The following is a 265,000-nucleotide window of genomic DNA, read 5'->3' as shown; positions in this document are numbered from 1 at the left end:
TCCGAACTGTGATTTTTTTCATGGTGACTAACGGGTCGCGTCTCTCCAGTTCTCCTGTCTTGGTTCTGGTGCTGCAGTCAGCAATAAATGGGACATTTGTTTTCAATAAAAATGTAACAAACAGCGAATCCAGCTCAGCAATTAGAGCTGGATCTCTGTTGATCTGATCAAATTTTTCTCTCTTTTCTGACGTTAAACCATCAAACGGCTGCTGTGGATCTGATGCTAAAAGCGAAACAAAAAGCTTCGTCTTCTGACCGAACTCTGCAAACTTCCAGACATGCAGATGAAGAAGTCTGGATAATGTTCCTTTGAGCTGGAACTGACCTGTAACCAAACCTCTAGACAGGATTTTATTTTGACAGGCAGACATATTTTTTAACCGTTGGTTAAAGAAATAACCGCTGAAATGGCCGCCATGTTGGCGTGTCGTCATGTGACCAGAGAACGTCCTCGTCGTTCCAACTGGTCGATATTTTTATCTTCCTGCTTCTGCTGCAGCCTGAGTGACACAGAACACCAACCTGTCTGAACAGAGTTCAGGACTTTGACTTTCTATGAACCCCCCCCCCCCACACACACACACACACACATCAACACACACACACATCAACACACACACACATCAACACACACGCACACACATTTTTGGGGTTGCAGCTTCGGTGTATGTTGCAGTCCAGAACCTTTTTAGAGCTCTGGAAGTTTTATTTAGACCCACATATAAAGCAGCCAGTGAACACATGAAAGTTTCCAGTGACAGCATGAAGGCTGCAGGATTTCTGTCTCCGCTGATCCGGTTCAGACTGCAGAGAATAAATCACCTCTGACCTGCAACATCTGGAGCACCTCAGGGCTTTGACTTGAGCACTTCTTGTTTTTGCCACATTTTCTCCACTTGAACAAACCTTTAAAATATTCCATAATATCTCATCACTTTTATGCAGATGACATCCAAACATGCAGCAAAGACTCCAAACACACGAATGATAGAAACTCTGAAACACAGACATGAGAAAACAAATTCAAAATAAAACCTGAAAACTAAAATTCTGCAATCATAGAAAATAGAAGCAAAAACCTGAAATCAGCAAAAATAAATCCAAACAAAATTGCTGACAAAAGGAAGAGGAAAAGGGAAAAAAGCTGCAAATTATGGAAGCATTTAACTGCCAGAACTTGGAAATAAATACAGGAGAAACATTTTCATTAAAACGAGAAAACCTTGTTAAAATGTGAATCTTTGTAGTTTCATATCACATTTTAATGAGAAACTTTCTGGTTTTAATGAGAACCTTTCACATTTTTACGACAATCTTTCTCGTTATAAAAAGACGAGTTTTATATTTCATTTTAACGAGATGTAAAAATGTACTCCTCTGACAGACTACAGCTTGTTAAAAACATGAAGGAGCGCTCTGCAACTCTCCTTCCTCTCATCATGTTTCTTCTAGATGACATCTAAAACCCAAGAAGTGTTGCTGTTTTACTGTTTTTAAAAGAGAGACTATTTTGGTTTTAATGAGATATAAATGTCGTTATAACAAGTTTTAAAAATCTCATAAAAAACAGAGAAACTTTTCTTCTTTAAACCAGATACTGCTTCTGATTTTATTTCCAAACTCTGGCAGTTAAGCACTTCCGTAGGAAAAAGGCATAAACAACATAAAGTATAAAACGCTGTGAACTCGCTCCACAAAACAGGACATCCTCCAGGCCACTAGGGGGAGTCGAGAATAACCTTGGAGGAAAAATTACATGTATCTTTCTCAAACATTCAGGTTGTTTTACAATATTATAAAACAGGAGCATAATTACAACAGTAACATTACTGCTCTAGGCTCCCCCTAGTGGTTTGAAGGATTTCCATTTTCTTGCTGTTGTTTTTGCTGTTTGCATCATTTTCCTTTGTGTTTGCCACTGTCAGCCACCGTACATTCAGCAGTCAAATGGTGGAAATCAAGAGAAACTTGGACGTTTTTATGAAATTAGACTTGAAATTCACTCGTATAACCTCGTCTGAAATGGTTTGTTTCATTTTGAAATAGATTTCTCCGGCTTCAGCATGCTTCGTTTGTCTTTTCAACCCTGTTTTAATTCCCCCCTGCGGTAATTTCTGTGCTCTGTTGCAGTAAAACGTTTTGTGAAAGATGATCTATAAATAAAATTGAGTTGAACACAAACACTGAAACACACAGTTTTTGTGTTGGCTCAGAGAGGAGTGTGTCCTGGCAGTCAGAGATGAAAATCCTCAGGCGTGTTTCATCCCTCAGCAGCAGACGGACAGAGTTTCACCTGAATGTTTCTGAGTTGGACTTCCTGGACCGGTGCAGCTCATCCAGAACCGCGTCTGAAGCAGCTGACTTTCTGAAAACCTGGATCTGCTTCAGCTTCTCTCTGCTGCTTCGCCTGCATACCTGAATAATGATGTTTATGTGGTCAGCGAGGCTGTGACCTCTCCGTGACCCCAGCTGAGTCTAAACATAACTCACAGCGGAGCCTCAGGAGGAACTTCTTCACGCTCAAGACTTTATTTCATGCATTAAAGTCTTTGATTGTGTCTTTAATGTCGTCTGCCGACGTTTTCCAAAAGGTCAAAATGTTCAAACGTCCGGATTAATCTGGAAGGTTCTGGATCAGTTTGTTCTCCGAGATCAAATGTCTGAATCTACGGAAGCCCTGAAAGGCCAAGAGAAAAAAAATATATCTCTGGAGAACCATATTCTAATAAGTCTGACCAAAATTTCTTTTTCTCTTGACTTTATGTCAAATGAAAGTAAAAAAAAACCTCTATATTTAAATATTTTTAATTATTTTGGAAATTTTATTTTCTGAAAGGAGGGCATTAAAAATGTGACATGCAAAATTTGATCAATTAATAGAATATAAAATCTATTTTATAAATACATAAAAATAGATTTATTTCATTTTTACCACAAACAACCAAAAGAGTAGAACATTTATTTATTTTTTCTCTGATATTTAGTTTGAAGCTAAATATTTAGTCTGCTAACTAAATATTTAGCTTTCTAACTTAATATTTAGCTTGGAAGCTAAAAAATCAACTTGTTAATTTATACCAATATAGCAATACTTTTCTAACTAAATGTTTAGTTTGCTAAATTGTAGCAATAGAGCAATATTTAGGTTGCAGCTAAGTAATTAGCTATATGCTAACTGGTAGCTAACTAACAATATTTACCTTACTAATTAAACATGTAGCTTGCTAAGCTATAGCAACATTTAACTATTGTGGAAACTAAACATTTAGTCAGCAAACTAAATATTTACCTAACTACACATTTAGCTTGTTAATATGTAGTTAATGTATAATTTCTGACTATATTAAGCTGGTTTTGTCATAAAATGTTTAGCTTGCTCAATTATAACAACAATAGTGAGATTGCAAACTAAATATTTAGCTTGCTAACTAAATGAGAAAGATGGCCGCCATAATAACTGATTCTGTTTCGTCTCTGCAGTAAAATGGGACGTTCCTCTGTGACTTAAAGAGACAGCGCGGCGCGGACGGTTCCAGTGAGCGCTGACCAGTGTCAGGAAGGTGACACTCTGACCTCTGGGCGGGTGGAGCCGCCTCCGCTGCAGCGCTGCATGAGCGTTGGTTTCTTTGTGATGAGCTGAGGAGGATTGAAAGTGTAATGGACGCTCTGTAATCCCATCAGACAGCAAAGGCATAATCTCTGGACCTTTGGCTTGCTGACCCTCTGCTCGCCTGAAATCAGCTTTTTATGGCCCAGATTGAGTGTGTGTGTGTGTGTGTGTGCGTGTGTGTGTGTGTGCGTGTGTGTGTGTGTGCGTGTGTGTGTGTGTGTTCAGCGTGTCTCTTTCTGATTGAAGTGGATCTGAAGTCGTGCGGTGCTGAAACAGGAGCAGGAAGTGAGCTCTTCAGGTCACCTGACTGAACTCATGAAGAAGAACCCGAAGGATCAACTCAGGAGATTTTATTTAAAGATAAGAAAATAAAAGTTCAGTTTATTTTCCACTGATTAACTTCAGAGTCCGAAGGAAGCTGAGATTACCTGGAGAATATATTCTGTGTAAAACCAGAACCAAAACGCTCTTTAATCCAAAATGTTTCGTAACACCAGCCAGTAATCCCACTCCGGACAGAGAGCGATGACGTAACGTTAATCTGGGAACCGAAGTCATCGAGTCGTCGCTCCAGGAAACGTCCGGTTAGCAAAGGAGACAAATGTTTCATTTCTGAAACAGGATTTGATCCGTTCCTGCCAGTCCGGTCAGGGTCATGGATGGGCTGGAGTCTGAGGTCAAAGGTCATCATCACTCCATCAGTTATTTATTTCTGAAGCATTTAATTCAAAGCTGTAGTTAGCTTAAAGCTAACTAACTGTAAGCTAACTATAGCTCTAAGCTAAGTAGCTTGAAGTAGCTAGCTTAAAGCTAACTATTTAGCTCTAAGTTAAATAGCACATTCCCTTGCTGATGACTGGAAGTGGACTACCAAAATAAAAGCTGGGTCTTCTGAACCTCTTTAAAACTTCCAGTTTTCCGCTTCATGTTTTTATCTTCGTTTCTTTTCTTCTTGTTCAACATTTCAGTCTGAAAAAAGGTTGAGTCTTTTAAAGGCAATGAGACGTTTAACAAACGATCAACAGCAACAGTGACTAACCCAGCTTTTATTTTGACAGTCCATAGGAAATTACATATTAACTGAATATTTAGCTCAGAGCTAGATATTTAGTTTGGAGCTAAATATTTAGCTAGCGTGCTAAACATTTAAATGGGTAAGTTACTATTTAGTTTATATTTAAAAAATAGTTTGGAAATAAACAACATGATGAAAATATGACTGAAAATGATCCCACATTCATTTCCTATTATAAAAGGCTAAATAACTAAATGTTTTGACATGGTAACTTTACAAACATCAGTCCATACATGACCTGAACATTTTCCTCATTATTAAACAAACTCTGTACTGTCGCTCTCTGGACTTTGGTTCTTCACAACCTGCAGCAGTTCACACTCATTCAGTCCTTGGAATAAATTAAAAACATAAAATTCCCCAAATCTCCACTGAAGTTTGTGGATGAAATAATAAACTGGAGGGAAATGATGTGAGCTCTTTACCAGAACTGGCTGAGCTTCCCGGAGAGCAGAGACAGAAAAAGAGGTGAATCTTTTCTGTAATTTGTTCCCTCGGTGTCTAAAAGCTGCACTTTGGGAAAAGCTTTCAGCGAACATCACTGCAGGACACGATGTGCACGAGCTCCACTGAGCACCGCCAAAGCCCGAAAGTGGCTCTGCGCATCAGTTCTGCTGAACTTTGTTAATCATTAATGTGTGTGTGTGTGTGCGTGTGTGTGTGTGTGTGTGCGTGTGCGTGTGTGTGTGTGTGTGTGCGTGTGCGTGTGTGTGTGTGTGTGTGTGTGGGATGGGGAGCTCCTTCCTTAGAAAACAGTTTCTGTCTCCATCTTCTCTTCTTGGTCCAGTTGGTTCGAAACTCAGTTCGATCTCAAATGAACTGATTCGTGTTCATAGTTCACCATGGCTCCATAAATGAACCAGTTCTTTTATCATTTTATTAATTTGTCTGAAATAAATCTAAAAAAATTATGGGTAAAATGTCAAGATGTCATTCTATAATTAATGTAGACAATCCCGTTACCTAGCAACCGTTTTGTCTTTTCTTTTCAAACTGTTTTATCTCTCATAAATATATATATTCATGTTTTTACTCACAGAAGATAAAAGTTTGATCCAAAATGTTCCAGTCAGACGCTTTTAACCTGAACATCCCTCTCTCTCTCTCTCTCTCTCTCTCTCTCTCTCTCTCTCTCTCTCTCTCTCTCTCTTCTCTCTCTCTCTCTCTCTCTCTCTTCTGGATGAATTTTTAACGGACCTCCTCCCTCCAGGCAGCGGGGCTCTAAAAGCCTCTTCCCCGCCTCCCTGCCGCCTCCAGGCCGCCGCTGCATCCCGTAAAAGCTGCCGGGATGCGGCGAACAGCCGAGCTGCTGGACAAACAGGAAGTTCGTTTCTAAAACCGGAACATGGCTGAACCTGCGGGCTGGAGCCACGTGACCAAACACGAACCATCTCCAGATTATCCCATCAGAACCCAGCAGGACGCCCTGCTTCTTCTTCTTCTTCTGCTTGAACAACAGCCGATCGGACTGGAGGACTGATGATATCAGTGATGCAGAGCCAGATTGATCAATAAGTAATAATCAGCTCTATCTTTGATCAACGGGATGTAGGTTATTTGTATGGATTACTGACATTTTGGTCCCTAAAATACCAACATTTCCACTTTATATTTTGGTCCATCTGATGATGTGATATGGAACACCAAGACGGCCAAAAAGACGCAACATTTTATGTGTCTTTCTTTTCCCAGCTGCAAAGCGTAAGTAAAGGAGCCACACCACCAGCGAACCACAAACCATTTTCATCCAATCAGCTTATTCCTTAGATGAAACAGAACCAATCAGAACCATCTGGCCAAAATACTCCAGGAAGTGACAGAAATTACAAAATAAATCTGAAGGATTTAAGAAAAGAGAACATAAATCTCTAAATTTTGTTGCCCAGTAATTGAGCTTAACAAATACATATTTTCCACAAATCTGAACCCGAAGTGATCAGCGCCATCTTGGTAGGCAAGCGCAGGGAAAAGCGTAGATGAACGACTTCCAGACCGACAAAAAGAAAAGATGTAGACGCTCTTTATTAATCTGTAAGAGAAAGATACATGAACAAAATGGCTGCTGTCGGGATCGACCCGCCGGAGACGGAGAAGGAAAACATGTCAGACGATGTGGAGAAGCTGCCTCTGATCTCAAACTATGACATCATTCACTAGTTAGTGAACATGAAGACTGAATACACTGCAGACGCACAGAAACAACGTTTAAACGGATTTGTAAAGGACGTATGTTGCACCCTTAAAAAGAACTAAAAAAACTTTATTAAACAAAATCCACGGTTCAGCATACAGTGTGTAGTTTTCTCTCTTTTCGTATCTATTGACAGGTCATGAACTTTTTACTCCCATCATGCATTGTGTCTTTCTTAAATGGGTATTATCAGAACAGAAATCTATGAAATAAAAAATAATAAAGTAGTTTGAGCACATATTTAGTCATAAACCAAATGAATTGTTCTAACTAAATACTAAATCAAATGAATGCTTGCCCAATAAGATAATTATACCTATTAATTTAACATTATCACATTCTTAACATATTTCCAGGGCTCTACACGTACAAACTCTATGTGGACAACCAGGTTCTGGTGACTGGCAGAGGAACAAATATGGAGGCTACATGTCGGTCAAAGCTAGCAGATCAAAGCTACGTTAGCTAACCTAATGCTGCTAGTTCGCAGTAAGGATCCCTGAGCTCAGCTCCTCTGAATCCTGCAGCAATCGCCCTCTCTGCACTAACTGCTACCAGATGTCCCGTTGTGACCACTTACAGCTAACGAGGCCTCTGGCTTGGCGTTCACAGACCAAAAATCTCCCCGTTTCAGCCTGAACTGTTCTTTAATGTGTGGCTTTTATTGCTGCTGGGAGGCAGATTGTGTTCTGAGCCACAGAAACAACCACAGAAGAGTGTGTGGGATTTTAATAAGGTAATTATAGTGAAAACACACACGAAAGAGAACGGCTGTTAAACTCTCCTCCAGCTCATTACTGAGGCCCAGAAATATCCAGATTATTGATGACTGAGTTAACCACGTCATGTCCAGTTAAAGGGCACATCACATAAAATACTCTTTTCTTTAAATACATTTTGTTGTGAACCTGGAGTCTGTAGGAGAGCAGAAAATCGTCTCCCGTTTCTGTATAAATAGGTTTTCTGTTTGGGTCACATTCTGCTCCTTTTTATGGATTTTTTACGGTGGTTGAACTTTTACGTCACACTATTTACTGCAGAACTGCTGAAAAAGGTCATAAACTTCCAGCTAACCAGCTTCATAAATTTGTCACTGTAATTTCTCATATTGATTTTGTAGGGAGTGGAAAAGTCAGAATGTTTGGTTGTTGGGTTTGTGAACTAAACGGACCTCCAGCACCAGAACTTCTGGTGTATTTTACTTTTAAATGTTCCCCATCAGCAGGGAAAGTCTTCTTTGTTTCACAACACTTTAGATTTACAAAAGTCTTCATCTGGTTGACGGTTCAGCTCCTTCTGTCTCCATGGAAACGACGGATGCAGCAAAGCGCTACGCTGCTAACAATGCTAAAATGACAACAACCTGAGTTTGTTGTGTTTATGTGAAATTATGGCCGTTGTTTTGCTAGCATTAGCATCGTTTGCTAATGTTAGCGCTGAGTGCTAGCTGTTAGCTCCCTGAGGACAGAACCGTTTCATTAAACACTTTGGTATTGTTTGTTTTTGACTTGGAGAACATGATGTTCTTGGTGCTAGCGTTAGCTAAATGGCTAACTAGTTGGCTAAGGCTTTGTCTACCGGCGTGTTCATTCATGTTGTGACAACAAGCTCTGACTTTACGAACAGAGATTCAGGAACAAAACGTTTCTGCTCTGCTGTCAAAGTACAAAAATGGCCGAATGGTGTGGATTTAAAGAGACGGCACCAAAACGAGTGGCTCTCAGATTTACCCCAGATCAGGGGGCACAGAGGAGCCGGTGGAGCTTCAATGACGAGGAATTCAGACCAAAACTTCACAGTTACACTTTATTTTATAGACAACTGGATGATTGAAATGTGAGAAGGATTTAAAAGCACGATATGTTCACTGTAAGCTGACATTCCTGATTCTGATGAACGTCCTCCATTTTCAGGCTCCAGTCTCTGGATGCTTTTCTCCTGGTGTTGCTGCAGTTTGTGATTCACATCGAAGGAATGAGTCAAACTGTGAGGACGATGCGGATCGGATCATTTATCTGGATCAGAAAGCAGGTTTCAGCAGAAAGCATGTTCACTAAGACAGAGCAGCTGGGTTCCCACAGAAGCTGTGTAGAAATCAGCTGACATCATTTTAATTGATGCTTTGGACGGACAGAACCAGAACCAGAACAACACCAGGTGCAGAACCCTGCAGGCTGCGTTGGAGCTGATTCAGTGTTCATGAGAAAAATAAAAGGTTCTGGTCTGATTCCAGATCCAGCTGAAGTTCAGGACTGAGAATGAAAAAGCCGAACATCCTGGGAGGATTTTCAACTTTCCGGGGAAGTTACAGCTTCAAAGGAAGTTTCTGCTGAATGAATAAAGTCTCTGCTGGCTCCACCGATCCTGACGAGCCAATCAGACGCTGAGGGTCAGACATGTTTTCACAGGTGAGTCTCACCAAACGCTGCCAGTCGGACGATTAAAGCTGCTGCAGTTTCTGGAAGTTCAGTCTTTACTCAGCGGCTGGCGGCGCCGCAGCCACAAACCAAACCAAACCGCTCCCAAACATACACTGTAAAAAATTAATGGCACACATTTGATATTTTTAGCCAGAGACAGGAGGAAAAAATGGGGGTTTATTTTTCAGTGTTATTCATTGTTAATGTTACAGTTTGAAAACTAAATATTTAGTTGGTAAATTAAATGTTTAGTTAGGAATATAATGTTTAGCTTTAAACTAAACAAATATTTAAGTTGGAGCTAAATATGAAATAATAATTGCTAACTATTCAGTTTAATAACTAAATGTTTAAGTCCAAGCTAAATACTTAGCAAACTAAATATTTATTTTCAAACTAATATATATAATTAGCTAGCTAAATATTTAGCTTCGAGTTAAATTATTTGCAAATTAATTAGTTTGCGAACTTTATTTACTAAATATATTTATTTTATTAATGTTTAGCTATAGGTTTAACATTAGTATAATAACGTTTAGATTCAATATATAAATATTAATTTAGATTCAAACTATTGAGCTTGCAGTTAAATATTTAGTTTTTAAACTATGTACTTAGCTTCAAAATAATTAGTTAGCAAGGTATTTATAGTATAAATTATATTTATACTTTGGTGACTAAATGTTTTGTTGCTAACTAAATATTTACTTTGAAACTGTGACATTTATGAATGAATGAATAATATGGTGAAAATATGACTAAAAAACCAGGCTAAATAAGCCAAATTATTGTTAATTTTGCAAACTGACTCCGTCTCCAGCGTCTGGTGGGAGAGTTTAGATTTAATCTGACCAGAGGATCCATCATTCAAATGTTTATTAGTCTGAAAATATGAGTTTTAATGTTTAGATCTGAACCTGAAGCTCTGTGAAGGTGAAGCTGTAGGGAACAAACCATCAGGAATGAAACGTGACCCCGTGACCTTTAGGACTTCAGCCTCTCAGGGTTTTTCCTCTGGAGAGAAAACCACCGACTGTCAAACGCCATCCTGTGTAGATGCTGCCATCTAGTGGCCATCCTTGCTGCTGACGCCTCGTGTGGCTTCCTGTAACATTCAGACATTTTCACACGCTGTGTTTGTTTGTTGTTTGTTAAATTCAATTCAAATTCAACTGGAAAAAACTGAAGAAATAATATGTCAAAACTCAAAAAAATACTTTGTGTTTATTTGACAACAAACCGTATAGAAATGTTTCCTCTCCATTGTTAAAAATCTACTGCAAAGTTCAAATCTGTCATTTCAGAGCTAAAATTAGAAAATCTGGATAAATATAAAAAGTTCAAAAGAAAACAAAAATAATCTGACACGAGTATTTCTTTCTTCAAATTGTAGATTTAATATTTTCTCAGATTAAATCTGAATTTAAAATGTACAACATTAAAAACAGGTCGACTGAAACAAATTAAATTACTGATGATTAAAGTTTAGAGGAGATGCTTTGATGCATAAAAACAAACAGAAAATCTTGCTGTCACTTTATTTTTGTTGGACTCAGAACTGCTGAACCTTTTATTAGTAAAATAGAAAAAATAAAGTTTTTAGATGATGATTCTAAAAACCTGAATAACGATCCAGAACCAGAAACTGAGGGAATAAAAGGAAACATGAAACATTTCTTTCATTTCATGGAGAATTTGATCAGAATATGACTGTCTGAAACTTTGTTCCATCACTGCCCCCTGCTGGTAGCTTTGTTTATGGGTGTCCAAACTGTGGCTCCAGGAACAATTTTGTGCCCCCCTCCCCCCCCGGACTGCAGTTCAAGTAAATTTTGTGAAGAAATTTGTCATTTTCAGTGTCGGGAATAAACTAAAAGAATTTCCAGACTAAATGAACTGAGAAAAAATTATTCCAAAAGGTCAGGGAAAAAATTCACAACAAAGTTATTTTGAGTTTAAAGTTGGAAAAACAAAATGGCCTCCGAGTCTTTCAACTTTGGGATTCTGATTCATGTTGGAAAAAGTTCAAACACCCTGCTTTAACCTTGAACGTCAAGCGGACTGGAGACCGCTCCAAAAGCAGGAAGTGGACTACAGTGCAGGGAATTCTGGGTAAATACAACCAAAGCTAACGTGCTAGCCTACTGCTAGCAGCAGAAATGGCTCCTGGTCTTCAGCCAAAGACTAAAGAGAAATCCTCCAACCACTAAAATCTGACGCCTCCATCTTGTTTCCATCTGGTGAAGAAGGAAGTTGCTCTCAGTGTCTTCAGAGGTTTTTGTGTGGTTTCCTTCAGTGGTTCTTGGTGCAGCGCCCCCACAGGCCAGGAGGGGAACAGGTTGGTTTGACTCAGAACCACAGCAGAAGGACGTGGAGCAGATGTTCTGGTTCCAGTAGAACCGGGTCGGCCGGACCACTTTAAACCTGATCTGGAGTTTGTCGACATTCTAGGGTTTCCTGGGAAGTGAAGGTAAGGTGTGTTTTCCCTTTAATCCTCAGCTGTCTGCGCCGGTGGAGCTGCTGTTGCTGCTGCGTGTTTGAGCTGCTTTGTTTCCGTCGGTGTTGACAGATCTGAAGTCAGCAATGAAATCTCAACTTTCACCTTCTCAGAGCCACACAGAGGCGCTGGAGATGCTGGTTCCCGTCAGTCCGGGTTCATCCAGGATCAGACGTCAACAGCTGGTCGCACCGTTTCTGCAACACACTTAGAAAGCAGGAAGGAGACGTTACAAAGCTTGACAGGGACGTTCCTCATTCTCCGACTGCTCTTCATATCTGCAGCTGCTAAGTGAAGCTAACGCAGCGCAGAGTGGAGATAAATCCCAGCTGACGCCTTTATCTGCTGCGCCGTCCCGCTCCGAGGGTTCAGTCCTGATTAGAAACCTCAGACACATCCAGGTGTGAGAAAAACCTCTAGAGTCTCATTCTGCTTCACATGCGGCTACTTATCACATGTGAACACATATTTCCCACATGTGCACCACTTATGATCTGATTTTCTACATGTGAACATCAATATGTGAAAAATCCCATTAACTTCACATGAAAATCATCTAAATGAACATGTGATGAAGACATTTTCATATGTGAATGATGTGATTCACATGGTTTCTCTTGTATCACAGGTGTGACACCTGCTGTCACTGCAGAGTTTATTAGAAAAGAGAAACAGAAAGATTCCCGTTTAATTTCTGATCCGTTGGATCTGAGCCGACGCTCTGCGTTTCCTGTACAGAAACAGAACGGAGCTGCGGCGGCGCAGAGCTGCAGCACAGACTGCATCTCTGCAGCCATGTTTCTGCGACTCTGAAAGGATGTGACCCCAACCGCTGTGGAAACTTTCAGACACGTAGTCAGGTCAGAGGGAGCAGCAGCTCTGCAGCCAACTGGAGAATCAGAAACTATTTCAGCCCTTCAGGCTGAACGATACATGATCGCTTCACTCTACAGCCGTAACTGATTTACTCCCTGCAGTCTTTTGTTGCCTCCTTTATGTTATACTCATTTTCTTTTTTTTTTTACCCCTCCATGGGTAATGTCGTCGGATCCGGGAGTCGAACCCGCGACAGCCGTCGAGGACTCAAGGCCTCCAAACATGGGTCACGCCGTCCCCTACGCCACCACGACATGCCCATCGGCTTTTTAATATCTCATGTATTCATGCATGTTTGTTTTTTCTTTATGGTTTTATTGGCTACTGGATGCTCAAATTTCCACCAGTTAAATAAAATATCTATCTAGCTACCTTGCTGGCTAGATTGATAGATTCAACATAAAATACTGCAACCACAGTAGACAGAAACCAAAGGGAAAATTCCCCTGATTGCTAAAAGTATGAAAAGCTGCCAAACAGAAGTCCTCCAGGCCACCAGAGGGCGCCGACCGTCAGTAAGGATTGGATGTCATGATGTCAAAAGGAAAGCATGAGGGGTTTTTATCAGTAAAATAGAACAGCAGCATATTTACAAATGTAATATAAGCTTCCATTTTATAGAGCATTTTATTCTTGTTGTTTCCATTTGAACCATTTTACCATTTTCTTCTGTCTTTTGTGGTTGCAGCATTTTTGTTTTTTTGTTTTGGAGTTTCGTGTGTTTGTGTGTGTGTTTCAGTGTGTGTTTGTGTGTGTGTTTTGGTGTGTGTTTGTGTGTGTGTTTCAGTGTGTGTTTGTGTGTGTGTTTTGGTGTGTGTGCGTGTGTTTGCAGCCTTTAGGCCGTCCTGAAGCAGCTCCATTAGGAAACACCAAGCTGCTGTCATTGTGACGGAATGAGTTGAGTTCTAACTCACTGCTGCTTTGAGTCCAGGCAGAAATGTAAAGTGCAGATGATCAGCGGTCTGGTCCAGGGAAGCGTTTCCCAGCTGGAATAGAGTCAGCATGCTGCTGAACAGCTGTCTGCGGTAAAAATAGAAGCTGTGAGAGGACCTTCATGCCTCTCAGTCCCAACACCTAACGGCAGATATGAAGCCAATTAATGAAGGAGCTCAAGTCCAAACTGTAGTTCTCTGACACTCAGCGAGATCTGGGCTGGAAGGTGAAGAATGAATCACCAGCCACTGGGTCTGCTGCGTTACTGCTGCCGGCTTTAACGTCACCGTGTGCAAACAGTTCAGCCATAGAGTCACGAAATTCATGCTTTATTTATACATTTCCTGCTAGGTTATGCTGCGTATTGTAGCATAACCGTAGCAAAGAAAGGTAATTTATTTTCACACAGTGAAGAACAAAAAGCTGCAGCAGCAGCAAAGTGGCAGGTTAATTTTACCAACTGAATATTTAGATCCAATTTAAATATTTAGGTCCAAATTAAATATTGAGTTACCAAGCTAAACCAAATATTTAGCTTTGTAGCTAAATAGAAATTGATAATATTTAGCCAGAAAGCTAAATATTAGCAAGCTAACTATTTAGCTCCAAAGTAAATATTTAGCTCTGAGTTAGCTAAATATTTTTTGTCCATAGGCTAACTATGTAGCTAGCTGAGAGCTAACGTTTAGCTCTCAGCTAGCTACATCTGGATTGTCTTTAAAATGTCTCATCCTTTGTTTTAAGCTGAAATGTTGGACAAGAAAACAAGAATAGAAACGATAAAGAAGAGACTCGAAAGCAGGAGTTAGAAAAGAGGTTTTTATTTTGGTAGTTCACTTCCGGCTACTTTGAAATGAATTAGCATATTAGCTAAACAGTAAATAGAGGTAAATATTTGGCTTGCTAATTAAATTTTTAATTAGCAAGCTTTTTTTCTTTCAACAGGCTAAATATCGTAAATTATTGCTGTTCATTTTTGACTTTGTAACTTTACAAACGTTTTGCTGACACGATGCTCCCACAGCTCAGATGTTTTTGTTGTTTTTCCCTCAGATGTTTGGTGAAAGTTGCCAGAGATAAAAGTGTCTCCAGGTTTCGGATGGTTGGTGAAACTAACTGACTGCATAAAGAGAAACAATCAGGCTGCAGCTTCGTAAACTCCAGCAGTTTGGCTTCATTCTGCAGAAATGCTGCTGCTGATGTTCGAACCAGATGATGGAGGAACATCAGCGTTTGTCTTCAGATCCATATCTTAGCAGCGTTATTATCAACAGTAGGTTGAGAGACTTTTGGGTTTGTTCTGGTTCATTTGATCTGCAGTAAACAGTCATCAACGTGATGAAACCTCCAACATGGCTGCCGGTTCTAAGCTGCTTTATTTTTACCGTGCAAACAGAAATATGATCACACCGGTGGAAAAACATTTTGTAAAAGGAAAAAGTTTTCATGTTACATTCCAGGAATAAACAGCGAAGGCCGCGATGAGTCGGTGACTGGGAGGTGATGACAGCAAACTGGCCAGGGTCACATAAATATACTGCAGCACCAACATACATTTACTGCAGCTGCTTTCTGAGCCACATTTTCTTTAAAAGATACTTTTTAAAGTTGAGTTCAGTTTATTTATGTAGCGTCATTTCACAGCAAACCTTTCACAACACGAACAAATCAGTTCAGTTAACACCAGTTATCAGTTAATGAACTGAAGTTCAGCTCATTAATCAAAGTAGTTTGCATCGAGCTCAGCTTTGTTTCCATCAACATTTTCTATGTGCATTTTTACCACCGGAGCAAACGTCCAGAAAACTGCAAAACTGCTGAAACACTGAGCTGAACATCTAAAGTCCTGGTCAGAGCTGCTTTTGACCAGACTAAACGAAACATCCACCAGCATGTCTGATGTTGGTTCAGTAGTTGACTGCATGGAGTTTTCTTCATTACTTTGTAATTTAGTGTTTTTGTTTTAAGCTCTTTGAACTGCTGAGATTTGCTGGACGGATTGACTGAGTTTTAAGTGTCGCATTAGAAAATGTTCATGGAAACAGCTGAGTTTGAAAACTTCCTTAATTTTGCCAAAAACAAGTTTTTACTTTAGTTTCTGGTGGATTTTTGTTTATATTGATGCACAAAATGAGACGTGGAAACACGTTTACATTTTCTGACTCTGTGCCTTACCAGAGGAACCAAACTCTAGGAAAGAGAGAGGACGCGCTCGGCTCCATGCTAATTTACATCCTCTACTTCCTGTTTGTTGTAGCGAAAACATCTGATAAAATTATGCTGGTGAAGTCTGGTTGTGATTGGCAACAGTGGAGAGGAAAAACTCACATTTAACAGGAAGAAACCTCCAGCAGAACCAGGACCTGAGCGGCCATCTTTCACAACCAGCTGACAGAACAGAGCTGAACTTTTCTGTTAATGGAAAGTAAAAAGTTAACTGGAAAATGTTTGGCTATATCATCTCCAGGAAGGGATCACAGCCAATCAGAACATGAGACCGGGAGTGGGTCTATGAAGGCGAATAAAGAAGATTCCAGTTAAACCACTTTTTAAAAAAAAATTTTTTTTTACCCCTCCAGGGTCTTTTGTGGCTCTAGTGCCCCTTATATGACAGCAGGCTGACAGGAACGGGGAATGAGAGGGAGGAAGACATGCGGCAAATGTCGTCGGGTCCGGGAATCGAACCAGCGACGGCCGCGTCGAGGACTGAAGGCCTCCAAATACGGGTCGCACTAACCACCACGGCACGCCCCCTGTTAAACCACATTTATGAGAAACAAATGAATCTTATTGAGTTTATTTAAAGACGCAGATGGTAAAGTGGAGGATTCAGACTCAACCAGCTGGAAGGGAAAAGGCCAAATGGGATTGATGTGTGGAAATAGATTTATTTTCTTTGAAACGATGACTTTCTGAGAGCAGCTCGTTTCTGAAGCATCTAGTGTTTAATCACATTAAAGTTGAAAAAAATGTTTTCCAACTTTCATCAACAAAACCATGAGAAGATTCCCATGAACAGGAGCCGCCTGCAGGCCTTCCACATGACGCCGTGCTGACTGTCACACGACCAACAATCGGTTCCTTTAAAGTGTCTGAGGCCCGAGGCGCATCATGGATCTGCAGTTTGGTTCTTCACAGTCCGGTCCACTTCAATCCTACTCCGGTCCGTTTGTCTACAAAATCTGGTTCCGTTGGTGAGGTGTGAATGCTAACTGACCTCTGAACTCCAAAACTCGATCTGGGTTTGGTTGAAGTGAACTCTGGTTCAGTTTGAATGCATATGTGAATGAAGACCGCTCCAAAAGCAGGAAGTGGACTACAGTGCAAACTACAGTACAGTTCCCTTTATGTGTTGATCTGTATTTTATGTGCTTATAGTATTTATTTATTTTATTTTATTTTTTTTTAATCTTTGATACTTTGTCTTTTAGCCTTCTGTATTTGCTGCAATATTAATTGCTGAAATTGGGATACGAATAAAATGAATCTGAATCTGAGTGCAGGGCATTCTGGGTAAATACAACCTAAGCTAGCGTGCTAGCCTAGCGCTAGCAGCAGAAATGGCTCCTGGTCTTCAGCCAAAGACTAAAGAGAAATCCTCCAACACTAAAATCTGACGCCTCCATCTTGTTTCCATCTGGTGAAGAAGGAAGTTGCTCTCAGTGTCTTTAGAGGTTTTTGTGTCGTTTCCTTCAGTGGTTCTTGGTGCAGCGCCCCCACAGGCCAGGAGGGGAACAGGTTGCTCGAAGGATTTGGTTGGTTCTGGTTGGTTGGCAGATGGTGAAGTTTTGGACCCAACAGAACCGAGTCTACTGGACCATCGGGGGGGAAAACACTGTTTGGTGCTTTACATCCAGCAGTTCAGATTTGAGGCTGGAGTCAGTTACTGCCTTCAGGGTTTGGTTCTCCCACTTGGAGGTGTTGTGCTCTTAGTTTGATTTGTGTCTAAAATAATTATTTATTCAGTTTCAGTAAAGGTTAAATGTGCTCCAAACACATGAATGATCCAAACTAAACAAAGCACAAAAAATAAACAAATGCAAAAGAAAAAATCTGCAAACTGCAAAACCAACAGCCAGAATATGATGCTGCAAACTCGCTCCTCAAAATGCCAGTCCTCCAGACCACCAGGGGGAGTCGGTCACCAAATCATCAGAGACCAAACCTTCAGTAAAAACGCGATCTCCTAGAGCAGTGGTCCCCGGACCTGCACCGGGCCACGTACCGGCACCGGGCCGCGTAAGAAATAATGAACTACTTCCGGATCTTTTATTTTGAAAATCCTAAACCGGATTTTACCGGTTACGTCTTGCGCATCAAAATTGAGCCAACTTGCAGCAGAATGAGTAACAAAACAACATCGGCTTACTGCGCCCCCCCCCCGGTCCGCGCGACTAAAAAGGTTGGGGACCATCGTCCTAGAGGAAAGTTGGAGGAAGAAAGAAAAGGCATTTTGTCCTTCATTTCCTTTTCAAACAAGCAGTTGTTGGTTTTTTTTACAATTATATAGAACTGCAGCATGTTTACAAAGGTAACGTTACCGACTCCAGACTCCCCCTACTGGTCTGGAGGACTTACATTTTGTGGAACTTGCTGCTGTTTTTGCTGTTTGCAGCATTTTTGTTTTTCTGCTGCATGTTTGTTGTGTTTCACCGTTTGCTGCATGTTTGCGTCTGTCGGCCATCTTTCTTTCCACCTTTGGTTTTGTCACATAGCTAAACATTCAGACCTCAGAGATTCTGCTTCATTCAGTTTTTACTGGCGCATAAATATCATCAAACGTGAAGTTTTTAGATGATCTCAGAGAATGAGAAGCTGCTGGAACTGATGCTGTTAGTCACACAGATCTAATTTATTGACATTCTGTCACAGTTTAATGTTTCGTAGATTTCCTTAATGAAGAATCCCTGTGAATGTCTCACTTTTTATCTTTGACAAACAAATTCTCATGTGAAGAATGTTTTCCTCAGACAAGCAGAGAGCTAACATGCTTTATGTCTCAGCCAGTCTGAGTTATTCTGAGGCTTTGTTATCTGGTGTCTCTGTGCTACTCTGCTCCCACACACACACGCACACACACACACACACACACACACACACACACACACACACACACACACACACACACACACACACACACACACACACACACACTCCCGGCTGATATCACTGCATACCCACACAGGACAAACTGCAGAAGCGTGACCAGAAACCATGAGTACGTCTTACACAGTTGGCAGATATGAGACAAATAAAAAATGTTGAAAATCAGCCCAAAGTGGAACAACAGCTTGAAGGTTTCAGAACTTTATGAAGACATTCAGGCTGCATTCGGACCCGCTCTGCTCACTGCGCTTTAGTCCAGTCCGTCTGCAGAGAGAGTCCGGTTTGGTTGGGGAGGTGTGAATGTGAAATCGAACTCTGATGTGAACTCTGGTCCGCCTACAAACCTGAGACTGCTTTCACATCTGATGGTCCAGTAGACCCGGTTCTGTTTGAACCAGAACTCCACCATCTGCTCCACCTCCAGCTGCTGTGGTTCTGAATCAAACCAACCTGTTCCCCTCCTGGCCTGTGGGGGCGCTGCACCAAGAACCACTGAAGGTTCACATGCATTCAGACCGAACCAGAGTTCAGTTCAACAGATCCCAGACTGAGATTTGGAGGACCAGAGGTCAGAGGTCGGTTAGCGTTTACACCTCACCAACCGAACCGGACTTTGACTAGACAAACGGACTGGAGCCGGGTTAAAGTGGACTGAACAGGGTTGGTGGGTTGGGTTGAAGTGAACTCTGGTTCGGTTTGAATGTGAACGCCAAGCGGACCAGAGATCGCTCCAAAAGCAGGAAGTGGACTACAGCGCAGGGCATTCTGGGTAAATACAACCAAAGCTAACATGCTAGCCTAGCGCCAGCGGCAGAAATGGCTCCTGGTCTTTAGCCAGAAATCCTCCAGCCACTAAAATTTGACGCCTCCATCTTGTTTCCATCTGGTGAAGAAGTTGGTCTGACGTTTCTTCTTCAGGGGTTTTCATGTTGTTTCCAGTTTTCAGTGGTTCTTGGTGCAGCGCCCCCACAGGCCAGGAGGGGAACCGGTTGGTTTGTTTGCAATCAAACTGAGTCCTTCAGACTATCAGCTGTGAGAACAGCTTTAATCTCAGCTGCTTTTCCTCGCTCTGTGTCTCCTCAGGTTCATTCTTGGATTGCAAGAAAACAGAATGGAGAACAGAACAGTCACTACAAACAAAACTTTGTCCAGGCATTTTTTAGCTTCTCATCACTGGAGGAACGAGTTCAGGAACTACAAAACTGGACAAATTCTGATGATGTTATGAAAAACCTTTCTGCATTTCAGAGATTCAGGAGAAAATTCAGATGAATGTTTGTGTCCACTTCCAGAAAAGAAGGCAGGACGGCGACCACATGAGGCTGGATGTAAACCGATCCCCATAGTCTGAGCTTGGGCCAGAATCTCTCTCTCACACACACACACACACACACACACACACACACACACACACAGTGATGTGTGCATGGCCACATTCCACTGCCGGCGCTGCGAGAGGCTGGCTCAGTCTGTCCTGAAGCCTGGAGCTGCTCGCCACTTCAGAGTGGAGCAGGAAGCCGCAGCGGAGACCAGGGGAGGTCTGACGACAAATTCTAGCTTTCCCAGAAAACATTTCACAGTTTCACACCGATGGAGGATCAAGGCTGGCTTTGATTTCCTGCAGAATCAACATGCAGAAGAAAGCTGCCTCTCTGCTTCAGATATGAGCAACTTTTCCTGGCAGAGGCACAATTTAGAGATTTGGAAACATTTGACGAGAATCCTGGAGGTCCAGCCAAAGGATGGCTCAGTCATGGCGAGCAGAATCCTCCAGCCTGTAGTCATTCTGCTTTAAGGAGAAGAGTCGGCCATATTGAGCAGGAAGACCCCAGAATCACCTGTTTACCTGCTAATTCTGACATGATGATTGGCCTCCATGTTGGACGCCGCTCACTGTTTCTGCTCACCCTCCTCCTGGTGACTGTGCGCCGTGGCGAAGGCGATCAGCAGAAGTTTCATCAAATCCAGCATGGGCAGTGCACCTACACGTTCATCCTGCCTGAGGAGGGACAGGCCAGCTGCAGAGAGGCCAGAGGCGGCAGCAGCAGGACCAGTCAGCACGACGCCAACGCCATCCAGAGAGACGCGCCCCCGGCCGAGCCCAGCCTGAAGATCCAGCAGCTGGAGAGCGTCATGCAGAACTACACCCTGTGGCTGCAGAAGGTAAACCAGAAAGGCGGGCAGCAGGCTAAAGGATGCTCCAGGAAGCTCCAGGAAGCTCCAGGATGCTCCAGGATGCTCCAGGATGCTCCACGCGCTCGGCCGCTTGGCTCACAGATCAGGCGGTTTTTAGAAAAACCAGTTAGATTCAGAGGAAATCCTGATGTTACTGTAAAAACAGGTAAAGTTAGGATGCAAGCATAAAAGTTCAGGTTGTACGTTCTTCACATTTCCCATAAGTCATTATAATTTCAGGATGACAGACATTTTTCAACATGGCCGCCGGTTTTGCTTTTTTTGCGAGTTTCACACCAGGAAGAAAATATGATATGACACAAACTGAGAGTTGTTTTAATGGTTAGCATTAGCTTCTGCTCATTTTTATGTGTTTAGCATTAGCGGCGCTAAGATTACGTTTTAGTGAATTAGCATGTAGCTAACTTTTTGCTGCTAATTTTAGAGCAAACATATTTTCCGATGTTCACCTGAAAAAGGAAACGTCAGGATTTCTGCGGTCAGATCATTTTTCTGTGATTTTAAACCAAACATGTTCAACTAGTTGGTAACTTGAGAGAAAAAAGTAACTCTGAATGGCAGCCATGTTGAAAAATAAACCATTATCAGTAAATGTGGTTTATGTGGGTTCAGTTCTTCATCATTTGACACCAAAACTATTTATACATGATAAATATAAAAATTTAGTGAAAGAATACGTTTTCCTTGACAGCCATCTTGATTTTCTCTATGGTTATTATTATTATTTTTAAAGTAAGCCCTTGGGAACATTTATGCAAAGTTACCTTCTTGTATGCAGATGTGAAAGATTTTGCTGATCTGGTGAAGTTTCTGAGAACTTCCTAGATCTTGGTGCCATAGAAGTGCAGAAATAATCTGAGCTCAGCGGACTCAGAGTGAGAAGTTGAGTTTTATCTCAGAGAATGTTTCAGTTCCTCTGGACAGGAACTTCCTGCGGTACGGACCGTCCTGAAGCGGCGAGTCGCTTCTCTGCTCAGCAGCAGGAAGTGAGCGTCCCATCAGACGCAGAAGAAGAAACTGCCGCCATTATTCAGTGAAGGCCGAGACGTTTGAGTCCAGCTGCATTCAGCTCAACTTTCCCCCAGAGCAGAATCTGAACAGACTGTGGCTGATGTTCAGCTGGATTTTATCCACAGCTTCCTGTTGTAGCTCCTTCCTGCTGCGGATCAATAACCAGAATCTCAGCTGCTGCTCTGGTTAAAACCTGCAGATTTTCCCCGATGGATTATCAGGTGTTGATGTCTGGTTATAATTTTACTAAAAATAAAATCAGAAATAATTTCTCTGATTAGTCAGTGGGAGAAAAAATATAAATTTCTGATCTTCCATTTTCTGAGTCTGACCAAATTTTATTTTCCCCCAACATTTAAAGGCATAAAAGTAAATAAAATAAAATAAAAAATAATAATAATTTGGAGCAAAATAGAGTTTTGCTTCATTTTATTTTTTTCTTGTGTTGAATTTTTTTCAAAAATGGTAGAAAATGTGAGTGAAATTAACAGATGATTGGAGAAAAACTCCAAGGCAGAAGAAACACTTTTAAAACAGATGATTTTAAATCCCATAAAAAACAAATAAACTAATCTAGTCAGTAAAGCATAAAGTATGTCAGAGCGAGGCAACGTAACTCCAGGTGTCTGAACCTCCTGCAGTTTGTTTTTTATTCACTCAGTGAATTTATTTAAGGAGGAACCTGAATTTATTTAAGGAGGAACCTGAATTTATTTAAGGAGGAACCTGGCTGGCTTCAGGTTCTGGACTGTCGCTGGAAGTCCGACTGTCAGCCGATGATCTGGCTCAGTGTGAGGAACGGAGGAACGATTCCCATCTGAACGATTCCCATCTGAACGATTCCCATCTGAACGATTCCCATCTGAACGATTCTTATCTGAACGATTCCCATCTGAACGATTCTTTTCTGAACCCTCCCTGAGTTTCAGTCTCACATGAATGTAAAAGCTGCTCAAAACGTTCATATTTCCCCAAGTTTTACAGTGTATTAAAATAATTTATTTTCTAATAACACAAGCAAATAAACAGCTAAACAGTAAAATGTATCATAAATTACTGGGAAATTCAAAATCCATCCATCCATCCATCCAACCAACTAACTAGACAGCTATCTATCTATCTATCTATCTATCTATCTATCTATCTATCTATCTATCTATCTATCTATCTATCTATCTATCTATCTATCTATCTATCTATCTATCTATCTATCTATCTATCTATCTATCTATCTATCTATCTATCTATCTATCTATCTATCTATCTACCTACCTACCTACCTACCTACCTACCTACCTACCTACCTACCTACCTACCTACCTACCTACCTACCTACCTACCTACCTACCTACCTACCTACTAGTTATCACAGATTGTTTCTGTTTTCTACCTCAGCCGTAGGTCTCTGTGTTTTTCTGTATCCATTCAGTGGTTTTTGGTTTGCGTCCTCTAACTGCTTTCTTCTCGCATCGTTTTTCTGGTTGCAGATTGAGAGCTACGTCAGGGAGAGCATGAAGACGGAGATGGCTCACCTGCAGCAGAGCGCCATGCACAACCACACGGCGGCCATGTTGGAAATGGGAACCAGCCTCCTCTCTCAGACCGCCGAGCAAACGCGCAAGCTGACCGACGTTGAGGCGCAGGTGGAAGAAGTTTCACGCACAGAGGCTGATATTTATTTATGTTTTTTTTCCCTGATGTGAATTTTTGCTTTTTGATAAAGCTAATGAACAGTGACGTGCGGTGAGGTTCATAGCTGGTGAGGCACTGCCTCCCCTGCCTCCCCTGACTGCACGTCACTGGTAATGAAATTCCAGGCTTTAGTCGAACTTTTGTTTTACTCTGAAATTTGCTTCATTGAAGTCTAAAACAGGTACCTGCATGTTTCAGCAAACTAAGTTTAAGACTTTTAAGATGTTTTAATGCTAGCTTGAATTAAATTTAAGATATAAAATAAGGAGGGCTGGGAATCTTCCTGCGTCACTCTGACCATAGCTAGCTGGCTACCACAGGTATGCTAGCTGCTAGTTAGCCTCAACTGGAAAACTTTAGCCTGACAGAAAAGTCCAGCAAAAAAAACAACTAAATGAACAGTTAGCACGTGATTAACATATTTCAGGCTAATAAGGCTAATTTATGTTTTTATGAATTCAAGGTATTTCAAGGCCTTAATTTTAGACTTTTAAAGACTTTTTAAGAACCTGTAGACATGTTGAGAGTGTACACTCTGAATATATGGAAATGAAATTAGTCTGACCACCTGAACATTATGGAAATACATCAAAATTAAGGAAAACTTTCCTTAACAAAATTATGAACACAATCTTACTAAAATTGTCTAAAAAAATGACTTTTTCCTGAAGTATCTTCATCATAATCATGTCAACCACTTTTCATTTAAAGAGCTTCAGAACTTTATAACTTATATTTACGTCTTTGGACTATAAACCGTTTTTTCTCCTTGTTGCAGGTTTTGAATCAAACGTCGAGGCTTGAAATTCAGCTGCTGGAAAATTCCCTTTCCACTAACAAGCTGGAGAAACAATTAATGATCCAGACCAGTGAGATCAGCAAGCTGCACGACAAAAACAGGTAGATGTGGAAAACCTGACCGGCTGGAGAGCAAAGCAAAAAACAAGGAAAACACAGACAGATGGCAAAAACCTAAAATGAAAATCAATTATTCATTTTCTATAAACAGAACAGCAGATCTCAAACTCCAGCATTTCTGCTGGAGAGCAACACGGGATGAGGTTCCTCAGTCCAGGGTTTCTGCAGCAAACGAAGGGAGAGGCGCCCCCTGGTGGTGCAGTGAATGAGAGTTAATTGATGTGGAAGCTCGGCTCAGTTTGCTCATTCTGACCCTGAAACATTTAATCTGGGAAATGCTGCAGTGAAGTTATGAGAAAAATCAGAACGTTCTGGGAAATCTGAGTTATTTAGAAAAAACGGATCGGTGAAAAATCAGGAGGGATTCTGAGAAACACGACTTTCAAAATGTCCCTAAAACATCTTTAGTTTTAATTTGGTCGGTAGAAAACTGAATTATCCTTCGTTACATTCTGACTTATTATTAAACCCCTGATATTGTTAGATATTAGGGGTTTGTGGGATTTAGTTACACTTTAAATGTTTAACTTATTATTTTTATCAACTGTTCTTTCTGTTTTTATTTGAAGGCAACGTCTGTTTCTCTTTAAACCACTTTGTGATTTTATCTATAAATTGCGTTTTAGAAATAAAATTTATTTCCTTTTTTCCTGTTTCTGTTCACTAACTTGAGCTGTTTGGACACCAGGGCTGGAACCATTTGGATCCATATTTATTTTCCAGAAACGATTCGTCCTGATTGGATATAAAACCCTAAAGGTTTTAGAGGAAGGAGTTCAGCTGACTGGATCTTCTTGTTCTCAGCCTCCTGGAGAGGAAGATGCTGGAGATGGAGCAGCAACACGCCGAGGAGCTGGAGACGCTGAGGCAGGAGAAGGGGAGCCTGCAGGCGCTGGTGGGCCGGCAGAGCGGCGCCATCCGGCAGCTGGAGGCTCAGCTGAGCCGGGCCAGAGGGAACAGCAGCGCTCTGCAGCAGATGATGGGCAGCGTCTGCTCCAAACAAACAGGTACAACCTACCAGCCGATCTCAACTCAACTGTTCAGGTTTTACAGTGCACCAGCGATTCGATTCATTTATAAAACACTTTATTGATCCTGTTTATGTTGCCATGTTGGGAATCATAAGTTCTACCAATTCAGTTTTTCTAAGGATTGTTAGAATCTGGTCATTCATTTAGAAACCTGTAAGAAATGTTTCTAATTGGTTCAGATTACTTTGAACCTTTTGACCTTTGACCTTTTTTAATCGTTAATTTAAGTGATTAAAGTCACGCCGGGTGTTTTTGGACGTCCGTTTGTTTGGAAATGTCCAGTGTGCCGACAGGAGGGTTTGTAAAATTATTTTTTTGACCCATTTCTTGACTTTTGTTTTCATCAAAGTTGAAAAGATTTTTAGTTATTAGTTTGCCTATTTTTTTCCCAGAAATAAAGTTCATATATTTTGAAGTCGGAAGTTTGTTTAAGAACCAAAACGCCTGAAGCTTTACTGGGAAGTTTGGGTTTTGGAGCGTTGGAGGGTTGGAGGGGAGAGCGGGGCGCCCCCTGGTGGAGGACCGAGGCATTACCAACAGAGGGGTGAGCGGGGCGCCCCCTGCTGGAGGACCGAGGCATTACCAACAGAGGGGTGAGCGGGGCGCCCCCTGGTGGAGGAACGAGGCATTACCAACAGATTCCAGGATGCTGAAACATTTTAACACATGAAACCTTTTCAACATTCATCTTACTGTGTTCACATTGTTTTTAGGTTTATGTCAATTAAAATTAACTCAAATTTATTGTAAACCTTTTTTATTGTCAGTTGTAAATATTTTCTTTCTTTTTCTGTCAACTCTTCAACCTAAAAGCTCCAGAAAACCTTTTAGTTTTAAACTAGGGTATAATAATAGCTTTCCAACCTTTCAAACTCTCTAGCAGTAAGTGGGGGAGGGTTGAAGAGGAAATGCTCCCATTAAACGTGACTGACTGGTTGTCATCCATGAAGTTAAGTTAACTGGTAATCAGTGTTAATTAATGTGTCCCTAACAAATACATTATTTCTAATTATACTGATTTAATGAATTTCTTGATTTGGTGACGGTTTATTCACTGAAACTATGACATCATTTCTTGAACCTCTGCAGGCGGATCCAACCAATCAGGAGCTGCGGATGAAGAGAAGAAGTTTGGTGACTGTGCAGATTTATACAAAGCCGGCTTCCATAAAAACAGCGTTTACACCATCCAGATAAATCCACAGGAAACTAAGAAGGTATCTGTTGCCTCGCTGCTGATTTGATGTTACTAAACCTGAACCGAACTTTGGGTCCTGGCCCTGGTCCTGGTCCTGGTCCTGGTCCTGGTCCTGGTCCTGGCCCTGGTCCTGGTCCTGGTCCTGGTCCTGGTCCTGGTCCTGGTCCTGGTCCGGGCCAGCGGGAAACGGCCCGATGCTCCCGATGCTCGTTACCTTCTGCTCTTAGCTGCACAAACTCTACCAAAGTGAAAAGGCTTAAAACGTTCTTGAGCAAAAAGACACATTTTATGTCTGCAGAACAAAACTGCTTCACGTTTCAAAGGTTTGTTCATCAGAAAAGCTGGAATGAAGAGCCTAGAAAGTTTATATCCATCTTCATCAACACATGAAGCTGCTTCTTTCTGCCTGCAGGTTTACTGCAACATGGAGGCCGCCGGTGGTGGATGGACGCTCGTCCAGCGCAGAGAAGACGGCAGCCAAGATTTCCAGAGAACATGGAAGGAGTACAAGCTGGTGAGACGACGGAGAAACGCTTCGTTTGTAATCAAGAGCAAATTCATCCGGCACCAAACTACAGCATGTTGACATAAAAACCTTCACAGAACAAACAGCTCAGATGTAATTCAGCAACGTCGGTTCAAATCAACCAAACTTAACCTGAGCATGAAAAAATGCAGCCGAAATGATTTGATTCTTACAGATAATCTGTGAGAACTGAAACGTTTTCAGTCCTCATTTAAAAGGACCAATAATTTCTGAACCTCTCAGGTTTTCAGGGAGTTTTTTCCAAAGCTGAGGAACAAACCACAGCGGCTGGAACATGAAGTCGACCAGCAGACTCTTTTCCTGTCTGTCTGCAGGGCTTTGGGAGTTTGCTGGCAGAGCACTGGTTGGGAAATGAGCATATTTATCAGCTGACCAGCCGACGGCAGAACGTGCTTCGGATTGAGCTGACGGACTGGGACGGACACCAGGCCTTCTCGCTCTATGATCGGTTCCAGATCGGCAACGAGAAACAAAACTACAGGTAATGTTACCCGTTACAGCGACGACACGTCACATGTAAAAACCTTGGTCACTCTGCAGGCCTTGGACTACACCGTTTGTTGAGTCACGCATTCAAAAATTAACAAAAATGTTTTGGGTTATTTATCCTGTCATAAAAACAGATGGAGGTTCATTTTTTCATCATGTTATCCATTCATTTATAAAGGTTCAGTTTGAAATTAATGTTTAGTCTATCAGCTAAATATTTTACTGTAAATATTTAGATACAAACTAAATATTTAGTTTGAAGCAATATGAAGTTATCAGGATAAATATTTAGCTAATATAAATTCAGTTGTGGAAGTGGACTATCAAAATAAAAGCTGAGAGCTTCTAACTGCTGAATGCTTCAGCGTTGATGTAGATCCGTTATAAACGTCTGAACTGCCTGTAAAACGGATCATACTGTAAGAAAAGAGAGAAAGAAGCGACGTGAGTCTTCTGCCCTGACTGGACCGATGAAGTTCTGCTGCAGCCCTGCAGACCCCCCCCCCCCCCCCCAGCCCACCAGGTAACCTGAGCCTGAAATGACACCTGTTGGCAGGGAGAGGATTTTCCTCTCAGCTGTTCGCTGAGATGCTTTCAGTCAGAGATCAGGGCCGCCGCCGGAGCCGGGCCTGTTTGGTTTACAGCCTTAGCGTTATCAGTCCTCCTCAGAGTTCTCTCTGACACCAGAACCGCTCCAACCGATCCGCTTCTGGAAACCTGGCGAGCTGCAGCCCCGATAAACCATCATGGACGACCAAACAGCCACGTGATTTATGATTCAAAACTCGTTACGTTGGGTTCAAACCCTCACCGTGCAACGATCCGATCTGCTTTGCAATAAACACTTTTAATATTTACATTTATAAGAAAAACTAAATTAGAAAGTTTTCTTTGTTGTAAACATGAAACCAGAAGTTTACATCCACATTTTGTTCTCACGGTCTGAAGTTAAATCAAACCAAACGTCTCGTTTTAGTTCCCTTATAATCACTGAATCCGTCTTCAGAACCAGAACTTTGGATTTGTTCAGGATTTGGTTTGGATGCAGTTTCTTCAGATGTTGCTGTTGGCAGGAAGGATCTCCTGCAGCAGTCAGTCTTACAGTGAATCAGAAAAAGCCTCTGACTGAAGACTGTTGCTCATGTTATGACACGCTAACGTCTCAGTCTCAGGGCAGCAGAGACGATATTCCACAGGAACGTCCTGATGACATCACCAGCTGTTAGCTAGCTCTGCTAACCTGCCTCCTTTGCTTTTGCTGCTCCTCTAAATATGTTGTATGGTTATGTGGCACCCGAGTGGAGTACCCAATATGAACCAGCAGGGATTGTGAACAGAGTTCCAACAACCAGTAAAAATTCCAATAATTTATTTTAAAAACAGGAAATCAAAAGAGAGAGGAGGCGCAGGCAGTCCTTGGTAACCAAGTCAAAACGAGTCTATAAAATAGATGCTTAGCTCCAGCCTCTGAGGAACCTCAGCCGCACCCTGGTCCCGACGGCTCCTCCAGCCGCCCACGCGCTTCTCAACGGCGACCAGTCGAGTAACCCGCGGCCTCCAACAGCAACCCGACGGATGGCGCTTCCCGGCAACCCGTCCTCTCGTCGCTAGTTCCTGAGCCTGCTCGTGCCGTCCTCCACAAAAAGAACAGCCCAAGTCCGTCCGCCTCTCCTGTCTGGATGTCTCACCATCGATGATTTTATCCCAGTCCCAGTCTGCACGCTGCTTAATCAGAATGCGGAACACCTGTGCTGATGCAGTGGGCGTGTCCGGGTGCGCGTGGCACGTGACCTCAAAAACATGCAACACAACAATAAATACTTCAAAATATAACAACAATCCCAAGCAACAAATATAAAAAACATCACCTGAATTCAAAAGGAAAAACGAGGCCACATTACCACAGTTAGAAAGTCGGGTAGAGAGACGGAGTGGGGGATAAGAACCTGCAGCCATGTTCTATGGAACGAGACGATGACTGTAATATTCTGGCTGGATCCATTTTTGGGATAAAGTTCATCTGGATTGTCTGTCAAAGACTTCCTGTTTCCTGTTTCCTGTTCCGACGGTTTGAACTTCCTCTCTCTGCTCTCTGGTCCTGACCTGCTCCCACCAGCCTCAGGTTCACCTCTGGGATTTATAGGAAAGTGAAAAGCTCCTTCGAGCTGCACAGCATCGAGAACCAGAGAGAACTGCTGTAAAAACACACCAGGGACTAAATCTGTCACTTAAACACCAAAAACAAACCAACATGAGAGTAAAAACCAATAAAATGCTTTTTTCTTTGCCCGTTTTGTTTCTCAGATTCTCCGTTTTGCTGCATGTTGCGACTTTTTGATGTTTTCCAGGCTGTTCCTGAAAAGCCACAGTGGGACGGCAGGGAAGCAGAGCAGCCTGGTGATCCATGGAGCCGATTTCAGCACCAAAGATCAGGACAACGACAACTGCTCCTGCAAGTGCGCTCTGATGCTGACGGGCGGTGAGTCCAGACACACGTCCATTTATGACCGACGCTACGCAGCAAAACATCTTAACGCGGATTTATGTCCTGGTGCAAATACTTCATACACTTTAAATAAAATGAAACTAATCTAAAGTCATGTTTCAGAAGACATAGGAGTCTGCCTCACGCAATAAATCTTGAATATTGATGAAAAGTACGGGCAGATTTTTTCCACTTATAACATCAGAAAAGTTATAAGTGAAAAATTCTGTACATAAATCCTAAATCCCTTGTTAGGTCATTTTTTTCTTTCCCGCTTTGTGAGTCTTAATTTTCCAAATAAAGAGAAATGTTGAATTAATGCCTGGATGGACAGATCCCAAGGAAATCTATGGAACTGGGGCCAAAACATTTGTTCAAAGATATATATATAGTTATACATATCTATAGAGATGTCTATATCTATATAGATATATATACTGTATATATCAAACAATATTTTGAAACAAAGCAAAAAACGTTTTTTCCAGTTTCAACATTTTTCAGTTTAAATTTTTTTGGGTTTCAAATTTTCTTTTTCAGTTTTAAATCTTTTTTTTTCAGTATAATTTTTTTCTTTATGGCACCAATGTAGCTCCATAGAATCCACGTTCAGTATGGAGCTGTGGTTCAAGAACAACCAGAAATCTAAATGCATGTGAAGTAAACTGCATGTCGCTGTTTGAGGTTTTATTTACGTTAAATATTCCATGAAGTGAATTTTTCCGGCTCAGGTTGGTGGTTCGACGCCTGCGGCCCGTCCAACCTCAACGGCCTCTACTTCAGCCGCGGGCAGCACCTCGGGAAGCTCAACGGCATCAAGTGGCATTACTTCAAAGGACCCAGCTACTCCCTCCGCGGCACCGCCATGATGATCCGCCCGCTGGACTTCTGAGCCTCAAACTGACGTCATGATTCGTGGTTTTTCTATATTTTCCTTTAAAAACGGACAGAAATGTTCCGCAGTTTTCTGCCATTTTGGCCGAGTTGTTGTTGCTGAAAGGGAAAAAACTCGGTTGTTTTCTGAAATGTTGTTCATTTCAACCATTTATAGTGATTTTCCAGCCGGTTGAATAAATGTCTGTTATTAATATTGTAAAAAGTATATTTACAGTAGCTGCTGTTATTGCTTTAGAAAATATTGTACATACTGTAAGAAGTGTATGCACTGTAATGAAAGAGTGTAACTATTTTAATAATTACTGTAAGTGAGTTTAGCATTAAGATTAAAATAAAGTCAGGTTACATGAGCAAATGTGTGAAATTATAAATTAATCACTCAACAAAAATAATAATCTCAGTAATTATTGTTTCAACAAAATGTTTCGCAATTCTGTGCATTTTGTTTACTTTACCAAAACTACGGTGACTCAGAGGTCAAACAGCCGGACGTTAAAGGACTCGGTGTTTAACTCTGACCAGGACTCGGTGTTTAACTCTGACCGGGACCCGGTGTTTAACTCTGACCGGGACTCGGTGTTTAACTCTGACCGGGACTCGGTGTTTAACTCTGACCGGGACTCGGTGTTTAACTCTGACCAGGACTCGGTGTTTAACTCTGCCCAGGACTCGGTGTTTAACTCTGACCGGGACTCGGTGTTTAACTCAGTGTTTAACTCTGACCGGGACTCGGTGTTTAACTCTGACCGGGACTCGGTGTTTAACTCAGTGTTTAACTCTGACCGGGACTCGGTGTTTAACTCTGACCGGGACTCGGTGTTTAACTCAGTGTTTAACTCTGACCAGGACTCGGTGTTTAACTCTGACCAGGACTCAGTGTTTAACTCAGTGTTTAACTCTGACCGGGACTCGGTGTTTAACTCTGACCGGGACTCGGTGTTTAACTCTGACCAGGACTCGGTGTTTAACTCTGACCGGGACTCAGTGTTTAACTCTGACCGGGACTCGGTGTTTAACTCTGACCAGGACTCGGTGTTTAACTCTGCCCAGGACTCGGTGTTTAACTCTGACCGGGACTCGGTGTTTAACTCTGACCAGGACTCGGTGTTTAACTCTGACCGGGACTCGGTGTTTAACTCTGACCAGGCTGCTGGAGTGAATTCAACGTTCATGTTGTATTTTCAGCACCTGGAGCCGCCAGCAGGGGGAGCTGTGGGCGTTTCCTCACAGTCTCAGATTTCCCACAAACTGGGACTGAAAGCAATAATCTGGGTTATTTAGCCACACAGAAGAGGAAAAATTAGGATTTATTTTTCAAATGTATATTTTCACCATGTTATTAAAAAATTTATAATTATGGCAGACAAACTAAATATTTGGCTTGGTAATTATTTTATTTCATTTCCAAGCAAAATATTTACCTAGCAGTTTGTGCAATAAATATTTAGCTTTCTATTCAATATTTAGCTAGCAAGTTAAACATTTTGCTAAAAATTAAGTATTTGTTTTTGGCAAATAAACATTTAGATCTGAACTAAATATTAATATTACAAACTAAATATTTACCTTGGCAATTATTTAAACAGAAAGTTACATTTGTGATTAAAACTAAACATTAAGTTTGCAAAGAACTTGTTTAGTATGCAAGCTAAATATTTAGTTTCAAGCTAACTATGTAGCTTTCTAACTCAATATTTATCTTGCTAGACATTTAATTTAATTAGCAAACTAATTGTTTTTCATCTCCAAATTAAAAATGTAGCTTGCTAACTAAATTTTCAGTTAGCTAGTTGTTAGCTTTTAAATAAACTAAATGATTAGCAAATAAAATGGTTAGTTTGTAAACTAAGTTCAGTTTGCTAATTAAATATTTAGTTTTCAAACTAAATATTTAGCTCCAAGCTAAACAGATGGAGGAAGGGCTGATCTTCCCTCCATTCAGGACTTGTACAGGTCAAGGGTCAAGAAAAGGGCAGTCAACATTTTTGCAGACCCCACATATCCTGGACACAAAGTGTTTAACCTTTTACCTTAAGGTGGCGCCAAATAGACAGTTTCTCCCCTCAGAAAACAGGATAAAAGATTTCAGCTTTTGTTCTGTAAAAACATCGTCCATGAATCTATTTACAAGAAAAACTTGAATGTTTCTAACATATGGAAGTAAAACTGTGATGCTGTTGTTCCTTATCGTAATGATAATAATGCCAGTTGTGAAAGTTATAGTTCAGTTTTTATCAGGGAGCCGTTTTCTGTTTTTCTTTGTTCTCATTAGATTTCCTCTGGTTCTGAAACAGAGACTGTGATTTTGTTGAGATGCAGAACAAACAGCAGCTTTATTCTGCCAGCGGCTCACTGAGTCGCTGCTTCAACCTGACAGCATCCAACTCATTTACATCCAGTTGTTTTCCAGCTGAAAGCTGCAAAGATAAAAACCCTGAAGATTAAAAGCTGCGTCTGAAAGCGACTCGTCTCGACTTTCTCACCAAAATGTTTCCACGGTTTTTCTGTTCGTTAAAGATGAAATCAGGAAGTGACTCGACTTGTTGAGAAGAGGAAACGTAAAGATGCTTTTTTCTACATCGCAGCTTTTTCCTCTTTTCATGACTTGAAATAAAATTTACCTTCAGGTTATTTTCATTTCTGGATCCAGCAGGAAAGAATAAAATTGAAAGAGGAAAAAATTAGTTTATGTCAGAATCAGAAAAAAAAAACTTTCATATGTGTAATTTATATTGTTTTACTATTTTAATCTGAAGCACTTTGTAACATTTGGTGAACGAATGAAATATTAAATTCATTTCCAGGGTCAAATATTTATAGTTTACAGTCAAAGAAAGAGGATTAAATTCATCAGCTGTTAAGTTTTCACATCAGTGTTTTTAATTCTGGCTCATGAAATATGACCAAGTCTAGTGTCAATATTTCACTATGCATGGAATAAGACAAAACTAACTTACAAGTAACTTTTCAGTGAGAAAAGAAACTTGTTTTGAGTAAATTATTCCTTAATACTGATGAGAAAGTTTTGTTGACATGTTATTTTCCTTACAACAAGACATTTTCCCATGTTATAAGTGAAATAATCTCAGTGTAATTAGTATTTTTCCATTAAAATCAAGGAATTATTTACTCAAAACAAGCTTCTGTGTCTTACTGAAGTTAATTTTGTTTTATTTCAAGTGCAGTTTGATGTTTCCACTAGAAATCAGACAAAAATACGTTGTAAGGTTTTGTGTTTTTATGTTAGCTTAAATAAATCAGAACTAAACGTTAACGTTACTGCATGCAGAGGTTGCAGGAGTCATGCAAACTGTAGCAGCTGCAGAACAAGCCGGGCTGTCTGATCTGGACCTGAGGGAACAGAGGGAACAGAGGGAACCTTTCTGTCTCCTCCTCATCGGGCCTCTGAGTGGGCGTCCCGCTCCACGTCGGCATTCCTGCCTGGGTTCACGGCTCTCTCCCGTCTTTCAGTCCCACAGCTCTGTGACATGGCTGCCATTGTTTCCCGGCCGCTCCGCCGGACCGCAGGGTCCCTGCAGGGGGTCCGGCCCACTCCCCGCATGCTTCTGTCAGGCCCGTGGGTCGAGTCCTGCAGGACAAACGTGTCCACATTTCACTGACTGCACAGGAAACTGGGACGCCATTTTGGCTCCAAAGTTCTCCCACATGTTCAGGATTCCTGAGTGGAAGAGTTCAAGCGCAGGCTTCGTGTTTTTCCACTTTTTATTGGACTTTTGATTTCCTGTGAGTCACAAACCGACGAGCTGCTCAAATCCTCAACATCCCTGAACGGGCAGCACATCACTGATTTTCAAGATGGCTGACGGTTTTGAGCTTTTTAAGACAAATATTCCATAAAATGGATTAACTTTTTGTCACATCATCTGTTTATTGTTGCGACTTTAAAGTAATAAAATCTAGAAAACTCAGAAACTGAGGACTTTTCCGTTAGAAAGCCTCACAGACACCAACAGGAAAGACATGAGCCAGTCGTCTTCATGGTAGCTTCTGCTAATTTGTTCATGTGTTTAGCATTAGCTTCAATCAGTTTTTTGTCTTTAGCTTCCAGTAATTCTTTTGTGTTTAGCAATAACCTCCTCAATGTGCATGTTTAGAGGTTTAGCATTAACTTCTATATTTCCATATGTCCTGCAGTTTAACACTGGCTTCCTCTGATTCTTTTATGTGTTGAGCGACTTAGCGTTAGCTTCTGCTGCTATATGGTTAGTGGTTTAGAAAATCTACAGGATTTAAACATGTAGGTTATGATTTTACACCAATCACATTCATCTAATTGGTGAATTTAATGCAAAAAATAATTTTCCACTAAATAATAAAAAATGATCAATGATGGTCATTTTGCAAAATTAAAAGAAAAACAAACAAGAAATACCAGTAAATATGATATTTATGGCCCAGTTATGTATAACTTCACACCAAAAGTATTTATTTGTGATGATTACAATTTAGTGCAGAAATAAATGTTCCTGTATAAACAGCCGCCATATTTTTGGTATCTAACATTTTTTCCTGGGATCATCTGTGCCAGGTGAGGTTTTTATACCTGTATGTGAAATATTGGCTAAAAAGATAGAACTAAAGAAACAGGAAGTCCTAGATTACTAATTAAAAGCTCCTACATGTTCTGGTCACATATAAGGACGAAAAGTGGAAATTAAAAAGAAGCATTTCAGTCACATTGATTTGGGTGCTAATAAATATTATAAATAATTATTCCTCTACTCATTAAATGTGATCCAGTTAAAGGTTTCTGCTGCTGTGATGCTCATCGTTACCTCAGCTGTGGTTGAAGATGTTGACTATTCAGTATTCAGCTGATAATCTGTGTGATTTATCACTATAATTACTAGTTACACCCAGACAGAGATGCTGAATCTGTTTGCTTCATTAATGTTTCTAACTCCCTAACAGGTGAGAAGGTTTTGCTCTTGGATTTTGAGTCGTTATTAAACATTTTAGGAAAAATTGATTCGTTTCTGAGCGGCTGGAGGAGCCGATGGCGACAGAATCTCTTCATTAGAAACAAACGACGCACCGATGATTCACCACCAGACGCTTCGCTCTGCAGCGACCAGGAAGCCCGGTCCTGTTAGCATCACCGACCAGGAAGCCCGGTCCTGTTAGCATCACCAACTCACTCATGTTGATGCTAAATCTTGTCTTAAATAGACAGTTGCAAATAAAATTTGGTTCTTTGTGATTTTTATGAAGTCAAATCATCCCTTAATTCTCCAGAAATTGTGCTAAAGCTGAGATAAAAACTAGAAATATGTTTCCTTGTCAGGGTAATTTAAGCTCTTCTTCTCTAAAAGTTTCTCTCTGGAGCAAAAATAAAAAACGCAGCCAAAACAAAAAGCCATTTGTGTGAAAATATTAATATTCTGCGGCTGCTTGGGTGTTTCCAACTCGGCCTGAAGAACAACAGAAACTGCTTTGTTCTGCTGCAGCATCACTGGATCAAACAAACAGAACCAGGACTTTCTGTGCTGATGGACAGTTGACCAACTAAAGCGTTTCTGGAGCTTCATGTTCCCTGAAGTCAAAGCTGCGTCGATTCGGTGGGGAAGAAACACCAGATTCCCCACAACTCTTTTCTGTTTCATTTTAATTTGAAGGACAAAGATTCAAAGAACAAAAATGATTAAAATCCTTAAAACTTTTTGTTCCAATGCAAAAGGACTGAATATTTTCACCAACCTTCAAAATCCAATATGGCCGCTGTTTGAATTAAAAACAAAAAAACTTTTGTCAATATTCTGCTACATAATCTGTAAGGAAAAAAAAGTTTATTTGAAGATAAAAATGTAGCTAACTGCTACATGTGGCTAAAAGCAGCATGTGGCTAACTGGTACTTGTAGCTAACTGGTACTTGTGGCTAAAAACAGCATGTGGCTAAAAGCAGCATGTGGCTAACTGGTACTTGTAGCTAACTGGTACTTGTGGCTAACTGGTACATGTGGCTAACTGGTACTTGTGGCTAACTGGTACTTGTGGCTAAAAACAGCATGTGGCTAAAAGCAGCATGTGGCTAATTGAAGTATGTAGCTAACAATAACATGTATTTAACAGCAGCATGTGGCTACGCTAACTGCAGCTAATCCTGTCTAAAGTTAATTAGCTCAACAGAAATTGAACCATTCATGTTTCCAGATGAGGAGACCAAAGCTGCAGCCTCCACCAAGCGTTGCATGATGGGTAAATTTAGTGTCATGGTGGGGTCCCATCTCACACTGGAACATTTCCTTCTCCACCTTTGATGGATTATAACTAAGGACCAAAGATTGGTTGGAAATTTATTGGGGTCACCAGGTGTTGCACTTTGGGCACATTTTGTTTCCAGGCCTTCATCTGGGTTGCTCTCTTTCTAATTTAGCAGCAACGCATCGGCAGGACGGATGAGGGCGGCCCAACAATGGCCCCTCAGTGCTCGCCGCTCCTTTGCATCGAGTTCAGCCTCAGAGATAACCCTTGTTGTCCCCTGCGGCCGGGATGAGGCAGATGGGGTGAGGAACAATGGCCGGACCCGTGTGGAGGGCGGCAGCGACTGACACAGAATGTCTGGACCGGAGCCAGAACCAGAACCAGGCCAGATGTCTCCGCCCTCACCGACCTCACCCACCCCGCGGCGCTCCGGGGCCGAGCGACGGCCCGCCCCGACCGCGTCAGTCGGACCGAACACACCCCGAGGGAGAGGCAGAGCTGGGTGTTGGCAGCGTGGGCAGCGGATCAGAACCAGAACCCTCCGCGGCAGATATAATGGCTACAGCGAGCACCTCGGGGCAGAGCAGCTTCGGGCTTGGAAAGAAGAAGAAGAGTCCCGGTCTGATGGATCAGCTAAGCAAATTGTTTGGAGGAGAGAAGAAGAAGAGGAGCAAGGTGAGCATCTTCTGTTTCAGCGCAGCTCTGGAGTTCTTCCATCCACTAAACTTTATGATAGAAATCTTTCCAGTCTTGGGATTTGTGGGAATTTTCTGAGAACTTCAGAAAATCAAAAAACTAGTTTGATAATTACTAAAATTAATTTTGTACTCCTCCTTTTTTCTGTTGATGTTGGTGCAATTTTAATTTTAGGTTTTTTAATTTTCAGCATATTGTGGATCAGAGAACTTAGTTTAGTAACTATAAACATACTTCAAGATAAATTAGGTTTTTTGTGTTATATATTTATTTTAAGATTTTAAAAAGCATATCTGAATATTTATGCAGTTAATAAAAATGCAAGGCGAAATTTGTGTGCATGTAACTGATAAAAATATCATTTTTAAATGTTCAGGAGTGGTTGAAAAATCCAGTGTTGTGGATGGGATCGATTTAAACGCGGAGCTTTGATTATTTATTATTCATTTTAAATATGATTTTCCAGTTTTTAAGCCAAATTTAAAGAGTTTATTTTTAAATCATTTATTGTTTTCTGTAAAAACGACTACATTTTCTCAGCCGGACTGAACTCCTCTTGCTAGTCGCTCCATTTTGAGCTCCAAACGTTGTTTGTGTTTATTGTCTGTTTTTTCCGTCTCACCTGCTCAGGGGTCGTTCAGGGGTCACCTGGCCGCCTCGCCCCAGCAGCCCTCGGCCCGCCGTCGGACCAATGAAAACGCCGTGGTGCATTTCTTCAGGAGCCTTGTGAGTCTCGTTGTAAATCACACTTTCCTCATTTAACTTCTCTGCCTTCACATCACCGTTTCCTCTAATCTGCATCCTAACAGTAACTCCAGGTCACATTTTTGGAAATTTCCTGCATTTTTCCTGCAGGAGAGCAGCAGTTCCTTCACATCCTGCACTGACTGTAAAGCTGCTTGATTCTTTCGCTGCTTACTACTAATGAAAAACTGCAGGAAACGTCCATCAGAGCTTGTTGTTGTGTTTTCTCTGCCCTGTTCACTCAGTCACGCTGTCGTTGTTGTTGTCGCTCTGGTGTTTCTCCTGCAGGTTTCCTCCCCTCCTCCTAAATCCACGGTGAGTCTCACTTTTTGTTTCCCCACATTCAGCTGCAGGGTGAAGTTAGGGGAAAGAAATGCTTTAAAATGATATGAGTTTGAATCCATGAAAGATTTCTGATTATTGATAACGTTCAGCAGTTCTGGCTTTACTGCCATCTGGTGGCAGCTTTAAAGAATGCACCACAGAGTGAAAAATGCAGAGTTCTTCAGAGAAAGAACGTCACAAAGGAGGTTAAAATGTTCTCTAAACAATTATGAACCAGCTCATCCATAAAGCACAAATACCTTCAGTTTATAACCCAGAGGTTGTAAAATCAGCAGGAATCCAATTAAACTCCTTTTAATCCAAAGTTTACTGTCCTGATTTGTTGCAGAGCAGATTCAGTTTCTTAACATCACATTCATGTTGCAGCGCTGAGGTTTTTTATTTTTAGTGGTGTGATCTCGTCTGGTGGAGGAACAGAAACTGGGTGGTCCCTGCAGGACCCTCCAAAGATGGAAGCAGAGATTTTCTGAGAAGTTTGAGGCTCTTCAAAGTGGTTTATGGAGCATTACTGAGTCCTGAATGAAGAACAGAGGCAGCAGCAGCAGCAGCATATCCATCAGGCAGCTGTTGGGTTTAGTTATCGTCAGTCCCTCCAGGTTTTGGCGATTATGTGATCATGGAAATTCACGCAAAATCAACACATTCCTGCATTTTTCTACAAAAATAATCAAAAACATCAAGTTCAAGCAATACTCACTCCCACCTGCAGGTGGCAGTATTTCTTATTTCTACACTGCTGCCTGAGCCTAAGTTGAAGTCAAGTAATCGTCCAAAAATTCACATTTACTGTCATACATAAGCGCAAATGACCGAGCAAAACAGCATCATGGTTTTCCTCCTGATGGTCCGGTTGACCCGGTTCTACTGGAACCAGAACATCTGCTCCACCTGCAGCTGCTGTGGTTCTGAGTCAAACCAACCTGTTCCCCTCCTGGCCTGTGGGGGCGCTGCACCAAGAACCACTGAAGGAAACGACACAAAAACCTCTGAAGACACTGAGAGCAACTTCCTTCTTCACCAGATGGAAACAAGATGGAGGCGTCAGATTTTAGAGTTGGAGGATTTCTCTTTAGTCTTTGGCTAAAGACCAGGAGCCATTTCTGCTGCTAGCGCTAGGCTAGCACGTTAGCTTTGGTTGTATTTACCCAGAATGCCCTGCTGCTTCTGGAGCGGTCTCTGGTCCGCTTGGCGTTCACTTCAACCAAACCCAGACCGAGGTTTGGAGGACCAGAGGTCAGAGGTCGGTTAGCGTTCACACCTCACCAACCGGACCGGACTTTCTGGGAAAGTGGACTGGAGTGAATGCAGCCGTAGGATCCAAACATCAGGCATAAGATTTGCTCTGTTTATGGTTTATAGTTGTTGGTCAGAGTCCGTTTGATTTGTTGATATGTTGGCGGTTCTGCTCTGACCCGGTTCTGTTTCTGACCTCACTGTCTGTTTCTTTTTCATGTCCAGTGGAGAGAAGTCTTGGGTTTGGTATGTGACACAGTCGAACTGTGACCCTGATTAAACCCGTCTGTGGAGAACCTCCTAACCTCTGCGCCCGCGTCCCCGTTTCTGCTTTCAGTCCCACGTCGGCCATCTTTTTATACCTTGCGCCCGGTGGGACCTCATGACTCAGAAACGCCCCCTTCACTCACACACTGATCGTTTTAACAGACGGTTTGTTCAGTTTGAGAACAATCCTCTCTCCTCCTCGCTGCTTCTGGATGACTTTGAAACCTCTCAGCTATTTATGACCCGGTAAACACCTTCTCTTATAGGACCTCTCGGCCTGCTCCTCCTTCCTCCTCCTCCTCCTCTTCATCTTCTTGTTCTGTGTAACACCTCCACCTCCTTTGTGCCAGAAATAACTCACCAACCCTCCCTTTGTGCCGTTTCATCTCTCAGAGCAATTTGACGGTTGTTTCTCAGCATCTGTGGACTTCGTCTCATCCCGTCTTCCCGTTTCTTTCCCTCCTGTTTGTGTTTTTCTTCTTAAAGGTTTTCAATCATGTTATTCTGTTGCAGTAAAAGTTTAAACGTTGCTGCAGCAGAGGCACCAAACATCTGAGCCGTTTTTCTTTCAGTGTAGCAGCCATGAAGAAAACAGCTTTAGAAAATATTAAACATTTACATCCTGACAATTTCACTCTACTGTCCACAGGGAAACTTTGTTTGTACCAATCAGCAGTGGATGTTATTTTCTGCAGTGCATTAAATAGTCAGAAAGTTCAGCTCAGCGCCTGGCAAATCTACGGAAATGTTGAACTGTCAGATATTGGAAATAAATTCAGGAACAGAATCTCCTTTAATGAAAAACTTGTTATAACAAGATATAAAACTCATCTCAGTTTTTGTCTAAAATCAGAAAGCTTCTTATTAGACATAAAACATGAAACTCAATTTAACAAGTTTTGAATCTCATTTTAAGAAAGTCAGTCAGTGACAAACTATTCCTTTAGTCCTTTGTGCAACTTCAAGCATGTATTTGGTGTGGAGAACGAAGCAACTGAAAACCTGCTGATGATTCTGGTTTAGCTCAGCAGCAGCTCCATCGTCGTCATGGTGTAAAACTGCTGGGATGCTGTTTGTTCCCAGAGATGGAAATGTGACTCATTAGCTGCTGTTTCTTTACAAATGTGTGTAGATATTCCACTAATGTCCAGAAAATAGGATTTCTCCGTTATGGTGTTTCTATTGAAGAAGAAATTGTATTAAAAATGAATAAGTTTGTTCACGTGACGTCAGTAAAATAAATGAATAGATCAGGTTGTGCTTTCAGCTCACTGGGTCTTTTTCCAGGCCTCCGCGTCGCGAACCGAGAGCACGAAGTCGCCGGTCAGGAGACGCAGAGACCAAAGCACGCTGTCCAGGCTCTTCAACCTGGTGAGCTGCCTGCATGTTTGCCTCCTTTAAAGTTTCTGGTTTCCTCCCTGTGAGTCTCGGCTTCATAAACCGCGTTTTCCTGTCTGTGTTCACGCAAACGCATCAGTGACGCTCTCCGCCGAGATCAGTGAGTAGCTTCACCAGAATAAATCCATCTGCTTTTAAATCAGCCTCTTCATAATCACCTAACAGGCTTCAGAGCTGCAGCATCATCCTTTAAACGTCACACAGCCGTGGGAAAAGAAAGTACACCCCGTCTCATTCAGAAGGTTCTGAAGATCTTTCAGTCCTACTGGAAGTAAACAGAACACAAATGTTTGCAAAAAATTAAAAAAGTACACCCTTCCTCTTAGGATGGACTTAGTGGTCCGGATGTGGCTTAAAACACAACGCCAGGGTGGAAAACCATCAGCAATGGCCTGGGAGAGTTCAAAGGTCATCTCCAAACCACCTGAAGTCCATCGTTTTCCAGAGGAAGACTATTCTAACAAGATTTTTAAAAATTCTAAATTGTTGAAGAAAAAACATTTTTAAAACTGAAAAAAATTAAAAGTATAAATTTAAAAAAATTAAATATATATATATATATATGTATATATTTCAAATATTCCAAGAGGTATCAACATCTAAGCATGAAGCTCAGAGAAATGACAAAAAATTCCAGATCACCTCTACAGGTTAGCTGCTAAAAGGTCATGACCCTGATCCATCATGGCTGCCTGGAAGGATCAAAGGCAAAACCTTTTCACTCTAGAAACAAGATGGCCACCAGATTGAGGTTAGCAGGGCTGCATCTGGAGGAAGGACGGGTCTTCCGGGACAAGATGAGACCAGAGAGACAATGGACCAAAATGGAGGAAACCCAAACCCAGCAGATCAACTGTGAAGCACGGTGGTGGAGGAATGATGGCTTCAATGTTCCAGGATAGGAAGAACACAGGTGTCAAACTCCAGACCTGAAACTTTAGATGTTTCTCTTCGTCAACAGACCTGAATCAAAAAGTAGAACATCAGCGCTCTGAGGAACTTGCACCAAGAGCCTCTGAAGGAAACGACAAAAACATCTGAAGACACTGAGAGCAACTTCTAAAATGGAGGAGTCAGATTTTAGCAGGTTTCTCTTTAGTCTTAGGCTAAAGGCCACGAGCCATTTCTCCCGCTAGCGCTAGGCTAGCATGTTTGTTAGCAATGCATTTACCCAGAATGCCCCTGCCTGTCGTCCAATTTTCTGCTTTAGACCACTTGGCGTTCACATATGGATTTGAACCGCATCAGAGCAAACCCAGACCAGAGTTTGAGTTTTTGGTTCAGTTACACATTCACACCTCACCAAACAAACCGTGTTTTCTACACAAATAGCAAAGGGGGCGGGGCTTGTTCTGCAGCCACTGATTGGCCAAAATTGGGTCCAAACTGGGTCATCGGCAGGACAATAATTCCAAACACAGCGGTCGGTTAATGGCCTACTCAAAGACCAGACCTCAACCTGACTGAAATGCGACATTTGTTGATAAATATCGGTTATTTCGGAAAGATTGTGGACTTTCTCATCCCCATGACTGTAGATGCAAAAATCCATCATTCATCTGTTTTCAAACAGCTTCTGACATCCGGTGTTTCTGGACAGAAAGACTGTTTTTTAACCTCCTGTCTTTGTCTCTCAGGGAGAAACCAAGTCCCGTCCACCCCCAAAACGCTGGAGCACCATCTTCTAAGCTCTCCGCCGACCTCCACCGCTTAGATCCGACGGGACCAGAACAACACCAGGAAGGAGAGGCGGATCCGCAGGAGTCAGACCCACAACCTCAACAAATGTTAACCGACTAACGCAACGCCTCTCCAGACTGAGACACGGATTTTTGTAAAATCTGGAGAAAAGTAAAGTTTGACTTTGTTGCTTCTAAATGTTTGAATGTTTCTGAACCGTCCTGTTTCCGTCTGCGGTTCCTTCTGTCTCGGCTTCCTGCCTGAGTGACGTGTCGTTGCTGTCGCTGATTTTTAGTTTTAATCAGAACTTTATCTCTCTTCAAACACCAGTTTAAATATCCAATAGATTTATTTGTTCTGGTAAGATTTGATGCAGCTTCATGTTTCAGGTACTGTAAGATGCAAAATGTTACACGGCCCTTTTCACTGCACTGTAACTAATTCCTAATCTCATGATGTATGTTCCTCCTAATGAAGGTTTTAAGAAGAATGTGTGTCGTCTGAGCTGATGGTTAAACTGTAAGTGAATCAGAGGTTTTAGTCGAGTGAGGAGATCAGAGCTGTAGGCAGCATGTTGGGTTCAAGTGTTATGCTAAATAATTTCTCATTTGTTTTCATAAGTTTGTTCTAACAGAAAAAACTGTAAATATCTGTTTATCCTCCCTGATGTTTATGTGAAACAGCTGCGCATCGTAACAGAAACTCGTTCAGTCTCGTCTTTAATAAACGGTCAGTAAATGTTTCTTCACACCAACCAGCCTGTTTGTTGCATAAATGATTTTTTCACACTGCTGGTCAATTATCCTTAAATTATGTGAAAAAAGTTAACTAGATTATGTCACAAAGACATATGGAGGAGAGGCAGAGTGCAAAACCTGCAGACAGAAACCAGGGAACAAAAGCACACTGTAAAAATCCAAACCAAATCAGATGAAAAACAAAAACTCGGTGTGTGTGTGTGTGTGTGTGTGTGTGTTTTCTGGATTATAGAGCATATTAGGACCTTTCATGGGATTACACCAACCTTCTGAAGACCGATGTCTACGGTGGTTAAGGTTAGGAATATTGACTTGATGAGGCTCATCTGTCAGCAGGTTAAAGCCACATTTCTGTATTAAAATAATTTTTTCTGGTCTGATGTGATGTTCTAATCTTACATGTCATGTTTTCATTCACTATAAGCAGAAAATCATCAATATTAACAAGAATAAAGGTGTAAAAACATCAGCATGTGTGGAATTAATCTATCTCGTGTTTTATTTATTTAACAAATGAATGGAAGAAACACAAAGTCCTAATAATGATATAAATACAAACTAAATGCAGTTTCCAATTTAATTTATAAATTACAGTCATAAAGACTATATTGGTTAGATAACTAGTTGATTTGGTGTCTAGTTAGCGTTTTGGCTAACGGACCTTTTGCTTGAACACCTTGTAGTTTAGCTAGTTAGAGAGTATTTGGTCATTTGGCTTGTTGGATGGTTTGTTGGTCAACTATCTAAATACACTAAAAGTAACTTTTGGACCAAACTTATTCACACAAAGAAAATCTTCAACTGAAAATTGCCTTATTGACCTGTTTGCTAGTTAGATAGTTTGCTAGTTAACTAGCTAGCTGTCTGACTAGCTTGCTTTCCACCCATCTAGCTGTTTAGCTAGTTTAAAATATGTTTAGAAAACAGGTAAGAAGAGTAACTGAACTGCACCGCCCTGCTGGTTGCTGAAAGATAAACACAAATAAATTATTTATGGTTTTAGTTACATCACTTGATTAACGACCTCATTAATCCAATTAATTTACAGATTTGAGCACCAACAGCATTTTGATATGAAAATAAACATGAAGTATTGTTGAAAAGTCTCTTTATGAGCATTTCTCATGGACAAAGAAGCCCATTACTCCATAAAAACTCCCACACGTTGCTGTGAAACCCTGTGGAGGTCGACCATCTGCCTGGGACACGAACGCTCCCCAGAGCTCGGCTTCAGCAGCCATGAGTCACAACGTCTCAACTTTCTCTTTATTAGAAAATTCATCTCTGATCTGAGAGCACGACAAGCTCAAATCTACACCAATCAGTGGTGGTTGTATGTCTGTGTTAATAATTTTTTATTTTATTTTATTTGAAATGAAATTACTCTATAAAACTTCATAATCAAGCTGTGACACCAGAAATGCCGCTGCAGCTGGTCCTGCTACGGTTTGAGGTCTCTGTCTCTCTGTTTTTGATAAATGGCATCAAAAGTTTCTTCCACATTTTCCCCAGATTTCTGATTGTAATGCAGTCGACTGCCTCCCACGTCTCAGGAGAAAACGGCAGCAATCTGCGCACCCAGTAGAAACGCCTCACTGCTTGTGCAACTACAACTCAGCCTTTAAGAAAGGGGCTAGTGAGGTTTTCCCAAAGATTTATAATGTTTTTGTAACAAATGTACAGTTAATATACCCAACATTGACTCATATTAAGTGTTTTATTACAGTTTCTTCCAGTTAAAAGGGAGTTTTTCCTCTTTATTTTCACACATTCTCAGAGGAGAGAATGGTTACAATCAGCAGGTTTCCTTAGTTTATCTATATCTACTGTATATGTCTATATGTCTGTATCTCTAGTTCTAGTCGGTCTCTGCTGCTCTTGATAATTAAATACGTCGCAGACAAAAACTGACAGAAAAACATTTTAATAAATTTATTTCAGTTCAAATGAATAACTTATGTGCAAAAAGCAAATTAACTTAATTTCCAAAGAGGAAATTGGCAGCAGAGCTCAGGATTCCTGCAGCCTGGAGGACGTTTAGCTCTCGCTGAATCGCTCGGCTGCTTCCTCCTTGAAGACATGACCAACAGAGCCCAGATCCTGAGGCGGCGCTCCCAGGATCCCGGGAACGTCGCCCAGCAGTCCGCCCATCCCATCGTCCTCCACCTTCACCTGTCCCGCCGCCACGAACACTTCCCCGTCATCAAACCCCAACCCGTATCTGTCTTCCAGCTCCGCCGCCGTCGCCGTAGCGACACCGCCGCCCGCAGAGGCCAGCCTCTGGCACCGCGCCTGGTGGCGCAGGAAGCTGTCTCTCCACACTACCTTCTTCCCACACAGGCTGCACTCGTAGGGCCGCAGGCCGCCGTGGGTCTTCAGGTGCTTGGTCAGGTGGTGCTTCATCTTGAAGGACTTGGTGCAGACGGGGCAGCCGAACGGCCGCAGGTTGAGGTGCTGCATCTTCACGTGGCGGTCCCGCATGCTCTTCAGTGTGTACGCCTTCCCGCAGTGGCACAGATGGACCTTCCCCGCGTAGCCGCCGGCGCCGGATGCCGAGGACGAGGAGGACGGCGTCGGCGGGGAGGGAGGCTGGGGAGGAAACGCGGCGGAGGACGACGGCCAGTTCCCATCCGCCATGTTGAAGTCTGGGGACAGCAGAGGACGCTGGGAGACGTGTCCCGTCCCGTCCTCGATCTCATCGAACGAGCCGAAGCACTCCAAGTCTACGTCTCCGTCATCTTCCTCCTCTTCGTCAGGCCAGGAGCCGCACGGCGGACCCAGAGCGCCCGGTCCACTAGCGGGGACGTCGGGGACCTGAGAGGACGGGTCGTCTCTCTGGAGTCTGTCCTTCATCAGATCCATAGTCTGCCTCCCAGCAGAACGCCCACCATCCTCAGCGTCGCCTGGAACCCGAAGATCTGCAGGAAAAACAGGAAAACGCCTCAAAATGCGGCCGAGAAGATGCTCAGAGCTGAACTTTGACCTTTAAAGGTATTATGTGTTTTCCAGACACATGGTGCCATTGAAGTAACTATGTTACCTTCAGTTATCACAATGCTGTACATATCAAATATAACTTAAAAGAAATTTGACTTCCTAATTTGACGCCTTCAAATTGGGTCTCTGTCTCTTTAAGAAGCTCCTGTTCTTTCTGAAGCTCCGCCTCCAGGAAGTCGGCCCAACATGGCTCCTTTATTATCCCGTTAACGTTTTCACCAGCGTCGCTCTGAGCAGCAGCTTCTATAATAGCTCAGCTAAACAAACACCTGCTGGAGGAGGAGATTAATTTAATCTTAGAAATTAACGAGTTTTTTCTTGTTAATTTTCAACTCTGAGGTCAGAAATGTTTCAGTTTTTTTCTAGAAAATTTGTGAGTTTTTGCCAATTTTTTCCTTTCAAACTCAGAAAGTTTCTTGTCTTTTCTAGAAAATTTCTGACATTAATCAACAATTTCTGAGCTTTTTGGCAGGAATGTATTCCTCTAGTTTTTTTTCTGTGATGGCGGTCCGGATTCGCCTTGGCTGTTTCTCCCTCTGGTTCCTACCGATCTGTGTGAAGCCGCCCTTCGTCTCCTCCTCTTCCTCCCCGACTCCTTCATCAGCCTCCGTTCCTCTCGTGGCGTTCCTCCTCCTCTCCTGGGTCTCCTCTCCGCGCTGCTGGAACCGGACCTTCTGCTTTGGTGCCTCGGCGGCCGGAACCACGCCCAGGTACCGGCCGCTGTGGCCCGGTCCGTCGTGGCCCAACGGGCCCGGTTTGGCCGGGCTCGTGATCCATTCCTCCTGGCAGCCGGGCGGCTCTCTCTGCGGGTAACTTGGGAGTCCGTCCAGCTGGGAGTCGGCCGGGTTCTGCTCGGAGGACGGCCGCGGCCGGGTCCACCTCGCCTCCTGCTGCGGCCGCCGCCATGTCGCCAGTGGCGGCAGCGCATCCGGCTTCCTGTCCCTGCGGCGGCCTTCTCGCTCGGCGTACAGGCACTCGGTGCTGCTGGGCGACTGCTGGCGGGACGCCGACCCGGCCGCCGACCCGGCCGCGGCGCAGGGCTCCGTGGACGGACGCGGCCGCTTCAGGATCTCGGTGCATTTGTCAACGATGTGCCACATTTGGAGGAAGCTGGCCACGGTGACGTAGTTGACGATGTCGTCGTGGATGATGCTCAGCTGGCCGGTGTAGGCAGAACTCAGGACACTCTGGAAGGCGACCGGGTCCAAAACGGAGGGAAGCGACACAGTCGTTACGTTCTTCAGTAACACCTGAGAGAAAAACACCTGGTTACAGAACAGATTATGACAGGCAGGGTTCCCCCACTCCATCGTAAGCCTGGCGGGCCTCCAGGCTCGACTTGTGCTCAGGCTAAACTTTGTTTACTTATTTTAGTTTTGTTTTTATGTTTGCCTTTTTAGACTTGAAGTTTCGGTTTTGTTAACCATGTCTTCCAATATCACATAACTATGTGATATTTTTAAAATTCCTACTTTGACTCAAAACCACCAGGATCAGGAAGTTTTCCGGGGGAAATCCCTGACAAGTAAACGATTAATGATTCATTTAAGGTTGACCAAGTAACAATTAATCAATAAGGACAACATTTTTCAGAATATAATAAATAAACAACATTATTTTGTGTCTGCTGTATTAAATACTAAATAAATAAAACAAAAATTGTGGTTTTCCAACATTATTACACTTTCATATATTTATAAAACAGCAGAACATGAACTTCTGGGGTTGCTGAATAAAAAGATAAAAGGAATAAAAAGTGAAACACCTCATTTCTCATCAATAGAGAAATATTCATACAGATAGTCTCAATTGCTCTTTTCTCTATGAAGTGCATTAATTCACCACAGACCTCAAAACCAACCAGCATCCAGTCATTACATCATTACGACAGCATATTAAGGCCATTAGAGGTAGAAATGGAGGAATAAATGTCCACTAAAACTTCACAAGTTTTGAAATTAAAATATTTTTAAAAATTACTAGAAAAAACAAGAACATTTCTGAGTTTGAAAAGTCAAAACTTTGTTAAAAAAAAAACTAATTTTTTATTTTAATCTCAGACATTTTCTTGAAAAAGTAAACCTGGAAATTTCTGAGTTAAAGAGTCAAAAAAATTTGACTTTTGAAAACAATTTTCAAGTTTTTTTTAGAAGATTTTTTATATTAATCTCAAAATTTCTGAGTTTTTGGCAGAAACTTTTTGCATCCCATATTGAACTTTTGGTTTCTCTTTCCTGTATGCCTCCACCATTTTTGTTTTTGTATCAACTGGCTCCCTTAAGGATGACCAGCGGCTCCCTCTGGTGGGTGGAGGCCAAACTACAACAGTAAAGGACAGTTTGAGCAAAAGTTATTAATCAACTGGAACTCATTTTAATTTAATAAATCAATAATAGTTAACACCTGGGTGTCTTTTCACTTTCGGGTGAGAAAAGAGTCAGCGAACACCAAGGAACCCACCTGGTCGTGGAAGTAAGGCGAGGATGCAGCGAGGACGCAGCGATGGGCCCTGAACACCTGACCTTGAACCTGGATGGAAAGGTCGCACAGCCGGCCTTCCTCACGCTGCCGGTTCAGGTTGTCCAGAACGGCGGCACGGACGCCGGGAAAACACACCTGGACGGTCAAAGAGGGCGGAGCCACGGAGTCGCAGCAAGTCGGGTCCATGACGACACAGAAACTACAAACATGAAGCAAATATATCTGTCAGATGTTGATCTGAATTATCTCGCTTAACCTTCAATTATAGGTTCATGCAGAACCAAAGAATGTTTTCATCCTCATGTCTGATTTAGGTTTTTACTCTGGTTGCTTTTACTTTAATATATCCATATTCATGGGAATAATTAATCAGGAGTTTTCAAAGTTTTGTGGTCCAGAGTATCCAGGTGTTGATGCAATGCCAAGATGGAAAGACATCAGCAATCTATGAAAGGTCAAAGGGCATCTCCAGCCATCTGAAGTCCATTATTCCCAAGACTTTCTGAAATTTTAAAATAAAAAATTGTTTTTTATAAAAAAATTAAATACATAAAAAAAATAATAATAATAAACTAAACAAATGATGGGGGGCGTGCTGTGGTGGCGTAGCGGTTAGCGCGACCCGTATTTGGAGGCCTTCAGTCCTCGACGCGGACGACATTTGCCGCATGTCTTCCCCGTTTCCTGTCAGCCTGCTGTCATATAAGGGGCACTAGAGCCACAAAAGACCCTGGAGGGGTAAAAAAAAACTAAACACATGATGTAAAAGAAAATAGATTTTAAAAAATAATTTTAAAACATCAAAACATTCAATAGATTATTCCCAATATATTTTAAATGAAAGAAAAATATTCCAAAAATTTTAATTATTGTTTTTATCTGTAAAAATACATTTTAAAAAATTAAACAATAAAAATATAAGTTAAGTTAAATTGAGATACAATCAAAGTATTTAAAATAAATTAAAATATAATATTAACAATGCAAAAATTGAGATAAAAACAAAAACAAAAGATTATTCCAAAAACAATATATTTTTAAATCAAAATTATAATTTTTTTTCAGTAAAAAATATTTAAAAATTGAAACAATAAAAATGTAACAGAAAAATAATTACATAAAAAATGTATATCACATATTAAACAAAAGATTATCCCCAAGATAACAAAATATTTTTTTAAAATTAAGATAATTGAAAATATAAAAGTTTACGTTAATTAAAAAAAAGAACCAAAATTTGCTAGTGTTTGACAGCAGAAGCAGCAGAAAATCTACAACAAAACGGCTTACAAAGAAATAAAACAAGGTGCTGCTGTGGCCTAGTCAAAGTCTGGATCTCAATCTGAAATGAGAGCTGAGAAGGAATAAATGTCTGTGCACAGACCGGAAGTCCTCAGGTAACGAGGCCAGACAGAACCTGTTGCTGAAAGAGGTTTTACCTGCAGGTGGATCCGGAAGTGGATTGTTTTTAACAACGCAGAGTAAAATATGTAAATTAATCTGATTTCACAGTTACGTAGCATCCGCGCTGCTTCAGCACCAAACAGGGCCGATAATATGATTTCCGACTGAAGGTTCGGGTTATAACTGATCATCTGTTTGGTCTCTGAGAGTCTGCCGAAGTTTAATGGTTTATTTTATTGTTATTTACAGCCTGGTTCCGCTTCAGCCACTCGTTCCCACTTCCTGATTTATGCTAACCTGTTAGCCGCTAGCTGCTAGCTCCGTTAGCCTGGTTACCTTTGATGGTTTCTCCGCTCTACGGTTGGTGACGGTGTTCTCGGTTATTCCCAAAACAACATCGCCGTTTCTCACATTACTCCTTATGTTCCAGGTGTCAACTACCACCGCCTGCTTGGGACAAAATACTTCAAGCTAGTCCTGCAGAAGCTGATGCTGCGTTCAGTGTTACTGGGAAATAGTGAATTACGATTCAAATGTCCTCCGTTCACTTGTTAGAACAAGAACAACTCGGATAGTTGACAGTTGGATTTGATAAATTAATGTTAAAATGTTGCTGCACGTTGATAATTAAAATAAATAGCACAGTTAATGATTACATCATGCAAACATATGTAAAAACGTAGTTTCTTCTTAATCAAACGTACAAAGCTAACAAGCTCTGGTATGTTTTAAGTTAGTGATTCAAAATGTCTAAATATAATCCTAGACAAATCTACCCTAATTGTCATCCAACGCGACCGCAATGCTCCATTTTAAACGTTTACTTCAAGTCGATATTGGAAATTCCGAGTTTCCGGGAGCACGTGAACGCAACATAACGGTCCACTCTGAGCTAACGCAGCAACTTGATCCTGAAAGCGCAGTGAGAGAAACGGACCTGATTACAGCCCAAAACACGTCGGGGGGTAAAACTGCTTCACTGGGAGAGGCTGGGGCATCTACTGGATATTTTACCCATTTGCCTGACATTTCTGTTTAAAATGTCATTTTTTATTCATGTAAAATGTTCTGAGATGCTGAATTTTGGGGTTTTATTATTTATGAGTCAGAAACATCAAAACTACAAGAAATAGAGGTTTGAAATATTTGTGTAATGAATATAATAGATTAGTTTTACTTTCTGAAATGAGGACAAAAATACAATTGCACTGATTTTCTGAGCAAAAACGTATAAAACTACGAGGGACCCATAAGCTAAATATTTATTTTCCAAAGTAAATATTTGAGTTTCAAACTATTTAATTTCAAAACTAAATATTGAGCTCAGACCTAAATATTCATCTTGCTAATTATATTTTGTAAATATAGATATTGTACATATTTAGCAACTATGAGATAAATATTTAGTTTGTTGTTAAACATTTAGCTAGCAAGCTAACTAGCTATTGCTTGCTATTTCGGTTGAAAGATAACAATTTAAGTCTGAAGTAAATATTTAGTATGGAAAATAAATAAATAGTTTGAAAACTAAATGTTTAGTTTGGAAAATAGATATTTAAGCATTTATTTTTCAAACTAAATGTTTATCTCTAAATAAAATATTTATTTTGCAAACTAAATGTTTAGCTTCCTTAGTAAATATTTAATTCAAATGTTAAATATTTAGGTTTTAAATTAAATATTTTGCTGGTGAATAAAATATTTAGTTTGAAACTCAAACATTTGTAAATGTAGGAATGACATGGTGAAAATGACATGATGAACATGACATGGTGAAAATGACATGATGAACATGACATGGTGAAAATGACATGATGAACATGACATGGTGAAACTTATTTTGTAATTTAACACACGTTTTATAATGAAACTAAATAAACCAAATTATTCATATTTTTTATGTAAATTTACGAACTTCTGAATCTGAACCTTTAACTTTGTTTTGCTCTGTATTTTGCGCGGTGATTGTTGCAGAGGAATTATTATGCTGGTTGTTAATAATCACGTTTTTATCTCAGATGTTGCGGAAAATAACAGGAAACGCTGAAGCTCTGGATAATTCCTGCAAACTCTCAGAATCCCAGTATGAAGAAATCTCAGAGATCCAAACAAAGAACAGACTGTACTGTCTGATAACTCTATACACACACACACACACACACACACACACACACACACACACACACACACACACACACACACACACACACACACACACACACACAGAGAGAGAGAAATTTTAGAATAAATTATAGAAGTTGTGTAAAATGCAGCTGCATTAAAAACCATAAAACCTTGTCCAGAATAAAGCAGACAGAAACAAAGTGGTGGTTTCTTCTTGTTATTTGTTTCAGTGTTTCTGCGCATTTTAATAACAATATTCACACTACAGTCCAACCCAAAAATAGAGGCTGAAGTTGGCTTCTGATTGAAAGCTAAAGGGCGATTCCGCTTAATTTCCTTTTACCTTGAGCGTCTTTAATGTCCTCTGATTTAAAAACTTTATTCTCACCTAGACTCTTCAATCCTGAACTAGAATATTCTACACTATTGGCAGAACATTTAAGACCCAGTTTGTGATTTGTGAAACATTTATTTAAACACTCAAAAGTACATTTCAAAATACTCTAAAAAAAACTAGGGTATGGTGACGACTCAGCTGCACATTTCTTTCAATCTGTCTAATTTTAAATAAAAATAAAAATGATTTTTTCCGTGGTATTTATCCCAGTGCCATTCTTGTTTTTTAATGGATGATGTGTCTATGAACCAGAGTCAAAATACTTCAGTTTTTCAGCTAGATCAGTTGAAATATGGTGAAAAGTGCTGAAATTGCCCTTTATTTAACTTCCTCAAAAAATAAGGATAGTCTCAATCCCAAAGTGGGTTTAAATGTATTTCTAATAGTGTGGAGTAATCCTGTCCAGGTTGTAGGAGTGTAAGTCTTGTTTTCCAACCGGAGCGCATTAAAGGTGGAGAGAAATTAGGCGGAATCGCCCTTTAACAATTCTCCGAGTCGGAAGCCAACTTCATCCTCGGAAAACACGAACACGGTGGATCTCTGTCAGAGCTGTGAGGTCGTTGTTATCCCATTAACTCCGTGGAAACGCGTCCGTGGGAGCCTCGCGGGGGTCTGATCACACCTGAACTCATCCCGCATCACCTCGCTGACGCGCGCGGCGGGTCGTTTCTGTCTTTTCTTTTATTATTTCTTTATTTTTACCGCAGTGCATCTGCAGCATCCTGCGTGACAACAGGAGCCGCTGTGGCGTCAGAGACCACCAGCCGCTCTCCGGGCCGAGACAGAGAGCCTTTCCTGCCGCGGCCGCCTGCGATGCCAGCGCGGCGGAACCAGCGCGTCCAGGAGCCGGGGGCCAGCAGATAGGTCCGGCCGGGGAGCGCGCCGCGTTTCGGGGCTCCGCAGGACAGAACGGAGGCCCATGATTCAGCCCGGCAGCCTTTCTTCCCATCTCACCATCCTGTGGTCTGGATTTCACTCCCGTAGCATCGAATAGGCAGCCTTCACATGAGCCGCTCATGCACCGGCATGTGAGGACAGCCAGTAGCGGAGGCAGTTCGCACATTTAAAGGCCCGTTTCTCATTGTGAAGTTATTTTTGTCTGGCTCTGGTGACCCTCTGAGACCTCAGGACCAAAGCGCACAGCTCAGGAAGGACTGTGAGGCTGCAGCAATAACTTGGAGGTAGAAACCCAGCAACCGACGGGAAGCTGTTGGAGCCAAAGAGCAGAAACGTTTCTCCAGTTTGCACTTTCCTCCGCGTTCACCGGGTGACCTCCGTCCTTTAAACCAAACAGCGATCAGGAGATTCAGGTAGATCCAGGTAGAAGGTGCAGGGAGCTGACATGATGGCGGCCGTGGCCCCCCTGCTGCTCATCGCGCTGCTCTGCGGCCTGCTTGGTGAGTCCCGCTGCACTGCAGAAACACGAAACATTTTCAGTTTGCTTGAAATGAGACAAAAATACTTAGAAGTCCGTTTTTTTCAAGAAACATGAGTTTGTTTTAAGTCAGTGATTCCTTAAATCTGCATTATGTAACTTTTATAAAAATGTCTTTTATGTTAAAACATAACCAGTTTGTTATGAGACAGATAATCTGTGAAAACATCCATCTCCTCCTCCAGCTCTGAGCCAATCAGAGCCAGGAGGCGGGGCTTAGTGCTGTCAATCAACCTCTTTTACTGCTGAATGTGCTAATGGCAGAGAAACAAGTTACAGGAAAACCGTTGCTCTGCTGTCATCGGTGGCTATGCTAACTAGCCTAGCATGCCCTTCTTAAGGGGTTTGGCATAACCGCCATCTACTGGAATGGAGTGAGGATTGGGATGCTAAATATTTTGGTTATGCTAGCTGCAGCTTAGCAGAGAGCAGGGGCTGGTGATTGACAGCGCTAAGACCCGCCTCCTGGCTTTGATTGGTTGCTTCTAGTCAGTGTTGTTGTTGTGTTTTTTCTTTATTTTTGATTTGTGTATTAAAGTTATAAAAAAATAAATATTGATAAACATTTATTACTTCCATTGGCAGATTATTTCACATGTAACAAGATATTTTTCCCATGTAATAAATAAAACATTCTACCAGTGGAACTAGAACGTTTTTCACCAATATTCATAAATTATTGACTTAAAACAAGCTGCTGAATGTTACTGAAAAGTTACTTCTGAGTTAGTTTCGTCTTATTTCTGGTGAACTGAGATATTTGTGCCAGAAACCAGATGAACTCCTTGGTTTCTGATGTGTTTGGCGCCGTGTTAACGTCCCGTTGTGGAAGCAGCGCCGCGGTGCGACGGCGCCTGTGCAGAGGTGGACTCCGACACCGAGGCCGTGGCGGGGCGAGGCTTCAAGCTCGGCTGCATCTCCTGCAAGAGGCGCAGCGAGGTGGAGGGCTCCGCCACCGTGGAGTGGTACTTCCGGCCCGATGGGGAGTCCGACTTCGTCCATGTGAGTTCAGACCCAGCGGCGAGTTTTTAACAGCGCTGGGCTTTTCACTCAAAGAGAAACGTTACACGACGTTTACACAGCAGGAAAAACAGGATTTGTTCCTGTTTTCCATCCAAACCACCAGAACTTCCTGTAGTCTCAGGAGGAGTTCTCCAGAACCTCCTGCTGCTGCTCCGTTAAAGTTACACACAAAGTATTAATATTAATACTTTGGGTTAATTTCTTTAGTTTGTCACAGAGAAAAAGATTTGGTTGTTCACATTTTCATCATGTTATTCATGGATTTACAAATATCAGTTACAAACTAAACATGTAATTCACAAATTAAATATTTAGCTTTAAAACTAAACATTTAGTTGGAAGCTAAATATTTAGTTCCCAACTAAATGTTTAAGTCTGAGCTACATGTTTAGTTTTCAATCTAAATATTAAATCATTATTTTGCTAACTAAGTTTTTAGTTCCAAGCTAAATGTTTATTTTCCAAAGTAAATATTTAGTTTTCTGGACTTTTAAACTTTGCTGCTGGTGGGACTGAATCGCTTATCGGTCGTTTCCATATGCAAAGCTAGTTAATTAGCTTTAGTTAGCACTTTAGCTACGTAACTAGCTAACTAGTTGTTAGTTCCAAACGCTAGAAGAACTAATCTTTATGATTACTACTTTAGCAAACTAGTACATTTATAAATGAATAAACATGGTAAAAATCTGAATTTTATAAATAAACTCCCACATGACAGGCCAAATTACACAAATTGTTAATATTTGAACTATCCACCGTTAATCCACCAGGCAAACTGGGCCTGACGGTCAGACTTTGTTTGGACCTTTTTCCTTTTCATGTACTGAAGAACCACAGAAATCCGTCCATTAGCGTCCGGTAGAGTCCAGCGCAGAGGCTGCTTATAATAAAACCTGACAGGAACTGAATCTGCTGGTAAATCCTCTGATCAACTTCCGCCTGTGCTGCCAGATCTACAGCTACAATGAGAACGGACCCACCATCGAACACAACTTCTTCGAGGATCGCATCGACTGGAACGGCAGCAAGAGGAGCAACGACATCCAGGACGCCTCCATCTACGTTCTGAACGTGACCTTCAACGACTCGGGAACCTACCGCTGCTTCTTCTACCGCACCCTCACCTACGAAAACTACGAGTACTTCGACACCGTGGACAAGGTGGTGCACCTGACCGTGGTGGCCAAAGGTACGGCGCAGCCACAGAGCTGCACCTTCCGCTCTCAGTGAGGGGACAGGGTTTCATCTTTCACCCAAAAATCCTAAATTAAGAATCAATTAAGGCGCTAACAGTGAAGCTAGGTTTGTGTTTAGCTCTTAATAAATGTTTGCTCACGCGGTTTCCCCTACATTTTTACGTTTGATGTCTGCGTTTAAGTTTTTCTAGTCGGCGTTTAAGAATTTTTTAATTAGTAGCTGTTTTTATTCAAGCTCTTATTTTGAAGTGGTTGAAGTATGTTAGCGCTGCCATTCCATTTCCTCTCCTGATTTTTATGATAAATATACTTGACCAAGTATCAAGTATACAAAAAACTAAAAACACAAAAGTTGATATAAATGAATTGTTTTGAGAGCCTTTTTGTTCACATGGTTCAAGTTAGCGCTTACAAGCTACACTGTTAGCTTCAGCCTAAACATTAAATATCTAGCTAATTATTTAGCTAATATGCAAATTAATATGCAAATTAACTTTCTGATAACCAGATAACTGCGTCCAAATGGATGCAGATGTGAAACAAAATATTTTGTTTCATAACAATTATTTAACTCTAAGCTAAATATTTAGCATTTATGTAAATGCTAAATATTGAAGTAGCCTACCAAAATAAAAGCCCAGTTTATAAATTCATGCTTTCGAATCATTTAATGTTTCCTCTTCATCATCTTTTGATCCATACTTGAAGTTAGCATTAGCATTAGCTTCCACTAAATACCATGTCAGTGTAGGCTTTAGCCAGCCAATCTAATCTTGATTAGTATTTTAGGGTTAGCACAGTTAGCATGTTTTATGTAGCATGTCCGCCTGTCTGTCACTGTGGGGAGGAGTGTCCAAAGAGCGGTCCGGGTGCCATTTGCGTCCGTCGGAATGATTTTGTGGGGCCCCTAAACGTCTCCAGGCGGTTAAAGAATTTAAAAAATTGGAGAGAGTATTAGCAACGTTAACATTCAACATACATTAAGTGACTCCTCTACTTCAGGGAAATGGAAAATTATTGAGCTGGCGGAGTTTCAACTTGGCAAAATGTTTGGACGCCACTTCTTTGGGGGTGAAGCGTAAAAAGCATCTGTCCTAATGGAGGCAGATTCGAGCTACGCTTGATCAGCAGCTTGTTTCCCCGTGTCAGCAAGCGGACTGCAAGCATTGCCCTCTTTAGCTGGGCTTGTGCTGATTCAGAAAACACATCGTACGTTTTCACCCTGAGGGATGTTTTGGTTTCCCTGCAGCACACAGAGGAACTGGAGAATCAGGAAGGAGAGAAGCTAACAGCTGCTAAGAGCTGCTAGCAGCAGGAACCAATCAGTGGCATCAAAAACAAACCCAAAACATTTCTCGATCCCAGTGAATCATATTTTGCTGCATTAGCCACAGATCTACGCGCATCTTTAGGGTCACAGATGAATACAACTGGAAAACGAAATCCTACAAAGTATTAACGTTGCTGTTAATGTTATGAGAAGTTTTTTATTCTAATTATCAAAATAATTTCCATTATGATTTTTTACAAACATTTTAGTGAAATAAAAATGTTACCAGAAAATCTCTGCAGGTTTGAGCTTTTCAGTATAACCTGGGCGTCGAACCAGCAGCCAGGCCACCGGGAAACGTCCGGCTGCTCCGGGGGCCCAAACCCAGGGGCCCAAACCCAGGGGCCCAAACCCGGGGGCCCAAAACCGGGGGCCCAAACCCAGGGGCCCAAACCCGGGGGCCCAAAACCGGGGGCCCAAACCCAGGGGCCATGTTTAGAAATGTCAAACTAAATAACTGAAACTAAACCAAATTCTGTGAGGAAGCTAAGTATTTAGTTTACAGACTGAAGTTTTAGCTACAAACTGAATAAATAAAGAGCCAATTATTTTCTTCAAGCTAAAATATTTAGGTCAAAACTAAACATTTAGCTGATATTCATAATTTACCAATAACCGGAAGTGGACTACCAATTATTTCTTTCAATAAATATTTAGCTCAAAGCCAAACTTTAGTTTGACGTGCAAATTAATTAATGTGCGAATTCACTTGTGGACAACTGGAAGTGGACTACCAAAATAAAAGCCTCCACACCCCTTTATAAACTCCTGCTTTCAAATCGTTTATCATCGATTCTTTTCCTGAACAACATTTCAGTTTCAAACGAAGGAAAACTCATTTAATGGAAATAATGCTTATAAGTTGTCATTGAAAGTCTTGCAGTGCTAACCGCCTGTACATCCCGTTTCCTGCTGAGGTTTCTGTGCTTCCTGCCCGCAGCCACCAGAGGCACGGCGTCCATCGTGTCAGAGGTCATGATGTACGTGTCCATCATCGGGCTGCAGGTCTGGCTCCTCATAGAGATGATCTACTGCTACAGAAAGATCGCTGCGGCCGGGGAGGAAGCGCTTCGAGAGGCGGCGTGAGTTTTCCTGCCTCAGCACTTCAATCTGGACTAAATCCGTTCTGACATGTTAACGTTTTGGTTTAATTAGCTTAAAAGCATAAAAGGTTAAGCTGTAGCATCAGGTTGTAACCATGGTAACACATCAGTCTCGATTATTTCATAGGAGTATTTAGGAAAACATTGTTTGTATGTAAATCTGTTTTAGCTTCAACTGGTACGAATCAGTAAAAAATCTCCTATCAATCACCTTTTATTATCCAATTATTAATTAACCAAATAAATAATCATCAGATCAACAGATTGCTGCAAATGATCAAACATTCAGTAAAGGAACGTTGTGTTTTTGCATTTTAGGCAAAAAAATATATATATTCTTATTTAAAAAACAATTTCAATTGTTAATTTGCATTTTTTATGAATTTCTAATATTTTATATTAAAAAGCTTCAGAAAAATCTTCAAAATGGGAGATTTTTAAATATTTGATTAATTAATTAATATTTGATTGTCGGAAAAATCGATTAATCAAATAATCGTTAGTTCAAGTCTGAAACAAAGTTATAAAGAAAAAAATGTTTTTGTTTAATTTTAGGTGATTTTCTGCAAAAACTGACCAGAATTTAAATCTTTTTTTTCCATTAAACATGTCAGGAATAGTTTGTGTGAAACCAGGAAGCTTTGTTTCTCACCCGTTCTCCGGTTTTCCAGCCTGTTCTCCGGTTTTCCAGCCCGTTCTCCGGTTTTTCAGCCTGTTCTCCGGTTTTCCAGCCTGTTCTCCAGTTTTCCAGCCCGTTTTCCGGTTTTCGAGCCTGTTCTCCAGCCCATTCTCCGGTTTTCCAGTCTGTTTTCCGGTTTTCCAGCCCGTTCTCCAGCCCATTCTCCGGTTTTCCAGTCTGTTTTCCGGTTTTCCAGTCTGTTTTCCGGTTTTCCAGTCTGTTTTCTGGTTTTCCAGTCTGTTTTCCGGTTTTCCAGTCTGTTTTCTGGTTTTCCAGCCCGTTCTCTGGTTTTCCAGCTTGTTCTCCGGTTTTCCAGCCTGTTAACCGGTTTTCCAGCCCGTTCTCCGGTTTTCCAGTCTGTTCTCCGGTTTTCCAGTCCGTTCTCCGGTTTTCCAGCTTGTTCTCCTGACATCTGACTGTTTGTTTCTCCTGTTTTTCCTGCAGGAATGCTGAATATTTAGCGATAGCTTCGGAGAGCAAAGACAACTGTGCAGGTGTGCAGGTCGGAGAATAGCACAGGTGAGACGTCGAACTGAAACATTTCTCATCATCAAACACAAAATACTTTAGATTTTCAGCAGTTTTGCATCTACAATACAAAAACGTTGAACATGATGCAAACTTCAGGATTTTCTGAGAGCAAAATGTCTGATTATATTTCTCTTCAAGCCAAAACCTTTCTGCATCACATAAAGAAGATTTTATCTCTATTTACTGATCAAATTGAAACAGTTTCATTTCATTTCCTCAGAGAAAACAAATTAATGTCTCAGGTACATATTTGGTATAAAACAAGAAATAAATCTAAAAATGTAAGTTAACGGAGCAACTGAAGGTTAGACTTTACTTGCAGCTTCATGAAAAAACATTTTTCTATAAAGAAATTGTTTATGCCCAACATTTTTTACATTTATATTCAATGAAGCCACATTTTTTACTGATATTTTTTAATCTTAATTATTCCAGTCTTATTAGTTTATAAAATTAAATCACCTGAACTGATTCTAGGAGTCACATTTCACACACCTTTTATTTTACTACCTTTTCTCTGCAAAATGTTTTTCAAACCTGTTTTCTAATTAATCTATAAAAAAGTCGGTATATTTTCTAGATAACAGACAAAAGTCGACTGAAACTTTCCCGAAACGCTGCAGTGACTACGCCAGGCCTGCAGGTGGCGATATAATACTGGAGTGTAAGACCTACATGCTGTGATATCGTTTTTTTATATTACTATTATTAATATAAACATATAAAATCAACCTGTAAAAGGTACCATGACGTTTACTTTATGTTTTCAAAACGAACAGGAAACTAAACGAAAAGAATAAAACCAACACAAACAACCAAAATGATTCAAGGTGTTAGCAGGACAACATGAATAAAAATTATTTACCACAGAACATTAAACTGCAAATGTTTTATAAAAACATCAGCTTAAAATCAGAAAACATAAAAACTTAAATCATTCTTCCTCTGTATAAAGTTAGGAATTGTTTTCTGTATGTTTAGAGATGTTTTATTTCTACCATAGTGAAAGTTCTGCTTGTTGATAAAAACACCAAATTTAACCTCTTGCTTGGTCACATCGGCTCATTACATCCCATTAATGCCAGTATGAACGCCTGGCTGCTCTACTGGCGACCATTTTATTTAGTTTTATCTGGTTTTATTTGGTTTTATTTAGTTTTATCAGGTTTTATTTGGTTTTATTTAGTTTTATCAGGTTTTATTTGGTTTTATTTAGTTTTATCTGGTTTTATTTAGTTTTATCAGGTTTTATTTGGTTTTATTTAGTTTTATCTGGTTTTATTTAGTTTTATCTGGTTTTATTTGGTTTTATTTAGTTTTATCTGGTTTTATTTAGTTTTATCAGGTTTTATTTGGTTTTATTTAGTTTTATCTGGTTTTATTTAGTTTTATCAGGTTTTATTTGGTTTTATTTAGTTTTATCTGGTTTTATTTGGTTTTATTTAGTTTTATCAGGTTTTATTTAGTTTTATCAGGTTTTATCTGGTTTTCTGGTCGTTAGTCCCTCTGGTGTTTTTGTCGCCAGGTTTCCTTCCCGGACTGAAAACTTCCCTCCAAGCTGCATGACGACATCCTGGCCAGAACCCTCCTCTTCATCGCCAGCCTGTGCTAAGCCTCTTCTGGGCGAGCTGAACTGGACACGGCCGTCCGCTGACAGCATGGAACCAGAACTGTACATAGTCTTGTTGAAGCATGTCGTATCAGAAACCATTATGCATTAACGTATCCAGGTCCATATGTAGTCACAGCAGAGAGCTTTACTGAACCAGCAGCGGAGGGACGCAGGATCACACAGGTTCTGTCTGGATAATCACTGATTTATTAACTTTACTTCCACTTTTATGGTCTGATGTTTGTGAAGGTAAAGATTAACAGCAATAATTTGGGTTATTTAGCCTCTTATAAGTGGATAAAATGGGGGTTTATTTTTGAAATTCATATCTTTACCATTTAATTCATACATTTAAAAAAAATGTCAGTTTCAAATTAAATATGTTAGCAAGCTAAATATTCAGATTAGCTTAAAGTTTTAATTAGCAAGCTAAATATTTAGTCTGTATAGTTTATTTGAAAAGCACATTTCAGCAACAAGACCGTTCAAGCTAATATGTAGCTTCAAGCTAAGCTAAAAATTTAGCTAGCGAAGTAAACATGTAGCTCCAAACTATTTAGTTTAGCTCTAACTAGTTATATTTGCTAACTAAATGTTTGGACCTAAATATTTAGCCTTCATAGTAGATATTTAGCTTGTTAGTTAAATATTTAGCTCTAAGTTAAATTTAGCTCCATTAATTAATAAATTGAGCTAAATATTTAACATTCTGATATAAAATTGGTTGAAACCTGACATGCACAAATGAATAAAATGGTGAAAACATAACTAATAATTTCCCTCCATCTTTCTTCCTGTCAGACTAAATAACTCAAATTATTGCTGTTATTTTTTAACTGTGGAACTTTACGAACAGCGCCCCCTACACTAACTCATAGTTCTACACTTGATATAATTAAACGTGATAAGAACCTGATGTCGGGTCCAGTTCTTCTTTCAGTGTTGGTTTTATTACTGCAGCCATAATGTTTAATTTGTCTCATATTTTGGTGTCATTTTAGTTTTTTATGTTGAATATTTTAAGATTTAAACAGTTTCACACCAAATAAGTTATTTTTTCTGATGCTGATCATAAAGTGCTGATATTTGAAGCAGAGATGCAAAACTGGAGTTGTGTAATTTTGACTGTAGAGGGCGCTAAACACTCAACAACCAGGAACCAGGAAGCTTTCAGGGAAGCTTTATTTACCTCAGGAGCAACAAGAGAGCCTGAAACCGAGGAGGAGCAAAAAAACCCAAAGAACTGCTGATCTGGAGGAGAAACTTCTGGATCACCGGAGAGAAAACAGCCAAAACAGATCAGGAGTGTTTTCAGAAGTGAAGCAGAAAAAGCTGCGTTTCTTTTTAGCTCATAGCTGTAAGACGCAGTCTGTGCCGGGATACGGAGGCAGGCGGAGCTGGTACTTCTTCTCCAAGGCGGGCGGGACGAAGCGTCCGCCCAGGAAGTGGTACCGGCCTCGGAACAGGGAGGCGGATTTCTTCGGCGCGGTCAGAGAGATGAGCATGTCGGGCTGCAGGCCGTCGGCGCTGCCCTGCTCCACATCCCAACCTGAACAAACGGACAGAACCAGGATCAGAACCCACAGACTAATAAAGATTCAAACACTAAAAAATGTAGAGAAACAGAGATGCAGACATAAAAACTAATTATATGGCACAAAGAAACATAAGTAATATTGCCAATGAAATGTCCTCTGACATTGAATGTTTTCTGAGTTTATTTGTAGTTCAGATGAAAAGTTTTCATCCAGAGCGACGCTAATCTTGGGTCCGGTAGACCCGGTTCTACTGGAACCAGAACTCCATCATCTGCTCCACCTCCAGCTGCTGTGGTTCTGACCCAAACCAACCTGTTCCCCTCCTGGCCTGTGGGGGCGCTGCACCAAGAACCACTGAAGGAAACGACACAAAAACCTCTGAAGACGCTGAGAGCAACTTCCTTCTTCACCAGATGGAAACAAGATGGAGGCGTCAGATTTTAGTGTTGGAGGATTTCTCTTTAGTCTTTGGCTGAAGACCAGGAGCCATTTCTGCTGCTAACGCTAGGCTAGCATGCTAGCTTTGGCTGTATATAGCCAGAATGCCCTGCGCTGTAGTCCACTTCCTGCTTTTGGAGCGGTCTCCGGTCCGCTTGGCGTTCACATTAAAACTGAACCAGAGTTCACTTCAACCCAACCCAGATCGAGATTTGGAGGACCAGAGGTCAGAGGTCGGTTAGCGTTCACACCTCACCAACCGGACTGGACTTTGACTACACAGAGGGACTGGAGTTGGAACAGCTGGTGTAAATACCTAATCAAACTCTTCAGATGTTTCATTCACCTCTTATTTCCACTTTTTTGTAACTTCTAATATAAAGCAGTTTTATGTTTCTCCGTCAGGTAGCTGTGACTGACGCCATGTTTGTAGTCCCGACCTGATGGGATGTCGATGCTGGCGACAGGAACCGTGGTCTTCTTCAGAACGTCCAGGATGGAACCGAACGGTTCCCGCACGGCGCCCTTAAAGCTGAAGCCAAAGATGGCGTCGATCACCAGGTTGTACGCCTCATCGATCACTTCCGCCTGAGAGACAAAGCAGAGTCAGAGATCCGCGTCGCTCCGCGCCAGACGGCCCGAAGCGATGAAGATCCAACCTCAGGCATGTCCGTCAGGAAGGGGATCTCCATCTTCTCGCACTGCGTGGTCAGACCCTGGAACAGCGGCTTGCTGGGCCGCTTCGGGTACAGGACGGTGGGCTCGTAACCCTGCGGCGCGACACGACACGACTCAGGAAACCCAAACATCATCTGCATAAAAACACGCATGGAAGGAAAACTGACTCACAAACAGCTTGAGGTGTCGGGCGCAGACCAGCCCGTCGCCGCCGTTGTTTCCTGGTCCACAGATCACCAGCAGAGACGGTCTGGCTTTGACCAGAGAGGACAGCGGGTACGCCTGCAGGGGGGCAAAGGTCAAGAACCTGAGAGAAAATGGAGGACACTGTCTGTTCCACCGGACCAAACGACCTCGGCTCGTCAGGCAGAAAACTGACTCTGCAGAACCTAGAAATGACCACAGAAACCTTAAAAGCACCAAACCCAAACAGGCAGAGGCGGACTCCAGTCGATCTGGGTCAAACCCAGTTAAACCAGTATCCTAACTGGGACAAGACAGAGAGCTGAACTGGACCCTGAACGCTGACGGAGCTGCACAAAATTTTATACTTCAGCAAAATCCTTCACATGCGAACATAAGACCCTAAAAAATAAAAACCATAGCAAAGAAAGATTCAAAATGGCAGCCAGTTTTCAAGGCCCTCAAGAAAGATTTATTTTTGCACTAAATTTGAAAAATGTATTTCAGATGAATACTTCTGGTGTCAAATCATAAATAACTGAACTCATAAAAATCATATTTACTGACATTTTGGGGATTTTTCAAGATGGTTGTCATGGAAAATTTATTTTTAGACTAAAATCAATAAACAGATGAAAGTGTTACGTGTCAAATCATAACCTACAAATTTTTAATCATAGTAATCATATATATGTTCTTGATCTTCCAAGTGGACATTTTCAAAATGGCCGCCATGGTTATAATGGAGAATATATGTTGACACTAAAATTAGCAGTAGTTATTAGCCACAGCTAACCAACAGCTTAGGTTCACTAATGACTAATTCAACAAACTTAGCTTAGCTCTGCTAAACCACTTAGAAACATAAAAAATATTAGCAGAAGCTAAAGCTAAACAAAAACAATTTGTAGAAGCTATTACTACACCAATAAACATACAAAATGAAGCTAACCCTAAACTGCTAAACATAAAAATTAGCAGAAATTGCTAAATACATTCAAAATTACCAGAAGCTACTGCTACACACAAATACTAACTTTACACCGCTAAATACAGAAAATATATTAGCAGAAGCTAACGCTAACCAAAAATGAATGGAAACGCAAAACACACAAAATTTAGCATGAGTTAACAATAAACTGCTAAAAAAACTAGTGGAGGCTAATGCTGAACTGCTAGACATACAAATTTAGCAAATGTTAATGCTACACAAAAAAATTAGTGGATTAGCTGATGCTAAACAATAAAAATTAGACGCTAACCAATAAGACGACTGACTCTCAGTCTGAGACTTTCTAACTGCAAAGTTTCTGATTCTGCTGCATATCGTCACTTTAAAGTTGTTTGAACGACCAAAGTAGAAAACATGATGTGACAAAAAGTTCATCCAAGTCATGAAAATGGGAAACATTTTATGGTAGCAATTAGTTTAAAAAGCTCAAAACGGCATCCATTTTGTAAAATGGCCGTCATCCTGAAATTCCTCCTGAAGGGGGGAGCGGAGTCAGGTGGAAATGAGGGGCTTTTATTCTGAAATCCTGACGCTTTCTGCCTGAAGCAGCTGAAAACCCGGATCTGCGTGTTCCTGTGATGGTTCTGACCCGTGTGACGGCCGTGGCGCAGCTGAGTCCGGCCAGCTCCATCAGCTGATCCACGCTGAAGCCGTACTCGCTGAAGAGTTCCTCGTCGATCTTCTGGGCCTCCTCCTGCCTGCAGCGAGTCCAGAGCTCAGATTCACCTCACACACCCGGTCTTTAGCACACACACGCTCTGAGAGCTCACCCGAGATGTCTGACGGCGTGGGCCATCGTAGACGCCGCTCTGCCCGACAAACAGTGGCTCCTGTGGCGGTCAGCTGCAGCGGACACAGAGCATGACCCCGCCTGAGCCAGAGAGGCCGCACAAGGTCGCGAGGTCACCAGGAAGCCGATCCCCAGCAGAGCGCGGACGTTCAGCATCCAGAGACGGATTCCTGGGAAGAAAACAGACACAGGCTGGTGAATACTGATAAAATACCAGCATTTCTCTCTAAATTCAGAATTAATGCTTTATTATTTTAAATAAATAAAACACTGGGACAGAAAGCAGCCACTGTGGAACCATGTGAAAAAATCTACAAACGCTCATATGCACAGGGTTTGGCTCAGAGTTTTCTAATTCACCCAAAATACATTAAAAAATAGATATACTGTGATTCTAAAACATAAAAACAAACTTCTATAAAAACTAAATAAAAGAAAAAAAAATAAATAAATGAAGGAAATGCTGAATAACACATTTTTGACAAATGGATTTGCTAAATACAACACATTTCAAAACAAAATGATTTATCAAAAAAAATTCTTATTGACAAAAATGAAGAAATAAATGGATATATTTTCTAATATGTCCATTCAGTTTCTGCCTTCTTTTTAATTACAGAAAACGATCAATTAACTTCAAAAGGTAAAATAAATTCTATAAAACCCTAATACATTAATAAGGATAAGGTAAAAAAAAAATACACAGGCGTGTTGTGTTAGAAATACTAAAACAGAAATATTAATAAAACTTTGTCTGCTTTGCTAAATATAAACAACAGATTTCAAAACAATTTAAACAGAAAAACACTGATATTTCTAAATATTCCTGATGTATTTTTTGCTTAGGTAAATCCAAAAATATGTTTAATGTAATAAAATAAATCACGCTTAGTAATTTGAAAATAAAAATATTTTATTTTGGAAATGATAGTGATAGTAAATGATAATGACGTCCAGCTGCTATAAAAGTCCGGGTTTAAAAAATTCACAAATAGAGAAAAAATGAGGAGAATAAACTTCATATCAAATATAATAATTTTATACATTAAAACGCACTGTGTCCATTTTATTTCACATAACTTCTGTTATCACATCCCGTCTTTATAAACTCTAGTTTCCTGTTTGTTGATCTTCGGATGCTAACAGCTGTTAGCTTCCTGCTGCTCTCGTGAGTTTGTCAAACATGAAATAACCAGAAACAATCTGCGTTCATTAAATATGTTTTTCATTTTACAAACAAGTTACACAGACTTTAAAATAAACTCTGGACAAACCTGCAGCCCGGTGAAGATCAGCAGGACTAAAGATTAGCCGCAGCGCTCTGACCGAGCAGAACACTTCCGGGTTCAGAACTACAAAACCAAAAAATAAAAGCTGCCATTTCAAAATAAAAGCTCGATCAACGAAAACATAATATACAAGCGAGCTGCTTCCCGTTTCAAGCTTTTTAGGACAACTTTCAATACAAATCTTATTCAAATGGGACATTTTAAAGTATTTTTCTTTCATGGTCAAACAATAAAATCATTTCTGCATTATTCATTTAAACAAAAAACAGATAAATATTTAGCTGCTTATCTGCCTCTGAGCCAAAAGAAACAAATATTAAAGTAAAGTTAAATTCCAGTCACTTTATTGACAAATAAAATGTCATTTATTTATTTTTTAAATATCTTAGGAACATTGTTTTTATAGATTCAAACGAATTTTGTCAATGTCTTGAGGAGCCCATTATATAAAATCACATTTTAATGGTCTGCTAACAAAGAGAAATTAACAAAATTTCAAAAATACATTTTTAGAAAATATTTTTTTTATTTATATCAGGAAAATACATTTTCTGCAGTTATGTAGCCCAGTTTGGCTAAAATAATGTTATTGATAATGACACAAGTCAGATTTAACTGAAGCTAAAAGACAGGAAACAGAATTGAATATAAAAGGATAAAAAACATACAAAAACATTTTCTCTTAGTTTTTCTCAAAGGAAAAACTAAACTTTTAATCATAAGTCAAGTCTTATCTTTAAGCATGCATGGGTGCACAATGGAAATTAATATAAAAGTCAGAATTAATACAACCTGAAAAATGTTAAAAGTATAAAAAAGAAAACTAAAAGCTAATAGTTTCTACACGATACTCATATAAAAGATAAAGTTCTTCATTGGTCGACGTGTTCACATGATCGGACAGCTTTCCATCCTGGATCCAGTCTGGAAGGAAACACGGGTTTGAAAGGTCATGAGAATGACTCAACGCTCAACAGAGGCTCAAACAAAGCCCAGAAACCTCTGAACATTGAAGTGATGGACGGACGTCTACCTTGCGAGGTGTGCTGCTGCTGAACACGTACGACTGCGGCACCAATCCTTCAGAGATTCCTCCGCTGCGGAACGAGCGGGACGCAGACGACACGGAGCAGGTGCTGGATTTGTCAGACGGAAGTCCACAGGAGCCGCAGAGGACGGTCCGGCTGCGCAGGTTGTACTCGCCGTCTGCGCAGGTGCTGTGAGCCACCTGCTGGAGAAGACAGGAACTTCAACCACGTCAAGTGAAGAGTAAGAAATTGTCTGACTCTAAGGCTGTTTTCACACCTGATAGTTCAGTACACTTGGTTCAAAACGTCCACATTTGCTCCGTTTCCATCTGCTGGGGTTTTCTGAGTCAAATCAACCAAACTCTTTGAGCAACCTGTTCCCCTCCTGGCCTGTGGGGGCGCTGCACCAAGAACCACTGAAGAAAACGACACAAAAACCTCTGAAGACACTGAGAGCAACTTCCTTCTTCACCAGATGGAAACAAGATGGAGGCGTCAGATTTTAGTGTTGGAGGATTTCTCTTTAGTCTTTGGCTAAAGACCAGGAGTCATTTCTGCTGCTAGCTCTAGGCTAGCATGCTAGCTTTGGTTGTATTCACCCAGAATGCCCTGCGCTGTAGTCCACTTCCTGCTTGTAGAGCGGTCTCAGGTCCACTTGGTGTTCATATATGCATTCAAACCGAACCAGAGTTCACTTCAGCCAGACTCAGACTGAGGTTTTGCGAACAACAATTCGATTAGCGTTCACACCTCAGCAACCGAACCAGGCTTTGACTAGACAGACGGACTGGAGTTGGATTGAAGGGGTCTGATCATGGCTCTTGTGACTGCAGAATTGAACTCTGGGTCGGTTTGAATGCATATGTGAACGCCAAGTGGACCTGAGACCGCTCTACAAGCAGGAAGTGGACTACAGCACAGGGTATTCTGGGTAAATACAACCAAAACAAGCATGCTAGCTTAGTGCTAGTGCTAGCAGCAGAAATGGCTCCTGGTCTTCAGCCAAAGACTAAAGAGAAATCCTCCAACACTAAAATCTGACGCCTCCATCTTGTTTCCATCTGGTGAAGAAGGAAGTTGCTCTCAGTGTCTTCAGAGGTTTTTGTGTTGTTTCCTTCAGTGGTTTTTGGTGCAGCGCCCCCACAGGCCAGGAGGGGAACAGGTTGGTTTGGGTCAGAACCACAGCAGCTGGAGGTGGAGCAGGTGATGAAGATTTGGCCCAATCAAACTGAGTTTACTGGTCTAACAGATAGGAAATATCGTAAAAGTTTGAGCTGTTCCTCTCACCATGTCTTCATCTTCATCTTCAAACTGAGTGCGGGTTACCTTCCTCATGGCCATCTCCTGGTAGGAAAACACATTTTTCATGAACTTACATGAACTTTGCAGCTTTAAAACCCAGCAGCTGCTGATTTCCACTACCTCTCCGTTGGCGCTGATCAGGGTGGTCTGGAACTGGTCTCCGGTTCCCCAGGAGCTCTGGGTCTTCCACAGCAGGTCTGAAGGAGGGTTGTGGACTCCTCCAGAGCTAGAGGCCCAGATCTGACCCGAGCCAACATGGCAGACGGTTAGAACAGAGAGCTGATTGGCTGGTTGGTGTGGAGCATAAAGACGATGCCTACCGTGACTCTCTGACCGGCCTTCAGGGTGAACTTAGCCGGGAACTTGAAGATGATCGGAGAGTTGGATCCGATCTGTCGCTTCAGCTGCCAGTTCCCCAGATTCTGGTCCTGCAGGACGGACAAACAGATGGGACAGAAAACATGAAGGAGGAATCAGGGAGGAGCAGCCTTTCAATGCATCAGTTTCAACAGGTTTGCAAGCTACTTCCACCAATAGGGGGCAGCACAATCAAACACAGAGACTAAAAGGAACAGCTTTGTTCATAAAAATGTGTTTGAGTCAATAAAAACAAGCTTCTATCATTTTCAAGATGGCTGCCATTTTTAGGCCTTTTAAATCAGTTATTGCCATTAATTGTTCCCCATTTTCATGACTTGGATGAACTTTATGTCACATTATTTGTTTTTACTTTGGTCATCAGATTCAAACAGCAGCAGAATCAGAAACTGAGGACTTTGCTGTTAGCGAGTTTCACACCAGTCGTCAGCTGGAAGGAGGTGAAGATGAGACAGACAGACGTCTGCATGGTTAGCATTAGCTTCTGCTCATTTTTATATGTTTAGCATTTTAGCATTAGCGGAGAGGATATACTTGTTTAGTGGATTAGTGTTCAGTGAACATAAGTTTTTGTTTAGCTGCCGATTTTAGTGCAACCATATATTCTCCATCTTGTAAATGGCCGCCATCTTGAATTTCTCAGTAACAGTTTTTTTTCCTTTGTTTGTTTAAAAAGCAAGACCCTGGGAACAGATTGGCTGTTGTGTCCTCACTGTGTTGCTGTTTTTCTTAAATCTGCTAACATTTCAGCTCAGATCTTTTCAGTCTGGATGTTGGCATTAATGTTAAGAACCAGTTAACCAAAAACTTAAAAAGTATCCAGCTGATTCAGACCCTGGTAAATATCTGTTTGTGTTCACATCACAGCATCATCAGTTGACGATAAAGAAGAGGGAGGCCAGGATGGATCCCTGAGGAACACCGTCAGCTGGTTTCCACTCTCACCTCATCCGCCTTGTTGCTGAGTCGGACGTACTTCCCGTCCAGGTCCACCTCGTCCACGGTGACCCGCCCGCTGGCCGAGGCCTGCTGGGTGATGCGGGTGCGCGCCACGGCGCTGCCGGCGAAGCTGGATGCCTCGCTGTCGGTGTCGTTGTGGCGCCGCCTCTTCGCCGGGGAGCTGCGAGCGCTGCCGTGGAGCGAGCGGGAGTGGGCCGCGGAGGTGGAGGAGCGACTTCCTGTCACTCTGGTGGGAGGAGGGCTGGGGGACAGACGCAGCCTGCAGGGACGAACGTTCATCAGAGGAACAGAAAAAAATCAAATCCGTAGTCCTGGAAACTCGATCGATTCGAAATGCTCAAAAATCGATTTTATTCGGCTTAATTTTTCATAAAATTATATTTTGAATCATTCGTTGGTATTTTTTTCTTAAGGAAATGCCAGGTGCCAACCCAACATGACACAGGTAATTTAATTTGCAGAAGTTTATGCTCACACCATCAGAGTAACGCTGATCAAAACCTTAAAGGGTTAATAGAGGAGCCATGTTGGGATGACTTTCTGGAGGCGGAGCTTCAGAAAGAGCAGGAGCTTTTAAAGAGACCGAGACCCAATCAGGAAGTAAGATTTCTTTTAAGTCAAATTTTATATATAAGTATAGCATTTCTATAACAACTGAAGGTAATATAGTTACTTGATTGTGCTATAAAATGGCCATATGTGCCTGGAAAATACATAAAAACTGCACCTTTAAATTCAAACTGGTGGAATTTGGTGTAGTATGAATCTGTTTAAATAAATGTCTTTACACTAATGTCTTTTCCTCATCAGTCACATAATTTAACAGAATCTCCAGACTGAACAGAAAACTTGGCCCCTGAATGAAACATTGTTTCTGAATCTAATTGTGAAACTAAAACTCAGGAATGAATGGCTGAACACTGACAGCGTCTCTAAAGTGTGAACTGATGAAATGAGGGGATGTTATGCGGCTTCAGCTCCCTCAGCTTCGCCTCGCCAGCTGCAGCACAGATTCAGATTCCTTCTGATGCGGCTGAAGCTACCTCTCCTCCTCTCCTTCCAGCAGCTTCCTGTAGGCGCAGATCTCCATGTCCAGAGCCAGCTTCACGTCCAGCAGCTCCTGGTACTCGTCCAGCTGCTGCTGCATGCGCTGCCTCATCTCCGCCATCTCCCGGTCCTTCTCCCCCAGCAGCCGGCGGGTCGTGTCCCGCTCCCGCGACAGGGCGTCCTCCAGCTCCCTCAGCTTCGCCTCGCGGGCCGCCAGCTGCACCACAGATTCAGATTCAGACTGATGGAGCCAAACGCCACCAGGGGGCCCCCAAGAGCATTTTGCAGTGATTGCACTGCCTACACTTTTTGTTCTAAATTTTAAAAACAAAAGACAGCAAACTTGTCAACTTCTTCTCTGTAAATCCAGTGTTTGTCTGAAGATGTGACTTTCACATAGTTGAATTAACACGTCGTACTTATTTACTACTCTGAATTTCAAAATGCTAATTAATTAGAGTATCTTTGCTGGTTTGCTACGCCTGTAAAAATAAAATCAACAACCAGGAGTAACAGAAGTATGACGTATGCTGCAAAAAACAGAAAAATCTTACCCGATGTTGTTGGCTAGTTTAAATATCTTAGTGCTCTAGAAATAAAATAAAACTGATTTATAAGCAACTATTTAGCCAGATTTAGGAGCTTGTTTTAAGTCAGTAATTCCTTAACAGGATGAAAAAGCAATAGTTCCACTGCATGTAATTTCTCTGTTATTATTTACCCATGTTGTAGGAAACATGATCTAATTCCGTATTATTGCAAGTGTACTAAGATATTTACACAAGAAACCAGTCAAAAATACTTGGTATTATGTTGTTTGTGCAGGGTAGGCTAATCATGAACAACACCAATAACTGTAGGTATGTTGCATGCATAAAGCAGCGCGATGAAGCATGTGGTGTTGGTATGGAGGGGAACCCCGAGTGAACTCTGCCCAGGCCCCCAGAAGGCTTGCTCCGGCCCTGTTGGAACGGACCTGTTTCTGCAGCTGGCTGAGCTGGGCGGACGTGGACTCCAGGCGGATCCGGGTCTGCTGCAGCTCCTCGTGGGCGGCGCCGACCAGGTGGCTGCTCCTGTCCGCGGACTGACGGGCGCTCTCCAGCTGCCGGTGGAAACAAGATGGAGGATCCGTCAGAAACGCCACGTCTGGCTTCATTCAGCCAAAAAAACCTTCTATGGAGCTAAAGCAGGGACATAAAGTTTATTTTAAAAAAGAAACTGGAAAAAAAAAAGATTTTAAACTGAAAAATATTTTGACACAAAATAAATTAAGATTTAAAACTGAAAAATGAATCTGGACTACTTTTTAATGTGCTTTTTCAGTTCCATGTTTTTTTTTTGTTTATTTTAAATTTTTTGATTTTTTTTTTTAGTTAAAATTATTTTTAGTTTCAAATAATTTTTCTGTTCACATTTTTTCTTCCAGTTTCAAACTAATTTTCTTTTGGACAAACTTCATGGCATTAATTTATCTCCATAAACCTTGTCTCCTCCTGCATTACACTGAACTCTATTTTATGCATCAGAATATAATCATAATTCATGTTGTCTTCTGGTGTTTCAGGTGCAGAGATTATTTCCAACAGCAGGTCTAGTCTGGCCTTTGACTAGGCCATTGCAACACCTTGGTTCTGGTCTTGTTTAGCTGTTATCCTGCAGGTTTGGACCAACCTTGGCGTTGTAGGTCTTCTCTATCTCCTCCTTGTACAGTTTAATCTGCAGCTCATGCTGGCTGCGCATTTCTGCCAGAGCTTCGGCCAGTTTGCTCTCGAACTCCTGCTGGCGGCCGTTATCCAGCTCCACCACGCGGGACTCGTGGCGACGCTTCGTCTCCCGCAGCTCCTGGAAAATAAAAACCATCTCTGAACATGAATGAGTATAAAAATACACACATAAATACTTCTATACAAATATAAACTTCAATAAATAAAATCTAGTAACTACTATTACTATGAGCTACTAACAAGTAAAAACGAAATGAATAAAATAAAAATGGAAATATTTAAAAGTTAAAATAATAATAATTGTTATTATTATTATCATTATTATTATTATTGTTATTATTATTATTATCATTATTATATAAATTAATCATATCAACAAAAACAAATGAATGGACATTTAAAAAAGATAAATAATATCATTATTGTCAAATTTTAAAACTAAATAAACAAATAAAAGATCAATTAAAAATAAATGAGTAAAATGTAAAAAAAAATAATAAATTTAGTTAAAAATATATGTATAATTATTAAAATTTTAAAATGAGTGCATTTATAAAGAAATAAACCAAACATATAATAAATATATAGCCAAATTATGGATAAAATAGTTATTATAAATGAAAAAATAGAGACATTAATTAAAAATGAATGAATAAAATATAAAAATAAAAAATAATGGAAAGTAATGAAGTGATATTTTTCATTTAGAAATTTAAATAAATAAATATTAGTGTGTGACCGGGACATCCGGGAGGAAGTTGTACCTCAGAGTAAAGGTTCTTCTGAAAGTCCAGCTCCTCTTTCAGCGTCTGGATCCGGTTCTCTCCATCCACCCTGCGCAGCATCTCGTCCTGCAGCTGCTTCTTCGCGTCACCCAAACTGGCTTCCAGCTGGGACAGAAAACCCGATCAGAACCCAACGACCCAACAACATCTGCTCTGACGCCGCCAGAGGGCCGCCGTCTGCAGCGGGTCCTACCTTCGCCACCTGGGCCTTCAGGTCCCGGTTCTCCGCATCCAGGCTGCGTTTCTCTCCCAGAGCCGTCGTCAGAGAGGCGTCCTTGGAGTTCAGCAGAGCCTCCAGGTCTCTGAGTCTCTGCAGGGCGGCCGCCAGCTCCGACTCCTTCTTGGTGTTCCTGCAACGACGCACACAGCCGTCTGACTCTGAGCCGCAGGCGAGGCTCTGCAGAGAGCATCCGGTCCGATCCGATCCGGTTCGGACCCACAACCTTCTGGAAGAAACTGCTGAAGAGGGGATTGTAAACTGGGGCCATAAAGTTTGATCAAAAGAACAGTTTGAAACTGAGAATAAAAAATTTCAAACTGAAATCAAAGTTTTAAAACTGGAAAAAAAAAAAAAGAGCTGAAACAGTATAAAAAAAAATTCCAAAAGAGAAATCTTCAAAAACCAAAATTTGATTGCGCGATACTAATTGGATAATATCTATTTACTACCTACATGTAACTATGTTTGTTACACTTAATTGTAACTAATGTTGTTGCAACAGAATAAAACTATGAAAAATTATGAAAAGTGTAAAAGTTTTTTATTTATTTCCACACCAAGATGCCTGAAGCCTTACTACATGATAAAAATACAAGCAGATCTATTTTTAACCCAGCATAGGCACAGAGTGGGAGGGGAGCCAGGCCCCGCCCAGCCACCCCTCAGCTCCGCCCCTGTAAAACCAGAACCAGAGGGGAGCCTTCGCTGCAGATGACTCACCGTCCACGGCGCTGGTCCCATGAATCTGGTAACCACAAGCCACAGCCGCTGGTGTTTAGTTGCCATGGCAACAACTTGGCCCCACCCAACACACACACACAGACACACACACACAGACACACACACACATATTCACTCAGGTTTTCCCAATATTTATGGAAAAACGAGCAGGAAAATGTGCAGCCGGAGACTCTGCCACGTATATAATGATGAAGACGGAGGAGGAAGAGGAGGAGGGGAAAGAGTTAGTCACTGGGTCTGGATGGGGCAGTATGGGGCAGGATGGGGCAGGATGGGGCCGACGAGCTGCACACATTACTTCACTCTAATTCTAGTGTCAATATAAATTTATGGATTAATGGATTTATGGATTAAATTTATGGATTAAATGTTAGCATGTCTGTGCAGAAATGAGTCAAAGAAACCAACAAGAAATGGAAATAAAACTTGCTAAACTACATGACGCATTTCAACCAGTAGCATATCTGTAAAACAAGATTAAAGTTTAAATCTACTAAATTATGCTTTTAGTTTAGCAGCATCCGCGTCATTCAGCAGCCGTTAACCAAACCTTCAGGCTCTCCGATGTCTCATGATCTTCACAAACATAAATAATCTTCTGTGCCTACAAAACATTTTGTTCACAGAAACTCCCATGAAATGTTTGGTATCTCTGAATTTATTAATAAAAATGATAACCAGATGTTTCTGCAGCCGTTTCTGGGGAAACTGTTTTCTTTCTGAACGTCAGAGTTTGTCACTTTTGGTGTTTTGATCGAAATGTTTCAGTTTTAACTGTAAAAATGTCGATGTAACAAACAAGCAGGGGCGCGTTTAACAGATTTAGGGCCCCAGGAGCAACAGGGCACCTTTAAATAAATGAGGTCCAACTTTTACCAAGTTTTTCAAGTTGGAAAAATCAACTGGATCCCCCTTGAGATTGGAACTGACCTTAAAATGTATATTTTCTCTGATGAAAACATTGTGACATCTTTCTTTGTACCAGAGTGTGACTATGAACCCACCTGGCCTTCAGCTCCTTGTGGTCCTCCCTCACTTTGCCCAGCTCCAGCTGGAGCCTCGCCCGCTCCTTGGCCACCGAGTCCAGAGTCTGCCGGGCGTCGGCCAGCTCGGTCTCGTAGGCGGCCTTCAGGCCCGTCAGCTCCCGGGTCACCTCCGTCTCGGACTCGGTGATGCGCAGACGCAGGCCGGCGTTCTCCGCCTCCAGGGAGCGCACCTTGTCGATGTAGACGGCCAGACGGTCGTTGAGGTTGGAGAGATCCTCCTTCTCCTGCAGCCGGGTGATGCGGTTGGGGGACAGCGGGGTGCTTCCGCCTCTAGGAGTGTTTTTGGGTGTCGCCATTTCACCTCAGAGCCTGTTGATGAGAAAACGTCAGTTTAACCCCTTAATGCCTCAATTCATATCCAATAGTGTAAAATACTATTATTAAGCTTGATGCTAAATTACCTAAAAATGACACCTTGCATTAGTGTAGATTTAGCTATGATGCTTATTAGCGACACTAGGCTCTTAAGGAGTAAAACAGACTGTTCAGTCTAACTATGTACATTATTTTATTGTTGCTATTCTCAAACAAGACTGTAGGGTTATGAGTCTAAATATATGTTTCTGAACAACTATTGCTTTTCATCATTACAGTGTCCAAACAGAATCTAAATCCCATTACTGCAGAGTCCCAGGAACTCCTGGTCGCTTTCTGCAGCATGAAATCAGCTTTACAAATTCAACATATATTGTTGAACAGTCGTTGGTTTCTGTCATGTTTTCAGTTCAGTTAAATACAGAAAAATCCCTTCATTGTACTTTTCTACAAGCTTTTTTCTCTTTCAAGATAAAAATTACACATGATTGTGAACAAAATTATTTGCCAAAATTTATATATTTTCTCTTGTTGATTCAAAGATAAATAATCAAAATACATGCATATGACCTGCTTTTCCTTGACATACTGCTTATTAATATTACTACTTCTCATTACTCATTTCCATTCTCTAGCTGCCTAGTGTCGCTAAAAAGCTACAAACCCAAAATTAGAAACAACTTTTACAATTTTGGTCCCATGTTCTATATGTTATTATATAAAATGTATAATAGACTAGCCAACCTAAATATATTTGTGTTGCAGAACCTAGCTCTGGGTTTTTACTGAGTTTATCGGCTCAGTGAACAACGTGTAGTTCACACTTTGACCACTAGATGGTATCAAAGTGCCTCTAAAAGCATTCTTGGCATGAGAGGAAAATAAATCAACCAGCATTTGTTGGATTCATTCCCTTCATGAAGCTAATTAGCTTCACTAAGTTAATTATTAATAATCTTGTTTTAATAAAAGTTTTGTCCTGCTTTCCGTTGCCTGGAATAAATCCAGGGGAAAATCTCACATCTCTGCTTTAAGGAATGAATCCTGAATAAGTTTCTAAGTCCATCTCTGCTCTCTTCAGTGCATGAAACACAAAAGACCTCATTAATCCAGAGTCATGGGAGGGGTCAGCGACTCCACCCTAAAATGAAAAAAATGCAGCATCTCTGCACCAAAAGTCAGTTTTACCTTTTTTAAATCCTGCTAGACGAAGAGGAAACTACTCGTCGATCTTCTCCGACTCGTTTGCTGGTTCTTCTGAGTGTCTTCGGACCGGAGCGCTGTTCCCCTGGCTGCTGGTCTGTTACTGAGCGTCTGGGTGCGAGTGCCCGAGTAGGAAAGAATGAGATGGGTGGAGAGGAGGGAGGCTGGCCCCAACTTTGGCACTTGGTAGGTGGTTGTTCTGAATGGATGAGTCACCAGGGCTCAACCAAACACAGGATGGAGTTTATAATTACACCAACTGAGTCAGCGCAAACTGGAAACAATCCTCCTCCTGGAGAACTTGCACTTGATTATTCCAGTTTTTTCTCTTTGAACTTCACTGTAAAGTTTATTTACCAGAGACTGAAATGAAACATGGCTAAACCTCCTACAGCAGCAGCCATTCTCAGCAGTGGAGGAATTTAGCTCCACTCTTCAGTACTGCTTCAAACCAGCTCCCACCACAGCGTTTCAATCAGGCCAGACTTTGACTAGGACATTGCAGAACCTTCATTTGTCCTCCTTTCTGTCATTCTGCTGCAGGTCTGCTGATGTTTGGGATCACCAGACACTAATGCCATGTTGAAGCTCTTAAAGCTGCAGAAACTTTTATAAAACTTATTGTTTTACATATTTGTTGAAGCCGTCATCATGTCATGAAAGTAAGGAATCCAAATCCATCTCCTGCCTTCTCCCAGTGCTAACTGGAAGCAGCCAGTGCTTTTGCATTAATATGTTTTATGTTTGTTTATTATCTGGGTTTACAGTTGATGAGCTAATGTGCAATATATCTATATTGTGTATTTGTTGCTGTTTGTAAATTGTCTTTTATTTATTGAGATTGTATTGTTGTAAAACTATTTTCAACCTTTGTGGAAATAAATAATTATTTGTAAAAAGTAATAATGTGTGTCGTCCTGACCTGGCGCAGCCTTTTGGTTCATACTGGGAAACTGAATAGTTCTGGGGCCACAACACCAGGTGGCGCTGTTGGTCACAGTATTTCACTATTCAAATTTCAGACATCGCTTATGTCACATTACGGTAAGTTGTTTGTCCACCATTAGCACATTTAGCAGCAAGTACATGAGACTGATTGACAGCGCTAAAACCCTTGGCTCTGATTGGTTGTTTTTGGTCGGGAGAGGTGCATTTCTTCAGATACTAATAGCAGATCAGTTATGTCTTGTAACAAACTGACATGATAAGCTGGTGGAGCCATCCAAGAACATCCAGGAGAACATCTGCTCTCAGCATGATGAGGTGATGAAGATGTTCAGCCGCACAGATCAGAAGTATATCTGTAGTCTGTTTAATGGAGGAACATAAAGGCCACAACACAGTGTCAGCTGCAGCAGAAAGGACTGGGGAGGAGAAAAAACTCCAGGAGAGACGAGGAAACATCCACTGGAGAGAAAGATGTGAAGCTGCTTCAACAGGAGGTGGAGGCCATCAATGTCTCTGCTGATCAAACAGTGGAGGACAGTGAGAAGATCTTCACTGAGCTGATCCGTCTCCTCCAGAAAAGAAGCTCTGATGTGAAGCAGCAGATCAGATCCCAGCAGGAAACTGAAGTGAGTCGAGTCAAAGATGTTCAGGAGAAGCTGGAGCAGGAGATCACTGAGCTGAAGAGGAAAGACGCTGAGCTGGAGCAGCTCTCACACACAGAGGATCACAACCAGTTTCTCCTCAACTACCCCTCACTGCCAGCACTCAGTGAGTCTACACACTCATCCAGCATCAACATCCGTCCTCTGAGACACTTTGAGGACGTGGCAGCAGCTGTGTCAGAGCTCAGAGAGAAACTACAGGACGTCCTGAGAGACTCATGGACAAACATCTCACTGATGGTCACTGAGGTGGATGTTCTACTGTCAGAACCAGAACCAGAACCACGGAGCAGAGCTGGATTTTTAAAGTATTCATATGAAATCACCCTGGATCCAAACACATGGCTGGGCCTGTCAGAGGGGAACAGGAAGGTGACAAAGACGGGTAAATGTGGGTCTTATTCAAGTCACCCAGACAGATTCACTGATTACTGTCAGATCCTGAGGAGAGAGTTTAACTGGACGTTGTTACTGGGAGGTGGAGTGGAGCGGGACAGAAGTTTATGTAGCTTTGCATACAAGAACATCAGCAGAGCAGGGGATGGGAATGAATGTGCATTTGGATTTAATAACAAATCCTAGGTTTAGATTGTTCCTGTTTGGTCACAACAACATCTGGACCTCCATCTCAGATCCACTTTCCTCCAGACTGGGAGTGAATCTGGATCACAGAGCAGGTCTTCTGTCCTTCGAAGGGTCTCTGAAACCGAAACCATGACTCTCATCCACAGAGTCCAGACCACATTCACCCAGCCGCTGCATGCAGGAGTTGGAGTTCGGATGGTTTTGGGATCTGGAGACTCTGCAAAGTTTCTTAAACCCAGAGAGAATGTTCTTCTGTTTTCTCTTTGATCAGGGGTCATTCATGTCTCCGCTGGTCTGTCCCGTATTTCTCTGGCTTAAATGTAGTTCTTTCTGTGTTTCAGGAGCCATAAAGAATATCACTGCTGATGTTTCCTTTCATTCTTATATGACACAGATATGGAAATCTAGACTTCACTGTGCTCTGGTAGTATTGCTTTAATATTAGTATTGATGTATTTGGATGATCTGGTTTCTCTTCCACTGTTCTGAGGAACACATGTTGTTCTTGTTGAAATCAGTTATGAATAAAGTAAATTGAACTTGCTTTTGTTTTGTTTTTATTGTGATCCAAAGAAGAAACTGAAACTAACATCAACTAGAACTGATACTGTTTTCTTCCCAATTATTTAGATTTTAATCAGAAAATGAATATTTGCTGTTTGGTCTGGCTTTCTTTATTATTGCAATAAATTGTGAGTTGTTTCATCTAAAGTCAGAAACATTTCCTTCAGAGTGCCTCATATGATGCTGGAGATCAGACACACACAGGAACAACAGGAGCAACAACCTGGCCTGAGTTCAAGTTTATCACATTTAGCCTTAAGATCAAGTTCCCAGACTGGTGACAAATATTTACTGACTCACATTTTCTGTCAGTTTTTCAAACAAGATTGCTGTAATATAAATTTTTTGATCACACAGTTGCTTATATTTAATAAATTACTAATATAAAACAGAAAACCTTTGTGTTACGAACAACAGACCGAGTTTTAACAGAACCCCGGGAACAGAGCCGACCCAAACTGCCACTAACAATATGGCGGCGGCGATGACCTGTTTGCTCATCTTCTCTCTCCCCCTTGTGTTTGCGCTTCACCGCCATCTGGCGGCGCTTTTAACGAACTGCAGCTGGTTCGGCGATACGCCCTGCGGACATGTAATGTGTCCCAGCTCTGCCTCCTAAAACCTGGATCTTTACCTCCAACAGAGCTGAAAACACGCCTGATGCGCAGTAAATCACTAATATCGGTTTAGTGTTCGGTTGGGACTTAAAATGGACCCCGGCTGTCATAAAACTGGGCCGTGAGGAGCTTTTTCCTGGCAGACATGGCTGGTTTTTGTCATGTGGTTTGTGAGAAAACCCGTATTGGATCTCTGTGGTCACCTGAGTGAAGAAGCTGAAAAAACCCCCACTGATGAGCGGAGTGTCAGCGAATTAGTGGGAGAAAACACGCCGAGTGGGTTTGTAGAAAAATATTCACGAGTATATCCGAACAGAAAGCTCACAATCCGAGAGAAAATCCGTTTTATTCCACAAAAACCCGCAAAAACAGCAACAGGAACAGATTCTGAGCCTTAAAATGGGTTGAATCGAGTCACGTGGCTACAACAACACAATCTTATGTTTTAGGCATAAAACTTAACAAACAGGGATTAAAACAATACTGGTTTTATGCCGTCGAGAGGAGCGTAAAGGAGTCCACTCCGCGTCTTATTGGGCGCATTAAGAGTCGCAGTTTTGGCGCAGAAACAGCCGCAGAGCTCTTAGAGGACAGAGAGGACAAAAAGATCCGGTTCCGTGTGTTTTCAGCCAGGATCCGGCTTCTGTTGGCGGTTCCAGCCGCTATAAACCCGTCTTGAGCGGACCGAACCCCGGGCCGCAGCTCCTTCTCGGTCTGCCCGATCACAGCGCCTCCTCAGCGGCCTCCAGCTGCGCACCTGCCCGCTCCGCGGCTCACGTGTCCCGGACTGTCTTCCTCACATGACCCGGGTGTTTGTCCCCGTGATCAGCGCCTCCATCTCCGTCCATCCGAGCTGCTGAAGTTTCTTACATCCTGGGAAGGCTTGATGGAGATGCTGGAGCAGAGCCTGGAGGGCTCGGTGAGGTGAGAGGCGGCTGCTCCGGTTCTTCCTGCCCGCCCTCAGGCGCTCTGCCTCGGCCTTAGTCAGGCTCCTCTCCCGGAGCAGCTCAGCTTTTAAAAACCGATTAAATTCGCTTTTAAGTGATGCTGGATCGGTGTGTGTGTGTGTGTGTTTGGGGGGGCATTTGTTAAAACTGCAACCACTAGCAATAAATATTTTTATTTTATTTAAGGGAGAATAAACATAATATTGAGCTGCGTCTATTTTCAGCGCCTTTTGCACAAACTTGATTTCATTGCAGCCCAGCTCCAGATTTGTCCACCTGGTGGCGCTGTGCAACCTCTGCTAATATGTTTTGGAGTTTTTTTGTTGTTAATTTCAGGTTGAAACTGATTCGTCTCTTTTCTTCTTCGTGTTTCAGTCACGCCAAACAGGAAGCAGAAGAAGTGGTGCAGCTGCAGGAAGGTGAGCAGCTCCACATGAAACGGCTCATCTGCTGCTTTTTACACTGAAAACAAGAAAATCTCAAATGTTTCTGGTTTTATTTGGTAAAAACATGAATGCAGTCAGAGTTCATCTCATGCAGTTTTCACAGCTGGATGGTGTTCCTATTCCTTCTCCTAACACCTCACAGGAGTGTAAATAGTAATTTATAAGACACAAATCTGATTATTTGTCTGTGTGAAATCTGAGATCATCTCCAAAAAGTCACTAAATGAATGAAATTTAAAGGATTTCACTTTTGGGGGAAAATATTTGTCATATTTGGGCAACTTACTGAATTCCAGTTTAAAATGTCCATCTGGGGAGGAAATGGGCTGAATAACTGGTGGCCAGATAAAATAATTAAAAGACTGGCATTCATTTTAAAATGTTCTCACAGCAGGAAAAGTTTTGAGTGTTATGTCAATAAATGTAATTAATAATTTCTGTAAACCTGATTATTGCTGCTTAAATGAAAACAAGATTAAATATTAATTCATTAAAATCTGATTAAGTGCAGCTCAATGATTAAAATCAGTTTATTATGGAAGTGGTGTCCTTCAGATGCCTGATTGAAAATAGCATCTGTATTTGCCTTGACTGCTGACTGAAGCCACTGCAAAGAAGCTGTTAATATGTTTTAAAATTGTTTCTACAATAAACATCTGGATAAATATTCAGACTGTATCGCTCTACAAACCACCGATACAGTCCAATATCAATGATTGGATTTATATTTTCCAATCATTTCTGTTTGCTGATGAAGCTCCTCCAGCTGAACACTGTGGCCTTCGGCTACAACAAACACAACAAGTGTTCACATTCATGCAGTTTTACTCACATTTCTGCACATCTTTATTTTTATTTATCATATTTTGCACATAGTCTTTTAATACAGAAATAAACCTGCACAATATTAGAAATACATGAAAAATTAAATAACATTTTAATTAAGAAAATAAATACCTTATTGCATAAAAGTGTAACAGCATTACTTTAGTGAATGTTTGATCATCTGTAGCAAAGGATGCAGCTGGAAAATCCTAGCTCAGCTGATGTATTGATTATTTATTGGATTAATGTTTTTATTGTAAAAGGTGCTGAATTGATTTACAGAATCTGAAGCAGGTGAAGCTAAAACTGACTCTGATCTACAAAGAAATGCAAAATGTTTATCATTTTTACTCTGCTGTTTTTTTATTCTGTATATTCCAGTTAACAATTAATTGATCATTAAATTAGCTGATGATTATTTCAATAATCAATTAATCTGCTTAATCATGTCAGTCCTAGATCAGAACACATTTCTAATGACTGAACAGGATTTTTATGTTGTGTGTTGTAAACTGTTTCTCTTAATCTTGTCTTTTATGTGTATATTTTTAACACTTCTTGATTCTGCTGTGATCCTACGAACCTTGATGCTGAATTGTGTGACGATAAAAGATATTTCTGTTCTGTTCCAACATGGCGGCTCACTGCACAATATGTCGTCATCCTGGTGTCGGTGTGAGGAACATTCACACCTGAAGACTGTGTGGAGAATGAACTCGTTCTGAACTCGTTGTTTCTGCAGGAGAAGCTGTCGGGACGGATGGACAGTCGGCGGTCACCATCACCAGCGTCCCCCAGGCTGCCTTCACCGACCACGGCGTTCAGTACCAGTTCCGCACCGAGAACAACGGCGGACAGGTCAGGCGGACGGGTTTCGGTTTTCTGTTTTTGCAGCAGACTGGAGAACAGACGGTTCTCGTTTGCAGAACCACAGATTAACTCTGCGCTCCGTCTGCAGGTGACCTATCGGGTGGTTCAGGTAACCGAGGATCAGCTGGAAGCGACGGCGGAGGCGACCGGCGCCGTCAGCGTCGTCTCCGCCGCTGCGTTCGCTGGAGCTCCTCAAGCCGTGGCTCAGGTGGGTCCAGAAACGACCCAGACGGCCATTACAGTGTTCTGGATCAGAGGTTCTTCTAGAAGGACCTTGGTTCCTTCAGGAACTCATTTTCATCAGAGCTAGTTAAAAAGCTAGCTGCGCTAACCCTAAAGCGCTAACCGTCAGGAGGAGAAGTATCTGTTTTCAGATTCCTGTACAAGAATATTCTGGAAGAATATGTTATCTGTTTTACATCAATTCTTTTTATTATTTGTAATGGAAAAATGTGACCTTAGTGATCCAGAACGATTATATGTTGTTAATTGTTTTATTATTTATGATAAATATCAAATTTACAGCTCCAAACATCTGGAACAAAAACCTAATTTCCAGATTTTTTTATCTTCAATTATATATTGAACTCTATATGAAATCCTTCAAATCAAGTTTAAATACTAAAGCCATTAAAATTCTATGAATAATTTAATTTAGACATTATGGTTTATATTTTGTTCTATGTTTTAGTTTCTTGTTTTAAATGAAGTTAGTCAGAGAGAATGAAACACGAGGAAAGGAAATGGAATTGCTGTGTAAACAGTCTTTAGCCCCTTCAAAATAAGAGCATGAGCATAACTGGCTAACTACTAGAAGAAACTTCAACACAGATGTTATTCAACTGAAAGTTTTCTAGTTAACTTAGGGAGAGACAAGTGCACTAAATATTTTTTAAAGTTAGCAAAATGCAAAGCTAATAGTTAGCTGTGCTATTAGCAGCCCCCTGCTGCACATTTATTTAAACCCAGAAGATCCCAGTCAGGCTAACAGATGTTCAGGTTTTAGCTCCAACCAGCTGATTCCCAGAGAGCTAAAGATGGCCGACCTGCTGGACGTTACCGGAGGATTATTTCTGGAGAACATTCCTGGCTGTCCTGACCTCCTCCTTCCTGTGACTTCCAGGCGGTTATCCAGAACTCCTTCAGTAACGGAGGCAGTCCAGGTGGGGACGCCGTTGGAGGAGAAACTCGTTTCGCTTATTTTCCTGCGGCCGCCGTCACCGACGGAACGGCGGTGTCGGTCCAGGGCGCCGACCCGGCCATCACCCAGGCGGGCGGCCAGTTTTACGTCATGATGAGTCCGTCGGAGGTTCTGCAGACGGCCAGTCCTCGCACCATCGCACCCAGAACTCACACCTACACTACGTGAGTAACCTTCCCTCCTCCATCGCTCCCAGAAACATCACAGAAGGTCAAAAGGTCAGGAGGCCAGCATTTGAAACTAACGTCTAAGGTGGCATTCCCAGGTCCATCCAGGTGAAAATATCAGGTGTCATTTTATTTTCCTTCATCCTGACGGTGAAACAGCTCTGGTTCCAGAGTTAAAGTCAGGATTGGTTGTAGTTCAGGCCTCCCACCACCAGGCGTCGCCCTCGTGCGGCTTCGGGAGCTGCAGGTTTCCTCTCTGACCCGGTTTCCTGTGTCTGCAGGAAGGTCGAAGGTCCGCGGGCCCCCAGAGACGAGAGGCGACGAGCTCAGCACAACGAAGGTTCGTCGCTTTTGCTCCACGGAACAATTCCTGAACTTTTCTCCCAGTTTGGATGTAAATTAAAGCAAAAAAATATTCATCCTCCTCCAACTTTTTTTACATTTCCTCTTGTTCCAACCAGAGATTTTAAAATATTTACTAGGATTTTAAGAGAAAGACCAACACAAAGTAGAGCTTAGCAGTGAAGTGGAAGAAAACTGGACCAAGGTTTATGCGGGTCGGTCCTTGATATTCTTGAAAATCCTTGGAGGTTTGGAAAGTGCCTGATATTTGTAGTAAAGTTCAGCCTAAGGTTTGATTAAAAGCCCGAATGTGGAAAGTGTTATTTACAGCTGAAAGATTATAAGGTTTTTTTTCTTCCCCATCTAAAGTTAAATTGGACCAAATTTCTCTTATTTCAGGTCAGTTAATGCTAAACCTAATTACCAAAATTATTTCTATTTGCTAAATGCCAGAAAACGTTTCAGATTTCTTTGTAACTTCCTTGGACCAGTATTGTGTGAAATTTAAAATGTAGTGTATGAAAAATATATTTTTTTACCTTGTCCCTGTTGTAGAATGTGGAATATTATCTCAAGATATTTATAACAGTAACAATATGATAATATAGTGAATTAAAACTTTGTTTAGTTCATTTGTTTTGTTCTTATTGCCTAAGTGGAGCTGAAAACATTTGAAAACTTACCATGAAAGTCCAGTTTTCAGATGAAAGTGGTTTTTCTGCGTTTCATTTGTAAATCCAGATTCTGGAGGAAGAGTGGAAAGAAACAAAGTGAAGTTTCCATTATGCATTATTATTTCACATTATGCTGAAAACATTAGTTTTCTCTTGTTCTAACCCAAAGAGCCATTTCTGCTCTCAGTCCACCGATGGAAACCCGGTTAGAGCCTCAAACTGAAGGAAACTCATTTTTTTAACAACCAGTTTTATTTGTATTTATAAGTTTTAGAATCAAGAAAAAAAATAAAACTTTTGAGAGAATAGAGAACTAATACATTTTCTTCAATGCAATATTATCTGTGGAAAATGATTTACTATAAAAAAGCAAATTTTCCAAACTTACAAGAAGATGTATGAAAATTTCCCCCTGAAAAACGGACAAACTTGCATTTGTTATATTAATATTTAAAAACAGGACAACAGAGCCCAGCATCAGCCCAACCCAAAGCATGATGTGTGTTACTGTGGGAATGTGGTGCTCAGGAATAAATATTAAAAACTTCTGCACTAAGTTGTGTTGGTCTGTCACATAAAATCCCAACAAAACCAACTGAAGATTGTCATTGTGACCGAATTTCACAACTAAAGGCGAGATGCACCAATCTATGTTTTACTGGTGCCGATATCTGAGGTTTAGAATCAGCTGATATAGAAACTTAATTACAAATTTATTCACCAACTCTGCACCAGTACGTCACACTTAAAAACACCAATATCATCGCTTGTTTGGTCAAACGTGTAAAAAGGTCATTTCATTTATTTAGCACATTTCAGTTCAAAATGCTTTAAATAACTTTCATTTGTTCAGTCAGTGAAATGTGGAGAATAACAGCCAATTTAAAATCAATAACAAAGAATCTGAAACTGTAGGTTGACTGTGTTGGTCAAACATGTCAAAATAAACAAACCTTTGAAATGGTTAAAAAGTGCAACTATAAAGTAAAATAAATAATAGAATTAGACTGAATAGATCTGCCGTGATGGATCGGGCACATTGATCTAGAATTTTGTTCAATATTGGGATTGATATAGATATAAATATCGGATCAGTGCATCTCTATAATAATCTGTAACTGAAGTTAAAGGTTTCCTCTTTTTGTTGCAGTGGAGAGAAGAAGACGAGACAAGATCAACAACTGGATCGTCACGCTGTCGAAGCTGATCCCGGACTGCAGCGTGGACACCAGAACCGGAGCGGTGAGTCCGCCGGCGCCGTCCGGGTCGGCGCTGACCCGGCCAACGTTTCTAACGATGCGTGTGAATCTGTGTGTCGCTCAGAGCAAAGGAGGCATCCTGTCGAAGGCCTGCGACTACATCCGGGAGCTGCGGCAGAACAACCAGCGGCTGCAGGACGGCTACAAGGAGGTGGAGCGGGTGGAGATGGACAACGAGCTGCTCAGGCAACAGGTGACCCTGGAACGGGCTCAATCAGGGGTCAAAAGGTCACTGGGTCCAAATCCAGTCCAGCTTCATTCACAACAGAATCCACAAGTTTACATACACCGTGTTCCTCGCTCTCTGAAGTCAAATCAGACCAAACTTTTCTTGTTCCAGTTCAGATTCAGAAAAATGATTTTCATTTGAGAATTTAGTTGCTCGCTGTTTGGCAGCATTTGGTAGCATCCTCCTCAAATACAAATATTGCTGGGCGATTAATTAACAGACGTTATTGTGGTAAACGATAATATTGTTGTTCTGAGACCATTTTCCAGTAATATAATGGTATATGCAGAATAATGCAAGAACTCATTCTCAAAGATCAATTCTGGAAGACATGTTAAATATCCCAAATAAATCAACAGAAATGACAAATAAAATGAATTATGAGCAAAATTATCCTCCAAAGAAAACAAAGTGCTAGTTGAGACCAAAGACAAACTGAAGACTTTTGTTATCCAGTTTCAAAGTCATGCAAATGGAAATGATTGAATCATTTAAACCTGTCATGTAATTGATTATTTATTGTAACAGGCCTTTGCATGTTTTTACTCTGCCAGGCACCAGAACCTGATTATCCACATGAAGATTTTCTACGTTCTTTACAAATCGTGTAAACATTGATTGCATGTGGCTGTGAAGTTCCTCCATGGTGTATAAACTCTTCATGTTCGCCGAGTAATGAATTATGTCATAATGAGATCAGCGGCAGCTTGTTCACATCGTCTGACATGTTTCCATTCTCATTCCCCCGTCAGCCCCACGGCAGCCATTTTGTCCATGTGTCTTTCTCATTGGTCAATATATTTTCTTTCTGCTGGTCTCGAAGCCATGGTTCATCTTGCCTACCAAGATGGCGCCAGTCACTCCCGGTTCAGACGTTTTGCGTCAGACCTACAGAAACTTCAGATCATCTTAACGAGGAGGTGGCTGAGAGTTTTGGTGTTTGGTTTCAGATGGAGGAGCTGAAGAACGAGAACGCTCTGCTCCGAGCTCAGCTGCAGCAGCACGGCGTGGAGGTCAACGGGGACGAGACGCCGCAGTGAGCGCTGGACCCCGCAGCGTCAACACGACCCCCTTCATCCCCGGTGGACCCGACCCGGAGCGGGGATGGCGCCGCCTCCTGCCCTGACAGCTCTTCACCTGCGCACGGCTCCCAACCTCCTCATCTCGGCTTCTTCCTGCACTCCGGCCTCCTCGTGTGCGAAGCTACTGGTCATGACCTGAACGTTGAGATGCCGCTGGACTCGGACCGGGCCGCTGGACTCGGACCGGGCCGCTGGACTCTGACCGGGCCACTGGACTCGGACCGGGCTGCTGGACTCTGACCAAGCCGCTGGACTCGGACCGAGCCACTGGACTCGGACCGGGCCGCTGGACTTGGACACAGTTGAAGGCTTTTACTTTTAGATTTTTTTTGTTGTTGACGTAGCTCAGGTAACGGGACGCGGAGAACCTCTGTAGGAAGTTGGGTTTAGTCCCCGTTGGATGAAGCGTACAGAAACTGATCTCAGAGACGATTTTTAGCATTTCTGCTCTGTCTGCTGGGCATTAACTGATACTGTTAGTAGAACCTCGCCTTGGGGAACCAGAACCGGCGGGTTTTTGCTGTGCGATCTGGGATCAGCTCCTCCAACCGTACTGACGACTAGCGAGCTTCTGTTTACACTGAAAATCACGGCGACTTGGACGCAGAACCAGTGGCATGACTAATCCTGACACAATAAAACAGACGTATTTATGTCTGACTGAATTTCTCTCAAAGTTTTCAGGAAAAATACAATATGATCACCGTCTGGCTTGCCGTTGGGCTGAAGATGACCTTTGACCCATTCCTATGTTGATGGACAGCAACAGTTGCTTCTCTGAGGTCATTGCTGATGTCTTTCCCTCTTGGTGTTGCATTACATAAAACCTTTGAATTAATTTTATTAGGAAACTAATTATTTACTTTCAGGTTTGGTTCAGTAAGTCCAACATAAACATGAAAAACAGCATTTTTATATTACTCATGTAATTGCTGTCTGATTGTAGACTGCACTTTCATTTTAATTTAGTTTATTTATATAACACCAATTCACAATAAATGTCATCTCAGTGCACTTTACAACAATCCAATCATACTTTCTTTCCAATTAATCCGAGTCATCAGTCTGTGTGTTATGCTCAGTTTGTTATTCAAATTGGTTTTGAAAAGTTTTCTAATTCTCCTGGTTGAACACACAGCGACAGTAGAGAGGAAAATTCACCTTCAACAGGAAGAAACTTCCAGCAGAACCAGAACCAGGCTCAGTGTTGGTGGTCATCTTTCACGACCGACTTGGGTTTTGATTAAACAGATCTGATGCACAGAAAAACACAAAAGCACAATCAGTCCACAGTAAAGAATTTAACATCTAACTCAAAAATGCAGAAAGATGCAATCAGAGATTAAACTGAATCTTGAATTTTAAAAATAGTGTTTAATCACTTGATAACTTCCAGTCCATCATTGTGATATCTGTAGAAAACGTATTTGTAAATGGTGAATCTAAACAATATGTCACCGGTTAGCATTTGCCAAATAAAATCCTCCCGAGGCCCGCAAACGGCCCGAAGGCCAGACATTGAACACCTGTTGGTTAGACCGGATGTCTAACATAGCATAGCCTTCTACAGATTAGCTTGTAACCGAGTCCCAGAGCTAATGTCGGCGCCTCTCCAGAAGTGAATGTTCTGAATGGTCCATAAGACCCAAACTGACCGAACATGAGTTTTATTCTGTGGTCGCTCGATTTTTGGTCTCATAAACGGATTTAAATAATTTACGCGGCGTCATGGCGTCTCTCTGTGTCGGTTCGTTGCCTGGAGACGGCTCCCGCTCCTGCGGTCGTTGCTATAGAAACGCCGGAACGCGCCGACGACGGGTCAGAACCTTCTGGAACGAAGGTGAGTTAAAACCCATAAAAATGAGCCTTTTGGGTTAAAGTTTAGAACCGAATCAGGTTCTGTGTTACTGTAGAACTCCGGGGAAGGTTTGGACTCAGACAGGTAAAGTTCTGATGGTACAATTGACTTTAGAAAGTTGATAACTTATTTATTATGTGAAATATTTTAGATATTTTTTGCTCCATGTACAGTACTAGTGATTGGACATCAGAAATCAGTTTTTGTTTATGGTTGGAGTTTACATTGACAAGTTGCTGTAAAAAAAGTGATCAGATGAAAAATAGTTAATTTTAAACTTAAAAACTAACCTAATCCAATAAACATTTTGTTTTGTTCAATTCAAAAATACTCTGTTGATCCCAAAGGGATCTGGTAACAGTTCATATTTATAGTTACTATCTCCGAGTCTGAAGTAATAGCTGAAAAATCAGCTATTACTGATCACAGTAAACCTGCTTCAAAACAGAGCTGATGAAAATATTTGTGTCATATCAGATTCACATTTTACCAATATTATAGTCATCAACCAAACAAAAACTTGACAGAGAGAGGTTCTCCGGACTAAAGGTTTGGAGAACCGCCATCTTAATCAGCTTTAAGTAGAGCACATTTCAGCACAAAGGTAGTTCAAGTGATTTAGGTCACAAAAACACAAGAATAAAAACATTCAGACAAAAACAGACAGAGTTTTCTCAGAATGGCAGTAGTGAGGTGGAGACCTTTAGGAACAATGTCAAGGAAGGTGCAGACAGGCTGCATTGAGGAACTTCAGTATCTAAAGGCTCCACATGCAGAGAGTTTTTCAGGATGCTGATATTTCAGGGTTTCTCCAGGTCTGGAGTCCGCACCCTGCAGCAGGATGTCTGCTCTTTCCTGGAAGCCCAGCCTGCGGCACAGCGTGTCAGAGTGGCTCAGCAACAACCAGCAGCTGGCCGCCACTGCGCAACACGAGCGACACGTTTCCCAGCAGGTCCGGCAGGAGGGCCGGACGCTGCGCAACGAGACCCACTGCAAGGTGGGACGTCCAGGCTGGACTGCCGAGAACATCTGAGGAGACTCGGCTCATTTTAAACATTTAGCATATAGTTAATTTCTTTTTGTATTTTTTACTTTGATCAGTTTTATGGAGTCTAGTTTGTAAAGATGCAGACAAAACCCAGTCATACCTTATTAATAATACATCAAACTCACATTATGCTCTTACATGTTCATGACGACAGCCTATAAAATATGGGAGCTGATTTTTCAGTCATCTTTTCACCTTGTTATTCATTTATAAATGTCAATTTCAAGCTACATACTGTATTTAGTTAGCATGTTAAATATTTATGTTCAAGCTAAATTTTTAGGTGTTAAGTTAAATTTATAGCCTACTAAATATGTAACTTGCTAACTGATTATTTAAATAATTAAATATTTAGTATCCAGGTAGAAAGCTAATATTTAATTTGGAGCTAAATATTTAAATCAGAGTTAAATATTTAGCTTGTTAATTAAGTATTTAGTTTGAAACTAATGTAAATGAATAACACTGAGAAAATATCATTTTGAAAAATTTACTCCCAAGTCAGAGCTACAGGTTCCTCCTGGAGTCCAAACAAGCTGCATGTTTGACCCTGTGACGGCCTGCTGGCAGCCAGAGCTGCAGTTCATTTGCTGGATTTTGTTGAATCATGGAGCTTCTCTTGCAGTAAACGATCGAATCGCTTTTCCTCTGCATGTGCAGACGGTGTGGGATGAGGGCGACACGTCTCGCAGGCTCAGCGATCGGATCTGGGACGTTTCCCGGTGGAGAGACGTCCTGGAAATCTGCGCACAGAAAGTGGACGAGGAGATGGAGGCTCTGACTTTGGTGATGGGATCAGAAACGATTCTCAGGTTTTGTTCCCACATGTTTCTCATCATTCTGCGTTTCTGTGCTGTTCCAGTCCAAAGAGCGGAGCGAGCTGGCCCTGGCCGCCACCTCCGTCCCCCTGGAGGTCACCAACGAGTGCCTGACGCTGAGGGAGGGTCGGCGCGGCTACGAGCTGGTCAGCGACCCGGTGGAGGAGCAGCTGAAGCAGGAGGTGGAGCTGATCGAAGGCGTGCAGCAGCGTCTGCAGCGCAGCGTCGACCAGGCCTTCGAGCAGCTGGGGTGAGTTCTGCTGAGGATCCAGCGCCCCACCGACCCGACTCCTCCCTCCGACTGACTCTCTTCACTCTGCTGCACAGCATCCTGCAGGAGATCCGACACCAGCTGACCTCTGACCTCCAGAACAAGATGGAAGCTGTGGACATCGACACATCCTGCCTGTCCCTCACAATAAAGTCACAGAGCATCTCCCTGAAGACGAACCCGACCCGGATACCGTCAGGGTAAACCAGAAGGGTCATGCTAGTCCTGAAACGGTTCTTGGTCCCTAATCTCCATTTCACCAGGCGGTTGTGGAAAAGCTTGGCGTTGTCCTTGACGGCCGTTTGAAGCTCCAGCTCTGCTGCTGTTTGAAGGATTTTGAGACAGTTGTTCAGGCTTTTAATGCAACTTGGTTGGATTCATGAAACTCTTTACATAAAAGGTTTAGATCAGCATAATTTCCAGTTTCAAGACGAAATGAGAGCACTAATCCTGTCGCAGAAAGCAATAAATCCACTGCATGATAAATTTAAACTAACTCCATACCTACTTGCATGATTTATTGTTTTTCTCTTTCTAAAAAAGAAAAACTTTCTTGGCATTTTGGTCTCAATCTTTTTTTTTTAAGAACAATTTTGTTTACAGACTTCATAATTTATTTTATTTGTTGTTTATTTTGGATATTTAAAAATGTCTTCCAGTTCCAGAGGTACATTTTCTTTAGAAGTTTATTGATCTTGAAAAATGTGTACTTGTATTATTAGGCCATTATTACTGTGTCACCTGAAAATGGTCTCAAAACAACAATATCATTATTATTTATTGTAATAACTTCTGGGACAATTTATCATGCAGGAAATTTGTTATGGTGACAGGCCTACATACAGCAGTGTTGACCTCCTACTGGCATCCTGATGAAATCATTTCAAAGTTTTATTGCCAGTTATTAGAACTTTAATTGACTTCGCTCCACTTCTTATTTGAAAGATACGTTACCATCTACATTCTCCAGCCAGATCTTTAAGGTCAAGCGATGAAAACGTCCCTCGGTTCAGATTTGCGCCTTTTCTGTATCGACTCCAAATTTATGGAATAATCTGCCTTTGACTTTAGGTCTGCTCAAGGCCTAAATGATCTTAAAGTGCTTCTTAAGACCCATTTTTATTCTACGGCATTTAAAACTCAGATTTATTGTGATTGTTGTAAGTTCTTTTATCAGAAATAGTGTACTTATTGAAGTCTGTACAGCACTTTGGTGCAGCTTGTGCATTTTACATTTAACACTGAGAACTCTCCCTGGTTCAACATTTCTAAAGCTGACCTGATGAAATGTCCTCATGGTTGCAGTTCCTCCTCCCCCCAGCAGTGGGCCCAGTTCAGCCAGTATAACGTGGCGCGAGCCCGCGAGGCCGTCCTCGTTTCCCAGCAAATGAGGGAGAACATGAGCCTCAGCAGAGCGCAGGTGGGTGAGATGCACACGCTCCAGTCGGCTGAAGCTGGTGCAGAAAACATTTTGATGTTCAGCAACTTACTCCTTACACACAGCAGGGGGCGCTCTAGACAGAGTGGAGAGCACTAGATCAGATTTACAAAGTGTTTACCTGATTGTGGTTTAAATGATTGTGTATTAATGTGACAGACTGACACAAAGCAGAGCGTTAGATTATTTACTCTGCTGCAGCAGATAATTGAATAGTTCAGTAAAATCTTTCAGGCAGATTGAAGAACATGACTTGTTATAGCTGCTTCCTGGAATTTCTTTTTTTTTTGCCCCGCAAGGGGTCTTTTTGTGGCTCTAGTGTCCCTTTTTCAAAGTAGGCTGACAGGAAAGGGGGAAGGAGAGCGGGGAAGACATGCGGTAAACGTCGTCGGGTCCGGAAGTCGAACCCGCGACGGCCGAGTCGAGGCCATGTTGCCTCTGAATGTGGGTCGCGCTGACCCCTCCGCCACCACGGCACGCCCCTGGAGTTTCTTTTTAGGATCAAAACCAGCTGAAAAATTCAAGATGGCCATCAATGAAATAATCGATCACTGATTATAACTTAGTTTTATTTAACTGTCACTGCACAAAGATAACAGTGAAACAGGAGAACGGGTTGTGCTCTGATCATTTACGGTTCTGTTTGCTTTTTGTAGGTCCAGAATGAGTTGGAGGCTCAGCGCCGAGCCGCAGAGTTCGCTCTCCGTAAGCGGAAGCACCACGAGGAGCAGGCCAGAGATGAGCTGCAGTGGCAAATCAAAACCGTATGAAAGCAAACAGGAAAGTAACATTTTTAACCATCCAGATGTTCCTGATGTGCTCCTGTTCTTCTGCTCAGACTGAGGATGAAATGGCAGCCATGGAGGGCGACATCCGTGGGCTGGACGCAGACCTGCAGGCCAAGATGGCCTCCCTGAAGCTGGCTCACACCCGGCTGGAGGCCAGGACCCGCAGGTCCGGCATGGATCTGTGCCGAGACGAGGTCCGTGAAGCCCGGCTCGCTGGCCACTCTCTGGGAAACCTCTAAAACTTTCCCTGCTGTTTGTTTCCAGGTGCAGCACGGCCTCGTTGCTGAGGTCCAGCAGCTGGAATCCACCATCCAGGCCCTGAAGCAGAAGCTGTCAGACGCTCAGTGAGTCCAGTAGATGAGTGTTGCAGCACAAATTCTCTAAGTTTACCAATAAGTATCACAAGAGCTGCTTTTGGACCTCGGTACCTGAGTTAGCGTCGTCTTGCCTCTCAGACTCTCTCTGCAGAAGATGACGCTCCACCACAGCTGCATGTGCCAGGATCTCTCCAGAAAGCAGGAAGCCCTGTCTCTGGAAGAGCGCAGCATGCAGTGCAGGACCCGCATCACATCTCAGTCCGGCTCCGGCCGGACCGCGGTGCCGCTGGTTCCACTTGTGAACTCCAGCGGGAGAAGCAACCTTCAGCTGCTGGCCCAGTGAGCAGACACCTCCACTCCAGTCCAGATCTGCGCCGGTCGGCTTGGCAACACGGCGGAGTAGCTCTCTTACTTTCAATCAGTTTTTATTTTTCCATTTTTGAAATTTGCTTTTTTTTTTTGGATAATGGTTCCTTCTGGTTTTGGATGCTGTGCACCTGGATTGATTTTTGATAATACTTTGCTAATTTGTTCTGATGCATAACCATAGCAACAAGGTGGTTTACAACCGGGAGCTGCTGATTAACATGGCAAAAGCTGAAATAATACCACAACTGAAGACAAAATCCCAGAGGATTTGAAAAGGAGACGTCGGGCGTGCTGTGGTGGCGTAGGGGACAGCGTGACCCACATTTGGAGGCCTTGAGTCCTCGAAGCGGCTGTCGCGGGTTCGATTCCCGGACCCGACGATATTTGCCGCATGTCTTTGCCCTTTCCTGTCAGCCTACTTTCATATCAGGGACACTAAAGCCCACAAAAGACCCCCTGGAGGGGAGGAAAAAAAAGAAAGAAAAGGAGACGTCACAGATGCAGTGCAGGAGCAAAGAGGAGAGAGAGGAGGAGGAAGTTCAAATCATCTCTATCATCCATCGCAATGGGCAACCTGAGACTGTTGGCTAACAAGATGGATGAAGCCCTGACAAGGACTCAGAGTATAGGAAATGCAGTGCAGTGTGTTTTACTGAGAAACGGCTGCAGCGTCACATCCCAGACTCAAACGTCTCTGGCAGCTTTCCACAGAGATTTACAGAGCAGGAAAAGAGAAGGAGGTGGATTAAAGGTGCTAATCAACAACAAATGGTGTCACCAGGACGTGTTTCTGTGAAGTGTCATCTCCCTGTCCAGACACTGACCTCTTGGCAGTACGTCTCCGTTCATATTATTTTCCAACAGAGATCTGTTTTACACTAATATCAAGGGTTCATACATCTCATAATGAAGACCTTTTCTGGGAAAATCAGATCACAACCTTGTTTTTCTGTGCTCAGATTATAAAGAACTTGTGCAGAGACTAAAGAAAATGGCTGCAACAAAGTGCCTATAGGAAGGTGAAGAAGCCCTGAAGGGACGAGGCAACAGACTGGATTGCTCTTTGCCAGCCACATGGAAACGACATCAATGTCATGACTGAGTGTGTGACTGACGTTATAAACTTCTGTGTGGACAACACCATCCCCACCAGAACAGTGCTTCCCTAAGGACAAACTCTGGATCACCAATAAACTAAAGGAACAGTCGTCTCGTCTTGTATGTGAAGGAAACAAAAGACGGATTGTAGAAAGATTGTAGATTTCAGGAGAAACAGGGTTAGATCGACATGTGGAACCTCTGGAGATGATGGTTCGAAGAAGGATTTTTCATTGAATCTACTAAGAAATGTTCCCTAGAAATTGTGTGAAAATATCCTGCAAGATCCAGAAATCCACCCTGGACATTGTGGCAAGTTTCAGGTCATTGGTAGACATGGACCAGGCTTTCATATCAGTTATTTAATGTTTTGTACCATGCTTACATACCATAACATATTTCAGAACATTTTGAAAAACATTGAAAGTCCTTTCAGAAGCCTGGAGAACCATTGATCAGGAAGATATTGCCAATTGAAAGGAAAAGCATCAACATGTGACAAACTGGAGGTTTTGGACATTTTTGATTATTCTATAAATATTCTCTAAGAAGTGATTCAATTGCCTTATTTTTCTCAGATTTATTCCACCGCGTATGTTTATTTAAAATTCAGAGTTGAGCACGCTCACTCTGTCTTGTCAACCGTTCTGTTTGGCTTTGTCATAGTGTTCGACTGTCGCTGATAGAGGCATAAAGCCTGCGATAAGAAGGTGAACTTTGACTCTGCTCCAGATAAATAATGTGGTAAACATGGTCATCACCTCAATAAATCCCATAAATCTCACCTGCGTCTGCATCAGGGAGGCATTGTTGTCCATCTGTAGGGTGAAGATCATTGAAAATAGTGAAGCAAGGAAATTTGTTCTGTTTAATCCCCAAAAATCATTTTTGCTTGTGTTTGGGAGCTTAAATTGATCTGTTCCTCAGAGATGATCAGGGAGAGGAATAGGAGATGTTGCAATTGATTGTAACCATTAGAAGAAAGGGAACCATACCGAGAACCAATCTGCTGAACCCAACCAACATTAAAGCAACCATTAGTCTGGAGTCCTGTCAGGAGGCCGGCTCGGTTCTCTAGCAAACACCTCCTGTTGTGATTGCTTTCAGGGAAAAACATTTCCTGGTATCTCAGGTTCCCTCTAATAAAAGGCCTCAGAGATTTTCTGCTCCATTTTCTTTACCAAAAGCTTCCAACGTGACCGTCACAGGAACTTTCTCTCCGTCATAAAACTGTTAGAGCAACTTTGCGCCACAAACACGTCTCTCTGTCCAAGGGGCCAACCTCCTGTCATCGACCATCACTGAGACCACGTTTACTGCTTTACTGCCCGGCCCTCCAGGCCACTCTGACAGCATGGGTTTCCTAACCGCTCAGATTATTCTGAATCATTTCACTTAAGGGCCCAGATGCTACCTGTCTGTTGGCCTTTGTTGAGAGGGTGATTAAGGCAGGCTGGTGTGGGGTAAATGCGCCATACTTCTGCCTGAGTGGCTGCGTCTCCTTATCTGTCATCATGTCGTGTGCACCTCGCCCCCAACGCGCCCACTTTGTGGCCACCGCCTCCTTTGTTGCTGTTGTCACCCGACTGTGGAGCTTTTACTTCTGCGTCAGAGTTGAGTGTGCACCATGGAGGAAGAGCTCGGCCCGCCCTCCATCGCTGACCAGCAGAATGTGAGCGGAGACGACACCAGGATGGATGTCCAGGTGGTCTGCTTGGCTTAGATGCTCCTGTTTGATCGGTCATGGTAAACCGAGAGAAATCTTGGTTCTTCAGCAGACTCGTCTAAAGCGATGGATCTTACAGTCTTAGACTGCGTTGCTCTTTCAGTTTACAGCTTCACCTTCCTCCTGGGACTTCCTGCCAACCTGCTCGTCTTCTTCGTGTACATCCGTAAGGCTCGCAAACACGGTGCCACGCCCAACGTGGTCTACGCCCTTAACCTGTGTCTGGCCAACTTGGCACTCATAGCCTGGATGCCCATAAAGGTTCTAGAGACGGTACTGAAGGACTGGAGGCTGCCACCACCCTTATGCCCGGTTTACAGCTTCTTCCTCTACTCCTCTCTGTATGTCAGCTGCCTCTTCATCACTGCTGTCACGATTGGGCGATACCTCAGCATCGCTTACCCCATCATCTACAAGATATACCGCCGTGCCAGACTGTCCTGCTACATCTGCGTCGCCTTGTGGGCATTGGTGATGGTACACCTTGGGATTGGCCTGATGGCTGAAGGCGGGGCTTATTTCATCGGTGTCCAGGATGAAGTCTCTACCTGTTACGAATATTTCAACGCGACGCAGCTGAAGATCCTGCTTCCTCTTCGCTTGGAGATGGCCCTCGTCTTGTTCATTTTGCCTCTGATTGTCACTTCCTTTTGCACGCTGCGCTGCGTCACTCTGGTGTGGCGCTCAAATTTGCCTCCTTTGGGCAAGAGAAGAGTCCTGGTAGTGGCCCTGTCCACATTGGCCGTATTTGTGATCTGCTACGCCCCCTACAACTCCTCGCACATCGTAGGATTTGTTCAGCAGGAAAGCGTTAAATGGAGGACAACAGCAATGCTGACGAGCTCCTGCAATGTCTTCCTGGAGCCAGTGGTGATGCTGATGCTTTCACCTGGTGTGTCGAGGGGCTTCCTGGGAAGAATCTGTGGCCGGCAGAGTCACTTCAGGTGGAGCGATGGGTGTCGACATCAAGCGAAAGCCACCAGCGGGTTTGCAAATACCAAGGTTCCACCCATAACATCTGCCAAGATGCGGGCGGAGGCCGAGGTGACGAGAGAAAGTCAAGGATGCGACGGCGAACCAAACAAATCCACCATCTTTCATATCCATGTCTGAACCAGCACAGATTTGGGAACTTTATTGTTCCCAGTCATGTTTCTTGTAGCTTTCAACCAAATGTTTCTGTGGATGAAAGAAACTAGTGAACATGACAGTGAGGACTCATGAATTCACCAGTTTTCCTCATGTCAACGTTTTTACCATGACTCTTTTATTCCCTGAGAGCAACAAACTATTATTCCTCAGGAACGTATCTTTAGGATGGATTTAAAGTTGAATTTCTACTTACTTGAAGTCTTTTTTTAAAGCAGTGGCGTCATTTGATCATGAGGGAAACTGATCTGTTTGTCGTCCAACTAGCAGTTACTGAAATATTCATTTCTCTTTTATAACTGATCTAATAAAACAACCTTAATTAAGTCAAATTTCAAAGATTTAACTACAATTTAATGTCTAAAACCAATTAGTTCCATTAATATAAAAATAAATGTTTCTCAATCATTAGACAAAGTTTTTCTCAGAAACCTTGTTTGTGTTTGGACTATTGTTGGATTCCCAGAGTAAACAGGAAGGATTTTTAAAACCTTTTTTACTTGAACTGGATGTTTTCTGTACAGCCCCTTAATGCTTTATTTTTACCACTGATGCATTAAAAATTAACTGAATTAAATGAAATTAACTCTTTTATATGTGTTGTCTTCTTTGTGATCCAAATAAAAGCTGATGCTGGATTAGTTTATATCGTCTTACTTTAGCTGAGCATTAATTATCGTGTTATTTCATTTTTATCTTAGCTTGGTTTGTCTTATTTGATCTACACTAAGATTGTTGTACTTTAGTTCAGTTTTATTTGAGCTGAGTTGAGTTTTCTAGGATTACGGTATCTTACTTAATAATAGTTTATCTGAACTTGAACTTAGTTCACTTTATTTCATTTTGTGTGCAATAGCTTAGCATTGTTTTGTCAAAGTTGACTTTGTTTAATTTTACTTTAGTTTTCTATACTTTCTTTCTTTCTATTTTAAATTATCCTACATATTGCTTTGCTTATTATGTAGAGCTTTAGTCTCACTAACTTTGATCCAAAGATCGTAATAAAATTTGTTTCTTACCTGTTTTGACTGATTAGCGTTTAGTTTACTTTAACATCCCATTAGTTTATTTTTTAAACTTAGTTTATACTAGCTTATTTTTATTTAATTTGCTGTATTGTGACATAATTTAGTTTATTTTGTTGATTAACATAATTTCACGTTCTTACTTTTTCTAGGTATAATCGATAATATTTTATCTTTGATTATTTAGCTGATACTGTAGCTTAGCTCATTTACTTTAGTTTTATAAAGTAAATGTGTCATGAAGAGCTCGGGCCTCGGGGGCGTCGACGGAGGAGCAGGGGTCTGACAGATGGCGACGAGGAGTCTCTGGGACCACTGGGGGGCGACGAGGAGTCTCTGGTGGAACTAGGGGTGACGAGGAGGCACTCGGGGGCTCAAGACGCCCAATTATAGGGGCGGAAAATGCCACCAGCCGTGCCGCCTGCCTGGAAGCCCATCACCAACGTGTAGAGTCCATGTTGATGTTCTTTCCTTTTTTGCATTCCTCACCTTAGTTACGTTGGTCGGGTCCTTCTGTCATGAAGTGCGGTTGTAGAGGTGGTGAGGAAAACACGGAGGACCCAGGCTGAAAGTGAAATAAGGATGATTTAATGATGAAAAAAGGCACAAAATAATACAAAAGTCCAGGCAGCACAGATGAGCAGAAAGCTAAGGCTCAGAACTGGTAGCGACTGGAAAAATCAAATGTGACACGACGGAACTGACAGACTGGTACGACTGGTACGACTCGACCCGACCGAGACACAGAGACACAGGTGGTATTAAATACACAAAGGGTAAACAGAACGAAACACACCGGGGAACAATCAAGGGGTAGACAGGACAACACGAGTCTCTGTGAAACCCAAAATAAACACACAGAAAAACTCAAATCAACATAAACAAAACCCAAATCCTTACAAAATGAGCTAAACTTTGTAATTTAGCCTTTTCTTTTTGCTTAGTTCATTTTATCTTAGTTTTTCTAGGCTTGGTTAATCTTTTTTATCTTTGTTTCTGAGCTTGCTAAATATCTAGCTAGCTCAAAGCTAAATATTTAGCATGCTAACTAAATATTTAATTTGGAGCTAAACATTTAGCCTGGAAACTGAAAACGTAGTTTGTTGACATTTTGCTTGCAAACTAAATATGTAATTTGGAGCTAAATGCTTAGTTACCCTCATTTGGTTTATCTAATTTTCCCATCATTTGCCTAATCTTTTAATTTTGAGCAATTAAGATAATCCTTCTTTTTTTAGTTTGGCTCAGTTTAATTAGTTTTTTATATTTAGGCCAGATTTGCTTGGTTTCTACCAAAGATTTCAAAATATTTTGAAGCAATAAAAGTACAAAATAAAAAAAATTAAAAATACATCAGCAAATGCATTTTATATTGCAGTTCAGTAGTTTAGACAGTTAACCCAAACTGGACCCACATGTGCAAACAGTGATTTCCAGCCAATATTGACTGCAGCTGTAGGTGTAACCTGAGAAGTTTGCCCCCTAGTGGTCACCAAAGTTGCCTCCTCTCCATCTCCCAGTCACTTTCACACGACCACATCCTATGATGAACTGCGTCACGCCTGTCCTCGCCTCGGTTGCTGGGAGACCATGTTTAGAGAACAAACTGCATCCTGAAGTTTATTAAATTTCCGCAGTTGAAGCATATTAAGCAGCGTCTTGCGTTTCGATGAAACACTCGGACTCCTGAAGCTGAAGACGGCGAACGAAGGGATGGAGAATTTGGATCTTCAACCCTGACCCAGGTAAAAACATCCTGAGCATTTCTTCTTGTTTTATGACTGAGCTGCAACACCTGGCTGTTTTAAGGAGTGAAGCTGAAAAAGACGAGGAGTTGAAGAGAAATCTCTCCTCTATGTCTGGTTTCAGTTCTTCTGAACTTTCTTGTGAAAACTAGAAGTCCAGCACAGATTTGAGTCTGTTTGGAAGAGAGCAATGGAGGGTTTTATTTTGACCAAAGTTTTACCTTTTCTAAATGAAACATTAATATTTCTCCAAATTACAACCAATGAAAGCAGGAGAACCAGGAAGCTTCTGACCCGTTTGGTCGACTGAACATTTTGTGTCACAATAACTAATTTTAAAAACTGTTCTAAACAATATTGACGTGCCGAGATAATTTTTCAACAAATAACATTATTTTAATTAATGCTTCATTAAACAAAATATTGAAAAAACAAAACTAAGATTATGATGAAAATTTTAAGATCAAAAAATGTACGAGATTAAAGGTTTTTTTATTTTTGACATTTTTCTCCGAGGCTCTCACAGCGCCCCCTGGCGGACCATATGTTGAAAAACACGATGCTAAATGATCATGTCTGTATATTTTGTCTCTTTTTCAGCTTCTAGATCTGATCGGCCGCCATGTTGTACAACCACCTGTTGCTCTCCGTCTACATCCTCACCTTCCTGATGGGGGTTCCCGCCAACATCCTGTCCTTCATCACCCTCTGCCGGAAGATGTGTCGCAAGGCGGCGCCCATCGACGTCCTCCTCCTCAACCTCACCATCTCCGACCTGATCTTTCTGGCCTTCCTGCCCTTCAAAATGAAGGAGGCCTACGACGGCTTGAAGTGGCTGCTGCCCTACTCGCTGTGCCCGCTCACCGGCTTCATCTTCTACGTCACCATCTACAACAGCACGCTGCTGCTCACCGCCGTCAGCGTGGAGCGCTACCTGGGCGTGGCCTTCCCGCTCAGGTACGCCGTGTGCCGCCGGCCGCGCTACGCCGTCTGGGCCTGCTTCACCTTCTGGCTGGTGACGTCATGCAACCTCAGCATCGTCTACGTCATGCCGTACTCCCAGTGGAACTACGGCGGCAACGCCAGCCCCCCCACCACCTGCTACCTGGACTTCTCAGAGGCCGACCTCAGCATCCTGCTGCGCGTGCGCCTGGAGCTCTTCCTCGTGCTCTTCTGCGTCCCCTTCATCATCAGCTGCTTCTGCTACGTCAACTTCATCCTCATCCTCTCCCGCCTGCCCAACATCAGCCGGCGGCGGCGGCTGCGGTGCATCGGCCTGGCCTTCGGGACGCTGGTGGTGTTCACCATCTGCTTCGGGCCGTACAACGCCTCCCACGTGGTGGGATTCGTCCACGGCGATAGCCAGGAGTGGCGGAACCTGGCGCTGATATCCAGCACCCTCAACGCCTGTCTGGACCCGTTTATCTTCTACCTGTCGTCAGCGGCGGTCCGCGGCGCTATAAACCGCTGCTTCCGGAGGGTCACGGCTAAGATGCACATCCTGGGGTGTGGAGGGCCTCCGCAACGCAAACCGCAGAGTGGGGAACGGTTCCGGGAAGAAGTTCCGCCCTGAAGAACCCGCCATCAGGCGGAAGATGTTCTGCCAGCTGTTATTAGACCGTGAGATGATTCTGTTCTGTGGAACTGATCGGAAAACTCTGGTGGTTTAACGTTTTAATTTAGCATTTCGATTAATTAATTACATCGATTTATGTAACACAATTAATCGCTCTTTTATAATTACAAAAGTTCCGGGCTGGAACCTTTGTATTCACGCGTTTCTGGGGCGCCCATAAATGTGACGTACAGCCGCTAAAAATAGCAACGGAAGTTGCTTCTCTCAGCCGACTGGGGTTTAATTTCCGTTTCTAAGACGATTTGATTGGACGCTGGGAAAGAAAATTGTTGTGTTCAAGTTATGCTAAAAGTAGTTAGCCTGTCAGCAAAGCCTAAAATAGCATCTGAATGCTAAACATGTTGCTAATGCTAATGTCAGAGGCCATTGAAGGTCCATGAATGATCAGGACTTCCTGAAACTCTGGGAAGTTGAGTGGATAGAACAGATTAAAAACTATAAATATCTTTGTTGAGTTATTATTTAGTAAATGTTGCTTATTTTTTCAATATATGATTTTTGATTAATTGCCATTACAAATCCTTAATTTAACTTGATTAAAAATTGTAATCAATTTCCACCACCAGTTTAAATACATTTCTGCTGAAACCTGGACATTTCCATCAAGCTGTTTCTGGGCGATGTTAGTTTTTAAAGATTCATCTCCTCCTCATCTAAAAAGTCTTTATGCTCAATTAAAATACAAGCGAAGAGCCTACAGGTCCTTCCATGATTAGCTGACACCACAATATGCATATTGGCCATTGTGATATATTGTGCAGCCTGATTTTGTTCCTTATAAAAAGTGTATCCGATGTGTTTGTGTTTAACTCTATCAGTTATAAACCTTGATTCAGAAAAGCTCCAGATGAAAATAAAGACAAAATGTATGAAGCTAAATTGGTGCCATAAAGTTTAACAATAAACACATAAATTGAATAAATGCAACATCTGGTCATATTTGAGTTGTCGTGTGACTGATAATTCAAATATGATTCCATATTCTTGTCATCTGCACCAAACAGGGACAGAAGGTAAAGATGGAAAAAAACTCTAGAATCTGAAATTTCAGTTTCACATTGAGGTTGTTTTTCCACCTGATAGTCCAGTAAACTCGGTTTGATCGGGAAACAAAACAGAAACATTTGTTCCTTCTCCCGCTGCTGCGGTTCTGAGTTGGATTTTAAGCTCCTCAGGGAGCAGCAGTGATTGGTTCTGGATCCAGAACCAGCTGCCAGAACCTTCCCCAGCTCTAATTGAATCCCGTCAGGACAATAAACATGGACGCCGTGTTTACCCTCACACCACCTGCCACTTCCTGACAGTAAGCAGCTGCAATCTGATCCCGGGTCAGTGTTTGAGGAACCTTCAGGCGTTTACATCTGAACGCGTCGCCTCCATGTTGACTCTGCCTGCCAGTTCATAAAACATCCTGTGCTTTTCATTCGCTCCCATAAAACACTTTGCTTTAATTTGAAACTGTGACTCACTTCCTGTGATGTTTGAACGGCTATCTGGTTCCACACCTTCAGACATGAAAGGATTACCTACAGAAAACCTACATATAAATGCATGCCACACATTTCAGATTTTTATTTGTAAATAAAGCTAAAGAAACATTTTTCTTCTGCTCTCTGTTGATCTGTCAAAAAAGTCCCAAGAAATTCACAACTTGTTTGAATCTCTTTATTCGAAAAAAATTAAATAGCACAAATAAAATCAGACCAGGAGGTAAAACATCCAGTTTTACAGTATCAGGATACAACATAAATATATAGAGAAACCCAAACATGTTTGTTTTTAAGTGCAGCCTGCAGAGATTTATTCCTTCATGTAGAAACCGAGTCCGACCGCCCCCTGCAGAGTTCTGACCCGTTATTGCTGTTAATTAAAAACATAAAAAGAGGAAATGACACCAGGGGGCGCTGCAGCCCACGCACAGAAACCATGAAATAAATAATGCTACATGACATCCAAACCGGTACCGGTTCCGCTCAAGGTTCCACAATCATCTTTTTTTGTGATTTTTTCTTTTTTTTGGTCCGGTCCGCTTCGACCCTTCAAGTTCTGCATAATGTTTTTTTTTTATTTACTTGGCATCACACAAATATTACAACATGGACACACGTTACAGCAGGGTCACAGAACCAGAACTTCATCAGCACCATCAGCAAAAGGCACAAGTCCGGAACGGTCACTCGGGTCCGACGGTAAACTTTAGAACCTCCCCTCTCTAATCACAACAGAACCACTGAGGAAAACGTCCTGGTGAAGAAATGATCCATTTTCTGGTTCTGGAGTTTGAAACTGAAGCAGATTTTAATTTTTAATAAGCACCACTTAAATTTTACAAGCTAGATGAAATAATACGTAACCGAACTGCAAATAAAATGGATAAACGAGTGTTTTATACATTGGATTAGTTTCAGAAATTAGCAAATAAAACATTTTATTATCGTCTTAAAATATATTAACCCTTTCATGCATAGTGGTCACTACAGTGGACAGCTGTCTGAAAGCCATTTTCTTGTGCTTCTTGTGGATTTTTATGTTATAAATGCACACAGACCACTGAAGTATTACACTAATGCATCATAAAATACACCATCAACTACTGGCCATCAGCTGCAAATGCAAGAAATTATTTTTGTTAAATCCAATATGGCCGACCGACCTGATCCCTCCTTCTACTGTAGACGACTCTTGCAGGTAAAATAAAATATTGACACATCAGATAACCCCTGAAGAACAATACTACTGATGTATTTTTAAAATAACTTTGTATTTGGAGAAAATTACAATAGATCACCTAAAAAAAGAAAAACATTTCTTTTTCTACTTTTTCATGCCTTAAGAAAATTGGGGAAAAAATCCTGACACAACGGATCATAATTCTTGCATGAAAGGGTTAAAATACGAGCCGGTCATTTTTTCAAAGTCGTAGTTGTCATTTATAGAGAATAAGAACGCAAGACGTCGTCATTAAGGGAGTTCCGTATCATCACTAAAAAATAAAAACATTCAATTGTTTCAGTTTGTTTTTTTAAACTTTTTAAAACTTTTTAAATGTCTGCTCATCCCTTTTTGATAAAGTCAACTTGAATATTTTATTTAAAAACAAAAAATCTATTTTACCAAAACGTACGAACCTAAAACTCTCAGTTCGAAGCCCTTCTATCATACCCTAACCTGATTGGACGGTGGGGATTCAAACTGTCCAATCACAACTGTGCTGTTTCAGAAACACAGCTGCAGGTCCTGGAAGGGACATAAAAAAAAGTTTGGAGAAGTTTGCGTTAAAAAGAAGCAACTGAACCAGAATGTTCCAGAATTTCTTCCTGTTTTATAAAAAATCAAACCATCCATCATCTGATTGGACAGTTTATTCTGTGATCGTCCAATCAGGTCTAGATCTAAAATACTAAAAGTTTTTAGCCATTTTTCTACCGACAAACTTAAATATTTCAGCTTTTTTATCTGACAGGTTGATAAAATTTTAAACCTCTTGATTTCTAAACATTCATATCATAAACTCCTTTATTTTATTTTTTAAATAGAAAGTGTCTAAACGTGCATTTAGTTCATATTTCAATTATAAATATATCTTCATACGGATTCAAAATGCTTAAACTGAAGGAGATTAAAGGCATCTGTGAGACAACGTCCTGCCTGCGGGTTCTGGAGGTCCGTTTCAGTCCCAACCGGTCCAATACGTTGGTACCGACTTCAAATATTCTTCAAGTAAAAGCGGACGCGAGCAGACTGATGGGCGCGGCGAGCAGGCACGGCGGTTTGGTCCGAGTGGGGAAGCCCCGGTGGCTTCGTTTGGGTTAAAGTCCAGAGGCTCAGCGGCACTGCGGCAGGAAGCCGCACAAATCTCATCCTTATTGCATAACGAGACGCTGCTGCTCCGTCAGAAAGTCCGGTTTGAGGCTAAAACGCGACAACAGGAAATAAAACCGCCGCAGACAAACACCGACCAGTTTGGCATCATAGATCTAAAGTTTGGTGATTAATTCGCAAAACAACAATAAAATTATAAGCATCTGCAGTCCTGGAAGTCGGGCAGAATCCGTCCAATTAAAATGTTCCCTTTAGTACCAGCTGATCACCTTCTAACCCAATCAGGCACTTTGATAAAGACGACCAATCAGGAGACGGCGGTCAGCCATTATAAACCGTTTCAGTGCGGGAAACCTTATTGCACCGGAGGAGTTCTGCAAGTCCGAACCGGAAACAAAGATCCGAATCAGGAGAATTTCAGTGAAAAATAAAGGGAAAAAAATCATAAATTTCAGAAAAATACGACGGTGTATTAGGGCGACAGTCGATAGAAAAAATAGGAGTAAATAATAGTAAATTTCCACCAAAAACTTTTCCAGGAAAAACAAGAAAATTGTTGAGCTCAAAAGTACATTTAAATTAGTAAATTTAAAAATGTCAATTTACTAGAAAAATTTTGAGAAATTTTCTTAATAAAAAAAGACATTTCGAAAGAGGGAGTTTCCAAACATCAAATATTTTCCACTTTTGAAATTTTCCAGAAAAAACATGAAAGTTTCTGAGTTTTTAATTTTAAAAACTTAAAAAATTTCAATGTTTGAATCAGAGAAAATGTATAAAAAGTAGAAAATTTTTGACTTTGGAAACTCAAAATTTCAAAACGTTAAATATAAGAAACTTTTGAAACTCAGAAAATTTGTGTCAAAAAAACTGACTTGACTTTTTTCTAGATTTTTTTTTTTTAGATTAAGCTCAAAATCTTTGAGCCTTCTATAGCAAATTTTTGACTTTTCTAACTCAGAAATTTCCAGGTTTTTTTTCTTGGAAACAACATAGAAATTTTTTCTTTCATGTTTCTTCCAAAATCCTCAAAATTTCAGAGTTTTATGGCGGATATTTACTCTTCTTTTCTCTCTCTAAAATGGCCGTAATATTCTGTCGCAGAAAAACACAAAACCTCTGAAACGCTAGATCTAGCGGTCGCTCACAGTGAGGCGACGGCATCCGGTTCTGATCAGGTTTCAGCAGCTCAGCGGTCGGATCAGAACCGCCCCCTCAGGCGAAGTACATGGTCCTCAGGGTGTCGTGGTGGATCTGCACGGCCTTGGCCAGCGCCTGCGGGTCTCTGCCGTTGCTCTGCCCTGAGATGTGGCTTCCCTCGGCGCTGAGGCAGCAAACAGAAAACACCGTGAGACACCAAACGCGTCGCCACCGACCGGGAAGCTGCCGGGGAAACCGGATTCTCCCAGTTTAAAACTTTCAATATGGAGGAAAAATCCTGACATAACTGGAAATAAACATAGAAATGAATAAAGGCTTGATAAAGTCACAAATGTGCCAAATATTACATCTAAAAATGAAAAAGAACTTTCCCGACTTATTTGATTATCTAGTGTAATATTTTTTTATTTTATTATTTTTTATGATTTTCTAAGAACCCATTATGTTAATTATTTTTTATATATGATGATGATAAAAATTGATAATTTTTAAAAGTATTAATTTAACCTTATTACTATTATTTCATTTTCCATTTTATTTCCAATCTTATTGTTTTCTCAGTTTACTTATTTGATCATATTGTGTATTTAATGATTTTTTTGTTGCATTTTCTCCCCTCTTATTGGTCAACATCTAGAGCTCTGCTATTAAATAGATTAAACATAATTGAATAAATATTACATACATTCTGAATATGGGAGAAACAGAAACAAACATGACTAAATTAAATATGAAATGACAATATGAGAAAAAAGAAAGATAGAAAATAATTAAAAAAGAGAGACTAACGAAACAATTGGACTGAAAATAAAATGATTTTTTTTCTGCTTAAAAAAGATCAATATTAAAAAAAAAGAAAAAATGAGTAAATTAAATATATGAGATGACAATAAAAAAAGAAAAATAAAAAAATAAACTAGCAATTGTAAATAAAATGGAAAATTAAATATTAATGCTGTTGAAAATGATAAATAATTTATATTACAATATGTAATCAAATAAGTTGGGAAACTTGTTTTTTGGATTAAATATTTGTCACACTAAGAAGTTTATCAAGCTGATCATTTATTTCTATATTTATTGAAAAATTCTGTCAGCATTTGTCCTCCATAATGACTTGATTTTTTTTCTCTAAAACTAAAGATTCTTCAAAAAAAAGAAAAAAATAATTTCCTTAATAAAATTGGAGGCAAAATTCTTTTTAAACCTTCGCTAGAACAACAGGAAGTATAATTGCTCCTCTGATCCAAATTAACGACAGGATTTTAGCTTCCTAGAATTAGCATGTGACTTTTAGCTGCTTCTGTTCACTGCTACTACTTTTTCACAGAGCTGCAGCATTACTGGCTGATATAAAGTTACCAGCTCACACACATTTATCTGGATTATCACTGGTTACAGCTGGACAGAGTACTCTTAAATCCCAGTTCAGGGTGCCCAGTGGTTAGGTCTCCAAGCCAAACATTTCTCCTAAAGCGAGCCATTTAGTTCATTAAATCGACCCAATGTGAGGTTGGCCGGACCCACCTGTCGTGCTCTTTGTCCACCAGGTGGTAGCGAGCGCGGAACGCCACCAGGTGGGCGTAGTAGGCGGGCGCGGGGATGGAGACGGAGCGCGTGCAGCGGACGTAGGTGTGGCACAGCTGGTAGGTGAGCAGCTGGAACTCATCCGCCGTGAAGCAGTTGTCGTCCCACAGGATGTGGTAGTGGGACGGGCGGCTGGTTCCCTGCAGGGGGCGACAGAGAGACGCTGAGCTGACGGAGACTCAGAGCGACTCGCAGACACGCTCTGAGGTCTAGAGGTCAAAGTTCACCTGGATGCCGGCGTGGCTGCACAGGTAGAAGTCAAACTCGTAGGGGTGAGTGATGTCCGTGTCCACGGTGGTTCCGGCTGGGATGTTCCCGCTTCGGCCCACCTGAACCGGTCAGAACATCCATCAAATGAATATCGACCATCAAACATTTGTGATCATTTCAAAGAAACAGGATTTTATTTCTGGTTTAGGTTTAAAACTTTTGCAAAAACAGGACGGATACACTCTGGGATGTTGATGTTTGTGGAAATGGATGTAAACAAAAAAAATATTTTCAAATATTACTACAAGAAAAAAAAAATACTTTTACTAATACTTTTTGTCATTCTGTTTGAAAATTCACAAATTATTCTTAAAACAGAAAAAAAAAGTATAAACCTGCTAAAATCTGCTTTTGTCGCATCTAAATTTAACACATTTGTTAAATTAGTTGGTTCTGAATGTTTTATTGTTGGTTCTGTACGTTCTGCACTAATGGTACAATTTGTTTCTGGTCATTTTATGACTTTATTCTTGTAATTAAATTGAAAAATTCGCAGCCTGGTCCTAATATTCTTTCGTAGAGTTGACATGAATTCAGCGTCTAAATAAACAGAAGCTGTCAAACAAGGTGGCCGCCCTGAGTGCCGTGACGCCATTCTGCATTATGAAAACATTGGCGACCAAATAATCCACTGAGGTTCTCCCTCCAGATTTCCCAGAATTTGGATTAATCAATAAAGTTTGATCAGTTAAAGTATCGGCTGCATCTCTCACTCGCTCGTTGCGATCTGCGCAGAAGAGCCGCGTGTGATGACGCTTCTGAACCACGATGAAGGTGATTCCTGGCTGGTACTCCTTCTCCAGGCTGATGCACGCCTCCCTGATGGCCAGCAGCTCGTAGTGCAACACCTGGACAGGTGAGACAGGAAGAGACAGATAAGGACAGGAAGCAAAAAGCAATAATGCAAGAACACATTCTCAGCGCTCAATGAACTGGAGCTGGAAGATATTTTAAATATTCAAAATAAATAAAACAACAGACATATGAAGTCCCTGTATGATAATGATTTATAGCGACTGGTCTGGTTTGAACTACAGATGAATATATAAAGTAACAACTCAGCATTTGAACTGTCTGCGGTTTACAGTGTGATGAAACAGGAAGTGAGGCGTCACCTGTCTGAACTGGCCCTCCGACACGCCGTCTCTGTAGAAGATGATCCGGGTCGGCTTGTAGCGGGTCGACTTGTAGAACTGGATCAGCAGCTCCCGCACCATGGAGGCCAGGTCCTGGATCACTTCCTGCCTGGGCCTCTGGACCCGGACCGTGGCGCAGTACCGGCTGGGGTGGGCGTCCATGCTGCCGACCACCTGCAGGGGGAGATCGGCTCCAACTCAGCGAGCTTTTAAAAAGTCGCAAAAAAACCAAAAGAAAATCTGCTGGTCTGAATCAACCAGGACAGCAAAGATTTGATCAGATGTTGATGCTCGGAACGTCAGAGGAACCAGAACCTAGCTCCGGTCGGACGTTCTCACCGCAGCGATCGACGGCTTCTTCCCATCGCCGGCTGGAGGATGAGTGACGTCCGCTCCCAGGAAGATGATTGGCTGCTGGAACACCGACGGCCTAGAGTGGTAAAGGTCAAAGTTTACCGTCCATCAGAGGCCTGTGAGAGGAATCAGCAACGCGTGGGGGTCGTACCGCTGGTTTGGAAGCAGGATGTTGTTGATGCCTCCCAGCTTGACGTTGATCTTCAGGCAGAGGTTGGAGAGCGTCTGGGGCGACGTCTTCACCACGTTCTTCACCTGGACGCACTGCGTGGCCATGCCCAGCAGCGTGTCGCCCACCCGCTTCACCTCCGCTGTGGGGCGGAGCCAGTCAGTCACCGCATCACTTCCTGCCGTGGGGCAGAGCTGCTACAAGTGGTCAGCTTCTTACCGTAGACGGGCGTTTTCCCGGGCAGGATGACGATGATGAGCTGCAGGCCGGCGTAGGTGTTCTTCAGGTGCCTGAACATGGGCTCCACGCTGTCGGCGCCCTGGGCGTATTTACAGAAACACGGCTGGCCCTGGATCGGCATCCCGGCGTCCTTAGAGATCTTCCTCAGCTGCTCCGTGAAGCTCCTGGGGAAACAGGAACCGCTGGGAGCAGCTCATCCAGACGGGCTTCAACAAACCCAACTCATCTAAATACCTTCATTTTTTACTCTGGTTAATTTTGTCTGAAAACATTTTTATGGTAATAAATTTGCTTAAAATTTATTAGAGACAATAATTAGTATTGTCTACTATATGAAGACAATAGTAGTTGTCTTCGTTTTTAAAATAATTAATATAATACGAATATTTATTCATTAAAAATTTATTAAGAGTTAAAATAATTAAATTCATAACAGAAATGAATTAGAAAAAATAGAAATAAATAGTTTTATTAGTATTTTATTAACAGTAATATTTAATTTTTAAAAACTAGAATGTTTCAATTTACAAAATAATTTACTATTAATTTTAAAATATTTTTCTGAATGTTATTTTATTATCTGTATTTATTTTTATATAAATAACTTATGCATAAAACAGTCATCTTTATAAAATGCATTTTCTGTATAAATTATGTAAAACAAATATTGACTTATATTAACAATTTATGTAGGGTTAAAAATAAGAGAAAAAACAATACCGATGATGATGATAATACAAATTAAATAGAAAAATGTTAAATAATTTATTAATATGGTATTAATATTTTATGCATGTAAAAAAAATTATTTACACAAAAATTTTGTATTTATTTTTAAGGATTTTACTAATTGTTAATTGTGTCTGAATTTAAATAAATGTATCTGTTTATAGTAAACAATAAATATTTATAAAAATGTACTTTGGGTTAACAACAAAAACAATTCTAATAAAAATTAATATAAATAAGAGAAATTAATTTATTAAAATTTTACAAAACATTTTCTAAGAGTTTCCTCTTGATGTTAGAATATTGTTTACACCTGGTAACAGGTTCTGCCTGGATGGTGCAAAGCTTAGCGTCTGAATATTTCTGAGTGTTTTTATGGACGCCGTTCTGATCTCACTTGAGGATTTCCTCTCTGCACTGCCGCTGGGTGGCGAAGCAGGCGATGGCCCACATCTTGATCTCCACTCCGGTGTGGAACTGCTTCCCCCTCATGTCCCACACGCCGTGGCTGGGCGTGGCCACCGTGCGGTTCTGCAGAGACAGCATGCGTTGGTGCCGACAGCCGTTCACACGCAGGCGGCTGCGCTGTGAGCTAACGGAGGCTTGTTATCAGCAGTGACTGGATGACTGGATATAAATGTATAAATCAAGCTGCTATTCACACAGAGACGATGCACAGCAAACAGAAATGCAGCATAAAAGCAAAGCTGACAGATGAAAAGAGGAGCTGCAGACAAACAGGATTTCTCCACAGAAAATACGTTTTTAATTTTTTTATGGTTTTAAACTCATTTTAAGACTCAAAATGTAGAGAATTATAAATGATAACACGCAGAAGACAAAGATTATTAGATACTTCGTTCACATCAGGGTACAAGAACCTAACTGGCCAGACGATCCCAGAAACTTCAAACGGCAAAAAATTTTCAAGATGGTTGTCAAGAAACACATAATCGGATCCATAAAAATCTGATTTATTCATCATTTCTTTGATTTATTAAGATGGCCATCATGGTTGTCACAGAAAATTTAATTTTCCTCTAAAATCACGAATTAGATAAATGTGTTTGGTGTCAAATCTTATTCTAGCTATGAAAAAAATATAAACACGAAAAATATAAAGATTTTCTTGATCTTGTGTTTTCTTTTTCTGATGGACATTTTTCAAAATGGCCACCATGATCGTTATCAGAATATATGATTACATTAAAATCAGCAGTAGCTATTAACAAAAGCTTACCAAAAAAGGTTTGGGTTCACTAACCGCTGATTCACAAAACAATCTTAACTTTGCTGAAACTGAACACATGAAAACATGAGCAGAAGCAACACTAAACATAAATGTGATGCTGTGGCCTTTAATTCCCCTTTAGGACCCATGAAGTTTGTTTGAATTGAACTGAATTTGCCTGTTTTGACTGCAGGTTATTCAAACTACAGACTGGATTTAGTTAAAGTTTCTTTTCCGACACTTTGAGTTGTTCTTATGTAGCATCTGTGGAGAAATCTGGGTTAACTTCTGAGCCTAAGACGGAGATTGAAAAGGGAAGGTACCATAAGGGGTTCAGAGCTCACCCTGCCGCCATACTGCAGCATGGGGGCCGGCAGGACGCGCCCCGTCACCTGAGCCATCTCATCGCGCACCCGGAACTGGAACTCCTGGACGAACGGGTCGGACTCGTAGTTGGCGCTCCTGACCTGCAGGGGGCAGAGCAGTTTCTGGTGAGCCTGAACCGGGTTCCGCTGGGTTCTGCTGGGGGTTCTGCTCTCACCAGACGGCTGATCTCCTCCTGCCTGTCCGGAGCCGAGCGGGCCGTGGCTTTGATCATGGTGGACGTCTGGTTGTCAGTCAGCTTCTTAATGCAGCGCTGGCCGGGAACGATGTTACACACCTGCACACGCACACACACACACACACACACACACACACACACACACACACACACACACACACACAGCAGCTGAGTTTAGGGCTGAAACGATTCCTCGATTATTAAAATTCCTCGACGAAAATGTACCTGCCTCGAAGCGTCGTTAATTTAGGTTTTATTATTATCTATTTATGTTCCGCCCGGGACATTACCTGCGTTGGGCGGAGCTCTGACTTCCGCCTCCGAGTTGTTGCCCAAAGCTAAGTGTTAGCAGCATAAAGACCAATCTTCAAGTTCGGCCCGTGGGGATTTTATTCATTGATCATAATGCCCGGCTTTTCATTGTTTTTGGGAAACTAGCAGGTATCCTTAAAATGACTGGCACATACCTGGAGAACGGAGCCTTTCTCCTCCAGGAGCTGCTGGTTGAAAGCGAACGGCGGGAAGAGCTACAGGTATTTATACAGGTGAGCGGCTGGAGAAGGACCTCGCTGCAGCAAACAGGAAGGGGCGGGACTGTCAGTCTCATACCTTATTTGGAAATGGGACCATTGCACTCCGGAAATGAAGGGGGCGCTATTTGGTATATTATCCACGGCCTCCCGTTTTTATTTTTATTTTTAAATCTGTGATATATCTTCATCTTTAGGAAGGATTTTCACTCTAAGCATGTATTTAAACTTCTCTCTTTTATTTACTTACGCGCAGCTCACAGTTTTTAACTAATTCCGTAACTTTCTGTGTACTTCTAAATCTGCTCCTTAGTCGCATCTTTTCGGGCCTGCTACTGCCTCTAGTGGCGTGGGGGTGGTAAAACAACTAATATAATTACATTACTAAATCAGAGACCACAATGTTTTTATTATTTACTATTAATTTCGGCATTACTGGAACAGTAAAAGATAAATGATCTTATAAAACACCATATTTTTTCATTTTCTTAAGGATGTAGAGCTAATTAGCTAGGTCCAGTCTTGGACCTCAGGGGCCTGAATGTGTACTTGAAGGTCATGCCTTTTTGTATGCTGACCACCAAGGAAGTGTTGCAGGCGATTTCTCCGGGTGATTTTTTCACTTCCATAGATCTCAGGGATGCTTATTTTCATGTTCCAATTGCTCCGCCCCATTGGCGGTTTCTTTGTTTTGCTTTTCAGGGGAGGCACTTCCAGTTCAGGGTCCTCCGGTTCGGACTTTCACTGTCCCAGGATGTCCACCTGATGTGTCACAGCAGCCCTCTCTCCTCTGCAGGCACAAGGATTAAGGATCCTCCTGTATCTGGACGACTGGCTCATTTGTGCTGCAACATGGGACCAGGCGGTTGGAGACACTCGGTAAGTGCTCCATCATGTGGGACGCTTGGGCTTGCAGGTGAACAGGGAGAAAAGCAGTCTGACTCCCTCACAGGAGAATATCTTCCTGGGCATTGCCATGAATTCCATCTCAATGACTGCTTGCCCGCCACCAAGCCAACCCTGGGTGCCTCCTGCTTGGCCGCCAGGGCCCTGCCATCCGTTGTCAGACGTGAAAACCTTGATGTCTGACCGGCAAGCATGTAGTTCCCGTATATACTCCTCTGAGGGAGGAACCACAAAGGCAGTGTCTGATCTACTTGTGCAGCCCCTGGAGGGCGAGACTCCGACCAAACTGTTGTCCTAGCTGCTTGTTGTCCTACTAGCAGCAAGCAGCTAAGATAACAGTGGTACACACAGAAGCAACCAGCTTCACACGACCACACACCTGTAGTCAACACACCTGCGCCAGAAGAACAAAAGGGATTGAACGCCGGGTGTCATGTGACTATATAGAGTCACGGGGGTCCCCAGCAGGTCACAGGTAACTTGGTTGTCATTAGTACTCAACCTGCGCATGTGCAAGAATGACCATACAGTGCTTGAAGCACCGAATGTAGGGATGACATAGAACTATGAACATGAATGGATTCAGTTCAGTGAACTAGTTGGTGGTCTTCTCACCTCCAGCGGCAGGTAGGTGTGTTTCTGCTCCTGGCCCACCTGCAGGCAGGGCAGGTGTGGGTACTTCAGCTGCAGGCTGTACTTCTCCCTGAAGTACTGCGCCACGGTGCGCTCCACCGTCTGGCCGTTCTCCAGCTGCAGAGGGAACCTGAAGATTCAGAACAGCGATCCGGTCAATGTGGGACCTGCAGCGCCCGCAGCTGCGAGGAAACACGGTGAGAGACGTACGTCTGCAGGCTGGCAGGCCGCCGCGTCACGTTGCACACCCTGTACTTCCTCCGCATGCTTCCACAGTGGGTTACTTCCACTTTAAGACCTGAACGAGCATCAGACAGATTTTTACTTCTTTATTGTGAGGAAGCAACCAGACATTTCTCTAAAATCTGCTTCAGTGAAGCTGAAATGTGAATAAAAAGTGCGAGCGCCTTCAGAAAGCCTGGACACGTTTTCCCACCTTTGATCTCTTTGGTGAATTTGACTCGATGTGAATCCGGGAGCGAGCGCGGCTGCTCGTCCATGTTGTGGATGTCCAGCACCTCACACATGAACTGGATGACCGGCTGCGCTTTGTAGAAGGCCGTGGCTGAAACTGGAGGAGGAAACGACAGCCTGAGCTTCTTAAGTTCATCTGGTTAAGACACGTCACACATATTATTTAATTACAGACCCTGCAGTTAACCTGGACTGGAACCTTTAATCAGATTGTTTATTTATTTACTGTTGAGGAATAGACAGTTTACCATGTTAAAAAAATTAAGTAATGAGTTAATTAGACTGTAAGAATAGCTGTGAGATTGATTGCCAATCAATCATCCCAGAAGATTTGCACTGGACTCGTCCTGCTTTCCTTCCCTTCACGGCACAACAGAGCTTCCTGTTCCACTCAGATTCTCCCCGACACTCACCATCGATGTTCAGCATCATCTTCCACATGGCGGGCCGCACCGACTGGTGGAAGCCGAACCAAACCTCCCGGCCTCCGCCCAGCGGGTGGTCGTAGCCCTCAGGGGAGGAGAAGAAGGACCGACCCACCGGGGTGTACCTGGTGGGGGACAGACACCACACTATCATCTCAGCTCCTGACGATGCTGCCAAGTCGTTCCAACGCGGCGGCGGCACTGACTTCATGGAGGGCAGGTGTCGCAGGACGACGTCCACGGCGTGAACCGGGTTGGTGCTGAGCGGCTTGTCCAGGTCCAGCGGCTCAGGGACGCTGCGTCCGGTCAGGACTTCGTGCAGCAGGTGCCAGCTGACCAGCGACACGAACCGGATGCCGACCTTAAACGGGCGATCCTTCCCGCCTTCGCCCGGCAGCGTGACGTCCAGGTCCACCTGCACCGGACCAGAGGAGACCACTGAGGAACCGAACCGGACCGACCGGAGTCTTCACGTCAGCTTCATCAGTCCAAAGCGTTTAAGCAACAAGGCAGTTCAAACATCATGGAGTCAACTTTGTTTAACAAGCAGTAAACTTTACATTTTGTCAAAAGCCACACAGCAAAAACAAAATCCATTAATCTACTAACCAAAGTTTTCTAAGCCTGGTTTCCTGTGGAAATATTTTAGTACAGTTAAAATAAGACAAAACTGACTCATGAGTGACTTTTCAGCAAGATATAAGATTTAATTTACAGTCAATAATTCCTTAATATTGATGAAAAAGTACTAGTTGGCAGATTATTTCTCTTATAATATGAGAAAATGTTTTGTTACAACTGAAATAACCTGCCATTTTAATGAATATTAATGAATAATTTATTTAAAACCAGCTGCTATATGTTGCTGAAAAGTTACAGGAAGTTTCATCTCATTTCAACTGAACTAAGATATTCGTCCTCAAATCTAAACCAAACTGACCTGCTAAGATTTTCTGTTTTTGCAGAGAATGACCAAAACCATCGAGGAAACACACTTCAAATACGTTGATCAGTTAGGGCTGTACACCAGATCAATATCAGTAGATAATATATCTGATAGAATAGTCAATATTCAGAATATTCACTGAACTGCACTGCACTCTGGGAGATGTAGGCAGAGGAAAAGCTTTAGCCGCTCAGCCTCTCACAGCCACCTAAGCTAGATAAGCTAATCAACAACTCTGTCACTTTGCGGTTGCCTAGCAACAACCTGCTGAGTGATAAGCAATTTCAAGCTCCCCCTAACTTTGGTTGCCTAGCAACAACCTGCTAAGTAGCGTGGCAGCAGCGCTTTAAGGTTTTCCCATCGCGCCTTATAACTGCTAAAAAATAAAAACTGGATTAAACAGGACAGGTCACACCAACAGACTGCCAATATTTCAGATAATACAAAATCAATAATTATCAATAGACTGATATGAAACGCTTATATTGTAGATACGTTGTTCAGCCGTATCGTCCAGCCTTTATTTCATTTACTACGAATCAAAAGGAACTTTAAACTTGTCGGTTTTTATCCTTGATTTGAAGAAGCTCTGCGTTTCGGATGTTTCGCAGTTTTCTGGAAGTTTGGATAAGCAGCAGATGTCAGGTTGATTTTTTTAGGTGGTAATCAATGAGATTAAAGATAAAAGCTTGGATGAGTTTCTCTAGATATTTCTGAGACATTTGTTGTTTAATGCTGGAAATATTGTCAGAACCGATTTTAACTTATGATCTATTTATGGATCTAAGAGTCAGGAAGATGACCGTCATCATGGGCTTCTGGAAGGGTTAGTACCTCCTGTTACGACCCAATACCAACAGTTACATGACGACCTTCAGAGGTGAGTTTACCTCACAAGGTGATGTGCTTTTCCCTCTTGCCTGGAAAACCTTCCCCATTCTGAGAGGGAATGGGATGGTGCAAACGTTTTTCAGCATCAGTAAAGGAAACTTTTTACGCTTCTTATCTAGGAGGCTCAAACATACTCAGTTATGATTTTGCTCAAATCATTTTTTGCGTGTTTGTTCTTACTGCTAACTCAAAGTGACCACAATAAGACTTCTGTGTGAATGGTTTACGACCCGAAGCGACGAAACCCAGGAAACCCTCTACACAGCAAATTCAAAAGTGTTAGATTCCAGTCTTGGTGTTGTATGTTAAAAATAACAAGTGTGTTAATTCAACATTTTTTAGTCTAATTCAACAACATGAGTGTTAGTTTCCCTTCAGAGTTGGTTATTCCAGAGTTAAATTTAAGCAGCTCCTGCAGATCCAACGTATCTGTGACGTCACATGTTTGCCCAAAGAGCAGGAACAGCAGCATGTCTGGATTATCGTAACAAGGTAGGTTCCATTTTAAGATTATAATATGTTTGATTATTTTTTATGGATGCATTAATTTTCGAGTCATATACATGGGTCGCTTAACGTAAGTTTATTTGTTTGGATATCACTGTATATGTGAATGTTTAGTCCAGTCCAGTCCTCCTACCATCCTGCAACTTTCAGGTGCTTCCCTGCTCCAACACACCTGAATCAAATGATTGGCTCGTTAGCAGGTCTGTTCAGAGCTGATCCAGGTCTGTTGGAGTAAAGATGCAGCTAAGCTGCAGGGCGGTAGCTCTCGAGGACTGGAGCTCCCCTGGTTTAGGATTTTTGTTAGCAGCCAAGCAGGTGCAGCACGAGATGTCAGAAAAATCTGAAGGCCGTTTGAGTAAACATTATTTGCATCATGTTGGTGACTGAAACCTGTTAAAAGTTCAGAAAGAACTTTTAATGCTGTCCAGAGTATTTCTGTAAGCTGACTCATTTCTATAATCCCTAATGATTGTGTGATGATGTCTGCGTTGTGTTCATGGTAATTATTTCTGAATTTTTCATGCTTTATCTTGTAGGTGGTGAAAACGCTCTCCAGGCTAAACCGAGTGGTCAGTACTTTGAACGAATATGATGGTGACACACTGGTGGGTCTGGCTAGTTTTGCTCACACTTTAAAATATTTGTTTATTATCCTAATATTTCTGCTATTTTTCCTGTTTTTCCCCCAGGCTGGGAAAAACAGGCCTTCTTCTGTCGGTTCATGTGATTCTTCCTTCGTCTAAAGGCCACAAGAAGAATCCAAAACGGCTCATGTCAAACTGAGGACCATGTTGTCGGGTATGTGCAGGTATGTAGTTATTCTAATGATCCTACTTCTTGTGTAGAAGGACTTTCTCATTGGTTTAGTTTGCTATATATAGTTAATATTTCTTATTATTCGTCTTCTTAGCATTTTGTCAAAGATGGCAGCCGGTGCTGAAGCCTTCCTTATTGGTTGGAACCAGAACAGCCTTTCCTCCTGCATGTTGGTGAAAACAAGAGCAGCACCAAAGACACTTGTGATCACAAGCAGTGATCACAAGACGATCCCTGACCATCATGGCTGCTTTCCATGAACTTTCAAAGCACACTTGCTGTTGGTGATGGAAGGCCGACTTTGTAACCGTCTCTATGTGGCTGTGAATGTTCAGATCCAAGTCCGCCCAGGTCTGGATCTCTGGTTTCCAGCTGTAACTGGAGCTGTGCCTGCTCCCGTCAGTCTTACCCCGCTTGTGGCGACAGGAAGTGGACTCGCTGTGTAGAGACTCCTCTTCCCATCGTAAACCGGCAGCCGGTCGCCGAAGATCGTCACCTTGAAGTGCTGCACCATGGAGTCCACCACCTCCCTGGACACAACACAGAACACCCCGGTTCAGATGCTTCCCGGCAGGACGGACGCCCAGGTTCTGGACGGACGCCCAGGTTCTGGACGGATCCACGCCAGACTCTTCCGGTACCTGTTGACCCGCCGGGGGCATTTCTCTGGCTTGACGTCGACCTCGTACAGGTAGACGTCGATCTTAGGGATTTCCACCTGGAAGCAGTTGGCCAGGAGCTTGATGGGCTTTCCAATGGAGCCATATCCGGGTCGCCGTGGCAACGTAAACAAGGCGTGGGCTCCTAAGACCAGGAGAGACGGGAAAATGTGAAGAAAACTAAATTCACAGGGAATATTTTACCAGAGACATGCATTTTTTCAGCAATTTAACAAAAACCAGAAAGGCATCGTGGTGTGGCGTTCAGGTTCCTACAGATGTTCTGGTGGTCTTGTTGGGCTTTATTTTTTCCAATAAACTTGAGATGAGCTCAGATTGAACGCTGGCTTCTGATTGGTCAGTGAGGCAAAGGAATATTTGACTGTTTTTTAATAAACTTGTATTGTTGAAAATATAAATCTGAACGTAGTTTTCCAGGATTAAATGTCATTCAGTTAAATCCCAGTTTGTTTCCCAAAATGACAGAAAAATAAAAATGTCAGGGCTTTTCTTTGGTTTATATTTCAGATGGGGTCAAAACAATTAATCAGATTAATTTATTACTGAAATGATTAACTAATTTAGTAATTAATTAACTGTTAGCATACAGACTCTCAAAAAAGGCCATTTGCTCAAAAACACCTTCAGAACAAAAATTAAACCAAAGCTAAAGATTATTTCAATAATCAATAAAAAATATTCATTTTAATCTGCAGATTTCTCATTAAACCACTTGAGCTTATTTTATACATTAAAAATACAAATGAATAATTAAACTTCGTTTTTAAATAGGAAAATATTTTATTACGTTCGTTTAGTCCGATCATCTGCAGCTAAAAAAATCATTCTAGTACCAACAAGCAAAAAACTCTGCTTATCTGTTGATTATTTATTGATTAATAACTGGATAGAAAAAGATGCTTGTTAGATATTGATTAGCAGACTTTTAACCTGGAAACTAAACGAAGATTTTTCATCTTAAAAGCAAAATGTTTGTATTTGTTGCGAAGTTTTGGCTTAATTTCTGTTGTGACTGTTGTTGTTTTAGCAAATGGCTGTTTTTGAGTCTGAATTCTCCAGTTAACGATTAATCAGTTAAAAATTAGGATTAATTAATCAATTAATCACGATTAATCAGATTAGAAAGTCTGACTTGTTTTTTCTATTCTCAGTTTTCTTTCCCATCCGTTCCCAGGTAGCTAAGGATGATAATCCCCCCTGAGATCCAGAACCAGCCGGTCCAGAACAGAACCGGGTCGGTACAAACAAGCTGTGAGCATTAATGCAGCGAGGCGACAGGAAGGAAGTGGTTAACAAGGAGGAAAGAGCTGAAGACCCTCCAGGATGTTACAAGTTTCCTGGTGTTGGAAAACACAACTCTGGAGCTGCAGAGAAAAACCGGAGCGGGTGCCGGGCCGGGCCGTACCGGGCCAGAGGAGGGTGAGTGTGTGAGCCGCATGGCGAACTGGAAACCAGAGTGACATCACAGTTTCCACCAGCATGAGGCAAACTCAGAGAAGCTGATGAAAGGGTCAGGAAGGATGAAGATGCTCTTCTTCCCGCTGAGCTGTCGCCATGGTGACGGCATCGACGTTGCAACATTTTCACCACGGCAACAGCGGGCAGGCAGGAGGAGGTAAACAGGTGCGTTCGAGTCGCTCATCATCACCTCCGGAAATTAGATCAGGAACCGGGAATGCTGAGGAGTAACGGGAAAGACGGATCGCCTCCGACGCTCCGGGAGGAAAACCGGAGACACAAACGGTTGGATTAATGACCCGGGTCATTAATCCGGGTCCGGAGGGGCGGCGCTGCCGAGCCTCTGGGACCTCACAAACATTCCCGACTGATCGTCCTGGGAATACTGGGATTACTGGGAATACTGACACCCATCAAACATCCAAAAATATCCAACATGCTTTCTACCAACATCTAACATTTTCTGTCCTCTGGCCAAAAATTAAACCTTCAAACTGGAAATGTATTTAATTTATTATAAAATTCTAAGACAGTCAGAAAACAAATGTTTCTTATATTGTCTTTAACATGTTGCATAAATAAAATGGAGCGGGGAAGGAACCGGATCAGGAGAAGACGGTCCAGACATCTAGGATTCAGGCGGAAACGGCACCAATCACGATAAAAACAGAAACATCAAAACGCAGGTCTGGCTTGGCGAGTCATTCTGGTTTATATCTGAGGAAAGTTTTACTGGTTCTGCCTCTGGTTCTGCTCACTTCCTGAAGGTTTTATGAATCCAGAGAGAATAAATCTGAGTCCCACCAACATTTTATTGTTAAATATACAATTTATCCAGAAAGTAGAAATAAAAAAGTTATTTAAAGTTCTGAAACGTTGGCGGGTTGCAAAATCGCTGACTGTTTCAGGAAAACCCGACCCGGTTCAGGAGCAAACGGACCCGTCTTGAGTCACCATGAGCTCAGCAGCTTCAAGTGAATATCCAGAACCACCTGGCTGGATCTCCACCTCCAGAACCACCTGACTGGGTCTCCACCTCCAGAACCACTTGACTGGATCCCTGCGGCCTCAGAACCACCTGACTGGATCCCTGCAGCCTCAGAACCACCTGACTGGATCCCTGCAGCTTCAGAACCACCTGACTGGATCCCTGCAGCCTCAGAACCACCTGACTGGATCCCTGCAGCCTCAGAACCACCTGACTGGATCCCTGCAGCTTCAGAACCACCTGACTGGATCCCTGCAGCTTCAGAACCACCTGACTGGATCCCTGCAGCCTCAGAACCACCTGACTGGATCCCTGCAGCCTCCCAGGTTCAGACACACCTGGCCGGATCTCTCTCTGACAGCCGGCTGAGGAAACCCGTGAGACCGGTTTACCTGAAACACATCCCGGTGTATCTGGCATTCAGAGCATGCTCACCTGTTGTTCCGATTTCCATTCATGAGGTCTCGGTCCGGATGACCCGGCTCGCTGTAACTCGGTGTGGATCCGGGCTGGCTCCCCCTCCCTCCCCTGCTTCCAGCGGTACTACACGGTCCTGGCCCGGTTCTATAATGCGCCTCCACCTGGAAACAGAATAATAAACTGCTTAATTTCCACTCGGAGGAGACTGGAGACAGTTTGGACCGGCTTTAGCCCGGACTAAAATAAGTACATGAACAGCCTGAAGTTAGCCTCTTATTCGGCGCGACATTAAAGGGTTATTACGCTTTTTAAGAATCTAAACTACCTTTAATCGGGATAAAACAAAATATAAAATAAATAAACTGTTCAAAATTGTTGTATATTAATTTGCACAAAATAAAAATGTAGCCTAAGTTGGGCTATATTTTGATAAAAAATCTTAAAGTCGCAGTTTGTTCTATTAAAAGGAAAATAAATTTAAAAAATAAAAATCCAATTTTAAAAAAGCCTTTAAGGGCTGCTAAGTATTTCAGCCCCCATCTGATCCTCTTACATACCTGAGATTTTTAGCCGCAGCTGATTAAATGTAGAAAACTCTCCTTAAAAACTGTGACACAGCCTTTAGCAGGAAGGTATCATTCAGACTCCAACTTCAGGATCGTATGTCGGCTAAAAGCGTTTTTAGCTTCAAACACTGACAGCTAACAGCTGAACAACGGCAGAAATGTTCACCTTCTTCTAGGATGAACTCGGTGTTCCGCTGAGTGAACCTGACAAGCCGGCGTTCCTCTCTTTCAGACGGCTGGTAGGAGTTCGGGAACCCGGTGTCCTCCTCCGTAAAAACCGGTCTAATCAGATCGAGCGGAAAGGTGGCGTAAACATATACGAGTCACTTCCGTGAATACTTTCAAAAATAAAAGCACGGCTAGCGGCTAGAATAAGCTTTTCAATATTTCTACCTTAAAAATGAAATATGGGTAAGTTATTTCAAAATATAAACCTTTTATTTTCATCTTGAGTACATTTATTTTTTTTTTGCTTTTATTTGGCAAATAAAAAAAATAAAGGTAGAAAATTAAAATAATTTTTGTTGTGTGGATTTTTATTATGTGGACAAAAAGAGTTAAAATAATTTTTTTATCATGTTGATTTTCGTAATATATGTCCCAACACATAAAACCTGAAAACAGACTAATTCTGTACCTTTACCTTGAAAACACACAGAACGTTATCTGTTTAATGCATACAGTAATCACCAATAAAATAAACTTTTCATTCATACATTTTATTATTCTGCTGATTTGAATCTTGGTGTTTTTTATTGATAAATTATTAAAAATGTCCTAAATCTCTCTAATAAAAGAGAATTAACATACATGATTCATTTAAGAGTGAGCATCTAATAAGGAAAAGGCAAACGGTTTCTTAAAGTCAAACATAAAAATATGAAACAGTACCAGAAATAAAGAAACTTATCTGTCTGCTACATATTATATTCAGAATATCTTTTTCTGATTTATTTTCAATAGTAGATTGTTTTAGGTTGAAGGGTAAAAACACATCATTTCCGGTGTTTGTGCATGAAGTTTCTGTGGTTTGCGACAGTTTCTGTCTCCTCCTCTGCTAAGGGAAACCCGTCAGGAAATACCGACTGTAGAAAAACACGTCATTTCCTGAAGAGGGTGACGTCATGCTTGACATTTAAGAAAACTTTTGTTGGAAAAAAAAGGCTTCAAGTGACAATGTTAGACTGGAAAACATGAGATAATTACTCAACTGAATAACTTAAATAAAGAATCTGTTGAACTTCAAAAACTAATTAATTAATAAAATAAATGATTTAAGTATTAAATAATTTAATACGTAAATTAAGCTATGTAATTTAAATGAGTACTTAAGTTTTTATTATTATTGGTAGTAGTAGTATTAATAATAGTAATAATAATATGTATTATTATTATTAATAAATAATACATAATAATTAAGTATATTTTAACTTCTTAAATTATACTTAATTATTTAAGTATTCATAAGTATTTTGAATACTTAAATAATTTGTAATAATTAGATGTCTATAGTAAATAGTATATCACAGCTTTACAATAAAAATCCACAAAAATAGAAGACTATATAACAATTTATCTAACAATTTTATCTAGATTGGCTTTTAATTTATGTTCCTTCATTTCTTTCTTTATGATACATAAATTTATTGATATGATATAGAAGGAAGTCCAACATTGTGCATCATATTTCATCCCTGAACTAATTATAATTATTGTTAATATAATTATTGAATAATAATAATAAAAATTATTATTAATGATGGTGTTATTCATATTTCTAAGTACTATATATTAATATAATATTATTATAGAATAACAATATTACTATTAGTAGTAGTAGTAGTAACACGTGCATTTATTATTGTAGAATAATTATTATCATAATGAATAATAACAGCATTTTATATTTTTACAATTTATAGCATTTTATATTTTATTTTTATTTTTATTTTATCTACAACTACTACTCAGTGGTAGTTGTTATTGTGTCTTGTCTCTATGCTGTAGCTGCGAAGTAATTTCCCTGCTGGGATGAATAAAGTACTTCTATTCTATTCTATTCTATTCTACTCTATTCTATTCTATAATAATCCTAACAAATACATTTACTGGAGTCATTTTTTTTATGTTTCTGAACATCAACACACTTTATAAACTGTAGAATATTCTTTTTCTTCGTTTCTTATTCCCATGTTGATGAATCCTGTCGCTCTCTGATGAATTTATTTGTAATAATTATTATTTATTATCTCTGGTTTCCTGTTTTTTCCGGGTTCCTGGATGTAGTTCCTGATCCAGCCTGTAGATGTCTCCCGAACCGTTTCATCGGATCCCTCAGTTCCTGAACCACAGAAGAACGACAGCAGGAAAAGCTGCAGCAGCAACAGGCTGGCGGAGAAACGGCTGGATCCTGGTGAACCGGAATGGAGAAGGTGATCAGCTGCTTCCGGTGGAGACCGGAAGCTGTGACCAGGCTCATCTGCTTCCCCTGGGCAGGCGGGGGCTCCATCCACTACGCCCGCTGGGGGACCGTCCTGAACAGCTCCGTGGAGGGTAAAGCTCCTTCCTGCAGGACCAGCACTGCACTTTGCACCGTTCAACATGTCGGAGAGCTGCTGCGGGTTTAACTTAAGCCAGTTTGTGGATTTAAAATACATCAAAATACATAATTAATCTGCTGCTCAAAGATAAATCTACCAAAGACACAGAAACAGTTTCCTGCCAGCAGCAACATGTTTACAGAGGAGCGTAGAGTAACCAAAAATGACCTGTACTCACCGCTACAACATATTTTTATCCACGCAAAAGTAAAGAGAAACCGTCCAAGAATTTACTCAAGAGTAAAAAAGTATTTGGTAAAACTTAAGTAGTGAGTAACTGATCAAATTTTGACTTGTTTAATATTTTAAAATTACACAATCAGACAAACCAACATGTTAAGTTAATTATTGACCAAAATGACAATAATTTGTTTATTTCTTTCTTTATTGAATTGAAGGTTTACAAAACAACCGACCAAATTACCGTTTTAAAATTTATACAGAAAATGAATTTAGGGAAAGCTAACTGTGCTAAATGTTTTCAAAGTTAGCAAAAACGCTAAATGCTAAAGGTCGCATTAACTCCGCTATTAGCGGAAGTGTACCCACCACTGCTTTTTAGCTGTTCTGAGGCTTTATTTGAAATGTCTGCTTCCTTTGTGACGTATCTAACCGAGTAACGGAGCGCTGTTGATCCGTCTGGCTCCAGTGTTTGCGGTGAAGCTGCCGGGCCGGGAGAACCGAGCCAGGGAACCGTTCTTTGACAACATGCAGCAGATCGTGGATGAAGTCATCTCGGCTCTGCTGCCGCTGCTGAAGGAGAAACCGTTTGCTATGTTTGGCCACAGGTGGGACATCTCACAGCCAGTGGAAGTGGTAATGTGGAGTAGTTCTGAGTAGTCAGTATGTTCCATCCAGCAGTCGGGGATTTCAGTCTGGAGAATCAGAGTGAAATTCTCCAGGAGGAGTTTAAATAAACAACATAATGATCTACTAATATCTCTCGGTTTTCTCAACAAACCACAGTTTTACTTTTTTATAAATATTTTTTCAGTTTTGGAGCTCTCACCAGCTTTGCTGTTGCAGAAGATCTGAAGAAAGTTCACAACTTGGAGCCGGTCCACATGTTCCTGTCTGGAGCTTCAGCTCCACATGTGAGTTCATCGTAATTCTCATGTTTGTAAAGTTCCTGCAGGAACCAGAACCTGAGAGGTTCTGGTCTTGGTTGCTTCTGGTTCTGGTTGCCATTGTTCTCTAAATATTTACTGGGGTTTGAATATTGAACATAAATCCTTTAATTAAACTTTATCTCAAGATATGAATGAGTTACACAGATAAAATAATAGTAAAAACTGAATGAAATGTATAAGACATTGATAAAACCAGACAATAACTACTGCTGATTTTAGTGCGAACATATATTCAACCATGGCGGCCATTTTGAAAAATGTCCACCAGAAAAAGAAACATAAAATCTAGAAAATATTTGAGATATGTTGGCAATGTTTTGATACCAAAAATATTCACCTATTTGGCAATTTTAGTACAAAAATGTATTTTCAGTGACAACCATAGCAGCCATCTTGAAGTATCTAAAGATTGTCAGTAAATCTAATGTTTTTTGGATCTAATTATGTATGATTTAACACCATCTGTGATAAATATTAGAAAATGTAGTTCAGATATGCATTTTACTTAATGACCATCTTGAAAATGACTGGTATCCTGAATGTTTTTAGTGACCAATGTTGTTTTTGTCATAAAGTCCCTGAAAACATTTGCCAAGTTAGGTTCTTGTATCCGAAATATTGAGTTATTTCCTGCTCTCCATTAACTCGATGCTGTTTTACTCTTCTAGTCTGAAACTCGCCTTAAGGCTCCAAAACGAAGCGAGTTATCGGACGGCGAGTTCCTCCGGTGGCTGGCGTCCGTCGGGGGAACGCCGCCGGAGCTGCTGGCGAACCCCGACGTTGTGAGGCTCTTCCTGCCGGCCCTGAAGGCCGACCTGCGCGTTGCGGAGAACTACAGGTCTGTTCAGAGATCCCAGTTCAGTCCAGACTCACGTTTCACTGAACCAATTCCCTTTCTTTAGGTGTTCAGAACCAGACGGTCCGGTTCTGTCCTGTCCCGTTACGTGTTTCGACGGAAAGGAGGACGTCCCTCACGACTTACAGGGTCGGTCCTGATGAAAACTAACCCCTTCACACCTGAACAAATGTCATTTTTAGTCCCATTCTGCTTTGAAATGAAAGGAACAAATACATTTTACAAGCTTTTCAAGAAAGTCTGAGTTTATACTCATAAAAACATAAAAAATTAATAGGGAGATAAAAAATAATCTATAAGATGCTTACAGATTTTTTTCTTTGGGTCTTGAACAGTCAAGTTTGAAAAAATCCTGATAAATAATAGTTACTGGAAATACTTTAAATTATCGATTTGGCGGCACTGATTTCCTTAATTTTAGGAGAACAGTGATTGGCTGATACTTGCATGTGAAGCTGATCTTAAATACCTCAGCAAAGGTCTAAAAATCCTTGAGGACGGAGGTCTGACTGACAGACCGGCCCACCGGGTCACGTCTGCATGTCTTCAGTCAGCAATAGTCACTCTACTGTTTCTACTCAGCAACATTTCCCACAAAAAAATTGGTCTCAGCTAAAATCGGAATCAGCAGGTCAGACTTTTTAAAGTTTGGTAATCGGCCAGAAAACTGCAGCTTTACTTTAACTTGCACTGAGAGCAATTATATCAGGCTAACATGCAGCTGAATTTATATTCTTGATGGAGACACTTACTCCTCCCTTTCTTAAAGAAACATGATTGTTTCCATGTCTGTCCTGAGCAGCTTGGAGGAAGGTGACATCTGGAGATTTCACCGTCAGGATGTTTGACGGCTCTCACTTCTACCTGAAGGATGCTGGGAACGAAAAGATCCTGCTGGGCTTCATCACAAACACTCTGGAAGCTGCAGAAATGCATTATTTATGACTAAAGTGGCTACTATATAGTTTGTAAAAAATGTTTCTCAGAAAATGTCTACTTGTGAGTTCATACAATATGACAAGCAAAACAAAGAGGTTGAAAATCAGACGACATTTTATGTGAATCCAGTTAAACTGAACAGGTTTGGTTTTAGGTTTGATTTACAGGAACTTGGTGCTTCAGCTGTTCTGCAGTTTAAAATACAGACAACACATCACCAGGATGTTAAACTCATTTGCAATAAACCCAAGATTATGGGTTAGCACCAGAAAAACTGGAGAGATTGTTTGATATACATTTCTGTCTGGAGTCCAGAGGGCCACCTGGAAAGCTATGGTGGGCCAGATTTGGCCCCCAGGCCTTGAGTTTGACACACATGTTCTACAGCTTGCTCCCACCATTCTCCTGAAAATGTTGGTACCTCCGTCTACGTCCTTTAACGAGGCGGTATCATGTATTTTCCAGACATGGTGTCATTGCAGAGCACAGTCAAGTAATTACGTTAACCTCAGTTGTTATAAAAATGCTAAACATGACTTAAAATAAATCTTACTTCCTGATTTAACGCCTTGAAATTGGGTCTCTGTCTCTTTAAATCTCCTGCTCTTTCTGGAGCTCCGCCTCCAGGAAGTCCTCCCAACATGGCTCGTCTATTAACCCTTTAATGTTTTTACCAGCGTTGCTCTGAGCAGCAGCTCCTATAATGAGATCAGCAGCTGTTTGCTAATCGCTGCTGGCTAGTCTGAAGGAGCTGAGTGGGGGAGGAGCTGCACCTCGAAGGCGGGGCTAGGTCCATCGGGGCATTTTAAAGTTGAATGGTTGCCATGGAGATTAAAGGATTTCTCAAACACTCCAGGTTTGTTGTTGATGGAGTAACATCATAGCACAACATAAAGCTCAAAAAGTCTATTTTTACATGATACTGGCCCTTTAACTTTCAGTACAAAACTCCCAGTATTGTTTATTATTTAAATATTTAGAACAGGAAAACCCAAAGATTCAATCGGTCGCTTACAGATCCCACGTCTGACACCAAAGGTGATGAGGAAAAATGTTGTTTTGACACACAAAGTCAAAAGGAGTAATTAATCTAAAAGATGGTGATGATTGTTTCAATACTTCTTTAAAGACTTTTCATGCTTAGAGATATGAAAGTTTGTGTGCATGATAACGAACCGTGTTGGTTCTCACCTGCAGAGAACTTTTATCCAGTTTAAATAAACTCCACCAAAACCAAAACGTTATTCACTTTTATTTCTAAAGGATATTTTCATTCACACATGGATTAAATTTTGAGTGCTGTCCTCTGCATGTCTGGCTTTACAAACTGAAATAAATACATAAAACTGTCTTTATCATACATCAGACGTTTTTACAGCAGTTTTATATTAAGCTCTCAGCAAAAAAATAATAAAACAAACAGAAATTCAGATCATAGATTTGATTTTATGTCCCTCTAATCATAAACCCTCCTTAAAACCATAACTTCCTTTTTAAAGGTTTCTACGTCACATTCAGGGACAGGAAACTCCAGAAGCAGTTTCAGTTGAGTCGCTGATTCTCCGGTTGACATCCTGGCATTGATGCAAAGTCTGAAGTCATTTCCTGTTCCTGTGGGGGCGCTACAGGTGGTCATCGTCTCTGTGAGGTGGGGGTGTTGGCAGGTCCCGGTCCTGGGCGGTCTCACCGGACCGTGTGTTGGTTCGCAGGGAAGACAGGCGGTGGAGGTATCCAGGTGTCCTCACCTGGGCGCGCTCCGACGGCGCCACTGGATTCACCTCCATCCCGGCATCCGCCAGCCAGGGGGGGATGTGCAGCGGCGAGGAGGGGTCCAGGTCCGGCATGAAGGCGGGGTTCTCGATTCCAGCTGCAGGGGAAACGCAGAAACCGGATCAGAACTAGTTTACAAATTAAGGAACAGATGGTGCCGATGATCTACCTCCGGCTCTGTAGGTGACTCTCGTGGGGAAGGAAGTATCGTAGCCTGAGGCGCTGTCTCCTTCTGAGAACTCAAAATCTGAAAAACATAACGGTGTTTTTAGAGGACATGAAGAAAAAGTACATTACCTCTGAGGTTGAGTGAGAAACTCCAATCTTAGTGAGGAGAGACGGTGTCAATAGGCGTGGTCGACCCTTTTGCTATGTGTGGTCACTAGCGAATGCTAACTAGCACTAGCATTTATAACAGATTGTGCTAGCTGCAGCGTACTAGAGAGCAATGGGTAGGAGAGGCGCCACATCACACTGTAATTAACAGCGCTAAGCCCCGCCTCCTGTCTCTGATTGGTTGTTCCTAGTTAAAGCTGGGAAAAGCAGAGGAGCTTGATTTTTGTCAGATTATCTGTCTCAAACTGTACAACAGAGTGACGGTTTCAACAGATACATAAAAAGATATTTTTTTTAATAAAAGTTACACACTGCAGCTTTAAGTCCTGTGGCAGGTTAACCAGCAGCACCAAACCGATTAAACTTCTCCAGTTTCTGTCTCAGGTTGTATTTGGGTTTTTAGATCTCGGTACTTGAAATTGTGGAGTTTGTTTCAGATGCTAACCTTCGTCCCCAGAATGGTACGGTTTATTCTTTCCGTTTGGCATCTGCAATGGAAACAGAAACGTTTTACTTTAAATGTTTATAAAGATGCGCAGCAGAGGAGGCTCTTAAAGCATGTTTCCTGTAAAATCAAGCTGAGGGCTGGACCTTTGTCTGCGGCTCCCTCTTGGTGTGCTTGGTTATGGTCTTCGGTGGCGCCACGCCCATCTTCCCAGACTTGAAGGACTCCAGGCGGCTCCTCATGGTTCTCTGGAAGATCTCCTGCACCTCGTTTTCATCCTGGTTGATGTCCAAGTGGCTGCGGCTGTAGCGGTACCGGTGCTGAGGGCCGGAAAGCATCAGAAATGAGGACGGATTTGGTGTTTGGGGCATTTGAGCCGCAGCTCCAGCCTGCTGGACGGGCCTACCTGCTTCCGGCCTTTGTAGAGATGCTGGTCCAGCAGGTGGTGAGCGTTGATGCCCTCCGCTTCTCTGAGGCCCCTCATGTTCTGCTCGTGCATCTCCAAACTGACCGTCGGCAACACGTCTCTTCTGCAGGTAGAAACAGGATCGTTACTGGGCTTATTTATGCTGCTTTACACGAGGAAAAAGGAAATTCTGTCAAAATCTGAGCAGTTTTGTTTCTTTCATTACCTTTTTATTCGTAGTAAGACGTAAATTTTCAGTCAAGTTAATTGTAGGGTCTAAAATAATCAACATTTTCAACTCAGAAAACATTTTCTGCTGCTAAATTATTGAATAAATAGAAATCTAAGCTCAACAACAAGCATGTTTATAATGTTTAATTTGTTATTCAAGTTTTTCAACCATCAGTGGTTTATTCTAGACATTCAGCTTTGCAGTGTTTCAGGAAGCTCTCATCATTCATGGAGCTTCTTTACAAATGTGGACGCTGATATTTACAACAGCCATCATAGATATTTTTAAAAATGGAGGAGGTAATTTCTGCCAAAATACTCAGAAGTATGAAGAATAATCTAAGAAATTTTCTAGAAAAAAAACAAGGACATTTCTGAGCTTCAAAAGTTGAAAATTTGCAAGAAAAGCTCAGATATTGAGATTAAGCTCAGAAATCTTCTCCATAAAACATTTAAATTTCTGAGCTTAAAAGGTAAAACTGAAAACATATTTCTGCACCCAACAGTCACTGATCTTCAGAGACTCATCTAGAGCATTAGGAGACCCGAGGAACATCTGGAGGTTTGGAAGGAAAACCTGAAGGAAGCCTTTGGAGTCGTTCTCTCACCTCAGCGCTGAAGCTCCGCCCTGATCATTGGCCATATCCGCCATGATGTCTGGCATCGCCTCTTCATAGTCTTCCCCAAGCTTCTTCTTGAAGTCAACAAACGCGCTTTCGTTGCGGATGAACTCTAGGGAGCCTCTGCGCTCACCCTGAAATAAAACGAGAGTGGGATGATGTTTCACCACCTGCAGCCTCCCGGCGGACAGCTGCGCCCGTCAGACAGCGTCGGATCGGCGGACAGAGGAACGTCCTCACCTCTTTCACGTACTCCATCGCATCCTGCAGGTTCAGCTGGTGGAAGACGTTGTACAGGTGGTCCTGCTGCTTCCTCGCAGACGGCTTCAGTAACAGCCTCGACATCCACTTCTCCTCGAAGTTTCTCCACCTTCAAACGAGAATCCACTGTAACTCCTGCGGCTAATGATGGTTTTAAAACAAATCCGTCTCCTGTACTTACTTATTCCTCATGTAGTTGTCTCCTATTTGTCCTGAAATATCCTCAATAGCAATCAGCATGTGATCAAACACCTGAAGCGAGACAAATGACAGACTTTGTAGCATCTCAATCAGAAATCTTCAATGTGGGGCTTGTGAGATTTCTGATTGGACATTTTTTGAATATTCTTTTAAAATTTCAAAGTTATAATTAAATATACATGAACATAAATCCAACATGTAACAAATTACTAAAATTAAATGTGACACATTGTTTTGTTTTATTGATAATTTAAGAATTTAACACACATTGACAGAATTAAAAGGGCTGGAGCTATATTGAATTGAGGCGTAATACCCACTTACACCACAGGGTGGCAGTGTTTCCCGCGCATTTTTCCCTGCTTTGCCCTCACAGTTGAAAGAAGAAGGGCGTTAGGAGTAAACAGCCTCCATCTTATTTTAGTTTAGTTACAGGTTTATAACATCCACCAAGCGCATGGATATAATTCCCAAAACGTTTTTGAACATATAAAACGTGTCATTTCATTAAATAGTCTTATGTTGACTGTTTTTAGGAGAGAAATAACTGTTCTACTAGGTTAGCATTTCGGCGCTAGCATGCTAGCTTAGCGACATATGTTTATATTGTTGGGAGTCCCAGGTTGAAAAATGTCAAACTCTGACTGTGTCATTTAGATATTTACCTTGTTCTGCACTTTTTCTATGAGTGTGATCTCAGCAATTTCAGCTCTCTTCACTTTCAGCCACTGAACCAAAGGTTTCATCGTCACTCCCTGCAAGTCAGAAATGTACAAAACAGCATGACAATCAAGGCAACACAAGGTGTTTAGAGATTAATTAATAACATATTTCTAAACTATTTATTAGCCATCTGTAAGGGGAGCCTTATTGTAAAGTGGTACCCATTTTTGTAAAGCAAATTATCATTTTTACACTTACAGTTTTTCCCCACACAGAATAAATTATAAAGGCTGGATTTCCCTTAATTTTTAGTGTGAGGTTACACTGCTGCGATAATATAGAAAAGTATTGTTTTAACATCTTTTAACCAATTTTTTAAATCCCTGTCGGAGAATTACTTCCTGTTTTGTAAGAACTTTCTGTTGCTGACTGGATGGATCAGATGCATGAAGGAGTGGATCCAGAAAGTTGTGTTTATGTATTTTTGGATGGGAGAAGATGAAAGTGTCTGAATAAGTGATGGTTTGAAGGGACTGTCATGTGACAAGAAACAACCAGCCAACCCTGAGCGCTCACCTGGAGAATCACAGTGAAGTAGACAACGAGGAGAGTCGTGCACACCATCAGGTTCTTCTCCTTTATCTTCGACTCATTCAGATTCACTGCCAGTCCATAAGCCACAGCCCCTCGCAGGCCACCGTAGCCCATAATTATCTGGTCAACAAAACTTATCGGGACAAGTCGGTACCTGTTCAGCATCCAGGTGAGGATAAACACACCTGAAACATAAGCAGGAAGGGTCAGGTCCGTGACTGGTTGTTTTTCCTCCGAGGCACAACAACGAAGGCCAGAAACTCACCGATGAATCTGTAGATGAGGATGAAGAGCAGCGTGAGAAGGATGAAGCCCGTGTTCCAGACCCAGATGGCCTTATCGATGGCGGAGATCCCGAGGAAGACGAAGATCATGGTTTCCGAGCCGTTGGCGAAGACCTTCATGGCGTAACGGACAGTTTGGATGGAATTTTCGTTCATGTTGGAGTTCATGTACTTCTGACAGCAAATGCCGCAGAAAACGACCCTTCAGAATAAAAACAAAAACTCCTTAGCTTCACGTCCGGTGCTGATTTTGGCCAGATTTGATCTATAAAACAGATTTCTCACGAGAGGATGGACGACAGCGACAGCATCTCGGCGGTGAGGTAGGACAAGTATCCCAGGACGAAGATGAAGCCCGGCTCAATGATCTGGACGTTCTTGGTGCATCTGCTCAACAGAGACATCAGCAGGCCGAACACAAAGCCCAACAGGGAACCGCCAAACGCCACCACAAAGAAGGAAACTGTTGAGAAAAATAGAAGAGATTCAGGACATCCAAATTCACCAGATCAGATCGTTCCCAGATAAAAACTCATTAAATGTCTCACCTATTCCCTTGATGATCTCCTTAGCATCGATTGCACCTCCTCCAAGAGACACGAACGCGTCGAAGACGTTGAAAAGCACCTACAGAACAGGAAACAACTGGTGAATGTTGGTTTAAAGTCCGGTGCTCGGATGAAGTACAGAAAGAAAGAGGCTAAAGCTGCGCACACACGCTGTCATTAAAAACACATTTCCACTACAATGTTTAAAAAAATAATATGCAAAAAAAAAATCCTCAAAGGTTTTGAGAGTAATTTCTGAACGTTTTGAGAAAAAACGTGGAAAATAACTTTACACTTTAAAAATTTTTTTTCTAGAATATAATAATTCCAAAATTTCAAAGTTTTTCCTTGCAAATGTTGGACTTTAGTCAAATGTTATGAGTTTTTCTCGCAATTCTTTTTTACTTTTGAAACTTGAAAACTGTCAGGTTTTTACTAGAAACTTTTAGATGTTGGAAGCTCAGAAATTTTCAGTTTTTTCTATAAAATCTTCTAAGATTAATTTCAAACTTTCTGAGAGTTTCTAGCAAATTTTTGACTTTTTGAGCTCAGAAAAGTTTTTCTAGAAACGTTCTGAGATTAATCACAAAATTTCTGAGGTTTGTCTTACAAATCCTTGACTTTTGAATCTCAGAAATTTTCACATTTTTTCTAGAAAATTTCTGAGATTAATCTCAAAATTAATGGGGAAATTTATTCTTTTTTTTTCTATCTACACAACCTTTCTACGATGCCGCAGAAAAGTTTCTATCTACATGAAGATGCACAAATCTGTCCCTGAATGTTGTTTTAAACATGCCAAACCCATAGGGGGCAGTGTAGTGCAAAGCTAAAACCTGTCAGCCAATCAGAATCCTTCAAAACAACCCACACTTCAGAGCAGGTATGTGGTTATATATATTATTTCTTATAGACTGCAATTTTTCTCAAATCTCCACTTCATTCAGAGATCTTTTAGTGATATTAAACAACATATGGTTTTTACAAAAATATCCATAAAGATGTCTTAGTTTTCGTAGCAGGTCTGCATGTACGAACCACCGTAACGCCGTCGTTGAGCAGCGACTCTCCGAACACCAGGATGAAGAGAACCTCGTTGACGTGAACCTGCTCAAACACCGCGATGACGGCGACCGGGTCGACGGCGGCCATCAGGCTTCCGTACAGCAGGTACTGCAGCAGCCCGATTTCAATGTTGCCTGCGAGACAAGAGTCAGGGAAAAATCACATGAAAATATCCATTTAAAATGAGACTTTTCCTCAAATCTTATTTAGTTATTTTATAAGACTTTTTTTTTTTTTTTTTTACATAATTTTTATTTTGGTAGAATTTTTAAAAATAGTTTTCTTGTTAAAGAAAACTAGTTTTCATAACATTTCAAATTATAAAACAAATGCATAAAAGTAATTATTTGCTTCTTTTTGTTGTTGTCATTTTAAAATTCAAAATCTGAAATCCACATTTTATCAATTTTTTGGACACAAAAATAAAAAAGCATAGATTTTATTTAGCATTTTAAAGCAAAAATCATCAAGAACTGTCTGCTTTTGTTTTTCACCTATTCCTTGACTTAGGTGAAAATACACGCACCCTCCTCCTACCTGTGCAGGTAAGCCATAATGATCCAATAGAAACTCTAGTTACCCATGGCTCCGCCCTGGTGGCACCCCCACAGCGACAGCCCCAACGTGGCGGCGTTCCAGACCGTGCCGATGACGGCGTGAATCAAGATGGCGCCCAGGTTGGTGAAGAAGAGCTTGTTGGGCATGCTGTAGCCGGTGTCCAGCATGATTGGCGGCAGCAGGTAAAAGAAGAAGACGGTCGGGGTGAGCTTGAAGGTCTGGACCTTGTCCGCGCCCCAGACTATCCCGCCCAGGATGAAGCCGAAGCAGATGAGCAGGGCGCTCTCCGGGATGTAGTTGGTGATTTTGTGGTTGGCCTCGATGACTGGAGGGAAGCAGGTCAGAGGTTCAGTCACACATTTCCTTTGCAGTGAAAGCACAACAAGGCCTGTGGTTCACAGCTGAAAAACAATCTGAAATTTTGAGCTTAATCTCACAAAGTTTTGAAAAAGAAACATGGAACTTTTAAAGGTCAAAAACTGGCTAGAAAAAAGATTTTTTATTTTTTTTATGTAATTTATCTCAATTTCTAAGATTTTTTTTCTAGCAAATTTTTGACTTTACAAACTCATAATTTCATTTTTTCTTGTCAAATCCAATGTTTGAGCTGTTTAGATTCAAGCTGAGCTAAACACTTAGCTTCCTGTTTACCACCGGCTTGCTAAATATTTAATTAGCAAGCTAAAACCATAAACATTTGGAGCAAACAAACAGACAAATGTAGATTTACAAAATAAAAAAGTAATATGCTATAACTGTTACGGTAATATTTTTCTGCTCAGTAAAGCTGAGAGATGAACCGTCTTCAACATGTCGCCCCAGGCAGCTGGAGGCCAATTAAACATGTTTTGTATATTTAAACACACTAACATGACAAATTGATCAAATGATGTATAAAATAATGTTTCATTCAAAAATGAACAGATGTGAATGTTTATGCAAACTAACAGAGTTGAAGGCAGCAGCTTTATCAAACCGTCTCTTTTACTCAAACCTTTAAAAAAACGTGAAATACAGAAACTTTCTGATTCCTGAGGCAGGAATTTCAGATGAGAAGTTACAGCAGGAGGGTTTTGAATCGGTTGTCAGAGGACAGATTTCAGTTTGTACTGTAACTGAACAACTTCTGTCAGGTTGCAAATCATCGACTATCGGTCCTGGACGCATCAATTTGTTCCGATTTATGATTAACCAGCCAGAGGACGAATGAAACCATTCAACTTTTCCCTTTGCAAAATATTATTTCACCTCACCAGGTGTGACTGAAGCTTTTTTTCTAAAAAAAAAAAGAACAAGTCTGAGTATTACAAAAGAAAAACAACTGATAACAGACAGAACTGTAAGACCTTCAGGAAGCAGCAGACTATTGATCCGGATGAGTTTGGAAAGGAAAGATATGAGGGATAAATGGAGGAATGTCTATTCTGTCTTTTAAAAGCTATTTTATTTAAAGTTTAATGGAAACGATGTTTCTAAAACGGAATTATTATTATTTTTGTTATATTTATGTTGGATTGTTTGTGAGAGAGCAAAATAAATGAAAAATATTCTTATTTTTGTTGACATTTCGGACCCTAGACTTACGGAGTTTGCCAAAGAAGCACACCAGTATCCACACTGCAACGAGGTAGGGGGACTCCACATGGTGCCATTTAAAGGAGACGATGGCGATTCCGGTGGCGTTGTGTCCGCCGCCGTGTTCATGATGGGATTCCTGCGGCGCCGCAGACGAGACGCAGCACAGCAGCAGAACCAGGATCATCATTGGGACAAATCAGAACCGCAGGAACCGTTCTCCTGTCCTTCTATCTGCCGTTCATCACCTGCATCCTCATTCCTGAGGCGGCGCGGGCTCAGGGGCGTTCCCGACCCGGACCGCAGCTTTTTGTAGCGGAACCAGCGGTGGGAGTGACGGACCGCTCTGGTTACTCAGTCACTCCTCGCTCCTTCGCTCTGTTTGTTCTTTCCGGTCCCAAACAGATTTTTCAGTTTTACAGAGACAGAGTTTTGTATGATGAAGCAGAGGTCAGAGGTCACTGGTTTGGAGCTGGACGGACGTCCGTTCTGGAGGTTTTTACGTCGTTTTCACCTCAGAAATGATTGACCTTCATGTTTCTCAATCTTGGCTAAAGACTCTCTGGATGTGAGTGAAATAATTTCACAGACTTCCAGAACAAACTGCAGAGATATTTTCATTTTAATTCATTCTGTGTTCAGATTTTCTTTAAATAAACCAGAACTATTTAAGCTTTAACTTAAGTATTTTTGGTCTAGTTTCTAGTACAAATGTCTTTACATTTAGAATAAGACAAAACTGACTTATAAATACATTTTCAGGAAGAAATAGGAGATTTTTAAAAGCAAATAATTCCTTAATATTTAAAAAAGTACTAGTTGCATTGGCAGATTATTTCTCTTTTAACTAAAGAGAAATAATCTCTCTAGTTAAAGAGACTAAAGAGTGAAATAATAGTTGAAAATCTGAACATTTCGTAATGCAGGTAACATGTTAACTACTCATAACTAGTTGACAGAACCCCGTTAAAATGCCGAGCGATTTATCCGACCAGATGCTGCGTCCAGGCGGTTCTTCTTCTGGTTTTAAGGTTTAAAGCCGCATTTAACTCGTTATTCTTGATGGTTTTAAAGGAAAACATGAAACATCACGTAAAGTCGGAGCAAAAACAAACAGCAAACCCGACGGGTTAACCAGTAACTCCAGACTGGAAGGCCTGAATCCCAGAATAAAGTCACCGGAAGACGGAGGAAGGGGACCCGTAAAGTTAACAAGTCGGACTTGTAAATGTTTGAACACATAGTAATTCGGTTTATAGATCAAAACATAAAAACTGCAAAAACACAAAATCTTACCAGGTTTGGTCTGGTTTGTGTGCACATCTCTTAAAATAAGACGAAAGTCACTTTTCAGCAGGATATGTGAGTTTGTTCTGAGTCAATAATTCCTTAATACCAATAAAAAAAGTTCTGCACTAGCAGATTAACATGGAAAAATGCCTTCTTATTATTAGAACCTGAACCTTTTCAGCAATATTAAGGAATAATTTACTTTAAGCTCCTGTTTCTTGTTGGAAAGTTGCTTGTTAGTTTTTGTCTTATTTTAGGAGTTATATTTCACTAGAAACTAAACCAAAAATGACTTGCTAAGATTTAGTGTTTTTGCAGTGCAGAGCTCTGACTTTTCCTTTCGCCCAAGACTGGCGTAAAACTTTGTTCATACAGTAAAAACTGGAAAATAAACTGATATTTATCCTTTTCTGTGTAAATAAGACAGACGGCTGCTCAGAGTACAGTAGCACTCAGAGCTCCTCTGTTTCACCTCTGTGGCGGTTATGCAATGATTGAAAGCCTAGTTAAAGGCCGGCCGCTGTTCTGCAGCTTATTAGTTAATAAAATGTTAAAGGCGTTCTTGCTCAGCGGCGTGGATCGCACTCGGTTGATTTAAATCACAGAAACCCAACAGGAGGCGTCATGCAGCGGCTTCACCAGCCGCCGACAGGCTGGCACCTCTGGCACCTAACGAGCAGTCAGTATGCTACCTGACCCCTCCAGTTCAGAAAAACAGGAGCTAGAGAGCCAGCTTCCACTCAGAGGGGAGTAAACATGAGATCACATCCTAACAGTCAGGTTTCTAGATGACTGAGGAACCTGGAGGTCCGCAGGGAGACACACACACACACACACACACACACACACACACACACACACACACACACACGCACACACACACACACACACACACTATGCAAGGCAACTACTCCACTAATTAACAAAAAAAAATTAAAATTAAATATTTTCTAGTTTAATTTCATCAGCGTTTTTGTCGTCATGAGGAGGAAAGTGACAATAATTCATATTTTCCTCGGTCCAGATTCGGTTGAACTGAACTCTGGTTCAGTTTGAATGTGAACACCAAGCGGACCAGAGACCGCTCCAGAAGCAGGAAGTGAACTACAGTACAGGGCATTCTGGGTAAATACAACCAAAGCTAACGTGCTAGCCTAGCGCTAGCAGCAGAAATGGCTCCTGGTCTTCAGCCAAAGACTAAAGAGAAATCCTCCAACACTAAAATCCTCCATCTTGTTTCCATCTGGTGAAGAAGGAAGTTGCTCTCAGCGTCTTCAGAGGTTTTTGTGTCGTTTCCTTCAGTGGTTCTTGGTGCAGCGCCCCCACAGGCCAGGAGGGGAACAGGTTGGTTTGGGTCAGAACCACAGCAGCTGGAGGTGGAGCAGATGATGAAGTTCTGGTTCCAATAGAACCGGGTCTACCGGACCTTTGGGAGGAAAATGCTTCCTGCGGTTTTGTTCTGATGTAAATGTGAATCCCAGAACAATCAGATACAAATGGCACAAATGTAACTTTAGTGGGAGTATTTTACAGACCCGTCTTTAGAACCTCCAGGTCCGGTTAGATGGAACCGACTTTCCTACTGGGACGTGGCCGACGTGTCGGCGCTCGGTACCGCTGGGCGTCGCTCCGACCTCAGCCCATATTTACGTCGGCCGGGCCAACATCTCCCTCACCGCGACGCACGCTCGTTCATTTACATTGTCCACAGAAATGTGACCTTTTTGCGCCTGTTGTGTTCACAAGGAGCCACTAATGGCAGTTTGAGGTCAGACATGGAGAACACCTGCAGAGGTCACGCAGGATGTTTGACCTCTTGTTCCTGTTCTGCAGACACGTTCTGGCAGTTTTTATAGAACGTGCCTGGTTTTGTTTTAACCTCTTATCGTTGATCTAACGGGCATTCAGCCATGAAAACGGTCCAAAACTGGAGGGATGAGCCACAGTTGTGTCAACACACAGCAGAGAAATTAGCAAAGAAACAATTTGGGGGTTTTGTTACCGGCAGACTGTCAGAAAAAAACACCTTGTGTTTCTCTAGCTGAACAAGACACCAAACTGAAACGCCAACCAGACTGAAAATCATCAATAAAAATCAATTTTAAAAAGCCCAGAGTCCTGAAAACAACTTTAAAATGTTCCTGGAAACAGTTAGAAGTCTTTAAGCCGTCCTGATCAGCTGCTCAGGCCTCTCAGACCTTTACAGGAACAGGGAAGGACAAGTTGGCACTAAAGGATTTCTGGAAACTCCACAGAACTGCAGCCTGAAGAGAGAAACTCTTTCCTGAATCCTCAAATGTTTCAAACTGAAGCAGCTCCAAGCTTTTCTGATTAATAAACCCTGGAAAAACGACTCGGGTGGAAAAGATCAGTTACAGTGAAGTGCTAATCATAAATATTAGGCATGCCCAGCCTCAAGGACTAATTTTAAATATTAGTTCTGCTAACGCCTAAGCAATAATTATGACAGTTGTGCTAATCCTAAAACGCAAATTATAAATATTGGCTGTTCCAATATTTATTCAGTCAGAAAGCAGGTTATTTGATTTATCCGAACAAATTTAATTAGGGGAAGCTAAGTGCGCTAAACATTTATAAAGTTAGCAAAAATGCTAAAGTGTCAGATGAGCAATTAGCTAATGCTATCAGTGCGTTAGCGCAGGTGTGCCCACATCTGTAACGATGCAACATTTTATTTTAATCCAACACCTCCGTTTCCATAATTCAACAAAGAAAGATTATCAAATTAATTAATAAATCAGATTAATATTTATTCAAAGCTTTATTGATTGAATTGATTTTATTGATTCCTCCCAGTCCAACACAGTGAAATGTTTTACTTATTAGAGAAATGATCGGCTAATTAAAGCAAACATCATCATCCTCAGTGAATGATGAAGGTTCAAAGATCCGTCAGTAAACCCAGAAACGACCAGAACCAGAACATTTACTGCTTCTACGTTTATTTCAAATCTGAATGTTTACAATGTGATATTTAATGTTTAAAGTTCTGCATTTTCACGTTTAACACTAAATAAAAACTTTTTACTTTCAACGAAAAAACTCAGAGAATCATTTTGACACTTAAGCTGTTTATTTGTTTTAGCTTGTTGCAGAAATGAAGTAAAATTAATAAATGCATGTCAAACTTTAAAAGATGGCCTGAACACTTTGAAAGTTTAAATGTTATCATAAATATAATTTAAAAAACAAATGAGCTAAATCAGAAGTTGCTTTTTTTCTGTCTGGAAAATGTGGATAATTGGAATTTAATTTAAATTTCTGCATCAAAAATACATTTGCTGTTAGTTGAGAATAATTTAATTCACTTTAATTCTGACCAGTCCAGGTTTTTGAAGCTCTTCTGTTTTGTTTTGTTTATTTTTGATGATTTTTGACGTGTAGAAAGTTTTACTTTTCTTTCGTGCCTGATGGAGAAAGTTTGATGTATTTGTGATGTTTTTTAGTTTTTCTGGACTCACCCAGTTTGCAGAGCCAGCACACCAGGACCCAAAGCGCCACCAGGTACGGCACTTCCACATGGTGCCATTTCCACGTTACGATGGGCAGCGTGTTGACGGTGCCCGTCCCGTGCTCGGTGTTGTTCCCGGTGCTGGCGGGCGCCGTGGTTCCGGTGTTGGCCAGGCTGGAGGCCGCCATCAGCAGGCAGAGGAGCAGCGCCGACCTCCATCGCTCCGCCATGTTTGCTGGAAAACGTCTGATTCCTTTCAGCCGCTCAGATCCGCACTCTCATTCCTCCTGACCTTTGACTTCTCTCCGAACATCCAGACGCTGTTCCTCAGAGAGCATGGCGGCCCGTTTTCTGGCGTCCTGCCGGCCGGGATCGGGTTTTCTACCGCAGGTGAAGCTCAGCCCATCCTGATGCTCCACCTTCTCCGCCCACGTCTGACCCGGACCGGCTAGTTTGGCCGCTCAGAAACTCCACTGATGCTTTTGTTTCTGTATAAACTGAGAATCGGGTTAAATTGCTTAGAGTTGTTTATTATGGTTTAGTTTTGTTTCATTGTGACTTTTTGTCTAATTCATTTAGTTTTAGTTCATTTTTACAGTGTTTGCTAAAAATGAAGGACCTGATATTTTTATCAGCTGTAGCAGTCTTTATTTCTTTGGCTTTTTTGAATTTTGCAGATTTTAAAAGGTTGAATTCTGCAGGTAATATTGATAATGTTTACAGTTTTCAAAACATTTATTTAACTGAACAGCCAACTGACTCTGGTCTTTTCTCCCAACTTTTACTGCCGCCGTTTTGTGGACTAAATGTGTGAAGCCGTCAGGCGACGTAAACAAACGTCACAGAAGCTTCAAAGGCCGATAAACTGATTCAGTAACACGAAAACGAAGGATATCATCTGTAATGTCTGTCTTAGTTCGATTAATGCACAATATGGTTCCAGTCAGTCGTAGTTTTTCCCCATTGATTAATTTTTCATTTCAGGTAACCAAAATGTTTTCTCAGTTTCAGTTTTTGTAAACCTGTTAGTTTTATTTAACTATAATAACTCTGCAGAGTAAGAAGCTGCTGTTGGACCTCAGTTACAGATCAGATGAGCTTCAGTTTGTGGAAGATAAATAAGTTTTAAATGTGATTCATGGTGATTCATGGTGACTGATGATCCTTCGTCAGTCTTTAAAAACACCTGCAGCAGAAACTGAAGTCTTTCAGCTTTGGTTTCGTCTTTTCCCAGGAAGTCGTGTGTTTACGGTACAGTTCTGTTGACTGTTCATTAGAGAACCTGCTGCATGAAGCCGGGTCGAAATGGAACCGGGTTGAACTGGAACCAGGTCGAACTGGAGCCGGGTCGAAATGGAACCGGGTCGAACTGGAACCAGGTCGAACTGGAGCCGGGTCGAACTGGAGCCGGGTCGAAATGGAACCGGGTCGAACTGGAACCAGGTCGAAATGGAACCGGGTCGAACTGGAGCCGGGTCGAACTGGAGCCGGGTCGAAATGGAACCGAGTCGAACTGGAGCCGGGTCGAAATGGAACCGGGTCGAAATGGAACCGGGTCGAACTGGAACCAGGTCGAACTGGAGCCGGGTCGAACTGGAGCCAGGTCGAAATGGAACCGGGTCGAACTGGAACCAGGTCGAACTGGAGCCGGGTCGAACTGGAGCCGGGTCGAAATGGAACCGGGTCGAACTGGAACCAGGTCGAAATGGAACCGGGTCGAACTGGAGCCGGGTCGAAATGGAACCGGGTCGAACTGGAGCCGGGTCGAACTGGAGCCGGGTCGAAATGGAACCGAGTCGAACTGGAGCCGGGTCGAAATGGAACCGGGTCGAACTGGAGCCGGGTCGAACTGGAGCCGGGTCGAAATGGAACCGGGTCGAACTGGAGCCGGGTCGAACTGGAGCCGGGTCGAACTGGAGCCGGGTCGAAATGGAACCGGGTCGAACTGGAGCTGGGTCGAAATGGAACCGGGTCGAACTGGAACCGGGTCGAACTGGAGCCGGGTCGAACTGGAGCCGGGTTGAACTGGAGCCGGGCCTCCGTAGCCGATCCGAGAGGCGAAGGCAGCTTGGCTCAATCAAGGGTGTTCAACGTGAGGCGCGGGGGCCACTTGCTGCACCTTTTCTTCTTTTTTGAGCCCTACTGGACCAAAGTTTAAGAGTAAATTTAGTAAATTATTAATTTAAAACTGCAGCTTTTAAATGATTTACTTATAAAAAATGTAACTATGACAGAAAACGGTCCTCTGGTTTCCTTGTGTTGCCACGGTAACTAGTCGTTGACTTGTACTCTACATCCAGATCTGCTTTTAATTTCTGTAGTAAAACTTTCTGTGAACTCTGACCTAAATCCTGAGTTTATTGCTGAGGACAAACTAAATATTTTCTAGTTTTGTTCAACTGTCTTTCATTTGACAGGAAATCAATCAACTTTATTTATACCATTAGGTTTGATTACGATGAGGGGAGCCAGCCTTCAAATGCTCAATATTTTAAAACGTATAAAAAAACCAGAACAAAATGTCTCCAATGCAGCATCCGTATTAGGACAAGATAGAGATAAAGTTAATTAAATTATTTGTTTAATTAAAATAGTCAATATGTAGTTTATTGAGTAGGTTAGGATATCTACATTTTTTATGATTTAGTTTTAAAAATCTAAAAGTATTTTTATTCTGATTAAAAGTTTGGACCCCCTGGGGTAAAGAGAGAAAGGCTTTTCTCTGTAAAAAACAAGATGGATTTTAAGTTACTTGAATTTGCACGAGACTTTTTTTCCTTTAAATAATTAATTCAGCAGCAATTTATAACATTTACAAAATTAAAAAGAAACAAACAAACAAAAACCCCAGCAGGGTGGAAATCATAAATATTTACAGTATCAGTTCTGAATCAACCAGAGTTTCTTTTAAGAATCCTCTAGCAACAACCCCCATGTGAGCAAATTAAATCCCGACTCATTTCCTGTCAGAGAGGAAAATCCCGTTTCAGGCGTCACACTGCAGCGACGTGCAGCTGCTGGTCGTCAGTGAGGTTAGCACGGTTAGCACGGTTAGCACGGTTAGGACGGTTAGCACAGTTAGGACGGTTAGCACAGTTAGGACGGTTAGCACGGTTAGGACGGTTAGCACAGTTAGGACGGTTAGCACGGTTAGGACAAGACTTGTGGGACAAAGTCCTGTGGACAGACGAGACCAGAGTGGAAATGAACCATTTAAATGTGAACATCAGGAACAGAACTCCTGTGTTTCTCTGAGTCCATATTTGGAGCTGAATGTGTCTAGTTAAAGTAAAACATTCAGGAAACAAAGAAAACATGAATTGATTGGTTAAACAGACGAACGCCGGCTGATGGGTTCAGTTCAGTGACTCGCCGTTCTGCAGGACTTTAGTTCATCCTCAGTAACAAACAGTAAAACTTAACAAAACTATGACACTAAAACATCCAGGAATACAAGGATATTATTTAAATATGAGTTTTTCCTTCCACTCAACCTTGGTTTGCATCTTGCCTCTTCCAGGCCAACAAAGGGAGATTTTATCTCTTCTGCTGTTTCTATGCAGCTTCTACATGGAATATCTACAACAGAAATCCCCCACTAGCAGCATCCAGCTTCTATGCACCACACATCTGGAACAAACTTCCAGAAAAGTGTAAAACAGCTGGAACATTGATTTCCTTTAAATCTAGACTAAAACTCAGCTGGTTGCATTTGAACCACAATAAATGAATATTGACCAACATATTTATGTGTATTGATGATTTTGAACTTGGGAATCATCAAAATCTAAAGTTTGTTTCTGGTTTTCTCAATTGTTGATTCTATGGTGTTTTCATGACTTGGTATTTTTGAGTTTTTATGATCTAAATCACTTATTGCTACACAAACTTGATTGATTGATTGATTGACTGAAAAGTGATTTAATCAAATTTCTCTGTCCATCTCACACTGATGGACTCATTTTACAAACTAAAATCAACTTACATGATTTTAGTTCAACTTGCTTTGCTTTCAAAATAAGATATTTAATGTAGTTCCTATATTTTCATGCAGTTTCCTGGTGCGGTTCATGCGGAGACGTGGCCTGTCCTGCGGAGCGGAGGGGGTTTCATCAGAGCGCCAGCATGTCGCTCTGCTGAGGAACGCCATGCCATGCAGGCGAGTCGCTCTGCGTGTTGGATAAACACGGCCTCAACGCCGCCGCCGCTGATCCGGCTCCAAAGAGACACATCAGGTGCGACAGCTGACCGACTTAGAATGAGCTCCGTCATGCTGATTCACTGACAGGAAACACCTGACCAAGATGGCTGCTGGTTCCTGCCTGAGGGTCAGAAGGTCATCTGGAGAGCCTTCCAGCATTGACCTTTAACCTCTATCTGGATTCTGTGGATAAATCTTTACTTCTTGACAAACAAATATCGACAGACACAAAGTGTTGAACGCAGATCCGTTGTTTACTCAGACTTTCAGAACCTTGGGCCGATATCTGAGGAAATTAATACATTTTTTACGTTTCATTCCCATGAAAACTTTGTTTTATATCAGTAAAAACTCCGACCAAAGTGAAGATTTAAAATAAACTGTATTTGTGTTTGTGTGTGCTCAAGGGAAATCAGAAATTAAATCCCAAATAATCTGTGACAAATATTGAGCCAAAATATCCACATATTTGATTTGACATGATTCCAAGTCGTCTCGTGTTTTATTAAGTTTATATTTAATACTCAATTTAAAAGCAGTTTAATGAACCTCCTGGGCAAAAAATAAAACAATTTAAAACTCCTATGTTTAATTTCTAAAGGAAGGGCGTGGTGGTAATTTTGAAGCGATTTGATTGGCTGACATGTTGCGCGACACTGCCCCCTGTGGGTTTGGCATGTTTACATCAACGATCGGCCGGATTGGTTGAAAACTTTTCTGAAACCTTTGCTTTGTGTACAATGTTTTTTAAACGATGTGGCTGATTAGTTTGAAATGTTCAAGGCTTTAGGTTTGAATCTGAAGTAATTGTATCTGATTTAGTTTTCTTCAAATAACCAGCTTTACTTTTTAAAAAACAAATTCTTTATATGAAAAATTGGAGAAATATTTCTTTTATTTGGTTTAGATAATTACAAAAACCTGATAAATTTTTTTTGTAAATGTATTTACAGTTCTAAAGTTGATTAAATTTTACATTTTTTTGCCAAACAACACAGACTGAAATATTTTACTTTTTCTTTACAAATAAAAACTTAAAATTAAAGACTCTTCAAAAGTCTACAGACTTAAATATTTTTCCTCCATCTTTCTTTCTAAAACATCTCCAGATCAGTCAGACTGGAGATGTTTTCAAGTCTTGCCACAGATTCTCAGTTGGATTCAGGTCTGGACTTTGACTAGGCCGTTCTGGTGTCCTCTGATCACTTCCACATGTTGCTGTGTAGTTTGTGATAAAAGTCAGATTTATGGATTCTGGTGGCAGTTGGCTGTGTTTTATTTAGGGACAGGAGAGTAAAAGGGGCGGTGAGTCAAATAAGTTTTCATATTTTATTTGTAAAAACTTTTGAACACTTTGAAGCTTTTATTTTCACTTCAGGATTACGCTCTACTTTGTGTTGGTAGGTCATGACATCAGAATAAATTCAACATCTAGGTTCTGATTTAGATTCGTCAAAAACATGCCAGGTTTTTGAAAAAAAAAACGTCTTTTTTTTACCATAATTAATCATTTCGAACTTTTTTCCACCTTTAATTGAACACAAACACTTTTCAGATAAACTACAAAACAACCAAATGAAAACAGTGTGTAAAAAGCATTTTATTAAATAAAGGTATTAGTCAGGAGAAGGAACAAAATTATCCTCTGTTAAAAAATTTCCATTTTCCAAAAAATAAGATTTCCACCTTTAACCAACTTTTCTGCACAGTTTGACCTCAAAATATGAACTTTTGAGGTAGAAATGTAAGAAAACCAGAATGAAATCCTGCTGCAGCTGTTTTTTCCTCCTTCACTGCAGACATGGTTGAACAAATCTGAAATACATCAATGAAACCGTCCTGATCGAGCCTCTGTGCTAATAGTTCAACCTGATCTGTTTGAACTACATTCCGTTTGTTCTGTCTTAAAATAAATCAATTACACTTTAACAACCTGCAGCTCTTCACTGGAATCTCCTGCATCTCGTATTGATTTGAAATACTTTTCAGATCCCAGCCTGACACAAAGGCTCTTCTGGAATAAATCGACAGCGCTGACCCCAGATCAGGCAGCGCTGACCCCAGATCAGGCAGCGCTGACCCCAGACCAGGCAGCGCTGACCCCAGATCAGGCAGCGCTGACCCCAGACCAGACAGCGCTGACCCCAGATCAGGCAGCGCTGACCCCAGATCAGGCAGCGCTGACCCCAGACCAGGCAGCGCTGACCCCAGATCAGGCAGCGCTGACCCCAGACCAGACAGCGCTGACCCCAGATCAGGCAGCGCTGACCGCAGATCAGGCAGCGCTGACCCCAGATCAGCTCTTCAGTCCATCGTCTAATGGCTGCTGGAGAAAAAAAAATCTCCTTTTACTCCAAACTGTCATCCTTGGTGTTTTTCACAGATTTATGATGTTCAATGCACATATGTTGTGTAATTTTTAGCAGTTAGTGTGAAAACAATGTTTAAATTTATTTCTGTAAAGTTTTTGTCTGGCTTAATTGAATTTGTTAAGCCATACAGTATTTTAACAAACTTTGCATGTTAAAATACTGTAATTAGCTTAATTTTACATGATCTTGGCATAATTTTGATCTTTTTTATTTCTCTTTCAGATGAAACATGTTGCTTTAGATGAGTTTTTATATAAACATACAAAGTTTTAAATATTAACTCCCAGAAAGATAATTATACATCACAAGGAATTGAAATAAAAAAAGAACGTTTTTTTACATCAATATATTGATTCATTGCTAATGTGAGATTTTAATTTTATTCAAGATTAATTTTTTTTTAATTGTTTATTTTTATTTTGATTTATTTGGTCTAACTTCATGTAATTAACTTTTAATTTGCTTTAATTTTAATTTAGTTTCATTTAGATTAATTTCATTTTTATCTGTTTAATTTAATTTGTTTTACTTTATTTTATTTAATTGACTTTTATGTTTAATTTAACTTTATATTTAATTTCATTCTTTGATTTGTTTTATTTTAATTTGATTCTGTTCCATTGAATTTATTTTATTTTATTTTATTTTATTTTATTTTATTTTATGCTAACTGTTTTGCTTCTGTTAGCTAACAGCCTGAGGTCCGCGCGCTCCCGCGTCCGGAGGAGCGCGCGGACAGGATCCGTCAGAACATGAAGGAAGAAGAAGATGCGGATCGGTGAGTCTACATGCGGGTTTAAAACACCACAGAATCGCATATTTGTTGCGTTTGAATGTTTTTTAACGCACCAACTCGACGCGGATCGGGACTGTGACCCCCCAGCGATGCCTCCGCGTGTCTCCGGTTCGTCACGGAGCTCATATTCCCAACTAAAGTCACCAAACTCGGTGTCGTGAGCGAAGTTGTCTCCAGGGGAAATGGTCGCGCTCAGCCTTGTGTTTGGTTCAGAGTGATTCAGGAAATAGAAATTGAGCTGTAATGGTCAGAAACGGGGCATTCTGGACAGGAAGCGGGACAAACGTCGGTGTGTGTTCAGCTCAGGCTGGTTGACAGCTCCACGTCATCCATCAGCTGATGAACTGAAAGGACCACAGCGGCTTTTATTCTGGGGAAACTGGGACGTTCCGCTGGGAAACAAAGAGCTCCCAGTCCTGGAAGGGCAGCGTCCTGTTTAAAAAGCTGAAGGTCTGTGGTCAAAGTTAGAGAGAAAAACTTTAAAATAGCTGAAACTTCTGGAAGCAGAGGTGTGGCTTCAGGAAACTTGCCTGCCTCAGGTGGACCGGAAATTAATTACACCTACAAACTACATGGTAGTTATGTTTTACAGCAAATGTTAATGAATCCAAGCACCAACTACTCTGGCTTTCCTCAATGTTTAGGAGTGTGTTTATTTGAATTCCTGCATTCTTGAGGTCAGACACTGATGTTGGACCTGGCTGACATTAGCCCGTCTAAATAATCCTGAAGGTTTCTTGTCAGGTTGAGGTCAGTTCTCTGAATTCACGTCTTTGTGTTGTGTTATATTAAACTGTCTCCAAGATGTTTTATGCATGAAATTGTCCAGAATATCTTCTTGTACTGAAAAATTAGGATTCCTTTTCACCAGAACCAAGAGGCTGAGCCACATTGTAGCTTAGCAAACTAAATATTTAGTTAGGAAGCTGAAAATGTATCTTCTACCGAAATATTTAGTTGGAAGCTAAATGTTTAGCTTGTTAACTGAATATTTGGTTTGGATCTAAATATTTAGCTCCCAAATATTTGCTAAACATTTAGCTAGTAAGTCAAGTATCCAAATGAAATATAAACCAGCTAATTGTTTAGCTTCCTAACTCAATATTTAGTTTGAAACTGACATTTCTAAATGAAGGATTGAATAATAATAATAATAATAACATAAAAAGATAAGTGGAGCACTTCCTTCATTTGGTTAATTTCAGCATTTTTGAGGATATGCATCACATTAATTGTTGAAAACGTTTTGATAAGCAGCGATCCTCCATTCTAAGAGCTTTGTGGATGAGTCAAAGCCTGTTGTTTCCTGTTGTAAAATATTTCTGCACAGATTATTCAGTGTTTGAAATTTAAAACACATGAATCGTCATGTTTTGTTGTAAGAAAATGGTCCCTGCATGGATATTTGCTCGTGTTTCTGCAGGAAGCTGTCGATGTTTTTTAGGAAGATCTGTATAAAAACATTCAGGCTGACTCTAATCAAATACTGATTACCCGACATTTCCTCCTCATTTTAAAAGATTAACTCAGGATATTTTAGTTTTTCTGTTTTCAGATGTTTCTTCTTATCGATCTGAGTGACACAACATTCAGGAAAATCAACACAAGTCCTGCAGAAAGATAAACCACACGAGTCTCTGATGGTCGGCCCTCACGCCACGGCCGTCGGATTGTTTATGATTATTTACCTTCAAATGTTCAGCAACGAAAAAGTATTCACTCCTCAGAAACCTTTCCACATCTTCTGTCTTTTCAACCACAAACTTCAATGTGAAAAACCAACAATAAGTAGAGACTTAATGTCAAATGGAAGGAAATGATTTGTGCTTCCTTTTTTCTCTGATCAGTCAGATGTTGATGTTACATAAAGGTGTAATAACCAGGAAGTTAAGGCTGCAAGCTAACATGGACCAGAGACGTTTTCCGTTCCTCTGGTAAGGCAGAGACCCACCAGTGGGTGGATGGGACACTTCACTAAGTTCCGTCTCTCCTTTAGCGCATTAACTCTTTTTGGAAAAAGCTCCTCCAGCGTTCGTAAAAACCTTTATTTTGAATTTCACTGTTTCTAATGTGATGCTTCAAAATGCTCATTAAAAATGGCAGTGAAACATGGTGGTGGTAATGTCAATGGGGAAGAAATATGGATCTAAATCTGGGTTAAAATGGCCTAGTCAAAGTCCAGACCCAGTTTGAATCTGTCTTCACAGAATTTCTCCGTCAAATCTCACTCAGCTGGAGATGTTTTAAAAACATGAAACAGTTAAGCATGATTATTGAATATTCGTCAACTAATTTAGTAATTGATTAATCGTTAAATGAAGTCTAACAGAAAAAAAAGTAATTGAGCCAAAACTGTACAAAAATATAAACATTTTGCATTTAAGATTAAAGAATCTTTTCTATCTGAAAAACTGTTCAACCCAAAACTCCTTCAGTGGCGGTTTTAGCTTCACCTAAAAGAAAATCTCATGTTAATCTACTTTTTCTATCCAATTATAGTCAGTTAATCAATAATTAATCACCAGATCAGCCCTGTATCGTATTGATGGAAGCAGAAACAGCTTTTAAGATGTTTATGTTAAAGTGTTTTTTAGCTGCAGATGCATCTTTGCTACAAATGATCAAACATTCATCAAAAGGCTGCAATAAAATGTTTGATTTCTTATTGAAAAGGAAACTAAAATATTTGTTTATGTGCATTTTTGTGTATTTCTTATGTAAACCAAAAATTGTAGAATGTGCCAGTTTTTTAATCTAATTAATAGATTAATCTTCAGAATAATGGATTAATCGTTATCAGCCAGAGGAGGATGCAACATGATAAATTGTCGAAGGGGTGTGAATATTTTCTGTATTCTGCCCTGGAGCAGACTCAGTCAGCTTCTCTCTTCGGTTCAAAGTCCTGCCTTGAGAATTCAACCCTTGACCGAACAGATAACACGAGTTCAGATTAATCAGCGCAGTGGTGAGTAACGGGGATGAGCCCAGCAGGACCTGTGTGTTTAACCTTGATGATTGTCTTCTTCTCTGCAGATACCGACCGCATCACATGTCTGCTGATAGCGCCACAGGCTGATATAAACCGCAGCTAAAGTTTCCTTTCTCTGGTTTCCTCCTTCCAGACTCAGAGATGGACCACTCGGCTGTGTTCACAGCTCTGGATAAGGTCTGTGAGGAGAACATCTGTGTCCTGAGTGGCCCCTCCGAGTCGCCGTACGGCACCGTGACCAAACGCCTGGTGGCATGTATGAGGAAGATTCGCCAACATGGCCGCGCCCTGGAGCCAGTGGTGGCCAGCTTCACCGCCGTCTACCATCACTACGACTTCGACGCCCAGACGCCTGCAAACGGATACCGAACGCTGGTCAAGGTGAGGCGCACTTTCAGGATCTGTTAGAAGTTCTGGTAGACTCGGCCGGTTGGAGAGCAAACCTGCAACATTTGTTCCATTTTGAGTCAAATGATCCAAATGCTTTGAAACACCTGTTCCCCTCCTAAACTGTGGGGGCGCTGTGCCAAGAACCTCTGAAGGAAACAACACAAAAACCTCTGAAGAAGACAACAAACAAAAATGGAGGCGTCAGATTTTAGTGATTGGAGGATTTCTCTTTAGTCTTTGGTGAAAGACCATGAACCATTTCTCCTGCTAGCGCTAGGCTAGCATGAGTTTTTGGTTGCATTTACCCAGAATGCCCTGTGCTGTAGTCCACTTCCTGTTTTTGGAGCGGTCTCCGGTCCGCTTGGCGTTCACATACGCATTCAAATCAAACCAGAGGCAGGGTCACCCTGGAGAGGTGGGGTCACCCCGGAGAGTGACCCAGTACTGGTACCGGTCGATCACAGAACAACACAGAGATAAACAGGACAAACAAACATGCACACAGTCAGACCTCAGGGTAATACCAAGAGATCGATAGAGTAACTGCTAACTAAAATAATTGCTGCGTCTAATATTTCTCCTCTGCTGCTTGCAGGTGCTGCAGTCCTGCCTGGTGCACATCATCCATAAAGGTCGCTACATCGCCTCCAACTGCAGAGGAGCCTTCTTCAGGGCGGAGCACAACGCCGCGGAGATGGAGGCGTACTGCAGCGCCCTCTGCCAGCTGCGGGCGCTGCTCCACCTCGCCCAGCGGCTCATCCACGACAACGCCCACGGGCATCTGTACTCGCCGCAGGACGCCGACCTGAGCGACCGCTTCGTTCAGGAGTACAGCTCCATGCACAAGGCCTGCTTCTACGGACGCTGCCTGGGCTTCCAGGTGAGCCGGCAGCGTTACGCTCCCACCTGTCCTGATCGACACACCTTCATCCCTTAAGTGCTGCTGCGTTGATTTATTTATTTATCTATTTTGTGTTTTATGAATTTCAGAATGACATTTGAAAATGTTCAACTTTTAATACTCAGAAAATTCCTCAAAAAAAAAAAAAAATCCTGATCAAATTTTCGACTTTTGGAACTCAAAAATGTTTGTTAGAAACTTTCTGAGATTATTCTCAAAATATCTGCTTTTGTTTATATGAAATTTGCTAGAAAACAACCTTTCCCACTTTGTCCTCTCTCTTACAGCCCTAACACGCCGTCATAGAAATGGTTGCATCAGATTGTTTGTATTTTTATTTTTTGGTTATGTTGACCAGAGAGCTGCAGACTGAATTGTCATTTTCTGGGATAAATAAAGTTTTTTTTGTTTGGTTTGGCAGTTCTCTCCTGCTCTGCGACCTTTCCTCCAGACCATCGTCATCAGCATGGTTTCCTACGGAGAGACGTACGGCAGACAGCAGTCTGGCATAGGTGAGGCTCTCCAGGTTTATTCCCACCAGCCCTGTTCAGTCCACTTCAATCCAACTCCAGTCCGTCTGCCTATAAAGTCCGGTCTGGTTGGTGAGGCGTGAACGACCTCTGACCTCTGGTCCTCCAAACCTCGGTCTGGGTTCGGTTGAAGTGAACTCTGGTTCATGAAATTTAAACATGAATCTAATTATTCTTCCTTCACATAGATATATGCGCTCAGATCAGTCTGACTGTGTCTGGTTTCTGCGCTCAACCAAATCACGCCATACTCAGCGGGTTTGGCTTGTTTGATCCGCAGCAGCTGGAAATATTACAAATGTTCCGACTTTGTTCCTGTATTGATGTGAAAACAGCGTCAGTGAAAACGCTCCCGCTTCGATGTGATGCGTTTTCCTCTTCCTGCAGGAACGGCCGCTCTGTCCCTCCTCACCTCAGGGAAGTACGTCATCAACCCGGAGCTGCGAGGCGCCGAGTTCGAACGCATCACCCAGAATCTGGACTTGCACTTCTGGAAGTCCTTCTGGAACGTCACAGAGTCCGACATTTTATCAGTAGGCAGGGTCAAAAGCTGCTGATGTCATCAGATGGGCAGAGGAGCTCTGCTGCGATGCAGACTTTCATTCCTCGTGTTTGTTTTCCTCCCAGGGCTTCACCCGGATCGCCTCCAACCCGGTGCAGGTCAACCTCACGCTGACGGTGCCTCCAGAAAGCCTGCGGCTGCCTCTGGCCTCTGACCCCAGGCTGTCCACCAGCGTGTCGCCTCCCGTCGCCCACTGGGGCCCGGGGCCGGTCCACATGAGGCTGATCTCCTACGACCTGCGGGACGGCCAGGTGAGCGGGGTTTCCCCCAGAACCTGCTGGTAGGGCCCAGCCCACTGGCATCCCACCGTGTTTTCTGTTACAAAGTGTTAAAAGGTACAACAACTTAAAGCTGCATCATAATTTAGAAATAATAGCTTGTGAGGCCAGTTGACCCATTAAACTATAAACGTAGCTTAATCTGTCTTTACTAGTGTATAAAAAACCCTACTTAAAATACACAAACAATGCTTAGCCTGGTAGGAGGGAAGTAAAGCCTGGCAGCCCGCCAGGCTGATAACACACCGGGGGAAACGTTGATTCACATGGAGCCGTAACTCAACGTCCAAGCAGGCGGTGCTGTCAGGTTTTGGTTCAGACAGGAAGCAGACGACTAAAGAGAAATGATGCTCAGCAGCTCAGATTGTTTTCTGCATTAATCAGGCTGAAAATAAACAGATTAGTTGAAAGCAGGAGATTCTGCAGCGTTTCTGCTGGACCAGTTCTGCTGTGCTGTGAAAAAACACATTTAACCAGAATGTTTTGAGTTATTTTCTCTTCCAGGCCAGTCGGTTCAACAAATCAATTAAACTGAACCTGAAATTCAAGCAAAGATGAGAGGCATACTTCCACTAAAGTGTTTAGTTTGCTGTTTTAGCTCAGATTTAGCTTGCTTAGCTCCCCCTGGGTTAATTTTTCCAGATAAATTCAAAAGCACTAATTAACTTTGCTGCTTTGTAAAATTTCAGTTCAATAAAATTTTATTGAACTGCTTTGTTTTGTTTCTCAACTGTAATAAATTCTTCAAGTAGTTAGTTTTGAATAATTTTATTTAAAATAAGAGACACAGGATCCGTATAAAAATGGACAGAAGATGTAAACACATTAGCGTGGTTGAATTTAGCGCTGTAGCTTTAGCTTCCTCTCAGCACCATGTTGTTGTTGTGGGTTAGCGTAGCGGAGCTAATGCTTATGATTAGTTCTTTAGAGTTATTGCAGCGAACCTTTTAGCTAGCAGTGCCGACCAGTAAGAACTACTAATCACTTGGTAACAGCTCAACATCTTCATGTGCAAACGCCGCGTTTTTCCACTTTTGATTTGATTTATTTGGTAAAGATTTGTCTGAAATACTGTTGTGTTGCTAGCAAACAGTTTCATTTGGAGGCTGACAGATGGTGGATTTGTTTAACTTTATTTTTAGCGATTTTGAATGTGAATCGGTTTTTTGATGCACCCTAGAATACAGACAGTTCAAAGGCAATTTTACCAAATACTAAACTTGAAACAGTTTTAATGTCAGACATGATAAATATTTGTTTCTCCCCCTGTTGCAACAACGTGGCGCTCCTGTCGTATTTCAGGACAGCGAGGAGCTGCTGGGGTTTTCCCCGGGTGACGTGGCGCCCATCGCCTCGCCCCGCCTGCCCTGGCTGCAGAAGAAGCCGCCGTCGCCATGGCTGCTCATCCACTTCCACGGAGGCGGCTTCGTCGCCCAGACGTCCCGTTCCCACGAGGTGAACCGAACGCAGCGCTGCTAAAACTCCCTGAGGATTAGGAATCGGATCTAGGGCTGCAATCATTGTTTTAGGCACTTATTCTGATGATTGATTGATTAATCTGATGATTATTGATTAAACTATTAATTCGGTAAAAATAAAAATTGGCTCAACAAGCAGATTTTTCTTTTATCCTTTTTATACATTATTGAGAAAAGCTGACTGAGTCTGCTGCAGAACAGAATAAAGTTATTGATTATTATAATTGATTATTCTGATGATTAATTGATTAATCAGAAAAAATCGGCAAGTTCTGCATAAAGTTTACGTAGCCACTTAAACTTATTGATACAATATTAGAAAAACACTAAAGCACCAAATGAACAAAACCTTTTTAAATAAGAAAATAAACATTTGAACAACATTCCTTTAGTGATTTGTAGCAAAGGAAGAATCTGCAGCTGATCTGGTGACTAATTGTTGGATTAACAGACTAATAATTGGATAGAAAAAGATGCTTAGTTTTTTTACAGAATGTGAAACTGAAACTGAACTGAACAGAACTGAAATCCAGTTCTGGATAGACCAGATTTACAGAAAAATAAACATTTTTTCATTTTAAATTCAAACTTTAGACTTATTTTGTAGAGTTTTGGCTTAATTGCAGCTCCGTTTGTGGAGTTATTTCAGCAAATAGCATTTATGTCAGTCTGTTTATTCCAGTTAACGATTAATCGTTTACTAAATGTTTTGACGATTAATTTGGATGTTGATTAATCGTGATTAATCGTTTCAGATGGGATCACCACGTGTTTTTGTTTCCTTCTTCAGAATTACCTCCGTAACTGGTCGAAGGAGCTGAGCGTCCCGGTTCTGTCCGTCGACTACTCTCTGTCGCCTGAAGCTCCGTTTCCTCGGGCGCTGGAGGAATGTTTCTACGCCTACTGCTGGGCGCTGAAACACTGCCACCTGCTGGGTACGTGCTTCATGTCAGGAAACACTGAAGACGCTTCCACCAACTACTGCCCAGTGATAATCAATAATACACAATAGTAAACAAAGTAATCTGTCAGTTCTTCTGACGATTAATCTCATAAAAAGTTGCTCTGTTCGGTACCGCCAAGCTTGTAAAAAATATGAAAAAGAAAATCTGAGTAAAAACAATTCAGTTCCTCTTTTTCGATCATTTTATGTCTTGAAGTGCAAAACGATTCTTTTCGTCTGAAGTTTGAAATATAATTTATTTTACTGAAATATTTTTTGTAAAATAAATTTCACATCATTACTTTCCTCGTCCACCAGCTATAGATGGAGTTTCCAAGCTTTTCCACAGATTAAGCTCTGGACTTTGACTAGGCCATTCTAACCCATGAATCTGCTCTGATCCCATAATATCTCCAGCTGCCTGTTTGGGCCCAGACTTCCCACAGCATGGTGCTGCCACCACCCTGCCTCAGCAGGAAGTGCAGTATCAGCATGCAGCCCAAAAGGCTCTGTTTTGTTCTCCCCTGACCTCTGACCTTCCTGCTGGGTTCCTCCATGGTGATGGGGGTGTGGTCCCCACGGGGCCACACAGAGGATGCAGGGAGGGCCTCAGAAAGTTTGTGACATGATGAGAAAAAAATGCACAAATAAAAATAATCAGATTTTAATCATAAATTTGTAATTATAATTGTTTTTTATCATATAATCGAATCTGTTTTTCAATCAACATTATAAAATATAAAGGAACCGACCAGAAACGCTGCTAAAGAAACTTCTGGGAAGCTGAAATCAGAAGCTGTGAGGAATAAATGTACGCTAAACAAACGTAACCCGTCCTCTGCAGAACCTGAGGTCAGAACGCGTGAGGCCCGGTTTCACCTGCAGGATTTGTGTTCAGAGCCAAGCAGGAGAAATGTGATCTTTGTTGGCGCTGCCTGTGCGTTCCGGCCGCCGTGTTTTCAGATAAACTGAAAGAGTTTTTTCAGGGAATTGTTTGGACCTGCAGCAAAGAGAAAGCGGGAGTTTTTCCAGCGCTGCTTTGCAACAGTTTCCTCCAGATTTCAGTAACAATAGCGAGACCTGCAGCGTAGTTTGTTTTGTAAAGTGCAGATAAAACAAATCTGAGCAACAAGCCGGACTAGTTACTTTGCTGCTGTTAGTTAATTTATTAAACTTTACTAAACACAAGATTTTCAAAGAAAGAGACAGAAATCCTGTTTTTGTTGCTCAGAACCAACAAAATCTTTTTTTAGTCAAGACCTAAATAAATATAAAAACTGGATGTTTCTTTTCATGAAGCAAACCCACAAAAATGTATTCAATCTGATTTATATTTTTTATTTATTTTCAAATGCATCTCTTTTGTTTATTCCCTCATTTATTTTGAAATGTATTTCATTTTTTAATTTTTGTTTATTTAATCATCTTTTTATTTCTTATTTATTTATTCTCAACTTTATATTTTCATTTATTACTTTTTCATGTGTTCTATTAATTTTATAATTTTACTTGTTTATTTTCTCTTATCTACTCATTAATTTTCATTTAAAATTGAAAACAACTTATTTATTTCCTGTTTTGTTTCATCCCTGAAGGAAATTGAAAAGAAATGATTAAATTAATAACTAAATATATTATTATCATTATTATTTTATTATTATTGATGGAATTACAACCACGGTGATTAAAGTGTCTGGTGGAAACATTGATGACAGAACCATGTGACCGTGTTCGGTCCAGGTTCTACGGCGGAGCGGGTCTGCCTGGCCGGGGACAGCGCCGGGGGGAACCTCTGCATCACCGTCTCCATGAAGGCGCTGACCGCCGGCATCCGCGTCCCCGACGGCATCATGGCCGCCTACCCCGCCACCCTGCTCACCACCGACGCCTCGCCCTCCCGTCTGCTCACGCTCATCGACCCCCTGCTGCCTCTGGGCGTCCTCTCCAGGTGCATCAACGCCTACGCAGGTAAGTGGGCGGGGCTTCGCGGCTCGTTTAGCCCAGCAGAACCTTCCGGCGCCGCGGGAGCGGAACGCAGGTCAGCGAGGAGAATTACGTGTAAACGGGACGATGAGGGAGGAGGGGGGAGGTTAATACCGGCCTCCAGGGCCACTCACAGCTTCTCCCAGGGCCGGGATCCGTGGCCCCCCTGCCCACCGCTTTCTGTGATCAGCAGGAAGTTAATTAATATTCACCTTTTTAAAGACATAATGGTTTAATTTTCCTCCTTAACACCGGTTCTAAATGATCTTCTTACAGTCATATACTGTATGTGATGACTTAAATGAAATTGGAAATATTGACATTCTTTTTAATATATTCTATAGGTCCTCATTTATTATTGAATATAATAATTAAATTTGTGAATCTAATTAAAATGGTCATTTTTAGAGCAGCTTTTTGCTTCCTGTTCTAAAGGTTGTAATGAAATAACTTGATCTGCTGCTCCGTGTCGCTACAGAGAAACCCAAGCGTCTGATTGGCCAGCTGCACACCAATCGCCTTTACTGTTACTCACTAGTATTTCTGCTGTTGAAATAAATGTATGATGTCCTGTACATCATTTCAAAGGCGTACGGTTGTATAATTGAACGTCCGTTTGCAGCCATTTTGACGGGCGAGTGTAAACGTTGAGTTTATACTCGCCAGCCAGCAGCAGCTTTTTTGGATTTAAAGTGACAGGACGCCCTAAAGCAGAACTGAGCAGAGTGAAATCTGATTATTTGAGAAAGAGTTTATGTAAAAAAAAAAGTGTGCATGTTCTGAATGGACCACGGAGCGATCCTAACGGCTGAAGGAAGCGTCGGATGTCAGATTTCTGCTTCCTTGGAAGGGAAATAATAAAACTGGATCCATGTGATTCTATCTGTATTTTAAAGTGGCTTCAATAACTTGAAGGAAAAACTGAATGAACCAAACTCGGAGAAGCAGCATTCAGCTTCTATGCACCACAGATCTGGAACAAACTTCCAGAAAACTGAAAATCAGCTGAAACCCTGAGTTCCTTTAAATCTAAAGATCCAGCAGGTTGGATGGGATTTTGAAACATGATCAATGAAACATTGATGAACTTATTTATTTATTGAGTGTCTGTGATTTTGGTGATGGCTCATCAAAATGGGATGATTGTTTTTCTCATTTATTGACGGCACGCTGTTTTTATTTCTGTGTTTTGAAGCTTTTTGAACTGCCTTGTTGCTGAAATGTGCTAACAGTAGTACACTTGATTAATGGTACTGACCCGGCCCGGTCCCTCCAGGTTCGGACTTCCAGACGATCCAGCCGTCAGAGCGGCGCGGCAGCCTGAGCGCTCTGGGCCGGGACACGGCCCTGCTGCTCAGCGACCTCACCCAGGGAGCCTCCAACTGGATCCAGTCCCTTCTGGACCCGACCCGGACCGCGCCGCGCCAAGGCACCGACCATCGCAGGGCGTCGGCCGGCGCCGCCACGGCTGGCACCGCCGACATCCTTCACTACCCGGACGGCTTCGAGCCGCTCCGGTCCGAATGCCACGCCTACGTCCTGCCCACGTCCTACCCCGTCATCAGGAACCCGTTTGTGTCTCCTCTGCTGGCGCCGACCGGCCTGCTGAAGGGCCTGCCGCCGGTTCACCTGGTGGTAAGACAGGAAGGAAAAGCTCAGGTTATTTCTATACTCGTTGTTTCACAGGAAGAAACTTCCAGCAGAACCAGAACCCGGATCAGAACCAGTTCATGGTCCAGGATCTAAAGGTTTATGCATCATCCTAAAAATCCAGGTGAAAGAAAGACGGGTTCTGTTTGGGAGGCAGAACTCACAGCAGGTTCCCAGAAACTATGGGGGAAAATTTGACCAATAGAAACGCTCGACTTGCCCCGCACTGACCAATAGAAGAGCTGCTGCTAACGTCCCGCCCCCAGAAGTGTGGAACATAATCTGTAAAATGCTGTTTGAAAATAATTTCATAATTTCACAAGTCGGTGTGATTTATTTATTTATTTTTTTGCTAAAGTAAAATTTCATTTAAAAAATAAATAAATGAAATTGGAAAAAAAACATGAAGTTTGTAAAACTAAAGCCTGAAAAGATATTTTGAAAAACAAGATTTTACAAAAAGAATATCTGGAACAATAATTGGAAAAAATAATTTAAAAAAAATAAAATCTATATTTAGCTTTTTCAATTCAAGACACATTTGACCCATGCTTGATATAAATTTCTATTTTTATTTATTTTACCCCTCACTGGGTGAAATTATTGCTGACCATTTTTTTAATGGAAAATCTTCAGTACAACACAAAATTTTAATCTTTTTATAACCAAACTACTACAACAAACTGCGTCGATCCAGGATGTTTAACTGAAAAGCTGATTTCAGCTTTTATCTAATTCGTTAAGTTTGGCTAAATATAGAGAGTATTTAATAAAAGTAACCTAAATCCTGTTTTTATACTGAGAATAAATTTGTTAAATTGAGAACAAAACAATTTGAAAACTAGACGTCTTTCTACTAATAAAGCAAAAAAACTTTTAGGTTTTGGATGAATAACAAACCTTTACTGTTAAGAAATGAAGTGAGAGTTTATTTGCTTGATTTTATTATTTTCTTTGCCCACAAGTAGATTTTGACTCTAGTCAAATTTTGACTAGTTCCAAGCCCCCGGATTGAACGTATGTGCACTCCACACTTTTCAGATTTTGAACAAGCTGAGGACTCTGACAGTTCCTCTCCACTCTGTGTTGATGATAAAACACGGTGAAGTTTGGACTGACGGGTTGCTTCATTTCCCTGCAGGCGTCGGCGCTGGACGCCTTGCTGGACGATTCGGTGATGTTTGCGAAGAAGCTGCGGGCGATGGGCCAGGCGGTGACCTTGACGGTGGTGGACGACCTTCCTCACGGCTTCCTCAGCCTGGCGCAGGTCTGCAAGGAGACGCAGTTTGCCTGCGACATCTGCGTGTCGCGGATCCGGATGGTCTTCCAGCCAGACGCCGCTGGCGCCTCGCCGCAGACTTAGCGCCGCTTCGTCGGGTCGGTTCTGCCACCACAGGAAGTAAAACTGCACTTTAAACCTGAACTGCACAGCAAAACTGGATCCGACTGACGGGTTCCAGGTTCTGATTAGAGGAAAATTCAGAACCGCAGGAGAAAATCTGTCCTCAGGTTCTGAAACATTCTCAAAGTAAAAACTAATTCTCCTGTGAAGGTTCTGACTCTGACCCGCCGTGCCTTTAACAGAACCTCCTGCTCCTCCTCCAGCATCCAGCAGGAAACAGGAAGTTCCTTCCACATTAACTGTGTTGTTATTAATATTGTTTTGTTTGGACCCAACATGTAATTTGATGTTTACAGCTGTTTGTGAAAAGAGCAAACTCCAGAGTGCAATAAACCAGAACTACCAGAACCTTTTGGGTCTGTTGGAATATTTAGATCTGATGTTTACAGTCAGCTGCAGAAACTGTCCACCGTTCAGGAATATATTCACTGTCAAGTTTTACTGCACCGCGTCAAAAAACCCTGGAGAAAATAATAAAAAACCTCGGAATAACATTTAATTTTATTTCACCATTTATCAAATGATTAAAGAAAATTGAAGCTAAATAAATAAATCATGAAATAAAATGCAAAATAAAAGATTAAATAAAATCTATACATAAATGATGAAAAAAAATTTAAATGAGAAAATAAAATTTAAAATATATAAATAAACTAAATAAAATTTTAAATGTATAAATAATTATTTTTGAAATAATTGAAGGTAAATTAGGAAATTAATCACTAAATATGCAAGGAAATATTTTTTGTATTTAGTAAATAAATAAATTAGGTAATGTACGGCACATTTTCAGCAACAAGGCTGTTCAAAGTGCTTTACATGAATTATAAAGAAATAAAAAGCAAAACCAAAAGAAAGACAAAACAGTAAAACTACATACTATTTTTACCCCATGCTTAATACTAAATTAGGAAATTATGTTGTAGTTATTTATTTTCTCATTTATTTGTTATTTTTAGCAGGCTAAGTCCTCCATATTCTGCTAAATACCCTGGAGAAAGTAATCAGTAAATAAATGTCACAATTTATAAAACAAACTGAAGAATATTACGCCATACATAGCCAAATTTAGCGACCCACCTAATCTTATGTAAGATTTTCACATAATCGTATGTAAAAAAGATTATTATACATATTCTGACTTTTAACTTCATAACAAACTTCTAACCTCATAACATTTATTCAGTTTGGAAAAGTCACATTGTAACAAAAACATAATGAAATAAAAGTATTGTTACTATAAGTTAACATAACTTGTATATAATATGTTTTCTTCTTATTCATAATGTAGACTTGTTTTAATTCAGAGCTGTGGATTCAGGCTAAAAACAGCCGCCATACTGCAGTCTGGCGGCAGGTGGCAGCAACGTCACCCCAGACGCCTGATAATAAGCCGCAGGGATTCATCGAAGAAGAGGAGGCGACCATGTTGATTTAAAGGAAGAAGAAACACAATAGAGACGAATTATTTCAAGATATTTTCAGCTAATTTAGAAGAAAATTGTTAATTCACCGCACTCAGAGCATCGCTCGTACAGTAACGCAGCTTTTCAGGTATGTTTATCGGACTTTGGAAGGCTCACTGCCGGTTAAAACCCGGTTGTTGGCTCGTTAGCTCCGTGCTAACGGCTCGTTGTTGTGTTGGATTTATGAAGCGTCAAATATTCATAACGAAATAAAGGTCCAAGTTTGTATAATATTACTAAAAATTAGGTTTTTACAACTTTATCTGCATTTAAAGGAGTAAATTGTGTGGTTTTTAGTCGGAGTGTTTGCGCTCGGATTTTAGTTTAAGTTTGTTTTAGCCGTTAGCTGCTAATGTCTTTCCTGACGCGCAGTTTCAACGCCACCTTAAAGCTTCTCGACTCAAATAGAACCAGAAAACCCATCAGAACCGCCCGCAAACTGGAATGTATGTTAATATATCAATTCAGAGATTAGTTTGAATTTGACTGTGATTGTTAAAGTTAAAGTTAACGTTAAGTTGTGATTAGCCGTAGCTTAAACAACGTGAGTCCTCCAACCTTCAGTGAGTCACTTTGTTTCTGTTTTCAGTTGTTTCTGTTTCCCAGCAGGTGTGTTCTGGACACACCTGCTGGGTTTACCTGCGAAGCATCAAAACAACAAACTCCACCGGCCTGCTTTGAGCTCATCCTGAAAGGCTAACTGGGCCAAATTAAATTGAAACGAGCCGCGATTTGACTATTAAACTGATTTCTCTACAGTGCAAACAGCCTTTAAAGCAGAGATTTTTTCAATCAGGCTTAGTTACAAAAAATGTGATTAAAATTATCCATTTCTGCATTTTTATTTAGAAATGGCCATAAAACTGTTTTCTGCTGAAAAGGTTATTTTACAGATTTAAAAAAGTAGAAATTATGTTTGGTGAACTTGTGACTTGTGTTTTTTCACCTTAAAGACGACCCAGAAGCTGTTGATGCTTCAGGTTTCTGAAAGAGGATCTGAGAAGAAAATTCTTGTTTTTAAAGTTGGTAGACAAATAAAACATCTCAACACATCCTGAGGTTGTTTTTCTGGTTTCACTGCCTCTGAACGTTAACATTTTGGTTTTCAGTCGTTAAATCCTGATCAAGTTCTGTAACGTTTTACTCTTCAGTATTTTTCAGACAGAAAGCAGAAGCGCCGTGGCTTTGCTTTTTGAAAGTTGATTGATGATTCATCCTGCCTGTTGGAGTCTGAAGTGTTTTGTTTGGATCGTTTGTTTCCAGGTGGGACGTTTGAGTCGTTGGTCTGGATCTTTTGGAGGCGGGGAGTTTGCGGCGCTGCACGCTTCGGGCCGACCGGATCATCCCTGGTGTTGACGGAGAGGAGGAGGAATAAACCCGGAGCACAACGGAAACGCACTGAGGACTCTACAAGGGCGGAAAGCTTCTCTGCTTTGGACTAAATTCCTTGTTGGAACTTTATTTTTTTTCCACACATGAAGAAACAGAACCTCTCCCAGTGGAGATAAATGAAATTCTGGCTTTCTGGAGACGACCGTGTACAAAGTTGGACTTCCTGTTCTCTGGATCAGGGACATGCAGCAGCTCTCTGGGACTGGCAGTAAAAAGCAGAGATATTATTGACGATAGAAACTCATTTTGGTGCAGATTGCCCTAGTTGTTCTGTTTCAGGACTGGAACCACTTCGATGCTTGTTCACGTATAATTTTTCTATATCGTGGACGAGTCTATTTCTGCACATGGTTGCAGATTTCTCTTCATTTGGAAGAGTTTTTGTGTAAAAACTAGTTTTGTTTTTGTCGGCTCTGCAGCGGTCACTGTGATGAGCTGCAGCTTCGTGTTTATATGTAAATATTACTGAGCCATTTCTCTGCAAAGCGCTTTGGACACACAGAGAATATTGTTGAACGCTTTATTAAACTTTAGGATTTTTTACTGACGACAGAATTTAAGAGACAAAAATCTAAAAAAACAAACAGAAGTTCAGGAAAAATGGCAACAGCCCGAACGGAAAACCTCGGTCCGGTCGTGATGGGACTGAATAAGCAGAACGGGCAGCTCAAAGGACAGACCAAACCTGCCGCAGGACCCCCAGCATCAACTCAAGGAAAGAATCCAGCCGGGAGCAACCAGGACGGCGGCGGAATCAAGTTTGGAGACGACTGGAAGAAATGCCTACAGCTCCCCCCGAAGGACAACAGGGTCAAAACCTCAGTGAGTGTCGGCCCGGCCGCAGCAAGCCCGGTCCGATTTGGGACAGCCGGTTCTGATGTTGTGTTTGTGTTCTGCTGCAGGACGTCACGGCAACCAAGGGGAACGAGTTTGAAGATTACTGCCTGAAAAGGGAACTCCTGATGGGAATCTTTGAGATGGGCTGGGAGAAACCGTCGCCGATCCAGGTTCAGCTTCAACGCTTCGCTTTGAGAAAACAGAAAATAATTTTTCCTTCCTGGTTTCTAAAAGATGCAGACGGAAACTGACGGTTTTCATCCATGTGAAAACTCAGTTTTATGTCACTAAAAACATTTATGAAAACTGACCAAAGTGGAGATTTGAGAGAACTCTGATTGGTGTGTTCATGGAAAACAGATTTATGGTTCTGTGCATTGCAGTCTCCAAAAAATAAGGAGCCACTGTTTCCACATATTTACTTTAATGCGACTCCCAGTCGACATCGTCTTGTTTTATTAACTTTATATTCTAATACGTTGTTTAAAAGTAGTTCAATCTGTATATCTGTCCACATATGAACCTCCTGACACCATGTTTAATTCCTAACAGGAAGTCGTGTTTTTTATTTTAAGTTTTTGAAGCAATCTGATTGGCTGACAGGTTTTAGCTTTGGGCTGCGCTGCCCCCTGTGGGTTTGGCGTGTTTAAATCGACGCCCAGGGACGAATTTGGGGGAAAACTTTTCTAAAACTGATCATTTGTGTACGATATATTTTTAAACGGCGTTGTTTTCCTTTAAGACCTGACTATGTGGAAAAGCCTCGATGCAGAAACTGTTGCTAATAAAGCTGTAGCTAACTAACTGAAGGTTTCGTTATGAAGCTTAAAGTCAATTTATAATATAAAACCTATTATCAGCTGGCTGACTTTTAAATTAAGCTGGTCACTTGATAATTTTGTGTATTTGGTGTGGTTTGGATGCTGCAGTTCTCCTCCTAACCAGAAGGTGGCACTAGTGAAAACTTAACAGTTTCTCAGGCGGATTGGGAAGACTGTTGTGTTTTATCTGCGTGACTGTTTGAGTTTTTTCAGTGTTTGTTTTGCTCCGTCACACAGAAGCAGATTTGAAACGTCACATAAAGCCGCGTTCATTCAGCGGCTCGGAGTCTGAGGTTTCCTCCAATTGGTGGTGATGATGTCATTTCCTCTGCAGGAGGAGAGCATTCCCATCGCGCTGTCCGGGCGCGACATCCTGGCACGAGCGAAGAACGGCACGGGGAAAAGCGGCGCCTACCTGATCCCGCTGCTGGAGCGGATAGACCTGAAGAAGGACCACATACAGGGTGAGTCCGCCCCTCCCCCGCCCGCTGCTGCCCGCGGGGAGCCGTCGCTGACGTTTCTCTGCGCTCTGCTGCAGCCATCGTCATGGTGCCCACACGGGAGCTGGCGCTGCAGATGAGCCAGATCTGCATCCAGCTCAGCAAACATCTGGGCGGAGTCAAGGTGATGGCGACGACCGGCGGAACCAACCTGAGGGACGACATCATGCGCCTGGACGAGACCGGTAACACTCACTCATTCATTCATACCGGCAAAATCTGTCATTCATTCACTCACACTGGCAAAATCTATCATTCATTCACTCATACCGGCAAAATCTATCATTCACTCACTCATCCCGGCAAAATCTATCATTCATTCACTCACTCACTCATACTGGCAAAATCTATCATTCATTCACTCACTCATTCATTCATACCGGCAAAATCTATCATTCATTCACTCATACTGGCAAAATCTATCATTCATTCATTCATTCACTCACTCATTCATACCGGCAAAATCTGTCATTCATTCACTCACACTGGCAAAATCTATCATTCATTCATTCACTCACTCATACTGGCAAAATCTATCATTCATTCACTCACTCATTCATTCATACCGGCAAAATCTATAATTCATTCACTCACTCATTCATTCATACCGGCAAAACCTATCATTCATTCACTCACTCACTCATTCATACCGGCAAAATCTATCATTCATTCACTCACTCATTCATTCATACCGGCAAAATCTATCATTCATTCACTCATACTGGCAAAATCTATCATTCATTCACTCACTCATTCATTCATACCGGCAAAATCTATCATTCATTCACTCATACTGGCAAAATCTATCATTCATTCATTCACTCACTCATTCATACCGGCAAAATCTGTCATTCATTCACTCACACTGGCAAAATCTATCATTCATTCACTCATACCGGCAAAATCTATCATTCATTCACTCAGCAAATTTCTGCTCTTTGAAGAGTTAGTTTTTGAAAAATCTGTGCGTTCCTCGGGTTTCCATAGTGATGGCAGGGCGGCCATTTTGTTCGACAAGCGACTTCCAGTTATTTAGATTTTGAAATCTATGACGGAATATTAGGGCCAGGCTAAGACTTTATTTATTTCATTGAATAACCAGAATAAATCCTGATCTTTTTAACTGTGTAACTTTGCTGTTTTATTATTTTTATATTTAATTTTTAATTCACTATTGTGGGCTCAACTTTGTCTCATTATTTATGTTTTCTTTTATCTTTGTTTTGTTTTTCTCTGCGGTTTGTTTGAGCTGTGGCTGCTGTTGATAAATAAAGTTGATTATGATGAATAAAGCAGTAATATGAGGAGAAAAAAGCAGAAATTTAATGAGAATTTATCCCCCGACTCAGATTGAAAACGTTCAGTGTCTTTCCTCACAGTTTGGTTTTTTTGGTGCATCTTTATATCTGGCAACATATTATTTGTTTAATTGTTCTATATTCCAAAAAATTCTGCTAGTGGATCTTGAACTTTTTTTTTAATCAATATTTTGAACTATTTTGTTAAAATAGCTCCAGTTTCCTGCTGAAGAGTTATATGTCAGTTAGTTTTTTCTTATTTTAAATGTGCCAAGATATTTTCAGTAGAAACTGAACAGAAACACTTGGTAATATTTTGTGTTTTGCAGAGTTTATTATCAGTAGCAGGACTTGTGTGAATAACTGAGACGGACTGAGCTGCGTTTAGAGGCTTTATCGTAATTTTAAGAGATTTTCTCTGGTAAACTTTTGTCCTTTTTTCCTTTTATTTTGGCTAAATTGCCGTAGCCCGACTCTAAAACTCACAGAAAAGACAATTAAAATAAAAGCCACTTTTTGAAAATATATTCTATCATTTCTAACTTTGCTTTTTAGAAAAAAGAAATTTAGCAAAATAAAAGGTGATTTAATGGTGTTTCTGCTTGCAGTGCATGTCGTCATCGCCACGCCCGGCCGCATCCTGGACTTGATAAAGAAAGGCGTGGCGAAGGTGGACCGGGTCCAGATGATGGTGATGGACGAGGTAACCATGACGACAGCCCGTCTGTGTTGCTGCCGCTCGCTCTGGAGCGCCGCGTTGACCTTCCTCCTCCTCCTCTTCCTCAGGCGGACAAGCTGCTCTCTCAGGACTTCGTGGTTCTCATCGAGGACATCATCAGCTTTCTGGCCAAGAACCGGCAGATCCTGCTCTACTCCGCAACCTTCCCCATCAGCGTCCAGAAGTTCATGGTGAGTCAGCAGGACGGGCCTCTCCGCAGCCGTACGGTTTTCCCTGGAAGGCCGCGGGAACGTCAGCAAATCTGGGAGGAGTTTGTGAGTCAAAGCTAAAGGTTCAAATGTCAGGAGGTCGAATCCAGGATTCCCAGATCTGGACCAGAACAGAGGAATAAATTTCCAAACTCCCAGGAAATAACATAAAAATAAATAATAAAATAAATCCCAGATAATTCTGTGAATTTTTCTACCAAGTCTGCTGCAGAATTTATTTAAAGTAATCTGACTTTTTAGCACAGGAATGTGTAAATCATTTTAGATCCAAAATAAAAAGAATCCAGTTCAGATTATTTTAGTTTGAGCACTTTCAGCGTTCAGACATGAATAAAAAATATATGAAAATACAGGAAATAAAATAAAGACAAAAGAACAAAACGAATAAAAAAAAAAATCAGCTGACGATTCAAACTCAACACCTTTCCCGCTGCGTCCGCCATTGTTATAAGATCAGAAATCTCCTGTTCGTCCTGCAATGCATCCTGGGAAAAGGCGGGCCAAGTCCAGGGAAACGATGGACGCAGGTGGATGTGGTCGGCACAATTGGCCCGCGCACCACACTTTGGACATCCCTGCCTGTCATTGCCTCTTTCTGGGGTAAATTTCTGCCCTGGTCTGATCCGTGTTCTGGTTCTGGTTCTGCAGGTGAAGCACCTTCAGAAACCCTATGAGATCAACCTGATGGAGGAGCTGACCCTGAAGGGCATCACCCAGTTCTACGCCTACGTGACGGAGCGCCAGAAGGTCCACTGCCTCAACACGCTCTTCTCCAGGGTAACCGCCGCCGACCCGCCACAGACCCGCACCGTGGCTTTAAGAACCGGGTCGAGCTCTGACAGGTCTGCTCTCTGTTCTGGTTGCAGCTGCAGATCAACCAGTCCATCATCTTCTGTAACTCCACCCAGCGGGTGGAGCTGCTGGCCAAGAAGATCACGCAGCTGGGATACTCCTGCTTCTACATCCACGCCAAGATGATGCAGGTACTGACCCGGTTCTGTTCCCGGTCCCGGTCCAGCTCGTCTGGGTCTCTGTTTTTACAGGTTCCCGTTTGTTTTCAGGAGTACAGGAACCGCGTGTTCCACGACTTCAGGAACGGGCTGTGCAGGAACCTGGTCTGCACCGGTGAGTCTTCACCTGGAATCCTTGAAATCCTTGAAAAGTTTTTCCTTTTCAAGGTTTGGAAAGTGCTTGACATCCAGACAACACAGTTTGGCAATAAAGTTAAATCTGTAGTTTGATTTAAAGCCTAAATTTGTTTAAAACAGAAATTTTCATACAGCAAATAAAAATATATTTTCTCTCCATCTGAAGTTAAATCAGACAAAAACTTTCTAGTTTTAAATCGACTAGAATCACTAAAATAATTTCTATTTTGTGTTAAAGCTTTTAACTCGAAGGTTGTTTACCTTAAGATTTGTTTGGGTTTTTTCTATGTGATGAATATTCATTTATTATCCATAAAACTTATTGATAACCTTTATAATGTTATTGAAATTTTCCTTCTGACTCCAAATGGTGTGAAAGACATTTTGTTAGGATTGCAGATTTAATTTAAATACATTTTTTGCTCGTCTTGTGGAAACGTTTTGTTTTGCTTCCTGCTGCTGCAGATCTCTTCACCAGAGGAATCGACATCCAGGCTGTGAACGTCGTCATCAACTTTGATTTCCCTAAAAATGCAGAAACGTACCTCCATCGCATCGGGAGGTCAGGTGGGTGGACGAGTCCGGAAACGGGTCCGGAAACGGGTCAGGAAAACAGGTCCGGACTCGTTTCCCTGATCTGAAAACGATACAGAACCTTTTACTTTTTTACATGTTGTCGGATGCATTATTTTATTTCACTTAATTTTCTCAGCAAAACGACCAGAACCAGTAAATAATGGGATTTATTTTTCTGGTCTTCAGGTTGGAAACTATAAATTGGAAACATTAATTTCAGCTTCATGAATTAATTAATTCTGTAGCTAAAAACATAAATAAAAATTGTGCTTCTATAAAAAAGTAAACCTTCATTAAAGATAGTTCTTTTTTTAGAATAAAATATAAACAAATGGTTTATTTGTTTTTAGATAAAATTATATAAATAAATATTCTAACTTTTCAGATTTTTATGTTTTATTTAAAATGATGAATTAAAGATAAATTTCTTTTTTATTTGTTGGATTGATTTTAAATAAACTATAAATGCATAAGATTAAAAAATAGTCTTTAGTTTTCAGGATTTTTATTTTTAGATTCATTTTTAAAAGGTATAAATTTATATGTTGTCTTTAACGTTTTGACTTTTTTATTTTTAATAAATAAAATGTATAAATTAATATATTTTTTTATACTTTTTAAAAAGATTTTTATTAGTAAAATACTATAAAATTACTTTTTAAATAAAAGAAGGTCGGGTAACATTAGTGACCCTAACCTGAGGAGCGCCGTGACGTTAATCCTCTGTTTCCATGGTAACCAGGGCGGTTCGGCCACCTGGGTCTGGCCATCAACCTGATCACCTCGGAGGACCGCTTCAACCTGAAGGCCATCGAGGAGCAGCTGGTGACCGACATCAAGCCCATCCCCAGCAGCATCGACAAGAGCCTCTACGTGGCCGAGTACCACTCCGGGCCCGTTACCGACGGCGACGAGGACGATGCGGAGGAGAAGCCGCCGCGCCAGCAGGACAGTACCTAAAGCAGGTGGCTAACAGCTACGGTTTCCACTTCCTGCTTCCGCTGCAGCAGTCGGGTTTCTCCTCGCCGTCCTAACCGGAGTGTTTTCTCCTCCGCAGAGCATCGTGACACTCCGGGCTTCGCCAGACGTCTTTGCTCCACACTACTCTTCATCATCTTCCTCTTCATCCCTCGCTTCCAGAACCTTCCGGCCGGTTCCTCACAGTTCTGCTTGTTGTTCTGCACCGGCTCCAACCTGGACTCCAAACCGAGTCGTGCATGCCCGCCGCCCCCTCACCCGCCCCTGACGCCGCCGTTCTCACTTAAGTGCCTTACTTCCTCCCTGGCGCACGCTCCCCCCCCGTCCTGCTGCAGCAGCAGAGCACAAACAGCAAACCCGTCGCAGCGCCCGTTATGCAACAAACCCACAACCCGCCACCTTGTCCTGCCCGGACGCCGCTCTCCGAGGCGTCGCAATAAAAAATGGCAGCTTTCTTTAAACGCAGCGCGACTTTTCCCCTCATGAATTAGAAGAACGAGCAAAAGCGCAGAAACTTCCTGCGTGGATCTGATGGCGTGCACGGGGAAAACGGGAGCAGCTCCTGTTTTTACTGTGAACCGCTGCAACAGAAACCTCCGATCCGCTCTCAGTCGACCCGAACGGGTCTGGCGCCGGTGCAGAACAGCAGCTGAAACTTCCCTTTCCATTTTATTCCTTCTGGTTTTCATTGAGGCGCGTCGGAAGCCCGGACTTGTCACGCGTAGTTGAATGTATTAGATGCCAATGTTTGTTCTGCAGCCCGGACCGGGCTCCTCCGGTCCGGTTCTGAGCCCAGGCCCGGATAACGCCGCAGTTTGATGCAGTGAATCTGATGAACGTTTGGTTCTGATTGGATGTCCGTGTAAATTTGAAGCCAAACTTGTGAGCTTTTCCAGTTTTCCACCAGAACCAAACTGCGGCGTTATCCGTGAACTGGACTCGGCTTTGAGCCCAGAAACTTCTGAACATTTCTGTTGTTTTTTTTTGTTGTTTTTTTGCTGCTGAGTGAAACTGGTTCAGGTTTTCTTTTCCTGACGGACCAGGGAGCGATGAAACCAGCTCCGGCTCTACCGGACCACGCTAGACGGGTTCCCCCCTCCTGCAGCAGCAATAACTTTTCCTTTTCCTGCTCGGATCCGGTTTCTTCGTTTCGGAACAATGAGGTTTAGTTTGGACTCGGCAGGATTGTAGCATCTCTGAACAGGCAGCTGGGGTTTCTTTCTGTCCTCCCCTTACAGAGCATCACTAATGATTTAAAAAAAAACATAAAAAAATATTTTTTTGCTTTTAAGATAATTTTTTTTGTTGCTTTCGCTGGTTCTGATGGGAGCCACATTTTTTCCAGAAACCAAGTGTTTAATCGGAAGCTCGCCGCGCATCTTAAGGCTCCTCTCTGGTACTTAAACCAGGACACAAATCGTTGATTTGGAATAATTTTTACACCAAAACGTTTTTGTTTTAAGTGCCGGACAGAGCGCGGAGTCGGACCAGAGCGGTTCTGGAAAGATCTGCAACGGTTTTCCGTGTTCTGACTGAGGTGTTAAAAATCAAACAGGGAAACCGCGAATTTTGTTTCCAGTTTCCGATTGAAAGCAGAAAATGTTTGGCTTCATCAGAGGAAGAGGAGGAGTTTTTAGTTTTTCTGTTTTCTTGAAACTGATTTTCAGGATTGAAGCAAAACCAAAGTGTGTGTTTGTGTGTGTCTGTCGGTGTGTGTGTGTGTCTGTCGGCGTGTGTGTGTGTGTGTGTCTGTCGGCGTGTGTGTGTGTGTGTGTGTGTGTGTGTCTGTCGGTGTGTGTGTGTGTGTCTGTCGGTGTGTGTGTGTGTCGGCGTGTGTGTGTGTGTGTGTCTGTCGGCGTGTGTGTGTGTGTCTGTCGGTGTGTGTGTGTGTGTCTGTCGGCGTGTGTGTGTGTGTCTGTCGGCGTGTGTGTGTGTCTGTCGGCGTGTGTGTGTGTCTGTCGGCGTGTGTGTGTGTCTGTCGGCGTGTGTGTGTGTCTGTCGGCGTGTGTGTGTGTCTGTCGGCGTGTGTGTGTGGAGCGGATGGGAATTGCCACATGTAGTTTCTGCTAAGCCGGGAACAAAATCAGAACGACGATAAAAACGTGAAGCTGCATGTTGGTGATTCTGTTTGTGTTTTATTGGATGTCTGATCAAACGTCGGATTTGGCGTTGGATCAGACGCGTTGTCGTCGGGGATGTGATCTCTGTCGAGTTTTCCGATCTGCCACCTCCTCCAGAGAAATAGTTTCTTTCTGACAAGACATCTTCCTTTTTTGTTTTTTTTTTCCTGATCACATCCCTGCCGATCATTCAATCATCATCATCTCCTCTGGGTTCCAGGTCTAGGATCCAAACTCTCTGCTTTATTCCGATTTAACATAATTTCCAGAAGCTAAGCTAAATATTCCTGCTCTGGACCATAAAGCGAACTTTTTCCACCCCTGGAGCTTTAAAAAGATCCGATTGTTGGGAACCAGAGGAGGTCGTGATGAACGTTTTGTCTGTCGACTCGTTTTGTGTTTTTGTGTCGGAGCGCCAATGGGGGGTGGGGGGTGGGGGTCTGGAATAAAACTAAATCCAGAACTGGAACTGGATCTGGGTTCATGCGAATTCCTAAAGGAGGAAAATGAACCAAACTAAAACTTTTGATTCCATGATGTGGATTTCTCTAAAGCAAAGTTAAATTGGATTTCCAGACTGCTGGAGGCTTCATGATTTATAAAACCTTCATTCGGCTCCAACGGCCTCCAGCTTTTCCTTCAATTTGGACTTTTTCCTCAGGAGGTCGGTTTGTTTTCCTCCTCCAAAAAAAATTTATAAGTTTGATCAGATGAAGTAGAAAAATGTAATTTTGTTCATTTTGACTTGACCAATCTGCCCTCTACTGGTGTAACATGGAAGAACATGCAGAGACTTAAATTCAATAAATTGGCCTGAACATTAATTACTTTGTCCTGTTTGGTTTTTATTGCAAAGACTTTAATAAATGGCTCCACGTTGAGATTATGAATGAAATTAATTTAACTGTTTATCTTGTTGCATCTGTTGAAGGTTTTCAGAACTGTTCTGGAACGGTTTGGTTCATAATCTTTGCAACCATTTTGTCAACCTGGGTCATATTGTCATTTCTGAACAGTTTACTGTAACTTTCATCCACGCAAAGTTAACATTTTATTGTTACATTCATATCCAGTTTTGTCAGTAACATGAAATGAGGCAGAACTCCGACTTGAGTGAAGTTGGCCCCCCCACCTTCTTCAAATTAGACAAAATTGGTGTCAATCAACTCGGCTACGTTTGTGCTGGTTTGTGCAGCAAAAATTTTCGTTTGTGCCGCTATCATTTTAAAGATATAAAGAAATGTTTTTAGAGGTCATCAAAGGTCAACCAGCCCCCCACCTTCTTCAAATCAGACGAAATGGGTGTCAATCAACTCGGCTACGTTTGTGCTGGTTTGTGCAGAAAAGATTTTTGTTTGTGCTGCTTCGGTTTTGAAGATATTAAGAAATGTTTTAGAGGTCATCAAAGGTCAACCAGCCCTCTTAATATCTTTAAAATGATAGCTGCACAAATGAAAATCTTTGCTGCACAAATGTAGCCGAGTTGATTGACACCCATTTCGTCTGATTTGAAGAAGGTGGGGGGGCTGGTTGACCTTTTGACCTTTACCCTTTCCTTAATATCTTCAAAACCGAAGCAGCACAAACAAAAATCTTTGCTGCACAAACCAGCACAAACGTAGCCGAGTTGATTGACACCAATTTTGTCTAATTTGAAGAAGGTGGGGGGGCCAACTTCACTCAGGCAGAACTCCGTCACCAGCAGATCCGAGTTTGACTCTTCGCAGGTTTTGCTGCCGCCGTTTCCCGCCTTTAAACTGTTTCTTTCTCCTATTTGACTCGCGCCGCCGAATCTCAGCCCGTCCAATCAGAAAGCTCAGCTCCTACTGCGTCAAGGGGTCTTTGCTACGCTAAGCCAATAGAATTCGAGCATGACTCAGTTTGAGCGCTCAGCAGCGCCGCCATGTTGTGAGGGTCAGAATTGTCTGTAACTGGTGATTAAATGGAAGAAACGAGCTTTCCGGGGGTTTATGACCATCTGTAAACCACTCCGCGTTTCTTACTAAAGGACGTAAAATAACGGACAGCTGTTTGGACTAATCATATTTGCTCTTGTGCGTCTCATCGCTTTTTCTGGCGTTGTGGACTGGACTTTTGGCCGCAGCCTCTGGAAACCTCAATGTGAGTGAAAAATCCGTGTTTTTTCTTTGAGCTGCTGCTTGACTCGGTTTAGCTGAGATTTGCCGTCAGTGATGGAGCTCCGGTCCGGTCATTCAGGTTTACCTGCAGCCGAATCTGAAGCCGGGTCCTGGGCTGGGATGGGCCGCTGTCTGAGGGCCAGTCCAATGTACCTGAGATCATATTCAGTATGATTCACCTGTCCCACCTCTGAGCTTCAGCTACTAATAACTAAAGCTGCAATTAATGACTATTCTATCAATTATTCTGGCGATTATTCGTAGGACTTTTGCAATAAGCATACAAATTAATCCATAATCAATTAAAACAAGCTCAATAGTTTCCATTTGCATGATTTATAGTTTTTTCTCTTTTTCTACCAAAATCTAGACTAAAAGTCTTCAGTCTGGTGTTTTGGTCTAAACTAAACTTTTTTGGAAGGACAATTTTGTTTACTGAGACTCCATAATTCATTTTATTTGTTGTTTATTTATTTTGGATATTTAAAATGTCTTCCAGTTCCTGTGTTGAATTTGAAGTTTATTGATCTTGCAGAATGTGTTCTACCATTAGATCTCAAAACAGCAATATTATCGTTTATCATGATAACTTCTGGGACGGTTTATCGTCCAGCAGCATTTGGCATCGATATTTGGATCTCAAAGATCAATGAACTTTAATTTTGTAAAACATTAAATTATAAACTTTATCATATTTTAAATATATAAAATAAAACACTACAACCAAACATCGAAATGATTGAAACCACAGATAAACATTTATTCTAAAGTCTCTGTAAATAAAATTGTCCTTTAAAAAATATTAATCATAAAAGGAAATTAAGCTCATTTTAATTGATTATTGATTAATTAATTATTGCCACAGGCTTGTTTGCTTGGTTTCTATGTTTGTCTTTACTCTCCGTATCGGAGCTCTGAACCTTTCCAGTCCTCATTGCTGTACACTGCTGACCAGCTGGCTGAAAGAAGCAACACATTTTGAGCTAATGTAAAGATATTTTTCAAATCTAACTGCTCCCTTCTGTCTTTAAGGAAACCCAGATCCTGTTCTGGGTTTTTATGGTCTTTCTCTCCTCAGCGCCTCCCAGGATGGGCAGCGTTTTAGCCGCCAGCGCCGCCCCGGCGCCGCCGTTGCCGCCGGGCTTCGGGTTGCCTCCGCTCCCTCCTCCTGCGACTGGATCCGGACCGCAGCGGGAGGCGAAGAACGTTCTGCCCAACCCCGGAGCGTTTGAGCAGTGTCATCAGAAATGTAAAGGTAACGGAAGCGGCGCGTCTGAAGGCGCTGCGCTGCGGCTGGAGGTAACCGGAAGCTTCTCCTCCTCAGAGGTTTTCCCGACGCAGGTGAACGGAGTCCGACTCGTCCTGAACAAGGCGCTGAGCAAACACTTCCAGGTCAGCAAGGGAAACGATTAACGGATTGTTAAAATAAGCTAATTTAGTAATCAATTAATCATTAACTGGAGAATAGACACTCCAATAAAGAACAACATATTCAGGGCAGTAATTAAGCCAAAAATGTACAAAAAACAAACATTTTGCATTTAGGATGAATAACAGACAAATGTACCCTGAACAGTTTTAGCAAAGTCTAGTCTAACGTTTGATGACGAGCCTAAATCTGAACATTAGATTTTTTCTGTCGTGAGTTAAATGAGCTTTTCTTGCTTTAGGTTTGCTAGATTTGACCAGATTTTTGTCTTTATCTCCAAAGCGCAGTCCTGGAGGAAAACTTTCCTCGAAAGGTCTTGAACTTTAAAAGTGTCTGAACCGCCTTGATGCCAGAACCTGTTTGGGAATCGTTTGTTTTCTCCTGGTTACATCCAGACTCCACGTTTTAATCGGCCGTTTTGCTTTTAAACGCTTTTCAAACCGGATCTTTCCAGGTGAATCATTCTCTGCAGCTCAGCTCCACAGAAGACTCCGGCTACAGGTTCGGAACGGTATTCGTCGGATCCGGTCAGGCCGGTCCTGCTGAGGTACGCGGCGGTAAAACCTGACTCCTGTCTCGTGTTTGGGTTTTGAGCTGGAACGTGAGTCGTCGTTTCTCCGGTTCAGTTCTACCCAGTCCTGGTGGGCGACGTGGACAGCAGCGGCAGCCTGAACGCCCAGGTCATCCATCGGGTCACCGACAGGATCCGGTCCAAAGTGGTTTTCCAGGTGAGCAGAACCGCTCCGCTTCGCCATGGTTCTGATTTTCTCTCCAGCTGCTGACGGAGTAAATCTGTCGTCAGACCCACCAGCAGACGTTCGTGACCTGGAAGGCCGACACCGAGTTCAGGGGCGAGGATTTCACGGCGGCGGTAGCCTTCACCAACCCAGACGTCCTCGACGATTCTGGTACCGAGCTGCGTGGTTACGCTCGAGGTGGCAGGTCCGCTGTGTCTTGAGCAACCAATTAGCATTTAGATAGCGTCTTATGGTTGCCATGGAGATAGGGTTGGACAATCAGTCAATAACAATGTATATATTGTGTTGTTTACATGATTAAAATCTGTATAATGTTTAATAATTTCACTGAACTGGGAGAAGGTAGGCAGAGCAAAAGCTTTAGCCACTCAACCGCTAACAGTTAGCTAAGCTAGCTGGGTGGCTTCGACTAACTCACTCGCTCTTTGGTTGCCTAGCAACAACCTACTGGTAACAGGCAGTTTCAAGTTCCTAACCCCCCTCTTTGGTTGCCTAGCAACAGCTGCACAGCAGCAGTTTCAGGTTTGCCTCATAACCGCTAAAGACATTTTAAAATAAGATAAGATGAGATTTATTTGTCATTGTCAACAGATTACAACGAGATTGAGATTTGCTCGACTCGAGTTAAGATGCAGGTTATGTATATATACATAACATACAAAGATAAAGAAATGAATAGTACAAATAACAGCGTGAAGTGAGAACTGGATAAAACAGAAAAGGTTTTGCAGTATTTCAGATATTTAAAACAAAAACTAATCAATAATTATTGACCTCCACTGATATGAAAGTTGCGATACATTTCATCGTCCAGCACTGCATGGGTTAAACGGTTTACACCAAAAGATGTTTTCTTGTAGCCATTTCCTGATTTATGAGGATCTACATCCTCCTTTCTGATTGGCATGTTCTCTCGTCTTTCCCATTTTGAGTCTGTTGTGTTTCCTGCTGTGTTGCCCTCAGGGATGGTCATCACACACTACCTGCAGTCCGTAACTCCGGCTCTGGCTATGGGAGGACAGCTGGTGTATCGGCGTCGCCCCGGAGACGAGGCGTCCTTTCTGTCGCTAGTGGGCAGGTACACAGGTGAGGCTAGGCTATTAGCTTAGCATGATTCAGCAACTAGGCGGTTCAAAGAGCCATGACAGCAGCAGAGTAAGGAAAAGGGATAAAAAGTTTGAATCAGACCGTTATTATTGAAGGAACTCAGAGTTTCAGCTGTTTTCAAGTTTCTGGAAGTTTGTTCCAGATCAGTAGATCATAGAAGCTGAATGCTGCTTCTCTACGCTTGGTTCTGGTTCTGGAGATGCAGAACCAGATCCATATATTAAAGTCTGTTAGCCAGGGGAGCCAGAGATGTAGAGCTGTAGCTCCGGTTACTGATCAGTGGTGGGCAATGCTAACTAAAAAGTTAGCTGCACTATTTCTAAAACAATAACTATAAACATTAGTTCTGCTAACATGCTAAGCCAACGTAGCATTCAACAGCAGGCGCTAATGCTAAAGTACTAATTTCAACCATGTTGAAAATTAATACAAATTTCCTAAATAAAAAAGAAAAACTGTCATGATTTTCTCCATTTATTTCAAAAATATCTAAAGCGATAAAGTAAAGATGATAAAAATAAAATACAACAAAAAATATAAAAATAACAGAATGATTAAAAACAATATAATCTTCCTTTTTTCAGTTGGGTAAAACAAAATGAAAGTGAAACATGAGCTCTGCTGTTAGCGCGTTAGCGGACGTCTTCCCTCACTAATCCTGTTCTACTGGGTTTTAAAGGACCCTGCAGGTCCCAGTGCAAACAAGTCCCAGTTCTTTAGGTCAGACTGGAACCAGTCCAGATCCGTTTCCTGTTTACATCTCTCTCTACAGGAAGTAACTTTGTCGGCGCGCTGACCCTCGGCTGGGCCAGCGTTCAAGCGTCGTACTACCACAGAGCCAGCGACAAGGTGACCTCTGACCCCGTCGCGTTGGCGTCCACGTTGAGCTCCTCCTGAACGCCTCTGTTTGTGCAGCTGCAGCTCGGCGTGGAGCTGGAGACCGGCGCCTTTCTGGAGGACAGCAGCGTGACGTTCGGCTACCAGCTGGATGTTCCTGAAGCTAACCTGCAGTTCAAAGGTCAGCGAGCCTCATCTACCTGTTGATGCTCAAGTTTCTGTTATTTCAGTTAAAAATCTGCATAAAATAACAAATCTGTTATGAAACAACAAAGCAGATGCTTCTTCTTCTGGGTTTTGCCTCCAGGTGTGATCAACAGCAACTGGGTCGTCGGAGCGACGCTGGAGAAGAAGCTCCTCCCACTTCCTCTCTCCCTGGTGCTCTGCTCCTTCCTGAACCACCAGAAGAACAAATTCCACTGCGGCTTCGGCGTCGTGATTGGCTAGCGTCTCCTCTGGTGCCCCCTGCCCGTCCGCCTGATTACTGCATCCAGCTGTTAGTGTTCAGCATCAAATTTAGCTTTAAGCAGAAGGTCAAAGTTCAGCAGAGACTTCCTGTTCTGAGTCTTAGTCCTGGTTTTTGGTTGTTTTTAATGGAAGCCTTCTTTTGTTATTAAGTAAATATTAATCCATCTGGTTCATCCACAAAGCTGTAGGATCAGCCGTTTGGAAAGTTACACTGTAAAAAATTAGCAGCAATATTTTGGGTTATTTAATCATAAGAGGAAAAACTGTGTGTTCATTTTCCAGAGTCAGATTTTCTCCATGTTATTTATACATTAGAAATGTTACAGTTCCAAACTAAATATGTAGTTAGGAAGCTAAATATCTGATTTGCAAACTGAATATTTAGTTTCAGATTATTCAGCTTCAAATGATTTATTTTCCATATGAAATATTTAGCTTGGACCTAAATATTTAGTTCACAAAGTAAACTAAATAGCTTAAGTAGCAGCTATTTAAGCTAACAGGCTAACTAAGTATTTAGCTTGCTAGCCAAATATTTGGTTACCACACTAAATATTTAGTTTGTGAACTACATTTTAAACATGAACCTAAATATATAGCTTGGTAGCTAAACCTACTTTAGCTAGCAAGCTATATATTTATAATACCCTAATTTCTAGCAAGCTATATATTTAGCTTGCTAGCCAGATATTTAGTTAGCATGTTAAATATTTAGTTTGCAAACTTAATATTTAGCTTCCCTAACTGAATATTTAACTTATCTAAATATTTAGCTAGCAAGTTGATAGTTTAGTTTGCAGGCTAATGCTTCTGCTAACTCATCTTTCTAACGGGTGTTGATAAATGAGCGGCTGAATAAACCAAAACTAAGCTGTTTGTTCTCCGTCCTGATCGGTTCTGTTTAAACTGGAACAGATGAGATAGAAATACCGTAAAATAAAATGTCTTATAAACAATTCTGTCTCTGTATCCTTCAGTCGGTTCTGGTCCAATTCTGCTGAAGTTTTAAAATGTTCAAATTGATTCAAGTTTGATTAACTCCATTAAGAGAATTGTTTCAAACGTGTTTAATCAGGAAGTTTAACTCAAAATATTTTTAGTTTTGTTCTTTTCAGCCACACTTTTATGTTTAACGTTACAAATCGACATGAAATCATGTGAGCTGAAGAAAAAGTTATCAAATATAGATTTTAAAGTATTTAAAATTAATTAAAAAAATAATACAAAAGAAAAATAAGTCAATTGTTTTTTAACATAAAAATCTGAAAAGTGTGGTGTGCATTTATATTCAGTCTCTTAAGTCAGGCTTGTCATCTCAAGGTACTTGACAAAAAAACATTTCATTTCAATCAATTGAAATGATTTGATAAGAACAATTTATAATTGAATAAGAAAAAATGTGTAAAAGAATTGGAAGCAGAAACAAAATGTTTAAGGATTCAGCTTTATTTTGGTCAATTTAAATTCAGAAGATGAAGTTAAGTGCATTAGGTTATTAAATAAGGGCCTGTGGCTGAAGCCAGAATAAATACGCGTGGACAGTCAGTTTACTGGGTCTTCTGGGTGAAGGCGTCCCACAGGGCGGTGAGCTGGGCCTGCAGGTCCTGAGCGCCGGCGTCCAGCTTGGCCCGCAGCGCCTCGCCGTTCTGAACCAGGCTCTGCTGGAGCTCCTGGGCTTTCTGGGCCACCTGCGTCTCGAAGCTCTGCGCCAGAGGAACCACGTTCTGCTGGAAGTCCTCCAGGCTCTGCTCCATCTTCCCCCTCAGCTGGTCGCCGTAGGGCCCCATCTGGGCCTGCAGCTGGGAGGCGCCGGCCTCCAGCTGGGCCCGCAGCTCCTGGCTCTTCTGCAGCAGCACGGCCTTCAGCGCCTCTCCGTCCACCGCCTCGGCGTATGGCGCCGCCTCCCGCTTCAGCTCCTCCACCTGCGCCTGCAGTTTGGCCACCAGCTGCTCGGCGTACGGCCGGACGTTTGACCCCAGGGCCGCCACGTCGCCCTCCAGCCGGGCCTTCAGCTGCTCCGCCTGCTGGCTGAACCGGGTCAGGAAGTCCTGGGTCAGGGGCGCGGCCTGGGTCCGCAGCGACGCCACGTACTGGTTCACGGTGTCGGCGCTCTGGGAGATCTTCGCACTGGGAACGAGAAGAAAAAACGCTTCAGAAATCTGTCTGCCTAGATCAAACTGAAAAGTAAGAAATTTATCTATTAATCTATTAATCACATGATAAGTTTCATTTTGATATATTTGAAGGGATATTCTTTTTGCAGAGACTTCATAATCCGTTTTATTTTACGACAGGGCCAGGCTAAGAAAAAAATTTTATTACAATAAAGTCATAAAATTGTGAGAATAAAGTCGTATAGGATAAAAAAGTTGTAGCATTTCAAGAATAAAGACGAAATATTTCAACAATAATCATGATGTGAGAACAAAGTTGTACGAGAAAAAAGTAGCAGCGTTGGAAGGATGAAGTCGTAATATGAGAATAACGTCATTTTGAGATTAGTGTCAGTAAAACAGAAACACTTCAGAGCTCTAAAAGTCGAAAATTAGTTTAAAAGATTTTCAGAAATTTTGAGATTAATCTCGAAATTTCTAGAAAAAATTTGAGAATTTCTGAGTTTCCAACTTGAACATTTTCAGAAATTTTCAAGTTCAAAATTTCTTTTAGAAAATTTCTGAGATTAATCTCTAAATTTCTGAGTATCCTCTTTTCAACATTTTTTTTTATCAATGACCCAAATCGGCTTATTTAGTGCTCTTTATAAAATTAAAGCTTATTTATCTTTTAGATGATAATTTTCCATTATTATCAGTATATTACCTTAAAATGATCTCAAAACAATATTATCGTTTATCGTATCGCGTTATCGCGTCAGGCCTGGCTCTTACTTCACTTCCTGTCCCAAGTCGGAGTCCCGGATCTGCTGCAGGGAGTCCTCGGCGGTCTGCGTTGCCTTGGCAACGTAGTCCCAGAAAGCGGCCTTCACCACCTCCATGTTGCTCTTGGGAGGCTCCTGCCACAGGATGTTGGCGTTGCAAACTGCGGACGAAACGTCACGTCAGCATCCCCGATGCCGATCGGCTTAAATCGGTTCACTTAAACCGTCAAGATCCGCTCACCTGAGATCAGAACCAGAACCACGAGGATCTTCATGTTTGGGCCTTTTGGGTCTCACCTTTCAGAGGCAGCAGGGTTCTCCTCCAGCGTCGGGTCAGTGTGTTCTACCCCGGCAGCCCGGTCGGGGTTTTATAGCCCCCGGCTGGAGGGCAAAGTCCCGCCACAGCTGCCCCGTTGGACGCATTCCTGTCCCTGCTGTCATTCCACATCACACTGCGGGATCACCCACCGGATTACCGGCGGGAATCCCGACTGCCGGTCCGGTTCCAGCCGAGAAAACACACATTTAACCAAATAAGCACTCAGAAACAAAACTGTTTAGGTTTTTTATACTATTAAAAATGTCTCAAGACAAAATGTAGCAGTAAACCAACTGTTCACTTTACTAGGCACACCTGATAATGAAGCAGCCAATCAAATGGCAGCAGCTCCAGGCCTCCAGACGTGACGACGCTGAAGGTTTGAGTACAAAATGAAGAAAGTATTTCTCTATAATTCCTGAATTTGTTTTTGTAGGGTTTGCACTGTAAAAAGTTATATACCAGGAATGAGTGAACTTTATCCTTTAATTTAGATCCGCATTACCTTAAAAAAAAGACAACTTCTCATAAATGTATATGAATATCTATAGTGATTTTGAAAGATCCATCATTTTATTTCTATTTTTAGGTTCATTAAATCAACATGGTAGGAGGTTTGGGGAAAGAAAACATATTGGTGGAAATGTTCTAAAAAATATATTTTTGAAGAAAAATAGCATGTTTTCACAAATCAAAAGTCTGAATCTATTTGTAAAAACATTACGTTAGTTTTTATCATCTCTGTGTCGAGTTCAATCTATAAGTTTGGGTTAAAAACGAGAAGAAAAGTCAATATTGTTCATTTGTTCAGTTTGAAAGAAACAAACTTGTTGACCCACAATAACTAGTCAGGGACTCGAGTCAAATGTTTAATCAAGTAAATTGCAGCGTCTGTTATTAATTATCACGTTTTAATTGAAAATCTTTTATCAACAAAATAAGCAACATTTCAACTCTAAAACACTTTCTGCTGCGAAATTATTGAATAAATAAACACATGAGGTCACAAACAAATATATTTATAGATTTTAATGTGTTATTGACCTTTAACCATCAGATTGGAGCTTTTTAGAAACGTGGACTGTGGACATTAGCATTAGCAACATGTTTAGCATTGGGATGCTATTTTGGGCTAGCATAGCTTCTCAGGTAGGCTAACTCCTTTTAGAGCAGCTTGAGCTCATCAATAATCTTTCCCAGCGTCCAATCAGATCGTTCAGAAGCAGGAATTAAACTCCTGGGCCGAGAGAAGCCGCTCTGTCGTCCATCGCTGTTGTGCGTCACATTTACGGGCGTATTCATTTGTGACTCATGTCTCAGATTCCTTTGGGTTTCTTCAAGGTTCTTCTGTGGACGTCAGACAGAAACAAGTTTATCAGCAGTTTTCTTTTCCTCTGAGGGAAACTTATCAGCCGGCTGGGTTGTATCGGGACACGCAGCGCTCCGGAACAGATTATCACAGGGTGAGACGGCAGAACGGATCAAAGTCCAGCTTACATCTCCATGACCCACAATCCCTCTGGGGACAGGAACAGTCACGGCTGATTACCCGGGTCTGGATCGGAACAAACTGCTTTTATCTGCTGAAGGTTTTGAGAGTGAAGCTGATAAATCTGTTCATCAGTCGCTCTTGGCACCTTTGAACCCTGGAAATGTATTTATTTAGTTACTTTTCTTTCCTGTTTGAAATAAGCTGTTATTTTCTGCAGGTCAGATTATTCTGGATGGAAACCCAACATTATGTGTCTCTGAAAATCAGAATGTTACATCAGATCAACAAAAATGTAGATTTTAATTGGAAACGCTTCTGGAAACTGTCCATTTTTACCCCTCAGTTCTTGGTCTGGGATCCTTTTGCATGAACTTCTAGGTTCTGTTAAGGTTCTGTTGAGGTTCTGGAAGTCCAGCTTGCTTTGAACCTGCAGGTCACACCTTGTCTCTACATTTTAAAATCACCAAGTTAGAGAAGGAAGGAGACTAAATCAACAAAATAAAAGCCTTCATATTTCCCACAGCAGATGATTCTGGCTTTAGCCTTTTCATACCTGGTTTAACCAAACCACTGTTACATACATGAGAGATTAGTTTGGCCTTTTAAAATCAAGCTTACAGAAAATATCAAAATAAAAGCCTCAGTTTTTATAACTTTCCTTACACATTTAAAAGCATGCAGTGGGACGCAGGCTCCACATGACTAACATGCTACTGATACTCCATGTTTTAATGGTAGCACATAAGCTAACATTAGCATTTCAGCTGAACAGAGTACGGACACTGTAGGTACTAAGAGCCTCCATGCATTTTTGCTAAAGTTAGCATTTTAGTTGATACTGATATGAAAGCTCAACTTAACCTACTGAATGGAGTAAATCAATATTAGTCAATATGCTGTGAATAGTACACATGCCACTTGTAGCATTTAAGCAAATATTAGCATTTTAGCTAGCTTTAGCTTATGCGTAAAAGCAGGAGTAAGTATCTTTTATAAAAATATGTTTTTTTTAAATGTATCTGTTAAAACTGTCACCATGTTGTGACAGTTTGAGAGAGAAAACCTGTCAAAAGGTTGAACTCCTCCTGCAGCTGCTACTACCGTCTGAAGGAATGCGCCACACCTGACCGACCAATCAGAGCCAGAAGGAGGGTCTTAGCGCTGTCAATCATGCTCATATAAATATGTTTTAAAAAGTTTTTTTTAAATAAAAATTACATACTGTAAATGTAAAGCTTGCATGCTGAGTGGAGTAAGTAAATGTTAGTCAACACACCATTGGTAGCTCACATACTAACAGTAGCACGTAAGCTAACATTAGCGTCCTTCTAAACATGAACACCTTTTGGACATTTTCATGACATGGAACTGCAATACGACAGACACAACCTGCAAATCTTTTGTTTTAGGCTCTTTAGACTTTAATGCTCCAATCTGAGGACCAACAGAGCTGACTCAGCGAAGTTTTCTAATTATAATTAAAATACTTTATTGATACCAAAGGGAAATTAAATGTTGTTGTAACTCGTATTAATTCAAATTCTTCAGAGTTATTTAGATACTGATGGTTGTTGGCAGGACAGATCTCTTGAATGGCCTGTATTACAATGACTGAAGAAACCTCAAAAAATTGTTTTATTTTCCATCTACTTTGTGTTTCACTTTGTGACAAAGTCTCAGATAAACACAGAAGTTTGTGGTTATTCTGGGATAAAACAGATATCTCCATAAACTGTCACTGGGCAAATGATCACCTTTAACAGAAACTCTGTAAGTTAGTTATATTATGTATAACTTAGGTCACTAGTTTTAATTGTTATGTAGATGAGTAAAACCTGACAGATTGATTCAAACACAGAAAATGTTCAGTTCTAGTGGAAGAACCTCAAGGTTCTGACCCAAATAAAATAACTGGGCTGAATCACAAATAAGATTCGGACAATAATGTTGATACTTTGGTGTCTCTGCTGATAATTAATCAACAGAGTGTCGATTAATTATCAGTGTCATCACTGTGTCCTAATGAATAATATCAGCATTTCGTTCCTTTATCAGCTCTGTAAGCGTGACGTTCATGGAGCTGTGGCAGCTCTGAGCTCAGCATCTCCTCCATTCAGCTATAAATACTGATGAAGACACCTTCAGCGTCCATCAGCCAGCTGACTGGCTGGACAGGAAGGACTCCAGATCCCCAGCGTCTCTCCTCTGGATCAACCCGGACCTGAAAGCGTTAACTCTGGCTCTCTTTCAAGGCAGCCATGAAGATCCTCGTCATCCTCGTCCTCGTCTTCCTCACAGGTCAGACAATCTTGATGCTTTGGTGAAAATCTGAGAAGGAGAAGGAAACAAGGCTTTAAGCTGTGTTGTCTCTGCAGGTTGTAATGGTGGACAGTATGACCATCCGTCTAGATGCCAGGTAAAGATGGCGCAGGACGCTTACTGGGACTATGTCCAGAAGTCAACATTGACCCCAAAGGACTACGTGTGGGACATCAGACATTCTCATCCAGGACAGTATCTGTGGTAAGAGGAAACCTCAAAACGTTTCTACATTAAAACTGGTTAAATATTTAAAGGGAACATTCATTAATGCTGAAGCTATAGAAATCTAAAGTTAAGAAAACAAACATATTTCAATAGTCACAGTGTTTTACTTTTAGATTTTTGGGTTATTATTTGTATGTATCATTAATAATCTATTTTAAATATTTTTAATCCATAATTTAATTTTCATCAATTATTCTATTCTTTTAAAGATCTATGTTCTTTTATTTATTTGTTTCATTAATTGTAATTTTACATGTTTAATAATACCTATTATCATTATTATTGCTATTTATAATAATAATAATCATATTGTTATAATAATAAAATAAAATAATAATAATATTGTTATTATATATAGATATATATCTACTGAGAAAAGCTTTTCAAGTGTCAAGAAACGAGTTGTTCATCAGATTTCTGTCTGTGGTTCTGCAGCTCCCTGATCTCACACAGCGTGGAGACGGTCCAGAAGTTCTTCCGCCTGGTGTACGCTCATATAGTTATGTGGAGCACACACTTCTACCACAGGTTCTGCCAAGAGGTAGATCACCTGCAGCAACACCTCCATGACTTTCTGCACCATTTGGAATATGACATACACTTCCACGCCAAGGAGCTGGTGGCTCAAATCCGCTGGCAGCTGGAGGGTATCAAGATCTTGGCAGGCCACTACATTGAAGCCCTGGACCCCAGAGGCCTGAAGATGGCGCTGCTGGAGAAGCTCAAGGAGCTGAATGAGCATTTGAAAAGGTGCTTTGAACTCCTGGAAACTCACCATCATGCACACCATTGTGACCATCACCAACATTATGATCACAAACCTCCTGGCCACCATCATGGTCAACATCCTGGCCACCATCCTGGCCACCATCCTGGCCACCATCCTGGTCAACATCCTGGCCACCATCATGGTCAACATCCTGGCCACCATCCTGGTCAACATCCTGGCCACCATCCTGGTCAACATCCTGGCCACCATCATGGTCAACATCCTGGCCACCATCCTGGTCAACATCCTGGCCACCATCCTGGTCAACATCCTGGCCACCATCCTGGTCAACATCCTGGCCACCATCATGGTCAACATCCTGGCCACCATCATGGTCAACATCCTGGCCACCATCTTGGTCACCATCATGGCTACCATCATTGTCACCATCATGGTCACAAACCTCCTGGCCACCATCATCCTCCTGGTCACCGTGTCCACGGCTGTGGACCTGAGATGAAGAAGAAAATAGATGAAAGCATGAAGGCCTTTAAGACCACCTTGTTCTCCCTGGTCAGGAAGTTTGAGATGGAACTCGTCCAAACTACCGCAAAGATCAACAAGAAAATGGTTCCTCAAGGAAAAAAAACCCACGGCCAGCTGATTAAAGACTCAGATCACCTGAAGGATGACCTGGAGAGTCTGTGGCGAGACTGGATACTCCTGAGTCAGCTAAAGGTCGACTGAATGGATTCAACAGTGGCTTCATCCAAGGGTCATTATCAACATAAACATAAGCATCTTATTTTCACTTTTAATACTAAAACACATTGATTGAGACATATTTTTTCAAGTCAATATAATTTGTTTTTGTTTCTGTAAAATGTCTGCGGTATTTATTGATCAAATATACAGATCAAATGAAATACAGAACCTCTCGTTTTTTTCTTAAACTATTTAAAACTTATTCAAGAGCAACTAAATTGTGCTTCTTCCTTTTGTTCTGAAAGATATGTAAGTTTGGAAATACTTGCATTCTCCCACATATAGCTACAATAGAGCCTCTGGTATTACAATAAAGTTCAGAAAAATCAGCTTTTCTCTCAAATAACTAAAGTAGTTCTAGGTAACGACGTTCATCTGATACATTCAGGTTATTACAGCAATAAAAAGCAGATAAAACATGTTCATCACACAGGTAATACACTGCTCTGCCAGAAATCTCTGTCTTCTCTGTGGATAAAATGTAATTGCTGATATTAAAAAAAAAAAAAACATTTATTTTTTGTTCATCTTTGAATTACTGGCTAATTGTCACATTTTAAAGAGCTATTTTACTACTGGCCTGATGATTTCACAGGTAATCTATTTTTATTATTATTAACCTCAATGAGGTGTTAATGCCTAAAAACCTTAGTCAAGGTTTATTTTTATGTCTGAATAATATTTATAAACAACTTTTTTATAGCTAAGAGTAACCAGGTTATTTTACTGGCTAAGTCAAATAGCTAGGCAGCTAAGGCTAGCTTAGCCAGGCAATTTTATTAATTTTATTTAAATTGCCAATTAAATAAAATTGCCAATTTTATTTAAGGTTTTTTTTTTATCCTTGAGAACTTTAAAAAAACAAACCAACAAGTAAATATCCAATTATGACCAAGTAAATGTCAAAAGCTACAGTTTTTCTTAACCAAAGACTTGCTATAGCTAATCTTTCCAGCAGCTAACATTACTGAATTCTTCTAGCCTTACAAAGCCGTTTTAATGGCTAAAGCAACAAAATAATTTTCATCAATAAAATTATAGCTAACAGTAACCAAGTTATTTTACTGGCTAAGTCAAATAGCTAGGCAGCTAAGGCTAGCTTAGCCAGGAACTTTTCAGCCTCTGTGACGTCAGGAGTCACAGAAGTTTTCAGCCTCTGTGACTCCTGACGTGACAGAGGCTGAAAACTTCCAACGTCAGGAGTCACAGAGGCTGAAAACTTCTGTGACTCCTGATGTCACAGAGGCTGAAAATTTCTGACGTCACGGACGTTTTCAGCCTCTGTGACTCCTGACGTCAGAAGTTTTCAGCCTCTGTGACACCTGACGTCAGAAGTTTTCAGCCTCTGTGACTCCTGACGTCAGAAGTTTTCAGCCTCTGTGACGTCAGGAGTCACAGAACTTTTCAGCCTCTGTGACTCCTGACGTCAGAAGTTTTCAGCCTCTGTGACTCCTGACGTCACGGACGTTTTCAGCCTCTGTGACTCCTGACGTCACGGACGTTTTCAGCCTCTGTGACTCCTGACGTCACAGAATTTTTCAGCCTCTGTGACTCCTGACGTCAGAAGTTTTCAGCCTCTGTGAAATCAGGAGTCACAGAAGATTTCAGCCTCTGTGACTCCTGATGTCACAGAGGCTGAAAACTTCTGTGACGTCAGAAGTTTTCAGCCTCTGTGACGTCAGGAGTCACAGAAGTTTTCAGCCTCTGTGACTCCTGATGTCATGGACGTTTTGAGGCTCTGTGACTCCTGACGTCACGGAAGTTTTCAGCCTCTGTGACTCCTGACGTCACGGAAGTTTTCAGCCTCTGTGACTCCTGACGTCACAGAATTTTTCAGCCTCTGTGACTCCTGACGTCACGGACGTTTTCAGCCTCTGTGACTCCTGACGTCACGGACGTTTTCAGCCTCTGTGACTCCTGACGTCACGGACGTTTTCAGCCTCTGTGACTCCTGACGTCACGGAAGTTTTCAGCCTCTGTGACTCCTGACGTCACAGAATTTTTCAGCCTCTGTGACATCAGGAGTCACAGAATTTTTCAGCCTCTGTGACACCTGACATCAGAAGTTTTCAGCCTCTGTGACTCCTGACGTCAGAAGTTTTCAGCCTCTGTGACTCCTGACGTCACGGAAGTTTTCAGCCTCTGTGACTCCTGACGTCAGAAGTTTTCAGCCTCTGTGACTCCTGACGTCACGGACGTTTTCAGCCTCTGTGACTCCTGACGTCACGGACGTTTTCAGCCTCTGTGACTCCTGACGTCACGGACGTTTTCAGCCTCTGTGACTCCTGACGTCAGAAGTTTTCAGCCTCTGTGAAATCAGGAGTCACAGAATTTTTCAGCCTCTGTGACACCTGACATCAGAAGTTTTCAGCCTCTGTGTCTCCTGACGTCAGAAGTTTTCAGCCTCTGTGACTCCTGACGTCACGGACGTTTTCAGCCTCTGTGACATCAGGAGTCACAGAATTTTTCAGCCTCTGTGACACCTGACATCAGAAGTTTTCAGCCTCTGTGACTCCTGACGTCACGGATGTTTTCAGCCTCTGTGACTCCTGACGTCACGGACGTTTTCAGCCTCTGTGACTCCTGACGTCACGGACGTTTTCAGCCTCTGTGACTCCTGATGTCACGGACGTTTTCAGCCTCTGTGACTCCTGACGTCACGGACGTTTTCAGCCTCTGTGACTCCTGACGTCACGGAAGTTTTCAGCCTCTGTGACTCCTGACGTCACAGAATTTTTCAGCCTCTGTGACTCCTGCCGTCAGAAGTTTTCAGCCTCTGTGACTCCTGACGTCACGGACATTTTCAGCCTCTGTGACTCCTGACGTCACGGATGTTTTCAGCCTCTGTGACTCCTGATGTCACGGACATTTTCAGCCTCTGTGACTCCTGACGTCACGGAAGTTTTCAGCCTCTGTGACTCCTGACGTCACAGACGTTTTCAGCCTCTGTGACTCCTGACGTCACGGATGTTTTCAGCCTCTGTGACTCCTGACGTCACGGACGTTTTCAGCCTCTGTGACTCCTGACGTCACGGACGTTTTGAGGCTCTGTGACTCCTGACGTCACAGAAGTTTTCAGCCTCTGTGACATCAGGAGTCACAGAAGTTTTCAGCCTCTGTGACATCAGGAGTCACAGAAGTTTTCAGCCTCTGTGACTCCTGACGTCGGAAGTTTTCAGCCTCTGTGACTCCTGACGTCACAGAAGTTTTCAGCCTCTGTGACTCCTGACGTCACGGACGTTTTCAGCCTCTGTGACTCCTGACGTCACGGATGTTTTCAGCCTCTGTGACTCCTGACGTCACGGACGTTTTCAGCCTCTGTGACTCCTGACGTCACGGACGTTTTGAGGCTCTGTGACTCCTGACGTCACGGACGTTTTGAGGCTCTGTGACTCCTGACGTCACGGAAGTTTTCAGCCTCTGTGACTCCTGACGTCACGGAAGTTTTCAGCCTCTGTGACTCCTGACGTCACGGAAGTTTTCAGCCTCTGTGACTCCTGACGTCACAGAAGTTTTCAGCCTCTGTGACATCAGGAGTCACAGAAGTTTTCAGCCTCTGTGACATCAGGAGTCACAGAAGTTTTCAGCCTCTGTGACTCCTGACGTCGGAAGTTTTCAGCCTCTGTGACTCCTGACGTCACAGAAGTTTTCAGCCTCTGTGACTCCTGACGTCACAGAAGTTTTCAGCCTCTGTGACATCAGGAGTCACAGAAGTTTTCAGCCTCTGTGACATCAGGAGTCACAGAAGTTTTCAGCCTCTGTGACTCCTGACGTCACAGAAGTTTTCAGCCTCTGTGACTCCTGACGTCACGGACGTTTTCAGCCTCTGTGACTCCTGACGTCAGAAGTTTTCAGCCTCTGTGACTCCTGACGTCACAGATGTTTTCAGCCTCTGTGACTCCTGATGTCAGAAGTTTTCAGCCTCTGTGACTCCTGACGTCACGGACGTTTTCAACCTCTGTGACTCCTGACGTCACGGACGTTTTCAGCCTCTGTGACTCCTGACGTCACGGATGTTTTCAGCCTCTGTGACTCCTGACGTCACGGACGTTTTCAGCCTCTGTGACTCCTGACGTCACGGACGTTTTGAGGCTCTGTGACTCCTGACGTCACGGAAGTTTTCAGCCTCTGTGACTCCTGACGTCACAGAAGTTTTCAGCCTCTGTGACATCAGGAGTCACAGAAGTTTTCAGCCTCTGTGACATCAGGAGTCACAGAAGTTTTCAGCCTCTGTGACTCCTGACGTCGGAAGTTTTCAGCCTCTGTGACTCCTGACGTCACAGAAGTTTTCAGCCTCTGTGACTCCTGACGTCACAGAAGTTTTCAGCCTCTGTGACTCCTGACGTCACAGAAGTTTTCAGCCTCTGTGACATCAGGAGTCACAGAAGTTTTCAGCCTCTGTGACACCTGACGTCACAAGTTTTCAGCCTCTGTGACTCCTGACGTCAGAAGTTTTCAGCCTCTGTGACTCCTGACGTCAGAAGTTTTCAGCCTCTGTGACTCCTGACGTCACGGATGTTTTCAGCCTCTGTGACTCCTGACGTCACGGACGTTTTCAGCCTCTGTGACTCCTGACGTCACGGACGTTTTCAGCCTCTGTGACTCCTGACGTCACGGACGTTTTCAGCCTCTGTGACTCCTGACGTCAGAAGTTTTCAGCCTCTGTGACTCCTGACGTCACAGATGTTTTCAGCCTCTGTGACTCCTGATGTCAGAAGTTTTCAGCCTCTGTGACTCCTGACGTCACGGACGTTTTCAACCTCTGTGACTCCTGACGTCACGGACGTTTTCAGCCTCTGTGACTCCTGACGTCACAGACGTTTTCAGCCTCTGTGACTCCTGACGTCACGGATGTTTTCAGCCTCTGTGACTCCTGACGTCACGGACGTTTTCAGCCTCTGTGACTCCTGACGTCACGGACGTTTTGAGGCTCTGTGACTCCTGACGTCACGGAAGTTTTCAGCCTCTGTGACTCCTGACGTCACAGAAGTTTTCAGCCTCTGTGACTCCTGACGTCACAGAAGTTTTCAGCCTCTGTGACATCAGGAGTCACAGAAGTTTTCAGCCTCTGTGACATCAGGAGTCACAGAAGTTTTCAGCCTCTGTGACTCCTGACGTCACGGACGTTTTCAGCCTCTGTGACTCCTGACGTCAGAAGTTTTCAGCCTCTGTGACTCCTGACGTCACAGATGTTTTCAGCCTCTGTGACTCCTGATGTCAGAAGTTTTCAGCCTCTGTGACTCCTGACGTCACGGACGTTTTCAACCTCTGTGACTCCTGACGTCACGGACGTTTTCAGCCTCTGTGACTCCTGACGTCACGGATGTTTTCAGCCTCTGTGACTCCTGACGTCACGGACGTTTTCAGCCTCTGTGACTCCTGACGTCACGGACGTTTTGAGGCTCTGTGACTCCTGACGTCACGGAAGTTTTCAGCCTCTGTGACTCCTGACGTCACAGAAGTTTTCAGCCTCTGTGACATCAGGAGTCACAGAAGTTTTCAGCCTCTGTGACATCAGGAGTCACAGAAGTTTTCAGCCTCTGTGACTCCTGACGTCGGAAGTTTTCAGCCTCTGTGACTCCTGACGTCACAGAAGTTTTCAGCCTCTGTGACTCCTGACGTCACGGACGTTTTCAGCCTCTGTGACTCCTGACGTCGGAAGTTTTCAGCCTCTGTGACTCCTGACGTCACAGAAGTTTTCAGCCTCTGTGACTCCTGACGTCACAGAAGTTTTCAGCCTCTGTGACTCCTGACGTCACAGAAGTTTTCAGCCTCTGTGACTCCTGACGTCACAGAAGTTTTCAGCCTCTGTGACATCAGGAGTCACAGAAGTTTTCAGCCTCTGTGACATCAGGAGTCACAGAAGTTTTCAGCCTCTGTGACTCCTGACGTCACGGACGTTTTCAGCCTCTGTGACTCCTGACGTCAGAAGTTTTCAGCCTCTGTGACTCCTGACGTCACAGATGTTTTCAGCCTCTGTGACTCCTGATGTCAGAAGTTTTCAGCCTCTGTGACTCCTGACGTCACGGACGTTTTCAACCTCTGTGACTCCTGACGTCACGGACGTTTTCAGCCTCTGTGACTCCTGACGTCACGGATGTTTTCAGCCTCTGTGACTCCTGACGTCACGGACGTTTTCAGCCTCTGTGACTCCTGACGTCACGGACGTTTTGAGGCTCTGTGACTCCTGACGTCACGGAAGTTTTCAGCCTCTGTGACTCCTGACGTCACAGAAGTTTTCAGCCTCTGTGACATCAGGAGTCACAGAAGTTTTCAGCCTCTGTGACATCAGGAGTCACAGAAGTTTTCAGCCTCTGTGACTCCTGACGTCGGAAGTTTTCAGCCTCTGTGACTCCTGACGTCACAGAAGTTTTCAGCCTCTGTGACTCCTGACGTCACGGACGTTTTCAGCCTCTGTGACTCCTGACGTCACGGATGTTTTCAGCCTCTGTGACTCCTGACGTCACGGACGTTTTCAGCCTCTGTGACTCCTGACGTCACGGACGTTTTGAGGCTCTGTGACTCCTGACGTCACGGACGTTTTGAGGCTCTGTGACTCCTGACGTCACGGACGTTTTCAGCCTCTGTGACTCCTGACGTCACGGATGTTTTCAGCCTCTGTGACTCCTGACGTCACGGAAGTTTTCAGCCTCTGTGACTCCTGACGTCACGGAAGTTTTCAGCCTCTGTGACTCCTGACGTCACAGAAGTTTTCAGCCTCTGTGACTCCTGACGTCACAGAATTTTTCAGCCTCTGTGACACCTGACGTCAGAAGTTTTCAGCCTCTGTGACATCAGGAGTCACAGAATTTTTCAGCCTCTGTGACACCTGACGTCACAAGTTTTCAGCCTCTGTGACTCCTGACGTCAGAAGTTTTCAGCCTCTGTGACTCCTGACGTCAGAAGTTTTCAGCCTCTGTGACTCCTGACGTCACGGATGTTTTCAGCCTCTGTGACTCCTGACGTCACGGACGTTTTCAGCCTCTGTGACTCCTGACGTCACGGACGTTTTCAGCCTCTGTGACTCCTGACGTCACGGACGTTTTCAGCCTCTGTGACTCCTGACGTCAGAAGTTTTCAGCCTCTGTGACTCCTGACGTCACAGATGTTTTCAGCCTCTGTGACTCCTGATGTCAGAAGTTTTCAGCCTCTGTGACTCCTGACGTCACGGACGTTTTCAACCTCTGTGACTCCTGACGTCACGGACGTTTTCAGCCTCTGTGACTCCTGACGTCACAGACGTTTTCAGCCTCTGTGACTCCTGACGTCACGGATGTTTTCAGCCTCTGTGACTCCTGATGTCACGGACGTTTTCAGCCTTTGTGACTCCTGACGTCACAGAAGTTTTCAGCCTCTGTGACATCAGGAGTCACAGAAGTTTTCAGCCTCTGTGACATCAGGAGTCACAGAAGTTTTCAGCCTCTGTGACTCCTGACGTCGGAAGTTTTCAGCCTCTGTGACTCCTGACGTCACAGAAGTTTTCAGCCTCTGTGACTCCTGACGTCACAGAAGTTTTCAGCCTCTGTGACTCCTGACGTCACAGAAGTTTTCAGCCTCTGTGACATCAGGAGTCACCGAAGTTTTCAGCCTCTGTGACATCAGGAGTCACAGAAGTTTTCAGCCTCTGTGACTCCTGACGTCACAGAAGTTTTCAGCCTCTGTGACTCCTGACGTCACGGACGTTTTCAGCCTCTGTGACTCCTGACGTCAGAAGTTTTCAGCCTCTGTGACTCCTGACGTCACAGATGTTTTCAGCCTCTGTGACTCCTGATGTCAGAAGTTTTCAGCCTCTGTGACTCCTGACGTCACGGACGTTTTCAACCTCTGTGACTCCTGACGTCACGGACGTTTTCAGCCTCTGTGACTCCTGACGTCACGGATGTTTTCAGCCTCTGTGACTCCTGACGTCACGGACGTTTTCAGCCTCTGTGACTCCTGACGTCACGGACGTTTTGAGGCTCTGTGACTCCTGACGTCACGGAAGTTTTCAGCCTCTGTGACTCCTGACGTCACAGAAGTTTTCAGCCTCTGTGACATCAGGAGTCACAGAAGTTTTCAGCCTCTGTGACATCAGGAGTCACAGAAGTTTTCAGCCTCTGTGACTCCTGACGTCGGAAGTTTTCAGCCTCTGTGACTCCTGACGTCACAGAAGTTTTCAGCCTCTGTGACTCCTGACGTCACAGAAGTTTTCAGCCTCTGTGACTCCTGACGTCACAGAAGTTTTCAGCCTCTGTGACATCAGGAGTCACAGAAGTTTTCAGCCTCTGTGACATCAGGAGTCACAGAAGTTTTCAGCCTCTGTGACTCCTGACGTCACGGATGTTTTCAGCCTCTGTGACTCCTGACGTCACGGACGTTTTCAGCCTCTGTGACTCCTGACGTCACGGACGTTTTGAGGCTCTGTGACTCCTGACGTCACGGAAGTTTTCAGCCTCTGTGACTCCTGACGTCACGGAAGTTTTCAGCCTCTGTGACATCAGGAGTCACAGAAGTTTTCAGCCTCTGTGACATCAGGAGTCACAGAAGTTTTCAGCCTCTGTGACTCCTGACGTCGGAAGTTTTCAGCCTCTGTGACTCCTGACGTCACAGAAGTTTTCAGCCTCTGTGACTCCTGACGTCACAGAAGTTTTCAGCCTCTGTGACTCCTGACGTCACAGAAGTTTTCAGCCTCTGTGACATCAGGAGTCACAGAAGTTTTCAGCCTCTGTGACATCAGGAGTCACAGAAGTTTTCAGCCTCTGTGACTCCTGACGTCAGAAGTTTTCAGCCTCTGTGACTCCTGACGTCAGAAGTTTTCAGCCTCTGTGACTCCTGACGTCACGGACGTTTTCAGCCTCTGTGACTCCTGACGTCACGGACGTTTTGAGGCTCTGTGACTCCTGACGTCACGGAAGTTTTCAGCCTCTGTGACTCCTGACGTCACAGAAGTTTTCAGCCTCTGTGACATCAGGAGTCACAGAAGTTTTCAGCCTCTGTGACATCAGGAGTCACAGAAGTTTTCAGCCTCTGTGACTCCTGACGTCGGAAGTTTTCAGCCTCTGTGACTCCTGACGTCACAGAAGTTTTCAGCCTCTGTGACTCCTGACGTCACAGAAGTTTTCAGCCTCTGTGACATCAGGAGTCACAGAAGTTTTCAGCCTCTGTGACATCAGGAGTCACAGAAGTTTTCAGCCTCTGTGACTCCTGACGTCGGAAGTTTTCAGCCTCTGTGACTACCTTACCCATAGGTCGTTTACTCAAACTACCTATGACCTGAATAAGAAAATTGTTCCATGTAGTCAAAGCCGGGTGAAGCTAAATAAGGCTTCAGACAGCCTTCAGGACGACCTGGAGTTTCTGTGGGAGGACTGGGCACAGAGTCATAAAAAGGTAGACTGAATCGAAAAAGAGTTCACCTTCACACCTGAGATGGAGGCAACATCTGCTTGGTATATTAATGTTAAATGTTTAACAAATTATGATGTCTACAACATTCTTTCAATAAAATACAGAATGTCAGTGCCAATACTTTCATTGCCTGGTATTTATACCATTTTCTAAATTTTCTAAACACTTTTTAATGGCGAATGCTCTTAATACAGTGGTCTCTAATACAATGCTTATTCAATATGAATGCATGTTCACTATGCTTTCTGTAATAAACCATAATTGTTAATGTGAACAGACTATATTGTTCAGGCCTAACCTAAAGTTTGTGATGTTAGGAATTCAAAGAACCAAGGATAGACGGAAAAAGGTGTTTGCCCAAAACTGGACTTTTAGATGTATTTTATGAATGATGATGATGAAAGCTTGAGATAAAGTTTAGACAAATATTTAAAGTATTTAACAATTTTGTTCAAATGAAGTCAACCTTAACATTGACTTAAAGTTGGCTATAAGACGTTTTTGGCTAGATTAACCATTTAGCTAATCTAACTTTGGTGGGTAACCTGAAAACAAATTGTGTTTATGTTCATAATGTTTATAATCAAATTACATTTATTAGGATACATATCACAGAAGACCCAGCTTAAGGATATCTATGAAAATGATTTTTGTTGCTTTAGCCACTAAAACGGTTTGATGAACTGGAAAAATTAGCCATATCAAGTGTCAGATTCAGATTAGCCATAACTTACTTGGTCATGGTTGGATATTTACCTTGTTGAAGGTTTGCTCTCAAAAAGTTTTCAATGTACCCAAAAAGAACTAAAATGAGTAATTAAAAGACAGTTTAAGGTGAATAAATAAGCTAGTAGAAGAACTCGGTTAAATTAGCAACAAAAAGATTTTTCAGAAAGTTTCCTCAGATGTGAAAATAAACCCTGATTTAAGGTTTTTAGTCATGAACATCTTCTTCAGGTTGCTAATTATAAGATATATACTTTAAAATGTACTCAGAAATGATTCGCTTTTAAAAAGGTGTTTAAAATGAGCGAGCAATGCTAACTCTGAACTGCAATGCTAACTTCCAGAACTGCAGAACGTCTGCAGTTCTGGAAATTTCCACAGGAAAAACGATCAACTGAAGCGACGGTGACTGTTGTTTATTCCTGTTTTGTTTGTTAGTTTATTTAGGATGTTCCAAAAAAAGCGTTAATAAAATATTCTTTGCTCCAGATTTAGCCGGATCTTCCATCTGTAGTCGCTGAACAAGTTCAGATTCCATCCAGTGAGAAGAGCTGAAATGTTTTATTTGATAAACTGTTAAGAAATAAAATCAGATTGACTTGTGCCATTTTATTTTGCTCTTAGTCATGTTGTCTTGACAACCATTGTTGCTAGGAAACGGTAAAAAAAAAAGAGCATTGATCATGTGACCAAATAATCAGAATGAAGCATCATTTCCACGAGTCTGTGAAAGCAGGAAACGCTTTGGTAACGTTGTTAGACTTTTATTTCAAATTTTATAAAAGTAGTAGTTTTATAACATTTTCACTTTTAACAGTGAATCTGGTCTATCATAACTTTCATATGAATTGTGTTTAGACAATAGCAGATAATTTTTAGTTTGTTTTGTATCAGTTGTGCTGTATGACTTACTACACGAGGTCATAAACTGAACATAAAGGTGTAATATTTTATTACCTGTAGGCACAAATAAAGTTAAAATGGAAACTTTGGGGTAAGTTGAGCCATTTGACCGACTTACAGGTAAAAACTATCAGACCAACTCCAAGCAGCTTGAGGCTAAAGTGACGATAGTTACAAATATCATTTATTATTTCAAGGTCAAAGTGCCATTGTCTGATTTTTATTGGTTAATTATCTGTAAATCTTCAGTTGTTGTTGTTTTTTAAACGTTTTAATTTATTTCAGTGACTATAGGGCTTTTGGTTCATTAACAGAAAATGTATAAATGCTCAGAGAAAGGTCAATTCAATTATTTTGTCTTTGTGTGTATTGATCTGCTTTAAACAAAATTGCAATTTACGCCTTTCTGATTAAATTTCATCATGTCTGTTTATTTTTAATCATCAACAGGGTTATGCAAAAATTATCAGTGCGATAATCATTAGCCACCTAATAAAAGTTTTATAAATGAAGTCTGCAGCTGTTATGTCAAATCAGTGCAGTTGGACCTCGATGTGATATAGAAATGACCTTTGACCTTTTCCCTGCTGTGCTGTCAATCAGCTGTAAAATAGAGTTTTCTGTCAGAATGTGAAGCTTCAGTCACAAATTAAAGACGGTATAAGTGAAGAAGGAGGAGTTTCATTTTGTTTAGGAACCAGCTGGCGCCGAGCGAGGTCCGAAGAGGTTCCTTCACGGTTCTGACCTGGTTGCATGTTCAGTGCAACGTGGAGCCAAAACAACAAACACAGCAATAAAAGGTGACAACAGCACAGTCCGTGCTGGGAACTTCGGACGCAGGTCAGAAATCTTCCAGACATTTATTGGATCTCATCGGTGCCACCTAATCTGTATAAATACTGAGAGAAGGATTCATTCGGCCTCACAGACGTCACAGATCAAATCAGGCATCTGAGGTGAGACGCAAGCCTTTTCATTCCTGCAGGAAGATTCAAGTTTTGGTTAACATAGAAGGGATTCTGGTGTTGCCTCACAGAAGTTTAATCTGTCATACATTTTTCACAAAATCTCTTTTTGTGTCGCTCAATTTTCCAGCTTCCTGTCATCATGAGGGTGTTTGCAGTGATCCTCGCTCTTGCAGTCATCTCAGGTGAGTTTGGTTTTTCTCCAGGGAAATTAAAAATGTTTGGGGTTAAAAAGTGGGAACCAACACTTTCATCTGGTTCAGGTCAAGAGCGTCAGTATTTCCTGAAAAGTAGAATGGTCGTTTGAAGGCTATCAAAAAAAAAACTCAAGCAAACAGAAAAATCATAGTTTTCATGTATTTTTTGGCAGATTTGATGCATTTTCTGAAAACTGTTTCTTTTAAGTTTTTATGATTTTCGGGTTTTAAGAGAAACATGTCGGCATTAATAGAGTCACATAGATTCAAGATAAGTGTTTTGTTTACACTAAAGCTTGTATACCTGTTAATGAATCACATGAATATCAAGTTTCTGCATCCAGCTCCTTTCAAATGTAAGAATTTCTTATAGTTGGTTTAAAAACAAACTAAAAGTTCTGAATTTTCACCTAAGATTATTGAAAAACCCAATTAAGATCCAAGAATTGTTAAAATAACTGGAAATGAATGAATGAAGTTGTTAAAATCTAGGACAGAGTTTAGACAACAGGAGCCAAAACATAACGTTAAAATCATGTTAACAATAAGCAGAAAGAGCAGAACAATAAAAAAGAAATTGTGTGCATTTTTCCCCCAAAACAAACAGCAAAAAATTCTAGTTTTACAGCAAATCGTAACAAAGTTTTTGGGTTGATTTGACAAACTACAAAACAAAAATAAGACAATCTTTAAAGAGGGAATCTGAAACTAAAGTATTGATTTTACCATATTAATATTGATCCAATACCGATAACGACTTGGTGCCGATATTATTGATATTTTGAATCGATCCGCCCAACTGTACTATTTGAAACACTGTAATAATTCAAAATCAATAGTTGTTCAAAAATATAAATTCTGACTCCATTTGAAAGTCCCTGGAGCAACAAAAACATCAATAAAATAAGACTGAACAGTGTTTTGTTCCTTAAGAGCCTGTTGTCGCTAATTAGCATCAGACCTAAATTTACAGTAATGGTAGGTGAAATGTTTACATTTATAATATCTAAGTAATTTACTATCTGAATGAATTTTTTTTGTTCAACTGGATATAAATCCAGGCAATAAGGGGTTAAAACGTGGCAGATTAAGTTTCTTCTTTGTCCACTCCAGGATCCCGTGCTCGAAGCGTTCTCCAGGACGACTGGCAGGGCACGTGGGAGGTGACGGTGGAAAGGTTCAATGATTACATCACAGAGCTGAATTCGAGGGCTGATGGAGTGGTGAAGGACATCAAGAGCTCCCAGATCAGCCGAGAGCTGGAGTGAGTGATCAGCCTGTTCCTACTGAAGATCTTTGTTCAGGTCCAGGAAGGTTAAAGGCTGCAGACGGTTCCAGGTCACGTTTGATTCTTAAAATGTGGATTAGAGTATTTAATGAGAAACTTAGTTGTACATTTATTTGTTTTGTGATTTATTTAATCGTTATTTACTCCTCAGGATCACATCACTGTGATTCTGAAAATCATTTTGCAACCACACACTTGGTGTCCGCTCACCCCACTCAGGGTCCCGGCCCCACTTAGGGAACGCTATGTTCATTTTAATCTATATTTACTTTTCCGACTCTCCGTTTTGTTTCTTTGGTCAGCTTTGCTTCTGACCAGGTGCTAGCTGCTAGCATACTAGCACCTAAACGCAAAATCAGAAAAAATATTTTAAAACTCTCAAAACTGTAATATAACAATTTGTTTTAAACCCAAACCCAAAATGTTAGTTTGTTGAATAAACCTTTTTTTTTTGCATTTCAGCAACACCACAGTTTTGCTACTTCTGGTTGCTAATTGATATTTTAAACTATGTATAAAACTCTCTTTGTTTACAAGTTTATAATTTAGATTTTTAGAACAACAAATTCCAACCAAACCTGTAGCAAGTTAGAAAACCTCTGAAATTTACTTATTGTTTCGCTCAGAGGCAAAGCTAACAGCAGTTAGCAACAAAATCCGCTAATAGTATCTTATGTAGTGAAACAACAAAAAATGGAGTAAATTTAGTGAAAAGAATTAGAATAAAAAAGTGTAAATAAATAATGTCAGAACATTTTATGCTTCTGGCAGCCATATTGGATTATGAGGTCGATTGAAGCCTAAAAAATAAACAGATAAATAAACAGTAGGTAAGAATCCAAGCTCCGAAAACCAGACTCTTATTGTTATACAATTATATTTATTTCATAATATTGCAATATTTAGACCTTTTCTGAACTGGTTGTACCTTTTGGTATTATTTTTTAAATTTTGCCAGCTGCAGTCCTCCATATTTTGATGCAATAATTTACCAGTGTCTCTGTTAGATTCAGTGACTCTGAGAAGTAAACACTCCTTTGAGCACAGTCTTCTGTTCGGCCTGTTCAATCAGCTGAGTTAGGAGTCAGATCTGCCACTTTCTGATCAAACTGTGCAAAACACAAAAATTGCCTGATTCTAAAAGTGTTTTTACTGTTTTCTGGAGTTGAGAAGTAAATGATCTGACTCCTGAACAGCACCCTGATCCAGGACAGCATGTCAGAGCTGGCCTTGTACCGGGACGACATGCAGACCAAGCTGGCCCCCTACACCCACGAGGCTGCAGAGCGCTTCGGGAAAGACCTGCAGCTGCTGGTGGACCGACTGCGCGGACACATGACCGACGCCCGCAGCCAGATGGAGAACTACCTGCAGGAGCTCCAGACCATGATGGAGCAGAACGCCGACGACGTCAAGGCCCGAGTGTCCACCTACACCCGGAAGCTGAAGAAACGCCTCCAGAAAGACACCCAGGACATCCAGAGGTGAGTGACGGGCTGGACAGGCGGCAGCAGCGAAAAATTCACGAATATCAGGTCATAAATGAACTTTAACAAGCAGAAGAAAAATTCTAATGGTTTCACCCAGAAAATCCTTAAATATTTCATGTATTCACTGAACTTGCTTATTCTCCTTACCTTGGGTGGATTCTCTAGAAATAGAGAATCAAATGGGATGTTAATTATGGAGCTAAATTGGGGCCATAAAGTTTGTTAAAAAAAACAACATTTTGAAACTGAAAAAAATATTCCAACTACTTTTCAGTTTCAAATCTTGTATTCAGTTTTGATGTTTTCTTCATTTGAACAAACTTTATGGCCCCAATTTAGCTCCATAGTTTATAACGCAATGTTGTTAAAAACAATCTTTAATCAAGCTGGAGCTTTTTGTAAAAATAAAACATTATTTTCAGTTGCAGGTTTAAACTAACACAGATTTTTGCCACATTTGCATTTGAAGACCAAAAAATAACAAGATTTTGAGCAGGTGTAGCTGTTTTGAAAAGCACAAAGGAATTAAGACAGATTTTTGACATTTAGAGTAAATGAAGGTCCTTCAGACTCGCCTGCTGTCAGTGGAACATTTTCAACGATGTTTGTTGAGCTAAATAAAACCTCTGATGTTTTCCGCCGCAGACACGTTTCCGACTACATCGAGGAGCTGCAGAGCCGCGCCTCAGACAACATGGAGAGCATGAAGACCAGACTGGACCCGTACTTCACTCAGGTACGGGACAACGCCGAGGCCAAGATCACCACCCTGAACGAGCTGCTGAAGACGCAGGTGGACAACGTGAGGGACCAGGTCCAGACCGCCGGCGAGGACCTGCGCTCCGCCCTGGGCGCCAAGATGGAGGAGCTGCGCAACTGGTTCGAGCCGTTTGTCACCATGATCAGAGAAAGCATGTAAACTGGGATCAGAAACCAGTTCATGTGACAGAATTCACCAATAAAACCAGTTACACACCAGATGTTTGGCTCCTCAACACAATTACTGTTAAAATGTTGAGATCTTCACAAATAAAAGCTCAGAAGAAAAACACTCCAAACCATCATGAGTCTGTTTTTACTGAGAAAGATTTACATTTTATTTATATTGTTCCAGAACTCAATCAGCACGTCAAAAAGATTCATTTATGCAAAAAATATATTCCTCCATCACCAAAACTTCTCCACAAACAGCAGTAATATATATATATATATATATATATATATATATATATATATATATATAAATAACCTAAGCATGGATAAACACAACTGTCTTTTATAAAATATGACAAACAGAACCTGTTTTTTATTGAAAAAGTGTGACAAAAATTTTAAATGTGAGAATTACATAAAAAATACAATGTAAAAAATAAAATAACTGGCAAATATAAAACAAAACCGTTAAAAAACTAAATAAATGTGAAATAAAAGTAGAATAATCCTCAATTTCTTATTCAATTAAAAAACATTAACTGAAAAAAGTAATTTAGAAAAAAATATTAACTACAAATTACAAAATAAAGAGACACAAAACCAAGTATCTAAAGCATAATATGAAATAAAATTTTAAAAATAGTTCTAAGACTATAAAATAAAAATATTTAAAGATCAAATATTGCAGATTAACAAATGTTTAAAAATAAAAAGCTAAAGGAAATGTAGTGGTGAAAAACCTTTTCACAGAGACAAAAACATGTTTGTTTTTTAACTTTTTCATTTTAAATGAATGAACGTTGTTGCTGCAAAGCCAAAACGGTTTTCCTTTCTGAGCTTAAAAAGTTCAGGATTCCCTTTCTCCTGGTTCTGGTTCCGGTCCATCACATTCCTCTGGCGTGGTTGCGGTAATGCTCATGTAGAGTCGTGACGTCAGCAAAGGTTTGCAAACAGATTGCACAGTTTTGCCGACGCACCGTCGGTTCGTCCTCGGAGTCGCTGCTGTCGCTCGCTGCCAAACGTTTCTCAGGAATTAAAGATTTCACCAGAAGCTGGAGCTGAAGCTCCGCTGAGGTTGGGTTGGCTCCCGACTCCAGGTCCAAACCGATGACAGGCGTCTCTGAAACAATGGCGGGCGTATCCGAAACGATAGCGGGCGTCTCAGAGGAGGCGGTGGGAACGACGTAGAGGCGGTCCGGATGAGGATACCTGAACAGGTCCTTCCTGTTGCTCACCAGCAGCCACCGTTTCTGCCCAGGCGAAGAGACGGCGACCGTTTGCGGGTTGGGAATGAAGGACAGGATGCTCTCCGGCGGACTTTCCGGCTTCCTCCCTGCGAAGGAGTGGCACACCTGATGGGCCTCCAGCAGATCCGTGCTGGAGAACCTGGAGGAGCATTTCCTGCAGGGGTAGGGAAACAGGAAGGGCTCCTCAACGCGTGCTGGCTGCGGCACACGCAGTCGCCGCCGATGAGCCTCTAGGTGAGCCTCCAGGGCAGCGTGGCCGGCAAAGGAGCGGCCGCATGGCAGGCAGATGTGGGAGTGGGCCGCTTTATGGAGCAGCTTGTGCTTCCGCAGATTCCTCGGAGTGGAGAAGAGCTTCCCGCATGTGATGCATTTCAAACCATTCGGCTGCCTGACTGGAGGCTCCAACTGTGGTTTATTGCAGGAGAGACAAACATTCTGCGTTTTGGGTATGTGTTCCTGCAGGTGATCCATGTATGACCCCAGGAAGTGGAACTCCAGCTCGCAGCGGCTGCAGCGGAAAGCTTGCCGATGCGGCCGCCGTTTGCTTCCGAAGCGACCACACCAGGCCTGCAGGCTGAGTCTGGGAGGCTCAGGACTGAATGTTTGCTTGGAGAAACCAAAGTTCAGAGAAGAAACATCAACATCAAAGTCTTCAATCACAGATGGGCTTGAGCCACCAGACGAGGGTGGAGGAATAAAGGTCTTCCCGTTACGTTCTTCTTCAGGAATTGCCGATATTTTTTTTGGACTCACTGAGTCTCCCGTCTCCTTCCAGATGTCCTCTAGGGAACCTCGACAAGCCGCCTCTTCTCCGCTGACTCTGCAGCAAACCGAGCAGTGCTGTCTGCTTCCGGCCGCCCGGTTGTACTCCTGCCTACAGACGTAACAGCGGTGAGGTTTTCCCATGACGTGGGAATGTAAATGCAGAACGTAGTGGCACCAGCGGTGATGGATCTGCTGGCAGATCGGACATTTAAAAAACACCGGAGTGACGACTGTTGTATCGCCGGCTTCAGAGACGTGGAATCCATGGATCCTTCTTGGATTTCTGAAGGCTTTACTGTCATGAATCCGTCGGTGGTTTTCAAATGCAGATTTCTTGGTGAACTCCCTGGAGCAAACCAGACACCTGCAGGTTTCCTCCTGGCCGGGAGCTGAGTGGGATCGTCTGCTTCTTCCCGGTCCTGTCTGGAGTCCCTCCACCTCGGCCAGATGGACCTTGAGGTGACGGATGAGTTTGGTTTTGTCCCTGAATGTTTCTTCGCAGATCGGGCAGTGAGTGGCTGGCGGCCCCCTGTGGAGCTTTGAATGGAGCTTCAGTTCAGGGAGTGTGGAGAAGCTCTTGGCACAGACGGAGCATCCGTACGGTTTCCGGCCCGTGTGAAGCCGTTTATGGAGCGTCAATGCTGAGATGTGGCGAAAAGAGCGCAAACAGAAAGAGCACTGGAGGTTTTTGTTCTTCTTCTGGAGATGATGAGAAATCTCAGATCCGGACGGAGCATTTGCCGTCATCTGATTCTCCTGATTTTCCTTTTGGATGTTGAAGGTTTGGTCACAGGAACTGGAGACAGCAGGAACATCCCAGAATGAGCAGACCTGAGGTTTCTTTGCTTTTCTATGTCCTGACCAGTGTGTTCTACTCCTCCGTCGTCTCTTACGCCTGGTTTTTCTTGGAGCTGTTGATGAAGCAGATTCCTGAAACAGTTTCTCCGTCTCTGGCTCTTTGTTAATGTCCATCTCCATGAAACAGGAAGCTCCATCTTCCAACTTGATTGTAAAGACATTTGTCTTACTTCTGTGTCCCATGTTGGACGTTTTGGACATTCCTCCGTCTTCAGAAGCTCCTGCATCCCTTTCATATGGATGATCATCAGATTCCTGTATTTTAGGTCTTGCTGAATCTTTCTGAAATGATTGTATTTGTCCTTGTACCTTGGAGAAAACTTCATCAGAATCATCTTTGGGATTGGTTGGCACGCCTTCAATCTGGTGCAGGTTCACTTTTCCTTGTATTTCTGGAGTCACTCTAGTTTCACTCCCTGATTCTGTTGTGTTGCTTTTATCCTGAAATGAAATCCGCTGGGATTTCTCCATCTCTGACTCTTTATTAGCTCCCATCTCAATGAAAATTGGTTCCTCTTCCATCTTGATTGTAAAGTCATTTATCTTTCTTCCGCGCCTCACCCTTGATGGTTTTCCATCCTCAGGACTTTCTGGATCTGGATGTTTTTCTTCAGATTCCAGGATTTTACGTCCTGCTTTCAGGGTTTTCTTTAACACTTGTTTCCTTTTTGGTCCTGATTTCCTTCTTACGATCTTCACTCCCAGGAAATCCTCTTTCAGATCGGATGTTCCTTCGATCCGATCTGGTTCTGGGGTCGCTCCAGTGTGACCTCCTGAATCCTCTGGACTGTTTTCATCATGAATTGATGGTTTTCCATCCTCAGTGGCTCCAGGATCATCTTCTTCTGGTTCTTCATCAGAATCCAGGGTTTTAGTTGTAGAACGCTTTCTTAATATTCGCCTCTTTTTTGGTCCCTTTTTCATTGTCCTGGGCGCCATCTTGGATTTAACATTCAGGGAATCATCGTTCAGATCAGACGTTCCTTCAGTCTGGAGCAGAATTATCCGATCTGGTTCTGGGGTCGCTCTGGTTTGACCTCCTGACCCCATCAAGCTGTTTCCATCCTGATTTGATGGTTTTCCATCCTCAGGAGTTCCTGCTGCTCCTTCCTTTGGATGTTTTTCATCAGATCCCAGAATGTTTGGTTCAGTTACAGAACGTTTTCTTAACATCCGCCTCTTGTTTGGTCCCCTTTTCATTTTTATTGGCACCATCTCCTGGAAATCATCGTTCAGATCAGACGTTCCTTCAGTCTGGAGCAGATTCATCTTTCCTTGAATTTCTGGAGTCACTCTGGTTTCACTTCCTGATTCTGTCGTGTTGCTTTTGTCCTGAAATGTAGACATCATCTGGGATTTCTCCTTCCCAGACTCTTCCATCCCCATGAGACTGGAAGCTTCATCTTCCATTTTGATTAGAAGAGCACTTTTCTTTCTTCTGAGCTTCACACTTGATGGTTTTCCATCCTTAGCATTTCCTTTATCTGAATGTTTTCCATCAGATTCCAACATTTTGGTTCCAGTTACAGAACGTTTTCTTAAGGTCCGCCTCTTTTTTGGTCTCGTTTTCATTTTTCTGGGCACCGTCTTGGACTTAGTCTCCAGGAAATCATCTTTCAGATCAGACTTTTCTTTGATCTGGAGCAGATTAATCCAATTTGGAGTCACTCCAGTTTTACCTCTAGAATCCATTAAACCTTTTTCATCCTGAATTGAGGATTTTCCATCTTCAGGAGTTTCTGGATCTCCTTCTTGTGGCTGTTTTTCATCTGATTCCAGGACTTTCGGTCCAGTTGTAGAACGTTTTCTTAACATCTGCCTCTTTTTTGGTCCCCGTTTCATTTTTCTGGGCGCCGTCTTGGACTTTGTCTCCAGGAAATCATCTTTTGGATCAGACATTCCTTCAATCTGCAGCAAATTGATCTGATTTGGTTCTGAGAGTTCAGAAGTCATCAACTGAGATTTCTTCTTCTCAGTCTCTTTATTAACTTCAAGAATTTCACTGATGTTGGAAATTTCATCTTCTATTTTGATTGGAAGAAGGTTTTTTGTTTTTCTGCGCCTCACACCTGAGGATGGTTTTCCATCTTCAGGACTTCCTGGATCTCCTTCATCTGGATGTTTTTCATCAGATTCCAGAATTTTTGGTTCTGAAATGGAGTTTTTCTTTAATATTTGCCTCTTTTTTGGTCCTGTTTTCCTTCTTACTGTCCTCACCTCCAGAGAATCATCTGTCAAACCAGCTGTTCCTTCAGTCTGGAGCAAAATCATTACATTTGTTTCCGGAGTCGCTCCAGTTTCACTGCTTCCATCTTGAATTGATGTTTTTTCATCCTCAGGAGTTCCTAGATCTACTTCATCTGGATGTTTTTCATCAGATTTCAGGATTTTTGGTTTTATTATTGAGCGTTTCTTTAATATCCGCCTCTTTTTTGGGCCTCTTTTCATTTTTCTAGGCGCCATCTTGGACTTAACCTCCAGAGAATCGTCTTTCAGACGAGACGTTCCTTCGATCTGGAGCATTTTCATCTTTCCTTTTGTTTCTGGAGTCACTCCAGTTTCTGTCGTGTTGCTTTTATCCTGAAATGAAGACATCAGCTGGAATTTTTTCATCTCTTGCTCTTCCTTCTTGGTTGTAAAAACATTTTTCTTTCTTGCACGCCTCTCACTTGATGGTTTTCCATCCTCAGGGTTTCCTGGATCTCCTTCATTTGGATGTTTTCCTTCAGATTCCAGGATTTTGGGTCCAGTTTTCATGTCTTTCTTTAGCACGAGTCTCCTTTTTGATCCCGTCTTCCTTCTTATGGTCCTTTTCCTCTCTTCTTGCTGTTGGTCTGAAGCTGAATTGGAAGCTGGAAGAGTTGGAAAACCCAACCTGTCTTTGTTTAACTCCACTGCCGACTCTTGTTTTGCTTTTTTCCCTTTTCGTTTCACATTGCCAGGAACAGTTTCGCTGTTGGCGGACGGAACAGTGGATTTTTTCCGACCTCTCTTGGTTTGTTTGAATTTTGTCCCGTTTTCTGACGTCAGCTCATCTTTTCCCATTAACTCGGGGATATTGCTGGCCTTACAGGAAGCTTTCCTTCGGGAACCTTTCAGATATCGGATCAACCATTCGTCAGCGGCTGAGCTTGTTTTGGTTCCCAAAGTGCAGGATCTCTTGATTTTCCAGTCTTCATCCAGTTCATCCCAGTTGGTAAACTCTCGATTTTCCATGGAAGGATTTGCTGGCATTGCGTTAGTGGGAGGAAAATCCGTCCGACTTGTTGGAGCTTCCCAAACTGGTTGGGTCTTACTCTGGAAGTTTGAGGTTTGCTGCCGTATTTTTTTCCTCTGACCTTGACCTTTTGACTTTTTCCAGCTCCGGATCGGATCTTCGTCCGGCTTCTGACTGAACGTTCCTCGCCTCTCATCCCAGTCCATCGGTTCCTCTTCAGCAGGAACGGTTTTGGTGCGTTTTTTTCCGGTTTCATTCTGGATGTTTGACATTTCAGCAGAGGGAAATTGATCCCAGATGGACATTTTGTTTGTTTTAGCTCCTCGTTTTCCCAGTTGTAATTTTGGAGACACATCCAGAGATGACGCTTCTTCCTCCGGTTTGGTTCGGTTTTCCTCTGGTGGAGGATCGCCTCCTGTTGGGAGCCGCTCAGCGGACGGATTTCTGCTCTTCCTGGGTTTCCTCTTGCTCTCCTGCGGTTCAGTTTCCTGTGCAGTGGCATTCCCGGCAAACCCTGACAAACCTCGGTCTGCCTCAGAAGCAGTCGGAGTGATCTGGATCTGAACCACAGGATCCATTTTCCTCTTCTGCTGTCCTCCAGGTGAGACGGACAGACTCTCTGGTTCTCTGATCCTTTTCCGACCGGCTTTCTTCCTGAACTTGAGCTCAGGATCTTTTTCGGTTTTTGGTTTTTCCTCTTTGTTCTTCAGAGTAAAATCTGATCCCGATCCTCCAGGAGTTTCATCTGTTTCCTCCCCAGGAGCTTTGGGAGCTTCAGTAGCTTTTTTCCCGCTTCTCTCCAGGGGGATTTTTGTTTCTTCTCTGTTGGACTCTGACCCGATTTCTCCAGAAAGATTCCTGGACGTGTCTGGACTCCCAGGAACTTTTTTCCCCTGTATGGACACGGAAATCTCCTCCTTCAGGTCCAACTCTTCCTGCAGACTCAGACTCTGGTTTTCCCGGTGATCCCAGCCTTTGGCTATGACCAGCAGCCTGGCCATCTTCATCAGCGTCTTCTTCTTGTACCTCCTGCCGTGTTTGTGTTTCTGCTGCTGCACCATCTGGTGCAGAACCGAGTCATAGATGTTTTCCTGTCGGCTTTCCGTACCTGGAGGGTGGGAATCCGTCTCGGGTTCGCAGGGAGGAGCTTTTCCTCCGGGATGATCCAGGAAAACCGGATCTCCACGGGCGAAGTTTGGAGTTTCGGGACAGGAAGTGTCTCCTTTTGCTTCCTGTGAAGCAGGAAGTTCATCCAGAGGAAAAACTCGATCTGGGTTCATGACGCTGTTCTCGACTTTCTGCAGATCCGACGCATCCGTCCTCTGATCCACGGATCCTCCGCTCTGAATTCAGAATCAAAATGATTAAACTTTTCAGTTGTAACTAGTTACATTTACCTGAATAACATTTTAGAAAGAAATTACTTTTAGAAGTATTTTTACTACGCTGTAGTTTTTACCTTTACTTGAGTAATTTCATTATGAAGTATTTCTACTGAATGGAAAACAAACATATTTTACCCAGAAATCCACCAGAGACAGACACACAGCTGCAGCTTTTATTAAACTTTCATCAGTTTTATATCGAAAGAAACCCAAATTTCCACTTAACTTTATATTTTGGTCCTTCTGATGATGAAATTTCTAAATGTTAAATGATTATTTTGATCAGTTACTCAGTACTTGAGCAAACTTTTAATATGTTTTTACTCTTAACTTGAGTAATTTCCCGAATGAATACTTTTTACTTGAGTCATTTTTGGACCAAAATTACTTATAGGAGTAATTTTTTTACTATGCTGTACTTTTTACTCTTACTGAATTGACTTTATTATAAACTTTATTTTTACTTTTACTGAATTGACTTTTTTATGAAGTATTTCTACTCTGACTTGAGTGAAATTTCTATAGTATTGTGAGTAACTTCACTGAATGAAAAACAAACATGTTTTAACCAAAAATTCACGAGACACAGCTGCAGATCTTGTTAGTTTCACAACTTTTATATTGAAAGAAACTCATTTAGAAAAAATATTTCTTTGTCGTTTGTATGAACTGTTGTAATCTTGTTTTTTTTAAACACCAATATTTACACATAACTTTACATTTCAGTTCATCTGATGACATGATTTTATTTTGATCAGTTTTTCAGTGCTTCAGTCGCCTTTCCGCCAAATACTTTCTTTTTACTCAAGTAATATTTTTTACTTTAACTTGAGTAAAAATGTGTTGAAACAGTGATACTCTATGGCTATTCTACCCACCGCCGCTTTGCACACTATGTTTATTTTTAATCAGATTAATGATCTGAACTCCGTCGGACGCAGATGGACCCAGTCGATTCCTCACCTCCAGGATTTTCTGAGCAGAACCGGAGTCAGGCGGCAGGTTCTGGTCACCCGTCGCTTTCAGTTTCCTCCCAATATTGGACTCCAGTACCGCAGAACCGTCACGTCTTTCCTCCACGATCCCCAGATTATATTCCTAACAATAATCACAGGAAAGTTAAAACAGCGTCTAAGTCTGATTCCTTCATTTTGACATTAAATGCGCCTTTAAAGGGGAATTAAAATATTTCTAATTAATTGTTTTTGATTAATATCTTCATAAAAACATGATGAAGACGCCTGAAGCCCCTGAATAAAGGGGTTGAAGGTCATGATTCAAGCTGAAAACTGAAGTTATTAATGGTGTTAGTGTAAAATATTTCTCAGTTGAGCAGATTGTTGCAAGTTTCTGTTTGCAACTTTGCACAAAAAATTTAACATCAAGTAATTTTTGCAAAAAAAATAAAATCTGAATTTACACAAAAAGTTTAGTCTAAAAGTATTCACACCCTGGCAGATTTATGTTTAAAGTGATATTTTCATTTTAAAAACTGAAATTAATACAAAGAGTGCAGACTTCAATCTGGTTGAGAATCTGTGGAGGGAGTTAAAGATTAGGGTGATGGTAAAGAGGCCTTCCAATGTTAAAGATCTGGAGCTCAAAAATAAATCATCAAAATAACAGGAAACATACAAAAAGCTGCTCCCCTACTTTAAATAATGATTTTGACTTTAATTCTTAAGAAGGGTAGGAATAATTTCCGTTTTTAAATACATGTAAATTAAACCAGGTTTTTTTTCTAAACAGATTCTCATTATCATTATTTAACATATTTTGAGAAATAAATATCTTAGAAACAAACTTTGGGACTGAATAAAAATATTTTCCAGCCTACAACTGAATAATTTGGGTTTCTCTGTACATAATTACTTCAAGTAATTAAATGAATGAGAAAGTTAAGATTCCAAGACAAAGAATTTTAGGAAAAAATCTGGGAAAAAATAAATGAAAATAATATATATATATATATATATATATATATATATATATATATATATATATATATATATATATATATATATATATATAAAAGATATTAATACTAAAAATATCAGTTGACCACCTTTAGCCTCAGTGGTCATAGTGGGGGAGTAACCCCTCAGTCTGCAGAGCTCTCTCCATTGAATCGCCACTGGACTGACCAGGGAGCTGCAACATGGCGGGCTCTGGGGCGAACCGAACCGGGCTGAATCGGACCGAACCGGCCTGCAGGCTTTCTCTCACCTCAGACCGGCTGATTCTCCTCATTTACGGCCCCAGACAAGGATAAAGCAACGACGGCATCCATGCGTGTCCGTGGGTCTGCACAGAGAGGTTTCCTGCGGGGAGGAACTCCGGACGGGTTGCCAGGTCCTGAGAAGAAAACCCGCAAAACGGGAAGATTGTTGCTGCGTCCTGTGTAAAGTTTTATATCCTGGTAAAAAAAATAGAATAAAAACAATCATTTTCAAGTTATTAAATTTTTGTTGTACAATTCATGTTTCTTTTATATTATTTGCTCTTAATTCAATACAATTTATTTATATACTTCCATTCCAGTTAACTCTAGAAATGAACAATTCAGTCAAATTTAGTTCAGTATTTAAATTACAAAACGGTTAAATTACAGCAGATTATGCTGTAATTAGCACATGCTAATTACAGAAATAGCATGTGCTAAATTGGAGAAAGTTGATCAGCTGATCAATCTGTCAGTTTTCTTTTTGTCAGAAACTAAGATAATAAATGACTGCAACAGATTACTGCTAGTTCTTTGAATGTTCATTTCAATAAAATGTTCCTTATCTAAATAATCTTAAATGTTTTTTTTACATGAAGGTGAACTGTTTTGATTCTGTAAAATATGATTTTTTTTTTACTTCAAACTTTATTTTAATTTTACAATCAAATCTATTAAACTCACTGTGTTTGTAAAAGTGTAAAATCTGCAGACCTGGCAACCAGAGCAGACCAGACAGGCCCCTCCCCCCCGAGTCAGATTACGCTGTAAAATAAACAGCTGACTACAAAAACAAACAAACAAACAAACATGACTCGATCCATGAATGAAGGGATGAATGACATAAATAATGTAACTATGAGCTTTGGTCAAGAGTTTGAATGTTTCACACGTGGCTGTGTGCAATCTGGGCTGGATTTCCTCCACGTTACCATGGAAACCCCTGCAGTTTATTAGTCTGCGGAGGAAGTAATCATGAAAAAGGGGATTTTTCTTTACTAATTTGGATTTTTTTTCAGATTTAAATTGTTTACATATTGGCATAGTGTTTACAATGTATAATAGGGAGAGGACTTTATAAATTAAAATTATTCAAACATATATCAAGAGCACCGAAAAGCAACAAAAGGTCAAAAAATTCACAGTAAAAATATTTTTTAAAAACAGAGTTTCATTATGTTTTTCTTGTTGTAAATGATGGTTCAAATCCTTTTATATTGATGAATATTAAGAAGCAGATAGCTGGGTGAATAAAGACGCAGATGGCAGGACGGATGTAAACATACTTATCAGTCAGTAGGGGGCGCGCTTGTGATTTTAAAGATTCCACGCATGTGCTGTTCGAAAAAACGAACTGCTCATGCGTCAGTTTCAGAAGGAAACGTTAACTGGCTGAAAATTGGCCTGTAAAAATTCCTTTTAGATAGTAAAGTTTCACCTAAGACAAACTAAATACGGGTTTCGTTTATTTTGTGAGAGAAATGAAGACAACGGTGAGTATTTTCGGTGTCATAAACGTTTGAAAAGTAGCAACAACTCGATTGAAAGTCGTTTTAGAAAAGCAAGATTAAAAACCGGCTTAAAAGTGTTTGTAAGGAACAAAGACATTTTCTAGCTAAGAAACCCATTTCATATTGTTGATAAAATTTTAATTGACCTGTATAGATAAACATTGATGAAAGAATTCAGAGGTTTTATGATTTTATTCCTGTTTCTGTCCGCCGCCATTGCGGTTACCGCGACAATCACGTACGAGTCCAACTGCTACGTTCCAGGTCAACTCGAAAATGAGACATTTTTAGAAATTAGAACGTTTCTGCTTCATCTCGATAAGCTACAGCATATGTTAAATTAATTCAATTCATTTATTTTTATTATGATTATTTTAAGTTAATTTGTGTCAGTAACTTAATTGAAGTGAAATGCTTCTGGATTATTTTTACAAAGTTAATGCTAGTTTTAATGTGTTCTTTACTTACAGCTGAGGAAATTTATAAATTTTGAATATTACCTTAGACCATTAGAAAAATTATTTTATAACAGAAATGTTAGCCAAATGAAAATTATGTCTATCACTGTACGACATTCAATAAATTAGAGTATTATTGAAAATGTAGTTTATTTCATAATGAAACACTTTACATAGAATAATGTTTTCAAACCTTTTTTATTTTAATTATGTTGATTTTCTATTTATAGCCAATGAAAACACAGCAGAAATGTATTATTAACTGCCCTCAAAGGCTGAGGTTTTCCCTGATGGTTGTGCATGTTTTTCTATCCAACGTTTTCCTTCCACTAAACTTTTAATGAATATGCTTGGATAGAGCACTCGGTAAACAACCAGGTCCTTTTCACAATTACCCTTTTGTGGTATATTGGAAAATGTATATTTCAGAATTAATTTTCTATTTGTGAAAACTGAATTATGGGTTTTATCAGCTGTACGGCATAATAATTACAATTATCAGAAGTTAATGAAATAATGTTTGACATTGTTATATAATATTTGATATAGCTGGAGTGAGGCAAGCAGGTCCAGCTCCATGCAGGGCTGCTTTTAACCAAACAGTGTTCCTATTAGCTAACTGAATCCTACATTTAGCATAAAAATGACTTTTATTTCTTTTTGTTGCAGGTTCAGCATTAATGCTTCAGTTTGAACACAAGGTGGCAGCACTGTGATGGGAGAAAACTGCTCAAGTGGTGGAAAATAACCAGGTAGGAGATGTACTTGAAGATATTTGTATTTACTGCTCAGATTTCTATTATTCAAACATTTTACAGAGAAATAACCACACTGTCTACGAGTACCTCTGTTTATTTCCCTGTGAACATGAGGAACATAGTGACTGACTGAGATTATTGTGAATTAGACACACAGATTATGTCCAAAATGTGGACTTTCATTCATAATTTACTTATGGCTTTCATTCTATTAATGATCTTCACAGTCAATCAACTGAATCAAAAACAGTAATAACTAAATATATCTGTGTGTTTTGTATCTTCTTGGGTCCTTCACAACCTTAAAAATCTGGAATTTGATTTAAGTAAAGTAAAAATATTACTACTGATATTTAATTGTTAATTTCCTATTGTGAATATAATAGTTTAAATTGTAGTAAAATTCTTTTAATTATTCAGTATCTTTAAAAAAATACAATGGTCCAACCAGGGGTGGATTGTCACACAGAGGTGTTGTCTCAGTCTGTCCATTAAATAATTTAATGCTGATGAAAGAAGTTGAGTCCTTTTGTTCAGTCATATTTTAGTTAACATCTTGTTAAATTAAATAGAAAAAAGTCAGTCTGACTTTTTGAACCATAGAGAGAAATCAGTGAAAATCCTTATATTTGCTATAATTAATTTTAGAGGCTGGCTCCGTCCTGCAGATCAGGGACTCTGCGACATCCCAGTGAACTGTCTGAGCTGTTCAGACTCTGCTGGAGGATTTTAAATTGCTGCCATAAATGATTGTCTCTGAAAAGGGTGAAGGAGTCCACACTGAGCCAGTCCAGCTGTGAAGAACCGCTTCCAACAGGACGGGATTCCTCTCAGGCTCAGAGTTTCTCCTGGAGTCCGCAGTTAAACCCTGATCTGAAGTCCATCACTGAGGCCAAACCAGATTTAACACAGACATTTACAGATCATGACAGAGCATCTTAAATTCATCTAAAATTAAACCCTTAAAGCTGCAGTGTGTAACTGTTATAAAAATAGTTTTGATATATTTGTTGAAACTATAAGACTGACAGTTTGGACAGATGATCTGTGAAAAAATCAATCTCATCTCTCACAGTGCTAACTAGAAACAACCAATCAGAGCCAGAAGGCGGGACTTACCACTGTCCTCTACGATGCAGCTAGCATAGCGTCTTGTGAATGGTAGGCTAGTTACCATAGCCACTGATAACGGTGGATAAACAGTTTTTCTGTAACGCTAAGTTGTTTCTCTGCCATTAGCACATTTAGCAGTGAGTACGACGTTGATTGACAGTGCTAAGCCCCTCCCCCTGATTGATTTTGGTGCGTTTCTTCAGACGGCAGTAGCAGCTCAGGGACGTCGATCTTTTCTCAGATTATCTGTCTCATAACAAACTGTCACAACATGGAAATAGTTTTAACAAACATGAAAAAAAACATTCTTTATAAAAGTTACAAACTGCAATTTAAAACGTCCTAAACTCGTTTTTAAAAATGTATGTTGGCCTCTAACATACATTTAAAAAAAAATATTTTTTTAAGTTAGTCACTGGTCTCACATTTTGTCATGGCAGCACTATTAAACATATTATGTAGTTTATTTTTCTCAAGGAACTTTTCTGTGTTCCTTGAAAAGGAACACAGAAAAGTGTTGAGTTGCATTCAGACATTTTCGTTCTGTGACTTGAGGTGGTTAAGGCTATCGCTAACTAGCTGCTAATAACAATAAGGTCTTAAATTTCACTCATAATGATGTTAAATAGGTTTTAAAAGCCTCGGAAACTCTGACATGTGCAAAAACCTTTCAAATGACACAAATGTTATGTTTTCAAACTCTGGATCTTCAGTTTTTATGCTGCCAGATCGGCTTGTTTTTAGATTTAAAAAGTTACAAAAGTTATCTTTTCATTTTCTGGCTAACAGCTGAGAGCGACCAGCAGCCCTGTGTGTTCCCAGCAGTGACGCGTCCAAAGGACTCGACTTCCTCCTCCCATTCTGGGATCAGATATCCTCCAACAGAAACGTCTTCCAACAATCCAGACTGACTTTTCAGCATGATGGTTGATCTCCAGAAGGTCAGACAGAGCGCTCCTGATTCCTGCATTTAACCTGACCAAGTTGCAGTTATTGGAGCTTAGACGAAAAAGCAAATATTGTGATTATTTGGCTGTAGCCTTATAACTATCGCTCTCTTCTCGACTGCACTGAACCTGGTTTAACCTCCCAGTTATCTCATAATTTAATAATCAGATTATGAGACATTCATCCTGCCAGCCTCATTATAACATCAGATCCACAAGAAGATTTTTTGTTTTAACGCCTGAAAGCTTCTTAAAAGTAATTCAGCGTAAAGTGGAATTTAGCAGAGTGGAAATCAGAGATTTCACAGTTCAGAGTTTCCCACATCTCTCTGTCCAACTGCTGGAAAACTGCATTAGAAACCTTTCTGAAAGCGGACCGACGTGGAGCGCTGCTGGTACCAGCGAAGCCGCATTTCCCTCAGACTTGGCTCATTTCATTTCCATCTGCAGCTTCTGGAGAGGCCAGGCTGTAATTTCAGAGCCTGCAAATACTTGACAGGAAATGTTTGTGGCGAGGCGAGGAAACGGCAGAGACAGCAGAGCTCTCTGCATGGAGCCGTCCTGGAAGAGCCGCCTGTCACCTCTCTGATGAGCTCTCTGCAGGTTTCCACCTGTTTGCTGCTGATCAGCTCCAGCAGGCGGGTTTTATCGCAGAGAACTTCTGCAGCTGTGGTGAAGACCTGCTGCTACTTCTGCCAGAAGCTTCCTGAGATTTCAGCGAGGCTCTAACTGCAACCAGAAGCTGCAGAGTTAACGGCTCTGGGAGAAGCAGAGCGCCCATTAAACCAGCATTTGTGTGTTTGGAGTGAGTTACCATGACAACCAGAGGAAGCCCAGGCATGGAATGTTTATGGGATGCCATTGGTAAAGTTGCAGAGTAAAAAATGAACAGAAGTATTTTGGATAATTTAATCTCTCAAGAGGAAAAAATGGGGGTTAATTTTTCAAAGTCATATTTTCAACATGTTGTTCATATATTCATAAATGTCAAAGTTTCTACTAAATATTTAGTTTGTAAACTAAATATGCAATTCACAAGTTAAATATTTAGTTGGGAACAAAAAAATTAGTTTGGATCTAAATATACATTTTCCAACTAAACAGTTCATCTCCAAATTAAATATTTAGCTAACTAACTAAACATTTTATTTGCAAGATAAATACTTACTTTGAGATTACATATTTAGTTTGCAAACTAAATATATAGATCAGATCTAAACATTTAGTTGGGAACTAAAAGAATGTTTGGAGCTAAATATTTCTTTTCCAAACTAAACATTTATTAATCAAATTAAATATTTTTTTTGTAAACTAAATATTTAGCTAGAAAGCTGTATACTTAGCTTCATAATTAAATATTTAATTTGTATACTAGTTAACTTGTGATTAAATATTTTGTTAGCTCCTTAACTAAATATTTAGTTCCAAACAATGTTTAGATCTGAGTTAAATATTTAGCTTATAAAATAAATATTCAAAACATTTAAGTTAAAAATGAAATACTTAATTTTGTTCCAAGCTAAATATGTATTTACTTAATATTCAAACTTAATATTTAGGAAAAACAGAGGCTCGTCAATAAACAAAGTCTTCTCTTGCATCAACCCTCTTTGCTGATGGGTCAGATTTCCATCTCAAATCGCAGTTTGGATCCACAAATGGCCCACGCACCACACTTTGAACCGATCGAGCCCTTAAGCCAGGGGAGCCCAAAGTGGGTCCTCGAGGGCCGGCATCCGGTTTAGTTCTCTCCCTGCTGGTACCAACAACCTTTTCAGCAGGTCAATGTTCTTCTTAGGCCTCTAACGAGCCGTCAATTGATCCAGGTACGTTAAACCAGGGAGAGAACTAAAACATGGAGAATGCCGGCCCTCCATGACCCACTTTGGGGACCCCTGCCTTAAGCTGATGAAAATACTATGCTGGGACCTTCAGAGAGCTGAGAAAGGAATATCTGTTTAATCAGATTCCAGTAACATCAGGAAAGACGACACGGGTTTCTGCGTTAGAAGAGCCGTTTACTGTGTGGCGAGTTCCACAGACAAACACGATTAACAGAGAAATGCAGCAACACAACAACCAGATCCTCAGAAGAAAATGGAAACAAACATAAGGTGCTTCGTATGCAACAGGAATGTTCTGAAAAATGTCCACCAGATCCTAAAGACACACCATGACCTCAGCTACGTTTATATCGAGACCATAATATAAAACTATCTACACAGAAAACAGCCGATATTTACACAACGGACTATTTACAGAGCATGATGGGGAGCAACATATATATATAAATATATATGTATATATATTTGTAGGTTGTGCAGGTTGGTGGAAGAATGCTGGAGGGAAGTCACAGAGTGGCCATCTGTAGCAGCTGCTCCTTGAACTGCTGGGCGTGGTGCGACAGGTCGGCCACCCGGTCCACCATGTCCTGGATGGCCGCCGTGTTGGGGTAGTTCAGGGCGGCCGTCTTGGTGGCCGCCACCACCGTCTTCAGCAGGTCGCACAGCACGTTGCTGGAGTTCATCACGCGGTTGGCCACCTCTGGGGCGGACGCCTGCCTGGACAGCGTGTCCCCAATGAACACCAACTTGTGCGCGCTGAGGATGACAAACTTGCTGTGCGCGACGAAGATGCGGGGAGGCTGGCCGGCGCCGACGCAAGCGAAGAAGGCGTCGACGGCGCTGAGCAGGGTGGAGAAGTGCTGCTCACACTGGGCGGAGTAGAAGCCGAGCAGCTGGCGGTCGCGGGCGCACACCTGGGCGGAGGAGGAGTCGGAGGGAGTGGGGGACGCCCACTGGGTGATGTCATTCTCCACGGGTTTGATCACTTCCTGCTCCAGCTTCTTAAACTGGTTGATCTGAGGAGGATGAAATGGTCCAAAGTTACTTATGACAATAACTTTAAAGGTGACCTATTCTGCTTAGGATAGGTCTATGTCCTATATAAAACATGTTTATTACATTTTTGGTACAGAATCATTCTTAGATAATGAGATTTCAGTCTGCTCAGTCCTGCCTTTCAGGATGAGTTGTTTTTAGGGTCTGTGTCACTTTAAATCCAATTAAGCTATTGCTGGCCACGCCACATAATCAATGTTTTCACTTGCACGTGACAAGAGTTGCAAACAAATGCACAATTATGCAACCGTACATCTTTGAAAAGCAGAAGTAGAGCTCCCTGCGCAACTAACAAAAAAGCAGCAAATAGTTTCTGGATGGCAAGTCAACAACAAAACACTTGTCTTTTCCAGTAGCCATTGTACCGGGTATACAGCAGGAAAACCAGCTGACCAAACATGCTGGAGCTCAGCTTGGGTTGCTAAGTAACGGGTGGAGCTCTACTAGGTAACGGGGCAACGCCTGCTGATTTGTGCAGCGGTTTTTGAAACGGCTCATTCTCCAAACACCACAAAACGTTAACTTATTGCCAAAATCCAAGTGGGTGTTTTTTTTTTTGTTAGAAGCAGCAGAAATCCAAATGGAAATATAAAAACTTGCAAAATGTGATTTTTGCATAACAAATCCCCATTTATTTTCCAGGTTTGTGTGACGTTTTCGCCTCGGCCTCACCTGCTCCTGGCCCAGCTGGACTGCAGTCTGCTTGATGATGTTCTCCTTCTCCAGCAGCTCCTTCTGCTGACGCTCAAAGTCCTCTTTACCCTTCAAATGCAAACCGGTGAGGAAAAAATTAAAGAGTGAACAAAGAAACATCAGCTCCATCCTTACATAAATATAATAATATGGTGAAAAAAAATATCTGACATAGTAAATTGGCAGTAACAATGATGACATCAGCCTGAGATTTATATCAAACATTAAGGAGAACAAAGGAGGGACAACTTTAAACCTTGTTTAGTGTTGTGAAATTAACTTTACAAAAAGAAACTGACCTTAATATTATCTGCACTGTATTTATATATACTAACCAGTAATGGGGTAATATTCTTTATCAGATTATTTGGAAAACCTGCAGCTTCTATTCCTGATTATTGAGATGATGATGAGGATATCAGTTGCATTTAGTCACGATTAGTGGTGTTATAACAAAAAATATTTAATAATGTTTAATTACTGGGATGTCATCATATTGTTAAACTTCTTTTAAATTTGTTTCCTAATTACTTCCTTTCATATCGGGCCTCTTGATAAATAATATATAATGAAGATGAATTGTCTCAGTTTATTGGAAACGTGGACAGTCCATCTGTTTGTTTGCCAATTTCAGGAAAACCACAAATCCCTCCATTTGTTTGTGCAAGTGCATAATGGTGAGTTTATTGAAATGGTCTAAACATTGAGGTTTATGCTATGCTAACTCCCAGGTAGCAATATTTCTTACTTTTATTACATTCCTGTCTCCACCGTACATGATGTCTGTTTATAATCCACCATCAACATCGTGAGTAAAAAAAAAGGAACATTTACAGGATTTTTTGCAAATATTTATTCACAGCAAAATCAATTATTATGATTGCAGCAAAAATCGTAACAATTGCAAAATCCTGGAGTAAAGAAAAATTGCCCCAACTCAGGACCCAACCTGTTGCTGTTTTACCTGCAGATGGACGTAGTCGTAGTCCTCCATCCAGCTCTTCACACACTTCTCGCTGTGGTTCTTGTTGTCCTTGTCCTGGTTGGGTTGCACAGGGAAGGCCTTGGTCTGTCCGTTGTCCGAGTCGGACGGCAGCGAGGTGAGCCGGTTCTCCTCCGGTGTGCTGCCGGCAGAGAACGGACCGTCGGCGTGCGTCCGCCTGAAGAGCAGCTCGGCATTGCTACCTATCGTAGAGACCAGCTGCTTGGTGTCGTCGGAAACGGTCCTGGACACCATGACGAAGCGGTCCAGGTCGTCGCTCTTGTTGTGGTGCTGCCTGGAGGAAGCCAGGGCGTTCAGAGCCCAGCTGCAGCTTTCCAGAGCTTGGTAGGTCTGCACCAGGATCTGCTGTGAGTCCTCCAGCCGTGCCAGCTGACGCCTCAGCTTGCTGTGCAGACTGGAGTCCGACAGAGACGTGGCGTTCGCCGCGGAACCTCTACAGAACGCAATGAAGTCCACCAGAGATGCTCGGACTTTGTCCAGCACCATGCGTACGTCGTTGGTGTGCCGCTCCATGTAGGGAAAAGTCCTCCAGTGGGAGGAAGACGCCATTGAGTGCAAGGCCCCAAGAGAGAGCTCCACGCCTTGCTGCAGGCGGTACAGCCTCTGCACCCCGGCGTCAACGTCCAGGAAGAGGCGTCCCTCCGAGCCGCAGCCCGTGGAAGACGAGGAGGTGGACATGCTGCTGCGCGAGCTGCCAGTGCTGGAGAACGATAGGCGGTTCACGCCATCCGTCACGTCCGCCACAGTGCGAGCGTCCTGAGCAGGAATGTCATAGATTCCTTTGCTTGCGTCCCGGTCGGCAGAGCCTTTATTTTGGAGCGGCTGTGCGCCCCGGGGAAAGTCGTAAACGTCCTGCTGAGAGTCCGCTCCGGAGTGGAGGGCGGACGGAGGAACGTCATAGATGCTCTCATTGCCGTTGGTGTTTGGGTGATGATGATGGGGCTCGACGTTGGGTGGGAAATCGTAATGAGACTGGGAGCTGTGAGAATGTTTGGTGAGGATAGCAGGCGGGACGTCGTAGATGCCTTCCTGTTTGTGCTTGAGAGGCTGCGGGAAGTCGTAGTTTCCCTCCTGGAGGTCAGCGTTGGTCCTGCAGGGCGGCACTGAGTAGACCTAAGGACAAAACGAAGGGTTTAGTTACTCAGACATTGACAAAAATACACACACATTACTGGTGGAGCACCACAGGAGCGTGTGTTCGGGTTTATTCTATTCTATGTAGACATTGTTCTCTGAGAAACTGATTTATGGATCCCTGAAAAGGTAGGAAAAAGTTTTTTTTGTTGTTTTCGAAGACCCATTTTCTAAGTCTGCCATAACTAAGTTATAAAGTTATAATTACGTGGATAAAAGTCATAGTTACAGTTCTAAAGTCATTATTATGAGCATAATAGTTACAATTATGAATTTTAAAGTCATAAATATGAGTAAAAGTCATAATTACAAAGTTTTCCTCTTATGAACAGTTTTTTCTCTGTTTGTTTCAATTAAATTATTTAATTTTTATTATTTTTAACTTTTTTAATTTTTACTTTATTTTGTATGGTCCAGACTGGCAAGCTTGCAGTGATTTAGGGTGTGTTTCTTTGTTTATTATTAAAATAATGGCAGATTGTGTTTGTTTTGTTCACTTGAGGTTTAATGCCTGGTAAAGACCGGATCAGTTTTAGTATGTCCTGATCAGCAGTGCACTTTCTTTTTATAATTATTGTCTGTAGGAGTACACCGCAGCCGTTAGGATATTTAAAGGAAGTGGAAGATTAGCTTATATGTGAACACCTGATCGTTTCCTCCCTCGATTCGCTGCTGTAGCAGAGCTGCATATGTGTCTATAGGCCTCAAGGCATCATGGGAGTAAATAAAGCGCCGCTCCTCACAGCTAGACAAACTGAGCAAACTGTAATTAGGAGCGACGCAAATAACAGCTCAGAGAGCTTCAGGTTGGTCCAAACAGAGCGCTGGCTGTCCGGGCGGCGCTGCAGGAATCTCTGGAAATAGAGCCGTTTCTCCTGCTGCAGTTCAAACACCAAGCCACTCACTCAGTGGCTTCTGGCAAGCTAAGCCTTCATTTACCAGAGCCGCAGGAGCGCCATAAATATGTCGTTTGACGTATTATTCATTTAATGGAGAAAATTAGGAGAAATCCGAGGAGCTGCGTCAATAAACAGTTTCCAGCCTCCTGCGTTTGGTTTTATTTGACAGGAATAAGTCGGGGTGTCGGGCTGATGTGCCACGGAGTCGAGGTTTTCCCCGCACTCACCCCCTGGGAGGACGGAGGAATGTCATAAACGCCTTGTGTCCGGGGCTCCATCTGGGTTGGAGGAACGTCGTAGATCCCTTGGTTCCTGGCTGCAGCCTGCTGACCCGGGAACATCTGACCAGGAGGAATATCGTACACCTGGAACATAGAAAGCCAATGTTAAAACAGAGGTCAAAGTTCAATCACAACCTGTTGTTGGAGCTCTGAGCTTTGGCTGCTTGTTTGCTACTCTAGGGAACGAAAAAGCCTAAACCTGATGGCAAATTTGAAATTAAACCCAGTCTGGCTGTACCTATGCATATTTTATATTTGATTTATTTTCACTGTTTTATTTAACGTTGCACAAAATAATGACATGGATCTGCTGGGAAGACTAGATGTATCAGATTTTCATTTATTTTTCATAAAAGGTTTGGAAATTTGGAATCTGTTCCGGACATTTCCCCTAAAATATCAGAACAAAGTACTTTTGGACAATATAAATAATCGTAAAATAAATTCTGGAGCTGCTGGATCCGAAAACCAGGCTGGGATGTATCTGATGACTGTTTAGGCCATCAACTAACAATTATTTCAGTTATAAAAAAATAATTTCATTCTGCTGATTTTTCACTCAACCACTTAAGATAATTTTACACAATATTATACAAATAAACATAAATAATACAAATAAACAAAACATAATTAAATAAGAAATTAAACATTTTGCTGCCTAAAATGCAACACAACATTTGATAATTTGTAGCAAAAGATGCATCTGCAGCTAAAAAATCCCTTTTAACATCAACATGTGAAAATCTCAGTTCTTTCTGCTGGACTGAACATCAGTACAGGGTAGAGCTGATCTGGAGATTACATATTAGATTAACAGATTAATAACTGGATAGAAAAAATTACTTAAAGAAGATTTAAAACTGCCACTAGAGGAGTTCTGGGTACAACTGATGTACATGCTTTATCTTAAAAACAACATTTTTTATGCATGTTTTGCTTAATTTCTGCTCTGACTGTGTTGTTCTTTCAGAAAACTCTTTTTTTTTGAGTCAATTACTAAATTAGTTGGCAATTATTGAATAACCCTGGCAATGCATCAGACATCACCTGCACTGACGGGGTCACATTGTGGGTTTCCATTTAACCAGCATGGTAGAGAGTACGCCCCACATGCTCGGTTAGCATACTTTTCTGCTCATGGAAACTCCCTGTGGGGTTGCAGCTCTGGTCTGATTGGACCCGATACCAACCCGAACCTCCATCTGTCTGTGAGTTCATTAAAGACTTGAAGTCTCATCTCTGGTCTCATCCTCTCCTCTACTGAGGACTGCCAGACCAGCATAACGCGGTTCAGATGAAAGAACCAGGTCTGGTTTGTTAGATGTTCTGATGGGTAACAACAGCTAACAGAGTGGGTGGTGACGGGGTTTCCGTGGAAACAGGACACCTACCCCCTGTGATCTGCTGGGCGGGACGTCGTACAGGTCCTGCTGGTTGTGCTGTCCGGGGCTGTAGGAGTAGGACTGTCCCACTCTGACTGGGGTCACGACCTGTTGGATCGCAGAGACACACAACGTCAGAAACAACAACTCCATGTTGCTCTGTGGTTGTTTTGGCTGCCTGTCATTCCTCGTCCTTGAGTAACCCTGTGTAATTCTATTTGAGGCGGATATTTCCTGATAACTGATCTCGGTACCAGGACCCAGGAAGCTGACTCATAAACAGACGCCTACAGCTGCACAGAAAACATCTGAGCTCAGTAAAACCCCCAGCAGCTGATAATTACAGACAACCTGAGACTAATAATGTGTTCATTAACACTGAAGGGGAAACATTAACCCGCTGCATCCCACAACCGCTGTGGACGTGTGTGAGATCATGTTTCAACCGTTCAGCAGAACGTTGGAGGTCCAATCACTTCGCCACTACCACCATCACCAAAACATCCCCCAGCATGATGCTGCCACCTCCCTGCCTGATTGGTGTAGTGTTAGCAGAGTTGACATTGGTTCAGGTTTTCTCACAGTTTACTTTCTTTTAAAGTGGAGCGGCTTGTTTCAGGTGTTTTTACAACTGGACCGGGATCCAGGGTGTCTGCTCATCCTTAAAAAGTCTTAAATACATGGATCTAAAATTAAGGCCTTAAAATACCTTGCATTCATGTTTTAAAAAGTCAGTTGGCCTTAAATATGTTAATGACAGGTCTTAAATTTTGTCTGCCAGAGAATATTAAATAAGCCCAAAAATTGACCCAACCAGAGTTTTACATGTATAACTTCATTTAAAGGAAGAGGCTGCAGGGTCTTATCCCCTACTCTAACATCTCTCTGCCTGGCTTTCTGACCATACAGCCAGACAGAGATTTAAAGAAGAGAGGCAAAAGCAAAGGAGGTGGATTAGCAGTGCTACCTAACAACTGATATTGTCATCCAGATGTTGTCACTGTTGAATATCGTCTCTGCTGCCCGGATATTGAGCCGTTAGTGTGTTATGATGTCATGAGACTCATACAGCAACAGTCTTCAGTCAGAGGCCTCTCTAGAGTCGCATGACTGACTGCTACTGGAGATCCTTCCTGGCCGCAGCATCACCATTCACAGCAACTCCTTTAAGATATTTGTATTATTTAAGTTATGACAACATTTAATATTTTATGTTGGACGATTCTTTCAAAGTTGGGTCCCAAGTTTTGTCTTATTTGCACCAGTTTATAAAGACTGTATTCATCATGGAGAAGCAGCATTCAGCTTTTATTCACCACAAATCTGGAATAAACTTCCAGAAAACTGCAAAACAGCCAAAACACTGAATGCCTTTAAGGCTAAAACCCAAATGCTTAGAGCTGCTTTTGATATAAATGAAACATTAATCAACATTGTGATGTGTAACGACGACACCTGACAGAATGTAATGCACTGTGTTCCATGACTTTATATTTGTGTGTTTTTATAATGTAAAGCACTTTGAAATGCCTTGTTGCTGAAATGTGCGATGCAAATAAACTTGATTGATTGATAATAAACTGAAACAGTTTTATGATCTTCCCACCAGTCGAAAGTTGCAGCCCTGCAATAATCAGAGATTTGCAACAGAATCCTGCATGTGCAGAAATTTCAGCACTGTAATATTAAGATCAGTGGTGCTTACCTCACAGTTCCCTCTTTCTTTTCTCTTAATAATCAAAAGTAGATCAGATGTAGGCATGAAAAGATGTTAAAGTCCATCTGATCGGCCAGTTTTACCACCATTTGAAGGCATGGCACATGAAATCCTCCAGGTTATGAAACATTGCATCTAAGGAGTCCTCTGCTGTCACGTTATCGTACTGAAGACTGATGATTACTGGGATTCAATATTTTTGCAGCTCTGTCATTTTAGCTAGAACGCTGAAGTCGGGTCTTTAGCTAGAGAAATGTAATTCAAGAAGCTGTTTGGACTTCAGCCACGGGCTGCACTGGAAAATGATTCAAGCTGAATCAAACTTTGAGCAGCTGTGAGGAATAAAATGAGCACAATTTTAACTTGAGCTTTATTTTATTTAAAGCTGCACATTTCTGGGCTGGAGAACGACTTTATGAGCAGAAAAAAAGCTGAAGCAGAATCTGGCATCAGCTTTACTCCTGCTGAGATAATCATTATATCACTGTTTAAAGCTCAACCTCCAACCGGAGCGTTTCATAAAACTTCAAGACTTTCATCCGGAGAAACCCAACACTGACTGCTTTCACTTTCATGGGGAAATCTTTGACCCTGTTAATGTTTTATCACCGTTTCCTGTCGGTGCTAATCAGCTCCCCAACACCCTGACCCCCTCCCTGGCCTCGTCGTCTCAGAGCCGTTAGCTGCGGCGGAACAGACCTTCAGAGGGAAGCCAGGAATGCTGGGAATGTCTTTCCCGAGCGCAGTCCTCCTCCTCTGCCCCCAAGATCAGCTACCACCACTCTGGATGGAGCAGGGTTCATTAGCAGGGCTGGAAAATAGGAACCATACGTCTGACTTCCTGGCAGAGGCTCGGGTTAATCCCCTGATAAGTCTCTGCTGTCAGGGGGGAACATGGAACATGACCTCAGAGCAGGATTAACACTTCTGGGGAAAGTTGGGCAAGATTTCTGAAAGGAACAAGAGGAAAAAATGTAAAGCGGAAAACCAAACTCCTTCTATGGAAAGGAATTTCATTCATCTGCCTAACGGTAGTTTGTGTGTTTCCCGTAATTCCCATCTCAACCTGGTGATTTCAGGAGTTCATAGCTGGGATTCCTGTTGGTGCGTCATGCAGCGAGCATGTGGGGTCAGAACTGAATCCTAAACCATGGATGGATCTCTGAAATAAACCGACATGATCAGAGTTCTGATGACGAGCAGAACCAGAGATAATTATTCAGCTCAACTGGACTAAAACTAAGTGAGAAGCTGCTTCACCTAACCGTTAGAACCACTGAATGTATCCATTAAAAAGCACTTAAACAGCAGTGGCCACCACTCTTCACCCTAAAGCACTAATCATAAACATTAGTTCTAACGCTGAAGCGCTACGCAAACCATTCAAACTTGCATGTGCAGAAATCTGAGCACAGAAATGAGATTTCCATAGTATGGTACCTATTGCTAAAGTGTTACGCTAATGCTAATGTGCTACACCATCAAGGTATTTAGAGGGTGCTAATGCTAAAGTGCTAAATTCAATCATGTTGACACCCAACATGTTTCATAAAGAGAACATGAGGCGACTCGTAAAGAAATTCATAAATGTGAATTTTTGCATGTATTAGTTTATTTAACACATCTGGTTGTTTGTTTATATAAAACAACCAGTTTTGTTTGCCTATTTTGTTATTTTGTTTGCCTCTTTCACTCATTTGTGGTATGCTTGCCATTTACTCAAAGTTTTTTGAAAAACAAAAAGAGAACATGAGAACAGGAAACAGAACTGCTGTGTAAACAGACTTCAAAATAAGAGCTTAATATAACGTCTAACTACCAGCAATAAAAAGATGGCGGCTCAGCCTCTGCTCTGCAGCGACGTGTACGCCATGTTGTTTCCTGTCTGCTCCGTAACCTCCCCGTCTCCTCCCTCTGTTTCCACTGCAGGGTTCATCGGCGGCACATTGAGGATCGTAGAGTGATGATGTCACCAGGAGCCACAGAAACGGAGAAAACCCTTTCCTACATAGGTGAGAGGGGCCAGGAAGGGGCGGGGCTACACACCTGGATCCCGGCAGCATTTACAGACGCCTTGTAAACTCGCCTGCGTGTGACGGTGAGCGACTCGAGGCTCTTTCAGCAGCGCCTTGTTTGTTTTGGGTCGTCAGGGTCGCGTTCAGGCAGGCTGAGCTTTTCAGTCGTAATTCAAACACATTTAAACGTTACATGACATCAGCGATGATATCATGTTTTCGCTTTAAGCCACTGAGCTGCATTCAAACACTCCGTCTGATATAAAAGACTTTGTTCAAGGCTGAAGTGCAAACAGGATGTTGAGTTCATCCTCCATTACTCATAATGTCGACAAGAAGGGAAGAAATCTTTTCTTCTGTAATCAGAAAATTAAAATCATAAAGAACTTTTATATACCAGCAAAAACTTAAATTATGCTGTTATAATTATTGAGTCATCTGGTTTCAGATCGAATAAAGGGGGAAAAAAGATATATTCAGCCTTTATGTAAACTGAGTGACACTGTAAGTTTCTGGTTGAATTGTTTATGCTCATAGATTTAATTTTAATCTGATTATCTCCCAGTAGTTTCTACCTGACTGAAGCTCTTAGGCTTTTTCTTCTTAATGCAGCTAAATAACTTAAACAACTCTGAGGTTTTCCATGTTTTCAATCTCAATTTTTACAACCTATTAATACTTTTGGTTTCTGAAATCCTTGGAATGAGAAGCAATGCTGGTCAGCTGGCTGCTACAGTTTTCTCTCATTAGCAAAGATACTTAATTTTAAACATTCAAAAATGTTTCCACTTGCAAAAAACTCTAAAAAGAGTCGAGGTACGTAAACCAAAGGAGCGACATTATTAAAGTAAGGCTGTTGTTAAACTACAGTAGAGAACTCTGGCTACTGGAGCAGATAGCCTGACTAAAAAACCATCAAATATCAGTTTGTTATATCCTACAAAACAAAACACAGTTAAAGGAAACTCCTTAGTTTCAATTTATTCAGTATTTTTCTCAACTCTATTAAAATTCACAACGATAAAACTTAAAAACATTATTTCTTAAGTTGTTAAAAAGTATTTTAGCAGCACTAACTGTAGTGTAATATTAAGTGTTTAGATTATGTTTTTGCCGTTTGTTTTAAATGTGTTGGTGTAGATAAAGTCTCCTCCTGCACTGTGAGGTTCGTTTCTGCCAAAACAGCAGAACTGTGAACACAAGCAGAAAGAAAAGGACGAGTCGGTCTCACCAAAGGGAGGCACCTTTTTTCTGCCTGCGGTTGATTTTATCGCCTCCATTCGTGTTTCACACCTTTTGATTGGTTTTGTTCTCAACCACCTCTTCCCTCCTGCTAATGGCCTGCAGACACGAATCATGCAGCCGTCCTCCTCTGTGGCCTTCAGCCGCCTGTTTGCACCGATCTGGAGGCAAGCGGCGTGCAGCAGTCTGCTCTGCTACATCCAGGCTGCAGGAACCTTTTCTGCTGAGTCACAGCTCCATCGTGACTCCAGCCTGTTAAAGCTCCAAACTAATTCAGCAGGAATCCCACCAGGCCGTCTCCAAAAGCCAAACAGCTTAGAGCCGATTTTGGCTCTAATGAAGATCATCTGCTGTGATCAAAGCAGCAGTTTAATCCGTCGCTGCAGTAATCTGTAATGCTATTGGATGTGTCTTAAGTCCAGCGTTTAGTTTCTAAGAAATGATGGATGTTTCCAGGCTGTTAGCCTCAGGAGTACCAGAGGCTAAAATCAGTTCAGTCTGGAGACTCCTGGAGCGCACGCCGGCTTTACGGCTGCAGGACGTTGAAACAATCATACCGTATTACCCACAAATCTCTCTTATCTGTGCTTCCAACTCTCTAAGAGACCTTTGACCTCTTGCCTTTATCATCCGAGTCACATGCACACTGAGAATTTATGACAGCTGCTAGCAAAAACATCTTCCTAGATGTTCTCTGGACGAATACTGTACTGTTGATGCGGCCCTGATGGGCTTATCGCCATGACGACCATACTGAGAGCATAAGGGATTATCATTCTGAATGAGACCGACAGGAGGAACTAAACTGGATTTTAATTGAGCCATTCTGACACAGAAACATGCCTGTTTCCCTCTCCTCCCCCACAGCATGATGCTGCCAAGGAGACGGCGGGGTCAGGGTTATTTTTCCTCCATGTTTAATATATTTTGGAGGGTAATGCTAAATACCCCTGGCTAATTTGAATTTTAAATCATTTTTATTCATCCAGGAAGTTTGTTTCTGAGATAAAATGTGACATTCTCCTGTAAAAGAGGTATCGATTTAGAAAAAATAATTGAATTTATTAATAAAGGCCACATTGAATATTATTTATGTCTAAGAACTCCTGTTCAACTAAAATCAGAAGTTATAAGGCAGCATTTAAGCTAAACAAATGAAATAATTATTGAATAGTGAATAAAAAGTGAGAAAAGTCTAAAAGTAGATTTTTTACGTGTTTTAAAACCATGTTGAAAGTTTGGGAACCGTTGCACTGCTGCTGGTTTAGTTCAGTCTGATTTCTCAGACAGATATTTTGGTCTCCAGAACCGATCCGGTTTTCTTTGTTTCCTTCGGCATGAGAAGGAATCTGTTTTGGTTTGAGTTTATGGTTAAAGAGGCTGTGAATGCCTTCAGCCCAGCATGCCCTGCATTCCTCCGGCTGTCCTCTAATACTTGATCACATTTATTGCTTCAAAGTTTCCATTTGGGGGAAACGCAGAGCAGAGCGGATTGTTCAGCTGATTTATGAGCTTCAGAGGAATCTCAGACGTCTGGAGGATCCGAAGCTCAGATCATCGTGTTCAACAATCCGGTCACCTGAAGTTTTATCAAACCCGATGACACGCCCCTGGAGCCCATAAACTTCCTGAATTTGTGCTGCCGATCGTTAAAGCTTTTGTTGCTGCAGTAGCAGATTGGGTCAGCGTCGGGACGCCGAGGAGGAGGAAGGAGTGGAGCAGGAAGAGAAGAAAGAAAAAAGCGTCTGGAAGAGCCGATAAGAGCTGAACTGAACTCTGAACCCGGCCCGTCTGTAGGCGGCGAGTCTGAGGAAACAGAGGATATCAGCTGCAGGCCTCCCAGAACCCCGGCGCTCTGGATCCCAGTATAGTCCCAGTATGGAGGCACATCAAACCTCTGGGTCCGTTTCCACATCAGAACCTCTGAACAACTGGATGAGCTGGAAGGAACCGGGACACAAAGACCAGCAGAACCTTTCCTCTGTGGCTACTGGGCTTAATGTACAGTCATTACTGGGAAGACTGGTTCAGCAGCTGGAAACCAGCCTCACTTCTACTCATTTTCATCCAATAAAATTCAGTTCAGGACTGAAATCTTTTTATTTTCTGATCCTGTTCAGTTTATTCAGTTTGTTTGAATTCAGGTAGGAACAATTCAAACTATTGAACCCAACTGGACTCATATTCCTGTCCAGTTCAACCAATTAAATCCAGTTTTCATCAAATACAAAAGATACATTTAAACCAATCCACTTCGCTATAATAAGTTTTGTTTCTGTCAAAATGAATTTTAGTACAGTTCATATTTCAGTTGATTTTTCATGTTCAGTAAATTAAAATTCGATTTAATCAGCAGGAAATATTTAAATTAAAATCAATTCAAACCACTCCTACTCCATTCATTCCAGTTTGTCCAAATATAACACAGCTTAATTCAAACCAACCCAAATCAATGCTGTTCAGCTCATTTTAAATCAATGCTTGTTAATTCAGTCCAATAATATCATAACACCTTTTTCTGATCCATTTAATGCAATTATAACCTAGTTTTAATCCAATAAAGACTAAAATCAAACTCAGGACGATCCAGTTAAATCCAGTACGACACAAATACCACCAACAGTTCTGATCAGATCAATTATATTCCAGTTCAATTCTGTGCTTTGTGTTTTTTTCCAGTTTAATTCAATTATAATCTGATTAAAATCCACAACGTTTAATCGACAGCAATTCATTCATGATCTTAACGTTAAATTGGTTAATTTTCCTATGAATAAATCCTAATTTAAAGCTCAGATGATTCACCTCACTACTGAACAGTCTAATCTAAATCCAGTAAAACAACATCCAGTAGGCAACGGGCTTTAACTGGACCGGTCGGTGGATTTTCGGTCAGCAGAGTCGGCCTTTCTCAGGACTATCTCTTTAAATCACAGGAACAATCACCCTAAACTGGTCCGTGGGCCTGATACACGTCCAGAACCTCGTCTCATCCGCACAGTAACAGGATTACAGCACAAAGCAGCCACTCATTAGAGACGCCGTTCATTTTCCACCTTAATACCAGCTCTGGGCTAAACCTGCAGGAGTGATTGACAGACGTGTCCTTTAAGCCGTCGCTGTGCAGCGAATCGAGCGCTAAGCTGCTGGCGCCGGCAGCCTGTTTATTCGGAAACGCACCCAGCTCGTTTCTATGACGGCCGCAGTAGATCGTCTTAAAAGAATCAAAAACAGACCCTCAAGACGCCAAAAACTGACAGAGCATCTAATTACCATCCGTCTCCTGGAGGGCCGATCGCGTCTGAGGTGCTGGAACCAGTTAAACGCTTCGATAAACGAGGACATTTTCTCATTGTGTCTCAGCACAGACCTGCCACTGAATTACGGTCATGATGGATGCAAACGCTGCATCTTTGGATTTAAATATCTCTAAAGTTTATAGCCTCTTAACTTCTCCCTGAAACACCTAGAAACTTCTCAAAATGCACACTTAGGAAAATTAGATGCAGTTCTTCAACCTTTTGGAGCACATGCAGAAAGAGTCAGCCTTATTCCAGGGACTCTGCTCATTGTTAGAAAGTATCAAATTCCTTTATAAAAAAATTGAGGCCTTAGAATGTCTTAAATTCATTACAAAGTGTAAATCTGCCTCAAATATCTTAATCACAGATCTTAAGTTTTGTCGTGGCTGGACAACATTTATTCCATGTAGTTTATTTTTCTCGCGGAACAAATGTTTGAATCACATGGAAACGTGGAAATATACGAGTCATTGATGATTTGTTGACAACATTCAGAAAATATTCTGGTAAAGTGGAAAGCCTGTAATTCTGCTTGAACAAATGCATGAAAAAGCAGCCAAAAATAAACCTGGAAAACTGTTGATGAAGACCATTTTAACTCCAGCAGCTGCTTTTGTTAATGAGACATTTATCAAGCACTATTCAGAGAAATCAGCGGGTCCGGCCTCTCATTAAAATGAAAACCTGGAAATTATTGTCTCTCATCCTGAATCTAATTAATCAACAGTCAGACTGACAGATTACCTGATAAAGAGAGCAGTGGTTATGGTTAGCTGAGGGAAATGAAAATGACTCGCCTTGCTGTGTGGGCTCTCGGCAGCCAGGGTGCTTCTCGGTGGGACTTGGTAGATGTCCTGTCCTGCAGGAACCTGGTAGATTCCCTGCGGCTGCTTGTAGAGGCCCTGGGCCCCCGAAGTCGTCGTCTGTTGGAGGCTCTGAGGTGGTGACTGGGTGGTGGCCGATGGCTGGGCCTCAAACATCGGGCCGATCAGCAGCTTCAGACGGTTGCCGGGGGCGATCCCCTGGCGGCCGTGCAGAGAGCAGAGCCACCATCCTTCCAGTCCACCTGTGTTCTGCTCGATGACGGTCAGGATGTCCCCCTTCCTGAAGGCCAGCTCCTCGGGAGACTCCGGCACGTTATCGTACAACGCTTTGGCCATCAGATTCTGCAGACAGAGATCGCAGTTCTTTAGGGTTATCACCACCAAGAAGGAACAGCTTTGGGTTTCTGCAACAAAGGGTCAGTAGTTTGGGAAATGGCTGCCTTAATTCATTTTCCATTTTAGGAGCTGTTAGATCAATCAGAGCTCAGCTTGATGTTTTCAAGAGTCCTAGTCCAAGTCTGAGAGCAGTAACTGAAGGTTTTCCACAGCTTTTCCCAAAGGAGGGAGGGACTCTGGTTGGATATGCAAGGTGACGATCACTTGGATCATCAGCTCTACAATGGTTCTTGGGCTAACATGAGTGAATCTGGATGAAACCTCAATTAACTTTTGTTTTACTGTCGTACCATCTGCTTCATGGCATTTTTTTAAAACAGTTGGACTGATTTATTATTCCAGTTTCTAGTTAACCAGCTCCAGAGTTCAGAATTATCCAGAAATTGGTATAAAGACATTATTATTCAGAGAAAGTTGACCTCCAGATTTTAAACACTGAACTGACTTCTTGCCTTTTAAACCAAACCTGAACTTGGAGGGCTACTCTTATCCCACGCACTGCTTCAGGAAACAGGTTCTCCAAAGGTCCGACGAAGGTTCAGGGATAATAACTGAAACCCAGAGATCCTGCAGATAGGAAAAGCCCCTGAGCATGGCGCCGCCGGTGCTGCTGGGTCTGAGCAAGGCATTTAAGCCTAATTACCGCAGTAAATGCATCAGTTCTTGAGCCTTTTTTTAACCAGTGAAGGAGGAAACTGTGCATGAATACTTCTTTTGAACCTTCAGCTTTTTGCAGCTGTCCAACAGTCTTGCACTTTACCCTGCACGCTCCATTAAGAGCAATTAGGAAATACGTGACTTGCTCAAGGAAACGTCGGCTGTAGATATGAAGAGAGTACATATACAGCAAACACTTTTATATTTAACTCAACTATAAGCAGACCCTTTGTTGTTTCCTGAAAGTCCAATTTAAAATACAAAGCGTGACAGTTTGATGCACCCTTCTTACTCCCCGATTGACCAGAAATGTAAATTTTTATTTATTAAAGTCAGCTCCTGAGTCAGAATGACAGGACTGTGGTAATCAGGAAGCTTTCTTTGTGGCTGCTGCTGGTTCGAGGCTTTCTTGAATCTTCATTGACCTTCCTCTTTTCTGCCAGTCTAATCCACGTAGTTCCCATGTGAAACTCTCGGCCGTTATCTCCCTTTCCGTATCGGGCCAGGGTCTCCCTGCCTATTGTCTGATCCCAGCCAGTAGGATCCACCCTACAACCACTCTGAGCTGGACCCTGGGGTGGAGGCTGCTGGCCAATGGGGACAGAGGCGTAGGGGTCATCCACAAGGAAGCAAGTACTGGTTCCTCTGATTGCTGATGCAATTTAGAGAAAAACTGCTTTAACATCAAGATTATTTGATTTAACTGCATCCTAAGAGTGCCAGGCATTGTTGTGTTGCTCAGGCTGGCGACTCTTGAACAGCAGAACATTTTAGACCAGATTTTCTCCAATTCTTTGGATTTTAAAACTTAACCTGCTTGGACTACACAAGGCAGAGTTTTACAATTATTGGCCTATTTTCAAAACCTAAGAGACTTGATACATGATGATAAAAAAATCTTAGGTATAACATGTTATGTACAGTTTGTGGTGCCCAGACGACACTCCATACACAAACCGATTTCACTCACCAACATTCAGGTGTTAGTTGGGAAATCTCACAAGATCAAACACGAGTTCAGAGTAAACAAACATGGCAATAGTTTGTGGTAAATATCTACGTTAGCTGGACTTTCTGGTGCGCCATAGCAGTTGTTTTGTCTTTTGTACTATGGATTCCTAGAATACAGAAATGTCCATGTGTGGTGTCCTTGGGGAACACCACACATGCTGCGATATCAGGCAAAGACAATCACACATGTTGAATGTCCCTGATTTTAGATCAGAGAGGTTCCAAAGACCTTCTGAGCACACCGGATCATTCTGAACACACGGCAGAAAAATATCCCCAGATTATGTTGCAAAAAATCCCTGTGGTAGGGAAGTTCTTAAAGTTGTCTGAAGGAGGAAGTCTGGACAAAAACCGACATGAACCAGACATAAAGCAGTCTTTACTAATAGTTTTTTCTCAAATCTGTCACATAAAAATTTTTAACGTGACAGATTAAACACCCAATGCCAGACCTGAGAGGTGCAACGTCACACAGATCATCGAGTTTCCTGTCAAGTAACCGGGTGATGGCACTAATATTTTTCTGTTTAAGCTGCACCCATTGAATGCAAAGCTGCAAGTCGACTCCTGTAAGTCAACAGGATGCAGTCTGTCAAACCTACAGGTTCTCTGTGCAGGACACTCACAGCAGAAATTAAATCAAGTAATCCACAGACAGAAGAAGAGCCTTCATTATGCCTCTGCAGCTCTGTAACTCGCTGCCAGTATCACTAACACCATGCACACAGACTGAAACCGAAGCAGAAACAGAGCTAAAAAAACACCATTGTGATTGATGTACTCCTGAGATGAAAGCTAGTAGGAGGGAAGGTGTAAAAGAAACTTCGACCCATCACCCGCCTTGTCAGCCGCAACAATCTGCTCATCTTCTTTAGTTAAACATGCAGTAGATGTTAAACCCAAAGGTGTTAAAGCCAAGACCATCTCTAACCACTCAGTTTACACCACTGTGAGTTTTTGTAACTTTGTTTGTTTTTATGCAGATGACACCGTTTTAATTCTTTCTGGGGTTAAATTCACCAAATTTCTTGGCCAAAGTTCAATTTCTTGTCGGTTCTGGAACTTTTCTTTGTGCATTGAAAACATAAAACCCCAAAATACAAACAAACCAAAGATAAAATGATATTTAAAAAAAAAAGTAAACCAGGAGTCTATATCCACGAATGCCACACGATAAAGGACTTTTAATATTTTCTAAACAGGCAGAAGGTGAACTAGCCCACACATGATTCTCACATTCTTTACTCAGTGGAATATTACTGCAAAGGTAGTGCCAGTTTTCCACCGATTTTAAGTAAGAACCAGCTCTAAACTTGCACTGGAAGCAGTTCTTTGGACAAATCCCATTAGCTATTTTAGATATGATCAGTAATTTTACCCCTTAGGAAATCTGACATCAGGAATGAAGAGTATAAGCAAAAGTTTTTTATGCCTTTTTACATGTTGAAGAGGAGTCTTTACTCTGGAGACGTTACAAGCAAATCTTCCAAAAAACCTTTCAAACTCCAATTAAGTTATTCCTGAAGCCACAAATAACAGATTCTAATTCAGTAAACCAAAAATAGTGTTTCACAAGAACTTTACAACTGTGCAGATACCAGCAGGGATGTAAACACTGAGTTTCTGAGTTTGTTGGGAGCAGTGATGATTACAGAATCAAACAGCTGTGGGGAGGAAGGGAAGGACCTGCGGTAATGCTCCTTTATAAGACTTCGAATGCAGAAAGATTTTCAACATCGCCCCCTGCACTCCCAAAGCCCTCAGTAGGTAGTCAGCTGAGTCCTGAGCAGTTTATTGTTCAGGTGAACACCCAGGCATTGATAAGAGTCTAGTCTTAATGTCCACCATAAGCATATCAACAGAATCTGAAAGTCATATTTGCAAGATTTAGGGGAAAACCTCAAGTAAGCACCTGAAATATCCATTACATTTAACCTTTTTAGGTCTTTGTAATTCTGCTTGGTAAGTAATCCCAGTAAATGTTCTAGTTTTGGACTGAAAATTAGTAACTGCCTCCCCAAAGTCCACATAAAAGGCCCTCATAAAGCTCAAGAACTACACATCCAGACCACAGGAAGGAAAATGCAGTAAGTATGGATACAGTAGAGTATTCATTGGCAAACTGGCAGAACTAAAGTCGTCTCAGTCTCTGGTGAACACCTTCATTATCTTTGCCCCACAGTGTCAGAAGTTTCTGATGAATTTCTGAACCTCTGTGACGTCGTTCAGACCAGCCAGTTTCGTTTTGAGTTTATAGAAAAACTCGCCCACCAAAACGTAGGACCTCATCAGTTGTGATGAGTCTGGAGACCGCAGAGATCCCAAAGGAAATAGTCTGACACATTTTCACAGCTTCTCACTGCGGCTCTTTTTTTGATTAGGGAGGTAAACAGAACAGACGACGTCACTTGATGAATCATCGTCATTTTTATAGCATCTCTGCAGATGGTGAACGGTGGATTTCAAAGATGATATCTGAGGCTTGGTGTGAAGCAGTAAACATGACCTTTAACTGGTCTGAACTGGTTGTTGGCTGTAAAAACAACAGATCTGTCTGAAGATCTATCGATCTGAGCTGCTACGCTAACAAACCTGTTTGGGTTTGAGTCCAGATGTGCAAATCAGAACCGAGTAAACAAGCCAATGTTTGCAAGGTCCTAACAGTGTGTAGATCTTCATCTAAGGAAGCCCAAACTGTTGGTGACAAACCAAACTAGAGCACCTAATGGGTCAACTACAGGGCTAGAGGCATCCAGATCAGGATTAATCTTATGGTTTTTCAAATATTTGACAAATCTAACAAACAATGGCTCAGTGGTTCTGTTTTGGAGAAACGAATGGCAAGAAGAAGAGGAAATAAGAGGATAGGGTACAACCTGGACAGGTCGTCAGTCCACCTGGAGAAAACCCACCCATATAAACTCCATGCAGAAAGACCCAGGCTGAGCAGCCGCTGGATAAACAGAAAATGAATCTACCCATGTAGAAATGACTGGAGAGGAAACCAGCACACCTGTCTGCTTTTTAAGATTTTAAGTTTGTCGGACAATTTTCAGAACCTGAGAGACCCAACACACGACAGTAAAATATTGTAGGAATTACAGATTTGGTCCTACAGTTGCAACACAGCACTCATGAACCACTTTCAACTTTATTCATCATGTCTCCATAGCAACCATTAGACTCCTCTTTGGTCTCCTACCATCACGAAAACAAACAGACGGACTTTGCTGAACTGGAACTGGGAGGTATGGTCCTTTCTGATTGGTCAAGTTTATAGTAAAATCAGAAGAGTGGCAGGATGTAGAGTTCAGACGTGTTTGAGGAAATTAATCCAAGTGAAAGAGAAATGACACCTCCCTCCTTTAGTACAGGAAGAAATGGACCTGGCTCTGATCCGATGTCTGCGTCAACACGGTGCTGCTGTGTTCTGATTGGCTGCCAGCTCTGCTTGAACTTTTCCAGAAATAAAGGAGAGCCGTTACGTAATGAACCCCACCTTTTTCTTTCAGTAAGCGTTCTGGGTGGTTTCCTCTCATCAGGATGAAGGCGGCTTTGGCTGAAGATTTCTCCAAACACACAACCCAGGTTCCCATGGCAATCAGCACTCTTCTGTTTTGAGCCCAAACAAACAACCTGCTCCTAAAAGCGGCGGTCCGTTCTGCCAAGAGGGCGAGGGGTGCGTCGGCGGGATGGAACGGGCCGCACCGCTGCAGCACGTGTCCCGCCGGTGGTTCACACACTCTCATCTGGCCTCGTTTCTGCGCCTTAATATAGAACATAATTATAATAATGACGGTAATGAGGAACTGATGACTTTTCCGAGCCGCTCCTCGGAGTGAGGCCTGCTGCGGGTGAGAGCCGGTTCAGATAAATGGGCCGTGTGAAGGTTCTGGTCGGGCAGGCTCTTGGGAAGCTGTTCCGAGCTCGGACCATTTTCGTAACCGACTGCCATGTGTTAACATCTTTACACCACAGAGGCTTTAGAGGGGACGTGACACAATACAGCCAATATCGCCTTACGCAACCAACCATAAATCAATACAGCACAAAGAGTCGCAACCGACTGTAAACAAGCAATGCTTTATCTCTGAGGGCAGAGCAAAGTTTCTGGCTACCTGGTCTCAGATCACACAGGCTCTGGAAGCTCCACCAGAATGAGGTTTTATCAAGCCTCTGTCATCAGGTTCAGTTATTTAAATTTAAATAATGAGACATTATTCTACAGAATATCATCTGAAAGCTCGTTGGCACCCGATCAGCCTCTTCACCGTGTTGTTCATAACGCCGGCACGCCCAGAGCTCTGCAGCATTGAGTTAAAACCACAGAAATCTGAACATCAGTGGAAGTTTTAGTTCATTCAGCAGTTTTAAGCCTCTGACTGCAAAAGAACTGTGAGTGGACAGATCATCATCAGCAGTGACTCAATTATTATCTGGCTTGTTTTTATAAATTAGACTGACTTTCATCAAGAGTGCCCCAGATATATCCAAAAGCTTTTTGTGCAATAAATCCAGCATAAATGTTCATGCAGCATTCACGATGCTCTAAAAAATCTAACAAGATTTTCTTCAGGAGTTCTAAAACATTAGAGATTAAATTAATTAATCGTCTCTCGCATGCGGATGTTGCTTGTGCGTCAGATTTATGGGCATACCAGAAATATGTGAATATGAAGGTTTAAAATGTCACAAAAAAAGGCAAAATAGTTTTGTTTCCATCTACTGGTACTGTAAATGTAAAGTGTATTTTCATCAGATGTTGATGTGTGGCGGTAACAAACAGGAAGTAGAGTTTGCCAACTAACATGGAGAAAGAGTCCTGCCCTCCAACTGGAAGTTTGGACTTTGAAAATTCTCAGAGTTTGATGCCTCTGGTAAGGCACTGAGCCACCAGTGAATGGGAGCGTTTGCTACGTTAGAACTTATTCAGCAAATGTGTTTCCACCCCTGTTATCACATTAACTCTTTTTCATAAAAGCTAAAAACCATCTCAAGCGAGCATAAAAATGTCTTTTGCTAAATTGAAAAAGTTAATTTGAATTTTGTGACTTTTTCTAATGCGATACTTCAAAATGCACATTAAAAAAACGATAAGAATGGATATAAATCTGAATCGGGTGTTATCAATGCCTTTCTGCCAAATGGTGCAAACAGTAGCGCTGCTCCCTGTTTCATGTTCTCTCTGTGCATGCAGGGGTTCTCTGTGGGTAATCCAGCTTCCTCCCACACTTCAAAAACACAACTGATCGTTTAACTGGTCGGTCTAAATTACCCTTAAGGACTAGTGGGTATAGATGATGACGGATAGCAATCTGCATGAGTAAAACCCCAGAAATAGAAATATTCTGTTTGATATTTACAACAAGTAATAAATAGATGATAACTTCAAACCTTCTGGGGTAAAGATTAAATATCAGCTCCTGCAGAAGGAAGCGCTTGCTGCTCAGAGGAAATCACTTCAATGTTGATCTTTACGTCACTTTTGGCCTTTCGGGCGTTTAAACTGGAGAAGAGAGAAAACTCCTGTCAGTGTGAGCATAAAAAGCCGCCTTTGTCCCCAGAGTAAACATGTCTGGGCCCCGCTGGCTGCAGAGGAAACCTCCACGCCCTGCAGTGTCAGAGCGGCAGGTCCGCAACAGGATGTGAAGCCGAGCCACAAACTCATCGCTGCAGCGTAATCATGACGAGAGGAGGGAGTTTCCCTGGCAACAAGGCAACATATGCAGCTGTAACCTGTATGTTCAGGAGCCAAGTCATGACGTGGGTAAACTCTGTCCCACATCTTCACCCACTTTACTTTGAATCACTTATTTACATCCAGCCTCCTGCCTTTAAACAGGCAGCAGCAGCTTTTAGCTCAGTTCAGCTTAAAATCTTCACCAGAAAACTGCTTCAGTCTCTCCAGATGTTTTCATCTGCAGCAGGAAAACCTGAAATACGAAATTTAGTCTGAAAATATCTCCATGTTTAGCATTTATCCAGATTCTGCTCCCACTGTAGATTATCATGAGTATCAACACATGAGCTAATTAGGCTGTGCTGGGTTTTCTAATATCTTACTAAATATAACAGCAATTAAACATGAAAATCTGTTCTAAATTACAGCTTCAGACTTTAAAAGGCCCGATAGAGCAGCAGTTTACGCAATTCCATACAATCGTCTCCAAAAACCAGAAAGTCAACAAATCAGGAGAAAATCTGAGTCAAAAATAAACTACAAACCAAAGAGCTCAGAGGACAGACGAAGAAAATGCACTTTGCTTCGTTTTCTGGTCATTCTTCTGTTGGTTTGGACTTTTTCACACCAAACATATATCAGCTTTTATATGCAGTCGGATGTTTTCTATTCACCTTAAGGAATTTGTCATTGAGACATGTTTATTATGCATAAGCGGGTGGACATTTCAGGGCCACTGATTTTTTTCTCTTTTTTAAAATTTATCACAAAATTCCGGTAATATGTGATATTTCTAAAGCAAAAAAAAACATTGCAATATCTTGGATTTTAGTGGCCAGCTGTCATCGCTAACCTCCGCGGATACCAGGGCCCCAGAGCGGTATGTTGCCCAATAAAAGGACAAAAATATTAAAAATAATAACCTACGTTCAGAACACGTGCCTAATCTCACTAAATTTATCATTAAATGGTCATACTAAAGGAAGAATTTCTGTTTGTTCTTTTTGTAAAATGTTTTGAAATTCTCTGTTGTTGCTGAATTCAGGTTTTCAAATGGGAACAACTTTCAGATGTATGGTTTTATAAAAAGTCCCTCTGATGGGTTCCTGCTGTCAGTCTGGAGCCGTTAAGCTCCTGATGAAACAGGATGTTTGCTTTGCTGCAACTCCTTCAATCACAGGAAACAATCCAGGCTCAGCAGGTTCTTCTTCTTCTTCCTCTCATTTTGTGTTTTTCTGCAGATTTTACAGCCACATAAACTCCAATGTAGTTTTCCCTCCTCGCCCTGCAGCTCTTCCTGCAAACAGACCGGACTCCTCTCCGTCTCTCTAAGCTGTCATTAGGTCCCGAGGAAACAACGATTCATCCTGGGACTCCAGCGGGAAGACATTAAATCTGCGACAGACGTCTGTCCTGAAGTGATTTACAGCTTGGATGATGATCTGAGAGCCTCCCTGCAGGATTATTTCCCAGCTTCGCGGCGATGCCAGGCGAGGTTGCGCCTCAGCATCGTGGTAACCCTTGGAGACCAACAGTAATCCCCGTGGGGGGGCATTAGCTGACATGTGAAATATGTTGAGTGGTATCTCCGCGGGGCCACATTGGATGGTTTAGCATACAGGAATACCCAATGAGCCGGAGATTCACTGCAGTGTCCCTCTGATTTCACGCTACGCAGAGATGTCAGAGACACAAAGACGAGTCGCCGAGACCGCCAAGTCCGTCTGGGATGAATCCCTCAACATTCCCACTTTTATCAGGACAACAAGCAACCGGCTCTGTAATCACTCAGAGGGAGTTCAGGGTGTTTGACATGAGACGCATGAAAAACCAGAGGGATCTGGGTCAATATCTGAAGCTGGACAGAAAACATTTAAAACTATATCTACAACTTTTAGGAGACGCATAAAATTAAAACTACAAGTAAATGCGTTGTTGGTTCCTTTACAGAGTTAAGCCTGGTTCACTTCCCACAAGATTTTAAAATTATTGGCCGATTTTCAAAACCTGACAGGCGATAAAAGATTATCTCTTTGATCAAATCCTGGATAAACAGAAAAATGAAACTACTCGTGAATAACTGGAGAGGAAACCTGCACACCGGTCAACTTTTTAAGATTTTAAAATCATCGGTCGATTTTCAAAACCTATGAGAACCGACACACGGTGATAAAATATTGGTTCTACAGTTGCAGCACAGCACAAACCGATTTTACTCGCTGACATTAGATGTCAGGCGGGAAATCTCGCAGAACTTTGAGACCAAATGTGAGTTCAGAGAAATAAATATGACCAACCAGAAAGAAGCAATGGTGATAGTTTGTAGACAATCTTTAACAGAGAACAAAACGATACAAAGACTTCTCCAACATCCTCCAGACTTTCTGCTTCACCCTGGCAGCTGCTTTGTCTTCTGTATTTGGGATCCACTCCATGTTTCCATCACATTCTACAATTCAACACGTTGAATATTCCAGATTTTAGGAGGGAGCGGTCCCAACGTTATTCCAAAAGTACCGGATAGCTCTGAGCACATAGCAGGAATGTCCACTACGAAATCTTTAGAGCCATCTGGATAATCAGAGCGTTCTTAAGATTGCCGGACAGGGAAAACCTTGTGAAATTGGTTTCAGTAGGTTTGATTCCAACTGAAAATGAAGCTTCAAAGCTGGTTGAGCAAAAACCATCTGATTCCGATGCCTGGTCAATCTTTTGGTGCATTTCTGGTATAAAAAAAAAAAAAAAAAAAAAACTTCTTATGAAAGCTTTAGACCCGTTTTGGTCCGGTATCAGTGCCTACAACTCAACAGAACCTGACTGTTGACCTAACACACCTGTGTTATCATCCTTGCTTTTCTGTAGCTGAATGATGCAGCTTGAAGGAAAATGGGTCAAACAGCAGCAGGAAACACGACTGATTAACCGGCAGGCAAACCGCTTTTCAGCATTATTCTGTTCATATGTAGTCAGAAAAATGACATTTTAGTCCAATCCTGCTCAGGTGTCAATAATGACACCAAACCTTCCTTCCAGGCTCCTTTAAACCGATCAGAACTGCTAAACCCTTTTCTGCTGCTTTCGTCACTGATACAGGAGCTGAGATGCATCTTGGCCACATTACAGGTTGGATTATTTAGTGTGAAACTGTTGGTTTGGAGGGTCGACCTCTGGTTTCCTCTGAGCTGAAAACAAGCGTCTCATTCAGGAACCACTGCTCCGACACGTAAACACTGAAGCAGACAGGAGCAGAAAAGAAACGGCTCGTTAACAATGTAAAGGGGGGCACCTTGAAACAATCGGTGCATCTTCTGAACCAGCCTCCCATGAACCATCGCCTGGAATGCTCTTATTCTCCCAGGGAGCTCCTCGACCTCCCACCCCAACCCCCTTTTTCATTTCTGCAGCCCCTTTCAGCACCTCCTCCTCCTCCTCGCTCTCAGAACAATGTCAACGCTCCTCCAGCTATGTTGGCCCACTGCCTGAAGTCTGAACCCAAGAAACTCAGAGGGAAACACTGAGTTTGGGTTCGCCTAATCGCTCCTCCTGGCTGTGACTGTGCAGCTATTTCTGCAACACTTACATCATCTGCAGAGAATGAGAAGGTTCCAGGGAAGCCAGATCTCAACATCACCATGTTCAAACTGAACATGGTGATGTTCAGTTTGACCTGAGCATCACAGCAGCAGAAACACTCTCAAAATCTGGGTTTCATGTGGTGTTTGGGTGTTTTCAGTGATAAGTGTATTGTGACCTTTCAGCTGCCATGTTTTCATCATTTTAAGCATATTTTGAAGTATTGCTTCAAGGTTGATGGAAATGGCAAAATACAAAATAGTTTTCTCAATTTCGCAAAAACGTTTTTGCAAAACTTCAAAATCCAAACCTCCAGTTTGTAGGGGAGGGCTCTCCCCTACAAAAAAGTAAAAGTTTGCAACCTTTACTTCCTGATTATTGCAGCCATATATGGCCATCAGCATTGTTGCTGCATTGTTTTCATTAATTATTGGCAATGAAATAATCATTGACAATTATTTCAAAAATTGATTAATCATGATTTGTAGTTTCATCCCAAGAAAATACAGCTTAGGAAGCTAAAATACCAAGACAGAATGCTAACTGAAACACTATTGGCTGATGTTTGGAAACATCCAATCCTGGAGTGCCTTTCGTTATGCTTCACACTGATTCGCTGAACCCGAAGATAAGGAAGACTGTAGATGTTAGCTTCTGTGGTAGTGCTAAGATGGCTTCCACTGCACGTATTAATAAATATTAAGGTGTATTTGGTGTTTTAATTGTTAAAATAGGCAGAAGTGTTTTTAGGAGTTTCAACTATTCACAGATTTTAGCAATTCATGCATGCATGGATGGATGGAGTTAAACATAAAGAACATAAAGGATAAAGTTGTGAACTCCCATCTTATCTCATTTCATTTCTTAATTTCTTATTCTGGATGGTTTTTTACCCATGTTCATCTTTAATGTTTCAGCTGGTTTATGGTTTTATTTCTAATAAACTCCTGAAGTTTCTGTGAATGATCTTCTGTTTGTGTCGCTGCGGATCAGTCCGGATGGACGTAGGAAATTCTGACCCTCTTTAGCTGATCTGGGACCAGCTGGAACCGAATAATCCTGCTGTGACGCCTGAGTGGCCGAGTCCAAATGTCGCCGCCCTACTGGACTCCTCTGGTGATGCGGTGTGACGGGAACGTGTTTATTGTCAGCACAGGGTGTTCTTCGGCTTCCACTGATAAGTCTCCCTGTTTACCATGACCACTGTCACCATGGAGACGCTCACACCCAAACCATCCTCCTCCTCCTGCTGGCCTGTGATTAAGGTGCAGGCAACAGGGCCGTGACTCAGCAGGACCGGGACGATGGTTCTGGATCCAATAACCCAGAGAGGAAACCTTGAAGCTCCTGGTGTTTGATATGAAGCTCAGCTGGCCTCTGATTGGTTAAAAATGTCTGGATAAAAACGTGGAAACCTGCAGTACCAATATCAGGGCTGTTCAAAGTGTGGCCTGTGGGCCTTATGAGACCCACAAATGGTGCAAGTTTGGTCCTCCAGCACAGGAAGTTGATGGAGATGGATCAGTTTTTACTGACCAATTGTTGAAGTGGAAAATGTTCAGTAGAAAATTAAGATTTCATCTTTTATCTCCTTCATGTTTTGGCTTTCATTTTAGTTTTGCAGTAAATACAACCACAAACATCCAGCGGTTCTGACTGAAACCAGACCTGAGACCCGTTTATTAAGCTACGATGATCATAGGAAGCTTTTTCACAGAAAGACTGACCCACTTCCTGTTCTTGTTTGTCTCAATTCAGTTTTATCTATGTTTCAGTAATATCTATGTAATGGAAAATACATTTCGTGCCTTCTTTTAATAATCGTCTTAAAGTGCTGCTCACATCCCTTTTTTACAAAAATATATTTTGATTATTTGTTTTTCTCTAGTGGAAACCAGAAATTAACAGTATAATTATTATTTGAATTTCTAATTTTAAATCCATTTTGGCAGCTCTGACAGCTCCAGCAGCTTGCTAAAGGCTATGAACTGCAAAAACAGAGAACTTCCTGTTATGCAAACACCAAAGATGTATAAACTAAGACAAGTGGATGATGAAGATGATCAGGACAACATCTTCATCATCCGCGTTTCATAACAGAAAAATGGCCGACGTGCATCGACTGCGGCCATCTTCTGGGCCCGCCTGCTTCAGTTGCAGTGGTTTGTTTAAACCAGAACAAAGTTTAACTCTGATCAGATAATAAGGATCCGGTGCAGGAGGTTGAGCTGAGCTCTTCTGTAATGAACCGTAAAGAACCTTTCATCCACTTTCCTACCATTATATGCACCGATAAATCGGCCCAGATTTCCTTAATTTGGGAGACTGGCGATCAGCCGATACTTGCATGTGAAACTGATCTTATCTGCCTCCACAAAGGTCTTAAAATCAGTCGCTGTGACCCGCCCACCAGGCCACGTCTGCACTTTGTAGTTATTTAGTAAAGAATTGTAAAAACTGCAGATTTTCTCACTGCACTGGATTAACACCTTTCACCCTGATACAAAACCCAGATACTGGAATCAGATTCGCTGAAGAGAAATATCAACATTTCTCCATAAAACATGGTCACAAACCCCTGACCAATCACAGCACACCTCCCAGAGCTCTGTACTGGAGGGAACGGCGTACCTTGGCTCCGCCCCTTTACGACGTTCCTGAAGTTCTAATGTCAAGCCGGGAATTTTGTAAAAAAAACCTAAAATGAGTCCAAATGTTTTCCTTCAACAAAGATTGATCCAGTTAAATCTATCTCTTTCGTTTTTGTAGTTTCCTCCTTGTTTTGGTGCTTTCCACGTAGCCGTACGTTCCAGTACCGTCTCCATGGCAACGTCTGAACATCCCACCTTGCAACAAAATGGAGGCCGGCAGCCAGCAGACTTTTTATGTTTTTAAATAGACTCTGAATCATAGTAAATAAGAATTGTGATTCTTATGTGATTCTTATTTTTTCTCCCCTAATATGTTGCGATTTTTCTGGGTTCCGGTCGAAATCAGGACCGACGCCTCAGGTGTTTTACAGATCTGTGATCAGCTGCCTGGCCTTTACACTATTCTGTTTTAAACTGTTTGTAGGGTGAGAGAAATCAGTAATTACAAACAGAATGTGGATCATTTCTAACAACTGTGAGAGTAGCATGACAAGCTAACCACAAGCTACGCTATTTTAAATGGTGATTTCATAGATTTTAATCAGCTACACCTGCAGGCGATCCTCACTGTTGGTAATATTTAGGTAGACCAAACCTATTTATATCTTCAAACAAATTTGCTTTTCATTTTCAATCTTTCATCTATTTACACGGAAATGTCATCATAATTCAAGTTTTTTGTGTAATGTGATCACAAATATCAAAACAGATCAATACTTTTCCCTTAAAGAACAAAGGAAGGCCAAGACGTTTCTACAGTTAATAGAAACTTTAATAAGTCGGACAGTATTTTTACAAAATGTGTCCAGAACAAGTTTTTATGATAGGCAAAAGTTTAAAACATAATTATCCGTTAAGATGAAGAACTGTTACATTAATATAACACCTGTTACATTAATATATATATATATTCATATATAACAGGTGTTATATTAATGTAATGTAAATTTACATTAAATTCAGGTAAATTAAATACATTTTAAAAAATTTAAATTTAGTCTGGATTTTAGAAACAAAAAATAATAATAAAGCTATTACAGCTATTGATGAAAGTCATTAATAATTATTAAACTGTTGAGAGTGTAGAAAACAGCTGCCATTACTGTAGTTTTTCAGTTTTATATTGTCTGCAGTGATCTTTGTGTTTTTCTTCCACCAAAGATCTAGAAGTAAGCATCAGTTTGAGTTCACTAATTTAAAAAAAAAAAAACATTTTTCTGCCTCTGCTGCAGTTTACTGAGGTTCTGGATGGCGTCACATATATTTCCAGGCTTTAACTCTCATCATCCAGCCCACATGATTATAGGTTCGTTCCTGCAGCTGGCCACGCCAAAGTAAAACCTGAGTCCAGGCCCGGACTGTGCTCCAGTTTCTAGTTTTTAACGTGGGGGCCCTGGTGGCTTCAGCTCCAACTGGGGGGAGTTTTTTCATACTTGCGCCTCTGGTAGCAGCAAATTTAAACCTGCGCTCTGAACCACATCAGCTACAGTTTGAAAAACTGTCATCATTTCCTTTGTGAAGTTACTCATTTGTTTTAAAAAAATCTGTTCGTATTTTAAAGGTTTGGGACTTTAAAAATCAAAACTCAAGCAGAAACTCAGCAGAAATGTTTCTGACAGAAGCGGCGGCAGAAAGTAACCAATCGCGTACTTACTTTATATTTCATCCTGCTTCTTATCGCTGCAAATCCCAAACAAAAATCACAAATATCCGGTTTAAGACGATCAACAGCGACTCGTGTAAAAGACAGCAGACCAGAGGAAGTTCGTCTTTCAATTACCGATCCATCCGGAGCCACATCCACGGAGAAACACGCAGAAATTGGTCCGAGAGGCGCAGCACAGCTTTCTGCTCCGCTCCGACCGACTGTTACTCCACACCGACTGGCTGTGGCGCTCCGCTGCTCACACGGCCGCTGATTGGTCAGCGTGACATTCTGATCCCGCCCACTACTCCGATACGCTACAAATATGACGTCACCCTAAAGTAAGTCAGTAAAATTAACAAAATAAAAGCTCACAGTAAAATCCACCGTATAAATCGCTTTATTTGGAAAAAAAATAGGCATATTTTGTGAATAAAAAATGTTGGAAACATAAAAGATTATACTAAAGAAAAATAAAGATGAATTATGGTTTATATTGTAAATTAATTTTAAAAAATGTATAAAAATGTTAATTTAAATTTTTTTTGCTACTTTTTATTCATTGATATTAATAATCTTTGTATTTTACACATATCCAGAACAGAGTAACACTTAATAAATTAGAATATTATTGGAAAGTTTGTTTAGCACGTTAAGTAAAACACATATAGATTAACTACATAATGACAAATGTTTTAAAATGTTCATTTTTATTGTTATATTCTGCTTACAACTATAAAACCACAAAATATTATAATGTAACATCAGATCAGTAAAAACATTTGATCACAGAACTGCAGGCGTAATGAGATGTTTAATATCTGCTTAATGGTTTTCAAAATGTACTTTTAATCTCCCAAATGGACCCCAGCACAAAGCACATTTTAATTTGTTGAATGTAGCTGTTTATTTATAATAAAATATATTTATAAATTATAATATTTAAAACATGTATTATTGGCCAGAAGAGCTTAAATGCATAACTTTTGAAATGTAATAGCAAAGCAGATATTGCACACATTAACACAGGGTTGACATTTGTTTCTCAAGATAGTTTGCAGCTAAAATAAATATTTATTAATTTTTTTCTTCTTGTCTTGTAATAAAGAGCTGAAAGTTTCAGAAAGCTCTGATGTTACAAATCATGTTAAATATAACAGCAATGAACATCTGTTATTATTGTCATGATATCATGTCAAGCTTGTGGATAATTGGCCAATAACCGCAATATGGTGACTCAATGTTTTAGTTGTTCTTGTTATGCAGTCAAAGTAAAGACAAACTTTATATAAAGTCTAGATCTTCAGTCACTGAAGTTTCCAAGCTTTCAGCTTCTGTTGAAAAACTTTTACTCCAAAACTAAAATGTTATTTATAATGTAACATCCTCTAATTATCTGCGAACAGCCAGCCGACAGTTACTGCATGAACTCTCCGACGACAGATCAGGAAGTTCAGTAGGTTTATTTCCAACTGTGAAGGAAGTGAGTTTATGCAGCACATTTCATCTGCACGGAAATGCAGAATGATTTCACAGAAACCTGCAACACCAGATAGCTGCTCCTCACACTTCTGATATCTGCTGCAGGTCAGCCAGCAGCTCTTCTGCTTCTGCAGCTCTTCTGCTGCTTCTGCAGCTCTTCTGCTGCTGCTGCTGCAGCTCTTCTGCTGCTGCTGCTGCAGCTCTTCTGCAGCTCTTCTGCTGCTGCTGCTGCAGCTCTTCTTCTACTTCAGGTCTACCTGCCTTGAAGACATTTCAGGTTTTATGCAGCTCTTGCCGTTAGGTATCCAGTTTGTCCAGCCGCCCCTTGCAGGAAGTTCAGTTTAGGTTTTGAACAGAAATTTACCAGAAGCTGTAAAGCAGTTTTTTTTTTACTTTTACTTCCTCTTGTGAAGATGGATTTTATCACAGCACCCTTCTGCTTCCTGAAGATGAACTCATTGACAAAGATGTTTATTTTTATTAGTGATTGGACTTTATTATTACTTTAAAATCGAGTTAATTGCTGCATTTTTAATTATTGAAGCACAATTTTAATCAAAACCTACATATAAACAAAATAAGCAACATTTTCAGCTCAATTCCCCCCCCCCCCCGTCTGCTGCTAAATTACTGAATGAACAGTCAGAGGAGCTGAACAGCAAAGACATTTATGGTTTTAATTTGTCCTTCAGGCTCTTCAACCACCAGATTGGAGCAAAGCTGCCCAGAGTTCCAGGAACTCCTGATCATTTGTGGAGCTTCTTTAGAAATGTAGACTGAGGATGCTGACGTTAGCGTTAGCAGCTACGCTGCTACACCTCATTCCGTGAAAGAGGTGTACGGAGCCCCGTGCAGGACGAAAAACGGCGAGTGACTGAGGGTCACAGCGCGTAACGAAAAACCCTGTAAATTCTAGACACTAACAGGTACCATAGGATTGTTGCAGGCAACAGTCAGTTAATCAACCAAATCCAGTTTTGGTTGATTATTAATATTTAACCTTATGAAAAAAGAGAAACAGTAGAGTACCAGGATGAGCTGAGGACTGAAGGAAGTCTGGGTCAGTCTGCTATCAGAAAGTCCTGACCTAGTTATTGGACTGGGTCACAGATTGTACCAGAACGTATCAGCATGTGCTGGCATCATTCACATCTTGTTTTGTCTTTGACACCAGAAACACTGCTTCTCTAAACTCTGTGTGTGTCAAACAGAAGTGAAAAAAAACACCCGTCTGATTTCTGCAAAACTCTCCGTCTTTCTGCTCACGCCACCAAGCAGCTCTGAAGGTCTGCCGTTTCTGTTTGGGCCGGTTCTGCTGCGCTGCAGGCCCGGATCTGTAATTATCCTGTTTCCCAACGCTCTAATTTCAGTCTGCTCATTTATCACAATCACAGAGATCCAATCGGCCTGTTTGTCCCGCTGAGCAGTCACATCCTCTGATGAAGGCCCGCTGCCTGGGTGCTCTAAACAGTCGTTTGTGTAATGTACACTGTGCCCAGCTGGGGCCCATTCTCTGGACCACAAGTGGGCCATTCCTCTCTGTGTGTGCCATGTGATTATACTCATGTGAACACCTGTTTCCTTGGACCGACCAGACTCATTTTCCCGTCTGTTTACACCGGCGAGCGTCTGGCCGTCGCTAATCCGCTCCTCATCGTCCTTCTGGATCCTGCTTCTGGATCTCACGGGAGGCGGCGTACGGTCGGCAGCCAGGAAGGGATTTCTGCTGGCATCTGCGCCGCCGCGTGTCGCCATGACAACAGCCTCACGCCTGGCGTGTTGGACGAGCAGAAGCGTCGTCCGGTGTCGTGTGAAATACGAACCGGGGGCCGTTCCCCTTCCATAAGTAGAGATCACAGAGCCGGGGTGGCCCCTGGACGCTGCAGCTCAGCTCAGGCTGATTTATGGAGCCAAATGTTTCGGACCTCTCCTGGTCCGAAACAGGACCAGGAGATGGTGGACGCTTTGATTATAATAAGCTACTTAAAAAAGGTATTTTGTGATCAACAGATTTACTGTAATGTAAAGTTACATATAAATTTAGTTGAAATTGAAAGAGTTTATGAGACCCAATTTTAAAGTATAATTTTGCAGTGGTGCCCCAAAAGGGGGGCCAGGGAGGGCCATGGCCCCAGAAGAAACATTTTCAGTTCATTCAACGGCACACAAAGTCATGTTCTCAATCAAAGTATGAATGTAAAACACAGAGGAAGAAATACACAAACATTTGTTTTATATATATGCATATATATCACCAAAACCTGAATTGTTCCTCTTGTTTCTGTGAGTTGACCTGAACTCCAAGTCAAAATAAATAGAAGAAAAACATTTTGTCAGCCACCCTAAAGCCTCTACTGGCCCGCTCTGACCCCCTCCCATGACAATCTTCTCTGATGCCGATGTAGTTTTGAACATAAAAGTTATGTGGAATATTAAAAGGAAAGATTTAATAAATTTAAAAGTCTTATATATTATACACCCTCTTGGTTGTTCCCTGATTGTCATATTGTTGAAAAATTTGGGGAAATGCAATTAAAACAACTACCTTCATATTAAGTTACAAAAAAAGCTGTTAAGCTTATTGAAGTCAGATAGTGTGATTAAACTAATAAACTTTTCATTCAGAGTAGTAATTTAAAATTTAAAGATATTGTATACTTAAAAATACTGGAAATGAACAAAATGTTGGAATTCAGAAACTAGTTACGTTAACAGTAAATATAATTTACTGGGTTTGTTCATTTTTGAACACGCTAAAAAGAAAAGTAAAATAAAATCCAGATTGGTTCAGTAGTCGGTGTGAAACTATGGAATAAATGATGATTTTATATTATGTGGTTCTTTAATGTGCTTTAAACGAGCCTTAAAATTATAAAGGTTTATAGTGTTATGTGTTTACATATTAATGTAAACATGTGTTTATGTGTATGCAGTGTATGAATAGGGACAGTTTCTTTGTTTCTGCAGTCTCTAGATTCAGAGACTGAAGCTTCATTTCACTTTTGAACCAAATTATTGGTTTGTAGAATAGAGTTTCATGTTGATTCTTGTTTGTAATGCTGTAAATTTACCAGAATAAATCTAAGGTGGGACTGAATGTCATCCCAGCAGCACAGAGAATCCACCAACACAATGCAGCAGAAACCCAGTAAACCCAGTAACCCCAGTAATCCCCCCACCGTGCTCGATAGTTGGTATTCATGATGTTTGTGCTGATCTGGTTCTGTCCGTTATGGTCCAGTGTCTCTACTTTGGTCAGAGGATTTTGTCCCAGCACTCCAGGTTCAGCCCGGCGGCCATCTTGTTTCTTTCCCTAGCAATCAGACTGGATGAGTGTCATGACCTTTAACCTTCTAACTGAGCCCGTAGAGTCTGAGATGGAGCTGTTGGGTTTCGAGTTTCTCTGAGAATGAGAATAATCCTTTTTTTGTGTTTAGTTTTTAAATTAAATTTTTTATTATTTGCATTATTGGTATTTTATTTTTGTATTATTATATTATATATTGTTTTCTTTTCAATTCATTTTTTAATTTGTACAATTCATTTCTTTTATTTATTTATTTTATTTTAAAAATGTTACTTTCATTTATTTTAATTTATTATTAGTGTTATTATCATCTTGGAAATGCTGTTCCTCTCTAGGCGTTAAGTTAGTACACCTGTGGCTCCAGAGCAGAAAGGGTGTACTTAGTTTTCCACTCAGCGTTTCCATTATTCCAGAACCTTTTGTTATAATGAATCAGAGTTTAATCTGTTGAGTGTTTTTTTTCACCTGAGATTAGATTTGATGAATTATTCATCCGAGCGCCTTATGAATAAATTATTCACTGGTATTGAGCAAAACAACAGAAGCTAAAGAATAATATGTTTTATGTTGCTAGTTGTCTATTTTAACATAATAAAATCTGTCTAGATTTCAACACTAAAATGTTTAAAAGCTGTTTTTCATGAGTGTTTTTAACGGTTTGTGTAAAGCATTCGGGTCTGAACGCTCTAGTTTTTCGTTGCTAACGCTCGATGAAAACGCTCCAGTTTTTTGTTGCTAACGCTCAATGAAAACGCTCCAGTTTTTCGTTGCTAACGCTCGATAAAAACGCTCCAGTTTTTTGTTGCTAACGCTCAATGAAAACGCTCCAGTTTTTTGTTGCTAACGCTCAATGAAAACGCTCCAGTTTTTCGTTGCTAACGTTCAATGAAAACGCTCTAGTTTTTTGTTGCTAACGCTCAATGAAAACGCTCCAGTTTTTCGTTGCTAACGCTCGATGAAAACGCTAAAGTTTTTTGTTGCTAACGCTCGATGAAAACGCTCCAGTTTTTTGTTGCTAACGCTCAATGAAAACGCTCCAGTTTTTCGTTGCTAACGCTCAATGAAAACACTCTAGTTTTTCGTTGCTAACGCTCAATGAAAACGCTCCAGTTTTTTGTTGCTAACGCTCAATGAAAACGCTCCAGTTTTTTGTTGCTAACGCTCGATGAAAACGCTCCAGTTTTTTGTTGCTAACGCTCAATGAAAACGCTCCAGTTTTTCGTTGCTAACGCTCAATGAAAACACTCTAGTTTTTCGTTGCTAACGCTCAATGAA

The 265,000-nt window shown here is 41.6% G+C and overlaps 19 protein-coding genes and 1 long non-coding RNA gene across 33 annotated transcripts; 12 read left to right on the top strand and 8 right to left on the bottom strand.

Annotated features, from left to right (window-relative positions):
• The first annotated feature begins 19,764 nt into the window (after positions 1 to 19,764).
• On the top strand, positions 19,765 to 31,495 carry angpt1 (angiopoietin 1). The gene is made up of 9 exons (XM_023344959.1): positions 19,765 to 20,873; positions 23,405 to 23,560; positions 24,388 to 24,509; positions 25,332 to 25,534; positions 26,648 to 26,775; positions 27,169 to 27,270; positions 27,618 to 27,784; positions 30,141 to 30,271; positions 31,009 to 31,495. Exons 1-9 carry the CDS (start codon positions 20,571 to 20,573, stop codon positions 31,167 to 31,169), a joined length of 1,473 nt encoding a protein of 490 aa, XP_023200727.1. The 5' UTR covers positions 19,765 to 20,570; the 3' UTR covers positions 31,170 to 31,495.
• A 6,199-nt stretch (positions 31,496 to 37,694) lies between these two features.
• Positions 37,695 to 44,987, top strand: LOC102237303 (myelin basic protein-like). 5 transcript variants are annotated; one of them, XM_005811782.2, is made up of 7 exons: positions 37,695 to 38,072; positions 38,724 to 38,819; positions 39,126 to 39,152; positions 40,641 to 40,661; positions 41,970 to 42,053; positions 42,160 to 42,180; positions 43,718 to 44,987. In XM_005811782.2, exons 1-6 carry the CDS (start codon positions 37,710 to 37,712, stop codon positions 42,160 to 42,162), a joined length of 594 nt encoding a protein of 197 aa, XP_005811839.2. In that variant the 5' UTR covers positions 37,695 to 37,709; the 3' UTR covers positions 42,163 to 42,180; positions 43,718 to 44,987. The 5 variants fall into 5 exon arrangements, with proteins under 5 accessions (XP_005811839.2, XP_005811841.2, XP_005811837.2 ...); XM_005811784.2 differs by lacking the exon at positions 40,641 to 40,661; XM_005811780.2 differs by lacking the exon at positions 42,160 to 42,180.
• Positions 44,988 to 46,426: 1,439 nt separating this feature from the next.
• LOC102220037 (zinc finger and BTB domain-containing protein 22-like) lies at positions 46,427 to 52,788 on the bottom strand. 2 transcript variants are annotated; one of them, XM_023344958.1, is made up of 4 exons: positions 51,698 to 52,788; positions 49,976 to 50,195; positions 48,063 to 48,765; positions 46,427 to 47,436 (listed from the first exon to the last, which is right to left on the bottom strand). In XM_023344958.1, the coding sequence occupies exons 2-4, from the start codon at positions 50,180 to 50,182 to the stop codon at positions 46,556 to 46,558; spliced, it is 1,791 nt and encodes a 596-aa protein (XP_023200726.1). In that variant the 5' UTR covers positions 50,183 to 50,195; positions 51,698 to 52,788; the 3' UTR covers positions 46,427 to 46,555. The 2 variants fall into 2 exon arrangements, with proteins under 2 accessions (XP_023200726.1, XP_023200725.1); XM_023344957.1 differs by having other exon boundaries at positions 51,737 to 52,787.
• A 1,625-nt stretch (positions 52,789 to 54,413) lies between these two features.
• LOC102216442 (sodium channel subunit beta-1-like) lies at positions 54,414 to 63,746 on the top strand. Its single transcript, XM_005811786.3, has 6 exons — positions 54,414 to 55,318; positions 56,192 to 56,358; positions 57,331 to 57,568; positions 59,846 to 59,987; positions 61,132 to 61,206; positions 62,744 to 63,746. Exons 1-5 carry the CDS (start codon positions 55,264 to 55,266, stop codon positions 61,199 to 61,201), a joined length of 672 nt encoding a protein of 223 aa, XP_005811843.1. The 5' UTR covers positions 54,414 to 55,263; the 3' UTR covers positions 61,202 to 61,206; positions 62,744 to 63,746.
• Positions 63,747 to 63,993: 247 nt separating this feature from the next.
• On the bottom strand, positions 63,994 to 68,816 carry naxe (NAD(P)HX epimerase). Its single transcript, XM_005811785.3, has 7 exons — positions 68,744 to 68,816; positions 67,450 to 67,639; positions 67,269 to 67,377; positions 65,656 to 65,766; positions 65,466 to 65,576; positions 65,247 to 65,394; positions 63,994 to 64,379 (listed from the first exon to the last, which is right to left on the bottom strand). Exons 2-7 carry the CDS (start codon positions 67,623 to 67,625, stop codon positions 64,180 to 64,182), a joined length of 855 nt encoding a protein of 284 aa, XP_005811842.1. The 5' UTR covers positions 67,626 to 67,639; positions 68,744 to 68,816; the 3' UTR covers positions 63,994 to 64,179.
• Positions 68,817 to 69,466: 650 nt separating this feature from the next.
• On the bottom strand, positions 69,467 to 80,890 carry LOC102216697 (lamin-A-like). 2 transcript variants are annotated; one of them, XM_023344955.1, is made up of 13 exons: positions 79,493 to 80,890; positions 77,948 to 78,298; positions 76,176 to 76,332; positions 75,962 to 76,087; positions 75,145 to 75,315; positions 74,450 to 74,575; positions 73,470 to 73,690; positions 72,412 to 72,685; positions 71,409 to 71,516; positions 71,209 to 71,328; positions 71,074 to 71,130; positions 69,792 to 69,989; positions 69,467 to 69,682 (listed from the first exon to the last, which is right to left on the bottom strand). In XM_023344955.1, the coding sequence occupies exons 2-13, from the start codon at positions 78,283 to 78,285 to the stop codon at positions 69,647 to 69,649; spliced, it is 1,932 nt and encodes a 643-aa protein (XP_023200723.1). In that variant the 5' UTR covers positions 78,286 to 78,298; positions 79,493 to 80,890; the 3' UTR covers positions 69,467 to 69,646. The 2 variants fall into 2 exon arrangements, with proteins under 2 accessions (XP_023200723.1, XP_023200724.1); XM_023344956.1 differs by having other exon boundaries at positions 69,792 to 69,986.
• A 1,420-nt stretch (positions 80,891 to 82,310) lies between these two features.
• Positions 82,311 to 91,742, top strand: LOC102220297 (upstream stimulatory factor 2-like). The gene is made up of 9 exons (XM_023344962.1): positions 82,311 to 83,807; positions 84,206 to 84,249; positions 85,844 to 85,959; positions 86,060 to 86,179; positions 87,095 to 87,336; positions 87,621 to 87,679; positions 89,506 to 89,597; positions 89,679 to 89,807; positions 90,794 to 91,742. The coding sequence occupies exons 1-9, from the start codon at positions 83,770 to 83,772 to the stop codon at positions 90,881 to 90,883; spliced, it is 930 nt and encodes a 309-aa protein (XP_023200730.1). The 5' UTR covers positions 82,311 to 83,769; the 3' UTR covers positions 90,884 to 91,742.
• On the bottom strand, positions 84,228 to 92,194 carry LOC111610525. Its single transcript, XR_002753684.1, has 3 exons — positions 92,087 to 92,194; positions 88,365 to 88,425; positions 84,228 to 84,292 (listed from the first exon to the last, which is right to left on the bottom strand). It is a non-coding gene; the product is annotated as an uncharacterized LOC111610525 (long non-coding RNA).
• A 535-nt stretch (positions 92,195 to 92,729) lies between these two features.
• tekt2 (tektin 2) lies at positions 92,730 to 98,153 on the top strand. Its single transcript, XM_005811800.2, has 10 exons — positions 92,730 to 92,765; positions 93,599 to 93,780; positions 94,492 to 94,617; positions 94,694 to 94,899; positions 94,977 to 95,120; positions 96,226 to 96,340; positions 97,015 to 97,122; positions 97,197 to 97,340; positions 97,411 to 97,490; positions 97,602 to 98,153. The coding sequence occupies exons 2-10, from the start codon at positions 93,625 to 93,627 to the stop codon at positions 97,804 to 97,806; spliced, it is 1,284 nt and encodes a 427-aa protein (XP_005811857.1). The 5' UTR covers positions 92,730 to 92,765; positions 93,599 to 93,624; the 3' UTR covers positions 97,807 to 98,153.
• A 136-nt stretch (positions 98,154 to 98,289) lies between these two features.
• On the top strand, positions 98,290 to 102,392 carry LOC102220830 (free fatty acid receptor 3-like). The gene has a single exon (XM_023344961.1). It carries the CDS (start codon positions 100,723 to 100,725, stop codon positions 101,767 to 101,769), a length of 1,047 nt encoding a protein of 348 aa, XP_023200729.1. The 5' UTR covers positions 98,290 to 100,722; the 3' UTR covers positions 101,770 to 102,392.
• A 2,125-nt stretch (positions 102,393 to 104,517) lies between these two features.
• LOC102221084 (free fatty acid receptor 3-like) lies at positions 104,518 to 107,089 on the top strand. Its single transcript, XM_005811802.2, has 2 exons — positions 104,518 to 104,575; positions 105,176 to 107,089. The coding sequence occupies exon 2, from the start codon at positions 105,198 to 105,200 to the stop codon at positions 106,146 to 106,148; it is 951 nt and encodes a 316-aa protein (XP_005811859.1). The 5' UTR covers positions 104,518 to 104,575; positions 105,176 to 105,197; the 3' UTR covers positions 106,149 to 107,089.
• A 3,836-nt stretch (positions 107,090 to 110,925) lies between these two features.
• On the bottom strand, positions 110,926 to 127,987 carry LOC102221349 (protein argonaute-3-like). 3 transcript variants are annotated; one of them, XM_014473610.2, is made up of 20 exons: positions 127,704 to 127,987; positions 127,162 to 127,307; positions 124,242 to 124,404; positions 124,010 to 124,130; positions 120,647 to 120,855; positions 120,429 to 120,565; positions 119,978 to 120,112; positions 119,752 to 119,839; positions 119,524 to 119,671; positions 117,452 to 117,571; positions 117,234 to 117,377; positions 116,077 to 116,210; positions 114,930 to 115,114; positions 114,693 to 114,852; positions 114,527 to 114,617; positions 114,167 to 114,361; positions 113,765 to 113,899; positions 113,009 to 113,110; positions 112,722 to 112,921; positions 110,926 to 111,357 (listed from the first exon to the last, which is right to left on the bottom strand). In XM_014473610.2, exons 2-20 carry the CDS (start codon positions 127,178 to 127,180, stop codon positions 111,249 to 111,251), a joined length of 2,595 nt encoding a protein of 864 aa, XP_014329096.2. In that variant the 5' UTR covers positions 127,181 to 127,307; positions 127,704 to 127,987; the 3' UTR covers positions 110,926 to 111,248. The 3 variants fall into 3 exon arrangements, with proteins under 3 accessions (XP_014329096.2, XP_023200714.1, XP_023200713.1); XM_023344946.1 differs by having other exon boundaries at positions 117,255 to 117,377; XM_023344945.1 differs by having other exon boundaries at positions 127,879 to 127,987.
• Positions 127,988 to 130,061: 2,074 nt separating this feature from the next.
• Positions 130,062 to 133,811, top strand: olah (oleoyl-ACP hydrolase). Its single transcript, XM_005811787.2, has 6 exons — positions 130,062 to 130,265; positions 130,962 to 131,100; positions 131,307 to 131,406; positions 132,111 to 132,280; positions 132,345 to 132,427; positions 133,101 to 133,811. The coding sequence occupies exons 1-6, from the start codon at positions 130,136 to 130,138 to the stop codon at positions 133,241 to 133,243; spliced, it is 765 nt and encodes a 254-aa protein (XP_005811844.1). The 5' UTR covers positions 130,062 to 130,135; the 3' UTR covers positions 133,244 to 133,811.
• Positions 133,812 to 134,471: 660 nt separating this feature from the next.
• Positions 134,472 to 147,891, bottom strand: LOC102221613 (sodium/hydrogen exchanger 3-like). 2 transcript variants are annotated; one of them, XM_005811803.2, is made up of 16 exons: positions 147,567 to 147,891; positions 141,242 to 141,544; positions 140,635 to 140,795; positions 139,597 to 139,675; positions 139,334 to 139,511; positions 139,030 to 139,250; positions 138,747 to 138,949; positions 138,173 to 138,262; positions 137,488 to 137,558; positions 137,286 to 137,415; positions 137,034 to 137,179; positions 136,195 to 136,318; positions 135,935 to 136,108; positions 135,789 to 135,831; positions 135,177 to 135,254; positions 134,472 to 135,104 (listed from the first exon to the last, which is right to left on the bottom strand). In XM_005811803.2, exons 1-16 carry the CDS (start codon positions 147,784 to 147,786, stop codon positions 134,860 to 134,862), a joined length of 2,466 nt encoding a protein of 821 aa, XP_005811860.1. In that variant the 5' UTR covers positions 147,787 to 147,891; the 3' UTR covers positions 134,472 to 134,859. The 2 variants fall into 2 exon arrangements, with proteins under 2 accessions (XP_005811860.1, XP_023200716.1); XM_023344948.1 differs by lacking the exon at positions 147,567 to 147,891 and adding an exon at positions 142,804 to 143,063.
• Positions 147,892 to 154,832: 6,941 nt separating this feature from the next.
• LOC102217205 (hormone-sensitive lipase-like) lies at positions 154,833 to 168,379 on the top strand. Of its 2 annotated transcripts, none has more exons than XM_023344953.1 (11): positions 154,833 to 154,907; positions 158,048 to 158,295; positions 158,900 to 159,184; positions 159,627 to 159,717; positions 160,123 to 160,268; positions 160,363 to 160,548; positions 161,878 to 162,030; positions 162,844 to 162,988; positions 164,737 to 164,964; positions 166,256 to 166,614; positions 167,771 to 168,379. In XM_023344953.1, the coding sequence occupies exons 1-11, from the start codon at positions 154,898 to 154,900 to the stop codon at positions 167,990 to 167,992; spliced, it is 2,073 nt and encodes a 690-aa protein (XP_023200721.1). In that variant the 5' UTR covers positions 154,833 to 154,897; the 3' UTR covers positions 167,993 to 168,379. The 2 variants fall into 2 exon arrangements, with proteins under 2 accessions (XP_023200721.1, XP_023200722.1); XM_023344954.1 differs by lacking the exon at positions 154,833 to 154,907 and adding an exon at positions 154,922 to 155,375.
• Positions 168,380 to 169,432: 1,053 nt separating this feature from the next.
• LOC102237787 (probable ATP-dependent RNA helicase ddx6) lies at positions 169,433 to 179,102 on the top strand. Its single transcript, XM_014470161.2, has 13 exons — positions 169,433 to 169,585; positions 170,761 to 171,711; positions 171,792 to 171,896; positions 172,882 to 173,011; positions 173,086 to 173,232; positions 174,954 to 175,048; positions 175,132 to 175,254; positions 175,942 to 176,070; positions 176,160 to 176,276; positions 176,355 to 176,418; positions 176,907 to 177,008; positions 177,760 to 177,982; positions 178,075 to 179,102. Exons 2-12 carry the CDS (start codon positions 171,490 to 171,492, stop codon positions 177,975 to 177,977), a joined length of 1,452 nt encoding a protein of 483 aa, XP_014325647.1. The 5' UTR covers positions 169,433 to 169,585; positions 170,761 to 171,489; the 3' UTR covers positions 177,978 to 177,982; positions 178,075 to 179,102.
• Positions 179,103 to 182,733: 3,631 nt separating this feature from the next.
• On the top strand, positions 182,734 to 187,913 carry LOC102231776 (mitochondrial import receptor subunit TOM40 homolog). Of its 4 annotated transcripts, none has more exons than XM_023345440.1 (9): positions 182,734 to 183,241; positions 183,332 to 183,645; positions 184,137 to 184,229; positions 184,309 to 184,410; positions 184,485 to 184,590; positions 185,404 to 185,526; positions 186,320 to 186,396; positions 186,463 to 186,565; positions 186,692 to 187,913. In XM_023345440.1, the coding sequence occupies exons 2-9, from the start codon at positions 183,343 to 183,345 to the stop codon at positions 186,829 to 186,831; spliced, it is 1,047 nt and encodes a 348-aa protein (XP_023201208.1). In that variant the 5' UTR covers positions 182,734 to 183,241; positions 183,332 to 183,342; the 3' UTR covers positions 186,832 to 187,913. The 4 variants fall into 4 exon arrangements, with proteins under 4 accessions (XP_023201208.1, XP_005802889.2, XP_023201207.1 ...); XM_005802832.2 differs by having other exon boundaries at positions 182,734 to 183,508; positions 183,578 to 183,645; XM_023345439.1 differs by having other exon boundaries at positions 182,734 to 183,645; positions 184,155 to 184,229.
• Positions 187,914 to 188,280: 367 nt separating this feature from the next.
• Positions 188,281 to 190,083, bottom strand: LOC102232035 (apolipoprotein A-IV-like). Its single transcript, XM_005802833.2, has 3 exons — positions 189,972 to 190,083; positions 189,741 to 189,891; positions 188,281 to 188,979 (listed from the first exon to the last, which is right to left on the bottom strand). The coding sequence occupies exons 1-3, from the start codon at positions 190,003 to 190,005 to the stop codon at positions 188,400 to 188,402; spliced, it is 765 nt and encodes a 254-aa protein (XP_005802890.1). The 5' UTR covers positions 190,006 to 190,083; the 3' UTR covers positions 188,281 to 188,399.
• Positions 190,084 to 207,473: 17,390 nt separating this feature from the next.
• On the top strand, positions 207,474 to 211,576 carry LOC102232293 (apolipoprotein Eb-like). Its single transcript, XM_005802834.2, has 5 exons — positions 207,474 to 207,534; positions 207,674 to 207,728; positions 208,854 to 209,004; positions 210,225 to 210,512; positions 211,164 to 211,576. Exons 2-5 carry the CDS (start codon positions 207,686 to 207,688, stop codon positions 211,435 to 211,437), a joined length of 756 nt encoding a protein of 251 aa, XP_005802891.1. The 5' UTR covers positions 207,474 to 207,534; positions 207,674 to 207,685; the 3' UTR covers positions 211,438 to 211,576.
• A 16,352-nt stretch (positions 211,577 to 227,928) lies between these two features.
• nedd9 (neural precursor cell expressed, developmentally down-regulated 9) lies at positions 227,929 to 259,158 on the bottom strand. Its single transcript, XM_005802857.2, has 8 exons — positions 259,072 to 259,158; positions 258,946 to 258,971; positions 243,297 to 243,665; positions 234,233 to 234,331; positions 232,788 to 232,925; positions 230,489 to 231,640; positions 229,504 to 229,593; positions 227,929 to 228,791 (listed from the first exon to the last, which is right to left on the bottom strand). Exons 2-8 carry the CDS (start codon positions 258,955 to 258,957, stop codon positions 228,282 to 228,284), a joined length of 2,370 nt encoding a protein of 789 aa, XP_005802914.1. The 5' UTR covers positions 258,958 to 258,971; positions 259,072 to 259,158; the 3' UTR covers positions 227,929 to 228,281.
• Between the last annotated feature and the right edge of the window lie 5,842 nt (positions 259,159 to 265,000).

This window comes from Xiphophorus maculatus, chromosome 13 (assembly GCF_002775205.1).
Source record: "Xiphophorus maculatus strain JP 163 A chromosome 13, X_maculatus-5.0-male, whole genome shotgun sequence".
Taxonomy (NCBI): domain Eukaryota; kingdom Metazoa; phylum Chordata; class Actinopteri; order Cyprinodontiformes; family Poeciliidae; genus Xiphophorus; species Xiphophorus maculatus.
This window is presented reverse-complemented; position numbering and strand designations above follow the sequence as displayed.

What these genes read in the sequence shown, in the direction of transcription:
- nedd9 (XM_005802857.2), bottom strand. An exon ending in CGCCCAGCAGATCACAGGGG is followed by an intron (nt 232,926 to 234,232) that starts GTAGGTGTCCTG and finishes TCTATGTTCCAG; the next exon opens with GTGTACGATATTCCTCCTGG. An exon ending in TTCCTCCGTCCTCCCAGGGG is followed by an intron (nt 231,641 to 232,787) that starts GTGAGTGCGGGG and finishes TTTTGTCCTTAG; the next exon opens with GTCTACTCAGTGCCGCCCTG.
- LOC102237787 (XM_014470161.2), top strand. Translation starts at nt 171,490, where the DNA reads ATGGCAACAGCCCGAACGGAAAACCTCGGTCCGGTCGTGATGGGACTG. An exon ending in TCAGCGTCCAGAAGTTCATG is followed by an intron (nt 175,255 to 175,941) that starts GTGAGTCAGCAG and finishes CTGGTTCTGCAG; the next exon opens with GTGAAGCACCTTCAGAAACC. An exon ending in TCAACACGCTCTTCTCCAGG is followed by an intron (nt 176,071 to 176,159) that starts GTAACCGCCGCC and finishes TTCTGGTTGCAG; the next exon opens with CTGCAGATCAACCAGTCCAT.
- LOC102216697 (XM_023344955.1), bottom strand. Translation starts at nt 78,285, where the DNA reads ATGGCGACACCCAAAAACACTCCTAGAGGCGGAAGCACCCCGCTGTCC. An exon ending in TGAAGGCCCAGGTGGCGAAG is followed by an intron (nt 76,088 to 76,175) that starts GTAGGACCCGCT and finishes TTTCTGTCCCAG; the next exon opens with CTGGAAGCCAGTTTGGGTGA. An exon ending in AAGATGAAGATGAAGACATG is followed by an intron (nt 69,990 to 71,073) that starts GTGAGAGGAACA and finishes TGTCTTCTCCAG; the next exon opens with CAGGTGGCTCACAGCACCTG.
- olah (XM_005811787.2), top strand. Translation starts at nt 130,136, where the DNA reads ATGGAGAAGGTGATCAGCTGCTTCCGGTGGAGACCGGAAGCTGTGACC. An exon ending in CTGGAGCTTCAGCTCCACAT is followed by an intron (nt 131,407 to 132,110) that starts GTGAGTTCATCG and finishes TTACTCTTCTAG; the next exon opens with TCTGAAACTCGCCTTAAGGC. An exon ending in CGTCCCTCACGACTTACAGG is followed by an intron (nt 132,428 to 133,100) that starts GTCGGTCCTGAT and finishes TGTCCTGAGCAG; the next exon opens with CTTGGAGGAAGGTGACATCT.
- LOC102216442 (XM_005811786.3), top strand. Translation starts at nt 55,264, where the DNA reads ATGATGGCGGCCGTGGCCCCCCTGCTGCTCATCGCGCTGCTCTGCGGC. An exon ending in GCTGCTCTGCGGCCTGCTTG is followed by an intron (nt 55,319 to 56,191) that starts GTGAGTCCCGCT and finishes TTGTGGAAGCAG; the next exon opens with CGCCGCGGTGCGACGGCGCC. An exon ending in GGGAGTCCGACTTCGTCCAT is followed by an intron (nt 56,359 to 57,330) that starts GTGAGTTCAGAC and finishes CTGTGCTGCCAG; the next exon opens with ATCTACAGCTACAATGAGAA.
- LOC102232293 (XM_005802834.2), top strand. Translation starts at nt 207,686, where the DNA reads ATGAGGGTGTTTGCAGTGATCCTCGCTCTTGCAGTCATCTCAG. An exon ending in CGCTCTTGCAGTCATCTCAG is followed by an intron (nt 207,729 to 208,853) that starts GTGAGTTTGGTT and finishes TGTCCACTCCAG; the next exon opens with GATCCCGTGCTCGAAGCGTT. An exon ending in GACACCCAGGACATCCAGAG is followed by an intron (nt 210,513 to 211,163) that starts GTGAGTGACGGG and finishes TTTCCGCCGCAG; the next exon opens with ACACGTTTCCGACTACATCG.
- LOC102221084 (XM_005811802.2), top strand. Translation starts at nt 105,198, where the DNA reads ATGTTGTACAACCACCTGTTGCTCTCCGTCTACATCCTCACCTTCCTG.
- tekt2 (XM_005811800.2), top strand. Translation starts at nt 93,625, where the DNA reads ATGTCTGCTCTTTCCTGGAAGCCCAGCCTGCGGCACAGCGTGTCAGAG. An exon ending in CCGACCCGGATACCGTCAGG is followed by an intron (nt 95,121 to 96,225) that starts GTAAACCAGAAG and finishes TCATGGTTGCAG; the next exon opens with TTCCTCCTCCCCCCAGCAGT. An exon ending in TGGATCTGTGCCGAGACGAG is followed by an intron (nt 97,341 to 97,410) that starts GTCCGTGAAGCC and finishes GTTTGTTTCCAG; the next exon opens with GTGCAGCACGGCCTCGTTGC.
- naxe (XM_005811785.3), bottom strand. Translation starts at nt 67,625, where the DNA reads ATGCTGAACGTCCGCGCTCTGCTGGGGATCGGCTTCCTGGTGACCTCG. An exon ending in GCGCCACGGCCGTCACACGG is followed by an intron (nt 65,767 to 67,268) that starts GTCAGAACCATC and finishes GCCCCCCTGCAG; the next exon opens with GCGTACCCGCTGTCCTCTCT. An exon ending in CCCGACACCTCAAGCTGTTT is followed by an intron (nt 65,577 to 65,655) that starts GTGAGTCAGTTT and finishes GTCGCGCCGCAG; the next exon opens with GGTTACGAGCCCACCGTCCT.
- LOC102220297 (XM_023344962.1), top strand. Translation starts at nt 83,770, where the DNA reads ATGGAGATGCTGGAGCAGAGCCTGGAGGGCTCGGTGAG. An exon ending in CCGAGAACAACGGCGGACAG is followed by an intron (nt 85,960 to 86,059) that starts GTCAGGCGGACG and finishes CTCCGTCTGCAG; the next exon opens with GTGACCTATCGGGTGGTTCA. An exon ending in ACGAGCTCAGCACAACGAAG is followed by an intron (nt 87,680 to 89,505) that starts GTTCGTCGCTTT and finishes TTTTTGTTGCAG; the next exon opens with TGGAGAGAAGAAGACGAGAC.
- LOC102221349 (XM_014473610.2), bottom strand. An exon ending in TGCAGAGAGGAAATCCTCAA is followed by an intron (nt 115,115 to 116,076) that starts GTGAGATCAGAA and finishes CTGTTTCCCCAG; the next exon opens with GAGCTTCACGGAGCAGCTGA. An exon ending in AGAAGCCGTCGATCGCTGCG is followed by an intron (nt 114,362 to 114,526) that starts GTGAGAACGTCC and finishes CTCCCCCTGCAG; the next exon opens with GTGGTCGGCAGCATGGACGC.
- LOC102220037 (XM_023344958.1), bottom strand. Translation starts at nt 50,182, where the DNA reads ATGGACCCGACTTGCTGCGACTCCGTGGCTCCGCCCTCTTTGACCGTC. An exon ending in CGCCTTACTTCCACGACCAG is followed by an intron (nt 48,766 to 49,975) that starts GTGGGTTCCTTG and finishes TTTTTCTCTCAG; the next exon opens with GTGTTACTGAAGAACGTAAC. An exon ending in GGGCGGCTTCACACAGATCG is followed by an intron (nt 47,437 to 48,062) that starts GTAGGAACCAGA and finishes TTTTTCCTGCAG; the next exon opens with ATCTTCGGGTTCCAGGCGAC.
- LOC102221613 (XM_005811803.2), bottom strand. Translation starts at nt 147,786, where the DNA reads ATGGCGGAGCGATGGAGGTCGGCGCTGCTCCTCTGCCTGCTGATGGCG. An exon ending in TCAACGACGGCGTTACGGTG is followed by an intron (nt 139,676 to 140,634) that starts GTTCGTACATGC and finishes CCTGTTCTGTAG; the next exon opens with GTGCTTTTCAACGTCTTCGA. An exon ending in CCTCATCTACAGATTCATCG is followed by an intron (nt 138,950 to 139,029) that starts GTGAGTTTCTGG and finishes CTTATGTTTCAG; the next exon opens with GTGTGTTTATCCTCACCTGG.
- LOC102231776 (XM_023345438.1), top strand. Translation starts at nt 183,313, where the DNA reads ATGGTCTTTCTCTCCTCAGCGCCTCCCAGGATGGGCAGCGTTTTAGCC. An exon ending in CGCTGAGCAAACACTTCCAG is followed by an intron (nt 183,646 to 184,136) that starts GTCAGCAAGGGA and finishes GGATCTTTCCAG; the next exon opens with GTGAATCATTCTCTGCAGCT. An exon ending in AGACGTCCTCGACGATTCTG is followed by an intron (nt 184,591 to 185,403) that starts GTACCGAGCTGC and finishes TGTTGCCCTCAG; the next exon opens with GGATGGTCATCACACACTAC.
- LOC102217205 (XM_023344953.1), top strand. An exon ending in CAGACAGCAGTCTGGCATAG is followed by an intron (nt 159,718 to 160,122) that starts GTGAGGCTCTCC and finishes CTCTTCCTGCAG; the next exon opens with GAACGGCCGCTCTGTCCCTC. An exon ending in GTGCATCAACGCCTACGCAG is followed by an intron (nt 164,965 to 166,255) that starts GTAAGTGGGCGG and finishes CGGTCCCTCCAG; the next exon opens with GTTCGGACTTCCAGACGATC.
- angpt1 (XM_023344959.1), top strand. Translation starts at nt 20,571, where the DNA reads ATGATGATTGGCCTCCATGTTGGACGCCGCTCACTGTTTCTGCTCACC. An exon ending in CGTCTGCTCCAAACAAACAG is followed by an intron (nt 25,535 to 26,647) that starts GTACAACCTACC and finishes GAACCTCTGCAG; the next exon opens with GCGGATCCAACCAATCAGGA. An exon ending in CGCTCTGATGCTGACGGGCG is followed by an intron (nt 30,272 to 31,008) that starts GTGAGTCCAGAC and finishes TTTCCGGCTCAG; the next exon opens with GTTGGTGGTTCGACGCCTGC.
- LOC102220830 (XM_023344961.1), top strand. Translation starts at nt 100,723, where the DNA reads ATGGATCTTACAGTCTTAGACTGCGTTGCTCTTTCAGTTTACAGCTTC.
- LOC102232035 (XM_005802833.2), bottom strand. Translation starts at nt 190,005, where the DNA reads ATGAAGATCCTCGTGGTTCTGGTTCTGATCTCAG. An exon ending in GGTTCTGGTTCTGATCTCAG is followed by an intron (nt 189,892 to 189,971) that starts GTGAGCGGATCT and finishes TTTCGTCCGCAG; the next exon opens with TTTGCAACGCCAACATCCTG. An exon ending in GACTTGGGACAGGAAGTGAA is followed by an intron (nt 188,980 to 189,740) that starts GTAAGAGCCAGG and finishes TCTCGTTCCCAG; the next exon opens with TGCGAAGATCTCCCAGAGCG.
- LOC102237303 (XM_005811780.2), top strand. Translation starts at nt 37,710, where the DNA reads ATGGCCGGACCCGTGTGGAGGGCGGCAGCGACTGACACAGAATGTCTG. An exon ending in AGAAGAAGAAGAGGAGCAAG is followed by an intron (nt 38,073 to 38,723) that starts GTGAGCATCTTC and finishes TCACCTGCTCAG; the next exon opens with GGGTCGTTCAGGGGTCACCT. An exon ending in GGAGAGAAGTCTTGGGTTTG is followed by an intron (nt 40,662 to 41,969) that starts GTATGTGACACA and finishes GTCTTTTTCCAG; the next exon opens with GCCTCCGCGTCGCGAACCGA.